This window comes from Rhinatrema bivittatum, chromosome 8, assembly GCF_901001135.1.
Source record: "Rhinatrema bivittatum chromosome 8, aRhiBiv1.1, whole genome shotgun sequence".
NCBI classification, from domain to species: Eukaryota; Metazoa; Chordata; class Amphibia; order Gymnophiona; family Rhinatrematidae; genus Rhinatrema; species Rhinatrema bivittatum.
Genome location: NC_042622.1, coordinates 20559552 through 20847909, shown reverse-complemented (window position 1 = coordinate 20847909; position 288358 = coordinate 20559552). Strand labels below are relative to the sequence as shown.

At 45.4% G+C, this 288358-nt stretch overlaps 2 long non-coding RNA genes across 4 annotated transcripts; one reads left to right on the top strand and one right to left on the bottom strand.

Annotated features, from left to right (window-relative positions):
• Window positions 1-104412: 104412 nt before the first annotated feature.
• On the bottom strand, window positions 104413-207191 carry LOC115097997. 3 transcript variants are annotated; one of them, XR_003858387.1, is made up of 6 exons: window positions 206892-207191; window positions 201539-201611; window positions 167169-167557; window positions 147826-147973; window positions 147436-147579; window positions 104413-104740 (listed from the first exon to the last, which is right to left on the bottom strand). It is a non-coding gene; the product is annotated as an uncharacterized LOC115097997 (long non-coding RNA). The 3 variants fall into 3 exon arrangements; XR_003858388.1 differs by lacking the exon at window positions 201539-201611 and having other exon boundaries at window positions 206892-207190; XR_003858386.1 differs by lacking the exon at window positions 167169-167557 and having other exon boundaries at window positions 206892-207188.
• LOC115097998 lies at window positions 206079-219138 on the top strand. Its single transcript, XR_003858389.1, has 3 exons — window positions 206079-206183; window positions 218082-218294; window positions 218688-219138. It is a non-coding gene; the product is annotated as an uncharacterized LOC115097998 (long non-coding RNA).
• The last annotated feature ends 69220 nt before the right edge of the window (window positions 219139-288358 follow it).

Below are 288358 nucleotides of genomic sequence, written 5' to 3'. Positions count from 1 at the left end.
TTATTAATATGACATAGATAAGACTAATAATGACAGAAAACAGCATTTTTGAAAGCCCTTTTAGAAATAAATCCTGAATATATTCTTAAAGAAAAAGCTTCTTAAGAAGCTCAAGATCATGCAGTATCTTTTTGGCGCAGGTCACTGCAGTTGACAACTGTTGGCAGAGCGGCCACGCGCAGGGTCTTCTGGAACCCTGCAAACAGAGGCCCCCTGAATCGGGCCACTGGGGGTTGCTCTTCCACCATGAATGGGACTGGCTCCCGGCCAGGAGCTGTGAGCGCTGCTTCTGCACTATCCCTAGCCCTGGCCAACCTAGGGAGCAAAAGACCGTAAGTGGATACTGAGCTCAGCTTCTTCACGTGGCCGTGTGCTAGCCTGGAGCCGCATTTGCATAAAGAGAGCACGTCTGCTGGAAGCAGGCAACATATGTGCCAGTCAATGACAGGAGAAAAACAATTCCATCAGAAGACGTGTCTTCTTAAAACCACTGACAGGATACGATAAAACTTGGATGCAGAGTGCACATTGTAGTGTCCATGTTGTACTGTGAATTCGATAACAATGAACCATATGTTCACTCATCTATGCTGAAAAATGATCACCGATTAGTGTTGTATGAATTACTGTCTGAGGGACAAGCTGACACGTGCTGAATCCATTCCACTAGAAATTGGGCTGCTGCCACGTTACAGTACAGCTAAGAGCACAATAATCCTAAGCGGCACTCGGTGTTAGGGAAGTATTAGATGTAACTTTAAACCTTGAACAACTAAGGCTACGTAGCTGAAATGCAGACCTTGCTTTTTTTTTTTGTAATGATTTAGTAATGATTTTACTAGCTTCTCAAGAACAGAATATCAAAGCTCTTGGATATGAAATTGGGTGCGTGGCTATTTGCGGTGGCCCAGACAGATCTTGCAGGGAGCCACGGAGCACTCTTCCTCTCAGGGTCCAGAAAAATGATTGTTCCTAATGGGAGAAGTTTATTGCAGGCGGTGCAGGAGAGAAAAAGGATGGCCCCAAACTCATGGCACAGCAACCTTTTCACCCACTCCCAGAAGGTCACAGAGAGCTTCACATCACTGGCCTCCGGGCTGTACCATGAGTGTTGCACCTGACCAGCGCTCAAGACAACTGGGAACAGGGAAGATGAAGATGAAGATGAAGCAATAACGGTTGGGGTGAGGGGGAAGGTTTAACACAGCTGAGCTCCAAGCTCCTTCCATTGCCCGCATTCTTCTAGCATTCCCTACCCCCAGTACCTGTAATGGGGGGGGGGAACACCGGTGTGCAGCAAAGCTTTGATAAATCCTCCCAATAATCTGGAAGCGCTGGATGCCATGTTCGTGTCACACTGAATCTAGTTATGTTTTTATGATACTCTGTTTGAAGAACAGACAAATGTAACTATGCAAGGCAGATGTTAATATTAACATATTCATCTTTTTACAAATTCTCCTAAGGGTGTGCTTCAAAGCGATGATAGATCGTCTCCTTCTAAGCAATGTCTATGAGATTTTTTGGCATCACGTTATGTCTAGATGTCATCCAAATGTGCCTCAATCAAACCTTAAACAAGAATCTGCTGAAAAGTTGTTCTCTTAAAGATAGTGCAGTGCTTGGTAGAGTTCCTGGTGTTGCATAATCTTAGCCTCCCCGATTACAACAGCAACTTGAAATCTGATAGAAACATGCAATATACCATTTTAATCAGCATTCAAAATGGAATTAAACAACATATAATTAATAGTGCGTCCACCGGTAACTTGCAAAACAGCTTTAAAATGAATGGGGTATGAGCTCTAGGAATGGGCATTCGGTAGAAACAAAATAGGAAATTAGACGAAATTTCCTATTTCGTTTCATTTTGTTATCAAAATGAAACGATTGAAAATCCGACAAAATTTTGTTGGTTTTCATGTTTCGTTTTGAAAGCAAAATTGATTCATTGGACCAATGCCCAGGCCTGAAGCTGAGGCATCTCGTAGGGAATAGGCTAAGGCCCAAAGCAAGGGCCTCAGCCTAGGCCCAAGCATGATGTCAGGGCCTGGGCCTAGGCCTAGTTCAGAGGTCAGGGTCTTGCATAGGCATAGTCTGTGGCCCGACCCAAGAGCACAACCTCAGCCTGAATACAACACCAGGGTCTCAGCCGAGACCAGAGCTAGGCCCAGGCCCAGTACTCTACCACGTGGACAGCAACATTTCACAGATAAAGAAAACATAGATCTGAAGACCTCTGAGGTCTGGGCATAGGGCCTGAGTCATGGCAGATTGGGTCACGGCATTGGGCCCAGGCATCAGGACCTGGCCTCTTGGGTCAGGTCCTGGTGTCGGGCCTAGGTCAGGGCTAAGGCCCCAGCATCGGACCCAGTCTCCAGACCAGGTCATGGTGTCTGGCCTGGGCCCAGTCCCTGGCCTAGGCCGATGCTCAGGCATTGTGTCCAGGCCTTGAAGCCTGGGCTTTGTGTAGGGCCTAGGCTGAGGGTCATGGCGACCTACTGTGGCCTAGGCCTACGCAATGCCTCAGCCTCAGCCTGGGCCTAGGTTAGGGACCATCCCAATGCTTTGGCCCAGGCTGAAGCCTCAGCCTTGCATAGGCCTAGGCCAAGGTAGTTCGCTGAAATCTCGGCCTATGCCCTACGTCAGATCCCCCTCCAGATGCGTAAGTGGAGGCCAGTGAGAATCCTGGCCTCTGCATTTTTTCGGGTGGGAGGGATGGGCGGGGGCTTGGGAGACTCCATTTCTTTTTGGTTTTCATTTTTGTTTTTCTTTTTAATGTTTATTTTGTTTTTTTAATGAAATAAACGAAATAAACATTGGACGAAACAAAATTCGTAAAAGCCAAACCTCTGAAAATGAAATGGAAAATGAAACAAGAATTTGTCTTCTTCCCACCCCTATAACAAATTTTGAAATAAATCGTTATTGTTTTCCAAATTTAATAAGACCAGTTCCAAATTTTGACGCAAAGTTTCAGTGGAATAACGTCCCTGACCACGTTCCTTCAATATTAAACTCTCCACCTCATCCTTAATAATGGCAACTATAATTTTGTCAGGTATCAAGTCTGGAGAGTTCCTTGGCAAACATCCATACCCCAAAAGTCCATGCCATTTTCATTAAGCAGCTGTTGCTTGGGGTTGGCTTGCATGCCCGGCACCTTATCATGGACAAAAGTCCATGATAAGGTGCCCTATGCCTACTACCAAAATCTTTTCCAGATCACTCAAAAATGGGATAACATTTTTGGCTAAAATCGTATTCCGAAAATAGGCGTCATCCCAAGATTCCCCATGTTCTTTGATTACCCACAACATTTAATTTGCTGTGAACATGACAAAAAGACCCCGATGCAAGCAGGGTTTCTGACAATTTGGTGATAATGAACCTTGTCGTTAATTTCATTCAAAGTTTTTGACCAAACTCGATCATTTTGAAAATTTGGTTTTTGAATTGACCAAATGAAAAATTCGTCCCAATTTTGTAACCGATTCACCAGGCAGAGCCTGTCTTGAATATGGGTTTGGGTTTTCAATGGTTTTGAAATAATAGGCAACACCTGGATCCCAACCCTTACTTGATAATAATAAACTGTTCCTCTATCAACTTTTTTCCGCCTCTCATCCAAAATCGTTCATGCCACCTGGTAACAGCTTTTTTTCTGCTTGTTGCTGGAATTTTCAATAAGTTTTTGTCTTTCTTGAAACAATTTTAGCGGTCAACCGTCACCAAATTCTGTAAAACACTTGTCGGCAGTCTTGCTCTATAACCTCTGAACCCAGCGTTTGCTTCAACCTAATTTTTCGGCAATCCATTTTTTCGTAATAAAGGTTGTTCCAGCGTCACGCGCCTCATGAAATGCAATACACTTAATACGGGCAATCTGTCGCTGTTGTTTGCTATTGTACGTTCCGGCCATAAAGAATAAATGTAAGTAATGTGTAAGGTACTGTTAAATTCAAAATTGAATGGCCTACAAAACGGTACAAAATTTATATTAGCGGGATAATCCAGTGGGGGTGCTGGGTTGGGGGAGGCAAGGGCTATGCGACACCCGGAACAGTGGGCTCTGTGAATGTCAAAGGACGTTATGATATGCACTGTTTCCCAATAATAATTTCTGCTAAAAAACAGAAAAAAAATAAATAAAGATACCGGAAGAGTCTGCAACCTTTCCAGGTTTTTAAAAGTCAGCACTGTTTACATTTTGTCAGAAATGGTCTTCAGCTCAAGAGTTCACCAGTCCTGTGCAGGCTCCGTTCCAGCACAGCAGAAAAGCCCTCCTCAGTGGATTTATACCACCTCCCCCCCCCCCCCACCCCCGCAGCAAGCTGCCCTACCTCTCCCCCTCCCCCACAAGATGGCATGAAGCTGCTGCTGATGTAAGACAAATGACTCACACAGCGGGGGGCTGCCCATAGGCTCGGGCCTACTCTGCCAATTGGTAATCCACCTTCCTCCACCCTCCTCGCGAGTCCTAAAATCAGATTTTTATCTGGATACACAAATAAAGTGGTGCGATTGCTGCGCTTTTGGCTCTGACCTGATGAAAGGAGCATTGGCTCCTGAAGACTTGAGCAATATATTGTCAAACCAACATAAAGGCATTGTTTAGTGACCTTAATTTTTGTGCATGGATACAAGATGAGCAAAATGTCACTGAAGATTCAGAGGAATGTACTTTTTAAAATTTTTTTTTTTAATATTTTTGGCATACGGATTCCATGAGGTTTGAAACGAAGGAATCAACAAGCGGTTTGCCAGAACCGGATCTGAAGCAGCGTGGGAAAGGTACGGAACTTCGACCGAGCCGGCAGCCGTTGAGCAAACGCGGAGGGAATTCTCGTGTGCTGTAAAGGCCGCAGCCAAAGGAGAGTTTTGCTGAGACCTAAAAAAAAAAAATAAAAAAATGTAGCAGTTTGGAATGGAAGGGACACAGCAGGAATCTGTTAATATCTGGAGCGAAGTACAGGGAGGTTTGAAGATATGGACCTCACTCACATGAAGCTAGTCTTCATCGCAATGCTACTGAAAGTGCACATCTTTAGAAATAAAGTTGTGTGGATAGTAGAGATGTGAATCATGTCCTCGATCGTCTTAACGATCGATTTCGGCTGGGAGGGGGAGGGAATCGTATTGTTGCCGTTTGGGTGTGTAAACTATCGTGAAAATCGTTAAAATCGTGAGCCGACACACTAAAACCCCCTAAAACCCACCCCCGACCCTTTAAATTAAATCCCCCACCCTCCCGAACCCCCCCCAAATGCTTTAAATAACCTGGGAATCCAGCGGTGGTCCAGAACGGTGGCGGTCCGGAACGGCCCCCTCAATTGAATCCTGTTGTCTTCAGCCGGCGCCATTTTGCAAAATGGCCGCCGCAAAATGGCGGTGGCCATAGACAAAAACGATTCGACGCAGGAGGTCGTTCCGGACCCCCGCTGGAATTTTGGCAAGTCTTGTGGGGGGTCAGGAGGCCCCCCCAAGCTGGCCAAAAGTTCCTGGGAGTCCAGCGGGGTTCAGGAAGCGATTTCTTGCTGCGAATCGTTTTCCGTACGGAAAATGGCGCCGGCAGGAGATCGACTGCAGGAGGTCGTTCAGCGGGGGTTCCGGGGGTTCCGGACCGCCGCTGAACGACCTCCTGCAGTCGATCTCCTGCCAGCGCCATTTTCCGTACGGAAAACGATTCGCGGCAAGAAATCGCTTCCTGAACCCCGCTGGACTCCCAGGAACTTTTGGCCAGCTTGGGGGGGCCTCCTGACCCCCACAAGACTTGCCAAAAGTCCAGCGGGGGTCCGGAACGACCTCCTGCGTCGAATCGTTTTTGTCTATGGCCGCCGCCATTTTGCGGTGGCCATTTTGCAAAATGGCGCCGGCTGAAGACAACAGGATTCAATTGAGGGGGCCGTTCCGGACCGCCGCCGTTCTGGACCACCGCTGGATCCCCAGGTTATTTAAAGCATTTGGGGGGGGTTCGGGAGGGTGGGGGATTTAATTTAAAGGGTCGGGGGTGGGTTTTAGGGGGTTTTAGTGTGCCGGTTTTCCTGCCCTCCCCCTTCCCCCGATTTACGATTTTTTAACGATAAATCGGGGGAATTGGTATTGTATCGTGGCCCTAACGATTTTTGACGATTTAAAATATATCGGACGATATTTTAAATCGTCAAAAAACGATTCACATCCCTAGTGGATAGTCCACTTAGATACGACAAAGATAGTAAAAACAAATCAAACAAACCCCAAGCCGTAGGTGAGACCCTCTCCTTGGGGCGATGGTGACCGAATATACAATTGTTGGTTTGAGCGAGTTGCTTCATTTGTTTCTCTGTAGGGTTTACGGAGGGACTTGCTGGACATGTTAAAGATGCCGGGCGAGCCTCCTCGGAAGATGTGGCCGGCAACGTAGCAGCAGCAGCTGCCGTGGGAGCGCCGGACCCCATCCCCTTAGAGGCGTAGGGGCTGTGCAGCACCCTGAGTGCCTCCCAATGTGCACTGGCCCAGAGCCCCTGGGTGGCAGAAAATGCTCAGGGCACTCTGAAAGAGATATGGACCAGGGCCCCCAGCCCATCAATGTGGTATCTCCCATCTTGAATGCAGTGGCGCAGATGCTGAGTGTTTTAATCCACTTAGATACGTAGCAATAAGTCAACAAACAAGCTGTGCCACCTTTGTATTAGACTAGCCTTAGAAATGACTTGGGTGGAAAGATGATAAAAAATGTGCTTTTTTTTTCTTGGCTCCTTCCAGCAAAGGGGGTGGCGGCCAAAAGAATGGAAGATCTCAGGCACCCAAGGGACAGACACAAAGGGACCTTAGCAGAGGAAGGAGAGGGTCAAGACCACAGGTCAAGCAAGACCCGCGACAGCACGTGTAGGCAGGCGCACATGAGCAGGCGGGGCGGAGAAAACAGCACTTACTGCCCACATCGTCTCCGCGCTCCTGTGCTTCCAACGCTTCACTTTTTGAGTTGGGAGTTACCTACGGCTTTTGCAGGCATCCACGCTTCCAGCCGTGAGACAAAAGGCTTCTCGGTGTCGTCGAAGCCCCTGTGGGTGAAGTGCAAGATGTGCTGGTCTGAAAGTTTTCCTTGTGCAAGTGGATCACGGAGGCAGGTAACTGATACCACGAGCGCAGTAACTGAAAAACCGGAGGCCGCTGCTGGCAATGAGCTTCTGTTTGTGCCTGAACAATGGGAGGAAGATTCGCGTTCAGGAACACAGAACAAAGACCCAAAGTTTAAAATGTAATATTTTTGTGTGCATGTAATACTTAGCTAACAATACTTCTTTCATAGCGTGTGCAACTGAAGTAGGCTGCTCAGCAGGGAGCGTTTTCTCCAGTTTCACAGGCTACAAACGGCAGCACAATGTCTTCCTTTCACTGGGGAGGGGAATTAAATCCAATATTTAAAGAGCTGTAATAAGTTATCAATAAATAATACAGGACAAGGCGAGCAAAGCATGGGCGCGGGTAGCAGGGTCCCTGGCTTTTAATCCTTTCTTATTTGGTTGATTCCTTGTACGATCTTGACCTAAGCACTTTGCTCCTGATTTACTAAAGCTTTTCTCTCATTCATTGTTGATTGGGGAAACAAAAGAAGCCCAGTGAATCAGGTCCTGAGTTAACCTGACTATAACCAAGTACCTTAGTACTACTCAGTAGAAGCCGCAGTGGGACCTGCATCTACTGAAAAGCAGCTGAGGGACTCTAATTGGAGCTTCCCAAAACCTGGCCTGGAGACCCCCACAGCCAATGAGATCCTGGCCTGGAGACCCCCACGGCCAATGAGATCCTGGCCTGGAGACCCCCACAGCCAATGAGATCCTGGCCTGGGGACCCCCACAGCCAATGAGATCCTGTCCCGGAGACCCTCACAGCCAATGAGATCCTGGCCCGGAGACCCTCACAGCCAATGAGATCCTGGCCTGGAGACCCCCACAGCCAATGAGATCCTGGCCTGCAGACCCCCACGGCCAATGAGATCCTGGCCCGGAGACCCCCACAGCCAATGAGATCCTGGCCCGGAGACCCTCACAGCCAATGAGATCCTGGCCTGGAGACCCCCACAGCCAATGAAAGTGCATGAGATCAGTTTGCTATACTCAGGCCCGGATGTAGGCCTAGGCAACATAGACCATTGCCCAGGGTGCTACATTTTGAAGATGCCAAGTGCCCAGGCCAAAGTGGAGTGCAACGGAGCCAGGAAGGAGCCTGCTCCAGCCGTCCACTTCAAAGGGTCGCTGCTCTGGCGCTCTGAGACTTTTAGGGGTAGCGGGAGGAAAGGGACTTCTCCCATTTTTACGATCTCCAAGGTCTCCCACACCCACCACTCTCCATGGGTGCAAAACTCTTAGATCCAGCCCTGCCTATCCTGGCTTTGGGGTCCCCAGGACAGATTTATCATTATTTAGTCAATGAGTTGGGATTTAACTTTGCTATGGGGCTCATAATTCAGCCCTTGTAGTTTACCTATGACCTTTTGAGGATTCGACATTTTGACATAGATTTTTAAGGAAGTTGATGAATTCCCTGAAGTAGAAAATTCCCAGGAAATTTCTGGGGTAATCCTGTAATACCAGTACTCTAAAGGGTGAATGTTCAAATGTTGCACATTGATTATTATTATTATTATTATTTTATTTTTTTTTTTTATATACCGACATTCGATCTCAATCGAGATATCACACCGGTTTACATTCAGGTACTTTAAAATTTAGCACTCGCACACTTAAATTGCACGTACGCAATTGCATGCTATTTTCAAAACTGCAACTTACACACGTAAATCGGGTTCCAAATTTACATGTGTAAGAAAGGGGTGTGGCAGGGGTGTTCTAAGGCGGGGCCAACATTTAAGCAAATAAGTTGTTGTTTTAAAACCTGCCAAAGAGACGCGCTTGGTCTTTCATTGGCGTATATTTTCTTCTACTAATATCAAGTGTAAACGATCATAAAATAACTGGGTAGAGGGCCTGGGTGCAATGGGCAGACTTCAGGCTGAAGAACTTGAAGGGTTTTCACAAGCTGCAGATGGACTGGGCGAACTGGTAGATGAATTGGGATAACTGGTTATTTCATTGCACGCGCCTGTTATAAAGTGCACGGACTCACGTTTGTAAAAGCCTCAAATTAATGAAGTACAGATATGCAGGTATGTGATTTGTGCACACTTATCCGGCACTTATCCAGCTACATTCCGATTTATCTGGCTAAGTAGCAGCAGGCCTACATAGCTAGATAAGTCTAAATAGCGCTACTTGTTCATCTAAGTAGCGTTTCATGGATTTATCCAGCTGTGTGCCGCTACTCAGCATCTGAATAAGTCCCAACTTGCCCGGCTTGTGGTTTCTCCATATGCAAGCATTTGCGCGCACTTGTGTAATCGTATTTTATAACTTGCGCATATCCTTTCCGTGCAGGTTATAACATACAGTAGCAAATTTGCATGCGCCCATAAACACGTGTAAATGGGCACGTGCGAGCAGCTTGCAAAGTTATCCTGTTAGTCTTATAGAGGTGAACAAACTACCAGAATTAATAACAATTTATCACCAATTCACTAAACCGTGACCTGGTAGATATAAAAGAATAAATACAAGTGGTTTGCTCACAGCGAAAAGTTGGGTTTTAGGTTTGCATGAGAAGGTGGCCCATAAAGGATTATCCTTAGCTCCCTTAAGAGAAAGCCCCCAAAATGAGACGCCTGCTATTCAGACATGCCATCAGGTAGCCCCAACCATCATGAACGAACCCACAGATCCTCCCAATAAACCACCCTCCCTGTGAACCTTAGTTGATTCCCCATGCACAGCAGTCACATTTATAGCTTTCTGCATCAAATATGAAACCTTGAAACCATACCTAAATATAAAAAGATCTGGAATGTAGAATCCCAGATATTTTGCAATATGAAGCCAAAGAATGCATTCTTTCCTTTAGTTTATCTTTTTTCATTGTGTTTCTTTCATTTCTTTTTGTTTATTTAAAATGAAAAAAAAAAACATGACACAAACAATAAACAAAATGTTTAAAACAAATGAAAAATGAAACCAAAACAAAAAAAAGTGTTGAGCTTGTTGGAGAAGATAAAAAAAAAACCTTTCTCAAATCTCCGGGCCCTCCTGCCCCGCCAGAGGTGGGCTTAGAAATGGGGTCAGCAGACGAGGCCAGCGCCGATCCGGGTCTGGGCCTGACCGCACCGTTTTGTTCAGAATAAATTGACATTGCAGTAGCGCCGACCTCAGTCTGCCGGAGCATCCAGGGGTCACTCCTGCCCCTTGAAGAAAGAAAAATATAGTAACGGGGGTTCAGGAGTCGGAGGGGGGAGCGGGTGGGATTATTGTCAGCAGCAGTGGTGATAATTTTTTTTCTTAAACAAAGTGAAGAAAAACAAATTAAATTTCCTTGATATTTTCTTTTGTTTTAAAACAAATGGAAGTGAAATGGGAAATTTAGTTAAAATGTCCAGGTTTTTTTTTGTTTCAAAGAAAGGCAAATCTCTGACAGGAAGTCATCAGCCCATGAAAACAAGTCCCCACTAATACTCTAAACTTTAGAGGGAATGAACTCTGGGGTGGGGGAGGAGCCAACGGGAGGCAAGGGAGCTGCAGAATGTGCACGTTTTTAGAGGTTTCAAAAGAACAAGGGCTACAACCCAGAGAGGGATCACAACATTGAATTATTTAACTAGAGATGTACTAAATATAGTCTTGAGTTATTTGCTTTTCTTGCTTCTTTTCTAAATATTGTGTTGATATGGTGGTGCACTTCTGATCTAATATGCCAGTAGCACACCACTCGGCTAATATTTTATTGACAGCATTTCAGGCAGTCCTTTGACCTGAACTGAGTGGTTTATATGTTTTTAAACGGAATTAAATTTCACATTTGTAGTCCTAAAAAAGCAATGCAAAGTTTGAGATCCCCTTCAGATCCTGGCAAAAAAAACAGTTCACCACATCTCCGGAGTTGTTCACAGAGACCACAGCAGGTAGGGAAGGGTCAAAGAGGTGGGTGTCCCAGCGGCGAGCTGTGTGCCTTCAGTTTACCGCGATTCCACTCGGCGCATGGTGTGTGATCTGGGAGCAAATAAGGACGGCAAAGAGAGAGTGCGTCCCATTGTTGGCAGGAGCGATCCATAAACACGGAGAACCAAAGGCCTCGAGGAGGAGTCCTCGAAGGAGGTGAGCAGAAGACGCTGTGTAGGACACGGATGCTCCTAGGGGTTCAAGGGAAGTACAATTTTTTTTTTTAATGATGATTTAAATAGTAATATTATTACTTAATACAAGATAAGTATCAGTAATTGCTGTGTGCTCTTTTTAAAATGATTGCACAGGATACTGAGGATATAACGGTCTTTAAAAGCATTCACGATTTTATTTTTAACAGTGTGCAACGAGTGTCATTTTTATGAAAAGTTAGCCACTCGCTGGTCGCCCAAGCCCATTGCTTGTCTGAAATCTGAATGGCACAATTGAGCCATAAGCACATAGAGGCCGGGATGTGTGCATGTGGCGGGAATTTGGTTTCTTCCAAAGCCAAGATTTGAAACGCGGTCCAATTTAGACTTTTTTATTTACAGTGCAACTCCTTTTTGCCAGGATGAGAAAGCAACCTAGACGTCCGTTATGTCTGGTGAACAGCTGGTGTAGGGCGTGTTGCCTAACGATATCACGCGAGCCTCACAATGTCTACCAATGAGAGAGGCACCCGTCACTTTTTCGATCCATTTTCCAGCATAATCCCATTAATCAAGAGATGTACAGAAACAGAAAGTGACCTCCGTTACACTAAGTACCGTGCTGTGATGGATGAGTTCAATATTCCACGTTCCAGGCATTCCAGGGAGAACAAAGAGGCTTTGGCCTGGCCTCTGATTTGATTCAGTGGGAACACCCGGCTGCGAATGACAAGAGAACATCTGAGCCCGTCCAGGGAACGTACTGCAAGATGGAGAAAGAGGGGAGGGAAGCATGCTGTGCTGTTCCAGGCAAACTTCTGTGCATCCCGTGCATGCAGCTAATACGTCGGGCAATGGAGAGTGACTTCATTTTCTCTCTCTGGCCAGCTAGGGAGCTGCTTTAATTATGCTCCAACTTTGATTGAAAAAATTCAGCAAAAATGGTGAACAGTTGTTGTTGTTTTTTTTTTTTTACAGTGAAAACAATGAGCTCTGCTCACCAGTATTACCTATCACTTACAGAAATAACGTATCGTACACCAATAGCCAGGGAGTCCCACTTCCCAAAGCCCAGCCTGTTTGGGTGAAAGCATGCAGGAGACTGCAACAAGGTAAGTCGTCCCCCCTGGAGTTTCATTTCATGACCACTAGTTCTGCAGTTTCCTTTCCAGGGGAAAAGGTTCGATGTTTGTGCATCAATAACTTTCAGGTATCTGAAGGTCTGTATCCTATCTCCCCTGCACCTCCTCTCCTCCAGGGTGTACATACTCACATCCTTCAGCCTCTCCTCATAAGTCTTCCGATACAGACCCCACACGATTTTGGTTGCCCTTCTCTGGACCGCTTCCATCCTGTCCTTATCCTTTTTGAGAATCGTTCACCAATTCTGAACACAATACTCCAGGTGAGGCCTCACCAAGGACCTGTACAAGGGGCATCACCACCTCTTTCTTTCCTGCTGCTTATTCCTCGTTCTGTGCAACCCAAACATTCCTCTGGCTTTTGCCACCGCCTTGTCGCATTGTTTTGTTGCCTTCAGATCTCCAGACCCTTTCATCCCAAGTTTCCTTTCCCATTCCATGCACATTAGTTTTCACCCCCCCATCACATACAGCCCTTTTGGATTACTGCACCCCAGATGCAGGACTCTGCACTTCTTGGCATTGAAACCCAGTTGCCAAACCTTCAATCACTCTTCAGACTTCCTTAAAACACTTTTCATTCTCTCTACTCCTTCAGGCATGTCACCTCTGATGCAGATCCTAGTGTCATCTGCAAAAAGACACCACTTTTCCTCTATCCCTTCTGCAATGTCAGTCACAAAGATATTGAACGGAATCGGTCCCAAAACTGATCCTTGAGGAACTCACTGTTCTCCTTCAGAGTAAGTTCCATTTACCATTACACACTGTCTCTGATCAGTCAACCAATTTGTAATCCATTCCACCAATTTTGCATCCACTCCCATACTTCTCATTTTATTTATAAGCCTCTTATGCAGGACTATATCAAAATCTTTGCTGAAATCCAAGTAAATTACATTGAGCGCTCTTCCTTGATCTAATTCTCTAGTCACCCAATCAGATTTGTCTGACAGGAACTTCCCCTGGTGAATCCATGCTGCCTCTGGTCCTGCAACCCACATGACTGTAGATAGTTCGTTATCCTTTCCTTCAGCAGAGTCTCCATTAATTTTCCTCACCACCGAGGTCAGGCTCACAAGCCTGTAGTTTCCAGCCTCCTCTCTGCTCCCACTCTTGTGAAGCGGGACCACCACCGCTCTTCTCCAATCACTCGGCACCACTCTGGGGTCCAGGGATCTATTGAACAGGTTCTTCAGTAATCCCGCCAGCACATCTCTGAGTTCCCGTAATATGCTGGGATGTCCCTCATCTGGCCCCGTGGCCTTTTCCACTTTCCGTTTTTCTAGTTCTTCAGGTCTAGTCTCTTCTGTAAATGGGGTTGCATCTACACCACTCCCATCCACGCTCTTGTCCTCCAGCACTGGTCCTGCTCCAGGGTCTTCTTTAGTGGACACCAAACTGAATGACTTGTTTACTATTTCTGCTTTTATCTCCTCTTGCTCCACACATTGCTTCATGTCTCCCTTTAATTTTACAATACCACCTCTGGCCTTCCTCCTTTCTCTGACAGATCTGAAAAATGTTTTATCGCTTTGCTTCTCCTCGTTGGCCATCCTGTCTTCTGCTTGACCTGTTGCTTTCCTGATTTCGTTCCTCATCTCCTTCAGCTTCACCAGATATTCTTCCCCGTGTTCCTCTTTTTGGAATCCATTGTACTTCCCGAATACTGTTCTGATTGCCTTTATTTTTTTTTTTACCTCCTTTTAGAACCAGATTGGTTTCTTTTCTCTCTTACTTTTGTTTACTTGTCTTACATAAAGGTTTGCTGCCTTTATTATAGCTCTTTTTAATTTGGCCCAGTGTTCCACTTCATCCATCTTCTCACAATCTTCTAGCTCCTCAAGTTATGCCTCCATTTACCAAAGTGCGATTTTTGAAATCCAAACTCTCCATCCTGGCTGTTCTATCAAACCGTACCATGCCTGCCCCACTGGTGCCGTACTTCGAAATGATACCAGCCTCAATGTATGAAGTCAGCCAACAAATGGCAGGCGGGCACCTTTTTTAAAAATCATTTACATTGCTAAACAGTGATTTACCTGGGTAAATATTAGGGATGTGCATCGTTTTTTTGACGAATGGAAATATCGTATGATATTTCCTAATTTGTTATGTATCGGGAAACCGATATAACGATTGTACTTTCCCCGAATTTTCGTAAAAAATCGTTTTTCAGCTTAGTGCGCACTAATGGGAGTTAGCGTGCACTAAGCCGAAAACTATTTTTCTCGAAAAAAAAAAATGCCGATCCGCGGGAATACGAGATTTTCCCGCGGCCACATGAAACCGAAAGCGGAAATGATCGGGCATACAATTCACATCTCTAGTAAATACTGCCTGCTTCCAATGCAGCTAGAATCATGATTGTAGGCCATGAGACGTTTACTTCTAGTTGCACTTAGGGGAGGTGTTTCCAGGGCTTAACATGCATAGGTTGTATTTTCAAGTCAACACGCATTGTTTTCTGTAGATAATCTACCCGCCCAAAAAGCGAATGAAAAAATCCGCAGGGGCTCTGCACCTTCAGGCAGTGTGAAAGGGAATGTATGCAGGTACTTTTCCTTTGAAACTTGCAACAAAATTTCTGTGCAAAAAAAATCCCAGATTGGACAGTCAGAAAATCGTTCCCTGAATGCATCTGTGACTACCTCTCAAGAACTAATGGCAAATGGATTCTTGGATCCAATGAGAAGGTGACACCAGTGACTTGTTTGCCTAGCTTTGTTTATAAGTAATTAAGTTAACAATCATGGCTGTCACATTACTTGATTCAGGAATATCCTGAAGGGGAGGAAACAAAGGTGCCATTTATCTCACGCCAGGTCTCTGAGATTCCCGTAGCAGAATCATATCAGGGTGAGCCACTTGAGTGAGAACATCAGTGTGACATCTGCTTTATGGGGTGAATCTTTAAACTTACGCGAGGGAGCAGATTTGTTCGCGCACGCATGTTATAAAATCCATGGTCAGCGCGCGCGGGGGGGGGGGGGGTGCACAATTGTGCAACCTGCGCGTGCCGAGCCGAGCAGCCTGCCTCCGTTCCCTCCGAGGCTGCTCCGCAATCGTAGCGGCCTTGGAGGGAACTTTTTTTTTCACCCCCAGCCCTAACTAAATCCCCCCTACCTTATTTCGTGGAGTTACGCTTGCCTCTGGCAGGCATAACTTGCGCACGCCGCTGGCTCCCTGCCCCAGCACAGGGCGGATTACAAAATCCGGTGCGCATGTGCGCGCAGCCTAACGATTTTATAACACGCGCACGTTGGCGCGCGCGTGTTATAAAATTGGCGCAGCCATGTGTGCGCTCCGGGAAGCACGCGCACATGGATGCATGTGCACTTCTTTAAAAATCTACCCCATGCATATCTCTATCCTGTAACATAAGTGCATGTGTAGGCTTATGCATGAAGATACAAAGGAAGGAGTATGATATAGAATTAAACTACTACTTGGTCACTGTGATAGGCAATTTTTACTACATGGAGAATGTGATAGGCAATTTTACTACTTGGACACTGTGATAGGCAATTTTTACTACATGGAGAATGTGATAGGCAATTTTACTACTTGGACACTGTGATAGGCAATTTTTACTACATGGAGAACGTGATAGGCAATTTTACTACTTGGATACTGTGATAGGCAATTTTTGCTTCTTCTGATGTATAATAAAATTCAATAATCTTGGAATTTTTAAACAAGTTTAATTCTCTTTATTATGCCTCCTTCCTTCATATCTGATGATTGTTGGTGTGGCTACCCACCCTCTGTTCTGTGTGCTTTGTATTACGTGCAAACACATGCAATTAATTAAAATCACTTATATCAATGTACTGAATGCGTGTTCTTCTCCTACCTATTTTTTTTAAATATATGCATGTATGACATGGCTATTATAGGCAGAATATAAATATTTTTAAATAAATAAAGTAGGTCTCACTCGCACAAGTCGGCCAATTTTAAGTCCACCAGTTCACCCAGTCCTTCTCCAGGTCATCACAACTTTCCTGGTTCCTCACCCAAACCTGCCCCCCCCCCCCCCAGTCAGTACTACACAATAAACAGGTTTAATATCATTTACGCCCGATGATTAGCAGACGTAAAAATATGCAAGTAAGTTGGAAAATGGACACGCATGAGTCCTTTAATAGGCGGGGTACACGTTTAATTGTTCACACACAAAGTTACACCTGCTCTGGGCAGGCCGTAAAAGCCGACAAAGTCCTATTGAAGACACGTGCCCTAGCTTGCTCAAATAACTTCTTAAAATTTGGAGCATACTTACGTGTGGTTGGTGAATTTTACAACATATGCATGTAAGTGCGCGCATGATAAAATGTGCACCCCCTTGTGCGCGCCGACCCCGGATTTTAAAAGATACGTAGCTGCACGTATCTATTAAAATCCGGCGTACTTTTATTTGCGCCTGGTGCGCGAACAAAAGTACGCGCGGGTGTACTTCTATAAAATCTACCCCTATGCGCGCAGCCCTTTTAAAATCCGCCCCTATATGAACCGAAACCCAAATAACGAAAATTCCCAAAATGGAAAAAGAAGCAAAGCATAAGCTGTGGGTGGTGCAGAGAATTCACTGGTATGTGAGGAGAATGGCAGCGATGCTGAAAAACCTTCATAAACAATCTATAAAGGTTTTCAAGGTTTGTCTTTCCTTTGCTTTGTGAATAATAAACTACTAGCTGCCTGCATTACTCTTTCTGCATTGTAAATTATTCCAACGTTTCTTAATTCTGTTTGTTTATTATCATAATGAAGTGCAAAGTGAATAGATAATAATCAATAGCCTTGATTTAACAAAGGCAAAAAAAAAGTCCCACACAGCATTTTCCCATGCGTGCTGAAGTTCATTTTAGTATGAAAAAAATCATTAAAAAGTATGAGCAATTTAAAATGTGACTCATGCAAAGTATATCCTGTATGATATGTGAAATAAAATGTGTTTAATGCTATTGCGAAAAACCCTCTGGAAGGCTGGAAATGATCATTTCTTTTCCAGTGTCCCTGCTGGAAGCTGCAATGGAATAACTGACGGAGGGGCCATGAATTGTAACCAGCTCCTCCCTACAGATGTTCCCGTGCAGCCCAGGAACCAGGCCTGGCTGCAATCCAATCCTCTTGGGGTGGACTTCTACAATACGTGGAAATATTTTTAAGATGTAAGGGCACAAACTGGGATTAAAATAAGAACATACAGTAAGAGCTGCCAATGGACAAAGGGCCTATCTAGCTCAGGTCCCCCCCATCTCCCGCAGGACTAAGGGGAGTGACCTGCCTGGAGTGGCAGTGAATTCCGTAAACAGCAAACGACTATTTCAGAGTCTTTTTTTTTTTTTTTTTTTTGCTTCTTTTGGTTTGGCTACATTTTTTCTCCTGGGTCCCCCCCTGGCTTCTGCCTCTCCTGGGCTCTGGCCCCCACCTCAGCAGCCACGGCTCTTCCCAGACTCTTCCTGATTCGCTGCCAGTTTTTAAGTACCAGAGCATCTTGGGAATTTCCCCACCCCTGAGTAAAGGCAGGTATTCTCCTAGTGGATCTCAGCGCAATGGGGAAATTTTAAGCATGCTCTTGCAGAATAATCCTCTTTTTATGTGAATTGAGCTCGACGTATGGGTCTGTGTAGATGATCCGGAAAACTGTTCCTGTCCCCCCCTGGGCAGAAGCGATATGTAGCACTGACCTATGCTGTCACGTTTCCGAAGCTGAGATTATGAAATGTCCTGGCAGGTCCTAGTTACATGACTGACCTAAGACGGCTCTCACATGCCCACTGAAATCAATGGGAAGGGAATTGATTTTTGCCTGCGAGAGCAAAAAGCAGACGGCTGGTTAGTTAGAAAAAAAACCCCTGAACCTCGCAGCTAGTCTCTGAAGGCTGCAAATCGCGTGGCTAGCGACACTGGGGTGAATTTTCGAAACCTTTCCATGTGCAACAGCATTTACACGCGTGGGCAGCTTGATCTCGAGCGCCTGCTATTTTATAAACATCAGACATACGCGCGTGTTTTTGGGGCTTGCCTGCACGTTTATGCATGTTCTGAGCTGGAGCCAAGAGCGGGGGTGGATTGGCCCATCGGGGGGATCGGGCATCCCCCCCGGTGGGCCGATCGCTCCAGTCACGTGGTCTGCCCTGCGGGGCCGTGACAGAGCCGCGTCCGGCAGACCACGTGACGTGTCCTGGGCCGGCCTGGGCGGCCGAATACCTGGGGCCGGTCCGACATCGTGAATCCGCCGCTGGCCAAGAGGAACGAACGCATTTTATTTTGTAAGAGGATTAAACGCGTACACATTTGGCAAGGTATTCGCATAATTTTGCACCTGCTAATTATCTAGCGCCGCTAGATATCAGGCTCGTCTGTTGTCTACTGGTGGCTGGTTGGGAGGTCTGGGTGAACTGGGAGGAGTTCAGGGTGAAGAACTAGGAGGGTCTGGATGACCTGGAGAAACGGTGGGTGAACTGGTGGAGGAATTGGAAAACTGGTGATGTCAAGTACGCATCAATGTTTTAAAACGTACGCATAAAGCAGGGTTTTACGTGAGTGAGCCATATTTCTTTCGCATGTAAAATGTGCGTGTGCTTGTTTATGAAATAGATAAGAAAAGCACATGCTGCCAATGCATTGCAGACGCTTGCTTTTAAGCACACATAGGCGCATCCGTTGGGGGGTGTACGCAGATGGGTGTTTTTATGTCTTGTAGGATGGCTGCCATAAATGCCCACTTTTTAGGTATCTAAATTTAGGTGCCTATGGGTGAATTTTAAATGGGCCATGCGCATAAAAGACGGGGGTTACGCGCGTGGCCGGGCCTCGCGCACGCCGCGCGCATTTTCAAAGGGGCCCGGCCACGCTCGTAACCCCCGTTACGTGTCGAAGTGAAAGGGGCGGTCCGGGGGGGGGGGGGGGGGCGAGGAGGGGCAGGGCTGGAGGCGGCCGGTACAGTGGCCATTTGCTGTTGTGCTGGGAAAGCGCGCAAGTTGCTATTGCTGCGGAAGAAGAACAAAAGGTAGAATAAGAAATTGGGGGTAATGTAGGATAGGGATAGGGGGCGGGGAGGAGAGGAGAGGGGAAGGGAAGTTAGGTAGGTGGGCTGGAAAGTTCTCTCCCAGTCCGCTCCTTAATTGGAGCACACGCGCGAGCGGATTATAAAATCGGCGCGTCCACGTGCGCGTGCCGGGAAGTGCGGGCACCTTTTAAAATCTACCCCTTAGTGAATTTAGGTGTCTTAGAGAGTTATCAAAGGGGCCAATTTAGGCCTCTAATTCCCAGATTTAGGGAGCTAAACCCTTTGAAAATTGATTTCCCTTTTATCTTACAAAGGAAGTGATGCGGTATCAACTAGGCGCACCTTTTTTCAATGCGCGCACGTCCCTCTCTCTTGGGCACCTGATGCAATAGGCGGTGAGCTGCCGCGCTGCTGGGGATAAATTGTGCATCCCCAGAAAGCCCATGGCATTGGGCGCACAGGAGATGTGGCTGTGTGACTGCTGTCAAGCTTTTTCCTTACCATCGGGACGATATTAAGTAGGAGGAACCACAGAGAAGCAATATTTTTGGCTTTTTTTTTTGTGGCGGCTCGGAGCGCGTGAAGACCTCATGCCAGCTCCGTGGCTGGCGTTAAGGTTCGCATGTTAAAAACATGCACATCGGGCGCTCGGTAACTTTTGCATTGGGGTAATAGCTAACGGCCTCATCCACACGGCATTTACATATGATGAGCGCTGTTAGCTAGGCGCGAGTTTGGACGCACGTTTTTGGACGTGCTGACGCCCTTATTGCATCCTGGGTTATGGACGCGCGCCCAAATCGCACTTCCAACCCCTGGTTAAGCTGTGCGCTAGGCTGGGCACATTTTATTTCATCAGTCATAAAAAATGAATGTGCCGAGAAAGAAATAGAAATATATTAACTGCAAACTTCAAGGGTGTAAATACAGATAAACCCCTACAGCAAAGGCGACCTCTTGATGTCCATGTTGTAGTCTGATCTCGTATGACCTGTTTTAGTAATCATTACCTTAACCCTTACGGGACAGTTTAGATTCATAAACTTACCTGACTTCCAGAGAGACATACAACAGGCTGATAAATATTGATTCACAGACGAGTAGCCATAAACTGCACCTAATCATATGAGAAGTTCTGTTTCTAGCATACATCTTTATTTTTCAACAGACCAATATAAAAGGCACAATTACAGGCACTCTAACGTGGTAGCAAGGCATTTTGCACTGCAGTTTTATTGACTTGTTCCCCTAACTGTGGTTGTGCGCTCTCTGACTCTTCCGCCGATGTATCAGTCGGAAAATTCTTACTCACCTCTTTAAAATCACGTCGCTTTTATCAATTTTCAGCCTGGTTTATGTGATCAGTTGATGCCCTGTACTACAACATCTCTAAGAACATTAATAATCCGGAAAGGCAGATTTGGTACAATAAGCCGTGAGCTTCCATTGGGTACCCACGGAAGGCCTACTGTAAATTTTTAAAGCAAAACCTTCTCTGCTTTCTCCTCCCTTCCACTTACTGTAAGTCTGGGATTTATGGCAGCTCAGCTCCGTGCACTTGCCTGTTTTCTGTGCTCGCTCAGGACCACTCCAGGGCAGCCCCTTAACTGTGCCAGAATCAGGAGTTGCTTTGACCACGTGCATGATCTCCAGGATTATCTGCGACTAGGCTGGAACAAAGAAAATCATTTACCTTAGGCCTGCAGGTTGGTCTGAGGTACCAATCTAGAGGTATGAATTAAAGCAGTGCTTCTCAGCCTTTATTCGATCAGGACACAACTGAGAGATGATGCTCACGTGCGGGACACACTGAACGTATGACCATCACGAGACTTAATGTAAGCACATGATCTGCATCCACAGGAGTCCCCGGCTTCCTAACAATGGGTGCAGAGCAGAACTAAGACATTTCCCTGTACATCTCACCATACAAAAAATATTCTGATTCTGGTGTCATCTCAGTAACAGAATCACAAACTCCCTCTGCTACCAGGTGCATTGTAACACAATACAAACAAAGCCCATTCTGTACGTCTATCAAACCTGCCATGAAACAGCAATAGCCCTACCCATGAAAAGGCAGCAGTTCACCACCAGTCAGGGCCGGCGGAAGCACTGGCAGGCTGATACAGTACAGTGCGCTCCGGAACCGGCATTTGGACGCACATTTTCGACCCGCTAGCTTTACCCCTTATTCAGTAAGGGGTAATAGCGTGTCGAAAACGCGCGTCCAACCCCCCCCCCCCCGAGACTAATAGCGCCCATAACATGCAAATGCACGTTGATGGCCCTATTAGTTATTCCTGCGCGATACAGAAAGTAAAATGTGCAGCCAAGCCGCATATTTTACTTTCAGAATTTAACGCCTGCCCAAAGGCTGGCATTAATTTCGGCCAGCACCAGGAAAATGTACAGAAAAGCAGTAAAAACTGCTTTTCTGTGCACCCTCCAACTTAATATCATGGCGATATTAAGTCGGAGGCCCCAAAAATTAATTAAAGTTAAAAAAAAAATTTAAATGGGCCAGCTGCTCGCGGGTTAAAAACCGGGCGCTCAATTTTGCCGGTGTCTGGTTTCTGAACCCGTGGCTGTCAGCGGGTTTGAGAACCGATGCCGGCAAAATTGAGCGCCAGCTGTCAAACCCGCTGACAGCTGCCGCTTCCGTCAAAAAAGAGGCGCTAGGGACGCGCTAGTGTCCCTAGCGCCTCTTTTTACCGCGGGCCCTAATTTAAATAAATTAAGTTACTGAATCGCTCGCACAGGAGAATGGCCTGTGCGTGTGCCGGGAGAGCAGGCGCTCTCCTGCGTGGTTTACTGTATCGGCCCGTAGGTGAGCTAGGCCTTGGCCTAGGGTGCTGACCATTAGGGGGCGCTGCTGCCGCTTGCGAGCCAATGAGGCAGCCGCTTCAGGTGGCAGAATTTTGAATGGGCAAAATTCTGCCCAGTCCCTGCCTCACCCTGCCTTCCCCCCGTCACACCACCCTCCTGACACCCCCCCCCCCAAGACTCATGAAAACCCCCAGTTGTCCAGTGGGGGGGCCCAGGAACGATTTGCTGCTCCCAGGCCATTGGCTGCCACTAACCATAATGAAGCCGGTGGATTTTAGCCCCTACCATGTGACAGGGGCTACCGGTGCCATTGGCCGGCCCCTGTCACATGGTAGGGGCAATGGACGGTCTGCGCCATTGAGAAATACAAGAAATAAGGCTGATACAAACCTCTGGTAAAGTCCCTCATTCAGTCACAGACACACAGAGCATAAATAGATCTGTCTTCACCAAATACAGAATAAAAGACCACAAATTACAAATGCGGAAACAAAAACTGGAATGGAAACCCCAAGACGACCTTCTGCATGCAGTGCAAATCTGGAGAACTAGAAACAGAAATATATTTCCTCCTACACTAAGCAAAGTTCAGAGAGAGAAGAAATGCACATTCCCCAAACTGACATAGTATGACCCTTGTACCCCATCACTCCCCTCCATGTCCCCATCACCCCTCACTTCTCCCAACTACTGAATCGTCCCTTCACATGCTCCTATCCCTGTCCAACATTCCCGACACCCCCCACCCCACATCCTCTTCCCCGTGCTCCCTCTCTCCCCTGTTCAGCTCTCCCTGCCCTTCCCTCTCCCCCTCTCTCCCCTGAGAATTCCTCTAACCACCTCTTTCCTACCCCTTCCTGCTCAGTATCCCCCACTCCCTGCTCCCCTCTCCCCCAACCCAGCCATCCCACATCTCCATCTTTCCAATACCATCTCGCTTCCCTGTCCAGCAGCCAAAACCTCTCCCTCCTCCAGCTCCCCTACCCAGCAACCCCAAGCTCCTCTCCCCCACCCCTGACTCCCTAGTTTCCCACACCTTCCTGCCCAGCACATTTCCCCCTCCTCCTGGCTCCCAGCCAGCAGAAAAGCCTTCAGTCCAATCCAGAGACTCCCTCCCTCTTTACCAGCAGCAGATGAGGGCAAGAAGCATTGAAGAGAGGAAGAAGATGTGAAGGCAGCGGAAGTCAGCAGTGGATCTACAGAGCACGCACCTCTCTCCCTCATGCTCCTGCTCTCACATCCAGGCCCCATGGGGTGAAGAGGGCATCAGCAGCCTCACTGCCAGGCCAGCAGAGGAAGATAAAATTGGTGTCCTGCCGGGCCCATATGAACAGGAGCTGGTGATACCTCGCTCTGATCTGGGTGTAGGAGGAGGGAACAATCTCCCACTGGCCAGGAAGAGAAGGAAGCAAGAGCAGCTTCCTGTCACACCCAATAAAGGAGAAGTCAGCCAACTCCTGTCCAGACTGATGAGGAAAGATCAGTCTTCTGCTGGCTCTGCGACCCAACTCCCGGGACCTCCTGACACACTGGCGTGTCCCGACGCACCTGTTGGGAACCACTGAATTAAAGCAACCAACTGCACATTAACCAAAAGCAGGGCAGACAGGCCGGCTTCCTAGGCAGCTACAGCTGGTAGAGGAAAATTACTGTACAGAGAGTGCATGGCCTTTTCTTCCCTCCTCTCCCCTTCTAACTTGAGGCCAGAATTATTTTTTTTTTTAAGAGAAGAGATGTTCTTGTTTTTATTAGGGTTTTTTTTTTTGTAGAAAAAATAACATGTTTATATGCATATATCTACCCTTTCGGTGCTTTCTTTGTCCCCCCTGAAACCCAGCCAAGTGCAGAAGAGAAACCAAGCGCCTTTAGCCGCCAGAGAAATAACCTTCACATCACAGTTTGACAAACAATCTGGAAAAGTTATCAGGGAAGCAGAGCTTTCTGGCTGACTGCAGTGCCTTTCATTCCCTTCTCAGCAGTGTGAGCTCATCCTGTCCCCTCCTCGCCCAGAATCCTATTACTGCTGCCTAAGCTGCAGAGCCCAGAGACAAAGGAAGGTTACAGACACATCGCCACCCCCTGGGCCTGGCCAATCAATAGGTTTTGTCTAATTTCTGTGCTTCAAGATGCAGGAAAACGAGGTGCTGCGTCTGAAACGGGAGACTGGGAATAACTGAGCTTTATGGAAATCGATCTAAAAACAGAAGCGCTGACAAGGCCGTCTTGCCTGCTGCACTATAAAGACAGATTTCCCCCTCCCTCTAATCAGTAAAGATGTTTGCACTGTTAAACGCTAGAACTTCAGTGTCTGCAGAGAACAGGGCCTCCAATTAGTAGCTGGAACCCCCTTAAGCTTGCTTCAAATAGCAGGCCTGTGTTTGGCAAAATTAAAGGATCAGATATTTGGACCACTAAGTGGTAATCCAGTCTGAATTTCTTCAGTGAAGGAAACATTTTGCAAACGTTTCTCCAGAGGAAGCCTTCTTTCTAATGCTTTTATACTCTGCACCTGCTCGGGCTCAATTCATACAAGAAGCCCCGCACGTCTGTGTCATAAGGAATGCACCGAGCCAGTCCTGGTTTTACCCTACGGCAAGCAACACAGACAATGAGCAGGACCCCCCAAATATTTCACTCTGTGGCAAGCATGGAAGCTTGGACCTAACTCCTTTTAAGGAGCAGGCAGTGAATGACGTGTTCTGTTTGGCCTCTGCCCTGCCAGATTGCCTTTTGGATTTGAATATTTCATTTTTCCCTGTGAACTGTCGTTTATGGTTTGAATTTTGGGGTTGATTATTTACCTTTCCAAACCCGTGCTCAATTTCTAATCACATTTCAGGGACAGCGATTTGCAGTCGTGTTTGTTTAGTCTGATTCAAAGTTTTCCTTGGGGAACCACCTTGATGTTCATGACCTGCCACTCTTAGGGAATTCCGAGCTACAAGTCCATGCTAGGGCTGGATGAGTCTGTCCCTGATGATATGAAGCTGCAATGTAGGACTTTCACCCAACCCTAAAATTTGGTTCTCAGGCAAATGCTATCTGTGTACTTTACGCACCATTTTATTGTGAGTTTGGTTACCTTAAAGTAGGGGGCCAACCTACCGGTAGTTACTTTGCAAACCATGGCTCTTGCCTCCTGAAACTCAACAATAGAGTGTGCACGCTTGGTGTGGAAAGGATCTGTCCATGCCAAAAAATAAACCCTGTTTTAAATGACAGCTATCCTGGAAGAACCAGGCTGTCTAATGCCAACACCTAAGGATAGGATGTACTTATTGGCTGGCATTGCACCACCTGAAACCAGGAGGAAGGAAAGATCATGGCAGACAGAAGACCTAAGGCAGTGCTGCTCCAACCAGACCTCAGGAACATCTGGGCTGTCTTGTTTTCAGGATATCCTTAATGAATATGCATAATGATATTGGTTTTTAAATTCGTTTTTTGTTTAGTTTTATTGCTTTACTGTATTTTATTTTATTTTGCTTTTTTATTCTTTTTCTATGATATGTTAGTAGATGGTTTCATGTATCTTTTATGGAATATTTTATATGAAGGTTTATTTAGCGATTACTGTAGGATGTCCATGTTTTTGTAATTAGGAATGTTTTATCTGTAAACTGCTGAGACCATTGTAATGTTGTTCATAAATCCTTCAAACACATAAATAAACAAATAACATAAATAATGTAAATTTGCATTATATTGAAAACTCAGTATAAAAACCAGACTGGATGGGGGAAGGGCCCTGAGGACTGGTTTGTGCACCACTATTCTAAACCATCCACTCTATGGATATACAGGAGAAACCAAACACTTTAAATCATGAATTTTATGATCAATGCTGCTCTGGATATGACAGCCGACAAGGCATGACGGAGGTTCTGAAATAAAAGACTATGCACAGTATGATGGACTAGAATTCAGTAGATCTAGAACTCCAGGAGAACCTTCTGGAGGGGATGATACAACCTGGTCAGCATGGTGATGCCTAAACTGCCGACACACCAAGCTAGCAGGTCAAAGACGATCAAATGGGACTAATGAGCACAACACGAGTGTAGACTATGAAGAGTTTGCTAATTTGCCGACTCCTTGTGGGAAAACATCTAGCTGTGAGAAGGACACAAGAGGAAGATGGCGACTCTAAGATTTTCTCCCTCCCCAAAGTAGCAGGAAATTAAATCCTTGGCCAAAAGATTTGCTGTTCCAAAACTGTACCAAGCAGGAGGGAATGACATCATCCAGGCTGACGGCAGCTTAATCAGTGATCTCCTTCCCCGTGCGCATTAATCGAGCTGAAAACTCAAGCATCTATACACTACAAAACCTCTAACCACCCTGATCTGCTTGAGCTAACGTTGCTGATGTCAATGAAGAGAAATTTGGTCGATTTTAAACAGTTTTCTTACCAGAAAACATAATCGAACCATGAGTCGGCCTTTGCAAAAATGGCAGCGATGGAGGATGCTGATGCCAACAATATGGTGGAAGAAACTTCCGAAAACTCAGTATCGGAGTTTCCTACTCGTGCAGAGACCTACGCCAAGATTTAAAATCTTATAAACAAGAAATGATGGCGACGTGGGGTGAAGTAAAGGAAGAATAATCCGACTTGGAGAGGAGGATAGATGAAGTGGATATTCGTATGGAGGGCCAGGCAGATGATATTTCCCATTTGCATCAGAAATATCAATCATTGCATTCTGAGTGCACAGCGCTGGCAGAGAAGCTGGAGGATGTGGAAAGCCGCACTGACCGTTGCAACCTCAGATTCCGTGAGGTGCCGGAGGCTCCAGAATTCCTGGATTGCTCAGACGCTGTGGCTCAAATTTGTAATAGTATATTCGACTCCTCTATGCCTGCGGACTCTCTTAAGGGTAGATTTTAAAAGGTGTGCGCACGCACATGGACGCACCGATTTTATGACATGCGTGCACTGGCACGCGCAAGTTATAAAATACGTCGGCCACGTGCACATACGCGCCGGATTTTATAATCTGTGCGCGTATGTGCGGGCGGTGCGCGCAAGGAGGGGTAAAATTTTGCAAATTTGTGCGGTGACGAGATCGGGGCTCCCCCAGTTCCCTCTCAGTCCGCTTCTAAATTTGAGTGGGCTGGGAGGGAACTTTCCTACCCCCTACTCTAACCTCCCTTCCCCTCTCCTCCCCACTCTCTAAATCCCTTTTTTTTTTAACCTTTTTTCTCGCTCACCAGCAGCCAGCTGGTGAGTGAGGCTCCGGGACCACGAGGAATGGTGCTGTCCCGGCCCGCCGTGCTCCGCTCCGCTTCTGGACTGCCCATCCCCGCCCCCCGGCCTGCCCATTTGTCAGGGCCCAGCACTTATGCACGTTTCGCCACTTACGCTTGTGGCCGTGCCCTTTTTAAAATGCAAGCAGCGCACAGGGCCCAGCCACACGCATAAGTGGCGATTTTCTCGCATGTGGCCAATTTAAAATCTGGCTGTAAGTCCCTCTGATATCAAGCTGGATCGGGCCCATTGTTCACTGGGTCAGAAAAAGGACAAGCCACTTGATATAATCATTTGTTTCCATGACTTTTCCACTAAAGAAAAAATGTACAACTTGGCCACAAAACAAGCTGCATGGTCATGGAGCAACCATGATAAAATCAATTTTTGCAGATTTATCCCCAACCACTTTTAGAAAGTGGCAGGAATTCCGCTTCATCACCAACCTGCTACGAAAGGAGAGCACCCAATATTGCTGGTTATTTCCATTTGGTATGTGATTTACCGAGTTAAAACCATTGCAGAGGCACAAACAGTCTTCCAAGAACTGGGCCTTCTGGCAATACAAGCGTCAGCCTGTGCTTCCCAACAGAGATGAACATAGAAGATGGCAGTGCACGGGAAAGGGTAGGAGGAGAGGAGACTGTCGCAACACCGAGGGATCAGCAGCACCCAGCGACAGAACATGAAGTGTTCCTGGGGTCTCCAGGATCTATTCCAAACTCTACCATTTGCAGTTCCGCCTTTGGTGTTGAAAAGATGGCAGAGAAGATTTCTTCACTTTATTGGGAAGAGGAAGCCACCGAGAGTGGCTTAATCATAGTTCCTGTTCCTTTCTAAGAAACAGAGAGGTCTGGGGGGTACCTAACATGCCGTGGTATCATGCTGCAGCCCATCTCAGAACTATCATAGATTGGCATAAAACAAAACCTACTAAACCTTGCGTTATCCTAGAACAGGAGATTATTTGGAAAATGCTACTTCAAGCTTTAATTTGGGAACAAGGGAAAATGTGGAGACCCATTTCTCAGATGCCCCCTAGTAGGAGTTTCACATGTCCTTGGAAGAGCTCACTCACAGGGCAGTGGGACTTTTATCTCAGTTCTTTATTTGACACTTAGTATTTGCCCCAGGTCTTACTTCTTCCTTGTTTAATTTAAGGAAACAGCGAGGGATTGCCCGTATGGAACATGTGTGCGGGGTAAATGACCCTCTGAGTTGTGCTGATCTTCAGGGGCATTATGAATTTTCAGCAAAGCAAATTTATGCCTACCTGCAGGGCAGGCATTTCTGGTCTAATGTTCCTGTTGCACAGGATCTGGCGAAGGGGGTCTCCATGTTCAAATCTTGGTGCCGGGATGTGGGGAAATTACTTTCCAAATGTTATACCTTGATCAATAGGGACCCTGCTTCTACTGTTAGCTATATCAAGGCCTGGGAACAGGATCTGGGGCGTCCCTTGCCAGATGAGGAACGGAGGGTCATCTTTTCGGAAATGGGAAGAGGGCTGATAGCTGCCAATCTAATTGAAAATGGGTATAAAGTTTTATATCGATGGCATTATACTCCTGTTAAATTACATCGTTTTTCAATGAATGCTTCTGACAGGTGTTGGAAGGAGTGTGGGGGTGTTGGAACATATCTATATATGTGGTGGGAGTGCTCGTTCATTCAAGGTTACTGGGGTGAGGTCTCCACTTGGCTACAAAGCATGTTGGGTCGTACCTTTACATTGTATCCCTTACAAGCACTATTGAATGTTCCTATCTCTGAAGGTAGTAAATTCCAACAGGTTGTCACGGGAGCACATTGTGAGATTGCCAAATATTAGCGATCCTCGCAGATCCCTTCCCTACAGGGTTTGTTTAGCCGTATACATAGTTTGTATTGTATGAATAAGATTACTTCCTATCAAAGAAATGCTATGGCAAAGTTTGACATAGTGTGGTCTGCTTATGTTCTCTGGCAAGATTCTAGCTCTTAAGAGGGTTGATGAGGTACGGGAGTCATCTTATTGAGGTTCAGCTTTGGGGAATCCTCTATGATGCCTTATTATGTTCTGCTCCCACTTGTCATAGGGGAACATAATACAGGTGAGATATTATAAGCTCTTTGGTGGGGCTTTCAGGTGCTTTCGCTTTGGTGATAATATTGTTAAGCATGGTTGATTTTGGGGATTGGAGGTGGGGGGAGTACAAGTATATTTTCATAAGAAAAATTCTAAAGACATAGTATGTGTTGAGGGCTAATGGGTTCTTCAATATTGTTTTATATCTGTCTAATGAATACATAAATAATGTAATTGTACATATATGGACCAAGTTAGTATTCCTCTTATTGATATTCTGTCTTCAATAAAAATTGTCAAATTAAAAAAAACAAAACAAAACTGTGCAAGCAATTTGCCCAAATGGAGAGAGGTAAGCAGTGGAGTGCCCCAGGGACAAGTGTTTAACTTATTCATTATTGATCTGGAAAAGGGAGCAATGAGTGAGGTGGAGAAATCTGCAGATGACCCAAAAATATTCAAAGCAGACTGTGAGGAACTGCAGAAGGACCTTGCTGGACTACTGAACTGGGAGTCTAAATGGCAGATGAAATTTAATGTGGACGAGTGCAAAGTGATGCATATAGGGAAAAATAATCTTATCTGTAGGTACATGGTGCTGGGCTCTGTACTAGAAGTCAGGAAAAGGATCTTGGTGTCATTGTGGAGAATATGTTGAAATCCTCAGCTCAGCGCGCAACAGTGGTTTAAAATGTGAATAGAATGTTAGGAATTATTTGAAAAGGAATGGAGAACAAAACTAAGAATATCATAAGGCCTCTGTATATATCTATGATGCAGCTGCATCTTGAGTACTGCCTTCAGTTCCGGTTTCTCCATCTCAAAAAATATAAAGTAGAGCTAGAAAAGGTGCAGAGAAAGACAACAAAATGATAAAGGGGATGGAATGGCTGCCTTATGAAGAAAGTGATCTTCAGCTTGCAGAAGAGATGGCTGAGAGGAGATATGTAGAGATTTATAAAATCATGTGTGGGGTGAAACATGATTAATAAGAACATGCCATACTGGGTCAGACCAAGGGTCCATCAAGCCCAGCATCCTCTTTCCAACAGTGGCCAATCCAGGCCATAAGAACCTGGCAATTACCCCAAAACTACGTCTATTCCATGTTACCGTTGCTAATAATAGCAGTGGTTATTATCTAAGTCAACTTAATTAATAGCAGGTAATGGACACTCCTCCAAGAACTTATCCAATCCTTTTTTAAACACAGCTACACTAACTGCACTAACTACATCCTCTGGCAACAAATTCCAGAGTTTAATTGTGCGTTGAGTGAAAAAGAACTTTCTCCAATTAGTTTTAAATGTGCCACATGCTAACTTCATGGAGTGCCCCCTAGTCCTTCTATTATTCGAAAGAGTAAATAATTGATTCACATTTACCCATTCTAGATCTCTCATGATTTTAAACACCTCTATCATATCCCCCCTCAGCCGTCTCTTCTCCAAGCTGAAAAGTCCTAACCTCTTTAGTCTTTCCTCATAAGGGAGCTGTTCCATTCCCCTTATCATTTTGGTAGCCCTTCTCTGTACCTTCTCCATCGCAACTATATCTTTTTTGAGATGCGGCAACCAGAATTGTACACAGTATTCAAGGTGCGGTCTCACCATGGAGTCTAAGAGACATTATGACATTTTCCGTTTTATTCACCATTTTCTTTCTAATAATTCCCAACATTCTGTTTGCTTTTTTTTGACTGCCGCAGCACACTGAACCGATGATTTCAATGTGTTATCCACTATGATGCCTAGATCTCTTTCTTAGGTTGTAGCACCTAATATGGAACCTAACATTGTGCAACTATAGCATGGGTTATTTTTCCCTATGTGCATCACCTTGCACTTATCCACATTAAATTTCATCTGCCATTTCGATGCCCAATTTTCCAGTCTCACAAGGTCTTCCTGCAATTTATCACAATCTGCTTGTGACTTAACTACTCTGAACAATTTTGTATCATCTGCAAATTTGATTACTTCACTCGTCGTATTTCTTTCCAGATCATTTATAAATATATTGAAAAGTAAGGGCCCCAATACAGATCCCTGAGGCACTCCACTGCCCACACCCTTCCACTGAGAAAATTGTCCATTTAATCCTACTCCTTGTTTACTGTCTTTTAGCCAGTTTGTGATCCACAAAAGGACATCGCCACCTATCCCATGACTTTTTACTTTTCCTAGAAGCCTTTCATGAGGAACTTTGTCAAATGCCTTCTGAAAATCCAAATACACTACATCTACAGGTTCACCTTTATCTACATATTTATTAACTCCTTCAAAAAAGTGAAGCAGATTTGTGAGGCAAGACTTGCCTTGGGTAAAGCCATGCTGACTTTGTTCCATTAAACCATGTCTTTCTATATGTTCTGTGATTTTGATATTTAGAACACTTTCCACTATTTTTCCTGGCACTAAAGTCAGACTAACTCGTCTGTAGTTTCCCAGATCGCCCCTGGAGTCCTTTTTAAATATTGGTGTTATATTAGCCACCCTCCAGTTTTCAGGTACAATGGATGATTTTAATGATAGGTTACAAATTTTTACTAATAGGTCTGAAATTTCATTTTTTAGTTCCTTCAGAACTCTGGGGTGTATACCATCCGGTCCAGGTGATTTACTACTCTTCAGTTTGTCAATCAGGCCTACCACATCTTCTAGGTTCACCATGATTTGGTTCAGTCCATCTGAATCATTACCCATGAAAACCTTCTCTGGTATGGGTACCTCCCCAACTTCCTCTTCAGTAAACACCGAAGGGGATGGTTATTGACTCTTTCATACAGTGCAAGAACTAGCGGACATGCCATGAATCTAACCAATAGTAGATTTAAAACAAAATGGAGGAAGTATTTCTTCACTCAACACGCAAGCCATAAAATTTGTTGCTGGAGGATGTAGTGTAGCTGGGTTTAAAAGAGGTTTATTCAAGTTCCTGGAAGAAAAGTACATAAACAGTTATTATTTAGGCAGACTTGGAGAAAGCGATTGCTTATTCCTGAAATGTAGCAGCACGAAATGAATCTGCTCTTTGGAATTTTGCCGGGTACTTCCTTGATATCTGGATAGGCCACTGTTGGAGACAGGATGCTGGGTTGATCTGATCTAGCATGGTACTTCTTATATTTAAGTCAGCCAGGTCTGGTTCACTGAAGTTTTAGACACCTAAAAGTATGCCCCATGCTTTTGACTGCTTAGTAAAGAAGCATTATGCAGGCAGGGCCGGTGCAAGAGTATTTGACACCATAGGTGAATTTTGCTCATACATTCCCCTCACCGATTTGCCTATCAGCAATAGCTACAGCACAGCACTCCCTCCTACCAGTGGCAGAGACCCCAGCACGGTGCTCCCATCTTTGACAGAACTGGCTCTGGCACAGCATGGCTTTTTAAGTGATTTTAATTACTGTTATTAGTTTGGTTACTGCTATAAACCTACTATGCAGTTTTCATGTAGGTTATTTATTTTTATTATGATTTGTTATTGATCATATACACAATTGTGCTCGTAAGTTTACATACTCCTGGCAGAATTTGTAACATGTGTAGCATTTTTTAAAAGCATCAGTCATCAGACAAAACACATATCTGTTATTTTTGATGTGTTCCAAATTTAACCATTATGCTTCACAGAATAGCACAATCATTAAACAAACCATAGCAATAAAGGAAATGATGAAATGATCCTGTTCAGAAGTTTGCATACCCTTAGTTCTTAATATCGTGTATTGCCCCCTTTGGCATCAATGACGGCTCGCAGTCTTTTGTGATGGTTGTGAACAAGGCTCTTTATTTTCTCATGAGGTAAAGCTGCCCATTCCTCTTGGCAAAAAGCCTCCAGATCCTGTAAATCTTTTGGCTGTCCAGCATGAACTGCGTGTTTGATTTCTCCCCAAAGTGGCTCAGGAGACTGTGATGACCCCTCCAGAGCCTTCACTTCCATCTGCTGCAGCCACTGAAGGGTCGACTTGTCCTTTTGTTTCGGATCATCGTCATGTTGGAAAGTTCAAATGTGCTCTATGCTCAGCTTCCTGGCTGACGAATGCAAATTCTCCTCCAATATTTTCTGATTAGATGCTGCTTTCATTCTGCCATCAATTTTCATTAAATTCCATGTGTAGCTGTAGCTTTACGCCCCCCCCCCCCCCCCCCAAGCAGCAGAGATCCACCTCAAAGCTTCATGATAGTGACGGTGTGATACTCTTCATAGGCCTTGATGACTCCTCTCCAAACATGGAGTTTTTGGTTGTGACCATAAAAGTTAAAATTTGGTCTCATCACTCCAAACTATTTTGTTCCAGATGTTTTGAGGCTTCTCCAGGTGCTTTTTGGCATATTGAAAACAGGCTGTTTTGTGGTGTTGGTGCAGCAATGGCTTCTTTTTTTTTGGCAACTCTACCATGCAGCCTAGTTTTGCTCAAGTACCTCCTTATTGCGCCTGCTGAAACACCCACACCAATTTGTTTCAGAGACGTCTGTATTTCAGAAGTTACTTGTGGGTTTTTCTTTGTATCCTGCCAAATTTTCCTGGCAGTTCTGTCTGAAATCTTGGTTTATCTGACAGTGGCTTGGTATTAACAAAACTCATAATTTTCCACTTCTTGATCAGAATTTGAACAGTACTGGTTGGCTTTTTCAAATCTTTGGATAACTTTTTATATCCTTTTCCTAATTTATAAAGTTGAACTACTTTTGCTCACAGATCCTTTGACAGTTCTTTTGCTTTCCCCATGCTTCAGTAATCACCAAAATCAGTGCAGCCCTGGATGAAATACACAAGGGTTTCTCAAGAGCTAAGAAACTCATTGACTGTTTATACACAGACACTAATTACAATCAAACAAGGCACAGGTGTGGATACCTACCCTTCATTACCATCTCAACCTGTGTGTGTCAACTTGAATGTATATTATCAGCCCAAACATTCAAGGGTATGAAAACTTTTGAACAGGACCATTTTATTATTTCTCTTATTGCTCTGGTTTGTTTAATGATTGTGCTATTCTGTGATGCATAATAGTTTAATTTGAAACACATTAAAAATAACAGATGTGTTTTGTCTGATCACTTATGTTTTCTTAAAATGCTACACTCCTTACAAATTCTGTCAGGGGTAAGTAAACATATGAGCATAACTGTATATTTATGATTGTATTGTAAACTGTTCTGATATTGAAAGGTAGTATATCAAGTTTAATAAACTAAACTAAACCCCTCTGTGCATCACGTTGGTGGAATTTTGGCTCTCTAGGTGACTGCCTAGTTTGCCTAACTGAAGCACTGGCTCTATCTGTGGGCTGGCTCGGTAGGTAAGTGTTATGCACTGCTATGGGTTGGGTCCCTGGTTCATTCCCCAGGTGGAGTCTTCCATTGCCTGGATCATCCTAGGCTGGGGATGCTTCAGAGGCAGAGTTCACAGCTCCTGAGGGGAAGGGAGTCATGGTTCATTGCCTAAGAGTAACATTGAGTACCTGAATATATGACCCCCATGACTGTAGGGTTCCAGAAGGAGCCCTGGTGCATGGTCTCCAGCCTGGGATTGTCATTGCAATGACCGGATTAGAACATGAGAGGATATAAAATAGGGGAGAAAAGTAGGTTGTGACTGAAGGCTCATGGCACCAGATCCCAGTCCTGGTTCCAACTCAGCTGGCAGTCGCAAGGAGCAGGCTGAAACTTCTGGGTCAAAAAAGAAGAGATGACCCAAGAGGGGCATTTGTCAGGTGTCCACGAGTTGTAGGCCTGCTGCTAACTTACCATTGCTTTGAAATGTGTAAGGGTGTGTGCATACCTGACATTCACACACCATGCATGCAGGCAGCTTGTGCTTGCTCAGTGACTCGTTTTACGCAGACTTAAGAACGTGTGCATAACCTTGGCAGTTGGTCAGCCTTTTGGAAACCTTAGCCCGGAGACGTCGTCACCGGGAGCGGAAGAGTCTGGTGGAAAATTACTGCAGATTGGGCAGAGTTCCACTCGAGATGGGGGTCAGAGCCCTGGCCGGCTGCGAAAACAAGCAAACAAGACATTCTTCTGGGAGCCAGTACCAGCACCCAGCAAATTCAAAAGCAGAATGAATTGTAACTGAAAGAAGAGTCCTTGCTAGCCCCGTTGGAGGAATGATCTAGTCCCAGCTCCAGTCCTTGCTGACCCCCCCCCCCCCCAACAGGTTTGGTTTTCGGGATAGCCCAAATAGGCAGATGTAAAAGTGCATGCAAATTCGTTTCATGAATATTTACAGTGGTGATGGTGGTGATGAAGGGAGAATGATTTGCTAGGGAGGCAGCCCAAACAAACTAGCTTGTGAATCACTGGTCTAACAGCTAGAGCTCTGAACGATGATGCGAAAGTGATGCAGGCTCCCTATGACCACTGACCTTTTGTGACCTCTGGGGCCCAAGTGGTTTTTCATCTGGCTTTCCAATTCAAAAAAAGCAAAGTACAGGTAGGAAAACTAGTCATTTGAAAGCTCAAAAATGAATATTATTTCTGTTTATTTGCACTGATACTGAATTATCATCATTATAAGTTTCCCCCCGACATCTGTAAAGTGCACCTTGACCTTCTAAGTCATTTCCCCATGGCATCGACTTGGGGTCACGTCTTGGCTGGAAACAAAGCTGGCGTTACTCCGCAAATAAAGTAAAATAAAATAAAGCAGCTTGGAGGCCTCATTTATTTCAAACTATTTAGCCGTCAGGATGTGGCACCCGTGCGTGGTTTGGGAAGTCATCTTGGCAGGAGATATTTCTGGTGCGACATTCGTCTTCATCACCTGTTTTATAAGGCTCTTCATAGCTCGGAACAAACCACAGCTCCTTTGCTGCCGCAGAGACCTGCCCACACCAGAGTTTCAGTTTAGGACTCTACTGCTGCATTTCTATAGGGTCTTTGGGCATTTTTTTAAATTGAAAATTAATGGCAGAAGCTGCGAGATTTTTCCCCGTGAGCCTGAAATTTGGGGAAAACATGTAAAATGCATAGTCGGGTGCTACCCGTTTCGTGTTCTTATCAAAGGCTGCTCTCCCCCGTTCTGTTCCATTCATTTACGCGCTCGCGTCTCTTTTTCATACCAGAATTTAATTACGGGCTCCTGAGGGAGCCTCCTCCAGCACATTGTACAAACTGCTCACAAGTCCATGGGGACTTTGCAAACCGCCTTTGTTGCCTGAGTCTTAAATGAAACCCAAAATGTTTTAAAAGAATTTTTTAGAAAATTCAGACTGAAAACAATTATCTGACCAGTACTTAAAGGTTTCGGTGCTGTGTTTACTTTACGGTCTGGTGCCTCCATGAAGACCAAAGATACCAGGAGAGAGAGAGGCATGGAGCAGCCAGGGCTAATAACAGTTAAAATATAATCTTTTGGCATTCATTTCTAGTGAATTTGTTCAAAATAACGAATCAGAAATACAATTTATATAGAGAGCAATCACACCAACTCCACGTAAAATCAAATAAAGCACGATTTGTTTTCCTTAAAAATAAGTAGTACATGTTTTGGATGGGGGCCCAGGGCTTGTCCTGGCCCCCCAGCTGCAGAGGAGACTGTGTTTCTTCTCTCCTGTCCTTCACCTGCCTCCCCTCACCCCTGTTATATTATGAGATGGCCCTCATGGCTTGAGTGCCTTGTGTGTGTGTGTGTGTGGGGGGGGGAAACAGAAGCACCAGATAGGATGATGAGAGTAGCCCTGCTGCGCCCTGTGATTTTTTTCAAATCTTCCCTGGCTCTGGTTGGCCTGGGAAGATCTAGTGGTGCCTATTAATTTTATTTATTTATTTTTTTAAAATGTGTTCTCCACTGATGCACACATCTTACTGGAGAACAAGCAACCTACATAATGTGTCTCCTGAACAAAACTGAACAACAAAAACAAATGTATAGTGCTACAAAACGAAAAAGCAAGATATTCACAAAGAATAGAGTAATAAAATAATTGTACAAGCTAACACGGAAATGAGAAAAATACAAATGCGATTACAACATAAATGTTGCGAGCATGGATGGGTGCTCGAGAGCGTGAGCCCCTGTGCCGCAATGCGACCTGCGCAGTCCATGCCGCTGGTGGGTGAATGCATGCGGGCACGGGCTGGCAGAAACAGGAATACACTTGGGCTTGGAAGCAGGGACACTCGGGCATGGAAGCAGGAACACGCACCAGAAACCAGGACCCAGCAATGCCATGCTGGTCTCTGGGGTAGCCCTCCGGCCATTCGAAAGCTTGAAAGCGGTTTGTGCATGAGGACAGACGAAGGCTCTGAGAGAGACAGGTGCCGCTGCGCCCCCTACACAACATAAGAACTTGCCATGCTGGGTCAGACCAAGGGTCCATCAAGCCCAGCATCCTGTTTCCAACAGAGGCCAAACCAGGCCACAAGAACCTGGCAAATATCCAAACACGAAGAAGATCCCATGCTACTGATGCAATTAATAGCAGTGGCTATTCCCCAAGTAAACTTGATAAATAGCCGTTAATGGACTTCTCCTCCAAGAACTTATCCAAACCTTTTTTGAACCCAGCTACACTAACTGCACTAACCACATCCTCTGGCAACAAATTCCAGAGCTTTATTGTACACTGAGTGAAAAAGAATTTTCTCAGATTAGTCTTAAATGTGCTACTTGCTAACTTCATGGAATGCGCCCTAGTCCTTCTATTATTCGAAAGTGTAAATAACCGATTCACATCTACTCGTTCAAGACCTCTCATGATCTTAAAGACCTCTGTCATATCCCCCCCTCAGCCGTCTCTTCTCCAAGCTGAACAGCCCTAACCTCTTCAGCCTTTCCTCATAGGGGAGCTGTTCCATCCCCTTTATCATTTTGGTTGCCCTTCTCTGAACCTTCTCCATCGCAACTCCGGGGCTTTTTGGTGGACCACGCCAATAACGGTGCAGGCACTGGACTCAAGGACTTGGAATGAGATGGAGGTTGGAACAAGAACTCCAAAGACCAGGGACATAACTCAGCAACTCGGAACTCAGACTTCAGACTCAGGAATTCAGAACTCAGACCCAGGAACTAGGAAGGACGTCCAAAGACTTGAACCAGCAACAAAGACTCTGAAAACTCAAGACAGGACGAAGGCTTGGAACCAGTAGCAAGGCAATGACTTGGATTCAGAAACGAGACGAAGACTTGGATTCAGGAACAACACGAAGCGACCACAGGAGCCAGGAGACCAGGAACATGGAACAAGAACCAGGGAGAACCTTGAAAGCACTAGCAGACCTTTGCTCCTGGACCTCGCAAAGACTGAAGAGCCCTTTTTATAGGGCTGGCAGGAAAGACATCATCAGGAGGGGCCATGGGGCATCTCCCGCCCTGGTCCCTTTAAAATTGTAAACAGAGGCCCGCGCACGCCTAGGAGAACGCCAGTGAGCAGGAGCGGGGATGGAGGTCGGCAGCCCGCAGGCCGCGAGGATCACGGCAGCATCGGCGCCGCTTCCCCGCCGCCTGCATGGCAGAGGCGGCGTCCAGCTGGCATCAGGAGGCGGTGGCATCTCGCCCGCTGCAGGGCGCGTTGTCGCCGGGCGAAGCAGCGCTCCAGGCCGCGCGGAAGCAAGGGCAGCGGCAGCGGCAGGAGGTGCTGCTCGCAGGGCCGTCCCGCGAGTGGAATCACAACAATAAAACTGAAAACAACGCGCTACAGGGAGGGGAAATGCTAAAGCCCAGACTATCTGCTGGGGCCGGGCCAAATCTGTGGAAACTATCAATTAGTAAAAGTCAAAGAAAATAAATACGGTTTTTTAAAACAATTTTCTAAAATGTAGCAGATCGCCTGCTGCTTTTTATGGACTCTGAGAGGCTGTTCCAAAGTGCTGGGCCTGCCACGCCAAAAATGCGATCACAAGATTCTTTGAAGCCAACCCGCTTGAACGGAGGGTACGTCCAGCGGGCGCTTACCAGAAAAACAGAGCGGACAAGTTGGACAATAATTCTTTAGCACTGCGGCAAGGCAAACAGGCGTGGTTCCCATTGAGAGATTTAAGGATTAAAGTTAAACCTCGCCCGCCAGCGAACTGGCAGCCAATGTAAGTCAGACAACCACAAGAGAAATATGATCGTGAACGCGTCCTCCCAGGCTGGGAATGGTGGACCCTGGGTATGGAATCAAGAGGCAGAGACGTGGTCAGGCAGGCAAGGTCAAGGCAGGCAGAGCCCGTTTGACAGCAGCGGGCAAACGAGAATCGGGGCAGGCAGCAGAGAGAAACAAGGTCGAGAACCAGGCCGGGCCTCAATCAGGAATCAAGAGGCAGACACAGAGGAGCGAAGAAACAGAAACTGTCGCACAGGCAGCTGCCCAGAGGAGTGGGCTTCCTTCCAGGCTAGAGCAGGAAATCCTGGAAGCTGGGCCTATAAGGCTGGTGACTTTCTAGAGGCCCTTAACTGGAGCAAGTGGATGCAGCGGGGGAAGAGGACACCAGAGCCCTGCTGGGAGGCCTCAGAAGATCGCAGGACGCGGCGCCGTCCTGTTCTGTGTTACCTTTTATGTTTCAACGATGCATGCCTGTGTGTGTATACATGAAGAGGCCAACTGTCAAAGCCATTCGCAGGGGTAAATAGGTTTGGCTGGAAATTGTACTTCCCTGCGTGCTTCCGCAGTGCGCTTAGGGCTAAAAAAAATTAAAAAAGGCATTCTGAGGGACTTGTTTAAGTCGAGGGGGGGGGGGGGGAGTAGAGCAACGAACGTCCGTGCACGGGATTTCCAAAAGCACGCTCCCGTTTCGCCAAGCACTCGGCTGCCCCACCCAGATTGCAGGTGCAGAGCACGCAGGCCCGCTCTCACGGGCAAATTTTAAAAGCCCCCCGAGCCCACGCCAAAAGCAGGAGATACACGCACAAGTTGTGCCGGCGTGGGCTGAGCGGATTTTAAAAGCCCCCCTCCCTTCCCCCGAGTACGCGTGTATCTCCTGCTACACGGACAAATAAAAAGTTTCAAAGAAGGTTTGGAGCGTGGAGATGATCCGGGCGGGGGAAAGGGCCTTCCTGGATTTCACAATGAAACCAGCGCACAAGCGCGCACCGGGGTCCCCTGCCTCGAAAATTTACTTCCGCTATGGATGGCGTGTAAGGCGTAAAACAAAAAAAAAAAATCTAAGCACGTCAGCAGGATTTTAAGGATTTGGGGCTGACAGGGGGAAAGGGCGGCTATTAAACTGGGAGGGTTTGGGAGTCCTATCCCTTACCTGGGCAGCGTGGGAACAGCTCATGAAACTGGCGCTGGCGTGGCTGCGTGCCCCGGGGTGGAAGTGGGAATATGCACGCACATATGCACGCGCTCAGTCTGCTTTATGCCATGCGCCCATATACACCCGTATCTTATAAAATAGCCGTGTCCGTGGGTGCCAGCGGGCCAGCACGCGCACATGTGCACCCGCGAGCCTTTCTAAAAGTTACCGTCCCCGTGCACATCTTTTGTGCTTGACGATTTTCCCTTTTGAAAAATATCTGCAGCGTGCACCAGGCTTACAAGTACCTGAATCCATTGCCAACATTTGTGGGCTGCACAAAATTGCCTCCGAAAGGCTTAAACCTAATGATCTGGTTACCACCCGGTTCCGCTCATTTCAGGAAAAGCTGATCCACCTTCCTGAGTTTACTCCGCTGGATGCCTGGACGTCTAGGCTGAGTTTCCTTCAGAAAAGCCGGCCCACCACGGTGAAAGCTTGCAACGGGGTAAAAGCAGCACCGACGCAGACCGTCCTGAAAAAAAACATGGCACCAGCGAAGCAAACTTGGAGAATACACCCATGAGCTTCCTGGGGCGTAAAAAAAAAGGGAGAATCTCTTCATTGCCAGAAAAGAGTTAAGAGAGGCAGATGTGTCAGCGGCAGTAGATTACTTCAAAAACTGGGAGGGAAAAAAAAAAAAGGTTAAAACATTTCAGAAAGGTTCATGTGAATGAATGCAAAGAGCTGAGAGATGTGGATGTGGAGCAGGATTCCCTTCCTAAAAAGACAATGGCGCTCCGCTGCCATGTGAGTCTCGGCGCATTCTGAACGTTACCGAGCACAGGCAGCCAGAACATGCCGGGCGTACTCCCACGCCGAAGTGTCAGATATTCAGTGTGTTACCCTTCACAGAAAGCATTTCTTTTCCTCAAGTATGGCATTTAGCCTACTGGAGCTCTGGTGTGTAGGGGTATTATCAGTAAATTATATGTTGAAATCTAAGTTTTTGAAATCTCTTTAAATATAAGCTAAAATGAATGTGCAATTAGTGTAGGAGTAATTATAATACAAAAGTTTTCCCTGTACATTTTCTGATTCTTTTATTTGTCCTTCCTACCTCTGTGCACTTTTTCTAACTGTTCTGAAATGAAAAGAAGAAATTATATTTAAAGGAGCACCTCTTGCTGAAATGCCCCTTCAGACAAATGAAATGGTTTTAAGGCCTCTATAAGTTATTACTGGGTAGTTGCAAGCTACCCAGTAAAAACCTGCAAAACCAGCTTACTTATGGGGCTTATAAGACAGCTAAAAGGCAGCACCTGCAATCACCACAGGCCTGGATGCCTGGAAATTAACTATCATGGTTGGCCCCCAATCCTAGCATCCTGAGTCACTTCTGGCACTGTCCTATCAGGGCTAGTAAGGAAAGGAAGTGGGCATGCAATGTTGGCAATCTTCAGCGCCTGAAGGACAGCTTAGGGCAAAACCACAAAGTGATAATAGATGAACAATTCACTTTTACTTCCTTTTTTTTTTTTCTTTAATTTTACCTTTTTCATGAAAAGCCTCCAGCCAGTTCATGCCCTTCTGGGAGATGCAGACATGGACTTGTGGATAGGATGTACTAAGGACAGGCTCTCTCTGTGCTGCTCTGCATCTTTAACCCTCGATGTCCCGTTGAAATGAGCTCTGTTTTTTCCCTTTGACCTTGGCCAATGCCGCAAGGCAAAGGGCTAAACTGCCAGCATTCCCCATGGCCGGGCGAAAGGTCAGGGGCCAATAAGAACAACAGCCTCCTGCATCACAGCAGGTTTGTGCCCTGAATTTTTTTTGTTTTTTTTGTCTCTGCCCAGGCTTGCCTTGCTTTAATGATTATGTTATCTGAAGAAGATAAGGGTGGTTGTGAACTTGATTAAGGCTTCACTTACTGTGCAGTCTGCAGGGCCTTGAGCACATTCCCAGAAGATCCCTTCTGTACCGCATGTGGTACGATCCTTAAGGATATGCAATAAAATGTCTTTCTCATAGAAACATGATGGTGGGTGGGGGGGGGAAACATACGGCCGATCTAATCTGTCTATCATTTCAGAAATAGCTTTTCTAGATTTCACACAATCTTTTGCTCAGAATTTAATACACATTCGTTTCTATAAAAAGTCAAAGTCTGACAAAAGCCTTCTAAAAACTCAACTACCCCCCCCCCCCTCCCCTCCATTAATATAAAGGTAAAGTGGGAATTTTAAAAAGTCCTGTGAAATAATGCGAAATCAGTTGACCATCTGCATTTAGTTTTCCGTGAGTTTAGACAAATATTACGGCAAAAAGTAGGGATGTGATGTTTTGTTTCGTTTCATGTCATTTTAAAACGAAATGAAAGAAAAACGAACACAATTTCTTTAGTTTTCCTTCATTTAAAAAAAAAAACAAAAAAAATTTTCTGGATCATTCTTCCCACCCCTGCCGTACCCTGGTGCGCCCAGCCTCCCTCAGATCTTCTTATCTCATGAGGTCTTTGCAATCTCTTTAAACCTTCAGGGAGCAGGAGGAATCCCTGGTCACTCCTGCCCCGGATGTCGCATTTCATAGGCTTTCTGCAGAGACAGTGAGGACTGGCAGGTTCCCAGCGAGAGAGGGGCTCCGACGAGCGCTCAGCCCATTGGAATAAATACCTTCCAGGATCCAGCAGCACTGCCTTTCAGTCGTCCAAGCTGTAGCACTAGCTCTCTCTTTCACACTTTCAGAAAATAACCCTCCTGCAGGTCCTGTTTCATTCGCACGGCTTCCTGTGGCGGCCGGATTGAAAGTCAGCCCCTTCCAGCTCTCAGCTCCTGCAAGCCCAAAGGCCCAGCCAATGCAATCGGTGCCTGAAGCTGAGAGCGCTGCGAGGATAAGCTGCTCCGGAGCCGGGGGGGGGGGGGGGGGTGTCCCGGTAATCTTCAGGGCTGAATTTTAGGGGCCCTTATACCATTTCTGCCACTGGAAGAATGCTACAATGACCATGGTTTTTATGAGATGAGGTCGACCAAAATGATAAGGGGAATGGAACAGCTCCCCTATGAGGAAAGACTAAAGAGGTTAGGACTTTTCAGCTTGGAGAAGAGACGGCTGAGGGGGGATATGATAGAGGTGTTTAAAATCATGAGAGGTCTAGAACGGGTAGATGTGAATCGGTTATTTACTCTTTCGGATAATAGAAAGACTAAGGGGCACTCCATGAAGTTAGCATGTGGCACATATAAACTAATCGGAGAAAGTTCTTTTTTACTCAACGCACAATTAAACTCTGGAATTTGTTGCCAGAGGATGTGGTTAGTGCAGTTAGTGTAGCTGGGTTTAAAAAAGGATTGGATAAGTTCTTGGGGGAGAAGTCCATTACCTGCTATTAATTAAGTTGACTTAGATAATAAGCACCGCTATTACTAGCAACGGTAACATGAAATAGACTTAGTTTTTGGATAATTGCCAGGTTCATATGGCCTGGATTGGCCACTGTTGGAAACAGGATGCTGGGCTTGATGGACCCTTGGTCTGACCCAATATGGCATGTTCTTATGTTCTTAACCTTGTCTCTTTCAGCAGCCAAGGATTGATTGCCCTGAATTTGCCCTTCATTTAAAGAAGGTCAGCTATGCTTTCCTGTTAAGTAAGGTTACTGGCAATGACCAGCATAAGTGCTGCTGGTAAGGGGACCTGTGATTTTTGGAATCGAGGCCATTGTCTCCAGCAACTCTAGCGTGGGGCCTCAGCGCAGGGAGCACGTGCATGCGGTCACACCAGACACCAAGTTCCTGCTAGCTCTGCTAGGGCTAAGTTGATCCAGTCCTGGTTTTACTCCCTTGCACGCTGGGACTTATTCTGACTTTCCTATTGCCTTCCCTCAGAAAACCAAGATTATAAGTCCCTGCGTGACTGGATCAACCTGTCCTGAAAATCTGGAGCCGGTTGGCAGCCCTAAGCACTGCACACTGCTACAAACATTGAAACAAAAGGGCTGATTTTAAAAAAACATGTTGTTTCCAAAAATTGCAGCCAACTTTGATAAGCGATTACAGGGCTTGGTTACGATAATAGTCTTTCTTGAAATCAGTGGTATTTCATCTTTAAAGCAGCTGTGCAAGATAAAAACAATGGCTGAGTCGTTCCAGGTAAACTGGAAACGGGTCAGTGCTTGATATTCACTGATCTCGGTGCTAGGCATGGATCTTGCACCGGAAAGCTCTGAAGGCTCTAAGGATTCCCAGGAGTGAGCATGCTATGCCCTCGAGCCAGGGTCACTGTGCGCCCGCAACAGCGAGGAAAGGGGGCGGAGAAATTCTTTGCTCCTCCCACTGCAGGTAGACAAATTTTTTACCTGGCATTGTGACAATGCAAAACAACAAATAAATAAAAAATAAAGCCACGTCAAGTATTTGTTAATGCTGTGTGCAGTCAAAGAAAAAGTTAAACTCTGAAATTTGCCTTGGAAATAAAAGATGCAATTTTCTTTTTTTTTTTTACATTGAAATGTCACTGTTGCTTTGATGAAATGCACAGTGATGCGACTTTTTATCCCCTGTGACTCTTCACTGCACTGTCTGGGGGAAGACTGCCCAGACGTCTTCAGTGCTACGCTCACAAGGTTACACCGAGCCCTGCGGATGTCAGGGCGGGCCCAGGTCGCATGCATTGGCCAGCAGAAGCTCTGCACTTCTGACTGGAGCCCTCATGACCATAGATCCCTTCCCCTGCTCATTTCTAATTAACCTGACAGTTTATGCCATGACCATGCATGTCCTATAAAAACTGGTTAAACTGCTAAATGTCGAGTCAAACAAGGAACAAACTGTCACCATAATTTACTACTCTTACTACTTCTACTAGGAAAGTGTTTATTCCTCCAATTCCCCCTGGTCTGAGCTGAGGCTACTGTTCCTCAGCCATGAAAAAGGTTGACAGGAGACCTGGAAGTGACTTGTCAGCTGTCCCATGCCCTATGAGAGCAAAGTGTTTCTATCAACTGGTACCACACCTCGATTTCTTCTCCAGGTGCTAACGTCTCCTGTCTATTTCAGGGCCTTGTTCTTCTCTGCTTTTCTCTGTGCCTCTCATTAACCATTCTGCATAATCTTTCTGTCAATTACCAGGAGAATTAATTCTGAGCTAGTGCATAGTACGGGGTGTCTTACGCCAGTTCTGCTATGGGAATGTTACTCTCATAAAGAGGAAAGCTGCCCCACACCCGCATGGTTGGTATGCAAATTGAGCTCCTCCCCACTCCACTCCCCAGCTCCACCTCTATTGTCCAAACCACTATCTACTACCACCTATGGAAATTGAGCCCCCCCCCCCCCCCCCTGTACTGTCCAGCCCCTTCCCACTCTCCAGCTCTGCTCCGCTCTCTTGGTAGAGAAATTGAGCTCCGCCCCTCTCTCCCCCCTGTACTCTCCAGCTCCGCCTCTCTCTCTCTGAATTGTCCAATCCCCTGTCTACTACCACACAGTACACCTGAGCTCAGCCTTCTCTCTCTACGCCTGTCACACATCTCCCGGTCCTTGGATGGGCCTTTGCTACTGGGTAGCTCTATATTAGCTGACATTGGGTGTTGTCATGGATGAAACAAAATGCATTGACGCCCAACAATTACAGGAGCCTCGGTGTCTGGATGGTGTCCTCCTTGCATTTTGCAGTACCCTCCCAGCTGAATAAATAATGGGGCTGGCCAGGCAGCTCATGTGGAAGGTCCCCAGTTTCTCAGGTCATCTGGGAATGCCGTGGATGCTGCGTTCACTGCCCCCAGGGGGAGGGAGGGAGTCAGTCATGGTCATCACTTAAGGGCGACACCTCGTGGCCAGATTCAGGTCCCACGATTGCAGGATCCTGGAAGGAGCCCTGGTGCATCACAGCAATGACCACACTTGGGGAGCAGGGTTTATTAATAATAGGGGGAAAAAAATTCCCACGTAGTTGGGAATGAAGGCTCAAGGTGGCAGACCCCAGCCCTGCTCCCAACTGAGGTGGGCGTGCAAAGGAGCAGGTGGTTAGATTAAAAAATAAAATAAATCCATCAGTGCAATTGCTGTCTCCATAAAGCAGTGATTTTCACAGTTTCTCAAACGGGGCCACTTCGGCAAACGGACGTCAATATGAGAGCCAGGACTGTCATTGGGCAAAGCGACCAGTGTCCTGGTCAAGGGGTGAGTCTCCCTGCAGTGGTGCAGCCGGCCTGGCTGATCAGGTGCACGCAGAGTGACTCATGCAACTATTCTTTCACCCACCCCCCTCCCTCAACACGCTCTCCTCCCCTCCCAGCTCCTCTCTTCCAATACATTTTCTTTCCCTCTCACCTCTCCCACCAGTCAACCCTCCACCATCCCGTTCCCATCCCCAAGCCTCCCCCCCCCCCCCCCTTCTCCGGGATCTTAGCGCCGGAGCCACTGCAGAAATGGCTCTTCTGCTTTCTTCTGGCATTTCGTGGCTCCCAAGAGAGTTTAAGCCACGCGGTGCCCAAACTCCTGCACTGGTCCCGCAATGGGGAGAAGTTAGGAGGAGAACCTGTGCTGGGGGAAGGGCCGCACTTGGGGGTCTATGAGAGCCGCTGCCACCGCTCCCAGGCCTTACAAGGAAGAAACACTGGCATACAACGTTTGTCCAGATCTTTGAAACCTCCTGCAGAGGCTGCTTACAACTTTAAACAATCATATCCCCACGACCCGCTCAGGGCGAACAACGCTCTTCTCAGATAGGCAATGCGGGATTTTTGCGTCTTCTTCTTGTGACTGGTGGCCGATGCAGGTAACCTAACCGGTAAATCAAGCTCCAGCATGGCCAGTTCCTGCGGATGTAGGACAAAACGCAAACAAACTTTCCTGGAAAAACAGACCTACAGCGTGGGAAAAGCTGCAGAGTCATACAGAGCCGTGAACAAATGTCTTCTACTTAATTCTACTAATCATCTTCACTGTACACTGCGGCAGAATTTATCTTCTATTTAGGAAACAAGTTTCAGAGGCAGGAGATTAGGTGCTGTGCTCAAGGTCAGAGCATGGAGCACTCAGCTGAGGTCCATCCTCTTTCACCCCGCCCAGCACGCACACACACACACACACACGCACATATATACACAGACACAGACACACGCAGATACACACATACACACACACATACATATACACAGACACACACATACACACACACGCACATATACACACACACACACAGAGTACACGGATGTGATTCTAGAGTTATACAGCCATGCATATATTTGCACACACCCACACACAAAATCACTACCCTTTACCCTGCAGTATTATGCTGGTGCATTAATCATTGTTAATTCAGTTTGTCAGCTGCAGACATCTATTTGCAATCAGGGAATAAACAGATACCAGAAACCAAAAATACAGTCCAGCTGTAAAAGCACTTTTTTCTTTTTTTTTTAAATCCATCAGCTGCGTTTTGCCACCACTAAATAGTGAGGAGCTCTTAGCTTATGCTAAGCCCAGGGATAACAAGACGAATCACGTCTTGCCAGCAGCACATTATATCAAAGGGCCATACGCAGTGATTCACTAGTGAGGAGTCTTCAGTCAAAGAGGGGATTAAATAGTTAAATGAATTGTTTGCAAGTAAACTTCAGCACAAACTACAGGGAAGGCAATGTCGAGTGGTGCTTGTGTGTAACTGGCGGGCAGCGAGCTGGCTCCTCGTGTTCAGCTCCGGGCTCTAACGTGCCACGATGCCCTCTCTCTCCCTCAGCAGCTTGTGGGCCCTTAATGAAAGCTTCGTTGGCTCAGGGACTTCTTTATTTTTCTGGCATGGGCTTCCAGAGGGCCTATTACCCCTTTAAGTGAAAATGAGGAGCAGAAGAGAAGGGGGGGGGGGGGAGGGGGGAAATAGGGTTCCTGCTTGACCAAAAGCCTAAAGGAGCCGAGGATTAAGTTTTGACCAAGGAGCGTTTAGCTGTTAGGTAAAAGGAGATTAGCAAACCAAGCTGTTAGTAGAGCCAAGTTCTTAAAAAAAAAATCCCGCCCCCCCCCCCCCACCCTAAAAAAAACCCAGTTCTGAATGCTTTTATAAGGAAAATTAGTGCTGTAAATTACTTTTATGGACTGTCGAAATGCTAACTGAATATTTAACTTGCAGTTTAAGAAAACCTCCCTACTCTGGAAAAAAAAAGAAATGCTGTAATTTTGTCTTTGTCAGCATTTCTGATAGGAAAAATGACAAACATCCAGGAGGGTCTGCCAAGGGAGACAGCTGTGTTTTATTATTGGAGCTTTTCTGCTGGTTAGTTTGGCATCCGCGCTCTCTCTTCATGCTGTTAGGAAAACTCCACCCAAACCTTTGCAAGGTCTTCTCTTCAAAACTCCACTGTGTGATCCGGCCTGCAACCGGTGGTAAATTACGTTTTGCAGAAAGTGATTTCATCAGGTTTGTTTGGAGAGGAATGAAATAGTTCTGGCCATGAAAATCCAAAAACAAGCAGAAAAAAAAACCTGATGTGCTGCAGAGTCGAAGAGGCGCTGCACAGGAAAGCTCTGAAGGCTTTGGCTTTGGTTTTCATAACCGGCCATCTGCCAGTAATGAAAATGGATGCCGAGTGCGCTCGTGTGAGTGCACTGTATTGCATCGGCTACTTAGATCAGTGGTTCTCAACCTTTCTAATGCCGTGACCCCGAAATACAGTTCCTCATGTTGCGGTGACCCCTCGCCCCGCGAGGGCGGGGTGAGGGTGGGGTGAGGGTGGGGCTTTGGTCATATGGGGGCGGGGTTATGGATGGGGTTGGATTTTAGTGCATACTTATTTATTATGACATTTATAAACAGAACCACCATTCCTCATAAAACAATAAAATGAAGAAACATAAAGCATCAGTTATAATAGTAAAACCATACTAATAAAAGAATATTTTAAAATTACTGATAAATAGAATTTCTATTAATTAAAATCATATACATTTTTATAATTTCCCAAACACCAATAATATTTCAAAACAGCACATATATCAAATAACACACAATAATTAAAACTAATAAGGATTTTAAAAAGCCCCTGCTGTCCATACGTGGGAGCTCTTGATTTCCAGTCACCCTGATATTGTCGAGGATTAGGAGGTTATCCTCTCTCTCTCACACATACTCACATGTCCATTCTCTCTCACACATACACTGTCACATACTTACACATTCATGCTCTTATACCCACCATAACTTCTCACTCTCACAGACACTGATACACTCTCAGGGTGTAAGACACTCTCTCCCCCCACCCCCCCCCCCCCCCCCACACACACTCTTACTCCCCTGGATTTTCTCATACACACTCATGCTCTCACTCTTACTGGCTCCCTCACAACCTCAGAGCCTCTCAGATAAAACTCTATGCAGCAGAAATAATGCTGAATGTTGAGAATTGTGTTATGCAGACTAATCTGGAAAATGCACTAATTTCTACATGAGTCATAATGAATCAGTCCTCAGCTGCAGGCTTCAATTGATTATCCTGGCTCCCTTAATGTTTGCCAAATATAGTTCATGTGTAACAGCAATCCTAATTCTCCACCAGATCAAGCTGATTTCACATCCCACTTCATACTTTGTCACCTCCAGCTGAGTCAAACAATTAATCTAATTACTGCCACTGCTGCCACGTGGCTATTGGGGAGACACTGATTGCTGCTATTGGCACTGAAGCCCATTCCGCTGCCTCCTCTGTGCAGGCCCCGTGGGTTTCCACTTCCTCCATGTTGATCTCATACATTGTGAGATCCGCCATAGAGAAAGTGCTACTCTTGCACATTACCAAAGATTACATGTGCCAATCAGTAAAAAGTCATTTTTTTTTTTTTTTACATCTGCTTCCCTTTCTAATTTTTTGCCATTTCCTTTTATATTGCCTTTTTTTCTATTTCTTTTCTCTCCACCTGTCTTCTTCCCTCAAACACACAGTCAGGTTCTCATTCTCACATGCATTTCTCTCTCACACACACATACACAGGCTCTCACTGGCACAGGCTATCTGAGTCTCACACACAGGCTCTCTCACACCCCCACATGCTGCCTTGCTCAAGCACAGGCTCTCACTCTTACATGCTGTCTCTTTCACACACACAGAGGCTCTCACATGCTGTCTCTGCAAACACACACAGTCTCTCAACTCATCTCATACTCGCACACACCTCTCTCTCACCTCTGGGCCTCTTCTTTACGGGTTGCCACAGGATGGGCTCTGCAGTGGCCCTAGTCTTCCCGGCCCCGCTGCTCCTCTTCTGCACGCAGCTGAAGCGCCTCTTCTACCCACGCGGCTGACGTGCCTCCTCCTTCCTCCCCGTGCGGCTCCGGCAACATTTGTCTTCCGGGGCAGGGCGGGCAGGAAGGAAGTAGGAGGAGCACCTGCAGTGGCTGATACACCTCCTTCCTGCCTGCGCGGCTCCAGCAACATACGTCACTGCGATGCGCTAGCTTTTTGGGCCATGTCTCTTCCCTTTTGGGGTTGGAGAAGGCAGGTCGCCAGCTTCGCCCCGCCAGGGCCAGTGCAAGGGTATTCTTTTATTAAAGATAGTGTAAGTATTCACAGGCAGATGGAAAGTCTTGAGAATGATAACAGAGTAAGAAATATTAGATTCTTGAATTTTCCTATTACGAGACTTCTATCTCCTGTTGAACTATTAAAAAAGTATATTGTGGAAAATCTAGCGATAAATTCATTGGATGACAAATCATTCTCTAAGATTTATTATTTAACAACTACTAAGTTAAAAAAACAGGAAGGGGAGGAAGAGATGGATCTTATCCAACAACAGTCTCCAAATTTAACAGCATTTTTGGAGTCTTCCTTGGATGATATTCCGCAGAGATCAACATTAATTGTCACTTTCTGTAGAGAAAGTGACAAAGTATTAGTTATGCAGAAATATTTTAGAAATAAAGAGATTCTGTTTTGTGGGCAAAGAGTCCAACTCTTCCCAGACGTGTCACGAACTACACAGGTTAGGAGGAAGCAATTTCTGAATTTGAAACCAAGAGTGTTAGCTCTAGGAGCAACATTCTTCCTAAGGTTTCCGTGTAAATGTATTGTAGTGTATCAAAGAAACAAGTTTATCTTTCAGGATCCCCCTCACTTGGAAACCTTCTTGTCAGATAAAGAAAGAGGTTAAGTAGAGATAGCTGCAAGAAATAGATAAAATAGCCAGATTATGTAAGATGTATTACATATTTCTTGATAATTATGTTATATGTTCCTCCCTTAATGTGGACTAAAAAAATTTTTGTCAAAATACTTATGTATAGATATGTATATGTATAGATATGTTGATTATTTACCTCTGACAAAATTTTGTTCTTTGATTTTTTGCATTGTAAAAATGTGTTAAATCTTAATAAAGTATAAATAAAAAAAAAAGCCATCTTTACTTACCCCCTCCAGCAGCTCTCTTACTCTTCTTCCATGCAGGCTGTAGTACACACCAGAAGCAGCAGTAGTGGCTAAGCTCTATACCAGGGGGTCAGGAACCTTTTTGGCTGAGAGAGCCATAAACGCCACATATTTTAAAATGTAATTCCATGAGAGCCATACAATATGTTTAAAACTAAATACAAGTAAATGTGTGCATTTTATGTAAGATCACACTTTTAAAGTACAATAAGTCTCTGAAAATATTACACCAGGCCTTAAGACACCAATACATCTCCTATTAGGAAAACGGACCAAGTCAGGCTGCTATAGTCCTACACAGAAACAACACGCCAGCAGAAAACCTCACCTGAATCACGTGCTGTCCCTCACCTAACATAGAATAAAGAGACCAAAACGCATAACAAGAAGCATGCAGAAAAAACTGAATTGGAAACTGCAACAAGCCAGAGTCTCTGTATGCAGTGTAACAAAGGAAAAAAGAAACATCACCCATCCTTATAAAACAAATCAAGAAATATAAAATCAGCAGCAGTAAAACTGTACTAACAAAAAGAACATATTTCGAAACAGCTGATGAGTGGAATATCCAATAATTAAAAACTCATATAAAACATTTCCAGATACCAACAAAATATTTAAAAATAGCAGACACAAAGACCCAGTAATGAAAAATAATAAGGATACAAAAATTTTTTTGCTCTGCATACCTGGGAACATTTGATATCCAGGTGTCCTGAGATTGTTCTGAATTAGCAGGAGGTGGGGTGGTTTGCTTGGAACTTTCTCCTCTCTCAGTCACTTACCAGCGCTCTCTCTCACACTGGCTCTCAATGACACACCTATACACACATGCTCTCAGTACTCACATATACACATGTTTTTTCTCTCACTTATATAGGCTCTTAATTACACATTTACACACATGCTGTCTATCTTTTCACGCTTACACACACACACAGGCTTTCAATCACATAAATACATGCTGTCTTTTTCTCTCACACACAGACTCTCATTCACATGCTTACAAACATGTCCTCTCTTTCTCTCATTTACACACAGGCTCTCAATCACATACTCACATGCTCCATCACCTAAACCAGCTGTCAATCAGACACAGACACACATGATCTCTCTCTTACTTATACACACAGGCTCTTAATCATACATACACATGATTTCTCTCACACACAAAGGATCTCAATCATACACACATACTCTTTCACACAAACTTACACATACAGGTTCCCAATGGTAAACTTACATTCATGCTCTCTCTCTCTCTCACAGGCAGGCTCTCAATCACAGACATACTCTCTTTCACATACACAGGCTCTCAATCATTCACATACATGCAATCTCTCACTCACACACACAGGATCTCAAACACACATGCTTGCTCGCTCATTCACTATCTCTCTCCCCCACCCCGGGAACTCGCGGCGGCAGCAGCCTCCTCCCAACGCTAACCTCTTCATTTTCAGCCCTCGCGGAGGCGGAGTCCCATCGGCCGCGGTTGAAACTCCATTTTCCTCCGAGCCCCGCTGCAGTCTTCTTCCCGTCGGACACTAGCGTGGCCTCTTCTTCCCGCGCAGGCACCCGATGCTCTCCACTTCCTCTTCCGGGCCGCGGGAAGAAGAGAGCATCGGGTGCCTGCGCGGGAAGACTCCCGCGCAGGCACCCGATGACTCCCGCGCAGGCACCCGGCTGACACCCGATGACTCCCGCGCAGGCACCCGATGACTCCAGCGCAGGCACCCGGCTGACTCCAGTCGTGCCCAGCGTGCTCTCTTCTCCCCCCCCCCCGCGGCCCGGAAGAGGAAGTGGTGAGCATCGGGTGCCTGCGCGGAAGAAGAGACCACACTAGCGTGGTCTCTTCTTCCCGCGCAGGCACCCGATGCTCTCCACTTCCTCTTCCGGACCGCGGGGGGGGGAGCGGGAAGAAGAGAGCACGCCCGGTGCCGCTGACTCCAGCTGTCCTGCCGCGTTCCGCCCGGGCTGACAGCAAAGGACTCACATGCTTGAAAGCGCGGCTCTCTTAATTTTACCGGGGCAGTGCCGCCCCCGGGAAGCTGGCGCTCTAGGCGACCGCCTAGTCTAGTGCTTCCGCCGGCCCTGCGCCCCGCCTCCCCGCAGCAGCCGCGGCGCCGCGGACCGGCAAAAAACCCCAACGGCCCGGTACTGGTCCGCGGACCAGTGGTTGGGGACCTGCTTTAGGCGACCCCTGCGTTTTGGTCGTTCGACCCCTGCCGGGGTCGCGACCCACAGGTTGAGAACCGCTGACTTAGATTGTTAGTTGGACTGTTAGATGCTCAAGGGATTAAAGGGGCACTTGGGGAAGATAAGGCCATTGTGGAAAGAATAAATGATTTCTTTGCTTCAGTGTTTACAAATTAGGATGTTGGGGAGATAATGGTTCTGGAGACAGTTTTCATGGGTGATGATTCAGGTGAACTGAACCAAATCACAGTGAACCTGGAAGATGTGGTAGGCCTGATTGACAAACTGAAGAGTAGTAAATCACCTGGACCAGATGGTATGCATCCTAGGATTCTGAAAGAAATAAAAAATGAAATTTCAGATCTATTACTAGTAATTTGTAACCTATCATTAAAATTGCCCATTAAATTTGGTCATACTGTCATTCTGTTAGCCTGCCGGACGATACTGGCCTCTTGGAGTGAACCCATGACACAACCCACTTTGCAAGCCTGGTATTCTAGACTTGCGACCTCCATGCAACTGGAACGCTTGGATGCTCTTTCAACGGGCCGCACTTTGGATGCTTCTTATAGTGCCTACTGGGCTGCCTGTTTTGCTCTATTACCTTTGGATATCCAAACCCAACTCTTAAACACTGGATATAGTACTAAGTGGAAATAATCGTGACTTTCCAACTGACTTCGTGCCATAGCATTCACCTGGACTGCGACATATCTCTCTCTAGAATAATTGTTCTTGTGCGAGCTTGGTTCATTTGTTGTCTGATCTCAAAGCACCATTCCCTGGGGGGGGAGGGGGGGAATTATAGGGGGGTTGTATGGTTGGATGTTTGTGTGTGACTGAGGTGGTTGGTATGTAGGTTGAGTGATGGGGGATGTATACAATTTGGAAAAAGGGGGCGTGTGTGCAGTTGCAGCACTTACATCGTTAATCGCACACCAGTTTTTGGACCATGTCCGTATTTTGTACTTGTTTTAGGTTTGCACTGTTCACCTCTTTTTAAGGCTGCTGTGGTTGTAATCACACGTTCTTTCATATAAATGATTTTGAAAAAAAAAAATTGTCCATTATACCTGAAGACTGGAGGGTGGCCAATGTAACCCCAATATTTAAAAAGGGCTCCTGGGGAGATATGGGAAACTATAGACCAGTGAGCCTGATGTCAATGTTGGGGAAAATAGTGGAAACTATTCTAAAGATCAAAATCACAGAGCATATAGATAGACATGGTTTAATGGGACACAACCAGTGCGGATTTACCCAAGGGAAATTTTGCCTCACAAATCTGCTACAGTTTTTTGAAGAGGTTAATAAACATGTAGCTAAAAGTAAGCCGGTAGATGTAGTGTATTTGAATTTTCAGAAGGCGTGTGACAAATTCCCCCATGAGAGGCTTCTAAGAAAATTAAAAAGTCTTGGGATAGGAGGCAATGTACTTTTGTGGATTACAAACTGGTTAAAAGACAGGAAACAGAGAGTAGGATTAAATGGAGTGCCTCAGGTATCTGTACTTGGACTGGTGCTTTTTAATATATTTATAAATGATCCGGAAAGGGGAACGAGGAGTGAGGTTATCAAATTTGTGGATGACACAAAATTATGCAGAGTAGTTACATCACAAGTGGATTGTGATAAATTACAGGAGGACCTTGCAAGACTGGAAGATTGGGTGTCCAAATGGCAGATAAAATTAATGTGGACAAGTGCAAGGTGTTGCATATAGGGAAAAATAACCCTTGTTATAGTTACACAATTGTACCCTGTTCCCTCCACACCCCTTCTCCGCTCCCCTCCCGCTCCCTCCCTCATTTCCTCCCCCCTTCACCAACATTTATCTGTACATACGGGCACTTGCCTCCTTTCATACTGTAAATAAGTTCTATATGCTAAGTTCTTAAGTGCACATGTCTCCTTAACATTGTTTATATTTCACTTGCATATATAACCCTAGCATGAATGCAAAAGTTGTAACTCTGCTCGTTGACTCTCTTCACCTGTACTTTTGTATATTATCCAGTTAGCCCCCTTCCTCGTTCATTGTAATTTCCTTTCTCAGTTACATGTAAACCGACATGATGTGTCCTACGAATGCCGGTATAGAAAAATGTTAAATAAATAAATAAATGTTAGGCTCCATATTAGGAACTACCACCCAGGAAAAAGATCTAGGCATCATAGTGGATAATACTTTAAAATCGTCGGTTCAGTGTGCTGCGATAGTCAAAAAAGCAAACAGAATGTTAGGAATTATAAGGAAGGGAATGGTGAATAAAACGGAAAATGTCATAATGCCTCTGTATCGCTCCATGGTGAGACCGCACCTTGAATACTGTGTACAATTCTGGTCACCGCATCTCAAAAAAGATATAGTTGCACTGGAGAAGGTACAGAGTAGGGATGTGAATCGTTTTAGGACGATTAAAATTATCGTCCGATAATTTTAATATCGTCTTAAACCGTTATGGAACACAATACAATAGAGATTCTAACGATTTATCGTTATAAATCGTTAGAATCGTGAGCCGGCACACTAAAACCCCCTAAAACCCACCCCCGACCCTTTAAATTAAATCTCCCACCCTCCCGAACCCCCCCCCAAATGACTTAAATAACCTGCGGGTCCAGCGGCGGTCCGGAACGGCAGCGGTCCGGAACGGGCTCCTGCTACTGAATCTTGTTGTCTTCAGCCGGCGCCATTTTCCAAAATGGCGCCGAAAAATGGCGGCGGCCATAGACGAACACAATTGGACGGCAGGAGGTCCTTCCGGACCCCCGCTGGACTTTTGGCAAGTCTTGTGGGGGTCAGGAGGCCCCCCCCAAGCTGGCCAAAAGTTCCTGGAGGTCCAGCGGGGGTCAGGGAGCGATTTCCCACCGCGAATCGTTTTCGTACGGAAAATGGCGCCGGCAGGAGATCGACTGCAGGAGGTCGTTCAGCGAGGCGCCGGAACCCTCGCTGAACGACCTCCTGCAGTCGATCTCCTGCCGGCGCCATTTTCCGTACGAAAACGATTCGCGGCGGGAAATCGCTCCCTGACCCCCGCTGGACCTCCAGGAACTTTTGGCCAGCTTGGGGGGGGCCTCCTGACCCCCACAAGACTTGCTAAAAGTCCAGCGGGGGTCCGGAAGGACCTCCTGCCATCCAATCGTGTTCGTCTATGGCCGCCGCCATTTTTCGGCGCCATTTTGGAAAATGGCGCCGGCTGAAGACAACAAGATTCAGTAGCAGGAGCCCGTTCTGGACCGCTGCCGTTCCGGACCGCCGCTGGACCCGCAGGTTATTTAAGTCATTTGGGGGGGGGGTTCGGGAGGGTGGGGGATTTAATTTAAAGGGTCGGGGGGGTGGGTTTTAGGGGGTTTTAATGTGCCGGTTTTGCGATTTTACGTTTTTTCGATTTTTCACGATTTTTCACGATATTTTACCGCCCCAAACGGCAACAATACGATTCCCTCCCCCTCACAGCCGAAATCGATCGTTAAGACGATCGAGGACACGATTCACATCTCTAGTACAGAGAAGGATGACCAAAATGATAAAGGGGATGGAATTGCTCCCCTATGAGGAAAAGCTAAAGAAGTTAGGTCTCTTCAGCTTGGAGAAGAGATAGCTATGTGGGGATATGATGGAAGTCTATAAAATCATGATAGAACTAGAATGGGTAAATGTGACTCTGTCAGATAATAGAAGGACTAGAGGGTATTCCATAAAGTTAGCAGTAGCACATTTAAAACAAATCGGAGAAATTCTTTTTCACTCAATGCACTATTAAGCTCTGGAATTCATTGCCAGAGGATGTGGTTATGGCAGTAACTTAGCTGGGTTTAAAAAAGATTTGGACAAGATCCTGAAGGAAAAGTCCATAAACTGATATTCGTCAAGTTGACTTAGGGAATAGCCACTGCTATTACTGGCATCAATAGATTGGGATCTACTTCATTTTTGGGTACTTGCTGGGTACTCGTATCCTGGATTGGGCACTGTTGGAAACAGGATGCTGGGCTTGAAGGACCCTCAGTCTGACCCAGTATGGCAACTTATGATGTTCTTATGTGCTTAAGCTGTTTGGGGCATGGACTTATCACTATTATACAGCACTGACTATGTCCAGAAGTGCTATAGAAATGATAAGTATTATTATTACTAAAGCACATGGAAAGGGATATTTTAAAATGCCAAGGAGTACAGTTGTAAATTTTATAATAATAATCATAATTATAATAATTTTGTTTGTTGACCCGAAAAGCAAGATTAAGGGGGGCAATTTTCAAGCTGTCCACATTGGGACAAAGATCACCTGGTACTTTTTTCCTAGAAGGCTCGGCACCGGTTCTGAATGCGGATGTACACACAGACTTTTTTGCTTTGAAATATGCTGCGGATACAAAGTGTGTCTAATTGATTTGCAGCTACTCAGTGGGCGGGTAGGGTTTTGCATGAAAAGTAAGCACGTAGATTTGATCTAAACACGCCTCCTCTCAATGTGGCAAAAAAAAACACGCATTGTGTAACACTGCGTCGACGTTTAGCGTGGTTAAGGGAAGCCGAGATCTACCTGGGTAAAATGCTTCTTGCCCATGCTACATCGCCCTGAAACACGCGTTTGTTTTTAAGTGGATGCTGGAGCCCTACAGAGCGGTCAGCAACAGAAGGGAGACTTGAACTCACATGCCAGGACTTTTCCAGAATCGGTGGAGCCTGGGGCTCTGACCACTAAGCCACACCTCCCTGGAACGACTGATGCATTCGTAGATATTTACGTGGAAATCACACTCTGTTTGCCAGCATGGGTTCTGCTTCCCACTGAATCCTGAGCCCATCGCTTCCATCTCATGTCCGAACATTGAACTTGGCTTTCCCACTGTAAGTGTGCAGAGCAAGAACCATGCCTCGGGTCTGCCCTCAGGAAATCCTGATCTGCCAGTACATTTGTAGGATATATGCAGGCCAAAGTATTTTGTTCCACTTTGGGGTTTTCCAGCTGGTTTCACCGGAGTGGGGGGGGGGGGGGGGGGGCTTTTTTTTTTTCATTTCAGGAAATAGTGCACAGCGTTTCCCAAAATGATAAAAATGAAAAAGCAATCTAAATTTCGGCAAGGTTGTTTTCATGTCTTTTTGTTTGTGAACGGGATGAAAGGAGGGTGTTTCATTGCATTTTTCATTCTGTTTGCACATAAATGCACATCCCTATTCATCTCGTACGGGGGTGGCATTTTTTGCAGTCCTCATGCCAAAGAGTTGAGATGAACAGAGGGATATTTACAGCAAACATGTTACATGTGGGCCACCCACTGAGCACTGACACGCCGAGGCATCCCTCAGCCTCCGAGAAGACTGAGTAGCAGAACACGTGGGCAAACACCCAGAATCCATCTGCTCTACATCTGAAGTTTCTCTTTGCTTTCTAACTTGAAAGAAAGGTCATCGTTAACCTTTACTGACTGAAGAAACAGCCACCGTGTGCTCCAACAGTCGATTGGACACAGGGGCCAGATTCAAGATGGCGGCACCCATAGGCAGAGGACTCAAGGCAAAGGGCTCCCTCCTTTCTCGCCCCCTGAAAAGCAGCAGCTGGGGAATCTCAGTTTTTTTGGATGCCTTTAGAAATTTGGCACCCAAGGCCTATGCTTCCTACGCCTAAATCCAGCCCTGATTGGACAGGGTTTGAAAGATAGGCTCCAAAGTCTACCACTTAAACAGTTAGCAGAGCTGTTGATGACGCACTAACGGTGCTTTTATTCTCTTCTTCGAATTCTATTGTCCCTTGACTTTGTCTTGCTTTCCATCAGGTGTGACAGGTAGAGTGTCACAGGATCTGGCGTGACAGAGGTGCCCTCTCCCCCTGCCCATGACCAGCCGTCCATGAAGCATTCCTTACCTCACTGGTTTGTTGCAACTCCATGTATAGAAGCCATGCATTTGGTAGTTTTTCTCTAAGCCTTTACCAATACTCTCCCTACAGCTGTTCCTTTATGTGATTTTCAAAAGTTTGAACAGTTTTTTAAGATGTTTATTTATTTAAGAGCACTTACAGCCTGCTGTTCCAGAAACTTTGCTCACAGTGCATTACAACATTGGTACATAAATACAATCCATATAACACAAATAATAATACATAACAAAGCAATAAAAATAATGCAAATCAAAAACTATTGAAGAAAGGGAACGCCCCACATGCTCTTCAGACAGGGCCAGTTTTTGCCTTACTCTGTCAATATGATTTTACTAAATCTGAGTGGTTCTGGATTCTTTTCCACCAGACTCAAGTCAACCTAAGAATGAGAAAGTTGCCTTTCATATTCCAGACTCCACTACAATCTTTCTTTTCGCACGATAGCTTCAAATGTTGTGTTTGCTGTTGCTTTGGTTTTTGATTCAAAGATTGCAAACAGCTTCACATTTTACCCAAGAAAGGAAAGAATAACCATTCATTCACTTGCTGTTCCTTTTGAAAAAGGAGAGTGGATGTAAAGGAGGTTTCATTTTTCGCAATTTATGCAGCTTATTTTTATCACTGCTTCTTACCCTGTACACGATTTACAACAAATTGATGTACCTGAACCGAATCAGTGGTGCGCAGCCATAAAATCCACCAGGCTCAGCATTTATAAGACAAACGCTGGATACGGTTTTGTCACTGGCACAGAAACCTAACGCTCTTCCATGGAAGCAGCCTGCAGGAACTGCACTGGGTCTGTAGGCTGCTCCTTCAGATTTGCTAACGCATGGGAGTTTGATTCAGAGGAGTCTAAATAGGGCCTGGTTCTGATTCGCAGGATACTTAGACTCTGAGACTAGAAAGACCCCCACCATCACAACTGGGCACCTGAACCTGTTCCATTCTTCCACGTTTCTGGGACTGTCCACCACCCCAAGCAGAAACACTGGTTTGGTCAATTGAATCCAGTCCTGACAGCCTATTGCTGTCATTCTAGGCAAAGTCATAAGTCTGAAGGAACATTTTCCCCCTTTTGTAGATCATCCTCAGTCCACCTGAATGGAGATCCTTCTGACCTTTTCTGAATGTGTTCCTAGAGAAACAAATACCTGCTGCTGCTGAACCCGTCCATCCCAGCCAGATGCTTCTCCCTCTAATCTGTCTGAATATTTGGAACAAAATGAAAAACAGCTTAGAATGACAAGAGACGTTCAGGGCCTGCCTTCAAGAGGGATAAAGGGTCATTCGTTTACAAAGCAATGCTGAAGTCAGAGCGCTGTAGCCTCCTTTTCCAATCTGAAGCGTTATGGAGAAGCCTTCCTTCTAGGGCTAACTATTTTGGTGCGTTATCATGCGTGAGCTAATTTTGGAACATAGGGCCAGCTTCCTAGGGATTACAGAGTCTTGCCTCCGTGAGAAAGATAATGTGACAATTATGCTGCAAGAGCAGGTCGGAAATAATTTCAGGAGCACCCCCTAATCCCTTCACCGAATAAGTGATGTAAAATATCTTTTGGTGAACGGTTGTGGTGGTAGGCGTACTATTGATTTACTGTGTTCCATCTAATGATAGTTTAATAACAGACTAGCTATTGGAGTTAATTGCAGAAGTGTCAATAATGTTCCCTAATTTGCTTGTTTTAGGGGATTTCAGTGTAGGTGTAAAATCTGAGGCATACGAGCAGAACAATCGTTTCGTTGATAGCGTGCGCGTGCTGGGGGTCTCTCACCGCATGGATGTTCCTACATGCTCAGTGCACCGCACTTTGGAGCTGGTGTTTAATCAGACTGATGCTTCAGCTTTATTACAAATTAGGAATAGAGATGCTGATTTTCAACAGGTTTAGGAGCCTAACTTTGGGAATTAGAATTCTGAATTGGCCCTTTGGAAAATTTCCTAGGGCTGAATCCCTAAATTTAGTTTCATTAGGAATGCAAATTTAGGACCCAAAAAAGTAGGAAGCTATAGAGGAAGAATTAAGAACATAAGAACATAGGAAGTTGCCATACTGGGTCAGACCGAGGGTCCATCAAGCCCAGCATCCTGTCTCCAACAGTGGCCAATCCAGGTTACAAGTACCTGGCAAGTACCCAAATGTTAAATGGATCCCATTTTGCTAATGTAGGTAATAAGCAGTTGCTATTCCCTAAGTCAGCTTGACTAATAACAGTTTATAGACTTCTCCAAGAAGGTATCCAAACTCTTTTTTAAACCCAGCTACACTAACTGCCATAACCACATACTCTGGCAATGAATTTCAGAGCTTAACTGTGTGTTGAGTGAAAATGAATTTTCTCTAATGTTTTAAATATGCTGCTTGATAACTTCTATTATCTTAAAGAGTAAATAACTGATTCACATTAACCCATTCTAGTCCTGTCATGATTTTATAGACCTCTATCAGCCGTCTCTTCTCCAAGCTGAACAGCCCTAACCTCGTCAGTCTTTCCTCATAGGGGAGCTGTTCCATCCCCTTTATCATTTTGGTTGCCCTTCTCTGTACCTTCTCCTTCACAACTATATCTTTTTTGAGATGCAGCGACCAGAATTGTACACAGTATTCAAGGTGCGGTCTCATCATGGAGCGATATAGAGGCATTATGACATCCTCTGTTTTATTCACTCTTCCTTTCCTAATAATTTCTAAAATTCTGTTTGCTTTTTTGACTGCTGCAGCACACTGTACCGACGATTACAATATATTATCCACTATAATGCCTAGATCTTTTTCCTGAATGGTAACTTCTGATATGGAACCTAACATCGTGTAACTACAGCAAGGGTTATTTTTCCCTATATGCATCACTTTACACTTGTCCACATTAAATTTCATCTGCCATTTCGATGCCCAATCTTCCAGTCTTGCAAGGTACAATCTGCTTGTGATTTAACTACTCTGAATAATTTTATGTCATCAGCAAATTTGATCACCTCACTCGTTGTATTCCTTTCCAGATCATTTATAAATATATTGAAAAGCACTGGTCCAAGTACAGATCTCTGAGGCACTCCACTGTTTACCCTTTTCCACTGTGAAAATTGACCATTTAATCCTATTCTCTGTTTCCTGTCTTTTAACCAGTTTGTAATCCAAGAAAGGACATCACCTCCTATCCCATAACTTTTTAGTTTTCCTAGAAGCCTCTCATGAGGGACTTTGTCAAAAGCCTTCTGAAAATCCAAATACACTACATCTACCGGTTCACCTTTATCCATGAAGCAGCCATTTATTCCATCCAGGAATTTTATCTTTCTAGCATGTCCTGATGTTACATTTACCCAGTCAATACTGCAGTAATTTAAATCTCCCATTATTAATGCACTGCGAAATTGATTAGCTTCCCTAATTAGAGATGAATTTTAAAAGCTTGAAACACGCTTTAATTAGGGAATGCACGAAGAAGTTGGGCTTATGCGCGCCGAGCGGATTTTAAAAGCCACCGAGATACACGCGCATCTCCCACGTCACGCATCTCTCGAAAGTTTTCAAAAAGGGGTGGGTTGGGGGCGTGGTCTGGGTGGGGCATGGGAATTTCAGGGCGTGGACCTAAAATGTGCACGTAAATAGTGATGAGATCTGGCGCGTGCCGATGCCTCCTGCCGTGAAATATTACTTCTGCTGTGGATGCCATGTAAGGGGTTTTAAGGGTCGAGGCTAACTGGACCAGGGAGGGTTGGAGGACCTATCTCTTAACTGGATGAACTAGGGATGAACTGGTAAAACTGGGAATGTTGTTGGCACGTTCCGCTTTTAAAATCTCCTGATTTACATGATAGAAATGGGATATGAGCACACATGCGCGCGTCAACTTAAAATCTGGCGCACATGTGTGCGTGGCCAGGCTATTTTATAACATGCGTACTTATGTGCGTATATGTTACAAAATGATTCCACACCTGGGTATGGGCCGACATATGCACGCAAATGTGTGCAGGTGCTCCGTGCTCATGCAAAAATGGCCCCATACACGTGGCAAAGGGAATAGGACCAAAGCTTATGTCCATAACCCAAGTTATGCAAAGGCTGATCATGGCACGCATTGGCAGGATACCTGCATATCTTTACTGCTCACAGGATAAGGAACCAGAGGGGTCCTGAACACCAGGGGAGGGAGAGAGAGAGTGGTGCAGGGGCGGTCTGGGGGCGGGGCCGAGTGCTCCTGCACAGCGGCCTGTGCCGGGGCATGGCGTGCTGGCAACCAACCGATGCGCGCAAGTTACGCCTGCCTCAGGCAGGCGTAACTAATGCAACAAAGGTGGGGGGGGGGGTTAGGTAGGGCTGGGGGGTGGGTTAGATAGGGGAAGGGAGGGGGAGGTGGGGGGGAGTGGAAGGCAAGTTCCCTCCGAGGTCGTTCCGATTTCGGAGCGGCCTCGGAGGGAATGGGGAAAGCCATCGGGGCTCCCCTAGGGCTCGGCGCACGCAAGGTGCACAAGTGTGCACTCCCTTGCGTGTGCCGACCCTGGATTTTATAACATGCACGCGGCTGCATGCGCATGTTATAAAATCGGGCGTAGATTTGTTCGCCCCGGGTTGCGCGAACAAATCTACGCCCGCGTGTATTTTTTAAGATCTGTCCCTCTGGTTTTCAGGACAACCCCAATGAGTATGCATGAGATAGATTTGCATACATGGACGCAGTGTGCATGCAAATCTATCTCATGCATATTCATTAGGGATATTCTGAAAACTCAACACATTTTTTGCCCTTGAAGTGAATACCTCTGCCATAAACGGTACAATGGTGCGACTTACCAAAGATTTAGTTCTCGTGAAGTTTAAAGAGGCCCTAAGTTCAGTGACATCAAATGATGTAACAACATACCACATTTCAAGGTTCAATAATATTAAAAATATTCAATCTGACATAACCCATCTCCCTCCAAGCCAAGGACCAACACCGCCACCATATAGAATAGAGATGTGAATCGGAACTGGAATCGGTTCGGATTCCGGTTCCGAGTCACATCGTGTGTTTTTTTTTCGTCTGGCCCGATCGCAGTTTTGTTTATCGGCTGCGCCCAAGCCAATAAACAAAAAACCCACCCAGACCCTTTAAAACTAATCCCTTAGCTTCCCCCATCCTCCCGATCCCCCCAAAAACATTTTACAGGTACCTGGTGGTCCAGTGGGGGTCCCGGGAGCGATCTCCCGCTCCCAGGCCGTCAGCTGCCACTAATCAAAATGGCGCCGATGGCCCTTTGCCCTTACCATGTGACAAGGTATCCGTGCCATTGGCCGGCCCCTGTCACATGGAGGAAGCACTGGATGGCCGGCGCCATCTTTAAAAATGGTGTGGGCCATCCAGTGCTCCTACAATGTGACAGGGGCCGGCCAATGGCATGGATACCCTGTCACATGGTAAGGGCAAAGGCCATCGGCGCCATTTTGATTAGTGGCAGCCGACAGCCCGGGAGCAGGAGATCACTCCCGGGACCCCCACTGGACCACCAGGTACCTGTAAAATGTTTTTGGTGGGGTTGGGAGGGTGGGGGAAGCTAAGGGATTAGTTTTAAAGAGTCAAGGTGGGTTTAGGGGTTATTTTTGTGTGCCGTTTTTCCCGTCTTCCCCCAAGACGATAAGAGAACCCTCACGAACAATATCGTGGGGTTTTCCTATTGTTTTGGGGGAGCCCCCGATTGCTGATGATTTTGAAAATATCGTATGATATTTTCAATCGTCCGAAGCCCGATTCACATCCCTAATATAGAATACTATCATTAAATACAGGGGAAAAGCCAGGCCTTCATTTTTTTTCCCGAAAGGTCAAATAATTCCTTTCTGATCTGGCATCTAATGGTAACGATCCACAATGTGGGGGGGGGGGGGGGCATCTTTGAAGATGCTCTAGGTCTTAACCAAATGCTACTCATAGCTGGAAATGGAGGTGCCATCAAAACTGCCTTTGACCAGATCTTCATTGGCATACAGGGGACTGCCCCGAAGTCGGCTGTTAGGATTATAGACGCTCTTTGAATGAGAAGTGATGAGAAAAACAGAGAGACACTGGTGCAAGGTTAGGCCCGCTAAGGCCAAATCAGAATGGAAAAGCCATGTTTCAAGCTAAGAGAAGCAAATTAAGGAAACTAAGAAACTGCATATTAAAAGCACAATTGAGACCTCTGGGAATCAGTCCAAGGTACTGTACTCAGTAGTAAAAAGGTGGACAACTCTAATGACTAGGGCTGCGGCTATAAATTCTTCAATAGATGAGTGTAATGCATTTGCAACCCATTTCAGTAATAAAATAATAATAGCAGTCTGTCAGCAATTTGAAGATGGGCCATATTTCCATGGGAACTGCTGCCAATTTTAATAGTATAATGTTTTCAGTTTCAGGGGGAAGGGCTGCTGGCAGTAATGATCTTGTGATTCCAGCAATGAAGCAGAAGAAGGGGGTTATTGCGGGGGAGAGGGGACAGGGGAGCAGAATAGTATCTCAGTGCCTGGGATCGATTCCATGCATTATGTAAGAGAATTGCTTGAAAAGGTTTGGTTAGAATCAAGGTGTCATCCTGTACCTTGGATCCTTTTTGTTAAAGGCAGCTAAGGAGGGATTGGCGGACAAATTGTGTGAAAATGTGATGACTAGAAGTGTGCACATCCATTTTTTTTGTTGTTATTTGTGGGTTTTTATTTTTTATTTTGTTTGAATTTTATTTTTATTTTATCTTTTACCTACCTTTCCATAGTTCAGAGCAGGGTACTCTAAAAACATTCACAAAACTCACAGACAAAATTCATTTATTTCAAACAAAACAAAAAAAAAAAAGCAAATGAAATTTAAATAAAAGAAACAAAACGTAACCAAAAATATTGGCCCTTCCCCCTCAAAAAAAGGCAAAGCTTTGGCCCTTTTCCAAATTTCAACACCCCACCCTCTGAACCCTGGTATAGAGTTGACATTCTTCATAGGATAAAAACAATCCTCAGTTGTTCCTCCTACCTTGCCAGTGCTGTCACAAAGGATATCGGAGCCATTTTAGATTTCTTCCATACAAAATGTCACCCCCCAGATCCAGGCCCAGGCTGGAACCAGTTTGTACAAAAACATTTAAAATGATGGTGGTCTTGGTCTGCTGGCATAATTTTTAACTGCAGTACCAATGGGGCAGAAATGACTGGAGATCACTCTGTTCTTTGAAGAACGTCAACCTGGTAGGAGAGGGAGAAATTGGGAAGAGGGCCTGGGAATGAGGGTAGGGGAAGAGAAGGGTTTGGGGGCATACTTTAAAAAAAATGAAATGAAGGAAAATGAACATCATTTTGAAACAAAACCGGAAATTTCATTAAAATTTCCTGCTTTCTTTCAAAAAAATGAACATCCCTAGTTAACATTTTCCTTAATGAAGAAGGCATTCATTAGGTCCCTACTGAAGAAAGCATCTTTAGATCCATAATCCAGGGACCATTATGGACCAGACTATTGACAGCCACCTTCAATGCAATGAATCATTGCTTGATGACTGACCAATTGAGAGAGGCAGGTATGGGTGGGAAAGTATTATGTTGGTTTATATAATTTCTTCAGGGGTGGTGGCAACAAGTGGAGATGGGAGAATGCCGATTTGCGCCCTGGTAGTTAGTGTGTGGAGAGCTGCAGGGCTCAGTCCTGTCACCCTATCTATTTAATATCATCATGGCACCTTTGTACCATATTATTAGGGTTACGGGGCTGCAATTCTATTGATTCATTGATAACATTCAAATTTTCCTCCCAGTATAAAACGGAAGGACGGAAAAGTTGGAGAGGATCTACAAGAGAGACTTAACGGTTGTAGTGCACTGGTTTAGGGATAATAAGCTTAAACTAAATGTCAGTAAGATAAAAGCATTATGGTTGAGGGTCCAGGAACCTCATTTGGCTTTTAGGATCAAACTAGATGACTTAGTGGTTCCATTACGGCTATCAGTAAGAAATTTAGATATTTGGCTTATTTCTGGATTAACATTTGAGTCACAAATTTCCGCTATAGTAAAATCCGTTTTTGACCAATTGCATTTGATCCATCAGTTAGAATTTTCTCTGTCACCCAAAAATCTAGCAATGGTTGTTCATGCATTATTAAACTCGAGATTGGATTCCTGTAATTAAGTATATGTAGCTTTGCCTAAAGCATCTTTGAAAAGATTGCAACTGTTACAAAATATGGTGGCCAGGATTTTGAGAGAGTTAGGTGCAAGTTAGAATGCTTCCTACTTTTAATTCATCTACACTGGCTTCCAATAGAGCTTTGCTGTAAATTTAAAATGTTGATGATAGTTTATAAGGCAAAGAACAGATTGGGACCAGAGTAATTAGCTAATGAACTGCACATACGTTCCGGCTTGTAGTTTGAGTTTCTCCCAAGAAAACTACCTTTTTGTTCCAACTATTTGAGAGGCCCATTTGCAAAACACTAGACTGTGAATCTTCTCTATTGTGTGCCTGAGTCTGTGGAATAACCTCCCAAGGGACGTGAAATTACAAGCTGATTATTTAGATTGTCATAAAGTGATAAAGACTTGGTTGGTTCATCAAGCCTTTAACCTATTAGAGTCTTCAGCTGGGCAGAGTAGTGGTTAATGTGGATTATAGACTTTCCCCAATAAGCAGATAATCATGCATATGGCACTTAGTGCATAAGACTGGGTAGTCTCCATGTTTCTGTTGGACTGCTGTCTGCATCCTTTTCTTTTATTATAAAATATTATTTCTTAAATTTATTCAACTTTTTATTTACCATGTAGCTAAAGACTTATAATTACCTATTATTACTTTTTAAATTTGAGTGATGGTTTATTTTGCACTTATTTTTCCAAAACACTAGTTCATTCTTATTTATCAAATGACACCTAATTGGGCAATAGTCTATATATGTAGATTTGAGCCAGGGAGAAATAGGTAAAAAAACAAACAAACAAACAGCTCTGTCATACTGTCAAACAGCCAAATAGTATGCTTCTAAATTTTATCACACTCTCAAACAGCAAATTATCCCCTAGATTCATGAAAATGCTATACATTTTGCATGAATAACGTCTGTGATGAAAAAAAAAGAGAGAGAAAGAAATTCTTTATAAGGCTCTCTTATTAGTCAACTATTTATATCACTGTAGGAGGAGGAGCTTGATACACTCTCTACCTGGGTTCTATCAAGTTAGAGTGACAGAACATTATTATTATTATTATTATTTTATCTTATTATTTTTATTATTTTATTATTATTATTATTTTTATTATTATTATTACTAATTTTATTATTATTTAAAATGTTGATATCTAATCGTAGGTTTTAAGCTACGTCGTTACTTGAAGTTGGCTATACACAACATAACTTGTTCAATAACTTAAACTGTGTTGTTCTATCAGTTTTCCCAAATTGTAATATGTTGTTTTACCTGTAAACCGGAGTGAAGGCCTCTAGCTAAACTTCGGTATATAAAAGCTTAAAAATAAAAATAAATAAATATTACATTGTAGAAATCTCATCTTCGTGTATCTTTCCTCATTCCAAATCCAACTGATGCTGTTCGTACGTCTTCCTGTGCATGTAAAACTGGCTCCAAAACCCAAGACCACCACCAAAACCTCACCTCAAGTTACTAGATGACCCTCCTGTAGTGGTATAAATAGATGATTAATACGTGTGCCACCCCAGAGGCTCTCTCTCTCTCTCTTTCTTTCTTGGAATTTGCAAAAAATCCTGTTTTGAGCATAACACACAACTATCGCAGGTCATAACACTAGGAAAAAAAGGTGTAGCATTATTGCCCACGATAGCATGTATAACGCATGTGTTGTGCTATCACGCACAGCATTATCACATCTCCTTTTCATTTACTCCTCCCAAAATCTGACCACCTGAATACATTTTGCAAATTTGCATGCAGCGCATGCTGCGATAAATAACGTATGTGTTATAATGTTATCACGGGCATAAGGGCCATAACATGATTTGATGAATGACCCTGTATATACTTCACAGCTCTATCACATTTGCAAAGAGAAAATAATATACTACAAAGCTTTATCACACTTCCAAATAGAAAATGTTGTACTTTAAAGCTCAATTACACTCTCCCCAGCAAACAAAATCATTTAGGAAGTTAGACAGATCTCAGTTTTTATCCAATGCAAAGTCTTGCTTTCATCAGCTCTTGCTTCAGGATAAATTCCCTCAAGACTGAGATTTATTTTGCCATTTCTTTTCTATTTATCTGTATTCTAGCAGTTTCTCCAAACAAGTCCTTTGATGAGTCAAAATAAACTATTTTTCAACTACAAACAAAAAAAGAAATAGTTTTATCACACTCTCAAACAGCTAAATAGCATGCTTTAAAAACTCTCACACCTTAAAACAGCAAATAATATACTTCAAAATTGTATCATATTCCCAAAGAGAAAATAATATACTTCAAAGCTCTATCACACTCTCAAACAGCAAATATATTTCAAAACTCTATCACACTCCCAAGCAGAAAATACTATACTTTAAACCTCTATTACACTCCCAAACAACAAATAATGGGCCAGATCTTTTTATGTTAGCAACCATATGTACCTTTTGGAAACTCTTTAATCATCGAAACTTTGTAAACCGTTGTGATGGCGAAACCGAACGACGGTATATAAAACGCAATAAATAAATAAATACATCTTAAAATCTACGCACGGGCGTAGATTTGTTCGCGCAACCTGGCGCGAACAAATCTATGCTCAATTTTATAACATGCGCGCGCTGCCGCACGCATGTTATAAAATCTGGGCTCGGCGCGCGCAAGGGGGTGCCCACATGGGCACCTTGCGCTTGCCGAGCCCAAGGGGAGCCCCGATGGCTTTCCCCGTTCCCTCCGAGGCCACTCCGAAATCGGAGCGGCCTTGGAGGGAACTTTTTTTTTTGATCCCCCTCACCTTTCCCTCCCTTCCCCTATCTAACCCACCCCCGGCCCTACCTAAATCCCCCCCCTACCTTATTTGATGGAATTACGTCTACCTCTGGCAGGTGTAACTTATGCGTGCCGGCCAGCTGCTGGCGCGTGAACCTCCAGCACAGCGGCCGTGCTGGAGGACTTGGAAATGCCCCCGGCCCTGCCTCCATGCCCGGCCCCGGCCACGCCCCTGCCCCGCCCATTTTCGAAAGCCCCGGGACATACGCACGTCCTGGGGCTTGCGCGCGTCGCTGAGCCTATGCAAAATAGGCTCGGCGCGCGCAGGGTTTTTTTTTTTTAAGGGTTACGCGCGCAACCCTTTGAAAATCTACCCCAATATATGTCAAAGCTCTATAATCCAAAAGAGAAATAATATGCCTCAAAGCTCTATCACACTCCTAAACAGAAAATGTTATACTTTATAGCTCAATCACATTCTCCTCAGCATGCAATATTGTTTTTAGCAAGTTAGACAGACCCCAGTTTTTATCCGGTGCGACGTCCTGCTTTCACCAGCTCTTGCTTCAGCAGCAGTTGTTTCCCTGAGAAACTGACAATTTGAAGGACGAGAAACTGAAGCTTCCCCGTCATGACTGGTACCTTCCTCCAGATTTATTATCAGACGGAAGATTAGTAAAATAAAAGTTGCGTAAAGTGAACATCAAACAAATCCTGTGCTAAAATTTTGAAGAAAAACTGGAACAACATATAAGGCATCACATTCATTTTGTTTTTATTAATTTATAACCCACTTTAATACATTATTTGTTTATTTTTTTGGATTTAGCTCGCACCAATTATTATGAAATGATGAAATCTACTGATGAAATCTAAAGCTACTGAATCTTGCTACAAGTATGCGATGAATGTGGTTGGTGGGACACTACCTCTAGGCTCTTTGTTCAAACTCATCTAATAACTACTGCAAAAAAAAAAGAAGGTGGTGGCTTTTTTTTAACCTTTTGGTTAATCATTTCAACAGAACGATGTGGCTTTGGCAGTCTCTACCCAGTTCCCTTTCCAGGAGACAGTCCTCCATGTCACAGGCCTACCTTTCATCTTCACCACATCCTGCCCTGATTTACAATGTCATTCATGAGGTACCAGGGAACCACTTCTGCCTGCCACTCCCTGAACCGTAATGGTCCTTGCAGGTCACTGGCAGTACAGCAGATGGGAATATTTGCCTCTGAGCGCCTCTATCGCAAAGCGCCTGTGAGTGGCGAGAACTACTGATCTCGCCTCTCCACTCGTGCACGCCCTGCAGTTAAGAAAGCAGCACTTAGACAGAAGACAAGACGGAAACGTCCTCTTCTAGTCCGTGGGTAAAGTAAATGATCACTAAAACTGGAATCGGTGCTTACGTTCCTTAACCTTGGCATTTGAATTTTAGATTTTAAATTGTAACTTGCCCAAGCGCGAGGCAGGTTAACAATTCAGGTGCATAGGTCATTCCCTAACCCCAGAGAGCTTACCATCTAATTCAGGCACGGCATGAGATGCGGCATAGACTGTCAGGGGGTAATTTTCAAAAGGTTTTTAATGTGCTTGCACCCTGGTTTGAAAATCAGTCAGGTGTACCTTCGAGAGAGGTGATTTGTGGGCCTGCTCCTCTAATTACCCCGGGATTTTGAAAGTGAATTTATGCACGTTAAGTGTTCCTTGAAAACCCTCGGTGAAGTCTGCGTGGAGGACGTGCAGGCAGTTTTACCCCTACAGGGGTTGCTTGAACAGTCCCCTTCATCCTCGGGCCGGCAGACGTGCTGCCCTGAATCTGAGCAACTGCAGCCGGTTTACGCTCTATGCCAGTAGATTTGTGAGCAGGCTGCAAACAAACTGCTACTTTTACGGGTATTTATCAGACTCTAATTAATAGGAATACGGGCAAAGATTGCATATATTCATAAGTAGGCTAAACTGCGATAAATTCTACATATTTACGTTTCGTACAGAACCTAGGCCGTAGCCTACATTATTGAATGGACCAAAACAAGGTGAATAAAACACAAGTGCAGGCTTGCTTGGTACTTTGAAACATGGCACAAAGGCAACTTTCTGCTCTGCAGGTTCCAGCGTGGCCCTCCCCCTCCTGTCTGTCAGGGGACCACTCCTGCGGGATGGACTGCAGTAAAATGTGGTAGGAGAGCTGGAACCTCAGTAAGATCCTCTCCAGCCAAATTTCAGGCAAATCCAGCCAAGGAGATGGCCTTCGATACCTGCACCTGGCCAAAGACAGCAGCGGGAATCTGTTTTCCACCGATGGAGCATGACTAAAGATGGCGACCGATCGCCTGTCGTCTACCCAATCCAAGGTTTCTCCCCAGGGATGGATATTTATCAATTCGTGGTCCCTAATCGTGAAAGCATGAGCCAGTAAAGTCAGGGGAAAATGGCAGGGATCCCAGTCACGTTACACACTTCAAATATAAAAAGCAAAAGCTGTCATCATTTTTGCGTAATTCTTAGGCTTGGCTATTAGTGCTAGATTTAAAGTTGCCTCCGACAATTATATTTATAACTGGAAACGCGTAAGCATTTCTCGTCATCTGGTATTATTTGAGGATCCACTTGCCCATATCTTCTCTCATGTTAGGTTTTAACAAATGCTTATTCTATGAGGAAAACATAAAAAAACCGAGAACATGATGGCAGAGAAGGCCCTCGAGGTCCATGTGGTCTGCCCAGTTCTGTTCCTGCTGCAGTGCCATAGACCCCGGTTCACCTCGGGTTTCTACCTCTCTTCTTCACAATCAGGGCCGCAGAGAGCAGGAATCAGGCCCGTGCCAGCTAAGAAAAGTAGGCCCCTGTGTAAGGTTCTGATGTGATACTTAATAAGAGGAATCGTTTTCTAAATTTCCCAAATAATTTGTATTTATTTGAGAAGGCTTTAGGAGCTCTTTTAGTTAGCAAATTCTTCAGTTACAATTGAAATTTTTATTTATACATGTTAGAAATAGATATACTGTATTTAGCTTTTAAAAAAAAATTTTGCCCATCAAAAGTAGGTCCCTTGAACCTTGTAGGCCCGAGCCAAATGGCCATGCTGGCACCCCCTCTCTCCTGGAGTGCTCCCAACTGGGAGTCTTCTGTGCCCGTCCCATGCTGTCTTGAAATCTGCCCCTTGCTGTCGGGGCCACCTCCACTGGGAGGCCGTCCCATGCCCTCCGCCACCCTTTCCGTGAAGAAAAGGATGTGGAGGCTGACAAATTCTGACCCACGGCAGCCATTCTGCTTTTCAGCACGATACGACGGGACAGTTAATACTGCAGGAGATTTAGACAAGGTTGCCTTTAGAAACAGAGGGGGGGAAAAACCTACCTCACCTTCCTTTGTGCACATCAGATAAAGGGAGCCTCCCAATGGTGGCTTGCCACGTGTTTCCATTTGACTAAGACAGCATTGGCTTTAAGTTAATGCCCCTTCATCCTAACCGGGGAGCGAGTACTAAACCTCTGACTCAGAAGGAGCATAGCGGCAGCCACGGCAACAGCAGTCTGCAACCCGAAGGTCCTGGATAAAATACGCTTTGCAGACAAAACAACTCCAGAGAAGATTGAAATGCACAAAGCAAGCTGGGTAGATGAATTCCAGATAATGAGGTCAAGTTGCTGGAGCTTGAGGAAAAGAAATACTTAACTGAGCGGTGCCTGGGAGAATAGGTAAACCACATCCAGAAGGTTTGCGTTAGCTGTCCTGGAAGGGAATTAAATCCACAGATTGCACTGGGCCAGCAAAAAAAACTTGTGTGAAAAGCCTTATAGGACGTTCATTTGAGCCTTAAACTGAGCCCTTAAGGGGGGGGGAGGGGAAAATCCCCCCCAGCTCTTTTTGCAGAAGATTTTGCCTGCTCAGTTTCTGCTGGGTAACTTTTCCTCTTCCTGAAGCTGCAGGAAGCCCCAGAACATGCAACTCGCCCTCCCATGTGCGGGTGCCATCATCAGGCATCTCCCCTCCTTCCACAGCGAGATGATCAGGCTGTTCCTGAGCCGAAGAAGACCTGAAGCTTAGCCAGAAAAATGGGCATTTCTCAAAAATATGACCCACGTGCCGTGAAATAGGAAATGAAGAAAACGGACTTCCCTGGGGGCTGTTGCGGCAGATTACCCCCCCCCCCCCATAGCTGACAGTGCCACTCTCATCGCAGTAGTGGCAAGCGAGAGAAGGCCCGACAAGAGTTAGGGGGTCCCCTCCTTGCAAGCCCCCAGGGAACGGAGCCTGGCTAGGCCCTCCTCGTGGCCCAGTTGGAAGAGAGAGAGAGAGAGACCCAATGGCTGCCCCATGATCCTTTCCTGGACAGCCGCTGAATTTTCCCAGGTCTACCCTTCTGAAATAGTCCAGGCAGTTGGATTTGCAGGGGGTTTTCCCAGTTTGAAATTCTTTTTTTGTCCACCACTTGGGAACTGGACCTTCTTTATGTTCTAACTTCCAAACATTAGATTTTGCCTTTCAGAAAATAAAGTGCATTTTAGAGGGAGGCACCACATATTTAACGCTCTTATTGAGTAAGCATTTCAAAGCAATCAAAGCAAAAATCCATATATAAGGTATGCAAAGGTCCACAGAAAAGAGTTGAAGATCCTAAGGATCTTGAAAAATGTACCTCTTATCGAGATACTTAATACGATGTTTACAAGAGTAACGAAGAAAACATTACAGAGCAATAGAGGAAGCCATTATGCACTGCACCCAAAACTGCTTTCATTTAACTTGAGTAGTCTTAGAGATATCTGAGGAAATCCAGATCCTCTTCTCAAATGCAGAGACCCTCTGGGTCTCCAGTAGATGGCCCTGGGTTGTAGAGGGGCTGCACCATTCTTCAGAGCGCCTCCTCCTCCTCCGAGGTTTGCTGGGATGGTGAGCTCCTCGTTGCATAAGAGGAGGGGAGGAGCTAAGCATACAGAGGGGCGTGGCATGTTTGGATTGGCATTGGAAGGAGAAGAGGCTGTTTTTTTTAATGTCTCCTGTGCTAGGCCTCACATCTGAGACGCTCGGAGCAAGAGAGAGGTTTTTGCTCCGTTCAAATGCACCTCCTGTCTGGAAGTGTTTCATCTCAGAGTTTGGATAAAGTAAAATTATTTTATGAAGTCATTTTTTGAAGGGTTTCCCCCCACCCCCCTTTTTATGAATCCCTGGTCTTGGCTTGAGGAGGAAAAGGGCCTTGCCTTGGCTGTAACACTCTCACAACCCGTGGAGGGACGGTGATGACTCGCCACAAGAGACTGAGAGAGTTTCTTGGAGTTTGGAGAAGATATCTTAGTCTTTTTTTTTTTTTTTTTCCAGTTGGGAGGAAATCTGCTGCTACCCTTCCTTCCCAGTGGCCGGGGAAACAAGAAGACCTGACTTCTCCTGGCCATAGGACCTCTCCTCTAAAGAGATCCCACCATTCAGTTCTCAAGGAGGCTAGGAATAAGAGGTTTGATACATCTGGAGACCCCCACCTGAATCTCCACCCTGGGACACTGGACAGAGATTTTTTTTTTTTTTTTTAAGATCTGGAAATCATCGGGACCTCAGGTACTGTTTGGGGAAGGAACCCACTGCATTTAGGAAGCCCCACCCACCTGGGTCACTCGTCTGTCCAAATCCTGGAGAGTAAGAACATCTCAGGGCCCGATGCTGAGGGACACGTCCGCAGAGAACGAGAGAAGTGTACAGAAATAGACCGGTCTGGACTTGGATGTAACTGGTGCAAAGTGATTGAACTAATAATCACAGGAAAGTCTTAATTTGGAATACCCAGTCAGAGTGTCCTGCCTGTTCCGTTCATCGCCCCCACACTTAAAAGCAGGGGAGAAGTTTCTATCCTTATACCTCGAGCCTTGGGCCTTGACGATTCAGCCCCCTGCCCATTCCAAAGGACTGGTGACTGTGAATTAGGGCTTAGCCCAGTCACTGAACCCATATCACTCAACACCCTGAAATTGGAGCTACACAACAAATAAAGTCGCTTACAATGACAGAATTATTTGTAAAGAGCACATTCCGGATCGGGAGGCATGTAAGGGTTGTTGCATGCATTTTAATAAAATTATTCTCTTTTTATGCAAAAAAAAAAAAAAAATCCTTTCTAGGAGCATATCGATGAGATACAATAACAAGAAAGCAGAGGGAAGATAGCTGGATTTCAATTTGTATAACATTGAGCATCGTGAGGTCCATATGCAAAAGCATTTAGCCAAATAACTCGGAATACGAATGAAGGTTGTTGAAACACTCAGCCGGCTGTGTCCCACAGCCGGCAAGATGCCGCCAGTCTGCTCCGATGTCATGCCTTCCTCTTCGCGGCATGGATGCCGCCACTCCTGTGCATGCCTATAGGCGTGGGTGCGCGCAGACCTCTCTCCATTAAAGGCAGGAACGAAGCTGCAGCACCATCTGATGACATCATTGGTGCTCCAGCATCAATAACCCCAGCTGTCCACGCTGCCGATGCCTCAGCAATAGATCCTCCTGCCCCTGCAGTACATGTTGCTCTCTTGCTGTCTCCTTGCCTTGCCGTGCTGTTGCTTGCCCTACCCTGCCTCTGAGTACTTTGCCCCAGTCCTTGTCTGCTAGGGATGTGCATTCATTACATCTGTTTCAGCAGGTAGGTGCGTAACCTTGCCGACTTTCTAGTACATGCGGGAAAATGGATAGTATGCTTGTTTCCCATTAAGACGCATATTCTCCATTTCCCGCTGTACTAGAAAGCTAGCGAGGTATGCGAGCACCCACCGAAACGAATGTGACAAATGCACATCCCTATTGTCTGTCCGACTCTGCCTGACTTCTGGTTCTGACCCTGGCTTTGGACCATGATTATGCCCCTGGACTGCTGCTTGCCCTGGCCCTCTACATTGCCTGACCTCGGCCTGGACCTCAACACCCCCTGCTCGCTACCTCGCTGACTCTGGCCTGCTACTCAGCCTTGTCAGACCGCTCCTTACAGGACTCTCCCCTAAGCCCTGCTAGCCTCTGAAACCCAAGGACTCAATCTGTGGGGAACGGGACTGATATAGGTGAAGTCCTAGATCCAGTCCTTGTAAGAGTGTGTCCCTCTACTGTCGGCGTGGGCCTAGTGGATTTGGCTGCATCAATCACGCCACAGCCAAAGGACTCACATCTGCAAAAATCTGAGTATTTATCTAGTTAAACTTTAGCTGGATAACACTTTATCCAGCTAAAATTTGGCTGCATAAGTTAGAGGCATTCCAGGAGCATAACAGGGAAGAACTGAGTTAGCTGGATAAGTTATCCAGTAACTGATATTCAGAGTTAGTCAAATAAGTTATCTGGCTAAGTCTGGTTGTCACACAGACCTGTCCTAAAGTTAGACGGATATACTTATCTGCTTAACTTTAGGATAGTTGGATATGTTCAGTAGTGCGGCAGTGCTGCTGAATATATAGGCAAAGTTAGCCAGATAAGTTTATCATAAGGAAGGCACCAGATGGTCACGTCTTCAATTTCCTTGTGTCCAGACCATCTGTAAGTGGCCCACGACGTGTGGACGCGGCATCTATTGCACGACATCGTAAGACCTGACTAATGGCAAGGAAGCTTTCCTGGTGCTATCACAGTGCAAGCAAGCTGTGCCGTCACCGCAAGAGCCTCTGACTTGTGCAGCTAAATAATAAATAAATACGTAGCAAAGACCGATTTTGGGTTTAAAAATAAAATTAACAGCAAACAGTTTATCCTCACAGAAAGATATGAGAACACAACGGTCGTTCCGCCCCATGGGCTCTCTGGTTGTGCCTGCACGCTCCTGACCGTTGCGATATCTTGGGCCCACAGTGCACGGCTTTCTCATCCTGTCCCGCCGGCTTCAGAACCGAGTCTGGAGAGACCCACGTAACTCTGCGAACCAAGTCCTCCGGCAGGGTTTCTGGAAAGGCTGGGTCAGGGAGGGGTGTCATGGGGACCAGCGATTAATAAGGTGACTCTGCTGTTAAAGAATGCAGACTCTGAAACAGGGGTGGGGAAACCCCGACAGCCCGGTAGCCTCAGTCCCGCCTTTGTCAAAGCGCCATCAACACTTTGGCCTTTTCCAGTGCCGTTGTTCAGCAGTTTTCCCCGATTAAGGTCATTTATGAATCCCCCGTGAGGCCCGAGAAGAAAAACAAGTTAAGAGTGGAATATAATTAATAAGTGTATGCATGTAAATAGATCTCCCGGCTCCTTCCCGGGTCCTTTGAAGTCCTTCTGGCAGCAGCCTGCTGTCCCTAATTGATAGAGGCTTCCTGGAATGGGGGTAGCAGGGGGCCTGGGATAATTAATGAAAGGATGTTGTTGGAGGGGGAGGCTGTTCTTTCAGCAAGGCTGGCACAGATAAAACCCCTGCAAGACGTTTACCTTTCTCTGGGCAAGGGACGAAGGGAGATATTTCGACTGCGCCGGACAAGAATCTCAGATGCAACCAGGAAAGCTTTAGGGGTCAGTTTTGTGTCTTGCTGTGGGCAAAATGAGGGCAATTACAGTTAGCGAAGAGCCTGGGGGGGTCAGTTTGATTGCCCACTTTTGAAATGGCACATCTGTTGTCAAAGGCTTTGCTTTCCCATAACTTCTAGAAGGAAAAAAAAGTAAGAAATGAAGCCAGAATCTTGTGAAGGAAACACCGTCAGGACTTTTGCTGGATCCTTGCATTTTATCCTTTTTGGACTTTTCCCCATTCTGTGATCGGGACCAGTGCTACAGGTGGACAAGATGGGGGCTTGCCTGGGGTGCGGGCCAGGTGGAGTGGCGTTGAAAGTCAGAGACAAGTAGGACAAGCTGCACACCACCCAGTCCCCTTCATCATATCTCTCCACCTCCCCCCCCCCCCCCAACTCTCAGATATATGCATGCACTAACTAAAAACATAACATTAGAACATAATAGGAATAGCCAAGTGGTTAGAGCAGTGAGCTATGAACCAGAAGACCAGGGTTCAAGTCCTGCTGTTGCTCCTTGTGACCTTGGGCAAGTCACTTTACCCTCCATTGCCTCAGGTACAAAACTTAGATTATAAGCCCTCTGGGGATAGAGAAATACCTACAGTACCTGAATGTAAGCCAGTGTGATATCTCAGATTGAATGTTGGTATATAAATAAAGACCAAGGGTCCATCAAGCCCAATATCCTGTTTCCAACAGAGGCCAAACCTGGCAATTACCCAAACACTAAGAAGATCCCATGCTACTGATGCAATTAATAGCAGTGGCTATTCCCTAAGTAAACTTGATTAATAGCAGTTAATGAACTTATCCAAACCTTTTTTGGACCCAGATACACTAACTGCACCAACCACATCTTCTGGCAACAAATTCCAGAGCTTTATTGTGCGTTGAGTGAAAAAGAACTTTCTCCGATTAGTTTTAAATGTGCCCCATGCTAACTTCATGGAATGCCCTCTAGTCCTTCTATTATCCGAAAAAATAAATAACCAATTCACATTTACCCATTCTAAACCTCTCATGATTTTGTAGACCTCTATCATATCCCCCCTCAGCCGTCTCTTCTCCAAGCTGAACAGCCCTAACCTCTTCAGTCTTTCCTCATAGGGGAGTTGTTCTATCCCCTTTATCATCTTGGTTGCCCTTCTCTGTACCTTCTCCATCGCAACTATATCTTTTTTGAGATACGATGACCAGAATTGTACACAGTACTCAAGGTGTGATCTCATCATGCAGCGATACAGAGGCATTATGACATTTTCCGTTTTGTTCACCATTCCCTTTCTAATAATTCCTAACATTCTATTTGCTTTTTTGACTGCTGCAGCACACTGAGCCGACGATTTCAATGTGTTATCCACTATGATGCCTAGATCTTTTTCCTGGGTGGTAGCTTCTATTATGGAACCTAACATCGTGTAACTATAGCATGGGTTATATTTCCCTATATGCAACACCTTGCAATTGTCCACATTAAATTTCATCTGCCATTTGGATGCCAAATCTTCCAGTCTTGCAAGGTCCTCTTGCAATTTATCACAATTTGCTTGTGATTTATCTACTCTGAATAATTTTGTATCATCCGCAGATTTGATTATGTCACTCATATTCCTTTCCAGATCATTTATATATATATTGAAAAGCACTGGTCCACGTACCGATCCCTGAGGCACTCCACTATTTATTCTTTTCCATTGAGAAAATTGACCATTTAATCCTACTCTCTGTTTCCTGTCTTTTAACCAGTTTGCAATCCTCAAAAGGACATCGCCTCCCATCCCATGACTTTTTAGTTTTCTTAAAAGCCTCTCATGAGGGACTTTGTAAAAGGCCTTCTGAAATTCTAAATACACTACATCTACCGGTTCACCTTTATCCACGTTTATTAACCCCTTCAAAAAAATGAAGCAGATTTGTGAGCCAAGACTTGCCTTGGGCAAATCAATGCTGATTGTTTTCCATTAAACCGTGTCTTTCTATATGCTCTGTGATTTTAGAATAGTTTCCACTATTTTTCCCGGCACTGAAGTCAGGCTCACTGGTCTATTGTTTCCTGGATCGCACCTGAAGCCCTTTTTAAATATTGGGGTTACATTGGCCACCCTCCAATCTTCAGGTATAATGGATGATTTTAATGATAGGTTACACATTTTAACTAATAAATCTGATATTTCATTTTTTAGTTCCTTCAGAACTCTGGGGTGCATACCATCTGGTCCAAGTGATTTGCTACTCTTTGTCAATCTGGCCATCACCCTTGAAAACCGCCTCTGGAACCGGTATCTCCCCAATATCCTCATTAGTAAACACAGAAGCAAAGAATTAATTTAGTCTTTCTGCAATGGGTTTATAAAAGGTTTGGATAAGTTCCTAGAAGATAAATGTATAAAGTGCTATGACAATAATTAATCAGCAATAGTAGCTTGTGATTTATCTAATGTTTGGGTACTTGCCCCAGGTACTTGTGACTCGGATTGGCCACTGTTGGAAACAGAATATGGGGTTTGAAGGACCCTTGGTCTGACCCAGTATGGCATTCTTTATGTTCTTATCTTCCCTAAGAGCCCCTTTAACCCCTCGGTCATCTAACGGTCAAACTGACTCCCTCACAGGTTTCTTGCTTCGGATATATTTTAAAAAGTTTTTATTATGAGTTTTTGCCTCTACGGCCAACTTCATTTCAAATTCTCTCTTAGTCTGTCTTATCAATGTTTTACACTTAGCTTGACAATGCTTATGCTTTCTCCTATTTTCTTCAGATGAGTCCTTCTTCCAATTCTTGAAGGATGTTTATTTGGCTAAAATAGCCTCTTTTACCTCAGCTTTTAACCATGCTGATACTCGGTAACCTATAGTGCACCAACCTGTCCCAATGTATGTGCAGTCTTGGGAACCATGCAGTCAGCCAGGCAGGGTGTGTTTGCAAGCGGGGAAAAGGGGCACTGATGGCAACCACTGACCAGGATGCCTTGCTTTCTGGTAATGACCTTATCCTTGGCTATGGGGAAAAAGTTCTCTTGACTAAGAGAGAGTTTTGTCCCTATGCCATGTGAGGGAGGAGTGGGGATAGAGTTATGGATTATATTTTGATGATATTCTGTATTTATTGTATTGATATTTTATTGCATTTGCTCAGAGTCCTTTTTTTGGAATTGGGTGAGACAGAATTGTGAAATGAAAACAAATGTATAAAAGGTGGTTAATGTAATAAGCAGATGAGAAATACATTGAATTTCTTTTGGCTTTGCAAAAGTAACTCGAGTATCTTTAGGTCACTGCAAATTTCAAGCTGAAACTCACCCACTGAGATTGAGGCCTACCATATGATCCCCTCAAGACAGGAGGGTTAAATCTAGCCACCTAAGTGCTGAAAATCAGTGCCAGGCGGCAAAGTCTCCCCACCCTGGGAACAGCTCCAGGACTGCCCATTTTTTTTTCAGCTTATCTAGGTGGCAACGTTTAAGCTGCTCATTGTTGGGGGTGAGATTTTCAAATGTTGGGGCAATCTGGCTGACTTCAGGACTGAGCAGGCTTGACCTGCTTTGAAAATCCATCCCAAACTGGATTGTTTTCCCATTTCAGATCTGAACTGAAACTACTTTAATTGCACAGTTTCTAAACACGAATTCACGAGCATGCATCTGCAGGTGAAATGTTCTGCCTTCCATGTGTTGGCACCAAACGGGATATTGCTGCGGCAACTGTATTAATGTTTTTAATCATTACAGAATAACTAAAAATGATTAATAAAGAATAGTTGTGAAGTCAAGGTAGAAAGCGCAATACATTGAACTGAATATTTCTATACTGATGTGCTGCTTTTTAATTGCAATATTGAAAATAGGATGCATATTTCAATAATTAAGGTAATAATGTTAGGAATTACAGTGTACACAAATTCAGAGAAGTAATTGGCTGGTAATGATTGATGAGCAGTACAAATTATTGTATTATTTACTAAATTAGATTACATTTTAACAAGATTACACATTAACTGCTTGCAAGTGAAAGGTTTAAATATCACCACCCAGGCAAGCATTGAAGATAAAGCAGTTTTGGGGGGGGGGGGGGGGGGGGGGGGGGGGGAATCTGCCGCACTCCAGTTGCCAGGATTTGACATCAACACAACCCCATCTGCAATGGCTTCAAGTACCAGGAGGCCAAAGAAGGTTCTAGATTAGTGTTTGTGTGGCAATAAAAATAAGTTATTTCTTAGCATTCACTACCAAAACGAAATACTCCCATTTATCTTTTAAATTATTGCACTGACTGTATTGCTGATTTTATATTTTAGGTAGATGTATGGTTGTGTTATTTAATTTGTTGTTTCAGCATCATTATGTTTTATTGTTTTTATTGTAACTCGTCTTGGGTAGACTGTAGAAAGGTATAAAATAAATATGATATAAATAAATAATATGCTTTAATAAATCTTTTAAGTAAAAACAAGACTGGAAGATTGGGCATCCAACTGGCAGATGAAATTTAATGTGGACAAGTGTAAGGTGATGCATATAGGGAAAAATAACCCTTGTTATAGTTACATGATGTTAGGTTCCATATTAGGAGCTACCACCCAGGAAAAAGATCTAGGCATCATAGTGGATAATACTTTAAAATCGTCGGCTCAGTGTGCTGCAGCAGTCAAAAAAGCAAATAGAATGTTAGGAATTATTAGAAAGGGAATGGTTAATAAAACAGAAAATGTCATAGTGCCTCTGTATCGCTCCATGGTGAGACCACACCTTGAATACTGTGTACAATTCTGGTCGCCGCATCTCAAAAAAGATACAGTTGCGATGGAGAAGGTACAGAGAAGGGCAACCAAAATGATAAAGGGGATGGAACAGCTCCCCTATGAGGAAAGGCTGAAGAGGTTAGGGCTGTTCAGCTTGGAGAAGAGACGGCTGAGGGGGGATATGATAGAGGTCTTTAAAATCATGACAGGTCTTGAACGAGTAGATGTGAATCGGTTATTTACACTTTCAGATAATAGAAGGACTAGGAGGCATTCCATGAAGTTAGCAAGTAGCACATTTAAGACAAATCGGAGAAAATTCTTTTTCACTTAACGCACAATTAAGCTCTGGAATTTGTTGCCAGAGGATGTGGTTAGTGCAGTTAGTGTAGCTGGGTTCAAAAAAGGTTTGGATAAGTTCTTGGAGGAGAAGTCCATTAACTGCTATTAATCAAGTTTACTTAGGGAATAGCCACTGCTATTACTTGCATCAGTAGCATGGGATCTTCTTGGTGTTTGGGTAATTGCCAGGTTCTTGCAGCCAGTGAGCTGTCTATGCACTGCAGTTTCTAGGGCTGGCGGGGCCTTCTTTGTTTGCGCTGCCGCTGTCTTGCCACCGCTGGCCGGTGAGGTGCTATCTCCATACAAACACACAGCCACTCCCACTCCCTCCATACTCCCCCAGTCATTCACACCCACCATACACACACACACACACACACACACACACACACACACAGAGCCACTCGCACTCCCTCCATACTCCCCCAGTCATTCACACCCACCATACACACACAGCCACTCCCACTCCCTCCATATTCCCCCAGTCATTCACACCCACCACACACACACACACACACACACATAGCCACTCGCACTCCCTCCATACTCCCCCAGTCATTCACACCCACCATACACACACACAGCCACTCTCCCCATACTCCCCCAGTCATTCACACCCACCATACACACACTCACACACACACACACACACAGCTACTCCCACTCCCTCCATACTCCCCCAGTTTTTCACACCCACCATACACACACACACAGAGCCACTCCCACTCCCTCCATATTCCCCCAGTCATTCACACCCGCCATACACACACACATACACAGCCACTCCCACTCCCTCCATACTCCCCCAGTCATTCACACCCACCACACACACACACACAGCCACTCCCTCCATACTCCCCCAGTCATTCACACTCACCATACACACACACATACACAGCCACTCCCACTCCCTCCATACTCCCCCAGTCATTCACACCCACCACACACACACACACACAGCCACTCCCTCCATACTCCCCCAGTCATTCACACCCACCACACACACACACCCCCCCCCACATCTATACCTCCAGTCATCCACACCCAATCCAGCTGTCCAGTATATACACACAGCCACTCACACTACCTCCATGCCCTCTGTCATCCATATCCGACCCATCAACCACGTGACACCAACTCAAAGCTCTCCAGCTGTTAACAAACATAAACACACTCTCTATAGCCCTCCAGTTACGCTGCCCCCCCCCCCCCCCATAACCTAGTGGCCATTGATGCATATCCACCCCGCACATCCCCAGCAAGCCACGCATGCTCTACCCTAGTCACACAACCTGAAGCACACACACATATACACACACACACACACATACACCACACCCTTCTTAGCCAAACGCCTTCACACCCACACCCCTGCCTTCCCCCCCTCCCTATAGCCCTATACCCATGGTCAGCCCCCATGCCAGATACAGCCACTGCTCTCACTACATCCTCAGATACCACCCAGCAAGTTGGGATGTAGTTGCAGTGAGAGGTCCAAGAGCAAGCCTTCTATGGGGCAATGTGCGTAGGAGATGCGGGGGAGAGAAGAGGGAACAGGAAACTTAAGTGTACACCGTGCTCTCTCAGTTTCCTGTCATTCAATCAATCAAGACCATATCAATCAATTTGATGGGCTCACGCTCACCAGATGCCTGGTGTCTGTCTGGCAGGAACTGGTGGTGTGCGCATGTGTGCACCAGCATGTATGTGAACCCCACACGCCACTGACAAGCATATGCATGTATCTCACAACTTACACTTGTATGTTCTGAGGCATGCACATGGTTCGGCACACATGGAGTGAAGTTTCAAAGGAGTTACCTGCGTAAATGTAGCATGTATTGTAACAATTTTTAAAAGCCCATCTACACCCGTAAAACCTTTTGAAAATTCGGCCCTATGGAGTGAGTTTTCAATGGATTTATGCATGTAACTGCAGCAGTTTTCAAAAGCCCATTTACAGGCGTGAAACCTTTTGAAAATCACTTCCATTGCATGCACAGAGGCTCCGTGGGCATGCAGGGTACGCATGAGCGAGCAAACACCCATGTGCACCCCTCTGAGGATTCAGCACACACTGGAAGCCTCTGGACTGGAAAGAGTCATGGGGCAACCAGACCGGAGAGGACCTGAGAGACTGGTAGGAGGGGGAAAAAGGGAGGGAGTGCTTGGGTCAGGCAGAGTGGGAAGGAGAGAAGTGAGAGTGGTGGAATCATGTTGGAGGGGGAATTATCAGTCAGAGGTGATGGGAGGGGTCAGTGTGTGCTAGGATCAGGCTGGGGAGAGGGGGAAAGGCAGTGCTGGGGGTCATCCCGCGGTGGGGCTTGCAGTGTGCTGGGGGTCGGGTTAGGGAAAGGGGAAAGGCGTGCTGTGTTTGGCCAGGAGAGGGGGATCAAAGCGTGATGGGGGTCAGGCTGGGGAGGTGGGAGTGCTGGGGGTCACACCGGGGTGGGGAGCGTTGGAGTGTGCAGGGCTGGGGTTAGATTGACGAGTCAGCCTGGGGAGGGGGAAGGGGATGCTGAGGGTGGCCTGAGGGAGGGGGTCACAGTGTGAGGAGCTGGACAGGACTCGGGGCCTCAGGGGAATTTCGATAGGTTTCAGCTAGTGGTATATAATGTAAAGCAAGATAACAAAGCAGGATGGGCTTATGTGGATTGAGAGTTTAATCTTTCACCAGGTGTATGAGACAGTGATTATATTACCAAGATCATCAATTATATTCTTAATAAAATGACACAGCTATAAATAGGAATGAATTCAGGGAATATGTGCTGTGTTTTTCTTCTCTCAATCAGTGCGGCAATAATCGAAATGTAAGTTTTTCTAACCCTCCTCAAAATCTGATGGCAAATGAGCCGACTGGGTGAAGAAGCTCTGAGCAGAGAGGGGGGTTTTTGCTTCTCTATTTTTGAGCACTGGAGCTATGTATAATTCATGGAGCCCAGCGTGCTGTATGATTGAATGCTGAAAGCCATCAGACATGCAGCAGTTATCCTCAGAATGCAACCAAACAATCAAAAAATGAAGTGGACTATACAAAGTTGAAAATGCTTCATAAACATGATTCTGTCTTGCCCTGGAAATCTGGCTTCGGAGCAGCTACACACACCCCCACCCACACACATACCCCCCCCCCCACCCACACACACACCTACACCCACACCCACATACCTACACTCACACACACACATACCCCCCACACACACACCTACACTCACACCCCCCATATACACCTCCACACACACCTCCACCCCCCCACACACTCATACCTACACCCCCCACACCCCACATACCTACACTCACACACACACATACCCCCCCACCCCCCACACACACCTCCACACACACCTACACCCCCCCACACACACACACACCTACACCCACACACACACACACCCCCCCACACACATACCTACACTCACACACACACCTACACCCACATACACACCCACACCCACATACCTACACTCACACACACACATACCCCCCCCCCCACACACACACACACCTACACCCCCCCACACACACACACCTACACCCACACACCTACACTCACACACACTCACACACCTACACCCACATACACACCCACACCCACATACCTACACTCACACACACACATACCCACCCACACCCCCCACACACACCTCCACACAGACCTACACCCCCCCCACACACACACACCCCTACACCCACACTCACACACCTACACTCACACACACACACACACACCTACACCCACATACCTACACTCACACACACACATACCCCCCACACCCACACCCCCACACACACCTCCACACACACCTACACCCCCCCCCCACACACACACAAAAGCATTTTATTTTTTCTTTTGCTTAATGATTCTGTTTACCTTTGGATCCCCTGCCCTGACATCTTAATAAAAATCTGTATTATCCTGTTTCTCCATGTCAGAGAAAGCAGGTCACGTTATTGCTGTCGCTGTCTCCCTGATAATCACCCTATAAGACCAGCAGGCAACAGCAATTATCAGAGATTGTGTTGCGTCTGTCGGTCTCAGACGGCTTCGACCTCTGTGCCTCACCTTTCTCCGCTCTCCCCGCTAGCCTTGGGAAGATGGCTGCCGCCGCGTCTGCATACCGCTCTCTCCGGCGTCCCCGGAACGGCTATGGCAAAGCCTCACGCCACGTTTCTCCTGAGGGCCTCCTAGGGTGCTTGTACGCACACCACCCACGTCTTTATCCACGTCATGGCGGGAACCTCGGGGGCGTCCCCCTCGAGTGATGTCACGCCATCCGGGTATTTAGCCTGCCCTTCGTTTGCTAACAAATCGAGTTAGCAAGGATTGGACTTGTCCGGTCTAAGCTGCTCTGCCGCTTCCGTGCTGCCGCTGGAAGCTCTCTCTGCCCTTCGGGGGTAATTCTCTAACCTGGGTACCCGCTCCTCGGGGGCCCTTCGATTTCTTTCAGGTGCCTATCAGGGATCAGGTACTCGCTCCTCGAGGGCCTGCCCTCCCTGCCTCGGTGCCTGTATTCAACTACTTCTGCCTGCTGGGATCTCCATCAATACTTACAGGTCAATACAGTAAAGTGCGGCCGCGGTTACCCTGCTTCTAACCCGCCTTCTACTCACAATTTGGCCTCGTTAGTCCAACCCGCGATTCACTATCCCCTTTAACCCATTCTTACCGCCTCTTTAAATCAACGAGTAACCCCTTCCACCCGCGGCATGTATATGAGATGTAAACGATCGGATTAGCTATTCCCCCCCATTCAGTAATGAGCGCCCTGACTATAATTTGAAATGACATTTGAAATGACAGGTACCAGCGCACCCAGGATACTGTTTAGGTGCTGTATAAAGCGCCTATACAGTAAAATGGGTTGCGCGGGCCTAACGCTTCACAGACGCTTCTTGGACGCGGCTTGCATTTGCAAGCTATTTAAATACAGTATCGAGCGGTAGGTGAGCTGCACTGTGCGTGCGGCAAACGTGGGTGCGCCCGGCACTAACGCAGCTCTTCCTACCGCTCCTTACTGTATCGGCCTGTTAGTGAGTAATCTAACCTTTGTCAGTCTGTCTCATCTACAGATCAGCACTGGGAACCTGCATCCTGCACTCCCTATACTATCATTGCGAGACGGGTCTCCTCTGACGAGGGCCCTGGACTGCTACCGCTGGATCACCTCACTATTGCCACCTCTGGTGCTATCATTCTGCTGTATAATAAACGACAAATCCCTGTGTTTGCGTGTCTCGAGTCTAGCCTAGTACTGTGGTTCCTCACAGGGCTCCTCCCCATGGGAGTGGTCATTTCCACAGTACCCAAAAATCCACTCCAACACCTCAAAACCATAACACTTGTCTGCGCTACAGCAGGGAACCCGGCTTCATCATGGGGCAGGCGTTCCCTTCGATCCAGTTCCTCACCTCCCCTCATGAAACGAATGCCCAATTAATGGATAGCTGTCTGCCTACAGCGCACATTTACAAAACAATGCGCGTTGCCTTACATCAAGAAACTGTCTAAGGATTTGAAAAACACTTTCTAGCATGGACCAGAATCCTCTTCTTCATCTCCCCAATTAGCATCACAAGTGCACAATATCTTAGAATTTATTTTTCTGGAAGATTTTTTTTTTTTTTTTTTAACAAAACTCGACTTCTTTTCATAGTTCTTTTTTATTTGGGTTATGACTATGTGGCTGCCATTTCTAACTAACAAAACGTATGTCAATTCAAATGAAAACATCCATACTCTGCTGTGCCCTTTGCATTATAATCTGACACATCTGTTATAAATACACAGATATTTTCTGTATTTCCAATGAATTTCTCCTCTTGCAGCTTGAGACGCTTTCGGTTCCACCTATAGATTTAGATCCATGCTATGCCGGTGTTTTCTTGATCAATATTCTGGTCACAGACTTCCCATGAGCTTTGGTCTGACACCTGGAAATCGAAGCCGATGTACTAAAGAGCACAAAATTGCACAAGGGCCGCGTCACGTGTTGAAATGTCCATATAGTGCGCCTTATTTACGATAGCATGCACCATTTCCTCTTTTATTGTGTGAAATTTAGTTACTTGCTTTGCCAATAGCTAAAGTTTTTGAAATTTATATTTATTAAATGTTCCATAAATTTCTACAAATATACACCCTTGTAGAATGAAACATATAGGGATTCAAAAAAGTAACAAAGAAAGAGAAACATTAAAAAAAAAACTCAGAATAGCAACATCACACCCTGTTCAACCTGAACATTAACGTTGGAGAGAGAGGCCAATATTTTACAGGAGGAAATATAAGGTAATTAGCAAAAGAAAAAAGCTTAACATGAAGAGCTTATTTCATAACGTCAGCATTAGGCTCAACTGGGTGTGACAGCAGTTGAGGACCTCCTAGAGTTGAGGGAAAACTTTCAGTTGATCTGGCACAAAAACAATATAACATTCATTGGCAATCTTAATGATACATTTACAAGAGTAACGAAGCTTAAAGGAAACACCAAGAGCAATCGCCTTCTGTCTCAAAGTAAGAAACCTGCTCCTTCTTTCCTGGAATGTTTTTGCAATATCAGGAAACACTCTTATTGCTTGACCATAAAATAGAGAACCCAAATTCCTGAAGTATGATTTCATAACCCGGCTAAGGTCTTACTCCAAAACGAACAATACAAGAAGGGTAGCGCGATCCATAACCTCCAGTCCAGAATTCTCTAGAAAATTTGTGAGATTAAACTCAGAGGGAATCTGATCGGATTGAGTTTACGGCAATATTGAGTGAGGGCCAGGTAAAAAGAGAACTTTATTAATAAATGGAACTTGGTCTGGTATAAATTGCAGAATTTGCAAAAAATACTTCCTTAAAGCCATATGAGGCGTTTCTTAGGAAAATGTGTGAACCGTAAATTAAATAGCCTATTCTGGCTCTCCAAGGACTCAGTTCGTCTGGAGAGGGAAATCCTGACCTTGACCACTGAGGCGTTAAAGCTTGGTATGTTTTTAACCTCCATCTCAATTTGATCTTCATGGTTTTTTCCCCATAGACTCCAGCTTAACAGCCAAAGAGTCAACTCTGGCAGATCAATTTTTAATAGCTGTCCCAAAACTGGCTGTCAGCTTTCACAGTGAGTCTAAAGTAACCAACGTCGGCAGAGATGACTTCAAGAGAGACTAACCAGCTAAACCCAGCAGTTCAAAGCCAGCAAAGGAGGACGAGAAAACTCTCAGAATTTCCATAGCTCTTCTGACAACTGTTCCTGGCAAAGAAGATCACAAGGCCACTCCAGGGCTTGACCCCTCCTCCAGAGGTGAAGAAATGGCTTGAAACACTGGAACCAAACTTTTGCGAGACTCCCCCACCAGAGTCATGCTGTTGGCATCATCAACCTGTGACTCGGCAAACCAACAGAAGGCATTGTCTCCCACAGCCGACGTTGGACGCTAATCCAGGGGACTGAGGATAACTCATCCCCTGCTGACTCCAACAGTCCTCCTTCCCGAGTCACAATGGGGATTCCCCCCTGAGTTAAAGCTATTCCCGGGGACATGAAGTTTGTTATCGGCTGCTGACCCAGGAAGGGTAAAGAATCTGGGGGAAATATTCGAACCTTGCCTTTCCTTTTATATGGCATGTCCAAAAAAAGGTAAAAGATAAAGAAGCACTCATGTCACCATCTTGCCTCTCCCATGCAAATAGCTAAGTTCCACGCATAATTTAATGTAAATTCATAGTTAATGAGTCACCACAATGCAACACTTTGAAAAGCAGCTCCTTGACTATGAGCACATAATAAAAAATTGTGCAAAAACAGATTTGCAAACACAATTTCGCGAAAACCTTCGCTAATCCTTGTAGAGGTGTAGTTAAAGATTTTGCAAAAGGTTTTGTAGAAAACCCTGTATGGTATTTCTCAGCCATGTTAATTTGCATAGAAATCCCAGGAGAAAAATAGCCCACACTGTTTACTAAGTGCATGTGAAGTTTAGCAAACTTTAGTGCATTGGCCTCAAAATCTCCTACCTAAACTCTATTATATTTATGTTAACTCAGCTGGTGACATTTTTGGTTTTGGTTCGACAAGAGGTCTTTAACCACAATTGAACCTGCTGGCGATTTTTGACCGAGGCTGTGCTTTATTCAAACGCAGTTCATGTTTGGTTTCAGGGTCTTTTCTATGTGATCCGTTTCTTTCTACGAGGTCCGGCGTGATTGCCATTATTGAAAACTTCATATAAAAAAAAGATTTGTGAATGCAATACTCCAGCTGGATTACTCTAGTACTTGCATTATTGAGGACTGAAAATGAGTAGAAATGCTATGATTATAAACGCTTGATAGAAAGAGCGTGAGTCAGACCTCGCAATATCTACCCTGCTGACATGCATCGCCCCTGAGGCAGCTCTTCAGAAAGAGCGAAACGCGGCCAGAATCGGGCTCGAATATGGTCAGACTAAGGTTGTTCTCTCACACAGCCATCTTGTTTCTTCTGTTCGCTACACTGTTAACTCAGTTGTGACATTTTTGGTTTTGGTTCTGTACATCTCATTTTTGGAGATTAAGATTATGTGTCTATGCATTTATTTAGATATATTATTCGCCACTCCCCAAAGGCCCAAGGCAAAGGTGGCATGATTGCATCCCTTGCCAATAGCTATTTTAAATATAATAATTGTAGTTTTAGGTTTACATATTCTACCACTGCCATTAATAACATTTCTATCTACATAGCTAGCATGGGATTTTTGCATTTTTGGGCTGTGCCCTTTGTTTTCAGCCTTCCCGTTTTTGGGCTGGGTCTGAGGGGTATGACTTGTCATATGTGCAGATGTCTGTTCTGCTCTGTTCTGTCTTTCTGCTCTCCGGTGGATTGATCCAGAGGTGTTTAAGAGTTGGGAGTTTTTGGAAAGAGTTTGTTGAAGAGTTTTGAGAGATATTTTTGTCCGGGCCTGCTAGGAAGGCTAATTACCCCCTCTGTAGAAGACCTGGAGTTGATCTGGGGTTTTTGCTTCTGCTCAACAACTGCAAGGCATAGTCTTTGGAAGTGAAAATAGTGATTTAGAGATTTTTGTGACCAGTTTTTGCAGTAAGTCCAGTACCAAACAGTTAAGATGAGATAATGAATTTGTGACAAAAGGCAAGGAAATAAATTTTCTTCCTCCTCTGCTGAGACACTCTTTCTGCAAAGTTTAGATTACTTAACTCAGTCTCTTAGGAGGGTGATCCAGCTATGTGCTCCTAGGCCTGGATATCTCTGGAAAGGAAGTTTCTCAGCTCCTGGCTCCTCTGTCCCTTGTTGGGATTTTACATGTAGCTCAGCTATGAAGCAAGAACAGCTGTCTGTCTCTCTATTTCCTCAGAGCGCAGGCTTCTGCCTCTCCCTCTTGAAAATTAGCTCTTCAGGAGAAGAACTGATTGCAGGGCTGCCAGATGCACTCCTCTCTTCCTGGTTCCAACTTCTGCCATCCCCACCCCTCAGACACAAACAGATCCAGACAATTTGTGTCTTTTCTTCCTCCTCTGCTGGCTTTGTAGTGCTATTCTCTGGGAAGGCTAAGCAGTACAGCCCTTTTCCCAATTTGTAAACACTGTGAGTGCTGGATGCTGATTCTTGCAAAACATTTATCATTCACAGGAGAGCACACAGGAGTTTTTGACATATTTTTATATTCCATCACCTTGGCTGAGGCAACTTGCTGTCTCTGCAAGTTAGAAAACCCCTTTTTGACAGGTGCAAAGCACATCACTCAGATCCAGATGCAGCTTGGTCCACATTGTAAGGCTCCAACACATGATAAGCTTGTGAGGGCAGGAATCTGCTTTATAGTAGCTTGCTACACTCCCCCCCCCCCCCCCCACACACACTTAATTAGGGAGATTGTTTTCACATCTCTGAAAAGGAAACTGGTTAAAACAACCTCAGTCTAATACAATTCAATCACTAACTAATGAAATAGCAACATTATCAACTTTCACTTTATCAAATCAATTCAAACCTAGGGTTCTTTCTTTATTGGCCACTACCCACCGGGAGGCTGTAGGCTGAGGAATCACTGAGGGTAGGGTACTCCCAACACATCCTGAGCTTCTGTACCAGCTTAATCACCTTTTTTTCCTAATGGTTCTTCCTCTCTCCCACCATTTTCCAACTGGGGATAATCCTCCATACCATTGCCACAGCAAGGGGCGCCAAGTGTTAGCTGGGGTGCCCCACTGGGTTCTGCATGCCCATGTGTTTTGTACTGCCCGTAACCCTGCCCTCCCCACTCATTAGCTCGGTCAGGGGTTCGGGGATTCTTGATGCTGAAGGTTCACCCGGCTCATCAGGGGTGCCCCTAACAAATTCAGGCATAGGCAGCAATGAGATTAAAGGAGGAGGTGCTTGAATTGATGCAAGAGCCGGGGTAGCAGGACCCTCACCTGTCTGAGGGCACGGCGCCTTCAGCAGCTTCACCGATGGTATTTGGATGAAAAGCCTCACCAGCTCGATGGGACCAGCACTCTTCCTTCGTGGGCTGCAGGGGAATATCCCATATCTGACTGAGATTCCTCACTGTCTGTGGGATCCTTTGTGCTCACAGGTGTGCTACCCTGTTGGCCCCTCAGTCGCCGGAGTCTCTGTTGTTGGGGTGCAGACGAGGAAGCTGAGTCATGTGAGGGCAATCGCACCATCTGCCCTAGGGGGAGAGGGTGATTCCGGTGTAATGTTTTTCAGGGCCTTGACAATGTTCTGGCCATCCTCAGTACACAGGTAGGTTTGGTGACTTGGAGAAAATGAGTTCTTGGTGTCACCGACTGGGCCAACTTATGCTTTCCTGGGATACCTAATGCTTTCACCAGTACCCGATCCCCATCTCTCAGTTCACGATTCTTAACATTGGCATTATATCAGAATTTGTTAGTGGCATTTCGGCTTCCTGCTGCTTCAAAGGCTGCCTAGTAAGCCAGGTTCAATTGCTCCTGGTTTATTGTAGCTTTCTACACTATGTACACGCCAGTTTAAGAAATCACTGCCCAAAATGCTTGAAAGATCATCAAGCAAGAGAAGGAACAGCTCAATAACTCTAGGGAGTTACATCCCCAGCAAAGCACAAAGAATCACGGTGTGTAGAGGGGAAATTTTGTAAATTTATGGTATACCAGGACTGTTTTGCTATTATTGTTATGCTTGTAAGCTGTTCTGAGTTTTTGTGCAAAAGCACAGGGTCCACATTTAAAACAGAAATAGAAAATATGGAAATATAGAAATCATTTGTATTTTTGTTGTGCTGGGAGCAATGCGCCAGTGATATGGACACATCTTGGTGGTGTGGGTGCACAGCAAGTCGCCCAGTGCCGTCTGCAGCCAAAGGAGCTGCACTTAAGGTAGATTGAGTTGCACAGGTTTTCTCCCTGCTGAGTGAGCTTCCCGTAAGTCTGGAATGGAAGACAAAATAACTATCAAGTTTACCTCTGTCCTTACTGCCTTTCAGCTGTTGATTGTAGAAAGCGCTGTTTTCTTCATAGTTTCATCTGCTCCTGGGTTTTACTCCTCATAATTTTTTTCATCAGTCATGTTAGATGAGGAAATGAAGCCAGAATGGAGCAAAGGAAGAGAAATGCTGGAGAGAAAATTATTGATGAAACACCCAGCTCCTGCAGCACATGTGCCCAGACAATTTAATTCCCCTCATCCTCACCTTTCACTAGCTTGGAAACCACTGCTAAATGTACCACGGCACAGAGAAATTCCACTTTTGCTTCCTGGACATAGGGAGGGTAGTTTATTTTCAACAGTGCACCTAGTCAGGGTGTCTAAAGTGAACAGTGGTCTTTTATAAACTGTGTGGTGGGCGCCACATAGGTAACAAAATACCATGTATCTCTGCCCTGAAAGTACATGCACATGCTTGCAATGCAGGAAAGCACGTGCTTTCTCTAGCCATTTTATAAAAGCAGGTGCATATATTTTACACGCGTGATAACTGTAACGTGCGTGTAATAAACACTGAGCTATATGTGGAGGCAGGTCATTTATAAAGAATGCATACACTCCACTTATGAACAGACTTCCTTGTGGGTGTTCAGGCAATCACCACTTTGCCGTTAACCCAGCCCTTCCAGCTCTTCACCCTGACCCTCCCGCTCCACCCCGCCACTGAACCCAGACCTCCCACTGAAAAACTGCAGACAAAGGCGACTTCACTTCTGAGACGTAATCAGAAGGCATAAAAGTGAAAGAAAAGTTTGGTAACGAATGCCATTCCCCTAAACTGCCCCTCTTCTGTCTTTTCACATTTGCACATGGCACTGCTAGTATGTGCCTACTTCAGGCTCTTGGAAATTATTACGTGCAAGCATACCTGCTGCTATTCATGTGCATAACTTTACAGTTTAATGTGTGTATACATTCTGAAATTTCACCCCTAAAGGGGTCATTTTGAAATCCATTTACACATACAGGGCCTGACTTTCAAAAGGATTTACGTGTGTGAAAGCATGCCCGGTACAAGCATGATCAGTACAAGCATGCACGTAGCTCACTTAAGCATGCACATAGCTCACTTATGCCTGCACGTAGCTCACTTAAGCATGCACATAGCTCACTTATGCCTGCACGTAGCTCACTTATGCATGTATTTTTACGCATACGTAAAGGGGCACTCTGGGGGAAATCATTGCCCGATTCTGCCTGCAGGGGATTGGGGGTGGAGTTGGGATTTGCAGGTGTATTTACGATTTTAGAAAGGATGCATGTAAGTTCAGCCGCACAAGTTACGGTTTGCACAGAGCACAACTTGCGTGCTTTGGCACTGCTTTCGTTACATGAAGACGCAGGCTGTAGGAGTCCGTTTACCTGCCTAACCTAAGGAGTTAGGCACCTAGGTTGGCTCTCTCAGAAAACTGACTGAGGGGGTCATTTTTAAAGCTAAAAGGGATGTTTCGCATGCGAAAAGTCCCTTTTCGCGTGCGATAGCTAAAAAGGGGCGGAGTCGGTGTGGACGCTGAGCCCATTTCGCGCCCAATAGCACCACTTTTTTATGATGGCGCTATTGGGAGCGAAAGCCGGCCCACCCCCAGCTTCGCCCCCCTGCACTGCGCGATTCACGCCGCCGCGGTGTTTTAGAAAATATAGGCCTAAGGTTGAGGTGTAGGTGCCTAGAAAGTGGGCAGGAGGGTAGAGTTAGGGCGGGGGGAAAAAGTTACGAGAAAGAATTGCCGGCCGGAGTTTAGGTCCCTATGTTTTTTAAGAGGCCTACATTTAGAAGAATTTTCAGCTGGGAAGTGAGTGTTTCTCCTGAATTATCGACTCCTAAGACTATTTTAAAGTGAGCTCTTTCTGCTAAGCCAATGATATTCTCCATGGCAGCCGTGTGTGAGCCATGATAAGAGCACCATGGACTAAATTTGTAGGGAATCTGGGACCATCAATTAAAGAAATAATTTAAGAGCGTAATGGATAACTAATTCATCAGTACATAAGGAGGCTTTCCTGTGATGTGACCCAAGGGCCTGTGGAACAAAGCCACAACAATGTAAATGAAAAATTACAGTGCATTTACCAGCTAATAAAATATTAACTAGATGAGGCTGAATGTTGTAAGCCTTATTTTATCATAGTTACCAGTAAAGCAAAATGTATGTTTTTTCTTCAGAGCCAAGCAGCTCATATTAATGTAGGTCCCTCTCATACAACCCCAGGACGTCGGAGGCTCATCCATAGAGACTCACACCACTTAGTTTTTTGACCCGGCAGTTTCCTCCTGCCTGTCTGTACTTCCAGTCAAAGGTAACACGGGCCGTGATCTGGCACCATGAGCCTGCATTTACAACCACCCAGGGGATTTTTCTCCCCTCCTGCCCCAGTGTATCTATCTAGTCGGTCACTGCGGTCACAATCCTGGGCTGGGGGGGGGCGGCAGAAGTCAAGGGCCCTGAATCCGGCCACTTGGCCTCACCCTCAGGTGATGACCATGACTGGCTGCTTCCTCTGCAGGGCCTGTGAATTTACATAACAACATAGTAACACTGTAAATGATGGCAGGTAAGGACCAAAATGGTCCATCTAGCCTGCCCAGCAGATGTTTAAGGTTGTAACTGCCACTCCGTATAGGTTACCCCAATACAGGTTCCGTTTAGGTTTGTAACTGCCGCTCTGTGCAGGTTACCCCAGTGCAGGTTCTACTTAGCATTGTAGCTGCTGCTCTGTGCAGGTTACCCCAGTGCAGGCCCTACTTAGGTTTGTAACTGCTGCTCTGTGCAGGTTACCCCAGTGCAGGTTCTACTTAGGGTTGTAACTGCCGCTCTGTGCAGGTTACCCCAGTGCAGGTTCTACTTAGGGTTGTAACTGCCGCTCTGTGCAGGTTACCCCATTGCAGGTTCTACTTAGGGTTGTAGCTGCTGCTCTGTGCAGGTTACCCCAGTGCAGGTTCTATTTAGGATTGTAACCGCCGCTCTGTGCAGGTTACCCCAGTGCAGATTCCACTTAGGATTGTAACCGCCGCTCTGTGCAGGTTACCCCAGTGCAGATTCCACTTAGGATTGTAACCGCCGCTCTGTGCAGGTTACCCCAGTGCAGGTTCTATTTAGGATTGTAACCGCCGCTCTGTGCAGGTTACCCCAGTGCAGATTCCACTTAGGATTGTAACCGCCGCTCTGTGCAGGTTACCCCAGTGCAGATTCCACTTAGGGTTGTAACTGCCGCTCTGTGCAGGTTCTATTTAGGGTTGTAACTGCCACTCTGTGCAGGTTACCCCAGTGCAGGTTCTATTTAGGGTTGTAACTGCCGCTCTGTGCAGGTTACCCCAGTGTAGGTTTATTTAGGGTTATAACTGCCACTCTGTGCAGGTTACCCCAGTGCAGATTCTATTTAGGGTTGTAACTGCTGCTCTGTGCAGGTTACCTCAGTGCAGGTTCTATTTAGGGTTGTAACTGCCACTCTGTGCAGGTTACCCCAGTGCAGGTTCTATTTAGGGTTGTAACTGCCACTCTGTGCAGGTTACCCCAGTGTAGGTTTATTTAGGGTTATAACTGCCACTCTGTGCAGGTTACCCCAGTGCAGATTCTATTTAGGGTTGTAACTGCCGCTCTGTGCAGGTTACCCCAGTGCAGGTTCTATTTAGGGTTGCAACTGCCACTCTGTGCAGGTTACCCCAGTGCAGATTCTATTTAGGGTTGTAACTGCCACTCTATGCAGGTTACCCTAGTGCAGGTTCTATTTAGGGTTGTAACTGCCGCTCTATGCAGGTTACCCCAGTGCAGGTTCTATTTAGGGTTGTAACTGCCACTCTGTGCAGGTTACCCCAGTGCAGGTTCTATTTAGGGTTGTAACTGCCACTCTGTGCAGGTTACCCCAGTGCAGATTCTATTTAGGGTTGTAACTGCTGCTCTATGCAGGTTACCCCAGTGCAGGTTTATTTAGGGTTATAACTGCCACTCTGTGCAGGTTACCACAGTGCAGGTTCTATTTAGGGTTGTAACTGCCGCTCTGTGCAGGTTACCCCAGTGCAAATTCTATTTAGGGTTGTAACTGCCACTCTGTGCAGGTTACCCCAGTGCAGGTTTCTTTAGGGTTGTAACCACTATGTGCAGGTTATCCCTGTGTGGGAGATTATCCATTTCCTAGCTCCAGCTGACAGTTGAGGACCCCATTTAGACATGCAGCAGAAAACTTTGGAAGGTCATATTAATTAAACATACAGGCCTCCAAGAGCTATCTTACTTTTTTTTAAAAGGATACACAATCTCTTTAAATGAATATTGCCCATTATGTTCTGTGAGTGCATTTCATGGATGCCACAGAGGTGAAAGGCCCACTGTATAATGGGGTCAATATATTTGTGCAAGGAGCATGCGGCAGATATCAGGAAGGGAAGGAGTGCCAAGCTGTAGCTAAACATAATTGAAAACTGCAAAAAATATACAGAACTGTTAACCCCCCACCCCCACACACACACAAGGTACAGAAACAGATGCAGAGATCCTCTCTTCCCCTCATCCACTGCTCCTTTCCTCCCACCTTTTTCTCTGTCCCTCTGCCTAGCTCCCTCTCTGCCCCTCTTCTCATGGTCTGTCCCCTCTCTCACTCCTAGCCTCCCCCATCCCGCTAAATTGTAAAGCATATTCACATTAATTTTTTAATAAACGTAAGTCCAGACAAGGACAGCTGCCCCTTCACTCGGTGACTCTCGTTCATCCATCCACGACTGCTCAGGTCGAGAGACAGTCGTGGACGGGTGGGCATGAGAAAGTCGCTATTATTGTGCTCTGCATAAGTAGTGTACCCATGAAGAAAAGAAAAATAAAAAACACAGCGCTAAACTGTCCCTAGATCTTTGATCTTTCATCTTCAAAAGGAAATTTATTCAGAGGAAATAAAAAAAAAACAACCTATATAACTCATCTACTGAAGAAAAAACTAGGCAACTGCAGCTGAGCTTTCATCACTGATAAGACTGCTGTTCATAGACATATTATTATAATAAGCTTTTAGTCTGATCAGCGGCCACTAAAAGGACAATTTTCAAAGGGATTTTGCTGTATAACTAAGTAGAAACTGTGCAGACTGGATGGGACAACAGGTGCTGTGTTATGTGTCAGATTTACTAAGCTTTTTTCCCCCCCCCATAGACAGGGAACAGGATAAATGACCCAGTAAATCAGGCTCTGTATTAGTTTCCTGGCTAGACTCCCCCTGGGTAAAAATTGTACACCTGTTATGGCTAAACAGTGCAGAACAGCTTTCCTGAGACAACGCGTCATTTTAACTTGAGCTAATTAGAGGCAGGCGTTCCCCGGGACGGTGCTGGGGCACCCAGGAAAAAGAGAGCAGAGACCGGACCTGAGCGGCGCACGCTGGAAGCTGGGTTGTGTCCTGAGCAGCGTGGACAGGAATAAGTGGCCAGGGCTGGATGGGCCGGGCGGTCTTTTTTCTGCTGTCGTTTGCTATGATACGACGAGTGTCTAGGATGGGGGCGGGGGGGGGGGGGGCAGGAAACAGCGCACGAACAAAATGCAGATTGCATGAGCGCTGCGTACCCGCGTAGCTTCCAGGCGATTTTCAGGAAGGAAGCCCACAGGCTTTTGAAAATGGCCCACAGGGTGCGCAGGCACCAACATACCCCGCAGCGAGGCGGGTTACTGAGCGTTGCCTCCTTTAGGAATAATTCTAGAGGCTGCGACATAGTCAACCTTCGATGCTAGGGATGCGTGAACGAGTACTCGAAGCAGCCGGATTTCAACCTGGACTGTCTGAGTTTGATAAAATGCACAGATTTACCATAGATACGTGGGGAAAACCTGTTGGATTTTTTTTTTCCCCTTCAAATCTCTTGTGAAAACCCAAGGAAGTCTGAAGCAGATAGGAGGAAACCTGCCAGTCTACAGAAATCCATGCGTATGTGCATGATTTCAAGTTAACATAGTAGATGATCGCAGACAAAGACCAACCGGTCCGCCCACTAATTCCTATCCACAATGCCAAGGCTACATCCTAGTTGCCAGGCCTGGAACATGACTTTCTGTAGGCTATCACCCCTTAACCAAGACAGCATTTATCATATTCCTCCTTTGTATTTCAGCCTCCCACGAGGATGAGCATGCAAGATCCCCTGTTTAGTTCCCCCTCAGTACCTCCTCCCCTCCCACTTCTAAGCATGAGTCCCCCACAATAATCCAAGAGCCACCAACAACAGAGTGACCATTGCCCAAACATGAAACCTCCTGGTCCTATGGCCTTTCCCTGCCACCACCTACCTGCTGACACAAGGAAGGAGTAACCTACCGCACAGACTCGGTTTCCACTGGGACTTCTGGATTTTTGCTGTGCTTGCAGTCTGCCATACAGACCCAGCTGTCAGCTCGTTCTGTCTTCACCACATGCATCCATTACCTTTTCCATGGAAAAATATTTCCTGACAGTGCTCCTGGGTCTATCCTCTCAGAGCCCCATGTCCTGACCCCTCATTCTAGGACTTCCTTTTCATTGGAAAAGATTTTCTTCTTGAGCAATATCTTTTTGGTGTTACACATGCCGTCCACGGCAGACCCGCGGCTCGGCCTCCTCACCTTCTTATACACTCTCCAGCTCCTGGTTCCTCCTCGCTAGCGATGGTGGGCCGCCGGCTCCAACCTCGGGCCGCCCCCGGTGCCTCTGGCTCTGCCATGGTCCCCAGTACTGCAGCTCAAGATGCCATTGCTGGTTGGACCTCTCCGCGTGGTCCGCGGAGAGACGCCACTGCCTGTGCTGCGCCCCTCTCTAGGCACGCGTGTGCGCATCTCTGATCCTTATGACGGGCCCGCAGCGGGAAACTGGCCTCAGCCCCAGATGACGACGTCAAACTCTTCAGTGTATTTAAGCTCAGGCCTCGCTCCATAGCGTTGCCTTTGAAACAGGTCTCCTCGCTACTCGAGTACTCGTTGCTGCTAGAGAATCCTCTCTACTCTTCGTTCCTGACCTCCATTGTTCCTGGTTCCTATCTTCTTCGTTCCTGCCCTGTCTATGTTTTGGACTGACTCTACGGATATCGACTTTGCTTTGCTTGAATATGCTTCATCCTATCTCCAGACCCAGACCTCTGCTACGCCTGACTACACTTCAGCCTATCTCCAGACCCAGACCTCTGCTACATCTGACCACGCTACTGCCTATCTCCAGACCCAGACCTCTGCTATGCTTGACTAACGCTATTGACTTCTCCGTGATCAGACCATTGCCTTGATTGACTAATGCTACTGACTTCTCCATGATCAGAACTCAGCATTGCTTGCCACAACCTCCGCTTTGCAGCCGGCCCTGATCCAAGCCTGTCATTGACGCCTCTTCTAGCCTACTCCCTGGCCATGAACTTATTAGGCTTCGGCCTACCTTTGCTTGAGCGCCCCCAGCTAATCTAAGTTCCATTGGCGCCCGAGTTCCAGTACCGTACTCAGTCCAAGATAAGACTCTGCCACCTATCGTCTGCTGTCTCTGGGTTGAACCAACTTCTCTTGTTAACCAACCTCGAGGCCCACCTAAGTCCTGCCGGCCCCGGCACCCAAAGGCTCAACCAGCGGGGAATGAGGGCTGGTATAGGTGAAGCTCCAGCGGCCTCTACCTTCAGCCCACTCCACCTACCGACGGTGAGTACCCGTAGGTCCTCACCTATGGGTTGCGTCAATCCCACCTCGGCCCAAGGGTCCACCTTTGACTCAATATTCAGTCTTTGAATGACTTTATCATATATCGCCTTCTCTCTTCTGCTTTTTGTGACTCACTGTGAACTAAGTGGGAAATATATTATTATTATTATTATTATTATTAATATTTAGATCTCATCTCATAGGGCTCCTGGTGCAGAACCTCTACCATTTTTGTAGCTCTTCTCTGGACTGCCTTTCTGCTGTCCTTCCTTTCAGAAGTACAGCCTCCAGGCCTGGACCCAATACTCCAGGTGAGGTCTCACCAATGACCCGTACAATGGCACAATCTTTTCCTACTAGTTATGCTTCTCCCAACTCACTCTATGCATCCCTCCAGCTCTAGCCACTGCCGTTTTGTACTGTTTTGCTCCCTGCTGTGGGGACATCTGTATTTCCCTCCCCCCCCCCAATCATGCGTCACTACCTCGGATTTCTGCACTAGGGATGTGCTGTCATTTAAATGAAATAGGAAAAATGTTCTTTTGTTTCGTTTTGTAAACAAAATGACAGAAAAGCGAATTAAGTTTTGTTGTCCTGACACTGCTGTCATTTAACGCTCGTTATGTGTAAATAGCATGCACTGAAACGTTTTATTGTGCAGTGTTACAAAGCAAGTGCTAATAGCTGATAGCCAGCCTCACCCCCTGCCACTTAAAACTGCCCCTCTAAACTGCACCCTCCACTGCCTCAGCTCCTCCCTCCCATCCCCTTTACCCATCTTATCCAAGTCCTGGAGCCCGTAGGAGGCAGGACTGGTTCCCAGTCGAATTCCCAAATGGAATGGAACATCATTAAAGTCAACCAGATTGGCTGAGTATTTATGGAAGCTTCTTGGGATTTTTAAAGGAAGAATGTCAGCGGGAGAACTGAATGCATTTCCAAGACATCGTTAATCAGCTTTCATGAATTTTGCAAACGTTGTCAGTTCGGCATGTGTATAATAAACTTGTAGCCTCTTGGATTACGTTAGCCATTGTCTGTAAACCAGAAAGTACAAGGAACACTTCATTAGTAAAACTGGTCATTTTCATAGATAATTGCAAGAAAATGGGAGCATAGGTTGTCTTATCCCCTATATAAATCTTTCCCAAACAATTTTCAGTGAAAATAAATCAACATGGAATGAGTTCATCTCTGCATGAAAGACATTGCTTCAGTCCTATAGGCTGTGTACATTCAGTTAACTTTAAGTTTATATTTATGGGAAGCTGTTGGAAGAGACGGGACTCTATGCCCTTGGAGAAGCCTTGCTATTTTTTTCAGACAGTTTTGGTTGGATGACCTTTTTAAAAGGATTCTTCAGTCTGATGAAGGAATATTCCATCCTTTTTTGAACTGTCAGGAATCTTTTCATCTGTCTGATGAAATACAGTGATTTGTTCACACCGTTTCATAACATCACTAACCTCTTGGGTCTGAATACACATTGTAAAAGATGAAATGTTATTAGGCTGTCATTAATATGTATATAATGCTAACCCATGCCCTGCTGTGGCTTTATTTAGGGAGCGTTATATGTGGCTGAGGATATAATTTAAATAAATGTACTAGCCTTTGGCTTGATACTAGTAAAGTGATGGATGCAGGCGAAGCAGGAAAGACCACAAAACAGACTGCAGTTCTGTGGGTCTTTCATAAGTGTAATCACTGACCCTGCTCTCTCAGTGCAAACGCATATTAAGATAGTAGTTGAAATTTCCTTTGCTAAACTTTGCATACTATGGCATTTAAGACCACTTCTCAGTCCAAATAACTTCTGAGCTGTTCCTCAATCACTTATTTTTTCCAGGGTTAGGTTATTGCAATTCATTATATATCGGCCTCCCAGCTTATGCGTTAAGAAGAACCATCCAAAGGATTCAGGAAGCAGGTTCTCGGGTACCCGCTGGCATCAGACTACGCAATCACATTGTCCCTATCCGCTGCTTCATACACTGGCTTCCTGTTTATTGGCACAGACAACACAAATTGGCTGTTATGAGTCATAACTTATTGCATAATGTGACCTCCGCCTTAAAAGTTTACACTCCGGAATGTGCACGTCGCTCATCAAGTCTGAGCCTCCTTCATATTTATTTTATTTATTTATTTTATTTATTTAACGTTTCTTTTATACCGATGACCGTTCGCACATCGCATCGGTTTACAGTGAACACAAAACCATTGGGCGGGGCCCTTACATAAAACAGATAATATACTGAACTAGGAAACATATAATTGAAATTAGGGGGGAGCCCTTACATCAAAACTATTTACATCAAAACTATATACAGAATTAGTGCACAGTACCAAATCGACAAGCATATTCCGTCTCCATGGGTTGTTCCTGTAAGAGAAACCTGTGAAAAGGCCTACGTTATGGAATTCTTTACCCCATGACGTACGCAGCATATAGGATTCTAAGTCAAGCACTCAAAACCTATCTTTTTTTTTTTTTTTAAAAAGCATATGATACCCCCCACTAAGGAGGAAATTTTAAAAAGGATTTACGCACCTAAAATTGTGTTTTACCCGTGTAAATGCACTTTACCCATGTAACTGCGCTTTTGAAAATTGCTACAGCCTATGCCATTGAATTGCCCATAGGATATTCACGTGTAAGTGCGCTTTACACGCGTAAATGGCTTTTAAAAATTGCTACGATAGTATGTTACATTTATATGTGTAACTCCTTTTAAAATTCCCTCCTTAAAGTTGAAATTTTAAAAGCCCGACGTGCACCAAAACCAGGAGATAGGCGAACAGGTCGGGCTGGCGCGCACGGAGCGGGTTTTAAGAGCCGCTCGAGTACATGCGTGTCTCCCATTCTGCACGCAGAAATGAAAAGTTCCAAAAAAAGGGACAAGGACTGGGGGGGCATGGACGTTCCTGCATTTAAACTTCAAATCAGCGCGCCGGGATCCCCTGCCGCGTAACTTTAAGTAATAAAATAGATCGGCGGGATTTTAAGGGTCGGGGTTAAAAGGGGTGAAGTGGAGGCTTTTAAACTGGGGGGGGGGGGGGAGGGTTTGGAAGTCCTTTCCCTTACCTGGGAGAACTGGGAACGAACTGGGAAAAGTGGCAATGGGGTTGGCGTGCGCGTCTTTTAAAATCCCACCACTTACGCGGTAGAAGCGGAATTTGCGCGCATAGGCGCGCGCCCACTTAAAATTACACGCACATGTGCACACAGTTAGGTTATTTTTATTTCATGTGCACGCATACATGCAAATGTCATAAACTGGCCGCATCCCTGGGCGCAGGCCGACGAACGCGCACACATGGGCGCCTGCACACGGGTGTAAAAGTTGCCGACCCTGTCTTTATTTCACCCACATCCACCCATACCCTCCCCTATCAGTAGCTTCAAGTTGCAGCAGTGAGCCTGAGTTGCGCTCCATGTCTGTTTCCGACAATATTTGTTTGGAGTTTGAATTCTGTCTTTCTTTTTAATTTTTATTGATTTTATGTTTGTAATGTTGTGCCCTGTCCCGAACGACTGGGGGGTGTGGGTAACAGATATTTTTAATAAAATAAACGAATACGTGAAAAGGCCCCTGAGGCAATTTCAGGGTCGAGACTCAGTTTTGCACGCCACTCGTATAAGCCACCCATGGCAGCGCATGCAGAGATATCTCATGCATATTCATCGGGTTTATCCTGAAAACCCAAGTGGCTGGAGGGTGGGGAGAGGCGGTCCTGGGGGTTTGAGAAGCCTCCTGCTTCGGAGTTCTGGGAAGTGAGTGGATTCAGAACTCTCTGGCCCCTGTGCTTAAGGTGCACAGAAGGGAATCTAAGAAGCAGCCCGCGGGCTGAGAGGGGAGAGATACAGGAAGCAGGCCGCACGCCTCCTTCCATGAGCCGGGAGAGAGATTTGTTTCTGCAGCCGACTCGGACTCCCCAACTTAGCTGCCACATGTATAATAGAAGACTCTTTCTAATGGAGGTTCTGTGACCATTTCCTGAACCTGCCGAATCCTCGCCAAGAATTGGTGATATGAGAACACAAGCAGGGAGCAGGCGCCGGCTTAGCTGACTATCCACGACTCCTCCGACACACCAAACCGCCGAGCAGCCCGGCCAGCATGCAGCACTTCCATAGAACAGTATAGTCTGAATATTTTCAAATTGCATGTCCTGGTTTTAATGGCAGTTCGAGACCTTGCAGAGCAGCAGCCATAACGAAGCATGTTGATTTATTGAGGAAATAATCGGGATTCGTGGGTTTATTCCAAGCTTCTGAAGTGTTTCGCTCTGTGATGGTTCAACCAGTATCTTCCTTTCCAACCGCTGCATTTCTCCAGCGGGTGCAACATCTGCAGCCACATGTGTCCATGCAGTATGGGATACTATTCTAAGCAAATCTACCACAGGCGCAAGCAAAGAAAACTATTTTTTTTATCACTGAGTAAACGAGGCAGCACATTATAACATTTCAATCTTTAAAAAAATAACTTAGCAGTGATTATGTTAGCTATTGCAGGATATGGATGCCTCAAGTTGAAGACTTCTTATCTACATTTAAAAAAATTAAAAGGAGTTTGGTTGGTTTAGAAAGAGAAAGAAAAAGCAGCATATTTCATGCCTTTTCTGAAAAACTGCTAAAATCTGAAAAGCCCGTCACAGTCTACTGAAGCTGCAACTGTCTCTAACGTGCCTCCTTTTCTTCCCTTGGATGTCGGACAGTTAGTTTTCAAATGGAGAATTTGCAAATTTGATTAAAAGAAAAAAAAAAAATCCTGACAATGGATGCCTGACCGTCACGCACATAGCAAAAGATAATGTACACACACACAGCGATCACAATGTCGTAGATCCTATCTTCATCGGGAAGAAGAGCGAAGCCCTAGGTCGACATGAACCATTTTGCTGTCATTCAGATCCATGTTATTAAAGGCACGGTTCAGATCTCCTTCTAGTGACAATAAGGCCCACATTGTTATACAAAGAATAGCCAGGCTGTTTCTCCATGAGAGATGTGGAGAGCCTAATGGAAGAGGAGCCACGCGAGGAGCGGCTTCCGATTAATATGCACATCCTGGGAGCTGTTTCACACGACCTGCTGAGGAAACGAACGTGAGCTCATTTGAGTACAATGATTGACAGAGAGCCATGGTTTAGGGTCCATCCACCACTTGGAACTGGTTGGGGGGGGGGGGGGGGAATTTTGAATAGCCCACGTTGTTCGCAATGTGCATTGTACACGGGCACTGCCCCCCCAAAAAATCTGCCTCTCTTTAACCCAGCAAAACGTACGCATGCTGTACTTTTAAAGGGAAATTTTAAAACCCGCATGCGGTAGTCCATGTGCGCGCAGTGGACGCGGCAATTTTAGAACATGCGCCCGTCAACGCACATAACATCCGCTACCTGTGCACACACGTGCGCCCAATTTTATATCAGTGCGTCGATGTGCGCACAGTGAGTGCCGAATCCTGCGCGTAATGGGAGGGGGGATTTTATAATAAGCGTGCGGCGACGCAATAGGCCCTATTCCCAATTCCCTCTCAGTCCGCTTCGATAAAGGACCCCTAAAACCCTGCTAACTAACCTACATTTTTATTATTTTCCAACTTACCTGCTCTCCCGTGCAGTAGCAGGTTGCGCGTTCCCGGCGCGCGCTTCAGCAGGACGGTGCCTAATAGTGCTCTCCCGGCCCACCCACGTCCCTGCCTCCTGCCCATGCTTTTCTGACTAACCTGTTGTTCATCACGTATTGGGAGATACGCGTGTGGCTGCGGGCCTTTGAAAATCCCCATGGCCCGCACACGGCCTGGCCATGCATGTATCTCCCAGTTGTAATGCGCGCCGGGTTTTTTAAATCGGGCCTTTAGTTAGGAAAAGGGGATCGATTTTCACCTCAGTTACTGTATTTCATTTATTTATTTATTTAAAACATTTAAATGCTGCCTTACAGGCCAAAAAAATCAATCAAAGCAGAAAAAATAATATACAAAACAAACAATAAAATAACTAGCGTGTATAAAATTGAAATAAAAATAATTAAAAATAAATACAATTTTACTATGTAACTCACTCTTTTCCCATATAAATGGCTTTGAAAACTGTTCACGGGGGTTGCAGGCCCGAGGTTACATTGTACCCCGCCGGGCCTGCAAGCTAATTTTAAAAAAGAAACCCATCCTCCCCTGCTGTGTGAGGTTTCCCTTTAAAAATGGGGCCGACAGCGTGTGGCAGGTCCTTAGCTGACTCAGTCCCGACCCTTTTTTGCTACAGATAAAAGCCCTCACAGCTTTTACTCTTACCCACAATGAAGGGAATGGGTACTTTTTTTTCAGGAGCCCCTTTATGTGGCTAAACAGCTGTTTGCCCACGTAAATAGGTTTGAAAATAGCTCTGCCCATTTATAATCCAATATCTGTCTTCTCTGAATATCCTTCTTAAACTTTGCCTTTGGAATCAAGCTAACTATTCAGATGCTAACTGTGCACTACGGGGGAGGAATGTTTCCAAGAGCCTGGGTGAGATCTACATGCGTAATACACAGAGTTACGTGGGTAGAAACGTGCCAGCAGAAAAAGACCATACAGCCTATCTCGGTCTCCTCAGCTCTGCAATCCCAACACCTCCTTCAGAGATCAGTAGGTCGGCTGAATCCACATTTTCAGTATGAGTGAGGGGTCGGGGGGGGGGGACTTTTCCAGGCTCTGGTTGGAAATGACACTTGACTTTCAAAAATGGATGCATGCAGTAGTTGTGCCAGTAACGCAATACTTTATGACATCATATGCAAGCACTTTTAGGGCCACACAACAAACCAGCATTTGAACATGTAGCAGAAGGCTGGGTTTGTGCGGACCGTAATGTGCACGGCTTAGTTTTGCATCTATTTATTTATTTTTATATGCCGGCATTCAATCTGACATATCACATCGGATTATAGTAAAACTGGAGCTAAGAGGCCCTTGCTCTCTTATTATTTCTTACAGTATAACTTAGAATCAACATTAACTGGATTAATGTAACGTTAACATTACTTGCTACTATGAACATAACGAGAATCAAAGGTGCTAGGGAGGAACTAGTCTTCAGGTTCTTTCTTGCAGAGTAATTTAGAGTAAACAATAATTGAAATTAACGTAACAAGATGCTACTATGGTCATGATCAGCGAGTATCAATGGAATGTCTTCCAAGGCATTCTTTGGGTGGGCAGTTATTTTTTCTTAGTGTCGGAAGTTGGTTGGCATTAGGAAGCTGATGGAAAGGCTTTTTGAGAGAGCTATGTCTTCAAGTTTTTTTTGAAGGTTTGTGACATGGGTTCCATTCTTAGCTGTACAGGTAGGATGTTCCAAAGAGCCGGGCCTGCCGCTGATAGTGCGCACTCTCTTGCCACAGTTAGGCCCCACTATTGAATATTTACCCTTAAAAGGTTTGCTTTTTTCACAGTCGATTGCTAAAAGTCTCCCTGTCAGTGGCACAAAAAAAGAGACTGCCTTTTACCTCCTGATAAAAGAACCAGGCCCTAATTATCTCGTTCAGAAATCCTGAAAAATAGTTCTGAGGTGTTTTCTCCCTGACTCCTTAACCAGGATGTCTTTGTTAAAGCAGACGAACCTTCAGACCATTTCTGAATCAGTGTTCTCTTCCCGTCTTAGCAGACAGAGGAAACCCTCTATTCAAAGACTAATCTGCTCCAAAAAGTGTGCAAGAGGCGTGGTCATTGTTAAAAAATACCATTCTAGAAGCATAGTCCAGATGTATTTCACACATTGAGAAAGGTGGAAAGAAGGCAAAACAATCACCGGCATGGTTAAAAGGGGAGGTGAAAGAAGCTATTTTATCCAAAAGATCTTCATTCAAAAATTGGAAGAAGGATCCAACAGAAGAAAATAGGATTTTGCATAAACGTTGGCAAGTTAAATGTAAGACATTGATAAGACAGGCTAAGAGAGAATTTGAAAAGAAGTTGGCCTGTGAGGGAGTCAGTTGGACCATTAGACCATTAGATGATCGAGATAAGATAAGGCCATCGCGGAAAGTTTAAATTAATTTTTTGCTTCAGTGTTTACTGAAGAGGATGTTGGGGAGGTACCCGTATTGGAGAAGGAATTCCTGGGTAATGATTCAGATAGACTGAACCAAATCACGGTGAACCTAGAAGATGTCGTAGGCCTGATTGACAAACTGAAGAGCAGTAAATCACCTGGACCGGATGGTATACACTCGAGGGTTCTGAAGGAATTCAAAAATGAAATTTCACGCCTATTAGTAAATATTTGTAACCTATCATTAAAATCATCCACTGTACCTGAAGACTGGAGGGTGGCTAATGTAACCCCAATATTTAAAAAGGGCTCCAGGGGCGATGCAGGAAACTACAGACCAGTTAGCCTGACTTCAATGCCAGGAAAAATAGTGGAAAGTGTTCAAAATATCAAAATCACAGAACATATAGAAAGACATGGTTTAATGGAACAAAGTCAGCATGGCTTTACCCAAGGCAAGTCTTGCCTCACAAATCTGCTTCACTTTTTTGAAGGAGTTAATAAACATGTGGATAAAGGTGAACCAGTAGATGTAGTATATTTGGATTTTCAGAAAGCGTTTGACAAAGTTCCTCATGAGAGGCTTCTAGGAAAAGTAAAAAGTCATGGGATAGGTGGCGATGTCCTTTTGTGGATCACAAACTGGCTAAAAGACAGTAAACAAGGAGTAAGATTAAATGGACAATTTTCTCAGTGGAAGGGTGTGGGCAGTGCAGTGCCTCAGGGATCTGTATTGGGACCCTTACTTTTCAATATATTTATAAATGATCTGGAAAGAAATACAACAAGTGAGGTAATCAAATTTGCAGATGATACAAAATTGTTCAGAGTAGTTAAATCACAAGCAGATTGTGATAAATTGCAGGAAGACCTTGTGAGACTGGAAAATTGGGCATCCAAATGGCAGATGAAATTTAATATGGATAAGTGCAAGGTGATGCATATAGGGAAAAATAACCCATGTTATAATTACACAATGTTAGGTTCCATATTAGGAACTACCACCCAAGAAAGAAATATAGGTGTCATAGTGGATAACACATTGAAATCATTGGTTCAGTGTGCTGTGGCAGTCAAAAAAGCAAACAGAATGTTGGGAATTATTAGAAAGGGAATGGTGAATAAAATGGAAAATGTCATAATGCCTCTGTATCACTCCATGGTGAGACCACACCTTGAATACTGTGTACAATTCTGGTTGCCGCATCTAAAAAAAAATATAGTTGCGATGGAGAAGGTACAGAGAAGGGCGACCAAAATGATAAGGGGAATGGAACAGCTCCCATATGAGGAAAGACTAAAGAGGTTAGGACTTTTCATCTTGGAGAAGAGTCGGCTGAGGGGGGATATGATAGAGGTGTTTAAAATCATGAGAGGTTTAGAACAGGTAGATGTGAATCGGTTATTTACTCTTTCAGATAATAGAAAGACTAGGGGGCACTCCATGAAGTTAGCATGTGGCACATTTAAAACTAATTAGAGAAAGTTCTTTTTCACTCAATGCACAATTAAACTCTGGAATTTGTTGCCAGAGGATGTGGTTAGTGCAGTTAGTGTAGCTGTGTTTAAAAAAGGATTGGATAAGTTCTTGGAGAAGTCCATTACCTGCTATTAATTGAGTTGACTTAGAAAATAGCCACTGCTATTACTAGCAATGGTAACATGGAATAGACTTAGTTTTTGGGTACTTGCCAGGTTCTTGTGGCCTGGATTAACCACTGTTGGAAACAGGATGCTGGGCTTGATGGACCCTTGGTTTGACCCACTATGGCATGTTCTTATGTTTTTATGCTCTGAAAGGTGTTTGCTTCTGAGACAAGATCGCAGAAGGTGGAAATATGGATTAGGCCTCCTCTGTTCATATTCTTGGGTTTTGGGAATGAAAACAAAGGCACTTCCATTGTCTGCAGCAACTAACATTAATCTTTGGTTTTACTAAAATCCATGGGCTTAAATTAGGAATGTAGCTATGGGTAATTTACAAGTCCATGTCAGTATCAGCTCTAGCCACTGCCGCTATGAACCCAATAAATATCACAGCTCCCCAGCCCTTGACAATTAAATATACATAAACATTACGTGGGAGTCGGGGGCCAGTAAGTTTGTAACATCGCACATAAATTTCACCAATTTTCAAGGCGGACTTATGATCATAGGTTATCTTTGAAAACTGCCCCTCCAAATCTACCCACAGACACTTCTACCTGCTAAAATGTGGGCAGAAGTTTTGGGGGGATAAATGTACCTGCATACTTTTCAAAATCCAAAAGTATGTACATAAGATCAGTCCGGATAAATTTACTCACCAACATGACATACACGTATAATTTTAGCTGCAGTTAAATAATATCCTAGGGGCAGGCTTGGAAACTGAAGCGGAAGGAAGTCAAGTTTGGTAATGCAGCTGACTTGTAGATTTTACCATCTTTTTAAAATTGTTTTTGTGATCTGGATGCTTTTTTTTTTTTTTTTTACAAAAAGCTGGTTTTACTGTTGAGCATCACAAAGAACGGCGATCTCATTTGGGTGGTAGAGCTTTTGTTTAAACTGGGTAGTATTATCTATATTAGATTACCTAATATTACCAAACATTGACAATCCTGATATACTCCCACCGCCGATTGTACAAATACCATTAACTAATTGCACATGTATCCTAATCTATTTATGACTCATGCACCTCATATGTAAATTATCATATACTGCTCGAACCATGTAAACCGTTGTGATGGCGATACCGAACGACGGTATATAAAACCTGACACTGTTCTACCTTCAGAAGTTCCCTTTAAAGTCATCCTCTGGAAGACCAGATAAGCCCATTTCCATAGACAAACTATTGAGGAAACTGAAAAGAAAATGGAGGGGTCAATTTGCAAAAGGTTTAAGTTCTTAACTTTTGGAATTAGGCACCTAAACTGGCCCTTTTGAAAATTTACCAGGGCTAAATGCCTAAATTTAGGCTGCTGGTTTCATTAAGCTCCCAAATTTAGAATCCTAAAAAGTGCATGACTCCAAAGGCAGAGTTAGGGCAGGGAAACAAAATTAGGGGCTTAGAACTGATTTTCTGAACTAAGCACCTAACTTAGGAGCATAAATCTAGGAAACTGAATAGCAGGTTAGCAAAGGGTTAATTAACTCGAAGGATGACCTATTGGTTGAGAAAGCAGGTCTGGCTCTCTGTTGAGTCAGGTGTGATGTTGCCACGTATGGATTGTCCAGGATGCCATTGGGTGCAGGAGCCCAGTCACATGGTTCTTCAGAACGTGCATTGCCAGGAGGTTCTGCATGAGCCAGAAGTTTGATCAGGGCTGCTGCCTCCATCAGAATTTGGACAGTGGCTAAATTATGTTCAGTATTGCCTGAGGTTCTTGGTGTGGTGTCAGAAGTGGCAGCGGGAGCAGGATCTGGCAAGGAGTTAGAGCCAGGAACAGAACCTGGCAGCAGAGGGAACCAAGGCACCTGAAGCAGTGAGGTGATTACTGAGGAAGGGGTGACCCAACCCCTGAAAATCTCACTGCTGGATGGGAATGTGGAGCAGAAGGGGCCAGTGCCACTATGGTGGTGAAGATGGAGTATCTGGAGGGTGATGGCCTGCGCCCACCTAGAGAACCATCAGCAGAGAGGGACCAGTATTCCAAAGAAGGCTGTGGCCCTGCAGACTGTTGCAGTCCTTGTTGGGAGTGAACTCACTCAAAGGGGTGGTCTCTATTTGAGGACAGAGTAGAGGACAGGCCCTAATGAGGGTATATGCAAAACTGCTGGATGCGACATTGCAACCCAGAACCAAGGAGCCCGTGCAGAGAAGATAAAAGCTTGGGAGGCTCAAAGTACTCAGGCTGTAGAGATTGCATCAGTGGCTAACTGTTGAATCAGGGTCTTACAGGACTGCCGCAGTTGGAGACCTTGCAGGATTATATAGATTTTGCATTGGGAATGCATCTACTTCTAGCATTTCACCAGGCTGGTCTGTTGCCAGTCCAGAGCCTGACCAGACTTCCAGTATTAGCAGTTCCACTAGAGGGAGACAATTTAGGTAGCTGGGCAGATGTGCAGGAGCTGGGTTTAACCTCAATGCCTATTACCCCAGTTTTTTTAAAGGAGTCATGGATCATGCCTGGCCACCCAGGGTGAAAGAAATTAACCAACTGATCTCATAAGGAACATTATATAAGAAGGGTGGTGGGTGGATATTTGGGATACTCCTACAACGTATGCTATCTTAGCAATCACGAGTATCGTGGAAATCAAGAGAGAGACAAATGGATCCAGGATGAGTTATGTTATGTGAATGTGCTTTTATGGTGAATATTTATTTACTCTATGTATCCAACGATGACTAGTAATGAAATGTTTTTTGAAGGTTTTTGATAAAATGTTTTGTATACAACAATAAACATTTTTCTAATGAATTTATATGTCACTATATATGATATGTTGTACTAGAGTGCCATTTTTTGTAATTTTGGAGATATAGTAAAGACAGTTAGCGATGCGTAGCTGGATTTCAAAACATTTTGGACAAGTTCCTTTAGGGAAAGTCCATAAACTGTTATCAGCCAGGTAGGCTTAAGGAAAGCAGATAGCCATTTATCTTGGTGATGGGAAATGGGTGGATCGGGGCTGGAATACCTATCTGGTAAACTTAATCAGAAAAGTGCCGATATTCAGACTTATCTGATAGAGTTAACCGAATAAGTTAGAGCAAATGGACTTGTGTGTCTTTTAAAATAACAACTTATGTGCATAACTGCTGGTCGCTTCCCAAACACCCTTGTTCTATGTGCGTATATCTGCGTGTGAAACGTAAAGTATGCATGCACTTATGACTTTTATAAAATAGCGAGTACAGGCTTCTTATGGAAATATATGCTTTTTATTATTTATTTCACTTATATTCTGCTTTCGTCACTTTCAAAGTGGATTACATTCAGGTACTGCAGGCATTTCCTGATCCCCCCAGAGGGCTTGCAATCTTAAAAAAAGCATTTCCACGCTTAAAATTGGGTTTTGCACTGGTAAACGCATCTTTTTGGTTGCTTTACCTTTATTTGAATTGCTTTATGTAGGTGATTTCTGTAAGCCGCCCAGAGCTTTGGATGGCGAGGTCCGCACATGCGCGTGCGTGTTAGAAAATAGTCCCGGTGCGCGCGTGCGCGAGTGCCCCTTATTTTACAAGTGTGCACGTGCAGCCATGGCCAGTTTCGCCAGTTCGTCCAACACTTTGCCCAGTCTAGAGCTGGGTCCTTTGGCTTGCATGCCCTCCACTTACCCCCCAGACCCCTCAAACACTTCAGAGATGCCTGGAAATAGTTTTATTGAAGCTTACACCTCCTCCATAGAAGAAGTAACTTTACTCTCAAGTATCCCGTGGTGTCGTGTAACAAAACAAATATGAGGCTGGCTAACTTGCCTCCCTTTTACCCTATTAGTCCCCGTGCCTTAAAACCCCGCTGACTAGCCTCATATTATTTTTTGTTACACGACTTAACGCCGTCCATAGCAGAAGTAAAGTTAACGCGGTAGGGGACCCCGGTGCGTGTTTGTGCACGTAACTACTTATGCGCAGACTTAATGGTGCTGTCTAGGCCTGCCCATGTCCCTGCCACGTCTCTTTTGGTGAGAGAAATGTTTATGTACGCACCGGGAGTTACTGCTGGTGCTGGCTTGGAAGGGAATGGGGAGACAGAGAGAGGGATACTGGTACTGCTTGGGGAGGAGGCAGAAACAGAGAGGGGACATTGGTGGGTTGGGGGGAGGCTGGTGTAAGAGCCTGAGTGTGTACACATGCGTGACAGAAAGCATGTGTGTGGGAAAGATAACATGTGTGTATATGGGGAGGGGGAGAGAGAGAGAGAGAGCTTGCGTGCGGGTGTGAGAGAGAGCGAGCATTGTATGTGTGTTAGAGAGGAGAAAGTTTGTGCATGCCACAACACACACACACACTGGAAACCACAAGTTCCCAGGTATGGAGAACGAGACATTTTTAAAAAATCCTTATTGGTTTTACTTATTGTGTATTTGAGGTATCTGCTGTATTGAAATATTTTATTGGTGTAGGCAAAAATTTTTAAAAATATGTAAATGAGTTTTTAATTATTGGATATTAATATATTGGTCAGCTGTTTTGAAATATGCACTTTTTATTAGAATGTTTTTTTGTTTTGTTTTCTAAGGAATGGCGATGATTTTGTATTTCCATTATTGAAGTGCATATAGAGAGTCCGGCTTCTTGCAGTTTCCAGTTCAGTTTTTGTCTGCACGTTTCTATCTTTACGTTAGGTCCTCTTTACTCTCTGTTTGGTGAGTGAAGGGCTACCTGCGTTATGCATTTATAACTGAGTTGAGGTATTCTGCTAGCATGTAGCTTCTGTGCACGGATCTATAACTTGTGTCTGTTTTCCTAACAGGAGGTATATTGGTGTTTACCGTTTTAGAGCCTGGTGTAATATTTGCAGTGTTGCCTTCTCATAGGTAGGGTTGTTACTGTTTAAGTGCTGGCAGTTAGTGCTCTTTTGGTATGGGAGCCGAGGTTTACTACATTGTGATTGTAATTCCATTTACGCATGGCTTTCTGAGGGCTAAGCCCACACTCAACATGTTATCGTAGGCGTAATACCATATGGGTTCCACGTGTCTTGTCTTTTTGTTTTTGCACAATGTCTGGTTATCTTCACAATAGTTTATGTAAATGTAATATGCATTTGCAAGTAATATTTTTACCTCACTGTCCTTTTTTTAATGTAAAATCTATTATGAATGCACAATTTTTCATTGCTCATTAATTCCCCTACCTCACAGCTCATTCTGTAGCTAGGAAGATGAGGCCTGCATTATTACGTATGATCTCAAGACATGAGTTGCTATATGTGAAGAAGCCGTTGCTGGTGAGGGCAGAGCCCAGCTGCTGATCTAAACCTGTGCATCAGGCAGTGGTAACTTTCCGTGGCACGCTGATGCTCTAGCAGGCTTCTCAAACTGGGTCTGCCCTCGTTGGTACGCAACTAAATCGCATGCATAATGCATGTTTGGAAGCTAACTTTGTGTTTACTTGTAGAGTATAATAGTAATAGTGTTGGGTTTAAACAAAAAGAAAAATAAAGAGTCTTCCCAGCTCGTTGTGTTGTACATGGGGCGAAGGCGCACTTTTTCACTTGGGCCCTAGGCGCCAAATAGCCTGGCCCCTGGCTATTTATTTATTTATTTATTTAGCAATTTTATATACCGATATTCCTGTAACAAGTTACAAATCACCTCGGTTTACATAATAACGATAACCATTGCAAAAGAACTGCATTACATTGAACAAGGAAGTAAAACTTGGATGCAAACGAAAGGGGTTGATCAGCAATTGAGAAGGAAGAGCAATTTTTATGACAGGGGAGGAAGAAGACGGACGAGAACAAGGGGATAGGGAGAGACAAAATGGTGTAATTGAAAGATCGACTGAGATCCGTGCGGATAGCTAGTAACAAAAATCTACTAGTTAAGCTGTGAGAAAATTAACAGTTTTGTTAATTGTTAATTGGCTATGATGACAATTAACAATTGTTAAAAGTAATTGTTAATTGGCTATGATGTCCATATACATTTTGAAAATAATTTATAAGAGGCAACAAGCCCCGTTACAGAAAGAAAAATCTCTAAAAGGTGGCAGTCCTCAAACGGACTCCATTTTGGGATTTCCTGTCCCAAAAAGATCAGCCAAGCGTCCCTCACTTATAAATCCATCTGTGCCCCTAAAGCTTGCCTGTGCATGACACAATTTTGGATGGGACTTCCTAATCCCAGCCCCACGCTTTTACTAACCGTTCTTATCATTTCATGCAATTGCAGGAGGCTTTTAGCTTCCTCTAATAGCCTAACGGGGTCAATACGTGCATGGGCAGCAGCGCATCAAAACACAGCGGAGACCTGCAAAGGAGAGTTGCAGACATGTTCTCCTTACAGCACGAGAGGCACCTGCGAACACATCTCGACAACTACCGTAAAATATCTAGCTTGCATTGTAAACCCGACAGGAGGAGCTTCCTGCTGATCATTCGGCAAAACGATCCATCTCTCTAAGCCTGTACAGCAATGCTCACAGAACGAGCAGCACAAACATATTCACTTCAGGAGGGCCAGCCGTGCTAATCTGTACTTCCAAAAATGACGCAGGGGCTCTCGGCACCTTAGACACGAAGAGGCCCACGTTCAAAGCCGTTTAGCCGGATAAGTCACAAGTCATCCATTTAACTGGCAGGTTTGGAATATTTCCCTTGCTTATCCGGGTAAAAGTTAGCTGGATAAGAAAGGGGCGTGCTGGGGGCTGTCCAGGACAGGACTGAGTTAGACGAATAATTGAGCCAGCTATTCGGAGTTAGCCGAATAAGTTATTTGGCTCTCTCTACATGTGCCTGGGAACAGGTCTGATAATTTTACTATTACCTGGCTGTGTTCAAAAGAATATAGCGGGTTAAGAGGAGCTGCAGGATTTAAGAACAAAATAAAATATTGGGGTCCCAGTGGCCTTATTACCCAGACCTCCACCCGATGTCGAAATGCAGGCCCGAGCCTGCAGCAATGCCCCTTCCCCAAACCTCTGAAACTTATTTAGCAATTTATTTATTTATATTATCCAGTGGCAGCCTACACTCTCCCCCCGTCCACTCCCCAGCCCTGTGTAAGCACAACTATAATTTGCCTTCCTGGGCTCCTCCCCTCCCCCCACTCCCTCCCTCTCAGTACCCGAAATGCGTGAGTTCTTCAGCCCAGGTTGTGGTAGCAGCCTCCCGTGACCCTGAGCCAGGCCCTTCTACGGCCAATAGGGCAGTTATGCTGGAAGCGCCATGGCCTTCCCGTATCCCCAAACCCTCCCCAGGGACCTCGTGCTACATCAGTGGCATCCCCCAAGGCAAGACAGGGCAGAAGCAGTCTTCAGTCGCTCCTGTTTCGCCATATCCCATCTTCAATAGCGGGCAGACAGTTCTGAGGTCGGTGCCATTTTGTGGTGCAGTTGTATGCCCAATGGACTCAGGGCCAGCTGGCGCCATTTTAAAGATGGAGCAGGAGCAGCTGTGGATCGTTCTTGCCCCATTTCACCTTGAGAGAATCCATGGATCGGGTAAGAGAACTCCAGGGAGGGTGGGGGAATGAGATAGAGAATTCCCAAGGGGGGGGGGGGGGGGGGCGGGAGAGGGTTATTTAATTTATTTTTAAGTTCACATTGCTCAGGGGGGTTTATTTTGTTTTTCATTTCTGAAACAAAAGGGAATGAAAAATAAATCTCATTTTGACAGGGTATTTGTTTTCTTTTTGTTTTCTAATGAAATGAGGGGTTTTTTTGTTGCATTTTTCATTCCATTATAAAGCGAATGCACATCCCTAACATCGATATGAGTTTAAGGAGTAGGTTGGAAGGGTACAAGGCGCTGTCCATTCTCTGTACCGTTGCAGCCTCAATTAACTTAACGGTGCTAATGATGTACTCTCCCAGCACTACCCCTGCATCTCGTACCTGCCTCTACTCCTTCAACAACTACGTATACCCAACTCCTACACTACAATTCATGCATCCAGGGCCGAGGCCTCACCTCCTCCAATGCTCCTGCCTTAATAAATCCGTTGGTCTATAAGGCGTCAACAGCCCCTATGTCAGTCCAGACATCCTGCATCCCATGCATCACACTATATAGGTGATTATCCAACCGGGAGGGGGGTGAAAATCTTCTTTGTATTTCTTGGCTGATGATGGAGATCATGTGAGAAAGAAATTACCAGATTTAAAAAAAAAAAAAGGCAGAACCTGTTAAACCAATATCTGTACTTGCAAATAGCAATCTGTTTGCCCAGTAAAATGAGCAAACATGATTTGAAGCTACTGAGGCAGGATAAGGCAGGATAATTCCAAGATGCCCATTTTGCCAAATGACTTTTGCTATGCTCCAGCAGTTAGAGCTGCAAACCGAGGAAGCTCTGGGGACCTGAAGGTTGGGAGCCTCATCCTCACTGTTTGAGCTTGTTGCTAGCGGCGCCAAAAAAAAAAAAAAAGTGGAAAAAAAGAAAAATAACAAATGTGCTGCGCTGGTCGGTATGTAAAGGAGTTTGAAATTATTGAAAAGGAAAAATGATTTTATGAACAAGTCAGCAAGCCATTTCGCTGACAAATGTGTTACCTCAGCATCGTGCTAACTGAAAGGGGAATTTAAAAAGTTCGGCACGCACCAAAATCGGGAGATGCTCGCACAAGTCGGGCTCGCGCGCGCCCGCTGAATTTTAAAAGCCACCCAGTTGAGGGCGTATCTGCCACTGCGCACACATCTCACGTGATTTCAAAAAAGGGGTGTGGTCTGGGCAGGGCATGGGTGTTTCAGGGCGTGGCCAAGACCCGTTCTCAGGAAAAAAAAACAAAACCGCCATTTTGGAAAAGTTGAAAGGGTCTGGAGTAACTAGGGGAGTGCAGGCTATATCAAACCAGGGAGATTTGGAGGACCTAGCTCAACCCTGGGCTCGTGGTGGACAAGCTGGTGAAACTGGCAATGGCATGAAGGTGTGCCCGTTACAAAATTCCCTGACTTGCGCGGTAGAATCAGGATTTGCGTGCCTAGGCGCACGCCCACTTAAAATTAGGAACACATAGGCGCGCGCTCAGGCTACTTTATAACATGCACGCCTAAAACCACCACGCCCCTGGGTGCACGCTGACGCGCATGCGTCAATGTGCGCCCGCACGCTGATTTGAAAGTTACCAGTCAGATCGCGCAAGTCACCCAGAAGCCACAAGAAAGTGCGCGCCATTTACTTCTGCAAGTGACTGTAGCCTGGCTGGAACCTTAGGAGGATCTCATTGCAAACGCTGATGCCACCTGTCCCAGGTTTTCTGACACAATCCTGATTCGTGATGTCTGCTTCATTGCTCTCTGTTCGGTTTTCTTGTACTGCTTCCACTGTATTTTTATTTTATTTAGTACTTTTTTATACCGACATTCATGATACAGATCATATCATATCGGTTTATAAGGAACAAAGGGGCAATAACGTTAACATAAACAAAGATAGCGAAAAGTTACAATAAAACAGGCATGAGTAACTCAGAACTAAATAATATCAGGTCATATACAATACCAGAACTGGGGTATGTCAGAACTGTGTATGTTCAGTGGTTACCCACTGAGCTTTGTAAATGAGCGGGCTAGAAATGTTTAAAATAAACCCGAAGACACTGGTTGGGGAGCTTCTACAGAGGTCTCTTAAGCGGCTGCCACGAGAGTTCCGGTTTTATGGGTAGTTTTGCACATACAAATCTATTTATTTATTTATCGAGTTTTATATACCGTCGTTCGGTTTCGCCATCACAACGGTTTACAAAAGGCAGACAAAATCTCTCCATGTGCAGGCTTAAGACGTTTATATAATTCTCTCTCTCTAACCCTGGGGCTGGCCTGTACCTGCTTATTTTTACCATCTTTTCCTGTTTAAAACGTTGGATTGCATAGGACCCTATCTCAATTACCCCTCTACAAAGTCCGGTCAAGGCTCTCTCGGCATTTGGCATCCTTAGGTTGCCACACCCACCCAGGCACAGGCCCGATACAGAAAAGACGTGCGGAAAACAGCGCTCAGTGTTCAGCGCCCGCTTTCCTAACGCGCGCCCAGCCGCCTCTCTTGGGCGTGCGATACAATATTTAAATGAGGGGTGGCGTTAAAAAGGAGGAGCTAGGCACAATTGGGCATCACTAGCGCCTCCTTGACAGCAGAAGCCCAGGAGAGGCGGCTGTCAGAGGATTAGGAAAACGGACGCTCATTAATTGAGCATCTCTTTTCCCTAAGCTGACCGCCAGCACCCCTTTTTTTTTTTTTTTAACCTTTTGGTTCCTCTGACTTAATATCACCTCAATATTAAGTTGGAGGATGTACAGAAAAACAGTATTTTCTGCTTTTCTGTACCCACTTTGGGCTGCTCAGAAATTAACGCCTGCTCTGGGCTGGCGTTAATTTCTGGGCGTTAAAATATGCACATCAGGCGCACATTTTTTTTTTTTGTATCTGGGGCGAATAGCTAATAGCCTCATCAATATGCATTTGCATTTGATGAGCGCTATTAGTTTCGGGAGGGGGGGGGGGGTTTGGACGCAAGTTTTGGTCGCGCTATTCCCCTTATGGTATAAGGGGTTGTGGACGTGCACTTCCAAAACGCGCGTCCAACCGCAGGTTAAACAGTGCGCTCAGCTGAGCGCACGGTATTGTACTGGCCTGACAGTAAGTTCTGAACTGATGCTAATTCTTTCAGCAATTTGCATTTATTTAGCAATTTTCATTCAAACAGGATCCTAATATACTTTACAGTTCATTTTTATTTATTCAAAACTATTTATAACCTGCACCTTGCAAAGTTCAGGACGGGGTACATCGCAACACACATAAAAGCTTAAAACAAGGACATGGTCGACCAAGCATTGATGTTAGAATATATACGCATAAAACACAACCTAAAAGAACTGATGGGCATCATTAAATACAACAGAGACACCGTACATATCCCAAGAGAAGTAGAGAGGCATTGTGAAGAGGATTACACAATTCGAGATCTGTTTGCTGATTCTACATAAAAACTCAAAGGCCCAGGTATTCCTACACGTGCGCTATTCATTCTGTTGAAAAGCCATCTTAAATAAAACTGTTTTTAGTTCCTTCTTAAATGCCTGGGTGTCTGTAGTCATCCACAAAGCAGCAGATAGCAAATTCCAAAATATTGGTCCCGCAATTGAAAATACCCTCAGACAAATAAGCCAGGTGAGGAGAGGCAACTTTAAGATCTTGGTTAGAGGATGTCAAGGTCCAGAATGGAAAATATATCCATAATATAGAGCCAATCCAAGGAGATTTTGTATTATAAGGTAATTTATAATACAATTTAAATCTGACCCGCTACTGAATGGGAAGCCAGCGTAATGAAAAGATAATTGGTGCGATATGAGTTCTTGAACTTGAGCCAGTCAAAATTTGTGCAGCTGAGCTCTGTATGTTTTGTAGAGCCCTCAAGGCGTTAGCAGGAAGACCTATAAACAAAGAATTACAGTAGACCAATCTAGAGAAAATTAATGATTGGAATACTGTCCAAAAATCTCCATCAATGAGAAGAGGCTTCAATCAACACAAAAGGCAATGGCCAACTCTGGTCCTCAAGAGCCTCAAGCAGGTCTAGTTTTCAGGATATCTACAATGAATATGCATGAGATATATTTGCATACAGAGGAAGCAGTGCATGCACATTCTTTATGGATGTCCTGAAAACCAGACCTGTCTGTGGCTGTTGAGGACCAGAGTTGCCCTCCCCTCGATTTAATACTCGGGGAAACCCGCAGTCATGCTGCACAGTTCTGGTTCCCGGAGCACGTGAAACCTCCAAAGATGTGAGATGGAACGACATTAATTATTATTGCCAGTGCTTCATTGCCGTTGGGAAAATGAGGCCCAGAGAGGCAAAGAGACTTGCTTAAGATAAAAAAAAAAGAGACAGTGGCAGAAGGCAGGCAACCTTGAACTCGTGTCTGAAGCCTCTAGACCCCGCCTCCCCGCCTGGCCAATCCGAAGCAAACGCAGGCGAGTCTCCACGCGCAACCAGCTGCTTTTGTCAGGACTGAGCCCACCGGGAAGAGAGCGTGCAAATCGTCAGTGCTTTCACTTAAACAAATGAGGGAAAAATACTTGAAAAGTATGCAAAACCTCTGAATATCGTGCATGACGTTTCCTTCCTGGAGGAAGTGCATGGGTTAACGTATTCCAATCACATCTGCTTTGGAGGAGAAGAACTCGATCCATTGTCAGGAAGAAAGGATTTCATTTTGTTTTTGAAATGTTGTTATTACATCCAGGATATTTGCAAAGGAACCTTGACAGAACATGATAAAATACCTGAACTTGCAGTGCAGAAACATTTACTTAGTAAATGACATTTTAATGTAGAAAGTCAAATTTGCATACTAATTAAATTTTTCCCTTAAAACGTTTAGACTTCTGACCTTCCCACCTACTAGTGGTGACATAGATTAAAACATTTTTATTATGTCCTGTCAAACAAAACATTTTGCAAAGTGGTATCCAAGTAGTGCTTTCGACATATTTCCTTTTCATGCATAATGCAGGGGAAATATATTGCAGCGTCGTTTCTGGCCTGGACTTTTCCCTTGGGTAAAAGTAATTGAGGATTACTTCATTTATTATTTATTAAAAATGTATTTCCAAATTTGCACACAGCAGAAATTATGATTTGTTTTTCTGTTCAACTCACAATCACATTTGGACGGGGTATTAAGTGGCAGTTGTTACAATTCGTTTTTATTTATGAATATTTTGCTTTTCTCATTGGACGGGTTGTTCATTCTTACGATAGAGCAATGCATGTGTGTACACAGGACACAGAGTAGCAGACATTAATTAAGGGGTTAAGTTAACACTGGCTGAGTCTAAGGTGAGTTCAGGGAATTCACACAAGACTTGCTGCTTGATTTGGCCTTGTTTAAGTGATAATACCCAGCCCATCTTGCTGATCACTTACTGGGACATGATGTCCCAGTAGATGGAACTGCAGTACCCTGATGTAATTAATCTTGCTAGAGCCTAAGGAGATCTCAGAAGCAGAGACATGCAAATAAAAAAAAAAAATACAACATTGTGAAATAATATGATGAAGCTTCAAAAATGTTGCATGCTTGTCAAATTAGTTTGACAATACCTTATTGTGAAAATTCGGTGCAGTTTTGTACGAATCCACATCAGATAGCAAAAAGATTCTCTCTAGATTTGCTGGAAGGAAGTGGAATCAAATACTTTTCCGTCAGCAAATTTAGAGCATATTTTAAAAAATTCCATCAAACTTGAACCAAGCTAAAACTCGCCTTATCCGAGTCCAGTCTTAAATATTTTACAGGTCTCTAATCAGGAAGGTAAAAATTACAACTATGAATCATCAAAGCTGCTAATGGGCCCTCAGCCAACTTTAATTTGAGAATATAATTTATATTTGAAAACCTCTAATAGAATGAGCATATTTCCAAAAATTGTTCTTTTTATTAAAAAATTAGATACTTTGGAAGTTGTGATATTGGTTTCTTTTTATTATTTTTTTTACTAAGAAATAAATTATAACCTCTAAATTATCAGTTTTCCATGGGACCCCTTTTAAAATTGTAGAGGCTGATATTCAATGCGCCATTTCAACATTTACCCTTGCTCAACATCTGTCACATAGCTGAATAACTATTTATCCAGCTAAATGGGGGATAAGACAGGGACAGAGCTACATATCCAGTTATCTTAGCCAGATAAGTGCCGATATCCAGTCAAATATGGACTGGATATCGTCTAAAGTCATCTGAATACACTTTAGACTGGATATCGTCTAAAGTCATCCGAATACACTTACCTTGCCAGGTATATTCAGTGTTGTGGCCAATCCACTAAATATCCTGGGCAAACTGGCTGTTTATCTAACGTGCTCAGCTGGACAGCAGCTGAATATGGACCTCTAAAATATTAAATATTTCCACTCCCAGAAAACAGAATGCTTCTAAGCCTGGATTTTTTTTTATGGCTTTCATAAAGGACAATTTGCAGAATGCTTTGAGCAAAGAATTGTGGTTGCCGTGTTAGTTGACTTGAATAGGAATTAGGGATGTACTGTCGTTTGAAATGACATAGACAACTTCCAAGACATTTCTCTGGAGACCCCCAGGGTCTGACACTCAGGGTTTTTTTCTTGCTTTTCATTTCAGAAATCAATGAGTGCTAATTTGCAAATAGCACAAACTAGTTTCCGAAATAAACAACAAAATGAAAAGAAAAAAAAAAACCCTGTGAAAAATTAAAAAACAAAACAAAACAAAATTGCATTCTCACAAAACAGTATGAGAAAATAAACGATAATTTTTGCTGAGCTTTCCCCAGAAATAAGAATTAAGACAGAAGCTGTAAGCAACAACATTTTAATGGAGTGTCAATACATCTGTGATAAGCTTTCCAGTGCTGCCAGACGATGGCTGGTGGAAACCTTTTCAATAGGAAAGGCTCGAAGACAAGAGACGGCTTGGGGCCAGTGGGCGATGCAACCAGGAAGGGTGCATTTGGTGGGATGGAACCCGCAAGAGGGAGATAATAAGAATAGGAAGGCACGGAGGAGCTAGGCTGCTTGTGTTTCAAAATCTCATGCACGACCGCAGAAGCCTCCTCTGTGGTCTCAAAAGCTCACAGACTTTGGCATGATTGAATAATCCCTGGGCTGGTCCTACAAAAAAAAGCATCAGAACCTGCAAAAAAAAAAAAAAAAGTGCAATTCTCTTCCACTTCAGTATTCAGACTTGGCCCCGCTGGACGGAAGACGACACAACCCGCCACATCGATTTCTTTACCTTTCTGCATCTCAAAACTGAAATGTACTGCGTGCCACAAATGACAAAGAGACAGCTGAGAGAGGTCGATTGTTAAGGATTTATCCATGTTATGATAAGCTCGTGCTCGAAAAGCATTGCATTGACAAATCTGGCCTATTTGTGTTTTGGCATCCTCTCGGAGTACTGTCATGTGATTCTGTTAATTTGGCTGTTTCCTTTGGGGATGGGGGTGGGGGTGCACAGTAAGCACCCGGGGGGGGGTGTCTGATGATGTCTGAAGCAGCCAGAAATACACCGCCCTTGGGTAATCTTAATCGTATCTCTCGCTGTTTACAGCTCATAATTATTGATGTTAATTTACTGAGTAGTGGTGCGTGCTATTTTTTTTTTTTCAAGCACGTTAATCACTTTTGCTTCTCTAATCCATTTCTCTACACAGCCTGAAAATAAGGGGCACTTACATGAGCTCATCACCATGGAATGTTTCACTCGGTTAGCCCGCACGAAACTGTGACAAGCGCAATGATCATAGCCCCAAATGTTGATGGGCAGAAGCCGCAGTGTGATTCACTAATAAGGCTTGTGTTGTAGTAGTCATTAGGCGAGCGCTGGTATGATATCAGGAACCTTTAAAATCAAATCACACTTTCAAAAATCAATACAAATAATGACACCGTGCTATTTATTTAAAAATGGAGCTGGCAAATCAATGTGCCTGGCAGGTCATGAAGAAGTCACGGGAACATCAGAAGGGTCACGCCGGGTCAGACCAACGTTTCGTCTTTCGTGTAACCTTTCTTGGTGGATGGCATGTTTCCGAAGGGTACATAAAAGAATTTATTTGCGTGGGCTAGCTCCTCGGTCCTGTCCTCAACTTGTCTTTCTCCGGGGAGAGGGAGCTGCTTCTCTGTGGGAGGGAGGACAACCTTCTGGGCGAAGGCACTGGAAACCTTCCGTGTATGCGTATTACCCTTGCTCTTGGTGCAGGTACCTGAGCAGACCAGGCTGGACTCACACATTAGGTGTTCAAATAATATTTTACTGTTCATTGTAATAATGCAGTCAAGATGCATAGCTGACTTAAAGTCTGTTTGTATCCAGGTTCGGTAGAAGCTTTAAAGTACGGGATGCTTAATGTCTTTCTCCTGTGTAAATGTCCCTCAAGTGTGGGAAGTTGAAATATTTGTATCCTCCATTTGGGAAGCGTGGGTACCCAACGTGGCCAGGGTGTCCTAGCTTTGTGTAGGGTCCCTGGTGCACACGGTACACGAGGTCCACGTCGCATGTCCTGAACTCCAGCGGGTCTTGCATCCCGGGGCAGAGACTCCAGTTGGAGGTCTCCAGTTGTTCTCACCAAACTGTGAGTCAAACAGGACCTTTCGGGGGGGACAAGGGGGGGAGATCTAATCTGGATTTAGATCTAAACTTCCAGTCCTGGGGGCAAGGAAAGTCCTGGCCAGTCTTTAGTACCAGGCTGGGTCTCTCCATCATTATGCTAGACTGAGCATCTAACACTTCCTCTGTCATCGAAATCAAATCTACACTGTCTCAGCTGTCCCTAGGCGCACCATCCCTTACCAGAAAAGGAATCTACCATCTAGGCAAGCCTCAAAGGGAGGTCCCTTAGGGAATGGTATTTTCCTTCTAGCTGCTAACTAAAAGTAGGGATCTAGGGCCTTCTAGTGGAGACCAAGGTGACTCTGCATAAGAACATCAGAAGTGTCATGCTGGGTCAGACCAACAGTTCATCAACCGGGCCGTCCCTGGGGAGGGGAGTGGGGGGTGCAAAAAACTGTGATTTAGGGTGATTGCCTTCAGCTGAGCGCTTTCAGAAGCACACCCCATCCATGGTCTCCCTCTCCTGCTCAAGGCTTGCTCTCTGACCCTTGCAGCTGTCACCACCACCACCATGCCCGGGCCTGTGGGGCCAACTTTTCTTGTTTCTCCTCCCCAGTCCTGGTCCTCATCGCTTCCTTCCCCACAGTCCTACCAGCAGACCACAGAATGCACTGCGGTGTGGTGCAGTCCGGTGTTTTTCCCACACATGGTGAACCCTCCAGCAGCCTGTGGTTTAAACCTCTGAGCTCCCATACATTGGAGATCTATGGGAATCAAGTGATTCAGCCCGCAGACTGCTGGAATTACCCAGTAACTGGAGGAGGTTCAGTAAACAGGGAAAAGCACTGCACCGCTCCACTCTGCACGCTGAGGTCTGCTGGCAAGGCTGTGCAAAAGGAAGAAAAACCCAGCGTCGGAGGTAGGGGCTGGAGTAGGTGAGAGCAAAATTCTGGTGTGTGTATGTGGGCACAGGATGACGAAGGGGCCAACCAATAGCGATGTGCAACTGTTGGAAATGAATGTAGAAAATGCAACAACATTTTTTTGTTGTTGTTGTTTCATTTTCCATCCCAACAAACCCACAAAACAAAATTAACTTTCATTTTATCTGTTGTTTTGTTTTCTTTCTAACGGGTGACGCCCTCCCGGCAGCCTGACTGCCTGCCCCCTCACCTGATCACCCCCCTGACAGCTTTGATCCACCTTCCCATCTCCCTGCAGCCTCCAGTTCCTTGCTTCCCCCTTCCTCATGTGAGCAGGAGGACGCATCTCTTCCATTCTCCTTCCTGCCAGGCTAACTGCTAATAAGGCAGATATAGCTCCGCCCACCGACATCGTCACCAATCAGCGCAGGGGTGAGGAGGAAGTACTGTACGGGACATCTCCTTCCTGCTCAGGGAGTTAGGCAGCTCACATGGGTGGGGGGTTTGGGATCGGGCTGCCGAGGGTGGAATGAGTCTCTTGGGAGGGTGATCAGGTTACCAGGAGGCTTGCTGCAGCTTCGTGGGCAATAGTAAAGCAAATGAAGGATAACAAAATCAGATTGGAGAGGGGGCAATTCTGAGCTAATATTATTGCACTTGGAACGGTGCTGGATTTACACTCTTAATACTCTCACCCCACATGGTCTAAATTCTGATTTTTACAGTTTTTCATTATCTTTCACCTTTTTCTGGTTTCTTACAGGTTATTTTATTACAATCAGATCTGAAGGCCGATTTTTCATAGATCTTTTGTGAGGCTTTTTCATATCATTTTTGTTTTTCAAAGATTCATTTCTGACTAACTAATGCTATTTCGATGTCTACATATCAGCCGATTTAGCATGGACATTAAAACCCAGCACTGGTTTTGAAACATTCATATCTGATTGCTCAATACTTTTTTTTTTATGTCTACGAATCAGAGGACGCAGACATGGACGTGCGATTCTATAACAAGGAGCAGGAGCAAGTTGCGCGCGCCGGCACCTGGCCGGTGCACAATCCCCCGGCAGCGCAGCAAATGTCCGCTGTGCCGGGCGCTTCTAGCCCTGCCCCGCCCCTGGACCGCCCCACCCCCTGGACCACCCCATTTTCAAGCCCCAGGACCATGGGCGTAAACCCCGGGATTTACGCGCGCCGTGGTTTGAAAATCCACCCTTTACTGCAGGAAATTATAACTTGCAACTTCACAGCGAATCCAGTAGGACTTTTCTCTCTCAGCCGCCTTCCAGAAAGCCTCAGACAAATTATGTCACAGTCTATATCCACCACTTCTCAACCTGTTCTAGGCCACATTGTCCATATTCTCTGGTCAAAATCAGTAGATTTCAATGTTCTCGCTGTACAGGAACTCTCGGATGGCTTCAAGCTACTCTCTTCCCCTTCTTGCAGGAGGAAACGGGGGGCTCTCAACCCTGTTTCCAAGATCCAACCGGGCACAGGTTTCTCTTTTCTGGTCCCTTCACAGTTCTTTTTTTTTCTCATGTATTTTTTTAACTCTTGGATCCAAATTCCAATCACTTCACACAGGCTTCCAGAGACACTGTTGGACTATCTCTGCCAGCTCTCTCCTCTGTTTCCTGGTACCCAGGAGACGGGTCCCAGCTGCTACCTTCTCTTGGCTTGGTGACTCTAGGGGAGTCCCCCACCCTTACTCTAAGCAGGGTTATATATATACCCTTTCCAAAACCCAGTCAAGAAATTCAGGGCCACCCCTTGACCAACAGATAAGTTTGTGTTAGCTTGACCCTTCCCCTTTCATTACCCCTTCAGCTTTTCCCTTAGGAGGACACAACAAATTCTCACCATCATACACTCTGCAATCTTCTCTGTGGCACACAGAAGCCACACGTGGATATGTGCGGAATACAAGCTTTTTAAATAAATAAAATAAAAATAAATAAATGTTTATCAATATGGCCAGTAATTCCGTTCTTAACAACAGTTTTCGCCATTTTGCCTAGCACTGATGTCATGCCCCCTGGTTTGTAGTTTCCTGGATCTCTCTGCAGCCCTTTTTAAAGCTGGTGTTACATAGACTACCCTCCATTCCTCAGATGGTTGTTAAATGTGATTAATCACATTTAACAACTAACATTGATAACAAACTATGTTACCGAACCTTATGGCACCTATGTAAATGGACAAATTGTAGTATCATTACTTTTATGTGCCTTAATGTAAACCGTTGTGACGGTCCCCACCAAACGACGGTATAGAAAAGACTTAAAATAAAAATAATAAATAAAATAAATATAGTAGCAGATTTTAATAATAGCATGCAGCTTTCCAGTATCAAGTCTGAAGTTTCATATTTGACTTCCTTTCAGAACTCTGGACTGATTACCATCAAGTCCTGGTGATTTACTACTATTTAGTTTGTCAGTTTGCTCCAGCATCTGTACAAAATTCAAAGTGATTACCTTCAATTCCTCTGACTCATCACTTACACAGAATGGGCTGGATTTTCAAAAGGTTACGCGTGTAAATCCAGAGGATTTACACGCGTAACCGGCCTTACGCACGCCGGGCCTATTTTCAAAAGGCCCGGCGGCACGCATAAAGCCCTGGGATGCACGTCCCAGGGCTTGAAAAAAGGGGCTGGGTGGGGGTGGAGTCAGCGATCTCTGCCGCTGTGTCAGAGATTGCGTGCCAGCATCAGCCGGCAGGCGCAAAAGGTACAACAAAAATTTTTGGGGGGTTAGAGTAGGGCTGGGGAGGAAAGGTTAGGGGAAGGGGTGGGAAGGTCAAGTTAGGGGGAAGGGAACGGGGGAAGGCTGTGCGGCTCGGCGCGCACAAGATGCACAATTGTGCACCCCCTTGCGCATGCTGACCCCAGATTTTATAACTTGCGAGCACAAGTTATAAAATCGGGTGTTCATGTGCGCATGCCGGGTAGCTCACGCACATGTACGCCTGCACGCAACCTTTTAATATCTACCCCAATGGTTCTGTGCATAAAATCTACCTCAATGGATCCTCTGCAGTAAAGACCATAGCAAAGAATTCCATTTGTTTTTCTGCTATGGTCTTATCCTCCCTGAATGCCCATATCAAAATCTAAAATTCATACATTTGTATATCATAGCATATATATATATATATATCCCATAGCATTTCATATAATCCATATAAGTGGTTCTCGAGCCAAATTTCAGGACTTGCCCAGACATTTGACTTTCAGGATATCCACAATGAATATACATGAGTTATATTTCTGTAAAGTGGTGGTAGTACATGGAAATGTGTATCTCCTGGATATTCATTGTAGATGAGAACCTCTCTACTCCCACATGCCTGCTCTTTTGGGTATAGTTGATGCACAATATAAAATCAAATAAATGCAGAAAAAAATTACAAAATGAATGGGCCAAGGGTATAAAAAAAAATGTATTATCATATGTATATAAAAACATGCATTTGGTGACAGTAAACATTAACATTTCAAGCCTGCTGAAGTGCTATCTGGTGCAGGGTGTGCTATTTTGTCCCCGATTAGATTATCTAAAGACTGCTGAGGCTTCAGTACTTAAGGCCTATAGACAATAACTCCCAGCTGTCATTGTTAAGGATCAAGGCATCCTGCTGTAAATTCAGTAGTACACGAAGAGATGCGAGGGATAATTTTCCAGTACAGCGCTTTGTGAAAAAAAAAAGTTATATTTAATTTTGCTGTTTGATTTATAAGCCTTGACAGCACAATTAATAATTTCATACAGAGGGATGTTTGTGAATGTGTGATTTACTAATATTGAAAAGATACATCAGAAAACCTTTAAGCAGATGTGATCCTTTGGCATAATTCAGTTACATATTACATTGTCTTTGCTTTGAGGCTCTTCTTTCTCTTTTGATATCTCATATATATCAAAGGTGTATAATTTGCCTACAGACACCGAGGACATAGAAACCCTTCCGCGATGAGCACGCCTGGAGAAGGGAACCTAGGTGGACTGGGGAGCTCATGAATACACATTTGAATAATTCTTTACCATAAAAATAATCCCAACCTGCAAAGCATTCAGGACCAGAATCCCATGCTCTTGGTCAACCAAAATTCATTTTTTTTAATTTGAGCTCGTGGCCCCATTTGGATCCTGGAAAAAAAACCAAACTGGAATCACAGGAGGCCACGAGACCCTTCAGAGGATCAACAAAAAATAATGCAGCACATGGGCTGCCAAGACTACAAAAGTCCCTTTCTTCTAATATGAATTTTAATTTGAACTTAATGACATGCAATATTTCTAACTGTATTAGCACAGAGGACCCTGCTAATGTTTAAGAAGGCAATGAGTGGTTGAATGCTAGCATTTTTAATGAAGCGCTTTGTTATGACTTAATTCAATTAACATTTACATCAATGCCATCAGATGGTCCTATGTGCATTTTCCCCAACCGTATAGCCGACTTTATTGTCTTCCTTTCTTTTTATAATGTTTTGTGGCAACTCAAAGTAGAGTCTCCGGGGGTCCAAGATGGCCGCTTGGTAGGTGGCTGCTTTTCCTGTGTGTTCCCGCTCCTCACCAGTTTTATCCTGTTATCAATCTGCCATCCACGGCCTTAAGATGGTCAGGGATACTCCTAAAAGACTGCTGCCGTTGATGTGGGGCGATCAGAGTGCATGCCCCAAAAGAACCCTCAAAATCAGCCCAGGGAAAGCTTCCTTATGAGTGATAAGCCTCCTGGGTGCCATGCTCAACATGATACGGGAGGTGTTGGGTGTTACGCGTGCCATCCGCAGCAGACCCGCGGCACGGCCCCCTCACCTCTCTTCAGTAACCCCAGCGCCTGGTCCCTCGTCTCCGGCAGCAGTAGGCCGCCGGCTCCTTCCTCGGGCCACCCCTGGTGCCTCCGGCTCAGCTACAGACCTTGGTGTCTCCATTCCAGCTACCACTGCTACTGCTCCACGCCGGACCTCTCCACGTGGCCTGCGGAGAGACGCTGCTACTCAGCGCCATGCATCACTGAAACTTAAGTAGGGCCCGCGGAGGGAACCGAGCCGCGGCCCCGAATGATGACATCAGCAGAGCACTGGTACTTAAGCCCAGGCTCCACTCCCTAGCTTTGCCTTTGCAACAGGTCTCCTCGCTGGTCAAGTACTTGTTGCCTCCTGAGAGAGTCGTCTCGTTCCTGTGTTCCTGTTCCTCATTGATCCTGGTTCCTGATTCCTTTGCTCCTACGTTCCTGCACTTCACCCTTCCTTGGATTGCCTACACGGATTTTGACTCTGCTTTGCCTGACTACGTCGTTGACTCTCTCCAAGCCCGGACCTCTGCTTTGCCTGACCATGCCGTTGACTCTCTCCAGACCCAGACCTCTGCATCGCCTGACTACTCCATTGCCTCTCTCCAGCCCAGACCTCTGCCTTGCCTGACTACATTTGACTTTCTCCGTGATCAGACTTCAGCCTTGCTTGCCACTGCTTCCAGATTGCCGCCAGCCCTGACTCCAGCTTGCTCTACGATGCCTCTTCAGCCTATGTCCTGAACTTGGCCTATTCAGGCTTCGGCCTGCTCTTGCTTGGGCGCCCCCTGTCTGACTTTGTTCCTTTGGCGCCCGAGTCTCCGGGACACTACCTCATCCAGTACCAGACTGTACCATCGCTCTACTGCTGTCTCTGGGCTGACCTCGATCCCCCCATCGACGATGACATACGGAGGCCCACCTAAGTCCAACCGGCCCCGGCTCCCAAAGGCTCAACCCGCGGGGAACGAGGGCTGGTATTGGTGAAGCGCCAGCTGGCCTCCGTACATCATCCCACTCCACCTGCCGACGGTGGGGACCTGTAGGTCCCTACCTACAGGTTGTGTGAACCTCACCTCGGCTCAAGGGTCCACCTCCAGCGCAAAATTGGGGGAGATCGATGCCCAGATAGAGTCCAGTCTGGATGACAGACTTGAGTCGGTGGTGACCCAAATCACTAGCTTGGTGGCAATGGTCACAGAGACCACAGCTCGACTAGATGCTTTACGAGAACGTGTAGAGGTGGTCAAGATGGTCACATTTAAGGCATCTGGACAAGTTAACACAGCAGCTTTCTGAGAAGCAGGATGAGGTGGAAAGCAGGAGCCGCCACAACAATATATGTATTGTCAGTCTTCCCAAAGGCATGAAAGGCTCTGATGTGGCAGGGTTCTTTGCAGAATGGCTCCCACAAGTATTGTAGATCCTCAAGGTGGACTGAGCGCACCGCACCCTGGGAAGCGCGAAACCAAGAGCGCTGATTGTGCGTCTCCATAATTATGCAGACAAGTCCTGGATCTTGGATGTGGCCAGAAGCATTCCTGATCTGAACCATAATGGCCAGTGGATTTATATGCTCCAAGACTTCTCAGTGGGCCTGCAGAAAAAGCGCCAAAGTTTCATCAAGGCCAAACGGCTATTTTGCCTAAGAGGGACCCAATATGCATTATTATACTCAGCCATGCTATGGGTTAGGCAGGATGCCTTACACAGTTTTAGACTTCGGCTGCTGAAACTGAGCTATATGCAAGAGGCCTACCAGCCTCCGGAGGCGAGGGAACCTAGGGCTGACCGTGGCATTGCCAGGCCGCTGGATGGATCGATGCAACGGAGGAGCAGGGGCCCGCCTCATTGAAATCACTCAGTACAAATAATGAGGGGGTGGGGGAGGTTAGGGGTTTGGGGGGGTTTTGGTTATGTTTAATATTGGGGAGATTAGGGATATGGGGTGGGTGGGGAACGGAACTGCCTCCAGAGAAAAAAGTCGATTTGGCTGTATGTTTGGTGGGTAGCGGAGAAACGTGTATAATTCCTTCTAGAGGGATATTTCTGCTGCCTTCGGTCCCCGTGCCCCAGGGTTTTCATTAAAAAATTGGAGACCTTCTCTTTGGTCTGCATGGGCCAGTTGATCATCCCCCGAGCCTATTGTGATTAGAGTTCAGAGATGAATTCCAGTCCCTCCTCACCACCACCACCACCACCACCACCACAATTTCAGCATCTGAGAAAGCAACTAGTTGGGCTGCCAGGTTTCGATGGAAGCTATTCTGGCCAGATTAGGGTCCATGCTCAGGGGCTCCAATATCCTCTTCGGCTAGGTTGCCTTTAAAGGCTGGTGTGGTGGGAGGGACATGGAAGCTTCATCCGTTCCATGTAATTCTCATATGTTCTTGTTAAAACTGTTCCATGTAAACCGATGTGATGTGCAAATGAATGTCGGTATAAAAAAAACTTTAAAATAAATAAACAAATAATAATAAATGTGTCCCTTCCGAGTAGGGGGGAATTCTCGCAATTGATACTTAAAACCCTCCAGGAGTTCTCCCCGGTACATTCTTTTCAGGATTGTAGTCCAGTATTATTATGGAAAATGCTCAGGGCTGTGTTACAGGGGGGCAATTGTGGGGTGTGCCAGCCACTTAGACAGAGGCTGAAGCTGCTCTCACTAAGCTTGGACAGGCAACACGGGGAGCTGCTCCAGGCACATAGAGAGAGAGCTGCAGAAACACAGAGCTGAGATGGACAGTAGCCAGAACAGCACAGGTCGAGAAGTCCTTTTCTTTCTTAAAACAAACAAACAAAAATCTAAAAACATGGTAAGAACCAGCTCCTTCATGGCCAGGTGGCTGAGGAAGAATTGGGTGGGGTAAGGCAGTAACTGGCATCTGTACTGCCTCGGGTGTCTCCATATACCAGGCAAAGGGCATCACTCACACCTTCTCTATAGAGGTGTTGGCACATGTGATCCGACAGGGATTCGCTAACAGCAGGTTTTAAGCTTGCAGGTAAAACTCACAAAATATCCCGTACGTGGACAATGTTTGGTTATTTTTGGCAGACCTCAAGAAATCGGTCTCTAGGATTGCTTGCTGACCTGTCAGAATATGGCAGGGCCTCTGGATATAAAGTTAACTACCAAAACTCGGACATTTTCTTGTTTGATCCTGAGATGACGGAGGGTGGAGTCAAATCCTTAATACCCTTCCAGCAGGCACGAAACGGGTTTTGATACTTGGGCATTTTTATTCCGCCTTCTCGGGGGGGACTTACGTGAATATAATTATGCAGCAGTGGTTAGCAAAATACAAGCCGATCTTCTTTCCTGGGCAGATAGAATAGGGGTCTTAAAAATGAATGAGCTGCCGCGACTGGTATATATTTTTCACCATGTTCCATGTTCTCTGCCTAGGGTTTTTATTTATTTTTTTTTTATTCCAGTACTACACAGCAGCATAAACAAAATGTATTTGGAAAGGGAAACCTTCTCAGATCAAATTGGCAAGATTATGCCGTCCTAAGGTGGAGGGGGGGGGGGGGGGGGGAATGGTGCTCCCTAATCTCCGGGGGTACGACTGGGCAGCGGGACTAAGCTGTCTCAAAGGATGGCAGGGTAGAGATCCATCCATAGCACGGCTGTCCCTGGAGAACGGAATGATCGAGGGTAAGGACCTGCTTTTTTATCCCCACCCGTCCCCACTCCACCCATAGCCAGGGTGCGGAAGGGGGCACCCTGCTATAGCGCACCCACTGCGAGTGTGGAAAGAGGTCTGTAGGAGTTTGCATCTCCCAGAGCGGGTGCGGTTGCCAGAGCCTTTACTCAGTTGTGACACAAGTCTTTCCAGCCACAGGTTTATGTGCCGGCGTGACCAACTGGTGGGAACTGGGACTCAAACCCATAGGACAGTTGTGGGATGAGGACGGCTGGATGTCTTTCGAGCACGTCCGGCTGGATTACTGTGTCAGCCTCAGATCTAAGAACATAAGAACATAAGAATCTGCCATACTGGGTCAGACCAAGGGTCCATCAAGCCCAGCATCCTGTTTCCAACAGTGGCCAATCCAGGCCATAAGAACCTGGCAAGTACCCAAAAACTAAGTCTATTCCATGTAACCATTGCTAATGGCAGTGGCTCTTCTCTAAGTGAACTTAATAGCAGGTAATGGACTTCTCCTCCAAGAACTTATCCAATCCTTTTTTAAACACAGCTATACTAACTGCACTAACCACATCCTCTGGCAACAAATTCCAGAGTTTAATTGTGCGTTGAGTAAAAAAGAACTTTCTCTGATTAGTTTTAAATGTGCCCCATGCTAACTTCATGGAGTGCCCCCTAGTCTTTCTATTATCCGAAAGAGTAAATAACCAATTCACTTTATTACAGGATTGTGAGAGAGTACAGGTTGGAACAGAAGACTCCCCTCTGCTTTAGAAAAAGCTCTGATGGATGAGGGCTCCAACAGAAAGGGTAGTCAAGATCTTTCACAAGGCCATGCAGGGCCATAGGGATGATCCTCTTCCCTTGGTAGAAAAGTGGAAGGCCGATCCGGGCATCTAAAATATCCCTGTGCAGTCGTAGGGTCGAGCTAATGTATAAACTCTTTCACAGGATGCATAGATATCTACCGTTTTCCGTCCGTTTTTTGCCTTCCTTGCCAAGAACCTGCTGGCAGGGTTGCGACTGGGAAGGTACATACCTGCTTATGCGGTGGGCATGCATCTAGACTCAAACATTTTGAAGGGAAAACCTCCAGGTACTTGACAGTACCAATTCAGCTCACCAAATTCAGGGTGTTTTCTGGGAGACGCAGAGGTCTATAGTCTCAACAAGTCACAAAGAAAATGGTGCGAGCAGGCGGTGCATGAAGCTGATGTGACTACAGCAGCAACCTTCTGGAAGACGATCCGCTGCTCTCGCATTGGCACAAGCAGCTTAAAAAAAAATTGCCATACTCGAAAGGCTGACTTATTCACTCTGCCATAAATCCTCACTGCATGACAGAATTTGGGGTCCATATTGGGTCTTGCACCGTTCCTAAAAAGAGGGGCGATGTAACGTGATAGCGTGGAGATGCTTAGTCTGTACTTACTGATCGTGTAATGCGATGAGAGAGGCTTTGCATATTTCTACACTGATATGTATAGGTTCATATTTACCATGCTGCTTGGTTCCTGTTACAAATAAAAAGTTAAAAAAAAAAAAAAAAAGTAGGAGTCGCTATTTTTTTTTTTTAAACCACGAATGCCGTGGAACTAGAGGTGCTAAAAGTAACCTGAACGTTAAGCAATAAGAATGGACCACGTGTACCTTGGAATTCTCCCTTTGTTCTCTGCCATGCACATTTGAATTCTCATTTGCATATAAAGGAGCAGAAAACCTGACTGAAGTAGTGAGGATCCATTCCCCTACGCAATTATTTCAACATTTGAACACTGCTCCACTGAAACAGAGAGGCAACAAGAGCAGCGTTGCATTTTTACTGCTAGCAGATTATCTTCTGATTGTTTTGGGTCGGGTGGGCTGTATTTTGTTTTTAAGGATTCTTTTTAGATATACTCCGCCTAGGATTTGGAATAGTGCAGCACATAAAATTTTTTAAATAAATAAAAGTGGACACTTTTTAGTCCAGAGGGAAAAAAATGTCCTTTCAGCAGCCCTGTTCTAGTGAAGCAGATCTATAACCAAGCTAATAATGATTTCCCATCTAATTCCTCTAGGAGTAGATATTCTTTGTTTCCCAGTTAAAGAATGGGGGCGAGATGAACAATACAAATTGGTGTTGAAAGCCCCTGCTTTAGAGACGCTGGACGTCTGATTGTGCCCTGGCTGAAAAATAATAGTCCAAGAAGTTTTATTTGCACTGGCGTCTGAAACATGCGACAGCCCAGCTCTGTACCATGTAAGCGAGCAATGAAAAGCTTGAGCCACATGTTGTCAAGCACATAATCCTATCTGTTGGTTCATCTCCAAAATAAATATTTCCTTGCCTAGCATAAGAAAACATTTTTATGTAGGCACGCCCTACATGATTCTGACGTATGTGTCGGAGACAGAAAACTTTGTGCTTGTCTATAAAGAAATTGGTAGGGAAAAAGGTCATGAACTGTTTAGTTTTGTGCAGGAGCTTCAGGATTTCAGCTTAAACACTTTTTCTGATGGCGTGCCTGAGTGGAAAGGTCCAGTACTGCTATATGTGTGAAAGGGTAATCAAAAAAAGAAGCTTCCATTCCTTGGACAACTTGATACGTCCATTTTACTGCCACTTCCTGTTGAAAGCTCGGCCGCTTGATCTGACCCAAGTCAACCTTGAAAAGCTGATCCAGTCCTCGTTTTCTTAAGCTCTGTCCTGTCATGGGGCCTGTAGGTCTGTTTTTATGTGTAGGGGGGGGGGCGTGAGGAGGGGTGTTAAGGAGGGAACTATGAGTAGAATAGGGCCGGATTTTCAAAAGGTTACGCGCACCGGGCATATTTTCAGAAGGCCCAGCGACGCTCGTAAAGCCCCACGACGCTTGTAAATCCCGGGGCTTTACAAAAGGGGTGGTCTGGGGGTGGGGCGGGGGCATGGCCAGAGGCCTCTGCACGGTTGCTGGGTCAGGGATCACGCGCTGGCAGTTGGCCGGCGCGCGCAACTTACTTCAGCCCCAGGGCTGTTAGTCAGCCAGAGTGACTCACTGCTCTCTTGATTATCAAATGTTGGTACCTAATCAAACCAAATCACAGTACCTTAACACCTTTCCAAGGTAAGTAACTAAACTGAACTTTTCAACCTTTTTACTTAGGTATACACTGCTCCTAGCTTATTTCTAGCTTCTGGCTACTTTTTTTTTTTTTTATATATACAAACACTCTAACTTTTGCTGCCTTACAGACTATTAAAAATAAACACACTAACTACTGCTTATTAGTTGCCTTACTGACTATTGAAAAATACAGTCTAACTTCAGTTTATTCCCTGCCTTACTATTAAAAGCACAAATACACACAATAATATTCACAAAGAAAATTTCCCAAACAAAAACTTACTGATTCCTTTCAGGCACCAGCAAGATGATCCTCTCCTCTCAGTGCTCCCACTCGGGCCAATATAGAAAAAAGTGCGGGAGAGCCGCATGCAAATGAGGGCACACGGTAAAAAGAGGTGCTAGGGACACTAGTGCATCCCGGGTTTGGAAAATGGACGCCGGCATAATTAAGCTTCCGTCTTCCGACCCGCGGGCCATGGGCCGATTTTTAATTTTTAATTTTTTTTTTTAATTTTTTTTTACTTTTTTCTGCTTTTCTGTACACTTTTCCGGTGCTGGCAGAAATTAACGCCAGCCTTTGACACGAGTTATTTTCTGAAAGTAAAATGTGTGGCTTGGCTGCACATTTTACTTTCTGAATCGCACGGGAATAACTAATAGGGCCATCAACATGCATTTGCATGTTGCGGGCACTATTAGTTTCAGGGGGGTTGGCCGTGTGTTTTTGATGCGCTATTACCCCTTTCTGTATAAGAGGTAAAAATAGCGCATCAAAAATGCGCGGCCAAACGCGGACTGTATCGGCGCACTGTACTGTATCGGCCCGACTGAATGTTAGAACATACCCTTTAATGGTAAAGACTCTGGGCAATTTAAAAAAAAAATCTGTGACAATAGAGGATATAATAGATCAGATTGACAAACTAAAAAGTAACAAATCACCGAGATCAGATGGCATTTACCCCAGAGTTTTAAAAGAACTAAAGTATGAAATTTCTAACCAGTTACGAGTAATCTGTAACCTATCATTTAAAACAGCCATGATACCTGAAGACAGGAAGGTGGCCAATGTGACACCAAGTTTTAAAACGTGCTCTAGGGTTATCTGGCAAACGTCATACTGGTGAGCCTAATGTCAGTGCTGGGCAAAATGGTAGAAGCAATTCTTAAAACCAAAATCACTGGCCTTATAGATAGACATTGCTTTATGAAGAAGAGTCAACATGGTTTTAGCAAAGGGAAGTCCTGCCTTACCAACCCTTTAGATTTTTTTGAAGATGTAAATAAACATGAGATAAAGGTAAGCTGGTTGATATATTGTATTTGGATTTTCAGAAGGCATTTGAAAGACTTCCCCATGACAGACTCCTCAGGAAATTACAGAGTTATGGGATAGGACGCAGAGTTCTGTTATAGATTCGTAACTGGTTAAAAGGCCGGAAACAGAGGGGAGGACATAGGGAAAACACACGCACAACCCCTCGCTAAAAACCCATGGCAGGTTTTGCGTGAGTGCATGCAAATGGTTTATAAAAGAAGCAGTTATCCATTCACGGGCTTTGCAGGAGCCTTGCTAGCAGCAGGGCTGGTGCTAGCATTTTTACTGCCCTGTGCAAACAATTACTGTGCCGCCCTCCACCTGGGTTTTTGTTTTTTTTAACACAGCATACCCCAACTCAATGAAACATGCAGAACACAAGCTCACCCTCACCAAATTCAGAATAAAGAGACTATAAACTATAAACAGAAACTGACCGCAAACCGCAACAAGCCAGACTCTGTATGCAGTGCAGCAATGGAGAAACAGAAAATCCCCAGTCCTCATAAATCATTCATCAAACAATAAAATCAAGGAATATAAATCATTCATATTAGTAAAACCATACTTATAAAAATAATATTTCCAATGATCTAATGAAGACAATAACTTCCAATGATTAAGAGCTCATACAAAATTTTAAAAATTTCCCAAACAACAATAAATTATTGCAAAATGGCAGACACAGACATCCAATAAGTAAAACTAATAAGGATGGAAAATTCACCGCTCTCCATACCTGGAAACTTTTTATTTCCAGTCATCCTGAGTAAGGCATGGATTAGTGAGGCAGCACACATTTTCTTCGCACATACATGCACACACACACACACACACACATACACCCAGGCGGGCTCCCATTCACACACATAAACAACACCAGACAAGTTCACATTCACACTCACGCACACAAACACACAGCAGACAGGTTCGCATTCACACATAACCCCCCCCCCCCCAGACAGGCTCCCATTCACATGCCCAGCCTCATTCAGGCTCCCATTCTCATAAACTCCCCCAGTTAAGCTCACATTCACACACACCACCCTCCCAGGTCAGGCTCTCATTCACACACACACACACACACACACACCCCAGTAAGGCTCTCATTCATACACACACACACACGTACATACCAGCGGGAACCATTCTGCTCATGTACGGCCCCTACACTAATCAAACCATGCAAGTCTAGCACTTCCTCTATGCTGATCTCGTGCATCGTGAGATCAGCATAGAAAATGTGCTACCTGCACGTGTTTTGAACAACATACAGGACCGTTGGCGGCCTCATGGGCTGCTTCTTCCAGCGCCCCTCCGGGCGTGCTGCCCTGTGCAATCTCATGGCATGCCCACCCGCTAGCGCCGGGGCTAGCAGGGAGAAGGGTTAATGCAGATTTTTTTTAGTGCCTGGGTCGGGGCAGGAGTTAAGTTAAAACGCCTGTCTGACAGATCATTTTTCTCATTGCTGGCACTGGTGGCAGGGTGTGTGTGTCCGTGCAGCTCCGGTACAATCATGGATTACGTTCGTGTTTTTCTGAAGCTATGGTACATTTTGCGGGTCAGCCGAACAGCGCCTGAAGCCTCACAGAAGTGCAGTGAGGCAGACGTTCAGAGAGAGAACCAGCGGAGAGATGACAGTTTCAAGGAGGTCCTGAGAGGATTCCCGCTCCCAGACCACTGACTGGCTTGAAAGGGAAAAGGCTTTTGCCCCGATAATCATCAGTCACGGGTCTCCACACACCGACGGGTTTTCCGCGCGGGTTTCTGTGAGGATGTCTGCGCAGGTTGCTACAGGGGGCCTTAAGCATGAGGTTTTACATGCATAATGGCACGTATAATTGTTTCTGCGCAGAATTTCTACGCGTATCTCATTAGCATACTCCTCTGTTATTACATCCCCGCCCAGCCACCTATTTTAATGTGCGCACTGAAAGAAAATATGCACAGATAAACAGCACCAATTTCAGTATGGGCCTTATTACATCAGCTCCTATACGATCGGTTTTCTAAATGTAGAAAAATTATTAGTGGTAGTGGAGTATCACAGGGATCGGTACTGGCAACTGTGCTGTTCAACATATTCATTAACGATCTAAAAAAAAAAGGGAACAATGAGTGAGGTCATCACATCTGTAGGTGGCAAAAAAATATTCAAAGCTGATAAAACAGCAGCAGATTGTGAGATAATGCAAAGGGACCTTGTGAGGCTAGGAGACCGGGCAACTGAATGGCAGACGAAATTTAATGTGGAAAAGTGCAAAGTGATGCACAAATAACCCCCACTACAGGTGCACGATGCTGGGTTCTGTGTTGGGAGTCACCACCCAGGAAAAGGACCCTGGAGTCCCTGTGAACAATATTAGAATCCTCATCTCAGTGAGCGATGGAAATCAAAAATACGAATAGACTGTTAGGAATGATCTGAAAAGGAACGGAGAATAAAACAGAAAATATCGTATTGCCCTTGTATCCAGCCACGGTGCAATCATACTCTAAGTACTGTGTGCAGTTCTGGTTACCCCCATCTCAAAAAAGTCATAGCAGAAGTAGAAAAGGTACAGAAGAGGGCGAAAAAAAATCATGAATGGAATGGCTCTCATATGATGAGAAAACTATGCAGGTTAGAGCTCTTCAGCTTGGAAAAGAGATAAAAGAGAGGGGATTATAACAGAGGTTCATAAAATCATGAGTGGGGTGGATCAGGTAAAGAAAGGAGGGTTATTTATCCTTTCGAATAAAACTAAAACAAGGGGACGCTCCGTGAAACCGACACCCAGCAGACGTAAAACAGATCATGGAAAGTAGTTTTTCACTCAGCGCACGATCAAGCTGTGGGATCTGTTGCCAGAGGACGTGGTCGAGGCGACGAGCACAGCGGGGTTTAAAAGAGGTTTGGACAAGTTCCTGGAGGAAAAGTCCAGAACGCATTCTTAGCCAGGCAGACTAAAAGAAGTGATTTCTATCACTGCGAGTAACAGGAATCTGGGATCCGCCAGATACTTGCAACCTGGACTGGCCACTGTCGAGACAAGATGCTAGGCTGGATGGACTTTGCTCTGGCCCAACATGGCACCTCCTATGTTCTTATGCTCAACAGAAAAAAATGGAAGAGATTGAAAGTTTTACTCTAGGGAAAAAATGTTCCAGTTTTGCACCAGTGTTTTTTGTTTTGTTTTATTTTTAATCATTGAAGAGACAGATTTTCAGTGCCAAATCTGGAGCAATTTTTCAAATGGAGCAAAGGTTTCAGAAATCTCTCCAGGATCTTTAGCAAGCAACCATCCTACCTTTTCAGAACTGGTAACGGGGTGTGGACGGACCTCTTCCTTCATAATAGCGCTACCCACATAGAACGCGCATGCAGCCAAGCCAGGTTTCTCCAACACTGGGATCAAAGCCTAACAAGTCAACATAAATGTTTTTTCTATATCAGGGACTATAACACTTGGGAGTGCAGTATCGAGGGCATCTTCAACCAAGGTAGATAATTAACTGAATTTCCACACAATGCCTGGCTGTTTCTTAGGTGCTTGTTTTACTCCGAGGTAGATAAAGTCAACAGAATAAAACCCCCGGATTTCGAGAGCGTTTCGTTTCATTTTTAAATGAAACAAATAAAAACAAAATAGGCGTTTCATCACGCTCTTTATTTTGTTTAGAAACGAATGCACGTCCCTTTTTAGCCTTGTAGTTCGGGCCCTCTTGCCAGTCAATTGGTTCTTTCTAGTTTCACTCTGGATCCGCTGCCAGTTCTCGGTTCCCCCAGCAGATCTTTAACGAAAAGGCTGACTGTAACTTCCCGCTGTCGTAGCACAGCGGGACTCTCTCAGGTGCAACCTCCAAACTGTCAGGGCAGCTCTGTCTGACCTCATGATCTTGGACTTATTATTCCCTCAAAAAAAAAAAAATCGGAAGACCAAACCTTTGGCTTCCTCTGACTTCCCCCACCAGAGATATGCACCTAACATCCTCAAATATCTGGGGTCCTAGGTTATAATATTTTTCTATCTTTCAGTTTAGGCGCCCTGTCACACATATTCCCAGTCTCAGCCCGACCACTGAGTTGCCTTGAACGGTTAATCATAACAAACTGCTATCAAGTGACACCCTAAGTACTTAATATACAGTATCCTGTATACACATGCATAGAAGTAAACATCTGTAAATCTATACTCTAGTTTATTACCATCATGATGTTGTGGTACAAATATTTATAAAATACTTTTTGTCCCGCCATCCCCAAATGCTTAATGTAAAGCAGATGTGTCTTAAATTCATCTGTTTGGCTTGGCATTCAGAATTAGGAAATATTTCTCATCCGCCAGACCTCCTGCAGCAAAAGAAGAGCGACACAGGACTTATTATGGGATTCATCTGTTTACAGCTGAACAATTCGCAAGATGATCTTCCAAAAGCTTCACATCAGGATATTTTCCAAGAGCTTCAGAAACATGTGGAGTGCTGTCGATAATCCGAGAGCGTTTTCGTTCTGAGCCCTGCATTTCTAACCACCCCCAGCCACCCCTCCCAACTTCGTCTGCATGCAAACAGGAATTTCATATGAGCAGCCACCAACCTGGAAGGGTGTTTTTCTCGGGTCCAAGAAGGGACAGTGACTTTTCTACTCCTTCAAGGCAGGAAATCAAACTGGGTCTTGCAGCTTTGCATTAGGGATGCACGTTCGTTTCAAATTATATAAGATGCTTCAAGGATATTTTTCATTTCTAAAATGAAAATGACACAAAATCAAGCACATTTTTTTTTTTTTGTTTAGTGCAACTAAAATGAAACAAAGGAATTTGCAATTTTATGACAGCCTGCGTAGAATTCAAGTTCACCTGTACAACGATAGACGGTAATTAAAACAAATGGGAGCTCATGTGCCCATACACACACACGTTTTGGCAGGCGATGTTACGCTCGGGCTGTATTCTGGTGTTGTGAACACCACCTTCTGGAGTGACTCCAGGTAGAGAGAGATAGGGATGGCTGGAAAGTCTCTGATGATGGTGACAGTGGAGCAGAGTAAGGCTGGAAGCAGTGTCAAATTCCAGGCTGGGTCAGGGCAGACGGTAGGCAACAGTGTCAGAGTCCAGGCTGGGTCAGGGCAGGCGGCAGGCAACAGAGTCAGAGTCCAGGCTGGGTCAGGGCAGGCGGCAGGCAACAGAGTCAGAGTCCAGGCTGGGTCAGGGCAGGCGGCAGGTAACAGAGTCAGAGTCCAGGCTGGGTCAGGGCAGGCGGCAGGCAACAGAGTCAGAGTCCAGGCTGGGTCAAGGTACCTAGTAGTAAGGCAGAGAGCCCGAAGGCCACACACATACGGCAGGGCAGAGGGCCCGAAGGCCACACACACACACACGGCAAGGCAGAGAGCCCGAAGGCCACACACACGGCAGGGCAGAGGGCCCGAAGGCCACACACGCACACAGTAGGACAGTGGACCCGAAGGCCTCACTCACACGGCAGAGCAGAGGGCCCGAAAGCCACACTCACACGGCAGGGCAGAGGGCCCGAAGGCCACGCACATACGACAGGGCTGGGAGCCCGAAGGCCACACACTCACAGCAGGGCAGAGGCCCGAAGGCCGCACACAGCGCAAGGCAAGGCAAAGCAGGGTAGAAGGCCCGAAGGCCACACAAAGCGCAAGGCAAGGCAAAGCAGGGTAGAAGGCCCGAAGGCCACACACTGCGCAAGGCAAGGCAAAGCAGGGTAGAAGGCCCGAAGGCCACACACAGCGCAAGGCAAGGCAAAGCAGGGTAGAAGGCCCGAAGGCCACACACAGCGCAAGGCAAGGCAAAGCAGGGTAGAAGGCCCGAAGGCCACACAAAGCGCAAGGCAAGGCAAAGCAGGGTAGAAGGCCCGAAGGCCACACACAGCGCAAGGCAAGGCAAAGCAGGGTAGAAGGCCCGAAGGCCACACACAGCGCAAGGCAAGGCAAAGCAGGGCCCAAAGACCACACGCACAGCAAAGCAAGGAAGGCTAGAGCAGGGAGCCCAGGCGAGCTCGATGCCGAAGCACCGAGGGAATTGCCAGGCAGGGATATAAAGGGAAGTCCAGAACATAGAGTGAACAAGGGAGATGGACTGGGCCCGTCAGGAGAGCCAGCTCTAGAAGGACCCTTGGTGGTGAGGCGGTTGCACAGCAGCCATAGCCGTAATAGGCGATGAAGATACCCTGGAATTTGGAATCATGCGCGCACTTAACGCGCGTATATCATAAAATGCACCAACCGCACATAAGTATGCTTCTAATTTTAAGAGGCTACTCGTGCGCAGCTAGCTCGCGTGTGTCTTCCATCGGACTTTGTCGGCTTTTACGCACATATGTCAGTGGATTTTAAAATATGCTTGTGCGAGGCACAGTCCCAGTTTTTCCAATTAGTCCACCAGTTTGTCCAGTTAATAGCGGGGGTCTTTCTGGTTCTTCATCCTACATGCAGCCCAATTGACCCGGACCCATCACCCTGTCCTATAAGCCTTACGGACTTGCTCCTTATCAGAAGCAGCAATAAAGTTACAGGGATATCTAGTGTACGCGTGCTGCGGCTTTCGGTTTTATACTGCCGAGGTACGCGTGTAAGTCTTGGTCCTGCACCGGAATGCCCATGCCCTTCCCTTATTCCTCCCGTGAATAAGGAATGCAGGCCCACATACACGCGTATGTGGTCATTTTTGCGCGAGCATTGCTTTTAAAATCAACCTGTAAGTTAGCTTCCTGTAAATTAGCAGGACCATGCACACCACAGTGTGGCACAGGCACACACATTTACACGTGCTAGAGAGTGAGCAGTTAGGCGTGCACTTTCCAAGGGAAGACTTCCACACGTACTTTCGGGCATGCAACCTCCTCCCCCTGGGGTAACTTTCCAAAAGCGTGTTTTACGTGTACAAGCGCTTCTAAAAATTATCCCCAATGTTTAGAAGTTGAAAAAAATACCATGTATCCTCATATGGAAGTATTTTCATGCTTTCGGAAGTCAAATAATTAACAGTCCAATTCTTGTTTGTCCGTTAGATACTTTCACCCTTCTTTTTTGGATGCCTTGAGGAGGGAGAAAACCCTACAAATTGAGTTTACATGGAACACCAATGCATATTGTGCCTCTCCTTTTTCTAAACTGTGCTCAGCATTGAGTATGTCTTGTTCTTGGCTGAAGCCCACATAATCAGCATTTTGCTGCATAAGATGTGACACTGCTAAGGAAGAAGCGAATTTGCATGAGTTATATTCGCCTTAGCTTTTGTTAAGTGCAATAAAAGTCTCACACCTTCGCAGGCCCACAATCCTGAATCTGGTTTGCATTTTCAGCACTGTCTAAATATGAAGGGTAGAAAGACAAGGTGCAGTTTGTACAGGGAAGACTGGTGATCAGATCAAACAAGAAAGCTCTGGCATTATCTCTAGGGCTGTAAACCTAAACACAAAAAAAGAAAGTCCTTATCACATCTGGCAGTTTCCTGAACAGATATCACTTAATTCTATTGTAGGGAACAGAAGCAAAATTGGGAAGCTGTTAGCTATTTCACTGTAGGCAGATCTACTCTTTGTTCTGATGGTTTATGCCTAAATGATCGTGACAAATGACAAACAAAAGGGACAACTCATCCTCTTAATCGCATACACATTTTACTAGGGTAATGATCTGAAGGATCCTTAGGCCTCCAAAAACTGGTGAATTTCTGACAGGGATGTGCTTTTGTTGGCAAACGTTATTTTCACTGTTTATGTAACCCCCCTGTATAGACTGATGTTGCGTTCGCCAGGACGCAGGCTGCTCCCGCCAACCACTGCCCTTAACTCTTTGGCTGGGCTGGCCATTCTGCCTCCTGACGCGGCTGGACGCCGCCAGCCCCAAACAGCTGCGCTCCTCCGTAGGCGCGCGCGCCCTTCATCCTATTTAGAGGGCCCACAGCGTGAAAAGCCCCGCAGCGCCTCCTGATGACCTCACACGCTCAGCCCTATAAAGAGCCCCTCTCTGTCTCTTGCTCTCTGCCTCAGGAACAGGTCCAACTGCTGAGTATAGTGCGTGTTGCTTCCATAGCCTGTTTTCAGTTTTCATCTTCAGCCTGCTCCAGTCCTCATCCGCCCGACCTGTCTGCCTCATCCCCATCCGCTCCTCCTCTTCTCCCTCAGATGGATACCTGGGTTTGACCATTGCCTGGACCCCGGCTATGCCTGTTCATCGCCTGCCTATAACCTTTGCCTGGCCTCAGACCGCTTTCCAGTCACCACCAGAGACCCTCGCCTTAACCCTGCCGGCCCCGGCACCCAAAGGCTCAACCCAAGGGGAACATGGGCTGGTAAAGGTGAAGCTCCAGACCGGGCTCTGCTTCACCTGGACCCGCCTGCTGACAGCGAGAACGCCTCCTGCAGGTAGAGCCAATCTTACCTCAGCCCAAGGGTCCACAGACACACGAACTGAACTAGGGGGGCCACACAGTTCCCAGGAGCTGCTGAGGGAGATACCAGGGTTCGCCGGCATGGAGGAGGCGTGGACCACCGGGGCCCCTGGCGCACTAGTGGGGATCTGTAGCACAGTCATTCGCTTTTACCAGTTTGTATTCACTGGTAAAGGAGTCCTCTGCGTGAATGAAGTCCCCCCCCCCCCCCCCAAAACACGGAAAGTAGTCAGCTGTGGTGTTCAGCTCAAAAAAATGTACTTAGGTTGGAAAAACAAAAATCCAAGCTAATATGGCAAAGCTCATGCATAGCAACACAAACGTCATCCCTCCATCTCTTTATCCAGGGTGCATGGTCTGACAGCTCCTCTGCTTTCCTGTGAATCGGTGCCCTCGCAAAAAAAAACCTTCCCTGAGAAGGGTGGGAAAAATCTTCTCGTCCACTAGCGGGAGCTAGAAGGGAACAGAAATCCCCAAATCCCTCCCTCTCTCTCCAGACGATGCAAAACTTCTTCCAAAAGAAAACAAAACGGTTTCCAGCAGTTTCAGCCCACTGTTGACCGGTCACGGGACTGTGACCACCGTTAACCTCGAGCCCTGCCAGAAATGAAAAAAAAACCTGGCCCTTACGTCAGGTCACAAATGTAAAAACTTCCAGTCTTTCAAAATCTCCCAAAGGCCCAGCATAAACCTCCTCTCTTGCCCCCAACCTGGAAGGGTCCCACATTGAGCAAGCTCAAGAGAGAATACGTATGCTCACCGAGCCCGTCCCAAAAAGGGGATAGCTAAAAGGAGGGGGGGTTTCAAAGCTGCAACACCCCCCTCCCGGTGCAAGAAAAGGGAAAACTCTTAGGGGGGGATTTTAAAGGCGTTGCTCGCATTAAAAGGCTGACAGAGGCGGGTAAAAGGGCTGACCATGAGCACCTCAGATTTCAAAATGGCCCAATTATGTGCGTATGTTCGGGTGCGGAAAAAAGGGGCGGAGCTAGTGCGTGTCAGGGGTGTTCTGAGAAGGGGCCGACCCTTAGGTGCCTAAATTTGGATGTTAAATCCCACGCCCGCAGCGCGCATCAAGCCGTTACCTGCCCTTATTTATCTCTGCCCTTGATGAGGTGTTGGTCTGAAGAAAACTCGTTTTAGGCCTAAAAAGCCTGGGTGAGGGGGTCTGGGTAAACTGGGGGGGAGGGGGGGTGCAGGCTGAAAGAACCAGAGGAGTCTGGATGACCTAGAGACAGACTGGGCAAACTGGTAGACAAAGTGGTCATACTGGCTATTTCCTTCATGCGCGCGCATGTTTTAAATATCTGCTTAACTCTTTGCGTTAAAGCTGGCAAGTCCCTATGGTAGAATCGGGAATAACGTTTGCTCATGTGACCACGTAAAAGTAGGAGCAACATACGCATGCTAGGTGTATTTTAAACAGCACACGTGCATTTGCATGGATGATTTACAACTCCTGCGTATGTGCACGCGTGCGCACTCGTTTTAAAGTTACCGTCCCCGTGCAGAGCCCCCTCCCATCTGCATTGATTTGCATCCAAAATAACACCAGCCCATCACCAAACGTCTGCCCTAAAAAAACCCTCAATTTTGAGCCCCACCCATCTCACTCTCTCCCGCCCAATCTGAGTAGAAAAAGGGGATCCGAGCCAATGGCCTCCAACCAGCCCAATCCCCACCCCCCAGCTCTTCCCCTCCATCCCTAACTCTGCATACTGTCTAGCATTCCTCTGACATCAAGACAGCGCCTTACCAGGTACCAGCCTGGCTTTGTTAGATCATGCAGGGAAGGGGGGAGTCCTGCTTCTGGCTTGGGGTGGGGACTTTTAAGCATTAGAGGGGGAGGGGAGTTGGAAGCCTGGAATCAATTTTTCCTCTATGCAGATTAAGTGGGGAAGGAGGGGGCAGCCAAGATCAACCACATTTTTTTTAAAGTTTTGGCACGAGGGAGATCGGTAAGGAGACACCCCCTGCACCCCCCCCCCCCCCACCCCTCAGACCCAACAGAATTATTTTTAAATGGTGGTGGAGAGGGAGGCCCCTGGATCTACACCATAAAATCTGACATAACATGAAACAAACTGCAGACAGTTCAAGGCAACATAAGCAGATCGACGCAGAGCACGCGCCAGAACTCTCCGGGTGTCACCCAGAGACTCCAAAATGCTAAATGAATTGTTGGGTCTCCGGGCAAACAGCAGAAAACTCCAGGCTACAGCTGAAGAGCCCCCCGCGAGCCCCCGGAAGAGATCGTCATGTCAGTCTGGGCCTGCGCGGGCAGGCAGGAGGAGAAGCAGGTGGCTGTGTTCGTTTAGGGCCACGGCAGTGGAAGTGGCAGTAAGGAGGAGTCATCCTAGGTCTGGCCAAAGGCGCTACAGTAGCATCTTGTTGTGCCCACCAGATGGAAGGAGCTGCTGACGCTGGGGGAATGGGGAAGGGGAGGAAATGTGTGTGTGTGTGAGAAATTATGATACAGTGAGTGTGAATGAGAATGTGTGTGTGAGAGTAAGCATGTGAAAGGGTTAGAGAGAGTGAGTATGTGGGACAGAGGGGTGAGTGAGTATGTGTAAGCGTGAGAGACAGTGAACGTGTGTGTAAGAGTGAATGAACATGATTGTATTAGAATGTGTGTGGGAGAGAGCGAAGTGAGTGAATGAGCATGTGATTGTATTAGAATGTGTGTGGGAGAGAGAGAGAAGTGAGTGAATGAGCATGTGATTGTATTAGTGAGTGAATGAGCATGTGATTGTATTAGAATGTGTGTGGGAGAGAGAGAGAAGTGAGTGAATGAGCATGTGATTGTATTAGTGAGTGAATGAGCATGTGATTGTATTAGAATGTGTGTGGGAGAGAGAGAAGAGAGTGAATGAGCATGTGATTGTATTAGAATGTGTGTGGGAGAGAGAGAAGAGAGTAAATGAGCATGTGATTGTATTAGAATGTGTGTGGGAGAGAGAGAAGTGAGTGAATGAGCATGTGATTGTATTAGTGAGTGAATGAGCATGTGATTGTATTAGAATGTGAGTGGGAGAGAGAGAAGAGAGTAAATGAGCATGTGATTGTATTAGAATGTGTGTGGGAGAGAGAGAAGTGAGTGAATGAGCATGTGATTGTATTAGAATGTGAGTGGGAGAGAGAGAAGAGAGTGAATGAGCATGTGATTGTATTAGAATGTGAGTGGGAGAGAGAGAAGTGAGTGAATGAGCATGTGATTGTATTAGAATGTGAGTGGGAGAGAGAGAAGTGAGTGAATGAGCATGTGATTGTATTAGAATGTGAGTGGGAGAGAGAGAAGTGAGTGAATGAGCATGTGATTGTATTAGAATGTGAGTGGGAGAGAGAGAAGTGAGTGAATGAGCATGTGATTGTATTAGAATGTGTGTGGGAGAGAGAGAAGTGAGTGAATGAGCATGTGATTGTATTAGAATGTGAGTGGGAGAGAGAGAAGTGAGTGAATGAGCATGTGATTGTATTAGAATGTGAGTGGGAGAGAGAGAAGTGAGTGAATGAGCATGTGATTGTATTAGAATGTGAGTGGGAGAGAGAGAAGTGAGTGAATGAGCATGTGATTGTATTAGAATGTGTGTGGGAGAGAGAGAAGTGAGTGAATGAGCATGTGATTGTATTAGTGAGTGAATGAGCATGTGATTGTATTAGAATGTGTGTGGGAGAGAGAGAAGTGAGTGAATGAGCATGTGATTGTATTAGAATGTGTGTGGGAGAGAGAGAAGTGAGTGAATGTGTTGTGCTCCGGGTGTGGATCCTTGGGCCGACCGGCAAGATGGGACGGTCGGAAGGCAGACACACTCAGTGAGGGATGGATCTTCACCTGGAAACCCGTGACCCCACCAGAGGAGCTGTTAGGGCCCGGGTCGCTAGGACTTAGGTGGCTTTGCCCTGGAAGTCCGAGGTCCCCCCAGGAGGAGCCCGTAGGGACCCGGACCGCTGGGACTTAGGAGAGTCACAGGCGTGAAGGGAAACCGAGGGCGGACTGAAGTCTGGGCTGGCAGCTGAAGACAGGAACGAGGAGGCGTACCGGAGTCTGGGTATGCAGCAAGCAGTGGATCCGAGAAGCGAACCAGAGTCGGGGCAGGCAGCGAGCAGGCAGAGTCGTGAAGCAAAACCAGGATCAAGACAGGCAGCAGGCAGGCAGAAACGTGAGACAAACCAGGATCAAGACAGGCAGCAGGCAGGCAGAATCGTGAGACAAACCAGGATCAAGACAGGCAGCAGGCAGGCAGAATCGTGAGACAAACCAGGATCAAGAAACGCAGGATCGCAGCAACTAACTCTCTCCAAGGAGTGACCACGTTGCAAGGCAAAGCAAAGAAGAAAGCTGCGGGTTTAAATCCCCTTCCGGGGCTGACGTCAGAAGGAGGGCGGATCGGCACATCCGGGTGCTGGGAGCTCAAAAGGACAGCCCTCGCGCGCGCGCGCGCGTTCCCCTGCAGGGGGCGGAGCTATCCTCGGGCTTTGCCGGCGTCCCCACGAGGAGGACGCCGCTGCCATGCGGCCAGGCCGGCCCGGAATCGCGCGGCTCGCGGCGCAGGAAGGAGACCCGCGGGGAAGGTAAGGGCCCTGGTCGCTGCGTAAGCGACTGGGGTCGCAACAGTACCCCCCTTCTTACGCCCCCTCCTCAGGGGACCCGGCTTACCGGGATTGTCCTGATGGAAGCGGGCTAACAGCGATTTGTCCAGAATATTCCGGGCTGGCTCCCAGGAATCCTCTTCAGGACCGCAACCCTCCCATGCCAACAGGTATTCCCAGCGACGAGCCCGGAAACGGACCTCTAGTACTTCGCGTACCTGATAGGTAGGTTCTTCATTAGAGGAGGAAGATACAGCATCAGTCGAGGGTTGATGGAAACGGGAGAGTACCACTGGCTTCAGTAGAGAGACATGGAACACGTTGTGGACACGTAAAGATGAGGGTAGACGGAGTCTATAAGAGACCAACCCTATTCGTTCAGCGATAGTGAAAGGGCCACAGTATCTTGATGCCAATTTCTTGGAGCGGCCCGGCAAATGGAGGTTTCTGGTGCTTAGCCATACCTTAGTACTGGGTAAGAATATGGGTGCTGGTCGACGGTGGCGATTGGCATATCTTTGCGTCTTTTCGGCAGAGGAAGTGAGTCGGCGTTGGACCGACCTCCATAGATGATGAATGTGCTGGGCCACCGTTAGCGCTGCCGGTGAAGGCACGGTAACAGGAATGGGCACCGGAGGTTTCAGGTGGCGACCGAAAACGGTCTGGAAAGGTGATTGTCCTGTTACCGAGTGGGTGTGGTTGTTGTAGGCAAACTCGGCCCAGGGAAGGAGGGACACCCAATTGTCTCCTCTTTCGGAGATAAAACTTCGAAGGAACGTCTTCAAGGAGCTATTCATGCGTTCGGTCTGCCCATTGCTTTGTGGGTGGAAGGCTGTAGATAGATTCAACTGTATCCCAAATTTCCGGCAGATGGCCCGCCAAAATCGAGCCGTGAACTGTGGGCCCCGGTCAGAAACGATACTTTGCGGAAGTCCATGAGCTCTGAAGATATGCTGTGTGAACAGATGGGCTAACTCTGGTGCTGAAGGCAACTTGGGTAATGGTACGAGATGAACCATCTTGGAGAAGCGGTCTACTGTTACCCATATCACCGTATTGCCCTCGGAAGGGGGTAAATCCACCACAAAATCAGTGGCGATATGGGTCCAGGGTTCCGTGGGAATAGGAAGAGGCTGCAGAAGCCCCCATGGGCGACCGCTTAGAGGTTTCTGCCGGGCGCAAACTGGGCAAGAATCCACGTACAGGCGTACATCCTGGCGCACCTTAGGCCACCAGTAATAGCGGTTGAGAAGATTGAGGGTCCTCTCCCTACCGGCGTGACCACCAGAGAGGGAATCATGAGCCCAGGCAAGAACTCTTTTGCGGTCCCTGCGAGGGACTACAACACGTTCTACAGCGGATACGATAGTATTGGCTAACTGGAGCTTGGCTGGATCAATAATATACTGAGGGATCTCCTCCTTCTCCTCCGGAATATCATTCCTCGAGAGGGCGTCCGCCCGGAAGTTCTTCGCGGCAGGTCGATACTTGAGGAGAAAGTCAAACCGACTGAAAAACAGCGACCACCGTGCTTGTCTGGGGTTCAGCCGCTGGGCTTGGTTCAGGAATTCCAAATTCTTGTGATCGGTGTAGACCGTCACAGGATGAGTCACCTCCTCCAACCATTGCCTCCACTCTTCTAGTGCCAACTTGATTGCCAATAGCTCCTTATCGCCAATCCCATAGTTGTTTTCGGCGGAAGTGAATTTCTTGGAAAAATAGGAGCAAGGGAACAAATGGCCAGAAGAGGACTTTTGTGAGAGGACCGCCCCTACCGCAACACTAGAGGCATCTACCTCCACGAAGAACGGCTGAGTAGGATCCGGATGTCGCAAACAAGTGTCATGGAGGAAAGCCTCCTTTAAGTCCTCAAAAGCTTTGCAAGCCTCGGAAGGCCAGATTCGAGTGTCCGCACCCTTCTTGGTTAGGGTGGTGAGAGGTGCCACCAGCTGGGAATACCGTGGAATAAAGTGGCGGTAGAAATTTGCAAAGCCCAAAAAACGTTGCAAAGCCTTCAGGCCCACCGGCCGGGGCCAATTTCGGATGGCAGATACTTTGCTAGGATCCATGCGAAAACCAGTTGCAGAAACGATATACCCTAAAAAGGGCAAGGAATTCTGCTCAAAGAGACATTTTTCTAATTTCGCATATAACCGATGATCCCGCAGATTCTGGAGTACCTGTCGAACATGTCTTCGGTGAGAGGCTAGATCCGAGGAGTAGATAAGAACGTCATCTAAATATAATATAACGCATGATTGTAGAAAGTCCCGGAGAATCTCATTCATTAAGTGCTGGAACACCGCAGGAGCATTGCATAGGCCAAATGGCATCACTAGGTATTCGTAATGTCCATCCCGGGTGTTGAAAGCGGTCTTCCATTCATCCCCGGGACGGATACGAACCAAATTGTAGGCCCCTCGCAAGTCCAGCTTCGTGAATACTTGTGCCCCCTGGAGTTTGTCCAACAGCTCCGGGATTAACGGCAGTGGGTAGCGATTCTTCTTGGTTATGGCATTAAGTCCACGGTAGTCTATACAGGGCCGCAAAGACCCATCTTTCTTTGCCACAAAAAAGAAACCCGCTCCTGCGGGCGACTTAGAGGGGCGAATAAACCCCTTGGCGAGATTCTCGGAAATGTACTCTGACATGGCTCGGGTTTCAGGCTGAGAAAGTGGATATACTCTCCCACGGGGGGGAGTGGAGCCAGGAAGCAAGTCAATCGCGCAATCAAATGGACGATGCTGTGGAAGCAACTCCGCTTTTTCCTTAGAGAATACGTCAGCAAAATCCTGGTAGGGGGACGGAAGCTGAAACCCGACATCAGTCTGCGCCAGAGGCGTTTGCGGGCCCCTCCAGGGCTGGATGCAAGAATGGGAGCAGTGTGCACCCCAGCGGACAATCTGGAAATCGTCCCATCGAATCTCCGGGGAATGCAGTTGGAGCCAGGGTAACCCCAGGACCACGGGATATACCGATCTCTCCAAAACCAGGAACGAAATCCTCTCTGTGTGAAGCAGACCAGTCTGAAGGATGATGGGCTTGGTACTAGTAGTTATACTGCCGGAGAGCGGTGTACCCTGAATGGAGGTGACCTGTAAGGGAGGTTCCTGACGCTGCGTGGAGAGCTGAAGGTGTCGTACCAGATCCTGAGTGATAAAGTTCCCTCCTGCGCCGGAATCTATGAGGGCCTTTGTGTTGAAAGAACCCCCCGGATACTTGAGGGTTACGGGTACGGTACAATGAGGAGTTGCATTCAGACAACCTAGGGGGACCTCCTCACTTACCCCTAGGTGCGGGAGTTTCCCGGACGCTCCTTGCATTGGGCCAGGAAATGGCCCTTACCACCGCAGTATAAACATAAATGCAAGTCTCGGCGGCGTTGCCTCTCTTCGGGGGTCAGAGCGGATCTTCCTAGGTGCATAGGCTCTTCCAGAGAAGACTCTGCTGAGGTGCCGGTGGTCCGAGATCCGGAGTTCGAAGATCTAGCGGTAGCTGACGGTACGGGTACCAGACGGCGAGGAAAGCGCCCTTCCTTCGCTCTTTGCTGCAGGCGTCGGTCGATGCGCCCAGCCACGTTAATAAGTGAATTCAGGTCCTCTGGAAGGTCCCGAGCAGCAAGCTCGTCCTTTATTCTAGCCGCCAGGCCCTCAAGAAAAACCCCGCGAAGGGCGTTATCGGCCCAACCCACTTCTTGGGCAAGGGTGCGGAATTCCAGAGCGTAGTCGGCTAGGGTTCGTGTCCCCTGCCGAAGTTGGAGTAGTTCAGAAGTTGCGGAGGCCTGACGTGCTGGTTCGTCGAATGCTGCTCGAAATTCCTCCACGAACAAACTCAGATCACTCAGGGCGGGATCGTTTTTATCCCACATGGGAGACGCCCAATTTAAGGCTCGACCATCAAGTAATGAAAAGATGTAAGCCACCTTGATTCCATCTGAGGGAAACTGATTGGGTAGCAGGGCGAACCGTACAAAACACTGATTCAGGAAGCCCGCACAAGCCTTAGAGTCCCCAGCAAAACGTGTGGGAGCTGGAAGCTGTGTGGGAGTATGAAGCGTCACCACTGGGGCAGGTATGGCTACCGGAACTGGTGCCGCGGGTTCAACGTCCATGCGGGTAGCCAACCGTTCCACGGTGGCCGCCAGGGTGTCCAGTACCTGTTGCTGTTGAACCAAACGTTGAGCCAGTCCGGGAATGGCCTGTAGACCAGCTAGGTCTGCCGGATCCATGGCCTTGCAAACTGTTGTGCTCCGGGTGTGGATCCTTGGGCCAACCGGCAAGATGGGACGGTCGGAAGGCAGACACACTCAGTGAGGGATGGATCTTCACCTGGAAACCCGTGACCCCACCAGACGAGCTGTTAGGGCCCGGGTCGCTAGGACTTAGGTGGCTTCGCCCTGGAAGTCCGAGGTCCCCCCAGGAGGAGCCCGTAGGGACCCGGACCGCTGGGACTTAGGAGAGTCACAGGCGTGAAGGGAAACCGAGGGCGGACTGAAGTCTGGGCTGGCAGCTGAAGACAGGAACGAGGAGGCGTACCGGAGTCTGGGTATGCAGCAAGCAGTGGATCCGAGAAGCGAACCAGAGTCGGGGCAGGCAGCGAGCAGGCAGAGACGTGAAGCAAAACCAGGATCAAGACAGGCAGCAGGCAGGCAGAAACGTGAGACAAACCAGGATCAAGACAGGCAGCAGGCAGGCAGAATCGTGAGACAAACCAGGATCAAGAAACGCAGGATCGCAGCAACTAACTCTCTCCAAGGAGTGACCACGTTGCAAGGCAAAGCAAAGAAGAAAGCTGCGGGTTTAAATCCCCCTCCGGGGCTGACGTCAGAAGGAGGGCGGATTGGCACATCCGGGTGCTGGGAGCTCAAAAGGACAGCCCTCGCGCGCGCGCGCGTTCCCCTGCAGGGGGCGGAGCTATCCTCGGGCTTTGCCGGCGTCCCCACGAGGAGGACGCCGCTGCCATGCGGCCAGGCCGGCCCGGAATCGCGCGGCTCGCGGTGCAGGAAAGAGACCCGCGGGGAAGGTAAGGGCCCTGGGCGCTGCGTAAGCGACTGGGGTCGCAACAGAATGAGCATGTGATTGTATTAGAATGTGAGTGGGAGAGAGAGAAGTGAGTGAATGAGCATGTGATTGTATTAGAATGTGTGTGGGAGAGAGAGAAGTGAGTGAATGAGCATGTGATTGTATTAGTGAGTGAATGAGCATGTGATTGTATTAGAATGTGTGTGGGAGAGAGAGAAGTGAGTGAATGAGCATGTGATTGTATTAGTGAGTGAATGAGCATGTGATTGTATTAGAATGTGTGTGGGAGAGAGAGAAGTGAGTGAATGAGCATGTGATTGTATTAGTGAGTGAATGAGCATGTGATTGTATTAGAATGTGAGTGGGAGAGAGAGAAGAGAGTAAATGAGCATGTGATTGTATTAGAATGTGTGTGGGAGAGAGAGAGAAGTGAGTGAATGAGCATGTGATTGTATTAGAATGTGTGTGGGAGAGAGAGAAGAGAGTAAATGAGCATGTGATTGTATTAGAATGTGTGTGGGAGAGAGAGAGAAGTGAGTGAATGAGCATGTGATTGTATTAGAATGTGTGGGGGAGAGAGAGAGAAGTGAGTGAATGAGCATGTGATTGTATTAGAATGTGTGTGGGAGAGAGAGAGAAGTGAGTGAATGAGCATGTGATTGTATTAGAATGTGTGTGGGAGAGAGAGAAGAGAGTAAATGAGCATGTGATTGTATTAGAATGTGTGTGGGAGAGAGAGAGAAGTGAGTGAATGAGCATGTGATTGTATTAGTGAGTGAATGAGCATGTGATTGTATTAGAATGTGTGTGGGAGAGAGAGAGAAGTGAGTGAATGAGCATGTGATTGTATTAGAATGTGTGTGGGAGAGAGAGAAGAGAGTAAATGAGCATGTGATTGTATTAGAATGTGTGTGGGAGAGAGAGAAGAGAGTAAATGAGCATGTGATTGTATTAGAATGTGAGTGGGAGAGAGAGAAGAGAGTAAATGAGCATGTGATTGTATTAGAATGTGTGTGGGAAGAGAGAGAGAAGTGGGTGAATGAGCATGTGATTGTATTAGAATGTGAGTGGGAGAGAGAGAAGAGAGTAAATGAGCATGTGATTGTATTAGAATGTGTGTGGGAGAGAGAGAGAAGTGAGTGAATGAGCATGTGATTGTATTAGAATGTGAGTGGGAGAGAGAGAAGAGAGTAAATGAGCATGTGATTGTATTAGAATGTGTGTGGGAGAGAGAGAGAAGAGAGTAAATGAGCATGTGATTGTATTAGAATGTGTGTGGGAGAGAGAGAAGAGAGTAAATGAGCATGTGATTGTATTAGAATGTGAGTGGGAGAGAGAGAAGAGAGTAAATGAGCATGTGATTGTATTAGAATGTGTGTGGGAGAGAGAGAGAAGTGGGTGAATGAGCATGTGATTGTATTAGAATGTGAGTGGGAGAGAGAGAAGAGAGTAAATGAGCATGTGATTGTATTAGAATGTGTGTGGGAGAGAGAGAGAAGTGAGTGAATGAGCATGTGATTGTATTAGAATGTGAGTGGGAGAGAGAGAAGTGAGTGAATGAGCATGTGATTGTATTAGAATGTGAGTGGGAGAGAGAGAAGAGAGTAAATGAGCATGTGATTGTATTAGAATGTGTGTGGGAGAGAGAGAGAAGTGAGTGAATGAGCATGTGATTGTATTAGAATGTGAGTGGGAGAGAGAGAAGTGAGTGAATGAGCATGTGATTGTATTAGAATGTGAGTGGGAGAGAGAGAGAAGTGAGTGAATGAGCATGTGATTGTATTAGTGAGTGAATGAGCATGTGATTGTATTAGTGAGTGAATGAGCATGTATGTAAGAGAGTGAGCGAGCATGTTTTAAGAGAAAGAGAACATAAGACTTGCCATACTGAATCAGACCAAAGGTCCATCAAGCCCAGTATCCTGTTTCCAACCGTGTTCAATCCAGGTCACAAGTACCTGGCAGGATCCCAAGGGGTAGATCACTTCCAAGCTGCTTATCCCAGGGATAAAAAGTGGATTTCCCAAACTCTACCTTAATAATGGTTTATGAACTTTTCCTCCAGGAACTTGTCCAGACCTTTTTTAAACACAGCTACATTGAAATCTTTCACCACATCCTCTGGGGCTGAAGTAAGTTGCGCGATCTCCGGCACAGCGGCCATTTGCCGCACCCTGCCCCCTCCCTGCCCCTTTTTGCAAGCCCCGGGGCTTTACGCGCGTCGCTGGGCCTTTTGAAAATAGGCCCGGCGCGCGGAACCTTTTGAAAATCCGGCCCAATGTTTTTCTGTGCACCCTCCTAGTTTCAGCCGGTGTAAGCATGGAAGACCGGGGACGTTGGACAGGAAAGTAGAAGCCTGCGCTTGGGTGGTGGAGTAACTTGAGTAAACCGGCTGAAAAGAGCTAAAGAAAATAATTAGTTAAAGCAGTGCCTAGAGAGCGTATCACGTTTAGAAAGCGAAATTAAATCTGAAAAGCTCGATTTACACTTTTTATCTGTAACTTTTTGTCTGCTGCTTCACTTGCAGCTCCACTGCAGGCCTCTGTTCACTGGATCCTACGGTCAATTGGCTTTTTTTTTTTTTTTTAACATTTTAAATTTAATTACTTGAAAATTATTTTTCCTCTACTACAGGGCTTCTCAAAGCCACGTCGCAATGAGTGTGCAGGAGGTAAACGTGCCCACTGTATATTGGGTTTCCAACATATGCAAATGTATCTCCTGCATCTTCAGTGTGGCTATCCCCACTGGCTGTGGGGTTCACCAGTGGTCTGGGAACCCCTGACCCCCACATGCATCCCATGCCGGTACAGCGGGCCTCCGGGCTCGATGGCACAGTCACAGAACCCTACGCCGACTGACAAGATGAAGGAAAAGCCTTCCTCATCGCATGAGCCACAATATTACTGCGGCGAGTCAGTGGCGTGAGTGAAACCGCTAATTCCCAAGGCTCGGCCTGTGATTGCATTAATCCTGAGGAAAGCACAGAACTCACCTTGCGCGGGGAGCAGGAACGCGTCACGCGTCTACGAGCCCCGACAGCCCGTGTTCTGCTTCCGCGCCCCCACAGCCTTGCCAAAGGGGACGGCGGAATTTGCTTTCCCATATTTATTGCCCCCCTGTTTCTTGGGGAGAGTAGGAACTGGTAAAGCAAACCAAATATCTGTGGTGGAGTTTCACTGACTTTTGGTTTTCCCTTGGCTGTCGGGATCCCTTCTCCTCCATTGCTAACTCATTTGGCCGGCGCTGTTTTGAAGCAATGACGCCAGCGGGGCAGGAGGCACCTGAAATGAACCCTGGGGATCGATCAGGTAAGATGGAGGGGGAGGGGACGGAGGAGCAGCTGGAAATGAAAGAAAACAAAATGGGGAACATTTTAAACATGAAAACATAACCCTTTTGGTTTTATAAATAAAATCTTTTTTACCCTCAGAGTTTCTGCTTAGGGAAAATGTCCACTCAAGACACAAGGAAGAGACAACATGGGTGGACCTGAACTAATTTAGTCCTGAAGACTTTTCTTTCAGGATATCCGCAGACACTATAGGGGAGAGTTTTGCATGCTTATAAGCTAAGAACTAAGTTAATTTGCATATGTCAGTCATGCCCATTCCTAGGAACCTTTGATTTCCTGTCGCCCTGAGATTGTCACGGGGAGGGGGGGGGCAGTAGTGTGCACTCACACACAAACATGCTCATTCTCACATACTCCCTCACTTCTCTCCCTTGTCCACACACATATGCACACTCACTTCTCTCCTTCTTCCACACACACTCACTCTCTTCCATACACGTACATGCACTCACTCGTTTTACACACATATGCACACTCACTTCTCTCCTTCTTCCACACACACTCACTCTCTTCCATACACATACATGCACTCACTCGTTTTACACACATATGCACACTCATTTCTCTCCTTCCACACACACTCGCTCTCTTCCATACACGTACATGCACTCACTCGTTTTACACACATATGCACACTCACTTCTCTCCTTCCACACACACTCACTCTCTTCCATACACGTACATGCACTCACTCGTTTTACACACATATGCACACTCATTTCTCTCCTTCCAAACACACTCACTCTCTTCCATACACGTACATGCACTCACTACTGTTTTACACACATATGCACTCACTTCTCTCCTTCTTTTACACACACTCACTCTCTTCCAAACACGTACATGCACTCACTCATTTTACACACATATGCACCCATTTCTCTTCCACACACTCACTCTCTTCCATACACGTACATGCACTCACACATTTTACACACATATGCACTCACTTCTCTCCTTCTTTCACACACACTCACTCTCTTCCATACACGTACATGCACTCGTTTTACACACATATGCACTCACTTCTCTCCTTCTTTCACACACTCACTCTCTTCCATACACGTACATGCACTCACTCGTTTTACACACATATGCACTCACTTCTCTCCTTCTTTCACACACTCACTCTCTTCCATACACGTACATGCACTCACTCGTTTTACACACATATGCACTCACTTCTCTCCTTCTTTCACACACACTCACTCTCTTCCAAACATGTACATGCACTCTCGTTTTACACACATATGCACTCACTTCTCTCCTTCCACACACACTTACTCTCTTCCAAACATGTACCTGCACTCACTCCTGTTTTACATATTCTCTCTAGGGATGTGAATCGTTTTAGGACGATTAAAATTATCGTCCGATAATTTTAATATCGTCTTAAACCGTTATGGAACACAATACAATAGAGATTCTAACGATTTATCGTTATAAATCGTTAGAATCGTGAGCCGGCACACTAAAACCCCCTAAAACCCACCCCCGACCCTTTAAATTAAATCCCCCACCCCAATGACTTAAATAACCTGCGGGTCCAGCGGCGGTCCGGAACGGCAGCGGTCCGGAACGGGCTCCTGCTACTGAATTTTGTTGTCTTCAGCCGGCGCCATTTTCCAAAATGGCGCCGAAAAATGGCGGCGGCCATAGACGAACACGATTGGACGGCAGGAGGTCCTTCCGGACCCCCGCTGGACTTTTGGCAAGTCTTGTGGGGGTCAGGAGGCCCCCCCCAAGCTGGCCAAAAGTTCCTGGAGGTCCAGCGGGGGTCAGGGAGCGATTTCCCGCCGCGAATCGTTTTCGTACGGAAAATGGCGCCGGCAGGAGATCGACTGCAGGTCGTTCAGCGAGGGTTCCGGCGCCTCGCTGAACGACCTCCTGCAGTCGATCTCCTGCCGGCGCCATTTTCCGTACGAAAACGATTCGCGGCGGGAAATCGCTCCCTGACCCCCGCTGGACCTCCAGGAACTTTTGGCCAGCTTGGGGGGGGGCCTCCTGACCCCCACAAGACTTGCCAAAAGTCCAGCGGGGGTCCGGAAGGACCTCCTGCCGTCCAATCGTGTTCGTCTATGGCCGCCGCCATTTTTCGGCGCCATTTTGGAAAATGGCGCCGGCTGAAGACAACAAGATTCAGTAGCAGGAGCCCGTTCCGGACCGCTGCCGTTCCGGACCGCCGCTGGACCCGCAGGTTATTTAAGTCATTTGGGTGGGGGATTTAATTTAAAGGGTCGGGGGTGGGTTTTAGGGGGTTTTAATGTGCCGGTTTTGCGATTTTACGTTTTTTTGATTTTTCACGATTTTTCACGATATTTTACCCCCCCAAACGGCAACAATACGATTCCCTCCCCCTCCCAGCCGAAATCGATCGTTAAGACGATCGAGGACACGATTCACATCCCTAATTCTCTCTTCTCTTCATCTTCCATACATATAAATGCATACTCACTCCTCTCCCTTTTCCACACACTCCCATAAATGCATACACTCATACACATTCTTTCATTTCTCTCCCTCTTCCAAACACACATGCACTCTCATTCTCTCTTCTCACCTCAATTCTCATTAGCCCCAGGAGCCTCCTCTTTCCCCAGGCCGGCGGGACATGCACTCCACTTCCTCCTGCAGCGTTGGCCACTCTGCCCTTGTTTTATTTTCGGCGCGCAGCCTGACGCTGTTGCTCCTCTTCTTGCGTCTGCAGTTTCTTATTTCCGGTGGGGGAGGGCAACGCTCTTGCTCGTCTTGCTGTTCATGTCGTTTTCCGGAGGCACGGATGTTGACGCTCCTCCTTCCTCCAGCCCTTGCTGCTCCAGACCCTTGTTCTTCCAGCCTTCTGCAGCAGGGCACCCAGAGTTTTCAGGTGTTGGCCCGGACACCCGGCAAATCATTCAGAATTCCAGAGTCTCCGAGCCAAATCCGGAGAGTTCCCAGGTATGGTCATGCCTGAAAGGAAAGAGGACCACAAGGACTGGAGCCATGAACCACTGCTTTCTGTTCAAATCACCAATTTCAGTTGAAGCTCGATAACATGAATGCCCTTTTGATATTGTTGCACCCGCAGTAAGATCTCAACCCTAAAGAAAAGGTGGATTATAGCAAACTCTGAGCAGCTTCACCTACATGAGCTTGGCAAATAATTTTCCTGTGTTTATGAAATGTGTTGATGCATGCGTGTACCTGACTCATCATGATCTGCAATAGGGGACTCCTGGACGCACGCATACATTACATAACCTATTTCCAAAAGATACTCTAGGTCTTGGCCTGTAGATTGAATTATGAGATTGGGGTGCGGGAGAAAAATAGAAAGCACTGGAGACTACATGTGAATATTCCCTGCTTACGAGCCAAACTGGAGAAAGAGTAAGGGCTTCAAACATGCTAGTGGAGCATGGATGGATTGGAGAGAGGGTGAAAGACTGGCAGTGTCAGAGGGAGAACGTTTGGGCCACAGTGGTGCTGGTGGTGGGGGCAGATGGATCCAACACATAGAGGAGCTATACCTGATCAAGCTGCCTAAAAAGGGTAACAAGGTACAGTTCGGAGCCCAGCAGACAACTGGTTGGTATCGTGTAAGTGAGAAGCAAGGGCTGGTGAGGCTGCCGCTGTAAAAAAAAAATCAATCAGAAGCTACTTTAGTGCCAGTTCACCTCTCATCTATATCATAATCTAAGGGAAGAAAAGGTGAATAAAACCATAACAGGAAGAAATTCACATGGGGAAAGAAGGCATTACTCAGGCAGAGACCTCACTAACCTCCCTGTCATTTTCACCGCTGCTTAGAAGCTGATGCCACACACAGAGGGAGAGGAGGTCGCCTTGCATTTTAAAATTTATCCTGGCCTTGCTACCCACCTTTAACAATCTCATTTGGAAACATGGAAAGAGCCAGTAGAAGTGGTCTGCAAAATGTCTAAAACTTAGTAAGCGTCCAGGCCTTTAGGCCTTGAAGACTGCGATTCTCGCCTGTGAAATCACTGCTGATAACGTGTGTTTGGCTGGCGCCAATCTGCTCATTCAATTTGTAATTTTTAAGACCCCCCCCCACCCCAACTGAATTATTTCAGCTTCCAAATACGTCTCTGTTCATTTTCTGCTCTGAAAGATCAGCAGCATTAAGGAAACGATTCTTTAAGTCTGAAAAAAAAAAGGCAACGTAATCATAGAACGCTTTACGTTTTGGGCACTGGTAACTCCAAATAAAAGATGACAAAAAAATAAAGCTTGCCCATCGATTTGCTTACATGATTTTTTTCACTCTGTGTAATTTGTTTTCTCTTCTAGAAGTTGCAGGTAATTCAATCTATGAGCACAACATGCATAAAAATTGTGCAAGCAAATTGACTTAGACAGAAAGAAAATAATGACATTTTAAACAACACTGGGGATCTAACGCCACTGAAAGGCAGATGTTACTGGAAAAATGCATGCATCCACATAGTTTCGACACGTGTTCGGATCTATCAGGTACACAGCACATTCAGATTCAGAAGGAAAATAACCTTTTATTTGCTCTTATTTGCCTACTTTCCAGTCATTGCTGGCCCTCACTAATATTCTTGACTGTGCATGTGAAAGCTCCCTATAGTGCACTATAGAACATTACTATTATAACAACATCCTAACTTTATTACTTTTTACATAAAACTTCAACAGATCTGTGAAAGAACTTCTACCGAGTCTGGTTTGTGACAAATCGCTCGTCCAGCCAGGGAAAGGCGTTTGAATGAGTTGCATTTGGCCCAGCTGCACTTGGACTGTTCTCAGCGTAACTGCATGTTTATGGTCAGCTTCTAGGGATCAGCTCCCAAAACTTTTAGAATTAAAGACCTCCATTTCCTTTAGTATATCTAAAATAAGTTTGACACTGGCGTCTTCCACTGATACAATTGGCCTTTTGCAATAAAGACTTTTTTCCGTAGGCACAAAATGGGGAAAGGTCCTTTTTGAGAAGGGCCCAGTGACTGTTGCATTTGACCTGCATTTGCACTTTTAGACCACTGGTTTCCTGCCTGAGAAAAGGGATAAATTAAGTATGTAAAAGTGATGTGTTGGACTAGTTACTGAACCCTATGAGGTCAATATTCAAAGGGGTTTTTTGGGGTAACGTTTGGAGTTGGGCAAACATAACCCAGGATACGGATATTTCTCCTTGCTCGCCAAATTTCCTCTGGGCAGAATTTGCTGGGGCAAAAAGAGGAAGCGCTGAGGTCTTCCCAGGGCATGGTTTCACTTTGCCCGGTCAGCACAAAAATGTGCTGCTGACCAGACAAAGTCACCGGCTGAGCCTGGCCCAACAGTCGCTGGACTGAAAGTTATCCGGATAACTTTATATGAGTAGGGTCTGCTGCATATCCAGTTAAAGTTATCTGCGGGTAAGCTGCATAAAGTTGACCCCAGATAACTCGCTGTCCTACTCAACGCGGATCTCTGTATGCTCTGTCACATGGAACATGAGAGGCTCCAGAAAAAGAGAGAAGATAAAATCCACCCACGTATGAAGAGGCGATGCAGCAATATCAAGTTTCCAAAAGGAGGTAAACCACTGCAAAAGTGCAGCGAGTCTGTAACATCTTCTTAGACAGCAGAAACTAAAGAGACTGAGTAGGCCCATGTGCCTGATTACTCTGCAGAGGACAGACAGATGCATAATGTTTTTACTTGCATTTCTGATGCTCTGTTTTATGTGCCTCCTTAATATAGTCAGATAAAAATTGGCCAAGACAGTCACTCAGTTCTACTCTGGCCTTTACAACCTTGACCCACTGTTCACATGCCTCTTTCTTTAAGGATTATGAAGCCAAGACTTCTAATCCCTAAAACCTTAGTGATACTGGCAGGTACCATCTTGCTGGGACAGAGCACTTCACCCATCCAGCATTTATCGTTACCTGCTCTATCTTTTCAAATTTATTTTTTATTTTACCTGCTCTAGTTTATTTTTCTTTCTCAAGTCTTCTATTGGCTATGGATCTCATGTGTTATCTGCAGTTGTGCTGAATAAGAACATAAGAATTCAACGTCTGCGTAATTAGATACAGACTTTTTAGGGAGTATTAGGCCAGAGCTGGAGCTGGAGCTTTTGAGAAGTTTGGTACTGCATTTTAGAGGAAATACCGCATCAGAAATCCCAGACTTGCAGGAAGCGAAAAACCGGAATGAACTTCTGTAGTTTACCTGCCGAGGCAAGCCCAGAGTCTATCAAACAAGGCCTGTTTAGTAGGTCAAAAGAGGAAATTCCTGCCCTCTTGTACACAGGAGGCTACTGGGGTGCCTGACTTTTAGCAGAGATGAGAGGAGGAAAGATCAGAGGTCCCCAGGTGAACATTTCATAGCAAAATTAAATTGATAAACCATCAAATCAGATGACATTTTTAAGTAGTCTGTAGTATGTTAATATACCTTCAAGAAGGTACCTCAGAGAGAAAAGAGATGTCTATCCACAAGCAACAGGATAAACTCGGAAGAGGCTCAAGGCAGAGCTAGTAAACAGGAATATCTTTATTTTAAGGTTTCAATTTCATACAGACATCAAAACTAGGACTGGAATGACAGACAGCCTCAATGCACTTCTTCCACCATTGTGCCTGCCAGTCTTGCTGTGTTGCTGTCTGTATGAACTAAGGATCCTAAATAAAGGGAATCCTAGGTTTGTTTTGTTTTTCTCTGCCTTGAGCTATTCCCACTGCCATTTTCCCCTCATTTTTCAACCTCCCCACCCCAGACTTCATGCTCAGGTGGTACATGGGAACCCTCACCAGGCCTCAGGAACTGGAGCAACATCTCCCCCACTATCCCCCATGCCTATGAATGGCAGCAGCCAACTTGCATCCCTTAGTGGTTCTCAACCCTGTCCTGGGGACCCCCCCAAGCCAGTCGGGTTTTCAGGATATCCACAATGAATATGCATGAGAGAAAATTTGCATGTTATAGGGCTTAAGCAGGGGTACTTCTGCAGTGCCTTTGATCTAACCAGTGGCAAACAGCTGCTGCTTTGCCAGCTGTGGTTTCCGAGTTCCTTCTCAGCATCAGGCAGGCAGAGCTTCATCCAAGGCAGGAGTCTAACAATTTACAAAGGAAGAATCGCCATATAATCCATGGAGGACCCCCCCCCCAGGAGTCCTAAAACCATAGCCTGGTTGAAGATAAGACAAATAACATGGAAATCTCTATATCAGGAATGGAACAAGAAATAAAGAAGATTAAGGAAATTCAAGGTAATCAAATTAAGTCAGAAACCATGCAGTTAAACAAAATGGAAGTGATTGAAAATACAATGAGGAGATCCAACTTGAGGTTTTTGAACTTTCCCAAGTCTCGTATTATTCCACCTAAAGAAATGCTTAAAAATTATTTCTTGAAGGTCTTAAAGTTACAAGAAAAGGATATTCCAACTATATCAAAAGCTTTTTATATACCCTTATCTAAGGATCAAAAAGAGAAGGAAATACAAACAAATGAGGAAATATCGTCATTAAATCTAACAGAATTACTGGAAAAATCTACTGAGACTCTTATAACATCCAGAGCAACTTTACTTGTGACGTTTACTTATATCTGAGAAAGAGATTCTATATTGAGACTTTTCTTTCGAAACTTAGATCAACAATTTCATGGACAGCAAGTGCGAGTCTTTCCTGACATTATAAAATCTACCCAAGAGAAAAGGAAAAAATTTCTTCTCATGAGAAATGAGGTGGTAACTAGAGGAGCAAAGTTTAGTTTACGGTTTCCGTGTAAATGTATACTTCTGTTTCAAAATGTTAAATATGTTTTTACAGATCCTGTACATCTTCGGGATTATCTGGATACACACTCCTAAATTTGTCTCCAGGGGAGTATAGGTTATATGAAAGATAGTAATGGGTTATCTTATGCAATGCAATTTTTTTGTTAAATGGTTTACTACTTGTATATCTGCTTCTTAACATCTTGGATCTCCCTCTTTTTACCTATGATAACCAGAGGAGAAAAGTAATTGTTTTTCTTGAATGTATTAGTACCAGAAGTAAATGGTTTATTTTTCTTTCTTTTCTAATCTCTGTATTTTTCCGGAGACATTATAATAAATGTAATCATTGTTTAAAATTCAATAAAAATAAAATTAAAAAAAAAAAACCAAAAAAAAAACCATAGCCTGGGAACCACTGATTTTATTATTGCAAGCTGGTTTGGGAGTCCGTCTGCAAGGCATGAGCAAAGGCGATAAGGTGAGAATATTGCCTACATTTTCTCTGTTAATAAAAAAAAAAAAAAAGTACTGGCACAGTCTTATTTCACACTCAAGTTTTATGCTTATCTTTTCTGGTATCTTCCATGTCAGCTAGAAAATAAAGATTTAGTAGTCAATGCTACATCAAATACCATTTGCAATTAAAAGCATAATTTACTAAGAGTGCTTGAGCAGGTTTCTAATTTATCACAGGATGTCAAAGAGAGAGAAAGAGTGTGTACAATTTACTGCTAGTAGCTGGAAGGAAAAAAAAAAACCCCCGAACAGTTTCAGGCGTGATTTATCAAGCCTCTTTTTTTTTGCACAGAGAATAGGAGTAAACCTTTGCTAAACCAGGCCAGAGTTTTCCAGAACGCAGTGCCGGGTGCCAGGGGCCCGCAGCCGCTCCAAGCCAAACTGCTGAAACCTTGAGCTGGGCAAGAAAGCGGACAGAAGGGAAGCTGAGCGCTATTTAAGCTGTCACATGAAAGAGGAAGGCAATCTACGGCGCCTTAAAAACCGCGTTGCTTTTGTAGGAAAGGCAGGCTGGAATCGGTTACTGCCGGCTACTTGCCGAGAGCTGCATGGGTGCACGTTTCCCAGGGATTCCGGGGTGGACAGGCCGGCGGCCTCTGAGGCCCGGGGCTCGCGACGATTTGCCCCCCCCCTGGGGAGCCCAGGGGGCTTGCAGCGGTTTCTGGTAAACGACACTGACGGGTCAATCCCCTGCCAGAGAGCCAGCCACTCGCCTCCGTCAGCTCCTCCACGTCGCAGCCACTAACAATCAGTCCTCATAATGGAGCCATTTCTCACCCTGCCAGGAGTCACACGGAGGGGAAAAAAAAAATTGATTGACAGAGTTATCTGGATTGTAGTAATTAAATCAGGGCTGACAAATCTCTGCGCTCATTATATTTTAGGCACGTCTAAGCCGTAAGAAAGAAAAAAAAAAAAACAACCCAGAGGTAAAACGTGGTAGCCTGCTTGTTCCAAAAATGCTTCAGTCTGTGGAACCAGCACATAAATTCCCATCCAGGGCTAGGCCAGGCCCCCTTGTTGTTCATGGCGCTGGCACTCTCTTGACAGCACGTCCCATCGGTTCAGACAGAAGGGAGGACTGGAGCAAAACTGAAAATGAATCCACAGTATCTTAAGCCACTGCCTCCCAGCCTGGGATCCGTGAGAGCCACCACAGACCGACCACCAAGGTGCAAGGGCTGAGAGACGGAGCAGGCTGACCTCGGCTCTCAGGCTTCTGCTGCCCAGTCCCCTCATCCCATGCCAAGAGGAGGAGAGGGAAGATCGCAGAGACTCCAGAAGGAGAGATGGCAGGGAAAGGGGGCTGTAAGGAAGGGCGAGAGGGAGGGAGGCGCACAAGAAGGGAAGGAGCCTGGAGGAGGAGAGCCGGAGAAGGGGGCCATATGAGGGAGAGGACAGGAGGAAGGCATTATTATGGAAGGGGCCATGGGGAGGGGGAAGCAGGAGGGTAGGCTCTTGGGAAGGGGAGAGGGCAGGAACGGAGGGAGGGCAGAAGGGAGAGAACCAGAAAAGGGGTCACGGGGTGGGGGAGGGTATGAGGAAGGGGCATTGAGTGGAGGGAAGCAGAGCAGGAGGGAAGGGAAGGCACCATGTTGGGCACTCGTGCAGGAGCTGCAGGGGGAGGGCAGAAGGGAAAGCGCAATTTGTATCAGAAAGCATCCATTATTTAATACTAAGATTTATACATAACAGATTAATCTGGAGTGCATATTATTATTTGTTATTACATTAATCAGTTTTCCCTATGGTTTTTAACTGCATGTAAAAATTAACGAGAAGCATGTGGGGGGTCCGCTAAATTTTTGGAGGTTCAGAAAGGGTCTACGCCCCCCAAAAGGATGGGAATCCATGCTCTTAGCAAATACAGACTGAGAGTCTGGCACAAGGATGGAAAATGTATTGGTCCTGAAGGAGGGAATATGGACCTAGAGAAATTCCTCAGCCTACAGCTTCAGGAAATAAATTCTCATGTTGGTCACTATTCACTCCCATGGGGACAGGCCCAAGTTTTCTGCTATGGACCTTGGTGCTGATTTCTTTGTCTCTCTCTCTCTCTCTGCAGTATATGAATGGGTGTTAATTGTTGCTCATAGATTTTAGGATCATCCTAAAACTAATCGAAGAAAATTCTTTCACTCAAGGCACAATAAAGCTCTGGAATTTGTTGCCAGAGGATGTGGTTGGTGCAGTTAGTGTAGCAGGGTTTAAAAAAGGTTTAGATAAGTTGATGAAGAAGTCCATTACCTGCTATTAATTAAGTTGACTTACAGAATAGCCACTGCTATTACTGGCATCAGTAACATGGAATAGACTTATTTTTGGGTACGTGCCAGGTTCTTATGGCCTGGATTGGCCACTGTTGGAAACAGGATGCTGGGCTTGATGGACCCTTGGTCTGACCCAGTATAGGCATGTTCTTATGTTCTTATGTTAAGGAGGTTGTTAAAGCCATACATTTACCATCCTGCAAATAATTTATTTATATCCTGCCTTTTGTGAAACTTCAGGGTGGATTACATTCAGATCCTGGAGGCATTTCCCTAACCCAGAAAGTCTGCAATCTAAGGGAAATATTTACTAAGCCGCAATATACGCTTACGACGCATAAAATACTTATTGGTGGCAATATCGTGCAATATTTTTAAATACGTGATAGGGATACCCCTAGTATGAGGGCTGGCCAAAGCCATTTTGACTTAAGAGACTGGCCGGCATGGAGTCCAGGGGGTGCGTTGGTCTCCACTAGACCACCAGGCCTCACTACACCACCAGGTGTGCCTAAGCAGTGGGCTAGGATGGCCGGGGGGGTCGGATGGGGGGGCAGGGCATCACCACATGACTTTTAATTTCTATTTTTAAACTTTTTCAACTGCTGGCCTCCTCTAGAGCAGGCGGGAGTTGGAAGGAGGTGTCGCCAGGCCCCCCCGGGGGGGGGAATCACATTTGGGGAGGGGTCTATTTTGGGCCAAGGGCGCTGCTATTGCCCAATTTTCTCTTATTTTCCCCGCAGGGGAACGTGGCATGCGGCGTCCACAGCTTGTGATGCCCCCGCGGTGTTTTTCCCCACACAGGGTAATTTTCAAAGGAAAACGGAAATGTAAATATAACATACTGGTGTAGCAATTTTAAAAGTCCATTTATTTATTTATTTATTTAGCAGTTTTTTATACCGACCTTCATAGTAGATAACCATATCGGATCGGTTTACATTTTAACAAAGGGTAAAACTGAGGTAACAATTCTGGTAAATAATAGATAACAAAGGAAAAGGAATAAGTCAAAGTTACAATCAACAAGGTATGGAAAACTTGGAGGCTTAAAGACAAGCTGGAAGGAAGATAGAGGCAGGTAGAATAAATATAACCCACGTTAGGTACGCTCAATGCAGGTAAAACCTATTGACAATTCAGTGGCATGGATTGTAGCAATTCTCAAAGGCTTTCAGTGTTTCAATACGCACAAACATCAGCAGCGCATTGAAAGCGCATAGGTTTTTTCTTTTACCTATTTCATAAAGCTACACGCATATTTTACGCATGAAAAAAATATAGCATGTACGTGTAAAACCCTGATCTATATTCGGAAGTTGTATATTTCTAAAAGGTGCTCGCATACTTGAAATCACCAGTTTACCGATACTGCCTCCAGTTCACCCAGTCCATCTCCAGTTCACCAAGACCCTCCTAGTCCTTCACGTTGAACTTCCCCACCCAACAACAGCAGACGACAGCTGAGTCTGATGCCCATTGCGCTAGTTAATTAGCAAGCGTGAAACTGCGTAAATAAGTCGCCTGATATATTTGTTTAAATCTCTCATAAAATAGCAGCTTGCATGCGTACCTCTTGTTCCCGCCCAAGAACACCCCGGTTTTATGCAGGGAAACGTGCGTGCAAAAACCGAAATGTTTATAAAATAGCATGTACCCAAACGGGAGATCTATTTGAAAATGTCCTCATATATGTTTAATTGTGTTTCTAAAACCGATGTGACATGTGCTTCTATGTATGATAAACTTTGTATGGGTGACAGATTTCATGTGTGCATATGTGTGTATATTCATAGGATAGGTTTTGTATGTGCTCAATAAATATTATTGACTCTCCATGTAGGCTGTAGTCAAAGGCAATGACTAGCAGAGAGCTCTGAATATAGGGTATTGGGGCCTGTGCTATTTAGGTGTTATGCACCTAGGCAGGGCTGTTGGAAAGCCGCTCGTGCATGTACAAACTGGCATTATACACGTAACAGGCGGGAACTCAGCTTGCCTAGGAGTGCATACATAACTCTGTATGCGAGATCAGCAGGGGCGTGCTGGGGGTGTGGAGCTGGGGCACATAAGTGTTCACACACAAGCGACACCCGCCGAAGAGGAAGTGCAACGAATCTGCGTGTGCACCTTGGTCACGTGCCCACAAACCTTTCAAGGCATTCTTATGCACAGAACCCAATGATATCCATATATTCTGCCTTCCTCCGGAATCCCATAATGACCCACGCAACGCTCATGGCGTTTAATTTCACTTTCGTTTTGAAACCGTGCCATTTCTTCCGTAAAAGGACATTATGGTCACCTATGTCTCCAGGTTTCAGACAAGTTTATTTACGTGTACAAAGTTTCAGCAGGTTCCCGTGTTTTAATCTGATTTTCCTAAAGGGCTGTCTCTTCCTTTTCACGACCCTACTGGTAGTCTCCTGGGCTGGAAACTGCTGCTGTGCACAACAGAAGAGAGCAAAGACGGAAGGGCTAAAATCCCTGGGAGTACCTGCCTGGTGCGCCGCGTCCCATCTGTGGCGCACAGGAAGCAGTGGAGGCCACAAGCGGCAGCTTCCAGCCCTCTCTGCGCGCTCACCTGTTCTGGACAGTGGATGGCGGACGATGACAGCCAGCAGGAAAGTCACCGCTTAGCCGGAAACTGACTTTAGCCAGAAACAGAATGCACAGCTCCATCCCTTGGTGCCTTTTTCAGATTTTCCCAGCTGTTCTCCTCTTTCATGGTTTCATAGCGCTGTCAATCACAGAAAGTCACTGACAGCTCTACTAAAACGCTCTTGTGGGTAAAGCACATTGTGTCAAAAACAAAACAAAACCATGCTTAGGATGAAATGCTTTTGTCAAACTCTTTAATCTAGCCAGAGTATAAAATTAATCTTCAAGTATTCGGTAGGCAAACTTTGTCCTTTCAGGTATGCAGAATCCATTCCACTGGTTGTCTGTTGACAAAGTTCACCTTTCTGAATGCAATAAAACCGTAACCTTCAAACCGGCGCGCAGGTGCCCACATTCGTTGGCCCGCATCCAGGGGTGCGGCTACTTTATAACCTGCGCACGTACATGCCCGCATGTTATAAAATAGCCTGGCCGTGCACACACGTGCGCCAGATTTTATGTGGACATGCACAAGTGCACACAAACGCCACTTCTGCCGCGTAAATTGGGGGAATTTAAAAGGGGCGCGCCGACGCCATTTCCAGTTTTACCAGTTTGTCCAGTTAAGAGATAGGTCTTGCAAACCCCCCCCCCCCCCTGGTTTAATAGCCTTCACTCCCCTCCCCCCCGTTATCCCCGACCCTTAAAACCCCGCCGATCTGCCTATTTACCTTTATTTAATAACAGCTTTCCTCACCTTCGTGGATCTGTGTCTCTGGGGGTGCAGCTGTGAGCAGAAACTATTAGGGGTATGCGCAGATGGTTTCCTTTCCTTTCATTCTGGGTTTTGTATCATCTTTTTTCTCATTTTATTTATTGGGTTTTGTTTTCATTTATTTAAAACGGGGAAAAAAAAACCCTGGAGAGCTTTCAAGATGGCGACCCGAACGGTCGCGCTGGTGAGAGGCTGCCGGCATTTCCTATTTTTCTATTGCTGACTATGCCCCCACACAAAAAGGCAGGCCAGGGTACGGTGCGGAGAAAGCTCCTCCACTCCGCTGGAATCCACTCAACCCCGGAGAGGAAGCTTTTTCGCAGCGGTACCTTCACTGACGCCGGGAGACCGGGTCGCTGAAGGGCTGGCCGAGGGGCGTGAGCCGTCCCCTCTGACCGAGATATCTCTGAGCCCCGGCGCCGCCGGGACGAGGACAGCAGGAAGCCGTTGGGCCCACCGGAGGAACTCCGAGGTGAGGCGGGAGCGGCTGGACGGAGGATACCATCTTTTGGACTTACTGATCTGGAGCAACAACCGAAGGTAACGCCCCGCGGGGGCGATGGGAGGAGAGGGGCTGGACGTCGCAGGAATGCTTGGATCTCTGGGCGTTGGCAATGGCGTCGGCGCAGCTGAGGGTGGAGGAGGAGGAGACGGGGATCAAGAATCTCCAAAGCAAGTTCAATTACTACAACCCTCAGCTGAAACAACTCTCTCTCAACAATACGGGTCGCCCTTCAATCTCTTGAAAAGGCTATTCTGGGCCTTACGAAAAAGGTGCTTGAAGTTAAAAACCAGGTAAAGCTAAATGCAACTGAAATAGTTCCACAGACTACAAAAATGGAAAGTCGGATAACTGAAGTGGACAGGATGCAGACTGTTATCATGCAGAATGATGGCGAAATGAGCCAGAGGTTGGAAAAAACGGAAAACAGTCTGAGAGCGCAGAATTTAAGGTTCCTAAATGTTCCTGTTTCTAGAAATGTTTCTCCTTTAGACCTGTTTAAGCTGCCCGTATCTCAAGTATTAAGAATACCAGAAGAAATAAAGCCGGTGATTACTAAGGCGTACTACCTGTATCCTAGTGAAGTAAATCAAGAAAATGTTCAGGATCCATTAATACCCGATATGACCACTTTACTTGAATCCTCTCAAGAAATGGTGGTATCCCAACGAAGACCGTTCTTAGTTTCTTTCGCCTTTGTAATGGACACAAATAACATCTTTAAGCATTACTTCGGGAACAATCAGGCTCTCTTTTTTGGTCAGAAAATATGATGTTACTCGTACTTGGTGAACAAACACAATTGAGAAGAAAATTATTTCTGAATATGAGGGGGGAAAGTGCTACAATTAGGAGCAACATTTAAACTACAATTTCCTTGTAAGTGTTGTGTGTTTTATCAGGAGCAAAGATGTGTGTTCTTTGAGCCATTACAGCTTAGGTCATTCTTGGATACTCACTCCACTCCTAGCTAGACCCGCTGTTTGGTGCGTTTGAAGTTATTAGTGCTGGATCTGTTCAGGTTTTCCAGATACATTTAGCGAACAATTTCCATAGCTCTCCCGTATTTCCTCTGGTTTTTTTTTATTAAGTGAAGTCAATGTTATATTCGATAATAATATATTTTCTTGGTGATATTTTTCTGTTTCTGTACTTAAGAGATTACAGCAACAAGTGGATGCTTGTAATTATTATCTTAAAATGCAATAAATAAAAATAAAATATGGAAAAAACACAAAACAAACAAGAAATTATATTTTCAAAAAAAGAAAAAAAATAAATAAAAATGCCGGGCCCAGTCGGAGAATTAAAAACCACAAAGCCCTGATAGCCCTGGAACCCTCTCACCATGCTCAGGTTTCCTCACAGGGCAGATCCATTCCTGCTCGCTCTTGCTCTTGCTCTTGCTCGCTGGCAGAACGAGGCTGGTGCCATTGTTAATTTCTTATGTACAATATGGCGCTGGCCTGGGTCTGGGCATGGCTCCTGCCATTTTATATGGTAAAAAAAAAAAAAAAGATTAGGGATTACAACTGTAAAAAAACTGGCAGTGTCCTAAAAAGTCATTTAATGACCTCTGGCTAGGGCAGCAATAATTAGTTAATCCATTGTCTGGTTTCATAAATTGCACTTAATCCATGAATATAGCTTTAAGCACTGGCATGGTGCAGAGGTTCTCAGGCTACGCTCTATAGTAACTTTACATAGAGTAAAGGAGCTTTCGGGTGCTTTACACTGTCTCACTTGCTTTCATGTAGTTTTTAGAGTCTCCCATCCTTTTTTCTTTTTTGAAGGTCTGAGACTTCCCTGGAAGACAAGGCCCCTGATGCTCTCCACTGAATATGTTTGTTATGGAAAGCAGCATTATTATGTAGAATTTAATTCAGGAGCAACTTTTTTCAGACGCCCCCTATTGCCTACTAACTGTCATCCCAATCATCCCCCCATAACAATGTCGACAATCAACTCATCATAAAACCTTTCAGAGTAACTGTTTGCTGATGTTTTAGAAAGCTCTGTATTGTCATATTTGGTGAAAAATGTTTGTATAACTGGCCTTGGGCAGGGTTACTATGTAAGTATACTGTCAAGATGAAACAGAATATCCCGTGAAAATCCATTTCATAACTATGTAGACATTAATCAAACTGTTCCTAGAAGGTGCCAATGTTTCCCTCTCCAAGGAGCTCCAATAATGAGAGTTGCAGGGAATGCATATCCAAGCACGGTAGTCCATCATGATAATAAACTTCTTGAGAACACTTGTTTGGTTAGACCGAACAGGTCTGTCACTTCAGTAAATTTTGTACAGTATTGGGCCTCCTATAACAAGCCCTTGTTTTAAGAAACACATTCGTAGGCTTCTACTCTATTTGGGCAGCAACAGTTTACAACGGAGGCAGCCTAGGCCTGCCGTTGCCATTTGCGATAGTCGGCAAGACGTTAAGAGCACCTGGCCACACTTCAGTCACCCCAGTGCCCCATTGCCACTTACATGGCCCGACTCTCTCCAAAGGGCTTGGGGGGAAAAAAATGATAAAGCAATGGAATATAAAAATCAGACATGTATTATGGTAAAAAATAGTTCCATAATTACAGGCTACTTACAGAGAATGCTGTGTATATAAGGTAAGGAAGGCTCATCTGATATCCACAGAAAACGTTTTGAAAAGATCTGCCTGAACTTTCACTGACTTGATCATCTATAGTTCTCATGAAATGAATTCTCAAATAAAACATCAAGCTTTCCACCACTCCGTAGATTCAGTCTGCACTCCACCTGTCGTAATGTATCAGAGGAGTATCACAAACAGCAAATACAGGACCTAGCATGATCGAGCTACCAAGCATGACAAGATTTTAAATGGTCAGACTCACTCCCCCAGGCAGTAACGGGAGTTGCGTCCCTGCAGCAGCTCTCAGGACAGGACTTACATGAGTCTGGAGCAGGCGTCTTAAAGACAGGGTTCCCTTGATGTTAACATCCACTAATGGTGGGCACAAAATGTATCTGCACAAGGAAGGCATTCCGGGAGCTGCACATAAGCTTAAGCATTGTCAAGTTAAGTGTAAGACATTGATAAGACAGGCGAAGAGAAAATTTGAAATGAAGTTGGCCGTAGAGGCAAAAACTCATAATAAAAACTTTTTAAAATATATCCGAAGCAAGCAACCTGCAAAGACGTCTGCTGGACCGTTAGATGACCGATGGGTTAAAGGGGCTCTTAGGGAAGATAAGGCCATCGAGGGAAGACTATATGAATTATTTGCTTCTGTGTTTACTAATGAGGATGTTGTTGAGATATTGGTCCTGGAGATGGTTTTTAAGGATGATGAGTCAGATGAAGTGAACCAAATTATGAACCTGAAGATATAGTAGGTCAGACAAACTAAAAGTAGTAGAAATGTATTTATTTATTTAAAAACTTTTCTATACCGACATTCATATAAATATCACATTGGTTTACATGTAACTCGGGTAGCATAACACGGAAAGGAGGCAAAGTTACAATGAACAGGGGAAAATAACTTGGAAGTATGAGGAGTCGGAGTAAAAGGAGATTAAGTAGTAAAGAGGTCAGGGGTGACAAGCTAGGACATGATTAGACTAACTGGAAAGGCAAAAGGGAGTCAACTGTTAGTTCAATAGTTATATATATGGTTTATATACAATGGATTATATACGATGGTTTATATACAATTGAGGGGTAAGAGGTACTTAAGTAAGCAAAGGGATAGGGGGACTAACTAGGGAGGGGAGGGACCATGGGAGAATAATGGAAGTGAAGGGGAATCGTGAAGGAATTTAAGATCTATTAGTAAAAATTTGTAACCTATCATTAAAATCATCCATTGTACCTGAAGACTGGAGGGTGGCCAATGTAACCCCAATATCTAAAAAGGGCTCTGGGATGATCCGGGTAACTATAGACTGGTGAGCCTGACTTCAGTGCCAGGAAAAATAGTGGAAACTATTCTCAAGATCAAAATCACAGAACATATAGAAAGACATGGTTTAATGGAACAAAGTCAGCATGGCTTTACCCAGGGCAAGTCTTGCCTCACAAATCTGCTTCACTTTTTTGAAGGAGTTAATAAACATGTGGATAAAGATGAACCGGTAGATGTAGTGTACTTGGATTTTCAGAAGGCGTTTGACAATGTTCCTCATGAGAGGCTTCTAGGAAAAGTAAAAAGTCATGGGATTGGTAGCGATACATTTTCGTGGATTACAAACTGGCTAAAAGACAGGAAACAGAGAGTAGGACTAAATGGACAATTTTCTCAGTGGAAGGGAGTGGACAGTGGAGTGCCTCAGGTATCTGTATTGGGACCCTTACTTTTCAATATATTTATAAATGATCTGGAAAGGAATATGATGAGTGAGATAATCAAATTTGCAGATGATACAAAATTGTTCAGAGTAGTTAAATCACAAGCAGATTGTGATAAATTGCAGGAGTGTTGCGGAAGTGGACCCTTGGACCGAGGTAAGGTTGGCGTTACCCACAGGGAGGAGCCCTGCAGGTCCTCACAGCTGGACTTAGGCACAGGCCTCTGTGGAGAGAAGAATCTGTTGCTGAAGAGGTCGAAGGCCTGCAGGAAGAAGACAAAGTCAGTCCATGCTGAGGTCAGGGCAGGCAGCAGACAACATGGTCAAGAAGCAGTTCGAGGTCAAGCCAGGAATCCAGATGAACACGAGCCGAGGTCAAGCCGAAAAGTCAATCCAGGAACAGGAGGCAAGGCGGAACAGCAGGAAGACACAGAAGACGAACGAAGACCACAGGACAAGAACACAGGAATGCCGAAGATGCAGGGAGGAAGCAGGAACATGAAGACAAGGCACTGGAACGAAGACAGAACCAGGAACATCATGGCAAGCAGGTACTCCAAAGAGTTAGATGTATTGCTGTAGCATCCGAGGAAGGCAGGCTTTATATACCAGAGGCACCTTGATGTCATAAGGAGGCGCCTCTGCAGGATTCCCGCCACTGGCCCTTTAAGACAGCTCAGTCAGCCCACATGCATGTCTAGGGAAAGCCCAGGGAGCAGAGTGAAGGAAGGCTGTCTGTTTCAGCAGGAACAGCTGACGCCAGTGGCACCCAGCACACCAGGCGCCCTGGAGCAGGAGACCTCCCCCAGTGCCGGAAAGCGCCATGTCAGGCCCAGAGCCGACTGAGCTTCCGCCGCCAAGGGCAGTTCTAGAATGAGGCAGGGTGAGGCGGCAGCTTCAGGCGGCAGAATTTCGAGGAGGCAAAAAATGCCCCTCTCAGAATACCACTGTGGCGTCCACCTCACACTGTCCTAATGGCATACCAAGGGGGCGGGGGCAGCGCACAGCAGGAAGATTAGCGGGACCGTGGTGCCATCATGGCCCGAAGAAAAAGTCACTTTCAGATGCTCCTCCTCCCTCCTGCCTGTGCGGCCCCGGAAGAAAAACGTTGCCAGAGCCGCATAGGCAGGAAGGAGGAGGAGCATCCGCTGCGTGCAGAAGAGGAGCTGCATCCTGCGTTTGTGGCACAGCCGCTGTGGATCCCATCTCGCGGCAGCCCAAGAAGAGGAGGCCTAGAGGTGAGAGAGAGGCTGAGGCCCTGTAGAGTGTGTGTGTGTGTATGAGAGTGAGTTGAAAGATTGAGTTGAGCGACAGCATGTGAGAATGAGAGCCTGACTGTGTGTGTGTGAGAGAGACAGCGTGTGACAATGAGAGCCTGAGTGTGTGTGTGTATTACAGACAGCATGTGCGAATGAGAGCCTGAGTGTGTGTATATGTTACAGACAGTATGTGCGAATGAGAGCCTGACTGTGTGTGTGTGAGAGAGACAGCGTGTGACAATGAGAGCCTGAGTGTGTGTGTGTATTACAGACAGCATGTGCGAATGAGAGCCTGAGTGTGTGTGTGTGTGTGTGAGAGACAGCGTGTGAGATTGAGAACCTGAGTGTGTGTTTAAGGGAAGAAGACAGGTGGAGAGAAAAGAAACAGAAAAAAAGAGACCCTGTGAAAGGAATTGGCAAAAGATCAAGAAAGGGAAGGTGGAAAAAAAAAAGCCTGAACCAACCGATTAGAAAACTAAGATCAAACAGCAAATGTAAAAAAACATAAATTACTTTTTACTGATTGGCACATGTAATTTTTGGGAATGTGCAAGAGTAGCACTTTCTCTAAGCTGATCTCGCCATGTATGAGATCAGCATGGAGGACCTGGAAGCCCCACAAATCTTTTGTTCCACGGGGCCTGCACAGAGGAGGCAGCAGAACGGGCTTCAGCGCCTCCCCAATAGCCACGTGGCAGCAGTGACAGCAGCAGCAGAGAAATGAGAGAGGCTCCGAGGTTGCTGGGAAAATAGAGAGAGGGGGGCCTGCCTTCAGTGAGTGCAGGTGTATGAATGGGAGTCTGCCTGGGGGGGGGGGGGGTTATGTGTGAATGAATGGGTGCCTTCCTGGGGTCTGTCTGTGTGAGAATGGGTGCCTGCCTTTGTGTGTGTGTGTGTGTGTGAGAGAGAATGAATGTGTGCATGCCTGGGTGTGTGTGTGTATGAGGGAATCCAGGAGAGTACGAGCTTGTGTTTGAGTCAATGTCTGTGAGAGACAGATGTTGTGGGGGTGTGTGTACGTGACAGTGTATATGTGAGAGAGAATGGACATGCGGTATATGTGTGAGAGAGAGGATAACGTTTGTGTGCCCTCCCCCCCCCCCCCCCCCCATCCACAACAATTTTAGGGTAAATGGAAATCAAAAGATATCAGGTATGGAGAGTGGGGAATTTTTTGTATTCTTATTAGATTTAACTGATGAATGTTATTTATGTGTCTTGTTTTGAAATATTTTATTGTTTTTTTGAGAACATTAAAAAAAATGTTGATGTCCTGTTCATCAGCCATTTTGAAATATTTATTCTTTCTGTTAGTATAGCTTTACTTTTTTGATTGTTATATTACTTGATTTATTATTGTTTTATGAGGAATGATGGTGTTTCTATTTTTCCATCGTTGCACTGCATGCAGATCTGGCTTCATGCAGTTTCCAGTACAGTTTTTGTCTGCACATTTCTGTTTATATTTTATTCTATATTTGGTGTCGATCCGTCTGTGTTCTACACATATTCTGCTGGCATGTAGTTTCTGTGTAGGGATACAGCAGCCTGACTTATTTTGTTTTCCTCATAGGAGGTGTATTGGTGTTTTAGACCCTGGTGTCATATTTGTAGTGTTGTCTTTTCAAAGGTAGGGTTGTTAATGCTTGAGTGCAAGCATTTGGTGCTGTTTTGGTATGGGAGTTTTATTTATTTAAAATATTTCTAGGGCACTTATAGCAAACATATTGAACTAAGGAGATTACAATGTAAACATAAAGTACATCATAATAGGTTATTCAGTTTACTTTAAAATCATCGGTTCAGTGTGCTGCGGCAGTCAAAAAAGCAAATAGAATGTTAGGAATTATTAGGAAGGGAATGGTTAATAGAACGGAAAATGTCATAATGCCTCTGTATGGCTCCATGAAAGGACATCACCCCCTATCCTATGACTTTTTACTTTTCCTAGAAGCCTCTCATAAGGAATTTTATCAAATGCCTGACTAAATATAATCTCCAATGTCAAGCCAAATAATTTGGGCTTACTGGCTGGACCATATTTTCCCTAAAATGTGATAACCCAGATTTTTTTTTCTTACCAATTTAATAATGAAAGTACATTTTAGCAAACTTGCAGGAAACATGGTTAAAAATGACAGCTCCACTTCTTTGGTCCACATTTGCACAACTAGTTAACCTGGCGTTGAATTCTGGCTCCGCCTTCCCAAAGCTAAACATATAAAATGTATTGCAACAAAAAAATATCTCACCTGCTTAAAAATCACTGCTCTCAGCACCACTTCCCTTCAGCAATCATAATGCTCAGCAGTTTTCTTCCCCTCCACAGCTGAAACAAGATGGTTGGGCCATTCTGGCCCTTTCCTGCCTTCTTTTGCTAAGCAAAAGAGGGAACGAGAATAAAAGAAGAAAGAAGCCTGTCCTCAGAAGGGCTTTGCCAAGATCACAGAGTGGGAGAAGACTTTCTGAGTACAGGGAGATCTGGGGTGACCCTCGCAGCTCTCCCTTTGATGACAGGACGCTGTATTAGACACTCACCCACCTTTCGCTGTGCTATAAACTTAAGAACATAAGAACATGCCATACTGGGTCGGACCAAGGGTCCATCAAGCCCAGCATCCTGCTTCCAACAGTGGCCAATCCAAGTCACAAGTACCTGGTAATTACCCAAACATTAGATAGATCCCAAGCTGCTAATGCCGACAACACACAGTGGCTATTCCTTATTGATTAATGGCAGTTTATGGAACTTATCCAAACCTTTTTCAAACCCAGCTACACTAGCTGCCTTTACCGCATCCTCTGGCAATGAATTCCAGAGCTTAATTGTGCATTGAGTGAAAAGGAATTTTCTCCGATTTGTTTTAAATGTGCTACTGCCTCCATGGTGAAATGGACTATCCCTGGATCTCTACCCCAAGTACATCTTCTGGCTTCAATCAATCATAGGCAGGAGGCATTCCTTACTCCAGAAAATAGCATTTCCTTCTTTCAAATGTATTTGACCTTAGGGAGTCTAAACTAGAACTGCAGTCTCCCATTTTCTAAATTACTGGGAAAGGGAGGGTTTAAGTCGAGTTTTTTAAACTTGTTTATTAATTTTACACTTGATAGAAAGCCAGTTCTACGCATTTTGGATAATAATAATAACAACTTTGCCTTTTCTATGGCACTTGCTTACAAAAACTGTAACATTTAAACTAAATGACCACCAGAAATGTCTATGGAGAATCAGTCAGAAGTAACAGGCTTACATATATTCAAGAGGAAACAATCGACTGTGAAAACTTTATATTAACTCTGTAAGGGAGAATGCAGCGGTTGCTTTCTTGTATCAAAATTGTGACACCCCCCCCCCCCCCCCAAGAGCAGGAGGGAACGTCTGGTGCCTCTCATGCAGACCCGTCCGGTCTCCCCAGCACTAATTCAGTTATTCACATTTAGATCGCACCATGTTTAATTAGTATGCTTCTCGTCTCCTTCAAATCATAATCAATGAGTTCCCGGCTACTTCTACCTGCTTAGCAGTGTGGACAGAATAACTGCACAGACTGATCGCACCAGATGGCCTTTTTATGCCCTCATAGAAACATGGAACATGATTTATTTCTCTATTTATGTGTAAGTTCTTAGCTAACGCAAACTTCCATAAACCCAGTGTTCAGGACAGAGTACAAGCTAGAGCAGGCTCGTGGTTAGCACAGTGGCCGGAGTACTAGGGAAGCCAGAGTTAAAATCCCACTGACGTGCCTTGTGACCCTGGGCAAGTCACGTCATTGTCTCGTTTACAAACTGAGGACATGAGTTGCTAAGCGTTTCTCCCATATATACAGAACAGGGGAAAAACTTTAGCCAACGGATCCTTTAAATTGTAAGCCCTCTGGGGATAGGGAAATACCTACAGTAGCTGAATGTAACTCGCCTTGGGCTACAAATGAAAAGGTGTGAGCTAAATAAAATAAAAAATAAAAACAACATTAAAACAACATTCAAGTCATAATAACATGTTAAAATGATAAAACTTACAATTAATCAAAAACCTGCTTAAAAAGATATCTTCAGCTTCTTTTCTAAAACACAGATGATGGCTGAAAAAGACCATACCAGCCCGTCCAGTCTGCCTGTTTGTATTTCCTGCTCAGCTTTATATCCCCTTCCTCAGCCTCAGAGATCCTGTGTGCTTGCCCCGTGCTTTCCTGGAACTCCAGAACAGCCCCCGTCTGCACTGCAAAGCCACCCCATATGCCCTCTCCATAAGGAAATAGTTCCTTAAATTAGTCCTGATTTTACTCATTTTCACCTTCATCCAATGACCCATTGTTAAAAAGTCCCATCTCCTATTCATGGAGACCTTAGTGGTATTTAAATGTGTCCATCATATTTCCCCTTTCCTCCAGGGTATACATGTTTAAGTCTTTAAGTCTTTCCCCATACGCTTTATGATGAAAATCATTGACTATTTTGGTGACTGCCTTCTGGATCAATTCCATCCGGTTTATATCTTTTAATGCTACTGTTGTTACTGTTATGGTAGTGGACCCTTGAGCCGGCTAGGAGATGAAGAGAGACCGCTGAAGGAAGGCCCACAGGCGGAGGTGGAGCGGAGCCAGAAGTCCAGAGGTCGTGGCAGGCAGCAGCGATGCAAGTCGAAGATACGGACCGGATGTCGGGGCAGGCAGCAGACTAGCGGAGACGGGAGACAAACCAAGGATCAGGACGGGCAGCAGAAAGAAATTACCAGGAGCCAAGCCGAAGTCAAGAACCAAGAAGACAAGCCGAGGTGGAAGCAGGAGCTGGAGCAGGAGAGCTGGAACGGAGCAGGAACTGGATCAGGAACACGAAGGCAGGAACTCAGGAGCAGATGAACAGCAACTAGCAACTCCAGAGAGTGAACCCTGTTGCAAAGGCAAAGCATGGAAGTAGACACTGGATTTAAATACCCACCGGCGTCTGTCGTCATTCTAGGGGCCAGGCCGAGGTTTCCTGCCGCAGCCCCTTTAAATACCGAGCCCTTGCGTGCGGGCATGCCTAATGGGCGGGGTTTGCCGGAAGAGTTTGGAGGCATCTCCCTTGTGGAGAAGCCACAGTGGAGAAGCCCAGCCAAGGCCCAGGGAAGGGCGGAGGATACCACGAATTGGCGGGAGCTGGCAGCAGAGGAGGTGAGAGCCCGGCCATGGAGTCCCACGGCCAGGATTCGTAACAGTACCCCCCTCTTATGCCCCCTCCTTGGGGGTCTGGTTGGTCCGGATGGTCTTGATGAAATTGGGAAAGGAGGGATTTGTCCAGGATGTTGACAGCAGGTTCCCAAGTGTTGTCTTCAGGGCCACATTCTTCCCAAGACAATAAGTATTCCCATCTACGATGGTGGAAGCGTACATCTAAGACCTCTTGTACTTGATAGATAGTTTCATCTTCAGCAGCTGTTTCGGAGGGGAAAGGAGATCTTAGATGGAAGATTGAGAGAACCAAAGTTTTGAGCAGTGATACGTGAAACACATTGTAAATCCTCAATGTGCTAGGAAGACGTAGATGGTAGGAAACAGTACCGATCCTCTCTGAGACCACGAATGGGCCAATGTATTTAGGAGCTAGGCGCATCGTGGGAATGCACAGATGAATATGCTTTGTACTTAACCATACTCTGCCTGCAGGGTGAAACAAGGGAGCTGGACGGTGATTTATTTATTTATTTATTTATTGTTTTTGTTATACCGAGTTTCATGATAGGCATCACATCAACCCGGTTTACAAATAACAAGGAGTGTAAAGCATAACGTAACGTAAAAAACAATATTTTCAATAAGAACCTTGAACTTTAAATACAGTGAATCAGAAAAAGGGAGAGGGAAAGTTACAAAAAACAAGGAAAATAAACTTGGGATGGATGATGTTTATCAGCGTTCTTTTTAGCGATGGCAGCTGTTTGCTGCAGTTTGAGTTGTATGGATTCCCAGAGAGAATGAAGCTGCTGAGCAGATACTTGAGCTGCAGGAGATGGCACAGATAGCAGGAGAGTTAAAGGTGGTTTGGGTTGCCTCCCATAGACAAGCTGAAAGGGAGACATCCCTGTGGCTGAGTGGACATGATGATTGTAAGAAAATTCAGCCCATGGTAATATAGACACCCAATCATCCTGCTTGTCTCCTACGAAAGCTCGGAGAAAAGTCTTTAGTGAGCGATTGGTTCGCTCCACTTGTCCATTACTCTGGGGATGGAATGCAGAAGTGAAATCTAGACGAACTCCAAACTTTTTACAGAGAGCCCTCCAAAACCTTGCCGTGAATTGAGGGCCTCTATCGGAAGCAATGTGGAGGGGCAGTCCATGAGGGCGAAAGATATGTTGCGTAAACAGCTGGGCCAACTCAGGTGCTGAAGGAAGTTTGGGTAATGGGACAAAGTGGACCATTTTAGAAAACCTGTCCACTGTAACCCAGATGACAGTTTTTCCTTCGGATGGCGGCAGATCCACTATAAAGTCTGTGGACAGATGGGTCCACGGTTCAGCAAGAATGGGGAGTGGCTGAAGAAGGCCCCAAGGACGACCTGGCAAAGGCTTCTGTTTGGCACAGTTAGGACAGGAGCTGACATAGAGCTGAACGTCCCTTCCAATGTGAGGCCACCAGTAATACCGAGTGAGCAGCTCCAAAGTCCGTGCTCTACCCAGATGCCCTGCAGTCAGAGAATCATGGGCCCACGAAAGAACTTTCTTTCTTAGACGAGTTGGCACTACTGTCTTACCGGGAGGAGCTACTTCCGTGGCTGCCACCATGACCTTTGCAGGATCCAAAATATATTGAGGTGGATTAGGAGTATCCTCGGTGTCAGTAGTGCGGGATAGAGCATCAGCACATATATTCTTTTATGCTGGTCTGTTACGTAGTGAGAAGTGAAAACGGCTGAAGAACAGGGACCAGCGAGCTTGTCTTGGATTCAGACGCTGTGCACGGCACAGAAATTCCAAATTCTTGTGGTCCGTGTATACCAGTATCGAATGTTGGGCCCCCTCCAACCATTGTCGCCACTCCTCGAAGGCTAGTTTGATAGCCAGAAGCTCCTTATCGCTGATACCATATTTTTTTTCTGCGGCAGAGAACTTCAGAGAGAAGTATGAACAGGGGAATCGCTTGCCCTTGTTGGAGATCTGACTGAGTACTGCTCCAACTGCTAGGTCTGATGCGTCCACCTCCACTATGAAGGGTCGTTGGGGGTCCGGATGATGAAGGCAAGTGTCCAGTAAAAAGGCTTTCTTTAGGTCTTCGAAAGCTTGAAGTGCTGTTAAGGGCCAATCTTTGGCATTGGCTCCCTTCTTTGTAAGGGCCGTGAGGGGAGCCACCCTCTGAGAATAGTGAGGTATAAATTGCCTGTAGAAATTAGTGAAGACGAGGAATCACTGGAGGGCCTTAACTCCCACAGGTCGGGGTCAATCTCTAATAGCAGATACTTTATCCGGGTCCAGATGAAATCCAGTTGAAGATATATACTCCAAGAAGGGTAATGACTCCTGCTCAAACAAGCATTTCTCCAACTTGGCAAACAGACGATTGTCCCTGAGTCGCTGTAGGACCTGCTTCACTTGTTGGCGGTGCGTAGTAATATCTTTTGAGTAGATTAAGACATCATCCAAATAAACAATGACGGATGAAGGAGCATGTCCCATAGTACCTCATTCATCAGGTTTTGGAAAACTGCAGGAGCATTGCATAGCCCGAACGGCATGACGAGGTACTCGTAGTGTCCGTCACGAGTATTGAAAGCAGTCTTCCATTCGTCTCTTGGGAGGATTCGTACAAGGTTGTAGGCCCCATGGAGTTCGAGTTTGGTGAAGACCTTGGCTCCTTGTAGTCGGTCCAGCAGTTCTGGGATGAGTGATAATGGATACCTGTCTTGATGTGTGATGGCATTGAGCCCTCTAGTTGATGCAAGACCTGAAGGAGCCGTCTTTCTTAGCAACGAAAAAGAAGCCAGCCCCAGCTGGAGAATTAGAAGGGCGAATGAATCCTCGATATAAGTTTTCTTTGATGTAGCTGGCAATGGCCTGTGTCTCCGGAAGAGACAAGGGGTATACTTGCCCCCGAAGTGGAGTTGTGCCAGGCAGTAAATCTATAGCGCAATCAAATGGTCGATGCTCTGGTAGAATTTCAGCCATCTCTTTAGAAAATAAGTCCATATAGTCAACATACTGTGGTTGTAGTGCGAGTGGGGTGGCCATTAGATTTATGCAGGGCCATGGTACTGTTGGTAAACAGGACAAAAAGCAGTGTGGACTCCAAGCCGCTATCTGCATTGTATCCCAGTGGATGATAGGAGAATGCTTTTGAAGCCACGGTAAGCCCAAAACAATTGGATGGATGGCTTTCTCTAAGATCAGAAACGAGATCTCTTCCATGTGGAGCACTCCAGTGCGAAGAATCAAGGGTGTTGTGGTAGCAGAGACACACCCTGGGAGTATTGTACCACAGATTGATGAAATTCGTAGTGGAGGTTTGCGGGGAAGTACAGAAAGTTGCAACTGTTGTACCAAATCTGCAAGGATAAAGTTCCCTCCTGCTCCGGAGTCTACGAAAGCAAGAGTGGAGAACATCCCTCCTGGGTACTCGAGAGTCACAGGTACTGTACATTAAGGAGCAGGATTGACACAGCCTAGGGACAGCTCCCCGATGACGCCTAGGCCCTGGAGTTTTCCGGCCACTCACCACACTGAGCAGTAAATGGCCCTTACCTCCGCAACACAAACAGAGGCCTAGTGATCGGCGGCATTTCCTCTCTTCAGGAGTAAGAGGGCTGCGCCCCAGTTGCATGGGTTCGTCACCCTGACTGTTCGGGTGAGCCGGATGTGAGAAGGCCGGAGCCAGTGTGACCGGTCTACGAGCTGGTTTAACTTCTCGAGCCCGTTGTTGGAGCCTGTGATCAATCCTTCCAGACAGATCAATCAGGCTTTCGAGGTCATCAGGAAGATCTTTTGCCGCAAGTTCATCTTTATGCGAGAGGACAGTCCTTCCAAGAAAATACTGCATAGGCTGTCCTTGCGCCAACCTAGCTCAGTCGACAGAGTGCAAAACTCGACGGCGTAGTCAGCCAGTGGTCGAGAACCTTGGTGCAGGTGCAGAAGCTCCACGGCTGCAGTGGACTGGTGATCAAAAACTTGTTTAAAGCTTTGTACAAACTGTTGAAGACTTCCCAGCAGTGGATCATTTCGTTCCCATAATGGAGAGGCCCAAGCCAGGGCCCTCCCATCCAACAAGGATAATATGTAGGTGGTTTTCACCTGGATGGATGGAAACTGAGATGGCTGGAGAGCAAATCGCATGAAGCAATGATTGAGGAAGCCCCGACACTGCTTAGCTTCCCCTGAATAACGGGGTGGAGCCAGTAGATGCATCGATGTAGTCGGACCTGGAGTGGGAACAGGTACCGGAGGCGGAGTTACCACTGGCGGTGTTGAGTCCAGACGGGTTGCCAGTCTTTCAACAGTAGCTGCCAATACATCCAAGCAGTGTTATTGCTGCTGTAGCCTTTGAGCTATACCGGGGAGGCCAAAAGGCCTGGAGGCCCAAAAGGTCCGCCGGGTCCATGGCCTTTGCAAACTGTAACTGTTATGGTAGTGAACCCTTGAGCTGGCTAGGAGATGAAGACAGACCGCTGAAGGAAGGCCCACAGCGGAACCCATAGCCAGGAGGCGGATCAGGGCTCGGAGATCAGCAGGACTAAGTGGGGTCTCCTGGCGAAGAGAGTCTGAAGAACTGTCTGAGGCAGGCGGAGGTGGAGCGGAGCCAGAAGAAATCCAGAGGTCATGGCAGGCAGCAGCGATGCAAGTCGAAGATACGGACCGGATGTCGGGGCAGGCAGCAGACTAGCGGAGACCAGAGTGTTAGGAACCTCTAGGGAGTTAGCATTCTGTTAGGAATCTGCTCCTGTGATAGGAGGAGTTAGCGATCTTGTTATGAGCAAGCTCCTCTGGTTAAACTCCTATAAAGGGGAGGAGTGAGCAAGCTGGTTGTGAATGACACCTCTAGAGGGGGAGTTAACAATCTGTTATGAATCTCCGTACGGAGTTAGCAATCTGTTATAATCTACTCCTGAGGAAGGAGAAGTTAGTATACTGATATGCTCAGCTCCTGTAGAGGGAGTAGTAACAAACTGTAATGAATCTGTTGCTGAAGACTCCTGGTGGGGAAGGAGTAGCCATCTATTACCAGCGGAGTGCTTGGAGAGGACATTCAGCTGTAGAGGAATGTAGATAGGTGAATCCTTGGGCCGATGGCAGATGACTGCACCCCCAGGAGGATATCCTGAGAGGGACCACCGGCTAGGTTTGAGTACGGAGACAGACACAGATAATCCTTTTATTAGACAGGTTAGTAGAACCACCAGAGGTGGCAGTAGTGAGCTGATATGCCTGGCAGGGCTGAAGTCCCTCAGGTACTGGAATAGCGAACCCAGGGTTGCTGAGCTGTAGAGAAACTATAGATAGTGAGTAGACAGGGTGTGCTGTGTTCATAGCCAGAACTGGATGACAGATCTCACATAAGGTCTTTAGAAAGCTCAGTAGCTGGAAAGGGTTAGGCCCTCGAGGAGCGAATACCTGGTTCCAGGGAAAGCTCTGAGAGAGCGATGGTAACTCACAAATGTCTGTATCTGCGATGGCTTCCAGGCAGTAGAGAATCTTCAGAGTGTTCAGGAACATGGGCCCTCGAGGAGCGAGTACCGGTTCCTATCGGCAATCTGAAATAGAGAAAAGAGAGCGAGGCCCCCGAGGAGCGGGTACCCCTGGTAAGTCCGAGGAGGCAGAGTAGCTTGGACGAATCCTTGCTAACTCAATTCGTTAGCAAATACTGAGACCTTTTATATTGGAAGCGGATGGTGTCAGTTCAGGGGGATGCCCCCGAGGTTCGCGCCCTTGCTGGTACATTATTTGGAGCGCGCGCGCGCTCTATGTCATCAAGAACATGGCGGATCCACAGTGTCATGCCGCTCCGGGGATGCCGGAGGAAGACGGCAAGAAGATGCCGCGGCAGCAAACTGTCCATCAGGCCTGGAGGGAGTCGCCACTGTGGTAAGGAGGGCGGAGTGAGGGCGTCGAGCAGCGATGGACGCAACACGGAGACAAACCAAGGATCAGGACAGGCAGCAGAAAGGAATTACCAGGAGCCAAGCTGAAGTCAAGAACCAAGAAGACAAGCCGAGGTGGAAGCAGGAGCTGGAGCAGGAGAGCTGGGACAGAGCAGGAACTTGATCAGGAACACGAAGGCAGGAACTCATGAACAGATGAACAGCAACTAGCAACTCCAGAGAGTGAACCCTGTTGCAAAGGCAAAGCATGGAAGTAGATGCTGGATTTAAATACCCACCGGCGTCTGTCGTCATTCTAGGAGCCGCGCCGAGGTTTCCCGCCGCCGCCCCTTTAAATACTGAGCCCTTGTGCGCGGGCATGCCTAATGGGCGGGGTTTGCCGGAAGAGCTCGGCGGCGTCTCCCTCGTGGAGAAGCCGCCGCGGAGAGGCCCAGCCGCGGCCCAGGGAAGGGTGGAGGACGCCATGAATCTGCGGGAGCCGGCAGCAGAGGAGGTGAGAGCCCGGCCATGGAGTCCCGCGGCCGGGATTCGAAACAACTGTGGCTGTAAATCATTGAATTGGGATTGCAAGTGACTGTGGGGGCTAATGTTAATGTAACTATCTGACTTATATGTGACTGTAAGCTGTTGATTAATTTACATTTAATTGTAATCTGCCTTGAGGCCCTTCCTCGAAAAAGGTGGAAAAGCCAAAGTTTATATATAAATAAATAAATCCTTTGGAAATTGGGGTCTTCAGAACTGTACCCAGTACTTCAAATGAGGTCTCACCAGAGATCTATACACAGGCAATATCCCCTCCTTTTTCCTGCTGGCACCCATGCATCCTTCTGGCTTTTGCTGTTGCCTAATCTACCAGTTTGGCCACCTTTAAGATCAGCAGATATATTCAGCCCCAGAACTTCAAACCCCATCCTGAATCACCCCCTTGGATTTTTACAACCCAAATGCATGACTCTGCCCCAGCAAATTTTGGGGGGGCAGGAAGGGGATCAGAATTGCCTAGGGATGCCTGGCTGAGCTTGGCTCAGTCTAACTGTGTAGGCTTCAGTCCTGCAACTTCTTTTGGGTGATAAGAGGGGGGATCTGAGAAGCCTGGGGAGGCTTTGGCTGGGCTTGGCTCAGCTGCTTTCTTGGGAGGCAGAAGGGGGGTTGGAGAGCCTTATTTTGAGGGTTTTTTTTTTAATTTTTCAGGGGGGGGGGGGTTAATGTTTACTTTGGTTCAGGAAATGAACCAAACCTAAATAAACATTAAACAAACTGAACACCCCCCGTAAAAAAAACAAACTTCAATCTTCAGACAAAAAAATGAACTGAAACAAATTTCATTGGCTTGCATATCCCTAATCAGTTGGTTTTTTTTTTAGGAAGGGATTTTTTTTCTTTGTTACCTCACAAACAGCTGAGTAAGGTGATTTCTGCTTTACAGTAAGAACGGTGACAAAAAAAAAATCCCGCCTGAAGGTCTTCTCCTCTGTGGGGGGAAAGGGAGGAATTGCTGGGTTATTTTTGTTGTGATGGCTTTCACTGTAGGGTGTTCATTGCATCGCCATCATTTGTGGAGTTGTTAGGCCCCGATACAACCCAAATGTTGGTCCTTTCCTAACCCCCTTCCCTAAGCCGAGGACAAAGTATGGATCTAATCTGAACTCTCTCTCTCTCTCTCCCCCCCCTCCAGTAAGAAACGTTGACCCTCCCTAGTTGGAATGAGTTCTCAGTAAAGGTCACAGTTTCACTGTTCACACTGTACAATGTTTCACTGTGTGTTCACTGTGCCTTCATCTTTCTGAAAGGGACATTCAACCCAATCAGACAAAACTGAAAGAAGTCAGTTTCTTATTCGATTGTATATTATTCTGTTAGAGAAGGCAACAAAAAAAAAACCCCCCATAAAGAGGGTTATTGCCAAACGGTTCACTATGGGGCACTGTCCACGGGTACTTTTTACCCACTGATTTTGCACCGCGTATCTACGGGGACGTGCAAGCACACCTTCCTTTCAAACGTCCCATGGGTTGCACCTGCTTTTCTGTGCAGGTAGAATTTGTAAGGCATTTTCATCTCTTTTCTTTTGTATATCCTGCTTCACCAGCTACAAGAACTGCCCGAGGTGGTGAACTGTTTGATAAAAAAATACAATTATTACAAAATAAAAATTGTGCGTAGATTTAAAACTGCAATCTAAGCACATTATTTCAAATCCCACCCAAAACATCCCTCCCTCCAGAACATCTCCCCTAAACGCAATTAAAAGTGCATGTGGCATACTCTTAGCCGATGGTAATTTTCAGGTGGACGATATCTACTAGTACATGACTTTGAAAATTGTCCTCAGATCGTCATCAGACTAGAAGTTCGACATAGACCTGTGAGAGTCAACTTTCCACAATCTTTGCACGTGTTGACATAGATCCAGGGAAAAATAGCCATGTCCGACTCCTCTTAGCTCTCCTGAAAAACTGGTGTGCCTTGGATGCAAAACCAAAAAGTTATTAGGCAGTGTAGCATGTTTTCGTGAAATCATGGATTCTCCCCCCCACACACATATACACAAAAAAAAAATACCCCTCCTTGACATCTCTCGATAATCTGATGTGGGTCAGATGCAAAACCAAAAAGGTTATTAGGTCATATAATTGCATGTGTGTATTCATGCAATACATGGATTCCTCCATAAAATACCCCTATCATGATCCTCAGTGACTTGCGCTGATAATGTGATATCAGTTGGATGGAAAACCAAAAAGCTATTAGGTGACATAATTACATGCATGTATTCAAAGAATATGTAGATGCCAAAAAATGCCCTGTCAGTCCTTCCCCCTTCCCTGACGGACTGAAATTGGTGTGACTTGGATGGAAAATTATTATTAAGAGGCATAACTGTGTGTGTATATTCATGGAATACATGGATTCACCCCCCCTTCCCCCAAAATATCCTTTTCCTGATCCTCGTGGACTCCCTAACATGTCATACAAATTGAGTGTGGATTAGATGTAGAACAGATGCAAAACCAAGATGTTATTAGGAGAAAATACACGTGCGCTCTTCTTCGTGGAATATTTGGATTAGAGAGAAAAAAGATACATATATAACTCCTCTTGGCCCCCTAACATGCTCTAAAAATCTGGTGCCAATAGGAAAATGAACAACACAATTATTAATAGGGGACGGACAAACACGTATACAGCCATTAACAGGGTCATCGCATAGAACGTCCTCATTTCAGAATGAGCCAAAATTGATTTGTTTCAATTATGTCTGATTGCTTGAGTCCTGAGTGTCCATGTGGCGTCTGCTGAGCCAGTAGCAGACAGTAATCCAGGACAATAGTGATGGTAGCTGTAGCTAAGTTATGCAAGCAAGAGAGAGAGAGAAAGAAGAGAATAAAACAGAGTAGAGTGAGTGCTGAACACCTAACAAAGGCCTAGGTTATGCAGGCGTAGAGGAGCCCAGCTATGCATGGTTGTGTACAACCCCTATGAGATTTATTTTTTTATTTATTTATTTATTTAAGTTTTTTATATACCAACATTCAAGACGGTGGTCCCATCATGCTGGTTCACAAGAAACAGGGGTGAAACTTTACCATTTAACAAAAGTGCAGAAAAGCAGTTACATAAAACAAGGGAAAACAATAACTTGGAATGAGAAGGGAAATGAAGATTAGATAGTAAAATATAAGTATAAATAACATTTTGAAAGGTGGCTGTTAACGCTAATACTAGCGGAGCTTGTTGTGTGAAGGGAGATTAGATGGGGTTGGAGTTAGGAAAGGCCTGCGTGAACAGCCACGTTTTGAGTCTTATCTTGAATGTTGAAATGTTGGGTTCCATTCTAAGATCTGGGGGAATGGAGTTCCATAATGTTGGACCGGCTGTGGAGAATGCCCGATCTCTAAGCGTGATGTGTCTGGTAGTCTTGGCTGGAGGTACTTGAAGTGATCCTTTATAAGCATCTCTTGTCGGTCTTGTGGAATGGTGTAATCGGAGGGGAATATGGAGATCGATTGGGGCTAATTGATGGATGTTTTTGAAAATGGTGAGAATGGCCTTGTAGATTATTCTGAAGTGGATGGGCAGCCAATGGAGGTCCATCAAGATAGGTGTTATGTGTTCTCTTCTCCTGGTGTTGGTGAGTATACGGGCGGAGGCATTTTGTACCATTTGTAATGGTTTGGTGTGTGATGAAGGGAGACCAAGCATGATGGTGTTGCAATAGTCCAGCTTTGCGAAAATGATTGATTGTAGGATCGTTCTGAAGTCATGTGTGTGGAAGAGAGGTCGTATTCTTTTCAGCACTTGGAGCTTGTAAAAGCAGTCTCTGGTGGTTTTGTTGATGTTAGCTTTCAGATTTAGGTGATTGTCAATTTGAACTCCTAGATCTCTCACTTGTGTAGTGCTTGGTACGGTAGGATGAGTGTATGTGATGGAGCTGTTTTCTGGAGTGATGAGTAGAAGTTCCGTTTTTGATGAATTTAGTATCAGGTTGAGACTTGTAAGAAGTTGTTTGATGTTTTGGAGGCAGGATTCCCAGTGCAACATTGTTTTTGCGAGCGATTCTTCGATGGGGATCAGGATCTGAATATCGTCAGCGTAGAGATAAGCTAGTTTGCAATGGCCTGGGAGAAGTTTGGGATTAGAGCACACAGAAAAGGGCGGAGTAAACAGCACACACACATATAGAGGAAATCCAACAAAAATAAATGTGTGGCAAATAGTATATACTGGTCAGTACACGTTAGCAAAAACAATCTTTAATTGTAAATACACACACATAAGTGGTACATGTTCAAAAGCAAAATCATCACATATATTCTGATGGGGTCCCTGTTTTCAGAATATATGTGATGATTTTGCTTTTGAACATGTACCACTTATGTGTGTGTATTTACAATTAAAGATTGTTTTTGCTAACGTGTACTGACCAGTATATACTATTTGCCACACATTTATTTTTGCTAGAAGTTTGGGATTGCCATGATATTGGACATGTGCTTCCAAATAAGTGAAGGACTGCTATGTAAGCACTCAGATGTCAGCACTGCCTCAGAAAATGAGAGCCTGTGATTGATGATTGTAGCTGTCAACTTGTAGCTTCAGGCTGTGCCTTTAAGAAGCTGAGCTACTTATGAATTATTTCACTTATAGAGCATTTGGGTTCCATGTCATAGGCTCTGCTGGAGTTCCATCATAGCTCTGCAACTATCTTGACAACATGTGAGGGCTAGGACAGGGTCCATGGTGTAGCCGAGGCTATCAAAAAGGCATTAGCTATGCCAAGCTAGGTATACTGTGTTGGCAGTCCTACATGAATGCTATGGCAAGACTTGACTCTTTTTGACTGACAATCAAAAATACATTAGGAAAGCAACAATCTCTTTGCAGTTATGTTTATTTTGTTTGTATTTTATGTTTACTTTGTGTAGTACTGTAAGTTGTACCTATTGATCTATTATCACTATGTTGCCTAACTAGGCCTAAGTGGTTTCTGTTACACATTGACCCAGACAGAGGACCAGTGAGTAAAAGAAAGATACAGATGTCTGAAGCCGGAACCACTCTGTTGGGCTGTCTTCCATGCAATGGGAAGGACTAGATGATGGCTAACAAGTAAAGTAGCATTGTATGACTACTTTGCCCAGTCTGTGTGGTCTCCCCAGCATGTGCAGGGGGACATGGGGGATCTTCAGATAGATCTGGAACAAGGTCAACTGGGATGCCATAACATAGAGCAAGAAGATGAGAGACACAGCATGCAAGCTCTTTCTCTGCTACTCTGCGTGGGGCATACATGAAAGCACCTCCTTTCTGTCCAAACAGCAAAATCTGCTTTGGAGAACTCTGACACAGCGGGTTGTTGTACCTCATCTCTGCTGGTATGTTGGGAATAGCGACAGGTGTGAGAAGCCAGGTCCTGGAACCATATCCCAAATCTCCTGCAGCAAAGACAGAATGAATCACACCACCGTGACTTTGTTGTATCACTACCAACCCACAGCATGCTATTACACACTAGAAGCTAAACTAAAGCTTGATATGAGCCTTAAAGGAAAAAGTTGTTTGTGACATTCCCCCGATGGTTGTTTGGAATGAGCCAGATGCCATAAAATGCAGGACACACAATAGCTTGGTGAGCCCTAGCATAGCATGGGACCTTTCTGCGACTGGATCCAGATCCCCTCTGAGTTCTTGATATAATTCCATGATAGCATGAGATCTCAGGCGATACCTCTTAACCATGTGTTCCATAAGGCATCCCCAGAAATATTGTGAGGGGATGAAAGATGCGCTCCCGATACCGCCTGCATGGCAAGCCATGACGGGAGCCATCCCGCTCCACCAGCAGGGCTTGGAGCTCAGATAGGAGGCATTTGAAACTCCCTTCCCTGTTATGGTTGTGATTGTGGTGGTGGTCGTTTGTATTTTTAGGAAGACAGGGCAGGTAAGAAAAGGTGTTTTTATTGGCTCACCAAGGCTGTGTAGGTGTGTCTGAGAGAAGGCCTCATTTTATTGCGCTTAATAATTACCGCTATCCCGAGATGATGGCCATTATGGCACGATAAAAACGTTTTTTACCACCTATCGAAAATCAAAGAAGTGTTGTTATTTCTGACATTAAATCCAGCGTTAGTACGCAATATTATATCGTGAAATGTGGTAGGAGTCTTTCATTTGCATAATTTTCTAGATTTTGCAAACTCATTATCATATTTAAACACTAACGTGCTTTGCGATAAACATCGCGCGCCTATCGTGCGTTAGACCCTGTTTATCACGATGATGAGGCCGTAACGCGTCTTGAGGAGTGACCCAGAAAGCTAGCAGAAACAAGTCAACTACTCTGACTAGGGAGTAAAAGTTACAAGGAGAAAAAATCCAGAAGGAATTGAAAAAAGCAGCAAAGGGACTGTGAGTGACAAACTTCAAGAGAATTACAACCGGGCTCTCATCTCCACACTACCACAAAAAAAAACCAAAAAAAAAGACCCCTGCTGCTTTCAAATAAAAAAGCTTGCACACCAAACAAATTCACGTTTCCCAGCGTGCTTTCCTTTTACATGATAAAACATTGGAAAACAGCTGGAATAACTTTACTTTTAGGGGGGAGCAGTGGAAGAATTTATGGGCAGGGTTCTGTGTTTGATTAGGGCCTCCAGTTGTCTAAACTTCCATCCCTGTGGGGAAGAAATCTCCCTTTATCTTATTTGCTGTTTTATTGGAGTCATAGCTGCTCTGTAAGCATTTAGATGTCTAGATGACATGTATTGCAAACATTTAAACATTCCAGACCCTGCACAATGGAAAACGTTGGAAAACCGGACTGTTTATAGCAATTTATACTCTACAACTGATGCAACAAATGCTGCTTTGTTGGAGAACTAATTTGGAAAGAACGTAAACCTTTTCCAAATAAAAAGACTGCAAAAAAAATAAAAATTAAACATTTCATAGCCTGAATTCATTATAGTGACTCAAGGACTGTAGAAAAAATATAACTTGTTTTATGAATCACCAGGTTGATATTCGCAGGATAAGTAAACGTCTTTGAAAAGGGTTTACAAATTCATTTGGTGGACCAGCAGAAAGCCTGTGTATTTTCACTGAATCGGTTTGCAATCCTTTTTTTTCCCAAAGAGACGAGGCACTGGCCAAAATCCACCGGCAGGTTAAAGGCAAATCCACCATGGATTTTCATGGATTTCTGCAGATTGCCCCAAGGTCCACAGCAAAACGTCTGATGGATTTTTTTTTTTTTCACTTAAAACGCCGAAATCCATCTGGTTTGTTGTATGACTCAAACTGTTTCGCACATACATACGGTAGCTGATATATAATCATGACTTTTTTATTAGACTAATTAGCACAAATGTTGAGCAGCTTCTAATAAGGTAATAAGAAACTGGAAGCCAGAGTTTCTGTCATGCTCCCCTCAGCATTAGTGGGCTGTAGGGCTGAGGAAGTGTATTACATTTTTATATCATTACAATGATATGAAACCATAGCAGCCTATAAATGTGCCCTCAGCTTGTGCAGAATGACACACGGTAGAGCATTGAGCAAGCAATGAGCAATGATACAGTGAGACAGTGGTTTGCCTACACCCACTCCTCATACGTTTTCTGATGCTGCGTGATTTCCAATTGTCGTTTTTCCTCCCACAAACTTTGGCCACAGTCACCAAGCGAAAGGACCCTCTAGCCTGATAAATCAGCTACCAGAACTCTTCTGGAAAGTTAAATAGGCAACTAGAATCTGATTCTTCCTCTTCGTTTGATGGAGGGAACGAATGATAGCTTCAGTCCATTGGTGTGAATCGATATCAGCTTTCACTCCACTCACTTGCTTTAGTGTTATACAAAGGTAGCGCCCTCATCTTGATGTTTATTTTCCTTATTTCCATGGGTCTGATTCCCTCAAGGCCCTTTTCCAGGAACACAGACAGAACAATTTTCAGTAGCCCATTCTGGTGCGAAATATGCAGGTACTTCAGTACTCGAGGACCCGAGAGCTAATTTTCAAAGCAGACTTGAAAATTGCCTGCAAGAAAGGCACAGAGCAATGGTCCACATGCTTTGCACAGGCTGTTACTGCAAGCTGTGAAATGGGAAGATGGGTTTCTACATTCCCTTAAAAAATGTGCCGCCGGGTGTACAACGTTTGCACCTATTTTTTTCTGCAGGGGAATTTTCTTTGGAAAACAGCAGGTGCAAATTTGAAAATACGCATGTCGTTTTCTCATCCCATTCAAAACACGCCCTCGAAAATGCTTCCTCTTGAACTCATTAAAGCTGCACGCATTGCGGGCCTCCCAACAATAAACCTGATGTTTCGACAAGACGTCTGCCTCAGGGGTCGCCTCGCTGCTCAGCGATGTTACGCAACGAAGTACTTTTTAATGTCTTTGATATGGATCGGAAGAAAATAACAATTAATAGCACATTTGAAAGTACATAAAGAGAAGAATCAGTCTAAGCCTGATGATTATAATGGTGCCTAGTGGTTAGGGCGGCGGGCTACGAACCAGAGAAACCAGAGTTCAAATCAAATCCCACTGCCACTAATTATGACCCCAGGCAAGTCACGTTGCCCCAGGTACAAACATAGGGGTGAATTTTAAAAGAGTTGCTCGCGTTAAAGGGCCCATACACGCCCATACATACATACATACATACATACATACGCGTTAAAGGTTCCATACTCGCAAATATCTGGGCCGAGTGTGAGCAACTCATTTTAACACGGCCCAATTATGTGCATATATATGTGCATGCATCAGCAACCTAACGTGGGAAAAAGGGGAGGAGTTAGGGCGTGTAAAGGGCGTTCTGGGGCAGGGCCAGCATCTACGCATGTAAATTTGGATGTTAAATCCCACGCCCGCAGCGCGCATCAAGCCATCACCTGCCCTTATTTATCTCTGCTCTTGATGAGGTGTAGGCCTGAAGAAAACTCGTTTTAGGCCTAAAACGCGTGGGTGAGGGGGTCCGGATGACCTAGAAACAGACTGGGCAAACTGGTGGACTAATGAGTCAAACTGGCTATTTCCTTCACGCGCGCATGTTTTAAAATCTGCCTGGCTGCACGCATCAAAGCCAACGAATTCCTAAGGAAGATAACGTGAATAATGTTTCCTCACGTAACCACTTAAAATTAGGCGCATGCTTATGTGTGTTAGGTGTATTTTAAATCACAGATGATTTAAAATTCCAGCGCATGTGGGTGCACGCGCGCCTGTTTTAAAGTTACTGTCCCTGATTATAAGCTCTCTGGGGACGGGAAATCCTACAGTACCTGAATGTAACCCTCTTTGATGTGCCAAGAAAGCAGAATATTAATAAATGCATAAAAAAAAATGTTGCAGTTTCCATCTTTGACAATATTTGGCATATTATATGATACCAAAACTTAGAGGTCGCTCCTTTCTTTGTTGCTGGATTAAATCTATGGTGTGGACTTATGGTTTTGATGACTAAATAAACATCAGTTTGGTAAGATGGAGGAGAGTGCCCAATCACGCCACACAGGGGCCAGGTAAAAGATGTTTGAATCAAACTAGGGTAATATGACTTGGTTTCAAAGAAAGCCATAACCTATTAAGCTGTGTCCAGTTTCACAGCCTTCAGTGGAAAGAGCTGAAAGAGTCTCAGCCACACTACTGGTACAACGCAGGTGGCACAAGGTCCCCGTGGCCATCTCAGTCCAGGAGTAAACTGGATTCTTTGCATTGTACCAGTGTACAAATTATCCAAGCCTATTGTTGCAGGTGACCTTCGGAGCCCACAGAGGCCCCTTCCTCAGACCGCCAGCCGGTGAAACCCAGCAGGAAGATTTATAGACCGCCTGATTGTAAAAGGGTCTGTAGATGCCGTGTGTGACTGCATAATGGTATTTAGGGAAACCAGAGCAGACTGGGAAATGGCTTTTCTGTATCATAAATATGAGTGGACTCCCTAGCACTGGGCATTTCACACCGCACTAAGAGCATTTGGGGAATGAAACCTACAAAGGTCAGATGTCATTTACATTTTTTTTTAATGACTTATTTTTCTAAATGCAATGTGTTTTTTTGTTTGAAAGGATCCTGGTGTTCCTTATTCCCAGAGCAGAGAGGTTTGGTTATGATGAGAAGTGTGTGCGTGTTCACATACCTATGAAAATACTCTAAACCACAGAAGTCTCCCAGGATCACTGATATGAATTACAGGCACAACACGTTATTGAATAGCTATTAAAATCACTCCAGGGGCTACTTTCAGAAGTATTTTACAGTAGACACAGCACAGGAGAAAAGCCTTTGAAAGCTGGACCCTCCAAAATATTGTAAGTAATCCCAGCAGAGTTCAATTAAATCCGACACAGCACAAGAACACGTTCAGATATTTAAACCTGCCATCGGAATTTATCGCATACCTTTATTGTCAGCAGTAACTGGGACTCCAATTCTACTAGATTCAAAGTCTCACAACAGCTAGTGCTATTAAGAAATTTTTAAAAATTACTTTTTATAGGGAGAGACAAGATGGCTGCCCACTGAAAGCCACGCGAACGCTCTGCTCCTGTTACCTGTGCCGTTTCTCTTGATTCCAGATTTCCTATAATAACAAATATGCCTCACACTAAGAGAAAGGCTAAACTGAAGGTTTACATACAACATACGCATTTATTATCAGTTCCTTCAGTTCCTTCTAATACGGAAACATTGCAAAGGAGCATACCTGAGTGGTTCGGAGTGTCCCCAGTTACTCCTGTTGAGAGGACCTGGAGCGGGGTCCTACGTCCCAGGTCGAGGAGATCTCATTGAGTCCGGGAGCGCTGGAAACACCTTCTCTCCTCCGGTACTGGTGGGATGAGGCCAGAGGAACTGGGGGAAACCCGAGGAAATGCAAATCTTTCAGAGAACTTGCGGAATATACCGGGAGAGTTGGTTTTGTTATCGAGAAATGCCCCTGGTTTTCAGGCACTAGCAGAGATGCTCATTTGCGGGGCCTCTGGAGTTTTCTCTCCGACCCCCGTGGAGGTGAATACGCCGTTGCCAGAGAACTTTGAACAGGACATCGTGCATGACTTGGGGGACAAACCTTGGAGCTAAGGTCGATAAAAAAGTAATTTTAAAACCGCCTGTAATTACCTTGGACACACTATGGAGTCTTATTCTAAGACTAGAATCTTCAGTTTCCTCTTTGACTGAAGTGGTGACAGAAACAAGTAATGCCCTCAAATTAAATACTAATACTTTGAAGACTCAGGAAGAAAAAATCGAGATTTTGGATATTCGTGTTAAGCAAATAGAAAAGATACAGCAACACCAAATTCTGAACGAGGGGGAAGTCTAAAAAAAAATTGAAAACATCGAAAATGCGACTCGTGTATTGAACCTGAGAATATTGAATTTTCCAATTATCAAACAACTGAACCCTGTTGAGCTCTTTAAAAATTATATTTCTCAGGTTTTGAAAATTCCAACAGAGTGTATGCCAGTAATTGTTAAAGCAAACTATATTTTGCAAAAGAAAGAATATATTCAGCACGGGGAAAATCATGAAGAAGAAAGAGCCCCATTGGAAACGCCTACTAACGTCAATATTTTTTATTTACTTCAAAACTCTCAAGATCTTGAAGTTAAATTGAGAGGGACATTGTTAGTTAACTTTGCCTTTACTTCGGACAGAGACAATGTTTTGAGATTCTTTTTCCGTTCACGATTACTAACATTTTATGGGCAAAAAGAATGGGTTTACCCAGATTTGGCCAGAAACACTCAGATACGTAGAAAAAGATGTCTTGCCCTAAGACAAGAGGTGGTGTCTAAGGGGGGATATTTTTTGCTGAAATATCCATTTAGATGTCAGATTAATTATAATAATGAAAATTACTCGTTTACAGATCCGGAACAACTTAAAAGGCTCTTAGGCATTACAAATTGAGCATCCGGCAAAAATTAATAATTGGGGATTTCAGTGTTTTCTTTGTTTAGTAATTACTTAGTTGTCGCTCTGTATATTCATATATCTCCCACAATTTCTTATATATTTGGGGGTGGAAATTGTTTCCTTGGTTATGCATTTATTATATGTTTTCCTGTATATTGATGCTGTATACCCCATTTTTGCTTAAGCAAGAAATTTCTTGTTAAAGTGTTAAAATGCAATAAAAATAAAATTAAAATTTTTTTTACTTTTTATAGCTACTTTTCTCTATATTAGAGGTGCGCACTTCAAATGTTTTTGTTTTGTTTCTTTTTGTGAAGTTGGGTTTTTTTTGGCTCAGTGGAGGAGTAGCCTACTGGTTAGAGCAGGAGACCGCCACCCAGGGTTCAAATTCTGCTGACGCTCCTTGTGAAGAAGCTGATTTAGATGTACCGGGTGTCCTGGAGGCTTGGTACATGTATATATAGTTATATACCAGACTACAATCTATTCAGGAAGGACCGGGTAGGAAGGAAAGGAGGAGGCGGGGCATTATATATGAAAAATAATATTAAAGCAACAGAATTGCAGGGCTTGCTTTATCTTTATAAACAACTCCTTAATCACCTATACGCTAGGCACTAGGCAATGACCAAAATGAAAGCTTTCGTAATTTAGTTAAAACAAAAATCAAACAAGGATGTTGACATGTAAAATAATAAAAGATACACCTGAAATAACTGTTCATCGTTATCCTCATACTGTTGTATCCCTGCATAAAATAACGTAAAATAGCTGACTGGATAAAACATGCTAGTGGCAACTAGCAGAAATAAGCTTGCTTAAAAAGAAAGGAGTAGGAGGCACTGTGGATTAATTTGGAAAGTGGGAATGGATCATCTATTTATCTTGGTGCAATATGACAGAAGAAATAGACAAAGATTTAATGGGGGATATTCACAAAATTGCTATGAAAGGGAAGGTGCTACTGCTAAGGGATTTCAATCTGCCAGATGTTGATTGGCACATCCCATCTGCAGTATCTTCTAGAAGCAGGGAGATCCTGGATGCTCTGCAAGGAATCTTGTTCTGTCAGCTGGTAACGGGAACCGCACGTGGGAAGGGGCAAATACTTGACCTGGTGCTTAACAACGGGGACAGTATCTCAGATGTTGTAGTGGACGATCATCTGGGATCCAGTGATCACTGGATGGTGTGGTGAAGTATCACAGCACAAGAGATGAAGGTTCATTCAAAGGCAAGCATCCTAGACTTCCGGAAAACTAATTTTGTTAAAATGAGGGAGTATCTCAAGGAGTCGTTAGCTGGCTGGGAAAATCTAGGGGAAATAGATTAGCAGTGGGCAAAACTAAAAGGAGATATAAGGGTAACTAAACTTTCTGTTAGGAAACTAAATCAAGGAAAAGGAAAAAAGAGGCCACTATGGCTTTCCAACGCAGCTGAAAAGGAAAAGGCGACAATATCTGGAAAAGCTAGGAAAGTAGTCAGGAATGCCAAAATGCAAATGAAATTAAAAATAGCAAATACGGTAAAACAGGGGAGACAACTTTTTTTTTTAGATATATTAATAATAGTAGGAAGTGCACAAGTGGCATATCGTGAGACTCAGAGGTAAAGGGAAGGGATATGTAGAGGCTGATGAGGAAAAGAAAATTGCTTAACAAATATTTCTGTTTGATGTTCACTGTGGAAGGGATTAGAGCAGGACTACATAAAACGAACACAAATAAGTTTGGAAGGGAGGTAAAACTCAATCGATTTTTAGAATAGTACATTCGTGAGAAGCTAACTAAACTTAAAGGGCCGGATTTTAAAAAGGTTACGCGCGTAACCGGTCCTGCACACGCCGGGCCTATTTTAAAAAGGCCCAGCGACGCGCGTAAAGCCCCGGGCCTTTACAAAAGGGGCGGCGGGGTGGTCCAGAGACAGGTGCAAAAGGTAAGTCGAGTCAGGGTGGGGGGGTTAGAGTAGGGCCAGGGGGGGAAAAGTTAGGGGAAGGGGTGGGAAGGTTAAGTTAGGGGGAACGGAGGAAGGCAGCGCAGCTCGGCGTGTGCAAGGTGCACAATTGCGCGCATGTTAAAAAATGGGGCTTACATGTGCGCACGCTAAGCCGTGCAAACTTCTTATAAAATCTACCCCAAAGTGTCCAGTTTTCAGCAGGACTTATGCAGCTAAGTAGTGGACACTGAATATGCGACCACATTCAGCAACCAACACTTAGCCATATAAATCACTTATACGGCTTAAAGTCACGCGCACAAAAAATAGGCGTGTACTGAGCAGATCGGAGGCGAAGCAAGTTAGCCATCTAAGTTTAGACACCCGATAGAGCAGGTCTAACCTTAGCTGGGTAGGCTTATCCGGCAAACTATGCACATATACGCATATATGATTAATGATCCGGCAAACTATGCACATATACTCATATATTCAGTAGTTTTGCTGTGCCACAGAACATACATCATAACTTATCCGGATTAGTTCTAACCGGCTCAGTTACTCACAGGGCTAGCTTTGAATTTCTACCCCAAAGTAGATAAGGTGATGGGGCTGGAAGGGATACATCTGAGGGTACAAAGTGAACTTAGAGATGTCCTCCGCTGGCTGATCTTTCCAATGCTTCTTTAGAGTCTGGAGTAGTTCCAGAGGATTGGAAAAGAGCGGATTTGGTTCCTATTTATAAAAGTGGAAGAAAGGAGGAGACTGGGAACTACAGGCCGGTTAGTCTGAACTCTGTGGTGAGCAAATTAATGGAATTGCTGCTAAACCAGAGGAGAGTGCAGTTGCTGAAATCCAATGGATTGCAAGATCCGAGGCAGCATGGTTTTACCAGAGGTAAATCGTGTCAGATGAATCTGATCATTTTCTTTGATTTGGTGACCAGAGAGTTTAATCAAGGGAGAGCGCTAGGAGATAGTGCATTTGGATTTCAGTAAAGCCTTTGACACGGTTCCACACAGAAGATTTATAAATAAATTGAGCCTCCTTCTTATGGATCCTAGAGTGACTGACTGGGTTGCAAACTGGCTAAGTGGGAGGCAACAAAGGGGAGTGGTAAATGGAGTTTACTCTGAGGAGGCGGTGGTACTAGTGGCATGCCTCACTGATCAATCCTTGGACCGGTTCTTTTCAACATTTTGTGAGTGACCAGAGGCGTACTAAGAGGGGGGGGGTCCGCCCCGGGTGACAACAGGGGGAGGGGTTCCATTGCCGCCAGCAGGCAGGTCCTACGGCGGCGTGCAGCAGTGACATGCTGGCGGGGTTTCCACTACCTGCCAGCAAAAGCAAGGACCTGTGGAAGAGGCCAGCGGAAGAAGAAGAGGCCCAGCGGTGCCGCCGGTGACTCCTAGAGCCGACGGCAGAAGAAGAGGGCCTGCAGCCAGTGGCTGAAGAAGCGAGAGACTGGCCCTGTGAGCGTAAGTGTCAGTGTATGAGAGGGGTGTGTGTATGAGAGGGGTGCATGGCTGTGTGTATGTATGAGAGGGTGTGGGTGTGTGTATGTGTGTGTGCATGAGGGTGTGTGTGTGTATGTATGATGAGATGTGAGTGTATAGATGAGTGAGTGTGTGTTGTATGTGCCTGTGTATATATATGAGAGGGTGCCTGTGTGTGTGTAAGAGAGGGTGCCTGTGTGCGGGAGTGAGGCGAGAGAGAGGAAGCATTTGTGTGTGGGTGGTTATGTGGTGAGACAGGAAACGTGCGTGAGGGATACAGAGGAAGTGTGTGTGTGTGTATGTTTGAGAGAGAGAGACGGAGGAATCATGTGTGTCTGTCTCTTTCACTCACACACACACACACACACACTCAAGCACCCTCTGTCTCTCACCAAGCGTGTATGTGTGTGAGAGACAAAGGGAGCATATTTTGCTTGTGTCTGTGTGTGAGTGTATGTGTGTGTACCCCCAGTTCACGACAATCTCAGGGTGACAGGTTTGGAGAGTGGGGGATTTTTTAAATCCTAATTAGTTTTAATTATTGGGTGTTATTTGATGTCTGCAGTTTTGAAATATTTTCTTGATGTTTAGGAAATTTTTTAAAAATTTGTACAGGAGCTTCTAATTATTTAATATTAGTCTATTCATCAGCTGTTTTGAAATGTATATTTTTTAGTATGGTTTTACTATTCTGATTGATTTATATTTCTTGATTGTATTGTTTTGAGGAATAGGGATTTTCTGCTTTTCCATTGTTGCACTGCATACAGAATCTGGCTTGTGGTTTCCAGTTCAGCTTTTATCTGCATGTATGCGTGTGAGACAGAGAGAGAGAGAGGAAGCGTGTGCGTGTGTGTTAGCGTGTGAGAGAGAGATGGAGGAACCTTGTCTGTGTGTGAGAGAGAGACAGAGGAAGTGTGTGTGTGAGAGAGGTACAGAGAAAGTGTGTGTGTGGGTCTTCAAAACGGCTGGAAATACTAGAAAATGGACTTAGACAACTGAATATGAGAATATTAAATTTCCCTAAAATTACGGGAGAAATTCCCTACACTACCTTAAAAAGATTTCTGATTGAATGCCTGGGTTTTTCAGATCAAAACATGCCCTCAATAAATTCTTGTAGATTCCTTTCAAACCGGGCAACAGTTAGAAATGTTGAAATTCCAACTAACTTAACGAGTTTTCTAGAGGCTTCCAATTTTGAGGTTATAGAACAGAAAGTTCTCTTAGTTTCTTTCATCTCAACTCAGGATGTTACAACTGTTATGCGGAGTTATTTCAGGAAATTTCCTGTAAATTTTTGTGACCAAGAGATTAAGATATATCCCGATATGGCTCCAATAACACAATATCGAAGAAAAGAATTTCTATTACTAAGGCAAAATGTTACCTCCCTAGGTTTCTCATTCTCTGTAAGATATCCTTGTCGTTGCATTATAAAGAAAGGTGAGGAAACTTTTGTATTTTTTCAAATTGATCAGCTCCAGCAGTTTATTGAAACCCATAGGCCTGGAATGTCATCTCCCAATTACTGAAAGGTAGAAGGTCTATTTGAAAGATATCACTGCAGATATATGTAAAGCCCATACCACGCTGGTTTTCTTATTATACTCCTGATAAATATTCTTCTAGGTTTTGTCTGAAAGTTAAAATTTAAATATCCTTACCATTGTATGATATTATAAGAAGTTAAAATGTTTTTTTTTCTTTGGATTATGTAAACAATTATTTAGAAATTATTAATGACAAAAACAAAATTGGTTTATTATGTATGTAAAAATATTTATGGAAGGAGAACTAAATGTTAAATTGTAAAATGATAAATTAAAAATTAAAAAAAAAAATGTAGAACAATGCATTTTGGCTGCAAAAACCCAAGGGAGAGGTCCAGTTTTGGAGGCAAAATTCTTCTATGCACAAAAGAGGAGTGGGCAGGATCTGGGTGTGATTGCATCTGTTGATGTTAAGGTGGCCAAAACAGGTTGCTAAAGTGATGGCAGAAGCCAGAAAGCTGCTTGGCTGCATAGGGAGAGGAATGATCAGCAGAAAAAGGGAGGTGATATTGCCCCTGTATAGGTCCTTGGTGAGACCTCACTTGCAATACCGAGTCCAGTTCTGGAGACCACACCTTCAAAAGGATATAAACAGGATGGAGTCGCTCCAGAGGGAGGCTACTAAAATGGTCAGTGGTCTTCATTCTTTTTTTTTTTTTGTCAAAATAGTTTTTATTAGCCAGGGTGGCAGAGACAACCAGCAAAAACACCATACAACTTGTAAAACACAATACGTAAGTGCATGAGTAGAACAATACAAACATGGTAGAACCAGCAAAACTCAAGGCACTGCCCAGCCCAATTTTTCGTTTTCCCCCTCCCCCTAGGACCCCCTCCCAGAACCCGAACCCCCCTGCCCCACACCCCACTCATTCATCCAACATTCACACCTTACTGCCCCCCCTCCCCTGCCCCTGCACCTTAGAGGACCAATTTAGAGTATACCCATTGCGACATAGTTCCTCCTGCAACGATTTGGGGAAAGTAGTAAAACAATTATCCCAACAAGCACAATACATGGAGTCAGGTCGCCTCTTGCCCGCCAAGTAGTCCAGGCGTTCCAATTGCGCCAAAGAGGCCATTCTTCCAAACCAGGCGGCCAGGGTAGGCGCAAGCAACGGCTCTGTCCAGCCAGCCAGGATCGTGCGACAGGCCATCAAAACAGCAACCCTCTCAAAACGGGCCTTAGCACAGCTGCCAGGTAAGTGTCGAGGAGACATACTGGAAATTAGCATCCGGGCATGAAGTCGCAGGGACCCACCTATGCATTTAGTGGTCTTCCTTCTAAAGCATATGGGGAGAGACTTAAAGATCTAAACATGTGCACCCTAGAGGAAAGGCGAGATAGGGGAGATATCGATAGAAACATTCAAATATCTCAAATGTTTTCATGCAGATTTGGCTAGAACAAAGAGTCATGGGATGAGGGTGAAAGGGGGTAGACAGGAATAATCTTAGGAAATATTTCTTACACAGATGCATAGAAGGGGCTTCCCAGTAGAGGTGGTGGAGACAAAAATGGTATCTGAATTCAAGAACGCATGGGATAAATGCTGGGGATCTCTGAGGGCATGATGGGAATTGTAAGGGTAGATACATTGGATGGAAGGGCAGACTAGATGGGCCATAAGGTCTTTTTCTGCTGTCATGTTTCTATGATCTTGGTCAGGTCACTTCACCTTCCTTTGCCTCAGACACTTAAATTGAGAGGATACCATTATTCCACCAGCCCTAGCTCTTTTGTATGTAGCCTGAATTCACTGTCTAAAAGTCAACCCATTTTACAGACTGCTGTCACCTTGTGACCCTTGTAATCAAAAGTAGCCCTGCCACGAGCTTCACTCAGCACCCACTCTTTAGCTTTTACATTTATGGTATTTTACCAAAAAGGCACGAGGTCTATCTGAGGCGCTGCACATTTGCCCAGGAACACGATGCGCTCAGTCAGTCTCTAATTTTGGATCATCATTACCAGGATCTGGGAGTTACTGAAACACCATCTCTACAAAGGCCAGTGGACCCGCTGCCCTCCGTTTTCTCAGGCACCCCAATTATGCGAACGTTTGTTCACCGCAACCTGTCCCTTCGGATCAGTAATCTTATGTTGCAGGCCAGTGAGACAGTTAAGCTGCCAAGGCCTCAGTTTTTGAGAGCCTCCGCTCCAACTCATCGACCCGAGGGCTTAAAATAGCAAATTTCTTAACAAGCTCAGCAATCATACTTTGCATCACTGACAGCTCCTTACTAAATTCAGCGCTCATATCTTTAATCTCCGACAGCACAAGCAGCCTTGAATCTCCTCGGCCCTGCTCCCACACACCTCTCTGTGCCCCGCGATCAGGAGTCCTCCCGGGCACAGGAAATCCTCTGTGATCCGCTGCTCACTTGTATTGCCTGTTCTTCTGGAACGCATTGGTAGTTCATCTGATAACACTCATATTACTCAGTTCTTATCATAAGCTTCTCAGTTTAAGAGGGGGAACAGAGGTCACAGACAGGTGGACAGGGCGTCAGCAAATCGCGTCTGCCAACACGAGCACGCAACAAAGCATATTCCCCCCCATGGAAGCCTTTTAAAATGTGTATACATTTTGGATTAAGAAATAATCTTCTCAGGATTTACGCGCGTCAAGTTGGTACATTTTAAAACATGAATACGTAACTGAAATGACCGGTTTTACCAATTACTCAGCTCAGTCCTTCTCCAGGTCCTTGAGGCCCCTCGGGTCACCCAGCCGATAGTACACATTAAACGCATTTAATAGCACTTACTCCAGATAATTAGCAGGTATAAAATTACGTGAGTAAGTTAGCAAATCTGTGTGCATAAATGTCTTTTAATAGAAATGTTGGCTCTACCCTGGAACGCTCCCAGACCTCCCCCTTTTTATGCGTATATATGTGCACGCGGAAGCAAAAGTGAGTGTCTGTGTTTGAGGATTTATAAGGCAGCATGTAGACGAGTAGATGCTACTTCCATGCACGTATGCTAACTTTTACACATGTAAGTCTTTGAAAACTCACCTCTACATCTGCAGGGAGGGTGAGCACAAAGCTCTAGAAAATAAAAAGCACCTTGTCCAAGCAGGTGGTCATAAAATATACTTTTTACAAGCTGATGCCCAAGCCTCAATATTATGCATTCACAAGCACAGGGGAACACAAACCTTATTCAGCTGAACTCTAAAGAGACACATTTCCAGCACTTTTCATGGAGGAGAGAGAAAAGAAGTCCAGGACCCTTTACCGTCATGGGACTGCAGAAAAAAAACCCAAATTGGCCCACTTGCGATCTTCCTCTTTGGGTAGGTAAGCACATAAATCCCCCCCCCATGCAACACAACACCGGTGTGGCCCATCCACGCACCTGACCTCCCAGCGCCTCTCTCCACTTCTGTCCCAAGCGTGCCCCAAATCTGTTACCTCTGGCCTTCACCGCTTCCACTGGGAGGCCGTTTCAGCCCTTGTCATCTCCAAGTGGGATTCTTGAAGGACCACTACGTCATCCAACACCCCCAGGACCCCTTCAAAGTCTTACTGCCAAATTTCCCCACCAAAATCAGGGCGGCTGTTTTACAAAAGCATCTCGCCTCCCCATATTCCTTGACGTTTCTCATTTAACCGGTGCCACCTTTTTCTGTACTCGTTTGCAGGATGCGTGGTTTTGTTTAGGGAACCACAGGTGCAAATCAAGCAAACGGAGGAACTCGGTCGGTACCCAGCAAGTTCCCTCTGAAAAAAAACAACAACCTGCTTTTAACCGGGGTCCCTCTGTGCACGTCACCCCCCCGGCCTGCCGATGCAGCAGCACCGCTGCTATTAAGATGGCAACCACAATATATCTGAATGGCGAGCTAGCAGAAGCTGCCTGGTGACCTCGTTGTAAAGTAGATTTTAAAAGCCCCCGTGTGAGCCAACAGCGGGAGATGCACGCGCAGGTTGGGTAGGAGTGCGCCGGGCGGATTTTTCTAAGCTGCCCATCGATGCGCGTATCTCCCGCTGCGCGCACGCAAGTGAAAGGTTTCTGAACAGGAGCAGAGCACGGGCGTGGTCTGGGCCAAAAAACCGTGCACGGAAATACGTGCAGGTGCGCACCGCGGTACCCCCGCCAGGTAAATGGATTTCTGCTTTGGAGGGGGCGTAAGGAGTGAAATACAAAAGTTTAGGCCAGGCAGCGGGGTTTTCAGGGTTAGAGGGTGGCTATGAAATTATGGGGGATTTGCAAGTCCTATCCCTAAACTGTGGCTAAACTACCTGTGGCTCGTAAAATTTCCATGTCTTACAGGCCAATGCACTCATGACTGAGGGCCCGCTCTCCTAACTCGCGCTGATCGGCTTCTCCGGGGCACGCGATTTAATATTTATATCAGCTGCCACGGTAAGAAATGGTGCGCTCTCCTAGCGGGCGCCCAGGAGAGGTCGGCTGTCGGCGGGTTAGGAAAACAGTTGCTTAATTTTACTCGCGTCCCTTTTCCTAATATGACCGCCGGTGCCTTTCTTTTTTTTTTTTTTTAACCATTCTCCTCCTTTTTGTTCCTCCGGCTTAATTTTTGAGCATCCCAAAAGGGATGGCAATATTAACGCCTGCTCCAGGGGAGAACAGCTGATAGACTTGTCGACATGAATTTACAAGTGATGAGGCTATTAGCTTTGCGGGGGGGGGGAGGGGGGGGCTTGGATGCGCGCTTTGGAAGTGCTAATCCTCTTATAGCATAAGGGGTTGTGGACGCGTGTCCCAAAACGCGCTTCCAACCACGGCTTAACCAGTACACTGAGCGCAGCGTATTGCAAACAGCCTGTTAATTGGTAGACGCTGGATTTGAGCGCACGTGCGCGCTTCCATTGAAAATTATGTGCACGTGTATGCGCGTTCGGCCTGTTCTATGACATGCGCGCATATACGCGTGCATGTTATAAAATAGTCTGGGCGATTGTTTCAAAGTTACCGTCTATCTATTTATTTATTTATTTATTTATTTATTTATTTACAGCGCTGCTTGCAAGAATACCTACAATGATATCATCAACAGCAGGCAATAAATAGTGTCACCTTGCCACATCCATGGCATGACTGTGGTGCAAAACAAAACCACAACATGGTCTGCGAGCAGTGAGAGAGGAGAACAGAAAGAAAGCAGGCAGAAGGAGGAAGAGATGAAGCGCACTGACGTTTTGAGACTGATATTGTATCCAGGGTGTGTGTGGTAAGTACCGTTGCTCTAAGATTATCCCACATTTTTCACCGCAGTTGTGCCAAACAAAAGTACATTCCAAATGCATTTTATCCCCAGAATAAAAGAAAAGCAGAGAACCAAGCTTAAGAGCGCTTCGGCAAGGCTTGCAAATATATGCAGTTTTAAGGGCTATGCCATAAATAAAAAAGGGTGAAGGCTTCCGTTGGGACATAAAATACCCACCGAATAATGGAGCAGTTCTTATTAATAATACATAATTTATAAGTGAGGAAATGGATAAATAATACACAGCGTATTTCACGTTTCTGCTACCACAATTTAAAGCTCCTTCTTTACTTGAATCACTTGCTTTTGTTCATTAAACTGTATTTAATCAATATTTGGTTACAATTGTTCTCGCAGAAAACATCTGGAGGGAACGCAGGCAGACTCCATTCCCGTCTCCATCATGGTGGCTGCACACAGATAATGGCTGTAAGAAGGGTCGGTAGATAGAGCTGTGAAATTCGGGATTAAGGAGCTCTGTGCTGACCTAATATTCCCCCCTAATAAGAGACAGTAGCAAATTGACTATGAAGTCCACGATGAACAAAACAGGGACATTGCTGCTGCTGTCTCCCAGACTTGGGGAAACTGCATTATCCACACTGTACCCCCTGGGATGCCTCCTCCCCTGCCTAGCTGTGCACTAGAGGCAGACTCTGTAGGAAGACCGCTCTGCGCGACGCTGCAGGATGGCGAGAGCGCTGCCACGATAAGTGCTTGTCCCAGAGAGAGTTCCTAACCGTAGGCAGCGTCGCATGCAATGTTCAGCATAATGGCGCAAAACGTGCTAAAAGTCAGCATGTTTTCACTTTACACTTGTCTAATGTGTCTTTTCAGTTGTTTTATGTGCATAAATCGTATTTTATACAACTGTTGCACATATTTTTTTGTGTTACTGTACTTTTTTTTTTTTTTAATGCTGAGGTAATTTGCAGGCCTGCAGTTGACTGCATCCAGTGTACTTTTTTTTTTTTTTTTCCTTTACTGCGGCCGTAAATTTAAATAATTAGGTCAGGGCCGAGCAGCACTGAATTTCGGCGCACATTTTTTTTTTTTACGCACATCTTATTCCCTCGACCTGTCAGATGGCCGTGCATTCAGTAGCTCGTATTCTCAGGAAGAGAATTAATGACCTTTTCTCCCCTTTTCCCATTCTGAAGCAGAAACCGGCTCCCATGCTTAGGCAGTGTCACAAGTTGCTTCAAAGACTTAATAGTAAAATTCATTAGGACCGACCCAGTCTTGAATGAAAGAATATGTAGAAATAGTGGGCCAGCAGAAATGCAGAAGGCGAGACCTTTTTATTAAACCTAACAATGCATTTGTGACTGCTGAGACCTGCGCTCCCTTTGTCAGGTTAGTGAACAAACAGCACAGTTACGATGGGTTTAAAGAAAATAAGTACACAAATCCATATTACTATCATTGTCATGTGTGTATGATGTGTTCTTCATTAAACCTGATAATGTAGCTAACCAAGAGCCTGCCAAGCATGGTCTGTAAAGAGATCACACATGGAGCCACTAGCCACAATACTAAACACATTTTTTAATCTCCAATATTCCAAAGCAATAAATCACCAAAAAAAACCACAGCAAAGAGACCACAAAAAAATGTATTTTTAGCTTGTCGCATCGGATAACGTAGCAAAAAAAAAAAAATGGCAGGAAAACTTTGAAGGATGCTGAAACATATGGATGAGTTACAAGTGAAGCAAAGCTGCGTGCCTCCAAAAAATTAGAGTTAATGATAGTTTGAGAAATACAATGACAAGATGAAAAGGGCAACGAGCAATTAGGCCTGATGAAGAACACATGAGCAGGATGTATCCATGAAAGGAAGTGAAAGAAGCACAAATTCAAAAGCAGATCAACGCGTGGGAAACCAGGAGAGACGGCTGCCAGTCCCAGGATCTTGCCTTTGCGTCTGTGGCCCCAGGTTCATACTGTGAAGCCATTACAGATGTTCTGGGTGCAGCTGGATACACACACCTTTGTGTACGATTGCTCAGGGTACCTGTTTAATGGCTCCCAAGCTACCTCCACATGGGCAGCTAACTTTTTGTTAAGAATCCACAACAGTGCAGCAGAGACGCAAGATGGTGGCAGCCTGATAGTAGTTGAGTTCTTGAGGAGTTTGTCTTTTGGGTTTTTGGGGGTTTTGTTTTTTTTTAAATTGTTGCCTCCGGTTTGATTTTTCAGAGTCCTGCCATGGGTAAGAGGAAGGAAAACATCAAGGCCATTTGCTCTGTACCTTTGATTCCTGTAGTGGGTCCAACAGACATTTTTATAAAGCCCGCAGCAGAAGAATGGTGCAGTAGTGCTCTGGGGGAGGGGAGAGGGGGCAACCAGAAGCAAGATCGAGAGCATTTTCAGTGGTGGCTGGAAAAGCAGACAAAGGGATCATTTTGGGTTTCGTGACCTGATTTAAATAAGCTGGTTAAAACCTGAGTATTTGGTTTGGCATTCCAGATGTTTAAATTAATCTAACCTGAACAGTATTATAGGCAGCAGTAATGAAGGTAGGAAGGAGGCATGGGCTTTATCATTTTATTGTCATTTTATTATAATTATTCATGCTATGATGATTGTATTGTATTTATTATGTTATGTTTAAGTTTCTGTTATTTTATTTGATATTTTTCGTTGCAAATCGCTTGCAGTAATCTTACAGAGGTGATTAATAAATAATAGAGAGAATAAGTGGCCTCTTCTCCCCCGGGAGCGGCGGGGTTTCCTTTGGCTCTGAGGTGAGGATTCCCCCACCGTTGTCAAAAGGGGTCCATGCCATGCCTTCCAAAGGTGCTTTGTCTTCTCTGCACCCCCAAGCAGCAATGGAGAGAGGGCTGAGTGAAGCCTGCCGGGCACAGTGTCAAAGCAAGACTTGGGAAGCAGGCAGACCTCGCCGCTCCAGAACAGCTCTACCCTACCGCCCGTGGCAAACCCGGAGAGTGGGACGGAGCAGCTCAGATGCTGGATGGCAGAAGATCCCCCTCCAGTCACGCCACCGACCTTATTTACCTGTTAGGGATGCACTTTCATTGAAAATGAAACAGAAAATTAAAAAAAAAACCAAACATTCCTGTTTCATTTCATTTTCTTTTGGAAATGAAATGGAAAGAACAGTGTATGAAGTTTCATTCATTTTTTGTTTCATTTCATTAAAGATAGATAGATAGAAAGGTAGTAGCAGCCGGCTCCAGGGCCACCTTCCTCCACCACATAAATCACCATCCTAAAATATAAAACAAATTCCTACCAAGGCTATGTAGTAGATTTTACTTAGGCCAATACTGAACTCGCCCTCCACAGCAAGGCCTCGCTACAAACGTGGAAATTAACCCAGATTAGCCAAGGCCTATTCCTAGCGGTAAAAATCAGGGCTGTGCTTTTGTCGGAAATGAAACAGGAAATTTCTCTTTTCGGTTTTGTTTACAAAAAAATATATATGGCTGGTCCCTCGCTGCCTCTCTTCCACCCCCCCACCCCAGTATCTTAATCCATCTATTGATACCAAAGGCAGGAGCAATTCCCGGTTGCTATTTAAAAAAAATGGGGCCGTGACCTGAGACCAGCAGCACTCGCTGTGTGATCGGGATAAGATGCAAGAGAGAGGGGACCATGAGGGGGCGGAGGGGAGCTGGGATTTGTTTTATGCCATTTTGTTGACAGGGGAAAGGGGCGGAACCCCGGGATCCAACAGCATTTTTTTTTCCATTTCTTTATTTTCATTCGTTTTAAATAAACAAAACAGGTGAAAAAAATGAAACAAAAAAAATGAGATTAAAAAAAAAATAATAAATGTGCAGTGCACACCCCTCGTAAAAAGAGAGAGAAGGAATATTGGAACTGAACATGGCAATGTAGAAATCCAACAGCTGTGTCTTTTTTTTTTCTTTTCAAATGACATTGGGCAGGAAATGCAACTTTGCGGTGTAACCCAGAGAATGCCCCCGACCCCCCCCCCCCGATCATAGCAGGAGGGGCCTCCCAGCGCGCGGGAGCAAGACGCCCTCCAGCCTGCGCTAGCCCCGGTCACAGCGCTCCCCCGTTTCAGGAAGAATCTGCGGATCCGTCAAAGGAGCTACATTTTCCAGGAAAGAAAACCCTAGCGTGGGGGGAGGGGGCAGGGGGCTGCAAAGTTCCCGTTTAATTAGCAGACAGGCTGCCTGGTGAGAAATGAAGGGGGAGGGAGGGGGGAGAGCTGTCTGCATCTCAGGTCTGTCTAGACAGATGCACTGAATTGTCTAAAAAAAAAAAAAAAAAAAATACGCAGCCTGCAGCAGCCTTTCCGCAGTGTCTCCACGAGCCGGAGCTTTGCCGCGGTTGCTCCGACCCAGAAAAACTGAACACAAAAGCTGAGTTTGTGTTATCGAGAACCACGGTCCAGGAGTCGCCCTTGAACTTTTCAACAGAGCCATCCTCGTTTCTTCCCCCCCCCCCCCCCAGCGCTGCAGTCATTAACTAGATGGAACTATCCAGAATAAGATATCTACACAAACAGCAGACAAAGGACGGGCTCATTTATTTCCCTCGATTAAAATTATTGTCTGACACAGTTTATTATCTCCCGAGACTGCTCGGAAATGTCAAATGGTTGTTTATACGCTTGTCTGAAAGAATCAGACATCCTCTATTACTTGTGTCTAAGCAATGCCGACAGCCATATGACGCTGGTAATAGAAGAGCCAGTCTGCAGCTCCTGCTGCTCGGCCCTGACCTAATTATTTAAATAGCTCTCTCCTTTCGGTTCCGCCGGGGTATCACCTAAACGAACGGCAATCAGTACCGAGTCGGAAAATGAGAAATCCACTGCTTTTGTTTTAATAGCAAGGAAACGCCGAAGTGTTTAAGCACCTTTCAGATTCCACCTAGGCACTTCTGAAAACACTGGCATCATCCCTGCCCTCAGCAGGGATCTTAAAGTGCAACTGGCACAGACAGGCAGAAAAGTCCATGCAATAAGCAAATTAATGACCTCTAATTAGACCCCTCTGAATGTAGACTGAGCCACCTAACTGATGATTTGGTAATTTACTGCAATGCGTGGCCGATTTCTGGTTTTCATGATTAAAACATTTTCTTTTTCTTCTATCAGCATCGTTTCTCCAACAGCAAACAAAAAAAAATCCCTTTGCCAGAATGGTCACAAGGAGGGCAACTTTCAAAGCCATTTATCTGGGAAATTGGCCTGTCTGAAAACCACCTTCCTTAGAGCCACTAAAGAGCACCTGTGGGGTTCACAAAGCACATGCTTTTGGTTGAATTTTAAAAAGGATCTTTCCTCCCAGGAGTGTGTTTAAGGTGAGGGAGAAAAGTACATATGCAAAATTACATTTTCAAATATGGAAACGTATTTATACCCTTTTCCTTCCCCCCTTCCCTTCCCCTCCCCCGCCAAAAAGGAGGTACAACATTTGCAGGGAATTTTGTGCACGGCTACCCAGGTAAGCAATTCAAGCTCTGGAGCTAAGGAAATCAGAGATTTTGAAAGAAGGCATGAATGTGTGTGCCTCTGCAGTTAAGACAGCAAGAGGGGCTGTATTGTTATCTAGGTAAATCATTTTTGGATGTGTAGCCCTCTCATCCCAATGTCTCCTACTATGCAGAGGCTCACAGGAAATGTTCCTGGGTTCCTCCCACACAGTGAGCGAATGAATCAGTCTTTCAAGGCCCTTGAAGAGTTTTTTTCTTCTGGCAGTCCCTCTGTAACCAGTCCAGCAAAAGACCAAAGCACGCTCCACGCTGTGGCTGTTGTTCAAAAAATGAAATCCTTTACATGTAAACTTGATTGCAGGAAACATATACCACAAGAAGTGCACCGTAATTTACAGTGCGCAATCTGTACTGAAAATAAAATCCTGCAATGCTGCACGTCCCTGGGAACATCCTCCCTGGGCACTTCCCCCGGTACCTGCTTCACTGAATGCAGCACTCTTAAATCCAGTAAGACAGAAACAGATGAGTCTCTGGCTGATGCTTTCCTCAGGCAGCAACTCTTTGTTATGGTTAAGTGTGTTTTGGTGGATCATTGGGTGCTGTGGGAGATGACCACGCCCATGGGGAGGAGCCCCGTGAGGAGCCACAGCACTGGGCTAGACTCGTAATGCACAAAGCACAGTTCTTTATTAGACAGCTTGAAGAAAGCCACCAGAGGTGGCAGTAGTGAGGCAGTCTGATAGTTGCAGTCTCGGGGACCTCGGCAGAGGGAGTCCTTCTCTCCTTGATGGTGAAAGGAGGTTCTGCAGCAGGTTTCCCAGGTAGGAGATACTGAAGATGAGATAGACTGAGAGTTAGAGTACTCACTAGGTGTTTGCTTTTGGTATTGGATTCTACCAGGTATGTTGAAGAAGGTACAGGCACCGAGGCAGGGAGAGCAGACCCTCGAGGAGCGAGTACCTGTTCCCTGTAAGGAGCGGGTACCCAAGTTAGCAGTTACCCCGAAGGGCAGAGGGAGAGCTTCCAGCGGCAGAATAGTGTAGACAAGAACGGATTTGAGTCCTTGCTAACTCAACGAACTAGCAAATTAGTGAAGGTAATATACCCGGATGGCGTGATGTCATCATGAGGGAATGCCCTCGAGGTTCGCACCAACGTGGGTTGTGCGCGCGCACCCTAGCAGATACCTGGGAGGAGCAATGGCGGGAGGCTGCACCATAGCCGTTCCGGGGAGCCATCTTTCCTAGGTAAGCGGGAGGAGCCGTAATTAAGGTGAGGCAAATGGGATGAAGCCGTCTAGCACCGACGGACACAACACTCTTGGGAACTTCTCCTGTTAAGCAGTCTTCCTTCTGACTTTCATCAAGGCAATATCCTCTCTCGCCATCCTCTGAAGAAATCTCTGGTGGACAAGATAAGGAGTAAGGAGCTTTACGCCTCTCTTCTTAGAGAAATCTTCCTCTTTTCTTCAAAATATCATGGAATCTCCTCTCGAATCCCTTCAAGACCAGACCTCCCTAATCCTGGAGGCCATAGGAGCCAACGATTGGAAAATAATTGGGGAGTGGTGAACTTAACACAAATTATAGCACCCCAGCAAAAAAACAAAACAAAACAAAACAAAACAAAACAGAAGACAGTGGGTTGTAAATATCACTGAGCAGCCTGTATTTAAATGACCAGAGAGAAGCAGATAAGGCCACCATGGGAAAGGCTCAGGGAAGCACTCAAAATCCTACAATCCATTCTTCTCCCCAATTCCAGCTCATCCTCACCAGTCTCCTTCCTCCTGCTCCATCCCCCCATCCACATCACCGTCTTTCTCACAGGACAAGCAGGATGGTAGTCCTCACATATGGGTGACATCACAGGATGGAGCCCAATCACGGAACACTTTTGTCAAAGTTTCTAGAACTTTGACTGGCACCTACTGGGCATGCCCAGCAGAGGTCCCCCTTCAGTCTTATTTTTTCCGCGCAGCAGAAGCCACGCGGGTTAAGGAGCTCCACAGAGATTCCTGACAGGAAATTTCCTCACGGAATTACTATTCAACTTTCTACCTCACAGGGGTCCCCCTCTTTCATTTTTATGCCCGCGGTGGTCTGGTAAGTTTTTTACCCAATTCCAGTCGATTCCCGTCGAATTTGGCCACCACGGCCTTCTGGCCGTCTACCGCACCGTGGCTAAATTTTTTCACAGGCCATGGTGTCGGGGTTTTGTCGATGCCCGGACTGCACCTGCACAATGTCCATTACTGACCCTCACCAGGTATGTGTAATGTGTCTGGGTAGCGAGCATGATGTCCTTACTTGCACGAAATGTGCCATTATGACACCTAAAGGTCACAAGGCTAGAATGGAGAAAATGGAACTTCTCTTTAGATCAAAAACCCTGACGCCGTCTATAGCATCGACATTGTCTGAACCGACACCGTCTACGTCGCATCATCATCGGGCACCGGCTGGTGTCCAACCAGCATCGACGACTCCACGGCCATCGACACCCTCTGTACCCCCTCATGAAAAGGACAGAGGAGAGCATCGAGAAAAGCATCAGCATCAACATCGCAGGTCTCAGACCATTGATGCAGGCAAGGCCTCGAAGTTGTCATCGTCTGAACCGCCATTGAAGAAAGCCCGTCCAGAAAAGGCACTGTCCCTATCTGGTTCAGGGTCACCGAGGCAACCTTCACCGGGACCAGTGATAGGAGCCGTGATTCCACCTCCAACGGTGGTCCCTCCGGCTACGCCTCCACCTCCTCCTCCTCCAGCATCGGGGCTCCATGCTCCAGGTTTCCAGGAGGAACTGGATCAGATGATTCAGGAGGCCATCGGCAGAGTGATGCAAGGTTTCAAGATTCCATCGACGCTGATACCGGTACCGATGCCTAAACCGGTAACTGATCCCATTCCTGCAGCACTAGCACCGTTACTCACGAGAATGGAAGCGCTGATCACTGCTTTTCCTCCGTTGGATCCTACAACACCGATGGACACAGTGCCTTCCTCTCCGATTCCTCTTTCATCGACAGAAGAAGGTGAACCATTGTTCCTTCCGTCATCGGGAGTCCTTCTGATGCCTAGATCATCAGTTTCACCGATTGCATCTTTGTTTCCATCGGTACCACCGACCCGTCCATCGATTCCATCGGTGCCACCGGTGCCACCTTCGATGCCTTCGGGGCCTCGCCTGGGACCTTCAGGTATACCAGCTTTTCATCCCTCCAAGGATACTGGGGGTGCTGGAGATGATCCCTACGATACCTGGACTGATGATTCATCCCAGGATACCAATGACTTGCCATTGCCACCCTCTCCTGCTGAAAGCAGGAAGCATTCTCTGCCAGAGGACTTGTCCTTCATTAATTTTGTAAAGGAAATGTCTGAAGTGGTTCCTTTTCACTTCAGACAGAACAAGATGATAGACATCAGATGATGGAGCTTCTTCAATTCTTAGATGCTCCAAAAGAACTAACATCTATTCCCATCCATGATGTCCTCCTGGATCTTCTGAAAAGAAATTGGGAACATCCTGGTTCTGTGGCACCAGTCAATCGGAAAGCTGACACCACATACCTAGTCCAGTCAACTCTTGGTTTCCAGAAGTCCCAATTGGACCACCATTCAGTGGTTGTTGAGTCAGCCCAAAAGAAAGCCCAAAGATCCAAGCCTCATCCTATCCTCCAGGAAAGGAACAAAAATTCCTGGATGCTATAGGTCGCCGTATCTTTCAAGGGGCAATGCTTATATCCCACATCGCCTCTTATCAGCTTTATATGACCCAGTACAACAGGGTCCTCCTTAAACAAATACAGGACTTTGCTGAGTCCCTACCTCAACAGTCTCAAGACCAATTACACGCCCTGGCTCAAAAGGGTTTAGAAGCGGGCAAGCATGAAATATGATCTGCCTATGATGTTTTTGACACCGCTTCCAGGGTTTCGGCAACAGCCATTTCTGCAAGGCGGTGGGCCTGGCTAAAGTCGTCGGACCTACGGCCTGAAGTCCAGGATAGATTATCTGATTTGCCTTGCACTGGAGATAATCTTTTTGGTGAGCAAATACAAAAGGCAGTGGCACAACTCAAGGATCACCATGAGACTCTTCGCCAACTCTCCTTGATACCTTCTGAATATCCTGCTAAGCACTTGAATTATAAATGATTAATAAATAATTTGAAGAGAGACGAGGTAAGTTTCATATGTATAGATGCATGCCTCCACGGCCTTGCATCTTATTTTTCAATATAATCATTAACTTATCTCCCTCCCACTCTCTTTATTTTGTACATATTTTTTGAAACAAATTTTTTATTCAATATTTTATATGGTTTGTTTTCTTTAAAACTTATACAATCTCCGCCATGTTTGTTAGGGCTACCCGATTTTTTTTGTAAAAAGACTTTACTTCAAAGGCTTATATTGAAGTAAAGTCTTTTTACAAAAAAAAAAAACATGGCGGAGATTGTATAAGTTTTAAAGAAAACAAACCATATAAAATATTGAATAAAAAATTTGTTTCAAAAAATATGTACAAATAAAGAGAGTGGGAGGGAGGTAAGTTAATGATTATATTGGAAAATAAGACGCAAGGCCGTGGAGGCATGCATCTATACATATGAAACTTACCTCGTCTCTCTTCAGATTATTTATTAATCATTTATAATTCAAGTGGATAGTTCACAAGAACATTAAAAAGGTGAGATTACAATCATTTTGGGATACACATATAATACGAATTTCTGGTCTCATCTTAAGCGGAGATAGACATTAGCAAATTATCCTGCTAAGCAAACATTCAGAAAGGAGCCCAAGAAATCCTTTTACCGCCAAAGGAAATCTTATCCTCCTCCGTCCAAAGGTCGCTCTACTAAGCCTTACCAGAAAGGCCAGTCCAGGCAACCTTGCAGGCAAAAGCCGCAAACAACTCCTCAACCAGGTCCAGCATCTGGTTTTTGACTTTTTTCTAGAGAGCAGCATTCAGACTCCACTAAGACATGTACTAGTGGGAGGCCGTTTGTGCCACTTCAGTCACATCTGGCACTCAGTCACCACAGATCAGTGGGTTCTCGCCATAATAACTCAAGGTTATCATCTCAACTTTCTTACCATTCCACCGCACTCCCCAACTCGGCTGACGTGGGAACATCAGACCATTCACCACTCCTGGAACAGGAGATTTCCCTCCTCTTCCAGTCCAGAGCAATAGAACCAGTGCCCTACTCCCAACAGGGTCTCGGATTCTACTCTCTGTATTTTCTAATCCCAAAAAAGTCAGGTGGCGTTCGCCCGATACTAGATCTTCGGGCCTTAAACAAGTTCCTATAAAGAGAAAAGTTCAAGATGGTGACCTTGGGTTCCCTCCTCCCCTTCTACAAAGGGGAGACTGGCTTTGCTCTCTAGACCTCCAGGACGCTTACACTCACATCGCAATAACTCCATCTCATCGCAAATTTCTGCGATTCCTTGTAGGCCCAAAGCACTACCAATATCGAGTGCTACCATTCGGCCTAGCCTCTGCTCCACGAGTCTTCACCAAGTGCCTCGTAGTAGTAGCAGCGTTCCTCAGAACTCAAGGTGTCCACGTCTACCCCTACCTCAACGATTGGTTGATCAGGGCTCCCACACAGCAAGCTGTTCTGACGTCATTACGTCTCACCTTGCACACCCTGTTCTCTCAGGGGTTTCTCATCAATTATTCAAAGTCCAGCTTGGTGCCATTGCAAACCCTGTCGTTCATAGGAGCAGCCTTGGACACCTTCAAAGCGTAGGCATTTCTTCCTCGAGAATGAGCTCTCATCATCTCCTCTCTCGCCTATCAGCTGCAGTTTCGACAATGCTCCATTGCACGTCACTTTCTAGTCCTGCTAGGACACATGGCATCCTCAGTACATGTCACTCCCATGGCTCGTTCCCCATGAGGATCCTACAGTGGACTGTAAGGTCACAGTGGATTCAATCATCTCAACCACTATCAGCTGTTGTCCACATAACCGACCCACTTCGTCTATCTCTAGCTTGGTGGAAGAATCAGGCCAATCTTCTTCAAGGCCTTCCTTTTCAAGCTCCAGATCCTCAAATAACCCTTACAACAGATTTATTTATTTATTATTTATTTATTAACTTTTATTTACCGACATTCGTGAAACACATCATGCCGGTTTACAAAAAACTCAAAGGAGGAAAGTTACAATATAACAATAAAACAGTAAAAATGATAAATAGATAAAACAATAGAACAATAGAGAAATAGTACAGGGGAGGGGAGTGGGAAGGGAGGAAAACGGAAGAGTGGGAGAGGGGGGGGCTAAGGGGAAGGGCAAAGGTTGGACTGATAGGAGTGAGAGAACATGAATAGATGCAACTATATACAGTTGATGATAGGTACAGTCACTATCAAATTGTAGAGCTAAGGAGGTATTGGGGGACATTTACTTAAAAGTATTCACTTAAATATGAAATAAGATGGGGGTTGGGAGGAATTGATGGGCGGCATAGAAGGGAAACGGGGTCAAAAGGGTTAGCAAAGGGGGGTAGTGGTTTAAACTATACAAGGATCTCTTTAACTACGTAGAGATACGTAGGGGTAGAGAGTCGGTAATCACTGGGAATCACAAGGAAATACGTTTTTAGATGATATAAAGGGAGTAGCGGAGGGCGGGACTGCTAAGGGTGGAGAGTCGGCTAGGTGACAAGGAATAGGGGAGAGGCTGAGGGGGAGGAGAAAAGAGAAAAGTCGGGCGGAGGGGTAGGGTGAAAGGAGGGAGGCCGAGTAGGGAGGAGTTGAGAAGGGGGGCAGGGGGGGAAAAGGTCGAGCAGGGGGAGCTGAGGGGGGGGAAGTTAGGTTTGGTTTGTGTCGGGGTAGGCCTGTCGGAAGAGCCATGTCTTGACTCCTTTCTTGAAATTGTGAAAAGATGTCTCTTGGCGTAAGAGGGGGGGGAGGGAGTTCCAGAGGGTAGGACCAGCAACGGAGAAAGCTCTCCCTCTGGTGTGAGTAGAGTGCGCTGCTTTGAGGGGTGGGATGTGGAGGGTGCCTGTCTGGGTTGTTCTTGTGGGGCGATCGGAGGAGCGGTAACGAGGCATTTCATCGAGCCAGATGTGATTGTGTTTGTGTAGGGAGTTGTGAAGGATGGTGAGTGTTTTGTATTGAGAGCGGTAGGATATTGGCAACCAATGTAGGTCCTTTAGTATGGGGGTGATGTGATCCCTTTTGCATGTACCGGTTATGATTCTAGCCATGGAGTTTTGTAGAATCTGAAGGGGTTTGATGGTGGATGCAGGAAGTCCTAGTAGCAGGGAGTTACAGTAGTCTAGTTTCGTGAGCATGGTGGTCTGTACGACTGTACGGAAATCGCTGGTGTGGAGGAGGGGTTTGAGTTTTTTTAAGATGTTGAGTTTATAGAAACCCCCCTTTAGGAGAGATTTGATGTGGGGTTTAAAACTCAAGTGTTGGTCTATGAAGACGCCCAGGTCTCTTACAAACTGGGTCTGCGAGAGGGCTGTAGTAGAAGTATGGGGGGTGTCCTGTTGCAAGGGGATAGTGAAACGTTCAGGCTGATTAGAGATGACGAGTACTTCTGTTTTGGAAGTATTTAGAGCTAGATGGAGCTTGGATAGCAGGGCGCTTATAGTGGTGAGGCAGGATTCCCAGCGTTGCAAAGGTTCGTTTATGGACCCTTGAAACGGGATGAGGATCTGCACGTCATCCGCATAAAGGAAGAATTTTAGGCCTAGGTCGGAGAGGAGGTGGCATAGGGGTAGGAGGTAAATATTAAAGAGGGTGGAGGATAGAGATGAGCCTTGGGGTACACCTTGCGAGATGGGTATGCGTGAGGATTCGTGCTTGTCGAGTTTTACTATGTATTCTCTGTGTGTGAGGTAGGAAGAGAGCCATGAGAGGGCTGTACCGGCGATACCTATTTCTGCTAGGCGGGTCATTAGTATTTGATGGTTGACTGTATCATAGGCAGCTGAAATGTCTAGTAGGGCGAGAAGGTATGAGTTTCCATGGTCCATACCTTTGAGAATGGTATCTGTCATGGCTAGTAGTAGGGTTTCGGTACTACGGGCTTTACGGAAACCGAACTGTAGAGTGTGGAGGATATTGTGGTCTTCTAAAAAGTCCGTCAATTGTTTGTTAATAACCCTTTCTAGGACTTTGGATAAGAAAGGGAGATTGGAAATCGGGCGGTAATTGGCAGGATCGGTGGGATCAAGGGTGGGTTTCTTTAGGAGGGGCTTAACTATGGCCAGCTTGAGTGGGTCTGGGACACTGCCTGCGGTAATAGAGCAGTTGATAAGGTCCTTAATAGGTTTGGTGATGGCGGGTGTAATGGAGAGGAGTGTTTTTGAGGGAATGGTGTCAGAGGAGTGTGTGGCGGGTTTCATCTTCTTTAGGATAGCTTCTACTTCTATGTTGGTGGTGATGTCGAAGGCTCTAAGAATGATCTTTTTGTCATTGGGAATGGGGGCGAGGGGGGTGGTGTTGGCAGGGAAGCGAAGTAGAATATTGTCGATTTTGTTTTTGAAATAGATAGCTAGTTCTTCGCATCTATTGTTGGAGATGGTTTCGTTGAGAGTAGTTGTATTAGGGTTGGTAAGTTCTGCGACATAAGTGAATAAGGTATTTGCATTAAATTGGTAGTCATGGATATGCCTACCAATCAACAGATGCCTCCAACATCGGCTGGGGAGCACATGTTGCCAATTTACAAACTCAAGGGTCCTGGTCTCCAGAGGAAGCCAAACACCAGATCAATTTTCTGGAGCTACGAGCAATCAGATATGCTGTCAGAGTATTTCAGGATCGCCTCTCCAACCAGGTCATCCTGATTCAAACGGACAACCAGGTGGCCATGTGGTACATCAACAAACAAGGAGGAACGGGCTCCCACTTCCTGTGTCAGGAAGCTGCACAGATATGGGCGGAGGCCCTCTCCCACTCAATGTACCTCAGGGCCACCTACTTGCCGGGAGTGGACAATGTGTTGGCAGACAAGCTGAGTCGCACTTTTCGACCTCACAAGTGGTCTCTCAACCCCACAGTAGCGGACTCAATATTCCAACGTTGGGGCTACCCTCACATAGACCTCTTTGCATCACCTCAAAACCGTAAAGTAGAGAACTATTGCTCTCTCACTCGCAGCCAACACTCACAGACAAGAGATGCGTTCTCCCTCTCATGGGCAACCGGTCTCCTATATGCATTCCCTCCACTTCCACTTCTCTTGAAGACTCTTTTGAAGCTACGTGAGGACAGGGGAAGCATGATCCTGATAGCACCTTACTGGCCACTTCAAGTGTGGTTTCCAATTCTTCAAGACCTCTCCATTCGCAGGCACATTCCCCTGGGGAAGGACCCGCTTCTGATTATGCAGAACAACGGGAGCCTACACCACCCCAATCTTCAGGTCTTGTCCCTGACTGCCTGGATGTTGAAAGGTTAATCCTGCAACCTCTCAACCTTTCGGAGCCAGTTTCCTGTGTCCTGATTGCTTCACGGAAGCCTTCTACGAGAAAATCTTATCTTTACAAATGGAACAGGTTTAAATCATGGTGTTCCTCACTGTCACTTGATCCTTTTACCTGTTCTACCATAAAATTTTTAGACTATCTCTGGTACTTGTCAGAGTCAGGTCTCAAAACGTCTTCCATCAGAATGCATGTCAGTGCGGTAGCCGCCTTCCATAAAGGTGTCGGGGATGTTCCTATTTCAGTACAACCCCTCATAACACGTTTTCTGAAAGGCTTGCTTCACCTCAAGCCTCCACTACGCCCTCCGGCCCCTTCTTGGGACCTCAATCTGGTTTTGGGTCAGCTCATGAAACCACCATTCGAGCCTCTCCAATCCTGTGATCTTCGCTATCTCACATGGAAAGTGATTTTTCTTTTGGCGATCACATCAGCTCGCAGAGTTAGTGAGTTACAGGCCCTAGTTACCTACCTGCCTTACACAAAACTTCTGCATGACCGGGCAGTGCTCCGCACTCACCCGAAGTTCTTGCCTAAGGTAGTATTGGAATTTCACATTAATCAATCCATTATACTACCTACCTTCTTTCCCAGGCCCCACTCCAATCCAGGAGAGCAGACTTTGCATACCCTCGACTGCAAACGGGCTCTCGCATTCTACCTAGACCGTACAGCTGCCCACAGGCAAAGTACTCAATTGTTTGTTTCCTTTGCTACCATCAGTTTCGGTCAACCGGTGGGTAAGCAGACTCTCTCCTCCTGGTTAGCGGACTGCATATCCTTTTGCTATCAGCATGCAGGCACTGCAAGACTGTGTTAAAGCACACTCGGTCAGGGCCATGGCAACTTCTGTAGCGCACCTACGGTCGGTGCCGTTTCCTGATATTTGTAGGGCTGCTATCTGGAGTTCTGTCCATACCTTTACAGCCCATTATTGTCTAGATAAGGCTGGAAGACAAGATTCCATCTTCGGCCAATCTGTCTTGTGCAACCTTTTTGTAACTTGATGTATCAACACCCTTCCACCTGCCCGTTAGGGTTCACGATGCCCTCTACCAAATTCCACCCCAGTTGTGCCTGTTGCACGTCTTTGGGTACATTTGGTGCAAGTTCGGACATCCTCAGCTCGGTACTCATTCGTATGTGAGGACTACCATCCTGCTTGTCCTGTGAGAAAGCAAATGTTGCTTACCTGTAACAGGTGTTATCACAGGACAGCAGGATGGTAGTCCTCATGAAACCCGCCCGCCACCCCTCGGTGTTGGGTTCGTTACGTTTTCTTATTTTATTTTTGGCACTTACTTTCGCTTTTGAACAAGACTGAAGGGGGACCCCTGCTGGCTGCAGGGTTAGTGCCATCCTGGGCATGCCCAGTAGGTACCAGTCAAAGTTCTAGAAACTTTGACAAAAGTGTTCCGTGATTGGGCTCCATCCTGTGATGTCACCCATATGTGAGGACTAACATCCTGCTGTCCTGTGAGAACACCTGTTACAGGTAAGCAACATTTGATTTCCCCCTACCCTCTCCAGCCACCACCACACTTTCTCAACCTTCCTTTTCTCTCATTCCCCTAATCTCTTCCCCCTCCCCTCCTTACTCATGCTACTCACTTGATTCTCGCCCTCCTGCTTGGGCCTGCTCTGAATTTTATATCTAGCTCCACTCCCTCTATCCCCTTAGAATGCTCTGCTCCTCATTTTCCACTCACCTCCCAGTTCTTCTTCCCATCCCTGCACTCCCCCAGCAGGTTCCTCTCACCCCTCCTTAGCCGCTGCAGGCTTGGTTCACCCATCCCGTCACTGATTCCCATCCCTTATCAGCAGGTTAGGCTTCCCTTCATTGGCAGGCTTGCCTTTCGGTTTTTGATTCCCCTTCTCTTCAAGCTTGCATCACGTCCCTCACCCTGCTCTGCACTCCCTGTGCCCAGGCGCTATTTTTTTCTGGAACTATCCCTGCCTCCTCCAGTTCAGAGCGAGTCCGATACCTGCAGAGTCCACAGTAGGCAATGCCACTACTTGCATGTCCTGAAGCCTAGCAGCCTCAGCAGTTAATATCTCCCCAGCTCCAGGGCCAAAACTACAGGTGGTGCGTCCTAGAGACAACGGCTGTCTCCTGTAGGATATAACAGGGGAATGTTTTATTTCCTTTTGTAGCACGGGGAGCAAAGCTCACTTCAGTTCAGGACCCGACTGCAGCCCCTCTCAATACTGAGGCCAGAGGCCACCATCCCCTCCACCCCCTTTCCCTTCCTTCCGGTAAAATACCCCATTTACCCTGAGGACTGCGGGGCTGGAAGGAAAGGGCTGATATCAATTGCCTCCCCCCCCCCCCCCCCCCCCATTCTGCCCAGCTACTTTCCTGGGCGCGCGATTCAGTAAAAAAAAAATATGTAAATGAGGGCCCGCGGTAAAAGGAGGCGATAGAGACACTAGCGCGTCCCTAGCGCCTCCTTTTTGACAGAAGTGGCGGCGGTCAGCGGGTTTGACAGCCGACGCTCAATTTTTCTGGCGTCGGTTCTCGAACCCGCTGACAGCCATGGCAAAATTGAGCGTCCATCTTCCAACCCGCGGGCCACGGGCAGATTTAAAATTTTTGTTTACTTTTGGGGCCTCCGACTTACTATCGCTATGACATTAAGTCAGAGGGTGAACAGAAATGCAGGTTCGCTTTTCTGCCCACATTCGCATGTTGTGGGCGCTATTAGTTTGGGTGGGTGTTTGGCCGCGCATTTTCCACGCGCTGTTACCACTAACTGTATAAGGGGTAAAAAATAGCGCGTTGAAAACGCACGGCCAAACGCGAGCTAACAGCCCTTATCTTTGGTTTACTTCCCCTATCAGTCCCCCATTCACACCCACAGAGCTCCTTTCCCAGTCCTCTTCACCTCTCTCTTCCTTTTAAAGTCACCTTCACCTAACCCCTCACTCTACTCCTCTTCTTATCACAGCCCATGTCCTCTCCCCAGCTTGTAACCCCTGCCCCCTTCTCACAGCCCATATCCCCACTCTCTCAGTCTTCTCTGCTATTCTTCCAGCCCCTCTCACCCTCACAGCCTGAGTCTACTCCCCTCCCTCTCCCAATGCTCTTCTCCCAGTCCCTCTTCCCCTCTCAGCTCCTCCCCTCACCTCCCTCTGCCAGACTTCTTTCTTTCAGTTCCTCTCCCAACCAGTATCCCCTTTACTGTTACGATCCTGCTCGCGGGCCTCTCACTCACCTCCACTGCCTGCCCAATGCCACCGACTTCGGGGCCTTGCTCTGCGCTGCTGCCGGGATTCCCTTCGCGGTGGGAGGGGCCGTAGCTCTTCGTCTTTGCGGCCTGGCTGCCGCTGGGCCTACTCCCTCCTTGCGGCCTGGAGTGCCACTGTCGCTGCTATCCACCTCTGCGGCTGGAGCTGCCGTCGTTTCTCATCTTCATGGCCCACAGCCGCCTCCAGAGATTCTCTTCATGGCCTGTGCTGCTCGGAGGTCCACTGCTGATGCCATCCTGCGGCCTGGAGGCCACTCCTGATGCCTGCCTGCTTCTGTGTTCTTTGCGGCAGGGATGCCGCTGTCCATGGTCCTGCTCCTCCCTGGGCCCTCCTCTAGGCGCCAGCACGCACCTATTCACTGTATTTAAAGGGCCAACAGTGGGAAAAGCCCGCGGCCCAACCGGAAGTCCTCTTCAGTTCACTTCCTGCTTCAGCCCTATAAAAGGGCTCAGTTCCTGTTCTTCAGGGCCTTTGGATCCGGGTTCCATGGTCGTCCATGTTTTTCCTCACCGGATCAAGGTCCTCCATGGTCTTCACTTGTCTAGATGGCTCTTTGTTCTGTGTTCCTGGTCTCCTTGTCCTGATGTTCCTGGTCTTGTTCTCCGTCAGAGCTCCTTCGTCGCCTGTTCCAAGTCCTGATGTTCCAGATGTCCTGATGTTCCGTGGTTCCATTCCTGAAAGTCCTGATGTTCCAGATGTTCCGTGATCCTGATGCCCTGGTCCTGATGTCTTCGCCTTCGCCTCTGCAACCAGTTCCCAGATTCCCTGCGTCCACTTTTCCTGGCGTGCCACCGTCGTAGTCTGCGACCAGCCCATGGGGGGGCTGTGTAGGACGCTTCGTGGTACAAGGCCACCTTCTCATCTGCAGCGCAAGCATCCAAGAGACTTTTATTTTTAATGCCTTGCTTCTGAGGAATCCTGTCCCGGTCTTTGGAGTCCCTTGCGCCTGCTTCCATCCATGCCTAAGACTCTTCCAGAACCTGCTCTGCTTCAGCGTGGTCCTCGACCAGCCACAGGCAGCTGTGTAGGGCGCGCCCCGGTGCAGGCCTCTACTGAATCTTCATCATGTTCTAGTCTCAAGTTCCACTTCCTTGCCTGGAGTCTGCTTCGCGTTCAACGTGGTCTGCAACCAGCCATGGGCGGCTGTGTAGGGCGCGCTGCGATGCAGTTCTCACCCAGTACTTTCGTCTGAATCCTGAATCCTTGCCTGAAACCTTCTGAGTAACCTGAATCCTTGTCCGAGTCTTCTGAGTAACCTGAATCCTTGTCCAAGTCTCCTAGGTATCCGAGTCTTTGTCCGAGTCACCTGAGTATCCAAGTCTTCGCCTGAGTCTTCCGAGTAACCTGAGTCTTTGTCCGAGTCTTCCTAGTTCCTGAGTTCCTGTCTTGTCTTGTTCCTGCCCTCAGCCTCCAACTGGCCTCATGCACTCGTCGTTCCCAAGCAGCGAGTCCGAAGGGGCCGGAGGGCTACTCTTGTGACCAGCATTGTGTTGCTGGGTCACACTGGTGCATGTAGGTCCAGCGGAGGGCTGATTCTGCTTTGTTCCTGCTCTGAAGTTCCTTGCCTTGGTTCCAGTCCTGCTTTGTTCTTGCTCCGCCCATGCTTGCATGCTCTCACCTCCTACGGTGTGCCTTGGGGCTCCTCCCTGAGTCATGCCGTGGTCCAGGGGCTCACGCTCTCCTATGAGCTAGTGACCACGCCTCCATGCTCTCAACATCAGCCGAAGGCTGCAGTTCGCAACATTTACAACCAACTCCCAGCAGTTCTCTCACCCTACTTATAACTCTTCTGTCCCTCTTTCCCTTTCTAGCCCTTCTAGAAGCAGCTCTCCCCTTCTCCACCGCACCATAAGAAGCTTGTCTGTCTAGCCTGCTGCTTCTCTCTGGTCCTCCATTGATCAGACATTCCACAGTCAGCCAATAGGCTGCAGGGGGAGGCAAGAGCAGAAGCTAGGAAACAGAATAACTTCCTTACTACCTTCCCAGGTATCCCTGCAGCACGGAGCTCTCAGCTCCTGATCCACGGAAGTACAGGAGACGGTACGGGGGGTGTTCAAGCACCACAGAGCTGGCACCTATGCTGGGGGCCTGTGAACCCCACACTTCAGCCTCAGCCACCTTCCCAGGAAGAGACCACCTGACCAGTACCCACCTTCCCAGGAAGAGACCACCTGACCAGTGCCTCTAACACAACTTCACATCCATTTTGGAAAAGTCAAGATACAGGTGGCGGACCTCATGCATCGCCTAGATAGGACTTTAGACAGTGCTGGGGAGGAGCCGGCTGTCGTGGTACATGTGGGCTCCAACGACATAGGAAAATGTGGGAGGGAGGCTCTGGAAGCCAAATTTAGGCTGTTAATCTCCAGGGTAGCATTCTCTGAAATGCTCCCTGTTCCACGCGCAGGTCACCAGAGGCAGGCAGAGCTCCGGAGTCTCAATGCGTGGATGAGACGATGGTGCAAGGAAGAGGGATTCAGTTTTGTTAGGAACTGGGGAACCTTTTGGGGAAGGGGAAGTCTCTTCCGAAGGGAGGGGGCTCCACCTTAACCAGGGTGGAACCAGACTGCTGGTGCTAACCTTTAAAAAGGAGATAGAGCAGCTTTTAAACTAGAACAAAGGGGAAAGCCGACAGTCGCTCAGCAGCGCATGGTTCGGAGAGATGTATCTTTAAAGGATACTAATGATGCATTAGAATTAGGGCATCCCGACTGTGAGGTTCCAATAATAAGAAAAGTAGTCCAAGTGCCTATAATTAAAAACTCACCTGAGCTAAAAGATTCCAGTTTATCCCTGTCAAATGAAAAGCAGAAATAAATACAAACAAAAAACACACTTTGAAATGTTTGTATGCTAATGCCAGAAGTCTAAGAAGTAAGATGGGAGAATTAGAATGTATAGCAGTGGATGATGACATAGACTTAATTGGCATCTCAGAGACACAGTGGAAAGAGGATAACCAATGGGATACTTCTATAACGGGGCTCAAATTATATTGCAATGACAGAGAGGAGCACCCGGGAGGTGGTGTGGCGCTTTATGTCCGGGATGACATAGAGTTCAACAGGATAACCATCCTGCATGAGACTAAATGTGCAATTGAATCTTTATGGGTAGAAATCCCATGTGTGTTGGGGAAGTGTACAGGAAGTGATCGGAGTATACTACCGTCCACCTGGTCAAGATGGTGAGACTGACAGAAATGATAAGAGAAATTAGGGAAGTTAACTAAACTGGTAGTGCAGTAATAATGGGAGATTTCAATTACCCAATACACACGTATCTATTTGTCCATTGTACAATGAAGAGGTAACTTGTAATGAATACATTGCATCCAAATCTTACAATTTATATAGCATTACCACTGTATAATACTATTTTAACATATCATTTTTATGTAGAATTAGGACCTTCACACTACCCGCAGTTTGCAAGTATACAACTTGTAATTTTTACCGCTACGGGTCTTTTTAATCATCGGTCCACTAAGCCTAGATCACTTTGGTTTTCAATTTTGCATATTTTTTCTTTGGTTTTTAAATAATATATTATTAAAATTGTGGAGAATAGGTACTTCCCTTAACTTGCGCTGCCGCGCCTCAAAGTTCAAAAACCGGAGTCCAAACATCCAAGTCCGACGTGTCCACGTGTCACGAGCTTGCTGCTTAGGGGACTTCTCAATATGGATCACTGCAGAAAGAATTCTCCGGGTATCGATTAACAGGAATCTCCCAAATTTCCATCCACAAGAAACTCTTAAACTTTATTGGAGGTCCATTTCATCTTTTCTATAAATTAAAACTGTTTTAATTACTATTATAATACATGTGTTCAGCATTAGAATAGAATGCACATCCTGAGAAAGAACTAACAAAGAGTCGGGGCGCTTTTTGCTTGCCGGACCCTGCCACCATTTTGTTTTTCCAGCATTTTGGTGAGCTGGAGAACGAGAACGAGCCTGGGTTATATGCACTTTGCATGTCTCACCTGACAGCTAATGTGTAGTAATGAGCTGTCACTCACATAAAGCGGGTCCACTCAATTTCTTTGTTAAGCCTATACCGAGCTACTGTCTGAAGTTGAAAAAATCCATTTCTGTTCACACTCACTGAGCTGTTTTACTCTAACTCCCCCTCTCCAATGTGCGTGTGTAATTTCTAACATCGTCCATTTAATGTCATTAAATTCATGATTAAGCTCCTTGAAGTGAGCGACAAGCGGCTCCTCTACTCTGCCCGTCTTAAGGCAGCCTCTATTTTCAGTGAGTCTGATGCGTATTTGGCGCTTTGTTGTATCCACATACACTAATGTGCATGGGCAAAATGTTGCATACACTACATGTGTCGTGTTGCAAGAAGATTCAGGCAATGGAACTACAGGTCCAGACGTAAGTTTGATTGAGGTCTGTGTGGATTTCAATGGACAGCACAAGCATTTGGAACAAGGCTTTGTAGTCTCTGACATCATGGGGGGGGGGGGAGGGGTTATGAATACTTGAATGGATCACCTAGACTTTAATATTACGACCCCCCCTGGAGAATGCAATTCTAATAGGTTCTTGAAATTCTATTGCTGAACGCATTTATTATAATAGTAATTAAAACAGTTTCAATTTATAGAAAAGATGAAATGGACCTCCAATAAAGTTTAAGAGTTTCTTGTGGATGGAAATTTGGGTGATTCCTGTTAATCGATACCCGGAGAATTCTTTCTGCAGTGATCCATATTGAGAAGTCCCCGAAGCAGCAAGCTCGCGACACGTGGACACGTCGGACTTGGACGTTTGGACTCCGGTTTTTGAACTTTGAGGCGCGGCAGCGCAAGTTAAGGGAAGTACCTATTCTCCACAATTTTAATAATATATTATTTAAAAACCAAAGAAAAAATATGCAAAATTGAAAACCAAAGTGATCTAGGCTTAGTGGACCGATGATTAAAAAGACCCGTAGCGGTAAAAATTACAAGTTGTATACTTGCAAACTGCGGGTAGTGTGAAGGTCCTAATTCTACATAAAAATGATATGTTAAAATAGTATTATACAGTGGTAATGCTATATAAATTGTAAGATTTGGATGCAACGTATTTGTTACAAGATTTCAATTACCCAAATATTAGGGGTGTGCATTCGTATTGAACATAAATGTAAAACGCTACTTTTTTTTTTTTTTTAACTTAAAAAAGTGATAAGACATAAACGATCGGATTTCCAACTTATTCAACATAGCTATGTTGAATAAGTTGGAAATCGCGATTGTTGATCCAAAATAAAAATTTAAACCCCTCACCTTCCTTAATCCCCCCCAAAGACTTACCACAACTCCCTGGTGATCCAGCGAGGAGTGAGGACGCCATTTCTGAAAGCCTTTCTGAGGAGCACGTGACGTCAGCGCCACGTCGGAGTGACGCGGCGTCACGTGATTCCCCGCGGGTTCGCGCCGGAACACTCGTTCGGCCCAAAAGGAACTTTTGGCCAGCTTGGGGGGGTCAGGAGGCCCCCCCAAGCTGGCCAAAAGTTCCTTTTGGGCCGACGTCACGTGCTCCTTGCAAAGTGGTCAGAAATGGCGTCCTGACCTCACTGGACCACCAGGGAGTTGTGGTAAGTCTTGGGGGGGGGGATTAAGGAGGGTGAGGGGTTTAAATTTTTATTTGCACATATGGACATATACTCAACTCAATGAATTCTGTTTATGTCCATATTGACCGCAAATGGGACCCCCTTTGGACATATGGACATATGAACTTAAACTTTTGCTCTGCACATCCCTACCAAATATTGACTACGTAAATGTATCATCGGGACATGTTAGAAAGATAAAGTTCCTGGGTGGAATAAATGACAGTTTTATGGAGGAATTAGTTCAGGAACCGACGAGAGAGGGAGCAATTTTAGATCTAATTCTCAGTGGAGCACAGGATTTGGTGAGAGAGGTAACAGTGGTGGGGCCACTTGGCAATAGTGATCATAATATGATCAAATTTGAATTAATGACTGGAAGGGGGACAGTAAGCAAATCCACGGCTCTCGTGCTAAACTTTCAAAAGGGAAACTTTGATAAAATGAGAAAAATAGTTTTAAAAAAATTGAAAGGAGCAGCTACAAAGATAAAAAGTGTGCAAGAGGCGTGGTCATTGTTAAAAAATACTATCCTAGAAGCACAGTCCAGATGTATTCCACGCAGGTGGAAGGAAGGACAAACAATTATCAGCATCACTAAAAAGTGAGGTGAAAGAGGATATTTTAGCTAAAAGATCTTCATTCAAAAATTGGAAGAAGGATCCATCAGAAGAAAATAGGATAAAGCATAAACATTGGCAAGTTAAATGTAAGACATTGATAAGACAGGCTAAGAGAGAATTTGAGAAGAAGTTGGCTGTAGAGGCAAAAGCTCACAATAAAATCTTTTAAAAATATATTTGAAGCAGAAAGCCTGTGAGGGAGTCGGTTAGACTGTTAGATGATCAAGGGGTTAAAGAGGGAAGATAAGGCCATCGCGGAAAGATTAAACAATTTCTTTGCTTCAATGTTTACTGAAGAGGATGTTGGGGAGATATGAGTACTGGAGATAGTTTTCATGGGTGACAATTCATATGAACTGAAACAAATCATGGTGAACCTGGAAGATGGGGTAGGGCAGACTGACAAACTGAAGAGAAGTTGTGCAGGGGAGGGCGAGGCCCCTGTCTTCCCCCTCCCCCCCCCCCCCCCCACGTCCGCAGCTGGCCCCCACAGTCTGGCTGGTGCACTTTGCTTGGAGGGTAAAGACATTTGGTGCTTGCCCGCCCTGAAATTCACAGTGACTCCTCTATGGCCCCCCCCCCCCCCCCGCCACCTCCCCACGGAAAACGTCTGGAGCCACTGCTGAAGCTGCGGCTTCCCCTGTATGGAACAAACCCTAGGAGAGCTGGTATCAGTGACCGTGACAGCAAGAAGTCCCTCCGCCTCTGGTAGGAGGGCTGTGGTTTCCCCACGTGAGATTCTGCACTCGCCGAAACATTCAGGAACGCACAGAATAATCCTGAGACTTGGCGAGACCTGATAGGCCGACAGCAAAATAATGATCCTTTCCAGGGATGCTAATAAAACTTTACCGCGTTAAAGTGTAAATTATATGACAAGACTAATGACTGATGCTAACCCAGTTTTCTAAAAAAAATCTTTCATATATTTTAGATTACAATTGATTAGCCTTCTGAATCGGAAGATTAATTGCTTAAAGGATAATTGCACCGTGAGTTTTCCCATAAAACAATATGAATGTATTGATCAGAGTCCTGCATGGTATAAACAGCAACATTTTAATGTTTTTTTTTTCAGTAGTGGTTTCCGTTAAATCTCCTACAGCAGAAATTAAGTCCGAGACATGACGTTCTTGCAGTAACAAAATTATTTTCCACAGGCCTTCATGGGCCTGACCTTTCGGAAATAGATACAAGCTAAAGACTTCCCTACTCATAATTACAGGAACTATCGAGTCAGACTCAGCTGATAGCAGAATCTGCTGAGGAGTGGGCCATTAATGATAATAAGCGCCTTCCGCAGCTCCACTCTACCAGTCCAGATGTGACCCACCCAGCACTGGCCGTATGGAGAATAAATCCATTGCACTGCACACCGTGCGATAACTGTGTTCCGCTTCCGTCTACTGGTAAGAGAACCGCAGGAGCAGTTAGCACTGTCCACCCCCCACCCCACTGCTGCCACGGTTGACAACACCAGTCCTTACAGTCCAGTCCCCCAAGCACGTTTGCTTTTCAGCATAAACCAGAACATGCAAACTGAGGAGGTTCTTAGGGCCAAGTCAACGCCACTACATCTTATGCATGTCCATGGTGGATATTCTGAAGATCAGCTATGGGTGGGGGCCGCAATAACTTAGAATTGAAAACCATTTATCCTACAGGCTATGCTTCTTTTTTTTTCTCATTTGTTAGAGCCAAGGTGGACCTTGGACCATATTTCCATTGGGTCCTAGCTCTACTGTCAGCTGTAGCAACGGCTTTAGTAAACCACAGGCTGGGTGTGGAGGTTCCACTAGTGTGCTGAGGGATTTCCATACAGATGGCTTCATAAGTGTCAAGAGTACTCTTTAAATTCTTTCATCATGTCAAGATGTGATCAATGTAGGTCGTGCTTGCAGGTTCCAAATTCACCGGTGCCTCACACCCTTTTGTGCCTCAAGTCAAGATTTCCAGATATATAAAATACAATTGAACTCATGGCAGGATTGCAGAAACTAAAGGACAAACTTGCTGGCATGCACAGGAGGACGTGAGCTCTCACAAAGCTGAAATGGAAGATGTTTTAAACATTATGTTTCCAATCATCGCTATGTTTAGAATTCTGTCATTTTTTGCATTCTGCTAAAATCACTTTTAGCATAGCTTAGCAAGTGCATTTTCTACAGGAAAACAATAACAAAATCATCTGTCCATGAGAACCAGGAACAGATGGCACAAAGGTGAATTCACCGTGTTATTGTGATGGCTGCAGACCAGATAAGCCTAGGAAATTCAGGAGGTCCCATTGTTCAAGATATGGGTTATTTCTATGTCTGGCCCTGAGTTTCTAGAAGCTGTGAAAACTTTGATCCCATGCCTCCATTGCTAAGATCTGCATAGTTGTTAATAATAACCACAGTGTGTTCCCCTGATAAAATAAAAGTTAATTAAGTCCGATACTCTTGTTTACAAGATGTCCTTGAGAATGGGAGTTAACAAGAAAACACTAACACAGGAGTTTGAGAGAAGAGCAGAGAGGATGTCAGATAATCATTTCCCGAAAGAGTGAATGCCTGGCCACTACCCAGCCCCTGGCAAGTCTATGCCAGCTAAAACATAGTGGGGTGAATTTCCAAAACATTTACATGCATAAAATTGGCATATGATCACGAACATGCTGTTTTAAAAACACCAAAAGTGCGTGCGTATTTTCAGTCTCGTTCATTTATGTGTGAAAAAAAGGCGCAGTTTAAGGTTGTTCTAGGGTGGGATCAAAGGTTACGTGTGCAAGTTGCTATTTTAGAAGAGGATTACGCATGTGCATTTGTCAACTTATTCCCGTAATTTTATACCTGTTAGTTGCCTTGCGCAATTGCTATCAGACTCGTCTGTTGTTTACTATTGGTCAGGTAGGAGGTCAGGATGAACCGGGGAGAGTCCAGAGGGAAGAATCTGGAGAGTCTTGAAGACTGGGTGAAGTGGTGGAGATTTCAGCAAACTGGTGATTTCAAATACGCACTCATTTTAAAAATATAAACAGGGTTTTACGCGAGCATGCTGCGATTGTTTTGTATTTAAAATATAAAAGTATATATATATATTTTTTAAATAGGTAGGAAAAATGCTTGCTGTCCATGCATTGAAATGTGCGCATTCAGTGCATTGCAGGTATTCATACATAACCACATATGTGTATTTTATAATCTGCACGTACCTCATACGCGCAGGTTATAAAATACTGCCCTACATATCCGCGTGGCCATAGACGCGCGTATATGGAGCCACACGGAGTCGTTTGAAAGTTACCTTCACCATGTATGGTATATGCATTATTTTGTTTTAGCATTATTATTGTGTAGGAGAGTCTGTGCAATCTCCTTCCCAGGACACATCTAGCTATGAGACTCTTCACACTTTTAGTTCAATCCACACTTACTGAATTCCTGGCCTTCCTAGGAGACAGCCCCTGCAGAGAGAAGCACAGAATATGGTGGGAGATGTGCATCACAAAGCTCATTTTCACTTCTAGTTTTATTATGCAAACTCTGCTTTCCCACAACTAATGATGCTGCGGGCCTATCCCAGGCTTTCTTAAATTCTGATGACTTTGCCTTCACTCCTTCCACTGGGAGGCTGTTTCACCATCTTTGCTATAAAGAGCTATTTCCTTATGTGTCTTATGTTTTAGTCTGCCCCCTCATATCACAACCTTGTCTGCGAACTTCCTTTCCACTGAGAAATGCTTGTTTCTTCTGCATTATTTATATTTGTGCGGTATATGAATATTTCTATCATATCCTCCACCCCCCAAAACAACAGAAATTCTAGGTTCTTACTGGCCAGCATTTGAAACCCTAAAATAAGTAGAATTTAGGAAAGTAAGAGGGTGACGCTTCGATTGGGTTTGGGTTATAGGGGCCAAGAGATCAAAATTGTTGCGCACCCCTTCCGCGTCCGGCCCGCGCCCGGGCCTGCTCACCTCTCTGGTTCCATGGCAGGTCCCGGGTCGGCCTCCCTAGCGGCAGCTGCAAGCTCTTCCAGGCCTCGGCGTCCCGTGGCGGCGGTCGCCGGGCCTTCCACCACGCACCAAGACTCACGTCGGAGTTCGGCGCCTTTCATGGCATTGGCCAAGCCCCCACGCACGCGCGCGGACCGCCCGGTCTCTTGTAGGGCCAGGGGCGGGACCTAGCTCCGCGGCGTGCCCTGATTGACTGCCTGATATAAGGAAGTCCCTGCCTGCACTTCCTTGCCTTGGCAATTGGATTAGTATTGTGCTAGATTGTCACTGCGTTCTGAGCCTTGTTCTAGTCTCGTTCCAGGATCCTTCTGTTCCAGCCTTGTTCCAGCCTTGTTCCTGCATCCTTCCGTTCCAGTGTCCTCTTGTTCCTGTGTTCGTCTGTCGTCTCCCCAGGTAGTACCTCCGGACTGTCTCACTGGTACTGACCTCGGCTTGTTCCTTGACCTTCCTGCCTGCTGCCTGCCTTCTGACCTCAGCATGCTCTTTGACCACTCTGCCTGCTGCCTGCCTTCTGACCTCGGCCTGCCTGTGACCTCATCTGACCTCCAGAACCTGACCCCTGCTTTGTTGACCACTCCTCGGACTGACCCTCGGATTCTGACCTCTGCCTGATTGACTTCGTCTCCTGATTCTGGTTCTGTCCCTTGCCTTGTCATTGCCTACGCTGTTCTGGGGGCAGGTGCTTCCTGGTCCCTACCAGGGAGCCGTTCTCCACTGCTCCAGGACAAGGGTCCACCCCCGAGCGCAACAAAATAGAATTTTATGTATTTTATGCAGCATCTTGAGTAGATTGTCAGTACAGCTGGGAAGAAGAGCATAAGAAAGGCAGCAGAATATACTGGGAGCAACTGGAAAAGGCTCAACCTATCCTGGCACACTCTCAAATGGCACCAACAAAACGTATCCAGCGTGGCTACTGCTCATCTACAGCACATCTGTTGATGTGAAAGGCCTTGGGACCTGGCTCGTGTATGGGGTGAAAGAGGATGCAGTCAGGAGTAATCTAAGGAAATATTTCTTCATGGAGAGGGTGGTGGACGCTTGGAAAGGCTTCCAAGTGGAGGCGATGGAGATGGGGGATAGTGTCAGAGTCCAAGAAAGCCTGGGACAGGCACACGGGATCTCCGAGGGAGAGGCAGGGTACTGTAAAGCTAAGCAGGTGGTGTGGATGGGCAAACCTGGAATGGGCCATATCGTCTTTATCTGCCAAGTTCTTTATTTCATTTGTTTCTGTAACATTATTTATTTTGATTTACAGGAGATTCCACTTTTCAGACCCATCGGAGCAGATTACAATCCATTTTTTATTATGCAATTTTCCCTGAACTATATTTGTAGAAGAAGAGAAAATATCAAATTGAACAAAATAAATACATATCCAAGGATACTTCCAAGGTGCTGAGGACACCGCTCATCAGAGATTGAAGCCTCCTTTAACATCTTCTCCCAGGGACAACTCCAACTACTATTCAGACGGACCATTGCGCCTATTAATATTGCTGCTTCCTCGGACATTGTTCCTAGTGCTGCTGCTGCTATGATTATTACTAGTGGAGGTCTCCCTGTATCCTCACACAGTGGTCAACCCGAACAAAAAACTGCAGCACCATTCTGCAGCAAAGAACCTTTGGTTGCCGCAGTGGCTGACTACATCACCCTGCCAGTCCTTTTTACTTTTGGCTCTGAGCGATTTTATGTTAACGTGCTTGACTGTATACTTAGCACCAGAGGATCAGCAGACAATGGTTCAGCGACTTCACTGAATGATGTTGTGTAAAACATCCTTTACCCGGCTCAAAATGATAGTCAAACGAACTAATGCTGTGCTCCAGCAGTAACATAATTCCATTCCCTTCACAACTCCCTTTAAACCTCTGTGATAAAAAAAAAAAAAAGGCAAAATGTAATAAGCTTCTGACTTATCAGAAATCAATTAAAAGTGTGATCCTCTTAGGTAATTAATATGCAGTTGCCATAGTTTTACTTAGAAGATTAAGTTTGATTTAAAAAATGTGTTACTTCCTACCGTCTAAAGGGTAGTAGGGTGCAGGAGTCAGAGAAACAATTGGTTTTCTGCCAAGACATCACTCTGCAAGGTATTTTCTTTTCCAGGGAGAACATAAGGGACCAGGTGGTTCAGCAGTGGCATCATTCAGAGTCCCGTTTTACGATCCTTCTTGAAGGTTTGCAGTGAAATGGGTTTGGAGGTCTTGAACTGGGTTGTAATGGACCTTGTCGTGGAAGCCTCCATTCCAAGCTTCGGGAAAAGGCCTAAGAGATTCAGTGCACACGGGCAGCAGAACGAGTGCCGGGAGAGTGCTGTAACCCCAGGGCCACGTCGCACGGTGCAGAGAAGGAGCCCTCTGTCAGAGGTGATATGAAAGGGGGCAATAAGTCAGTCACTTCCAACAGGGTTTCCATCATCTTGCATGACAATCTTCTTTTGAAACTAGGGCCCAACTTGGCCATTGCCAGGGTTTGGCAAAAAAAAAGGGGCAACCGCCAAGGGCCCCAAGCCAAGGGAGCACCATGTCACCCTTTAGACTCAGTCTATGAGCCTGCAAGCAAAGAAGCCCGAAAGAGAAGGGGGCTGATGAAAGCAACCCTCGCACCATGGGCAGCAGTTTTCTTCAGCGACTGCCCTGCGACACACACTGGGAGAAACCCTTTTAATATGTTTGGCCTACAGAAGTTGCAGACCTTTAACTGCATCTACTGTCCACCATCACAACTAATTTCTAAGCTCCCATGCATGAACCAGATCACAAGACTGGATCCCCCCAGTACGCAAGCCCCATGATAAAATATCTGTAATCAAATAAGAAGAAAAGTCATCATCAACATTATTATACACTATAATCCCCAAAGAACAATATAGGGCAGTTATAGATTAACAGAAAATATGGGAACCAAAAATAATACCCTATTAGAATTTGAACTATTTTCCCTCCAAAATATTTCATCCATAATGTGAAAAGCGTTCTTGATGGCCTCCTAAAGCCATGATGAGATCCTGAGCTGTTGTGAAGGTTACAATTGCATAACCTATGATTCTCTTTTTTTTTCATGTTTTTCGGATGAAGGGAACACATTCAGAAATTGTGGCTCACCTTAGAACAAACTAATTAATGCAGGACATATATTTAAATATTGTGCTGTTAAAATTGACAGCGCTTTCACAGAGCTAGGGAGCGCTAATTTTGTTTAATTAAATTATGCCACTTCAGCTATTTGGCCAACAAATACTGATGCAGGTTTTTTTGTGAATGAACATTGACAACCTCTGAATCTGATTCATAAAAAGTAAAATCCATTTAAAAACTTTGATCTTGCAATTGACTGCCTTTTATCTGAAGCGAAGCAGATATCGGGAGAGAGCTCTGGAGTGGAAATGAATTGAGTAACTAACCCTTAAAGCAAGCACACATCAATACATAAATTGACAAGGAAAGGGGGGCTGAAGGGAATTGACACCGGTTTCGGGAGCCCATGAGTTCCAATCTGGCCTACATGAACTAAGCTGATGGCGAGTCCCATTCCCAGAGGACCAGCGCCCAATTACCATCACTGCAGACAAAGTCAACAAGGAGGCAATCAAATTGTAGAGGCATTGCTGCCAAATTGCTCTCTCACTCCTGGAGGGCTCCTCCCGAGCAGAGCTGAGGCACATTGAGAAGGCAGGCGGGGAGAGGGGGAAAGCACTTCAGTTTTCAGTGGCACTCTGAAGAAAAGGGAAACGTAGGGAGTGGGAAATCCATAAGTAGCTCTTGCTGACTTTGCACTGGAGTGGCAGAAAATAAACACAGAAGTTTATATATGTAAACCCTGGGTGGGACAGATCCTCTACTTGGCACCCAGGGGCACAAAGAAAGAAAATGTAGAGATGGACTCTTTCTAAACAACCCCTCTTAGTCTCTATTCAACTCCTTCTTCTTCTCCCTCTGGTTGTCATCTTTGGCCAAAAGTTCCAATGTGTGGGAATGAACAATAGCTCTTATACCCTGCTCCTTTGCAATTTATTTATTTATTTGTTTGTTTTATATACCGTCAATCTGAAACAATCTCGACTGTGTACACTCAATTATATAGAAAATCTATATAATAATACAATAAAACAAGTTTATAAAAAATAATCACATTAAAACACAAAATTATTTGCTACATAATAAGATAATTCAATAAAGTACAACAATTTAAATAATATAAGGAAATATGTAAACAACTTAAAAGATAAAATAAAAGATAAAAACAAAAAAAATTAAATAAAATTAAAATAAATTAAATTAAATAAAATAAAAATCAAACCCTGTTTCCGTTCTTTACTTCCAAGCATCCATAATTATACATTCTCAACATCCAATAAACATGCAGGAGATGATTGGTGGTTTCCAACTTCTTTACTGATAGTTTGGTTAGATGACTGAATAATATTTACACTTTTCGTATTTAATTGATTAGCAGCAAGAAATTATAAGAAAGCAGATAGACAGAATAAACTTGTGACTCCACTTCTTGGTAAAGTCTCTACTTCTAATGGAAACTTTGGGGCGGATTTTTAAAGGGTTACGTACGTAACCCCGAAAACCCGCTCCTGCGTGCGCCGAGCCTATTTTGCATAGGCCCGGCAATGTGCGCAAGCCCCGAGATGAGTGTAAGTCCCGGGGCTTGAACAAATGGGTGGGGCATGGGCGAAGAGGGGCAGTCCAGGGGTGGGGCGAGGGCGTGGCTAGAGGCCTCTCCACTCCCACTGGGCCCGGGGATCGCGCGCCGGCACTTGGCCAGCGGGCGCAACCTACGCCTAGCCAGAGGCAGGCATAAATAACATAACAAAGGTTGGGCTGGGGGCGGGTTAGATAGGGGAAGGGAGGGGAAGGTGGGGGGTGGAAGGAAAGTTCCCTCCGAGGCTGCTCTGATTTTGGAGTGGCCTCAGAGGGAACGGGGAAAGCCATTGGGGCTCCCCTAGGGCTCGATGCGCACAAGTGTGCACCCCCTTGCACGCGCCGACCCCGGATTTTATAACATGCACGCGACTGCGCGCGCATGTTATAAAATCTGGCGTAGATTTGTGCGCGCCGGGTTGCACGCACAAATCTATGCCCGCGCGTAGATATTAAAATCCGGCCCTTTATATTTTCTCAGAATTCCTTCTTGTATCCCCTTGCTTAAATACCTCAGATTATAGACATTAAAGTTGGTTTCATCTTCCTTCACTTCCCTAGTTTATTTTCTCGTCCCTTCCCATAAGAGGTAGTTAGAATATACACACAGTCCCAATATTTAATACTCTTCCAGAAATCCTCTTTGAATACTTTTAACTCCTTATCCAGCACCTGAAGGGTACTTTACTCTACCTTGTATTTTACTGAATACTTTCCACTCCTTAGACAGCGCCTGGTGCGCATTTCTCACCCCTACATGTAAAGCTCTTGTAACCTTTATGATGTATTTTCTCTGTGATCTCTTGGTAGTGCATTTCACCAGGATCCCTTGCTTGAGATGAAAATTGTGACTTCTTTGTATCTTTCTGGATGAAGACTTCCCTCTTGGGTAAACAAGCATCGGGGTAATTTGCTTGATGCGGCGGTTACTACCCTTAATAAGAACATAAGAACATAAGAACATGCCATACTGGGTCAGACCAAGGGTCCATCAAGCCCAGCATCCTGTTTCCAACAGTGGCCAATCCAGGCCATAAGAACCTGGCAAGTACCCAAAAACTAAGTCTATTCCATGTAACCATTGCTAATGGCAGTGGCTATTTTCTAAGTCAACTTAATAGCAGGTAATGGACTTCTCCTCCAAGAACTTATCCAATCCTTTTTTAAACACAGCTTTACTAACTGCACTAACCACATCCTCTGGCAACAAATTCCAGAGTTTAATTGTGCGTTGAGTAAAAAATAACTTTCTCCAATTAGTTTTAAATGTGCCCCATGCTAACTTCATGGAGTGCCCCCTAGTCTTTCTACTATCCGAAAGAGAAAATAACCGAGTCACATCTACCCGTTCTAGACCTCTCATGATTTTAAACACCTCTATCATATCCCCCCTCAGCCGTCTCTTCTCCAAGCTGAAAAGTCCTAACCTCTTTAGTCTTTCCTCATGGGGAGCTGTTCCATTCCCCTTATCATTTTGGTAGCCCTTCATTAAGCCTTATGCTCACCTTTGATGCAACTCCAACATTACTCTCTGCATCAATGGCAGGGGGTGGCAGGAAATTTGAATCAAACAGTTACTAACAAGGGCCCTGAACTTGGTGGCTGGTGAAACAGATAAGTATGGGAAAATAAGTGAGGGAGCTTGCTGGGCAGACTGGATGGGCCGATTGGTCTTTTTCTCCCATCATTTCTGTTTCTATGATTCTTCCAAAGGTTTGGTATGCTGACTCCCAGGTACCACGGGTTATCAAGTGGAAAAAAATATTAGTTGAAACAGGCAAGGTGGAATAAAACATCTGTGCCCCAACATGAGATAGCTCAAAACACAGCTCAAAACTCTTCTTCCTCTGCAGCAGATCACTGTCACTGTGTTTGCTCATTAGGAGACGTAGCACGAGCAGGTCTTTCTTACCCCACATCCAGCCTTGAATACAGGGATGCCCCGATCCACTGCAAGATGGAGGATGGGCTCTCACAGGGAAATCTCAAAAATTGGCTTAAAAGAGTCCAAACAATCTATAAAGGCAAGTAGATGAGTCAACGGGAAGCTGACCCTAAACGGAAACTTCTTTTCTCCTTTCCCATAAATTAGAAGGAAATATTACCCAGCAGGAAGCAGCAAGCTCCTGACTGCTTGAAAGTCTAACTAAAGGTTCACGACGATGACAGGTGCTTTGGGATGATAAGCAACTAGCTCACACCATTTGCATGTTCCCACGTGGGGGAGCAAGACCCAAACCCCTCCCACTCATTTAGGCACACAACCTCCCCAATAAGTTAGTACGCTCCTGTGAGGCAGCACTCCTAGTGTCCCCTTGTGAGCATGTGCAAAACCAGGCTAGGAGCCCGGTTCCCTTTAAATCCCCTAGATGGTGAACATCTGTGGACAGGCAGACTTATGGGAAGGGCCTAAGAGATACTGTGAAGGACAGGCAGACTTCTGGGAAGGGCCTAAGAGATAATGTGAAGGTGGGCAGACTTCTGGGAAGGGCCTAAGAGATAGTGTGAAGGTGGGAAGACTACTGGGAAGTGCCTAAGAGATACTGTGAAGGTGGGAAGAATTCTGGGAAGTACCTAAGAGATACTGTGAAGGTGGGAAGACTTCTGGGAAGTACCTAAGAGATACTGTGAAGATGGGAAGACTTCTGGGAAGTGCCTAAGAGATACTGTGAAGGTGGGAAGACTTCTGGGAAGTACCTAAGAGATACTGTGAAGATGGGAAGACTTCTGGGAAGTACCTAAGAGATACTGTGAAGGGAGGCAGACTTCTGGGAAGTGCCCAAGAGATACTGTGAAGGTGGGAAGACTTCTGGGAAGTACCTAAGAGATACTGTGAAGGACAGGCAGACTTCTGGGAAGTGCCCAAGAGATACTGTGAAGGACAGGCCGACTTCTGGGAAATGCTTAAGAGATACTGTGAAGGGAGGCAGACTTCTGGGAAGTGCCCAAGAGATACTGTGAAGGACAGGCCGACTTCTGGGAAATGCTTAAGAGATACTGTGAAGGACAGGCAGACTTCTGGGAAGTGCCTGTGAAGGACAGGCAGACTTCTGGGAATTACCTAAGAGATACTGTGAAGGGAAGCAGACTTCTGGGAAGGGCCAAAGAGATACTGTGAAGGTGGGAAGTCTTTCTGGGAAGGGCCTAAGAGATACTGTGAAGGTGGGCAGACTTCTGGGAAGTAACTAAGAGATACTGTGAAGGGAGGCAGACTTCTGGGAAGTACCTAAGAGATACTGTGAAGGACAGGCAGACTTCTGGGAAGGGCCTAAGAGATACTGTGAAGGACAGGAAGACTTCTGGGAAGGGCCTAAGAGATACTGTGAAGGACAGGCAGACTTCTGGGAAGGGCCTAAGAGATACTGTGAAGGTGGGCAGACTTCTGGGAAGTACCTAAGAGATACTGTGAAGGGAGGCAGACTTCTGGGAAGTGCCCAAGAGATACTGTGAAGGTGGGCAGACTTCTGGGAAGGGCCTAAGAGATACTGTGAAGGTGGGCAGACTTCTGGGAAGTACCTAAGAGATACTGTGAAGGGAGGCAGACTTCTGGGAAGTGCCCAAGAGATACTGTGAAGGTGGGCAGACTTCTGGGAAGTACCTAAGAGATACTGTGAAGGACAGGCAGACTTCTGGGAAGGGCCTAAGAGATACTGTGAAGGACAGGCAGACTTCTGGGAAGTACCTAAGAGATACTGTGAAGGTGGGCAGACTTCTGGGAAGTGCCTAAGAGATACTGTGAAGGACAGGCAGACTTCTGGGAAGTGCCCAAGAGATACTGTGAAGGGAGGCAGAGTTCTGAGAAGGGCCTAAGAGATACTGTGAAGGACAGGCAGACTTCTGGGAAGGGCCTAAGAGATACTGTGAAGGGAGGCAGAGTTCTGAGAAGGGCCTAAGAGATACTGTGAAGGGAGGCAGACTTCTGGGAAGTACCTAAGAGATACTGTGAAGGGAGGCAGACTTCTGGGAAGGGCCTAAGAGATACTGTGAAGGACAGGCAGACTTCTGGGAAGGGCCTAAGAGATACTGTGAAGGACAGGCAGACTTCTGGGAAGGGCCTAAGAGATACTGTGAAGGGAGGCAGAGTTCTGAGAAGGGCCTAAGAGATACTGTGAAGGGAGGCAGACTTCTGGGAAGGGCCTAAGATGGCCTAGTTACTTTGAGTTGCTGAGACTAGAAAAGTGTTACATGTTTGTATTTGTGTTTGCCGTTCTGACCTTGTGCTTCTGTGGCACTGTAAATAAAGGCACTGAAGTTACAGCAGAGTCCGAGTGCAATTCCTCTGGCTGTGTCCAGGTCCTTGACCGCTCGAGTGCCACAGCTCCTCTTAGATAGGGAAACCAAGGGTTCCCTATGGAATAAGCCACTACCAAGCAGACAGGGGGCAGGAGAGGGGCGAGATGCCAAGGGCAACGGACAAAATAAATGGAAACATTTTGAAGAAAGAAGGATATTGGAACCTTCACGTTCAGATTTGGACTTGACTTTCCGGGAATCTGACAGCGGACACTCAAACCATGCCAGCAAACAGCTTGCGTATAATCTTAATTCTTCTGAGATCGCCTGTTAAACAACACAGCTTTGGTTTGCAATAAACAGTTCCACATTATTCATTTTCCCATGAGGTGATTAAAAGTGTTTAAGTGCCCCAATTTACAAGCAATAATGGCAAACTCTATCCAGTGCCTCTGCTAAGTTTTCTTGCAAGGAAAGAGGGCTCCCGGGTCTTGCCTGTCTGGTACATCTGCTACACTATTTCTTCTTGTAGAAAGAGTATTTCTGTGCATCTTAGTGAGAGTCTGATGGAAATGTGCTTCCTAGTAATGCTGAAAATCCACTATGGGAAAATCTAAGCAATGGAGCGGATTTTCAAAGGAGCTGCAGGCATAAAAGGAGCAGATTGCCCAGCAATTTTCAAAAAAGTCCATTTGCAAACATAAAACCCTTTGAAAATTCAGCCCTATGGAGTGAAGTTTCAAAGGCGTTTCGGGTGGAAACGTACCAACTTCCAAAAGCCCATTGACGTGCATAAATCCTTTTGAACACATGCATTGAACACAAGAGCAGGATTCCAGATACATCTATCCTACCGCCCATATCTCTCAGGAAACTCTGATGTTACATTGCTGGCTTTGCACTACTAGTCCTTACTGCTGTTCCGCATGGCACGTTTCCTGCCGAAGGGATAGCACTGCTGTGCAATGTATTACAGTATTAAATCTGTCAAGAAATGTCATGCCGTGTCAGACCAAAGGTCCACTGAGCCCGGCATCCTGGCTCCAACGGTGGCCAATCTCAAAATGTAGGTTTCAGTTTCTTGTTGCTCATGCCCAGTGGCAAGCAGTGGGCTTCCTGCGGTCACCTGCTGATGGACTTTTCCTCCAGGAATTTGTCCAAACTCCCTGCAAACCCAGCTGTGCTGGTTGGCCTTACCGCATGCTGTGTCAATAGATTTCACAGTTGGTGCATTAAAAGGTGAATTCTAAAAGCCCAACGCGCACATCAGTCAGGGGATGCGCGCACAAGTCAGGCTGGCGCGCGCCCATCGACTTTTCAAAGTCGTCGAGACGCACGCATTATCTCCGGCAGCGCGCGCATCTCACTCAAATTGATAAAGGGGCAGGGCCTAGGTGGGGCCGCGGGCATTTCGAGGCATGGCCAGGAGATGGGCACGGACCCAGGTCAAGTGTCGCGGACGTTTATTTCTGCTATGGAGAAGGTGTAGGTTAAAACAAAAAAAACAACAAAACATCCGTGAGGGGTTTAAAGGATCTGGGGTAACTGTGGGGGGGGGGGGGGGGGGGGGGGAGTGTAGGCTTTTAAACTGGGGGAGGTGGGGTTTGGAGGTCCTAGCTCTTAACTGGGTGAACTGCTGGACGAACTGGTGAAACTGGCAATGGCGCGGGCACATGCCCCTTTTAAAATCCCCGGACGTACGCCGTGGAAGCAGGATTTGTGCGCCCCCTGTGCGGGCCTATTTAAAATTGGGTGCACACGTGCGTGCACCCAGGCTGTTTTATAACGTTGCGCGCATGTTATGCAATGGCCTTGTCCCTGGGCGCATGCCAGTACACAAGCGCCAATATGCACCTGCACGCCGCTTTTAAAGTTACCATCCCCGGGTCTGATTTTCAAAAGCATTTGCACACTTAAAGCTATGTAAGCAGGCTTTTGAAAATGACTACGCTTCAGTATATGGCACTGAATTGTAAATAGGCGTTACCTGAGTTACGTGCACGTAGCCAGAGTAAGTGGCTTTTGAAAATTGCTACGACGGTATGTCACATTTACATGTGTAACGCCTTTGAAGTTTCACCTGTAAGTGAAAAAAACGCTTCCTCTAATTTGGTTAAAATCTGCCACCTGTTAGTGTTATTTGAAAGAGTACGTAACCGTTTCCCGATTTCCCTGGTCTCTGTCGTATGCCCCTTCCGTCGTCCCTTCTTGGCATTCTCACCTTGAAACACCACACTGTGCTCCCTCTACTGTCAAGCGCCCTAATCAGGCTCCCATGGAAAAGCTGAAATTATAATGATCAAGATCGACTCCGTTTTTCATCTCTCTGAGAATAAAATGCCCTAGCCAAATCGTTTTTGATTTATTACTATTTTTAATTGAGGTTATAATTGCAGGGTATATTTATATTAAATAAGAAACATTGCTATTAAAGCTTGGGGAAAGGAGGGGAATCGGTAGAAACCGCAGACCATGTCTCAGTCATTCAGAAACTCCTATTCATGTTATCTATGTACTGGGACAGAATTGTATACAATTCAATTATTTCCACTTTAAGACTCTGATTCACTAAAGGCTTTTTCACCCAGTCTATGTCTATGGAGACAAAAATAGCATAGTGCAGCAAGCTCTCATAAGAACATAAGAAATTGTCATGCTGGGTCAGACCAAGGGTCCATCAAGCCCAGCATCCTGTTTTCAACAGAGGCCAAACCAGACCACAAAAATATGGCAAGTACCCAAAAACTAAGTCTGTTCCATGCTACTGATGCAATTAATAGCAGTGGCTATTCCCTAAGTCAACTTGATTAATAGAGGTTAATGGACTTCTCCTCCAAGAACTTATCCAGTCCTTTTTTAAACCTAGCTACACTAACTGCACTAACCACATCCTCTGGCAACAAATTCCAGAGCTTCATTGTGCATTGAGTGAAAAATAATTTTCTCTGATTAGTTTTAAATGTGCCATATGCTAACTTCATGGTGTGCCCCCTAGTCTTTCTATTATCCGAAAGTGTAAATAACCGATTTGCATCTACTCATTCAAGGTCTCTCATGATTTTAAAGACCGCTATCATAAGTCCCCTCAGCCGTCTCTTCTCCAAACTGAACTCTAGCCTCTTCATCCTTTCATCATAGGGGAGCTGTTCCATCCCCTTTATCATTTTGGTTGCCCTTCTTTGTACCTTCTCCATCACAACTATATCTCTTTTGAGATGCGGCGACCAGAATTGTACACAGAATTCAAGGTGCGGTTTCACCATGGAGCGATACAGAGGCATTAACATAGAAACATAGAAATGACGGCAGAAGAAGACCAACCGGTCCATCCAGTCTGCCCAGCAAGCCTTACACTTATTTTTTCTCATACTTAACTGTTTCTCTTGGCTCTTAGTAACCTTATGTTCTAATTCCCTTTTCACCCCCACTATTAATGTAGAGAGCAGTGATGGAGCTGCTTCCAAGTGAAATATTAAGTTTGATTAGTTGGGTAAGCGGCAGCATAGCTCTCTGCCATGAAGCAGAGGACAATGCTGGAAATGTGTTAAGTATCAGTTTTTCTTTTCCCCTGTCATTGAAGCAGGGAGTCATGCCGGACATGCACCGAAAGTGAAGCATGCCTTGAAAGTCACATTAACTATCATCAAATATTGAAAAGCCTAATAATTGGTAATACCTATAGCCCATGAACCCATCCCTGTTTTTTTCTTTTTTTTTTTTTAATTGGGAGATGGATGCCCTTCATCCTTCTACTCTGTGAAGGTGGACACCTACCACTGGCCACTGGCATCCCGCTCCGTTAATGCCTCTGTGGCTACTGCCGCTCCATGCAATGTTTTACTACCTGCTCTTTATATGCGTCCTCTAGAACTGATGGATCCCATCCCTGGTTTTTTTTTTATTATTTATTTAATTGGGAGATGACAGCCCTCCATCCTTCCGCTCCGTGAAGGTGGACACCTACCACTGGCCACTGGCATCCCGCTCCGTGAATGCCTCTGTGGCTACTGCCGCTCCGTGCAGTATTTTACTACCTGCTCTTTATATGGACACCTACCACTGGCCACTGGCATCCCGCTCCGTGAATGCCTCTGTGGCTACTGCTGCTCCGTGCAGTATTTTACTACGTGCTCTTTATATGTGTCCTCTAGACCTGATGGATCCCATCCCTGTTTTGTTTTTTGTTTTTTTTTATTTAATTGGGAGATGACAGCCCTACATCCTTCCGCTCCATGAAGGTGGACACCTACCACTGGCCACTGGCATCCCGCTCCGTGAATGCCTCTGTGGCTACTGCCGCTCCGTGCAGTGTTTTGCTACCTGCTCTTTTATACGTGTCCTCTGGACCTGATGGATCCACAATGTTTATCCCATGTCCCTTTGAAGTGCTTCACAGTTTTGGACTTCACCACTTCCTCCGGAAGGGCATTCCAGGCATCCACCACTCTCTCCGTGAAGAAATTCTTCCTGACATTGGTTCTTAGTCTTCCTCCTTGGAGCCTCAGCTCGTGACCTCTGGTTCTGCTGATTTTTTTCTGTTGGAAAAGGTTTGTCGTTGTCTTTGGATCGTTAAAGTTTTTCAAGTATCTGAAAGTTTGAATCATATCACCCCTGCTCCTCCTTTCCTCCAGGGTGTACATATTTAGATTCTTCAATCTCTCCTCGTATGTCAACCGATGAAGACCCTCCACCTTCCTGGTCGCCCTTCTCTGTACCGCTTCCAACTTGTCCTTGTCTCTTTGTAGATACGGTCTCCAGAATTGAACACAGTACTCCAGGTGAGGCCTCACCAAGGACCTGTACAAGGGGATTATCACTTCCCTTTTCTTACTCGATATTCCTCTCTCTATGCATCCCAGCATTCTTCTGGCTTTTGCAATCGCCTTGTCGCATTGTTTCACCGACTGAAGTCGGCGAAACAATGCGACAAGGCGATTGCAAAAGCCAGATCGCATTGCAAAAGCCAGATCGATTGCAAAAGCCAGATCGCATTGTTTCGCCGACTTCAGTCGGCGAAACAATGCGACAAGGCGATTGCAAAAGCCAGAAGAATGCTGGGATGCATAGAGAGAGGAATATCGAGTAAGAAAAGGGAAGTGATAATCCCCTTGTACAGGTCCTTGGTGAGGCCTCACCTGGAGTACTGTGTTCAATTCTGGAGACCGTATCTACAAAGAGACAAGGACAAGTTGGAAGCGGTACAGAGAAGGGCGACCAGGAAGGTGGAGGGTCTTCATCGGTTGACATACGAGGAGAGATTGAAGAATCTAAATATGTACACCCTGGAGGAAAGGAGGAGCAGGGGTGATATGATTCAAACTTTCAGATACTTGAAAAACTTTAACGATCCAAAGACAACGACAAACCTTTTCCAACAGAAAAAAAATCAGCAGAACCAGAGGTCACGAGCTGAGGCTCCAAGGAGGAAGACTAAGAACCAATGTCAGGAAGAATTTCTTCACGGAGAGAGTGGTGGATGCCTGGAATGCCCTTCCGGAGGAAGTGGTGAAGTCCAAAACTGTGAAGCACTTCAAAGGGGCATGGGATAAACATTGTGGATCCATCAGGTCCAGAGGACACGTATAAAAGAGCAGGTAGCAAAACACTGCACGGAGCGGCAGTAGCCACAGAGGCATTCACGGAGCGGGATGCCAGTGGCCAGTGGTAGGTGTCCACCTTCATGGAGCGGAAGGATGACATTTTCTGTTTTATTAACCATTCCCTTCCTAATAATTCCTAACATTATGTTTGCTTTTTTGACTGCTGCAGCACACTGAGCCGACAATTTCAAAGTATTATCCACTATGATGCCTTGATCTTTTTCCTGGGTGGTAGCTCCTAATATGGAACCTAACATTGTGTAACTACAGCAAGGGTTATTTTTCCCTATATGCAACACCTTGCACTTGTCCACATTAAATTTCATCTGCCATTTGGATGCCCAATCTTCCAGTCTTGCAAGGTCCTCCTGTAATGTATCACAGTCTGCTTGTGATTTAACTACTCTGAATAATTTTGTATGACCAGTAAATTTGTCTGTCCTTTATTTCCTGGCTACTCTAGCCCCCAAGTTCTTTCTCCCTGTTATTTGTATCTGCGCTTCGGCCTTCCTGTTATATGGTTTTGTTCAGTTAACCCCTAAGTTCGATGTAAACCGGCCTGATATGAAGCTTGTCATGAAGTTTGGTATAGAAAAATGTTAAAATAAATAAATAAAATACATAAATATCCTCACTCGTCATATTCCTTTCCAGATCATTTATATATATATTGAAAAGCACCGGTCCAAGTACAGATCCCTGAGAGACTCCATTATTTACTCTTTTCCACTGAGAAAATTGACCATTTAATCCTACTCTCTGTTTCCTGTCTTGTAATCCACGAAAGGACATCGCCTCCTATCCCATGACTTTTTACTTTTCTTAGAAGCCTCTCATGAGAAACTTTGTCAAATGCCTTCTGAAAACCCAAATACACTGTTGTGTTCCGCGCCCGCGGCCATCCGCGGGCATGCCCCCCTACCTGAGCCGTGGCGGCCGCGGCTGCGGCGTCAGGGCAGACTACCCTGCTGCATGTGCCCGGTGCCCCCGCAATTCGGTGCGGGCCTCCTGGCTGGCCGCCGGGTCAGGAGCCATCCCTGCTCCTCCCTTGCGGCAGCTAGCGGCTTTCCTCCGCAGTCCAAGATCCAAGATGGCCGTCGCCATCTTAGGCACGAGGCCGCGCCTCCTCAATAGAATTAAACGTACCTAAGCCCTTTAATTACCTTCAGCTGCTTCCAATGATCCAGAGCAGAGGAAGTATAAAGGGAGGCTTCCTCTGCTCATTCTTTGACTTGGCAACTTCCGTGGTTAGTCAGGTCTGCTTGCTTCGGTGAGATCTTGTACTTTGGATCCTTGTTTCTGTCTTGGCGTTCCTGGTTCCTGACTTTGGATCGGCTAGCAGTGATTCCTGGTATTGACTTTGGATCGGCTAGCGGTGATTCTCTGGTGTGTGACTTCGGACTGGCGAGTGGTGATCCCTTGGTGTGTGACCTCGGACTGGTAAGCGACAACCCTCTGGCACTTGACTTCAGACTCCTTCTTGACCATCGTCTCCAAGGGCCCGCCTAAGTCCCAGCAGCCCGGGTCCCTACGGGCTCCTCCCAGGGGGACCATGGGCTTCCAGGGGTAAAGCTCCAGTCAGCCCTTGCACCGAACTTCTTGACCTTTCAAAGGTCCACCTAAGTCCCAGCGGTCCGGGTCCCTACGGTCTCTTCCTGGGGGGACCGTGGACTTCCAGTGGCGAAGACACACTTCCTTTCTTCGACGTCACGACTCCTCGTCTGCCTCCACAGTCGCCTCTGTCTCCAGTGCCGAGGGTCAGCTGGTCACGTCTTCTGTTCCTGCCTCACCACCCGACAGGAGAACCTACGGATCCTCTTCCTAAGGTATTCCATCCTCCCATCGGCCCAAGGGTTCACAAGCCTGAGCATAACATACACTACATCTACTGGTACACCTTTTCTACATATTTATTAACCTCTTTAAAAAAATGAAGTAGATTTGTGATGCAAGACTTCCTTTGGGTAAATCCATGTTGATTGTGTTCCACTATTTTTCCTGACACTGAAGTCAGGCTCACTGGTCTATAGTTTCCTGGATCACCCCTGGAGCCCAGGGTTACATTGGCCATCCTCCAGTCTTCAGGTACAATGGATGATTTTAATGATAGGTTACAAATTTTAAGTAATAGATAAGAAATTTCATTTTTTAGTTCCTTCAGTACCCTAGGATGCATACCATCCAGTCCAGGTGATTTGCTACTCTTTAGCTTGTCAATCTGGACTACTACATCTTCTAGGTTCACAGTGATTTGGTTCAGTTCGTCTGACTTATCACCCTTCAAAACCATCTCCGGAACTGGTATCTCCCCAACATCCTCATTAGAAAACACGAAGCCAAGAATTAATTTAGTCTTTCTGCAATGGTATCTTCCCTAAGAGCCCCTTTAACCCCTCGGTCATCTAACAGTCTAATTGACTCCCTCATAGGTTTCTTGCTTTGGATATATTTTTTAAAGTTTTTATTATGAGTTTTTGCCTCTACGGCCAATTTCATTTTAATTTCTCTCTTCGCCTGTCTTATCAATGTTTTACACTTAACTTTTATTTATTTATTTATTTGATGGCATTTATATACCGACGTACGTTGGGAATATCTCGTCGGTTTACAAAGAACAAAACTAGCAACGGGCTTTACAAGGAACAAGTAACAATAAGAACAAATAATTAACTTGACAATGCTTACGCTTTATCCTATTTTCTTCAGATGGATCCTTCTTCCAATTTTTGAAGGATGTTTTTTTGGCTAAAATAGCCTCTTTCACATCAACTTTTAACCATGACGGTAATCGTTTTGCCTTCCTTCTACCTTTCTTAATGTGTGGAATACATCTGGACTGCGCCTCTAGGATTGTATTTTTAAACAATGTCCAAGCCTTTTGAACACTTAACCTTTGCAGCTGCAACTTTCAGTTTGTTTCTAACTATTTTCCTCATTTTATCAAAGTTTCCCTTTTGAAAGTTTAGTGTTAGAGCTGTAGATTTACTTATTTCCCCCTTCCAGTTATTAGTTTAAATTTGATCTTGTTATGATCACTATTGCCAAGTGGCCCCACCACCATTACCTCCCTCACCAAATCCTGCGTTCCACTGAGAATTAATTCTAAAATAGCTCCCTCTTTTGTTGGTTCCTGAACCAATTGCTCCATGAAGCAGTCATTTATTACATTTATCTCAATATCAAAATCTGAACTTTATGCATTCTGGATGCAAGAAAATACCCATAACTCCTAAAAAAAGAAAGAATTTAGAGCATCAGTCAGTAAAGTAAGAAAATCTGCCCATTGTCATAGCAGGACTGAGTTCTTACTTTGGGGGATGAACTGAAAAGGACCTAGCGATATATGTAAGCTAAATATATATATTACTACTGCTGCTACTAGTTAGCAGTGTTATAATTTCAATCATTTCTTCTTTCCTTAAAAGTTTCTTATCGAGATTTGAATTATTTATAGATCATTTAGATGCACATTCACAAGATGCAGTCATTGCCTCTGAACTGAGAATTTCTGGGTTTCCCCAGCTGCAGCGGTCAGCGTAATGGGACAAAGCTCCCCCCGTGGGTGCAGATCTCTTCCATGGACCTGGATGCATGCTATTAAACATGGGCAAGTTTACACTCCTGTTGCCTAGCCCAGATTTTCTAGAGCGCTGTCCTTGATTTGCCGGAAGGGACGTTGAGGGGGCGCGCTTCTGGCACCTTAACAAGAGTCGCGTAAGTGCAGCCTGTTTATCCGTAGAAAGAGATACAAAGTCAATGAAGGCTGCTGTAGGCAATTATTAAATAGAAACCCCAAACCATTTCAAATCCTTCACCCGTTCACAGATATAATGACCCCCTTTGGAAATACTGTTCAGCATCATTTAAATTGTGTCATGCCATGGAGTACTCCACACGCCAAGAACCTCTAGCTAGACTTTTCAAGTTGACTAAAGCTTGAATTTGTAGGGAACATACACTATGTGCATTTCAAATCAGAGTCTAAAAGGTGAATTAAACATGATTGTGTAACTTCTTTTTTCAAGTTTGCCATGCATTTGCTTCCAATCAATATGACACATGCACACACACACAAAGCATGGTCTAGGTTAAAATATTCTTAATAATACAGGCAGCCTGGGCATTTCAAATCGTTCAATCTCTTGCCATTTTTTCCTCATGCATTTTCCATGGGAATAAAAGCCACAGTGTGCTGTAAACCCTAACACGACTACACGTAGGAGGATGCACAGTAATCTCTAGAATTTCACAACACAACAATGTGTTTCTCTCCCCCAAACCCCCAAGGATCCTGTCTAATATCATTTTTTCTTTTTATTATACCACAGGCTGCCTCCACTGGGGCCAGATGTCAGTGAGTTAATTAAATGAGAGCAAAATGCCTTTTAAGCAGATTCCTGTTCTTACAGACTTTCTGTATCTGACTTTTAAAATGCAAAATGATTATAATGTATGTATGGGTTTTTTGTTTTGTTTTTTTTTGGAACTTCTACATTTTGTGGCATGGGTTTAAAAAAATAATTTAACTTTCTCCAAATGGATTTTCAAAACAGCAAATGCTTGATTGTGCATTAATCAGTCATAAGTAACAAATATATACTGCATGTATCTGATGTCCTGACAAACACCTGCTAACCACTGAGAATAATGTAGGTGGAGAAGCGCGTTTGGCTACATCTTTAATTAGTTACCGTTGAGATATTTAACCTGACTCTCTGCCATTATGATACCCAGACACGGTGATAATGTCTCTGTACAGGTCCTTGGTGAGGCCTCACCTGGAGTACTGCGTTCAGTTCTGGAGCCCTTACCTCAAAAGGGACAGAGACAGGATGGAGGCGATCCAGAGAAGGGCGACCAAAAATGGCGTGGGAGTCTTGCATCAAAAGATGAGGCTGAAGGATCTGAATGTGTGTACCCTGGAGGAGAGGAGAGGAAGGGGGAGAAATGATTCAGACTTTTAAATACCTGAAAGGTATCAAACCTTTTCCAATGGAAAGAAAGCTGTAGATCTAGGCCCGGTCATGACATGAAGCATCAAGGGGGCAGACTCAGCATTGTGACATTTTTATTTTTTTTTTCACGGAAAGGGTGCTGGACGCCTGGAACGCCCTTCCGGAAGAGGTGGTGAAGACAAGAATAGCAATGGAATTCAAAGGGGCATGGGATAAGCGCAGAGGATCTCCGGCGGCTACAGGAGGCAAAATGTGGAAAAGGGGGCAACCTGTGTTAACTTGGGTATCCTGCACGGAATGGCAATTACTACCCTAAAAAAATATTAAAAAAAAAAAATGTGCTGGCCAGACAGGATGGACCACTTGGGCCTTTTTCTGCTGACATTCACCATGTGACTATGTAAGCGGTTACTGTGCTCTGTATTAAGTTCACTCAGGGATCAGTTCATTTTTACAGTCCCAGCCCCAGGCAGCAAGGGCTTAAGTTTTCTAAAGTTCAGCTCTCAATTAGAAATTGCATTCTCCCTTCTTTCTCCTTCTTTCATAATACTTATTACCACAAAAGGAACAGAATGTAATGCTTTTGCTAAAGCAGGTCAGAGCAATATAAGTACAAATGCTCATTGTGCTTGCTATGATTTCACAACGGAGAGCTTTCATTCCCTTGACAAAAGTAGAAAAGAAAAACTGAATGGCTTTTCCAAATGGGCCAGGCCGGACGTTGTGCAGGGGAGGGGGGGGGGGGGGGGTCCTTGCCACAAATTAACATTTCGACTAACGTGTAACGTGCCGTAGAAGGTTAACGAACAAAACGTGTCTTCCTTTTTGAAACTGGAAGAACTTGGCTGCAGATAAAAGAAAACAGGCTTATCTCTAAATTGTTCGGAAAATGAGCTGTGACTTTATTTTGGCAGCGATTGCCAAGCTCTGGCATTTACGTTGATGCTGATAGTCAAAGAAAACTGATCGCCTGGTATAGGCCCCTAAAGCCAGGCGAATTTTCATCCAGACTTAGAAGACTAAGATTGGGGCCGAGAATGCACCAGACTTCAGGTACGGAAAACTGAGGCTCCCGAATTTAGGCCCTGCTACTTGTTTGCCTACGTTTAGGCTGAAAACCAGCGCTAGGCACCCAACTTACTTCCCCCCACCACCACTTAGACCCTGCCCACCTTTTCGGCACTTTTTCAGCACCAGGTTTAGATGCTCAGCCCTAGTTAGTTTTCAAAAGTGCCAAGTTAGGAGCCAAACCTCCAAAGTTAAGCAACTAAACTCTGAAAAACTAAGCACATTATATTTAACCACGCTGAATCCTGATGTACAGACACTGTTGGCCAAAATGAAAAATTATTCACTTACAGCTACAAGGAAGTCAGTAGAACAAAGGAAGGACAAGACAAATGATAACATATTGAACATTTATTTTATTTATTTAAAAATATGTATTCCAAGGGGACAAGATGGCCGCCCAATAGGCAGCGGAGGAAAGGGGCTCTCGGCGATTTCCTTTAATTTCATTTTTCTTACGAAAAAAAAATGCCTCATACTAAGAGGAAGGGGCAAGTAAGGGGAGCATTATCTGGCTTACCTGAAATGGACCCCTTCCAGACACGCATTGAGGGTTTTCTTCTCCGAGGGAGCTGCTCGAACGCGGGAGGAGCTGGTCGCTGGGGGGACGGTAGAGGAGCGAACACCGTCCCCTCTGACCCTGGATGTCACCCTAAGCCCTGGCGAGCCGATTAGACCGGCGCACCCTGCACAGACTGAGGAGCCCTCAGGAACAGCACAGCCCCAGAGAGAGTTCTATCAAGGACCTGGGCAGCTAGATCGGTCAGTGACCGTGACCAGGGAAGAAGGAGGAGAAGGAACCCCAGGAAGAGGAGTTAGCCACTCTGTGCAGAAGTTTGGCTCCCCGGGGGTGGAGAGCCAAAAGAGACCTGTGGAAACATCGATGGTCATGGAACGACCGGAAACCTCTGGGAGGTGAGAGAGGGCCAGCCAGAAATCGGGACAGTGAGTATCCATCTTGCTCAGCCTGGGAAAATTACTTTAGGAAATGTTTGGTCTGCCCTGAAGGCAATTGAATCCACATTAAAATCCTTGGCGAGTACAACAATGGAAACTAAGAATCAGACCATGATAAATAAGTTAATAACTCTCTGATTACTACATTTAACTCTAAGCTTGAGAATCATGAAGAAAGGATAATAAAAATTGAGAATATACAACAAAATATTATAAAGACGGATATGGCTTTTGAGAGGAAAATAGAGAAGATGGCGAATACTCTTAGAATATTAAATTTAAGAGTAATTAATTTTCCAGTTATAAGAACTATATCTCCACTTGATTTATTCAAAACTTACATGACACAGGTATTGAAAATACCAGATACTAATCTACCTGTTTGTACCAAGATCTATTATTTACCTCAAAGAAGAGATGAACGAGAAGGAGAGAGGAGGAATACTCTGGACATTTCAGAATTGCTGGAACTATCTATAGATTCAGAAATTAGAGAAAGGAAATCTATGTTGGTTTCTTTTGCATTTATTACAGACCGTAACCATGTATTAAAACTATTTCTTAGAAATAGGTTAGCCAAGTTTTATGGTGCTCAAATATGGGTATACCCAGACGTAGTTAAGTCTACACAAATTCATAGAAAGGAATTCCTAGTTATGAGAGAGAGGGTTCTAAGCAGGGGGGGCCTGATACGTATTGAAATATCCAAGCAAATGCTGCATTAGATATTTGAATAATAACTACGTATTCTTCGAACCTGAACAGCTCAGGGATTTCTGACTGGTCATTCACAAAGTACCCCCAGAGAGGGATTGACATAGAATGAAGAAAGGCAGTTTCTCCTATCTGTTACTAATGTAGATATTGCTTTATTTCGCTCTATATGTAAATGCCCCCCCACATTATATTTAGATATATATATTCTTGGAAATGTTAAATATGGGTATTAGAAATATACTTGGATTATATGTATGTTTTGAATATATGTATCATGTTCTATATGAGAATATATCATGTAATTAAGTGAAATTTGAAAATTAAAAATTAAAAAAAAAAAAAATATATATATATATATATATATATATATATTCCCTCAGGCAGCTCGTAGTCATTCTGGGTGCATAAACATAAAAACATTAGCATGAAAATTACATGAGAAACAAAAACACACCGAGCGCTTCTAACAAAATCCCTCCCCTTGCGTGTGCGCCGATATAAAATCGGGCACGCATGTGTGCACAGATAGCCAATTTTAGAACATGTACGTGTCGATGCACACATGTTATAAAATCGGTGCATCCACGTGTGTACACCAGGAACCGCACACACATGGACACCTGTGCCTGTATTTAAAAATCTACCTCTAAGGCTTTTCTACCATTCTGTGTCTATGTGAAAAACCCTTAGGGCTAGATTTTAAAAGCCCTGCGCGCGTAAATCCTGCCGGATTTAGGTGCGCAGGGCACTCGTGCGCTGGTGCACCTATTTTGCATAGGCCACCGGCGCGCACAAAGCCCCAGGACGCGCATAAGTCCCGGGGCTTCGTAAAAGGGACGGGAGGGGGCATGTCTGGGGCGGGTCCAGGGTCAGGTGGTGCTCTGGGACGGGTCCGGGGGCGGGCCGGGAGGGCGGTCCCGAGTCCCCTGGCACTGCGGCCTGTGCCAGGGGATGCTGAGGCGGTGCACATAAGTTTTATGCTTCAAGCAGGCGTAACTTGCACAACAAAGGTAGGAGGGGGATTTAGGTAGGGCTGGGGGGTGGGGTAGATAGGGGAAGGGAGGGGAAGGAGGGGGACACGGAAGGAAAGTTCACTCTGAGGCCGCTCTGATTTCACAGCGGCCTTGGAGGGAACGGAGGCAGGCTGCGCGGCTCGGCGTGCACAGGCTGCCAATTTTGCACAGCCTTGCGCGCTCTGACCCTGGATTTTATAAGATACGCGTGGCTATGCGTGTATCTTATAAAATCCGCATACTTTTGTTCGTGCCGGTAGCGAGTACTTATTTAAGATCTACCTCTTAGTGAATCAGGTATTCTGTTTGGTAAGTTGCCATTGCTTGCTAAGTATTGATGTGTTTGTGACAGTCACACTGTTGCAGTACTAGAGGAAAAACCCACAGTAAGCACTTCAAATTTCATCTTGCCATTGTGAGGAAAGAGGCAGAGGAGAGAATAGCAAGGGCAGAGGATTTGCTGCAGAGCCATCATGCCTGTGAAAAGTATAAACATCACTAGTAATAGCATCAAAAAAAAAATAAAAAATCAAAAGCAGCCCTGCCCCTAAACTAAAAAGAGACTTTTTTAGTCACAGAAAGCCAGGAGTGGAAGCCAGCTCAAGCCAGAAAAAATTGAAATTAGGAGAGAATGTGCCACTGCCGCCTGTTATTCTCCCTCTTGGTTCAAAGTGGGGCAAAAGGTGGGAAAGTCATCAGAGGCTTGTGTTAGCAGGGCAGAGGCAGAGGCAAGGACAGGAGCAGCAGAAATTCAATACCCAATGTCAGCAGCGCAGTCCTCCATGAGTCCTCCATTACTGAAGAAATGGAGGCAGTATTTGCAATAACTGAATATTATCTTGGATTCTCTGAATCAGAATCTATTGAAGAAAATTTGGGAGGTCTATTCAGTAGTGTCTTAGACTCCAGTGAGGTGATGGGGGAGAAAAAAATACTGACGGAGTAGAGAGCAGGCAGTGCAGGTAGAGAGTGCTCATTGCAAATTTAAGATATTAACATGCACATACAGAATTCTGAAGGGGGGTAGTCCTGCTTATTTATGGTAAAAATGTATGAATTATTAGCCTGCACACAATTTACATTCTTCCCAGGACAAGTTTTTAGCTCTACCCCCTATACGTTTAGCTGGCTTGCAGAAGACAAGGGGATGAAGTTTTAGGTTTTAGCACCTAGGTTGTAGAATAGCCTCTCAAGAGGGATTAGACAGCTACCTGATCGTTTAGAAACAAGTACAAACTCAGGAAGTTGGGTTTTTTAATGGAATCTAGGAACCAAGGCAAATAAACCTGAGTGGGGAGGGGGGTCCCCTCCCAGAGGTTGAGGAGTTAGCAGAGGAAGCAGAGCCGCTGCTACTTTTTTTTTGCTGCCCTGTGAGGCAGGGTTGTTTTGGTCTGGGAGGTTTACAATATTATAATGGTAATTCTGCTTGTTCATGGCTTTCTGAGGGCCAAGCTCACACCCAATACGCATTACAAAACGTCTAATTCCATAGGAGCTCCAAGTATCTTTTTTGCAGGGCTTTCTGGTAGGCACCACAGCAGTGCATGTAAATATAATATGCAGGTTGTAAGTGATATTTTTGCCTCAGCAGACTGTACTCTTGAATGCTCTTTTCATGTAAAATTTATTATAAATGCATAATTTGTGTGTGTCTGTAAAAGATGTGTGTGGGAGTGGGGTGGCGTGTGTGCAAGGATGTAAGGTTTGCCTAGGGTACCTCATACACTTCCCTATCTATGGGTTCTGGGGTGGGGGTGGGGGGGGTCAGTTTTTTAAAATACCAGTGGACCCTTGACTTACGAACTCAATTCGTTCCAGAGGGCTGGTTGAAACTCAAGTTGGTTGTAAGTCAAGACTATTTTTTTCCATAAGAATTAATGGAAATACTCATAATGCATTCCGAACCTCCCAAAGCACCCCTTACCCAACGTTTTCATAATAAAAAAGGGTTGTATAATGTGCATAATTACCAGAAACACCTATAATTTTCCTAGTGTACTCACCAAAAAGTTATAAAATGTGCCTAGCCTACCAGAAACAATTTCATACTGTACTCACCATTCAAGTTGACATCTTTGGCTTGCAGGAAGGGAGGAGGGGGAGGATTCCCCCCTCCCCATCCCCTCAGAGCACATCTCTGGCCCCCAAACACTCATTTCCCCCTCCCAGCATACTCATTCCTCCCCTCCTGATACCTTGCTGTAGCCAGCTGAGTGCTACCCTCCCCTTCTGCTGCTGCACAGAAGCTTCCTTGGTCACCAGTGATGCTGTTGCTTGCTGCAGTGCCGTGCCGGGTCTGCCTATGTGCTCCTGTGAACATTTGCAGCTCTGGGTGCACCTGAGAAGGACAGGCCTCATCGGCAGCAGTAGCAGCAGCCTATCACTGCAACAGCAGATCAGAAGTCCCAGCCACCAAGCCCAAAAAAACACGATTGAGAGGAAAAACGCCCAATTAGAAGCAACCGCATGCACGAGCGGATACAAATGGCCTTGGCCGGCATTCAGGTTGTAACTCAAGACTTTGGTTTTAACTCAAAAGTAAAATTTTGGTTGTAACCCAAGTTGTTTGTAAGTCAAGCTGGTTGTAACTCGAGGGTCCACTATATACACTGCAGGAGGGAGCTGAGCTTTATTTGGTGGGCCTGGGACAGGCACTGAATGAATCGGGGGGTGGGGGCAGCACAATAAGTTTTCACACTGGGTAGCAAAAAAACCAGCACCGGCCCTGCCCTATTGCACAGGACCTCTAATGCACAGGGTCCTGGAGCTATGATTTGAAATAAGGACATTTTAGCAAAATGTTCATTTAAATTCTTTTTTAAAACGAAACAAAACAAAAATGAACAAAATGTCATTCGTTTTTGTTCATTTCATTTTTTTTTTAAAATAAGGAATTCATTGCCGGAGGATGTAGTTAGGGCAGTTAGTATAACTGGGTTTAAAAAAGGTTTGGATAAGTTCCTAAAGGAAAAATCCATAAATTGCTATGACAGTAATCAATAAGCAATAGTAGCTCGTGATCTATCTAATGTTTGGGTACTTGCCAGGTTCTTATGGCCTGGATTGGCCACTGTTGGAAACAGGATACTGGGCTTGATGGACCCTTGTCTGACCCAGTATGGCATGTTCTTATGTTCTTATGGCACTAGTCTCAATCTGCCGGCAGCTGTTTCTAAGCGAACCACCATTAGGACAGGAGTGACTGGAGATCATTCCTGCCCTGTGAAGAAAACAAAAAATATGTCAAGAGGATTCAGTGGGGGCAGGAGGTTTATTTTTTCTTTTGAACAAGTCCTGACATTTTACTTTGTTTTATTTTGATTTTTCTTCATTTTTTTATTCCTTTGTTGATTTTTTTATTTATAAAAATGAAAAGAAATGAAACAAACAAAATTAAAAAAACAAACAAAATGAAAAACAAAATGTAAGACGGTAACATGGTAAATGATGGCAGAGAAAGATCCAAGTGTGCCTTGCAAGGTTTTGGAATAAAAAGATCTTTTCCTCCTCCCTAATATAGGGAATATTATGCAATGTCCAAACTAGATGGAGATCCTGGAGGTGGAGAAGGTATTAAACCTACTCTGTATTAGGGGCTTAGGTTTTTATTTGTTGAACTTGGGAGGTGTTTTATGGGTATTTGCTTTGGGAGGGTTGGTGATTTAGATTTAAACTCTGTTAGTCTGTTGGGAATTGTATGTTTTTATTTATAATGTGCTTTTTTTTGTAAATTACTGCAAGCTTCCTATTAGCAGCATTTGTTGAACATAAATAAATAAATGAATGCACGAATTTAAGCTCAAACTGAGGATATCTCCCATCTGTGAGTTGTACAAATTTGACTACCAGCAGGATATTGCTCCTTATTCACATCCGTTTAATTGCCTTCGCTGGATAGATGAGAATACAACCATACTTGAAACCCAACATTCAGGCTTCCCCTCTCCCATCTAGAGAGAGGAGGCCTAGACGTCAGCCCATACCAGCGTGGATGGATCACAGCCGTGACATGGAGGTGTGGACATGCAGGTTTGAAAAGATGTAGGCTCAGTTCCAGCTTCTTATTTCCATCACTCCAGTCCTGCATTTTTCCTCTGGAGAAAATATAAGAAGATTCTTCAGTTTTATCCATGTTTACCCATTTCAGTAGAAGATCAAATTATATACTGGATTTTATTCAGCCCTCTTATTTTGTTTTATTATTTTTGTAATCCTCTCCGGCTTATCAACAGAACAGACAATCAAACTGAAATAAATAAATGAAAAGGCTTTGTGATGGCAAAATTTTACCACCATAATAAAAATATATAAACCTAATATGTGTGACCATGGAGGAAGAAATAGCTATGGACGCACACAGCAGAACAACACCTCTGCCATCTGGCAAATCTGGATCGTGTTATGTTTTTAACTGTGAACTGGCATGTATTTTGGGTATGTTTTAACGCGCTCGGAGCACCTGGAGTGGTAAAGCGTGAAAAAAATAAAACTTATTACTATTTATCCTACAGATAAAGTACTTACCCTGTTTTTCATTTTCAGCTGAAGCCTGGTTTATAATAGCACTAACACCCTACACTTCGGTTCTATATCAGGCACATACAGGTAATGGAGCATACTGGTCCTTACTAGACACAAAAAGTATCCTGATGTCCTAACCCTAATTCTTTCAATATGCAAGAACTGCTTTGGGCGTGAGAATTCCATTTGTCAAAAAGGAGAAGCTTATTAAAAGGAAACGCTGCAAAAAAATGTTAATCCACTCTGAACAAAGCACTTAACTGGAAAATGGCTAATCAGAATTCCCGAAATATGAAGACGTCCTCAGCATCAAGTAGAAATTTAGAGCAAGCTGAAGGAAAAAAAAGTACAAAAAATGGAGGTTCATGAGAAATCCTCAGGAAATATGTAAGGGACTAGGTAGTGCCTCCTTCTAGAACAAAACAAAATGAATCCCTGGCATAATGAAAAGATAAAAGAAGTCAAAAGAAATCTTAGGAAAAAAGAAAAAGAATGGAGAAAAGATAAAACATCCGAAAACCTAGCACATTACAAACAAGTAATTCTTGATGCGAAGAAACATTACTTCAGCTCTAAAATAGAAAAATTCGCAAATTTTATTTATTTATTTATTTGTTTGTTTGTTTATTTAACAGCTTTTAATATACCGGTGTTCGTTCGAGCACATCACGCCGGTTTACAATAAACTTGAGAAAGGAGGAAATTACAAAAAAAATTACCCAAGAACCTTATTTACCATAGTTAAAAATCTCACCAATGACAAAACAGAATCTCCCCAAAACCTACCAGAAAAAGCAGAATGGCTGAACATAGCACTACATGTACATGCCCCACATAGAAACCTGAGATCAGCTAACAAAGCACTCCTAACCATCCCTTCTGTCAGAACAGCAAGACTAACCCAAGTTAGAGAACGGGCATTATCATTAGCAGGACCTATACTAAGGAACACCATGCCACTAGAGATCAGATTACAAAGAGACATCAAAACTTTTTTAAAAAGTTTAAAAACTTGGCTTTTTAAACAAGCTTATCACAAAGAGAATGGAGAATAGAAAGTAGAAGGGGACAGGCAGTAGAACATCTGCACACAGCACTTAATATGTGCGCATTTTATTATTTTTTCTCACTGCTAACATAAGAAGAAATATACAGCTTATAAAATTATACTTGTAACTAAAATGATACATGTATAAAAGGACAAGATTTATCACATTCACCAAAAAGTATTTATCATAAAACTATGTAACCGAATCTTAATGGTACCTGTCTATTTTTTATTTATTTATTTAATTCTTTTATATACCGACCTTCATGACGGGAGTCATATCAAATCGGTTTACATGGAACGAAGGGGTAACATTCTTATCAACCGTTTAACAGTAAAATAATCAGAGGAGGTAAAAAAGTTACATATAACAAGGAGATCAAACTTGGGAATAGAAGAAAGAAGGACAGAGAGATAACCATTGTGATTAAAGGGTTTCGCTATGTAAGTTGTCAGGAAGGCTTGAGATGTAGAGAGTTTCTAAAGTGAAAAGATTAAGGGAAAGCTTGGCTAAATAGCCAGGTTTTAAGTTTTTTTCGAAATGTTTGTAGACAGGGTTCCTGCCTGAGGTCCGGCGGTAAATTGTTCCAGATAGTGGGTCCTGCTATCGAGAATGCTCGTTCTTTGGTTGCGGTGTGGCGTGAAGTTTTGTTAGGAGGCACATGGAGAGATCCTTTGTATGATTCTCTGATGGGTCTGGATGAGGAGTGGAGTTTGAGGGGGAACTGGAGATCCAACGGGTATTGTTTGTGGATCGTTTTGTGGATTATGGTGAGGGATTTGTGTAAGATTCTATAGTTTATTGGCAGCCAATGTAGGTTCTTTAAGATGGGGGAGATGTGATTTCTGCGGTTTGTATTAGACAAGACTCTAGCTGCTGCATTCTGGAGCATCTGTAAAGGTTTTGTGGAGGAGAGTGGAAGCCCCAGAAGGAGTGAGTTGCAGTATGAGTTGCAGTATGAGTTGCATTATGAGTCTATGTAAAGGTTTTGTGGAGGAGAGTGGAAGCCCCAGAAGGAGTGAGTTACAGTATGAGTTGCAGTATGAGTCTAGAATGTATGTTCCTATACATTTATCAACATTAATTTATGTGCCTTCCTGTAAACCGTTGTGATGGTATTTAACTTAACGACAGTATAGAAAAGATTGTAAATAAATAAACATTTGGGTCATGCTCTCCCAATCAACAACACAGCCCCACAGATATCGACGGAGCCAGAGATCTACCAATCAGGACCCAAGAACAGCAACATTCCATATCTAAAATTCTGCTAAATATAGCACTGGGCGCTTTGAATCCAAGAAGTCAACTGCTCGGCAGTCATGTGTGCTTAGGGCGTGGGTGATAGCAGATGTAAACAAAAGCCAACAGCCGAGCCTAAGGTCTTAAGATTGATAGAAGTCTGAGCTACGAAAAAAAAAAAAAGAAAAAAGCTTTACTGGCAAAGAATTGCAATCAAAAGAGAGCAGCAAACCCCCAAAGAATGTGAAACTGGTTTTCCGTTCCAGAGCTAGAAATCTGTGCTTTGTTAACTATATCCTTAACACAATGACTGGGGATTTAAAGGCTGTGGATAAGTAAGTCGAAAGTCATTTAAGAGAAGCCAAGACTTTGCACCTGTTGGAGTTCAACTCAGTCCATCTGTTTTTAATGATCTATTGACGCTTTGGGACAAATACTGAATTAGAAAACTATTCAGACATGCCTCTGACTGTATTTGATGTATTGCTTTGCATTTCTTCCCCCATTGCTTATTAAAAAGAAAATAAAAAACAAGCAGGGTCCTGATGGCTTGGAATTCCTTTGCTCCTGATTTAATAATATTTCTCAGCCAAGAAGCCTCAGAAGGGGAGGTGGCTTATTGATCGCTTTTAAACGTTGGTCGCATGACCTACAGATGTTGCCTCCCCTTAAGAAGCACTCTTGCTTTCCTCAACATCTTTCAATATTTGTTTGGTTTACTGTCTGCCTGGTCTCTTGGTGTTTAACTCTTCTACTTTAATTAAAGCCTTAACAAATACCGATATCTATTTATTTATTTATTTTATATACCGTCATTTCAAGTAAAGATCACATGGTTTACAAAAGTAACATTTGTCCTTTAGGTCATTACATTATGGTGTAACACAGATTGGTCTAACACACTTTAGTACGAACATTTTGGTATTACATATTCTTTGGTAGGATACATATGTTGGTATGGCAGGTACATTGGAGGAACTCAATAGGTCATATGTCTCAACTGAGGAAGGGGGCAATAGGTTAGTAGGATAGGAAATCTGTTTAGTAATTTACATGGTTGTAGGGGCATTGTCATGAGCTGCATTGTTCTCTTGTTACTTGGTATTGTTTCTTGTTTATGTTATTGTTATCTCTGCATTCAGATAGGGGAAGATCTTAAAACATACACGCGGGCGTAGATTTGTTCGATCAACCTGGCGCGAACAAATCTATGCCCGATTTTATAACATGCGCGCACTGCCGCAAGCATGTTATAAAATCCGGGGTTCGGTGCGTGCAAGGGGGTGCACACATGTGCACCTTGCGTGCGCCGAGCCCGAGGGGAGCCCAGATGGCTTTCCTCGTTCCCTTTAAGGCCACTCTGAAATCGGAGCGGCCTTGAAGGGAACTTTTTTTCCATCCCCCCCCAAATCTCAGCTTCCCCTCCCTTCCCCTATCTAACCCACCCCCCATCCCTAACTAAATCCCTCCCCCTACCTTTGTCGAAAAAGTTATAGCCAATGCACGGCTATAAGTGAGGGTGTGATGTGATCAAATTTCCTGATTCCAATTAAAAGTCTTGCCGCAGTATTTTGTAGTAGTTGTAGTTTTTTTAATAGGCTGGTTGGGAATCCTAGAAGTAGGGAGTTGCAGTAGTCAATATTTGAGAAAATTAGCAATTGTAGAACTGTACTGAAGTCCTCTGTGGTTAATAATGGTTTCAGTCTGTGTAGGATGCGCAGTTTTGCATATCCTGTAGTGATTAATTTGTTTATGCGTCTTTTCATAGTAACATTTTCGTCAATCTGGATTCCTAAGTCCAGGACTTGATCTGAGGGTGTGATAACAAAATTACTTGGGTTTCATGATGGAGGTTTAACAATGGAAGAGTTTCTCCTTAACCAGGTGAGTTTGGGGTTTTTTTGTATTTAGTGTTAGTTTTAGATTGGAGGTTCCTAGCTGTATTGCCTTCACATATTTTGAGAATGTTGATGCTGTCTTTTCAAAGGAGGAGTCGAATGGAATGTAGAACTGAATGTCATTCGCATATAGGAAGAAGGTGCTGAGCCCTGGGAGTCATCTTATTGATGGGGAAGGTGTCAGATATATTGTTTTCCAGTTTTACTTGGAATATCCTGTTGGATAGGAATGAAGTGAATCATTTGTGGACTCTGCTGTTTATTCCAATTTTTCTCAGCTGGTGGCATAGCAGGGTATGATCCCCAGTGTCTAAGGCTGCTGTTAGATCTATTAGCACCAGAATGTAGGATAAATTATCGTAAAACCCACGTAGTATAGGGTCCATTAACGATATGAGTAATGTCTCGGTTGAGCGATTTTTTCTGAAACTGAATTGGTTAGGATGTAGGATGTCATGGTCTTCTAGGTGGTTTTCCAGCTGTTGTAGCACTGCTTTTTCAAGTATTTTTTAGAGGAGATGTAGGTTGGATATTAGACGATAGTTGTCCCATTCATCATTTCTACCGGTTTTGTTTTTAAGGATTGGTTTTATCACTGCTTTTTTTGCATCATTTGGGATCAGTCCTTCTGAGAGCGAGGGATAGAAATTGTTGCTATTGCTGGGGTGATTACTTCATTTATCAGTTTCAAAGAACTTGCTGGGATTGGGTCACGTGGATGTGTGGCAAGCTTAATTTTAGAAATTATTTGACTGAATTTCAAGTTTACTTACTCTGTCAAATGTGGTACAGTTAGGGGTAGATTTTAAAAGAAGCGCGATCAGCCTACTTTTGCTTGCGCATCAGACTCAAGCAAAAGTACGCTGGATTTTAGTAGATACGCGCGGAGCCGCGCGTATCCACTAAAATCCTGGATCGGCGCGCGCAAGGCTATCGATTTTGTATAGCCTGCGCGCGCCGAGCCGCGCTGCCTCCCCCCGTTCCCTCCAAGGCCGCTCCGAAATCGGAGCGGCCTCGGAGGGAACTTTCCTTTGCCCTCCCCTCACCTTACCCTCCCTTCCCCTACCTAACCCACCCACCCGGCCCTGTCTACACCCCCCCCTTACCTTTGTCGGGGGATTTACGCCTCCCGGAGGGAGACGTAAATCCCCGCGCGCCAGCGGGCCTGCTGCGCGCCGGGCCGCGACCTGGGGGCGGGTACGGAGGGCGCGGCCACGCCCCCGGGCCGTAGCCATGCCCCCGTACCCGCCCCCAAAACGCTGCCGACACGCCCCCGGAACGCCGCAACGACCGGGCCCGCCCCCCGACACGCCCCCCTCGGAGAACCCCGGGACTTACGCGAGTCCCGGGGCTCTGCGCGCGCCGGGAGGCCTATGTAAAATAGGCTTCCCGGCGCGCAGGGCCCTGCTCGCGTAAATCCGCCCGGTTTTGGGCGGATTTACGCGAGCAGGGCTCTGAAAATCCGCCCCTTAGCTTGTTCATGCATATTATCTGGTTCTTTTGTTTGTGAGCTGTTGGTGATTTGTATTTTTAATCTATTGATTTTATCTAATAAAGGGGTTGCATAATCATTGCAGGCGTTCTTTGAGAAGTTGAGGTTGTTCGAGATGGAGGAAGACGGGTCTTTGATAACGTTTTTAACAATTTTGAATAGTTTGGACTTGAATAAGAAGACTCAGTGTATCTGTTTCAGATAGTATTCTTTTTTCACTTTATTTATTAATGTACGGTATTTTGTTAGGAGGGATCTGTATTTTCCTAGTGAGTCTGTGGATGGGCATTTCCGCCATTGTTTTTCATGTTTTCTCAGTGATCATTTACAGGCTGATACAGTACAGTGCGCTCCGGCAGAGCGCACTGTTAACCCACAATTGGACGCGTGTTTTTGACGCGCTAGCTTTACCCCTTATTCAGTAAGGGGTAATAGCGCGTCAAAACACGCGTCCAACCCCCCCCCCCCCCCCGAACCTAATAGCGCCCGCAACATGCAAATGCATGTTGATGGCCCTATTAGGTATTTCCGCGCGATACAGTAAGTAAAATGTGCAGCCAAGCCGCATATTTTACTTTAAGAAATTAGTGCCTACCCAAAGGTAGGCGTTAATTTCTGCCGGCACCAGGAAAGTGCACAGAAAAGCAGTAAAAACTGCTTTTCTGTACACCCTCCGACTTAATATCATGGCGATATTAAGTCGGAGGCCCCAAAAGTTAAAAAAAGTAAAAAATTTAAAAAAAAATTAAAAATGGGCCCGTGGCTCGCGGTTTGAAAACCGGACGCTCAATTTTGCCGGCGTCCGATTTCCGCACCCGTGGCTGTCAGCGGGCTCGAGAACCGACGCCGGCAAAATTGAGCGTCAGCTGTCAAACCCGCTGACAGCCGCCGCTCCTGTCCAAAAAGCAGCGCTAGGGATGCACTAGTGTCCCTAGCGCCTCTTTTTGCCGCAGACCCTAATTTAAATACATTAATTTACTGTATCGCGCGCACAGGAGAGAGATTTTTACTGTATCGGCCCGTAAATGCGTCTTAATTCTTCATTGTACCATGGCTTCATCTGTTTAGTGGCGTTTTGTTCTTTTTGCAGTATTTTTTGTCTGGACTGGGCTTAGATTGTCAGCTATTTAATTGACAATTTTATCCCAGGAGTCAATTGCTGAAGTGGTATTTGCCTGATTAAATTTGGTTAGTTTGTTTTTAATTGCTTCTCCTGGTACATCTGATTATATCTTTATTCTGAAGCTGAAAGGTTGATTCCTATTTATATTTTTCTGTGTTTGGTTGAGGAAGGTTATTTTTGCTTTGATTAGTTTGTGATCAGAAGAGGGCAGTATAGTGTGGGAGATGTTGATGGGGCAATTGTTGTTATTAGCAAATATTAGATCAAGAATGTGGCCTGCTTTATGCGTGGAGTTAGTAACAAATTGTGACTATCCCATTGCTTGCATTGCTTCTTGGAATATTTCACAAGCTGAGGTTTTGGGTGTTTTATCTACATGTAGGTTAAAGTCTCCTGCTATTAGAATAGATTCAGGAGATGGGAGCGCTTTTGTAAATATTTTGATTAGTGGCGAGCAGTCATTTTGGAGTATTGCAGGGGGGAGTAGACCAACCCTATGTTTAGTTGTGTTGATTTTAATATTGCTTCCTCGTAGGAGGGGTTAATCTCTATTTTGTAGGGTTTTAGTTTGAGTTCTTTTTTTTACTGATTATTAGTAGACCTCCTCCTTTACATTTAAGTGAAAGATGTCGTAGGTGGGATGTGTAATTTGATTTGGTAGTACATTGTCTTTATTATTCAACCAGGTTTCAGTAATGCGGAAGATGGATGGATTTAATTCCTCTAGTAGATCGTTTATCAGTGGGATTTTTTTTGACAGAGCTTGAACATTTAATAAAAGCAGTGTAAACGTTAGGCAGGAGGATAGAGTGGGGGTGATGATATATGTTGTTGGTAAGACCATCTTAGCTTTCTTTCTATGGTTGTTACTTGGGTTTCCATTTATATCTTGTCCTAGTGTGGACTTGATATGGTGTTATTGTTCCATTGCTGTAGATGTAGTTGTGCAGATCGAGGCTCTGTTAATTATTACCACTTACCGCTCTTTTTGTTTCTAAGATATTATGAAAAAATGATTGAAAAAAAATGAGAAGTCCCACACCAATAGATCTATCTCTCCTGAAAGAGTAATGCCAGAGTTTCAACTCAGTTGTAAACTGTCAAACAAGGCCATCGCATTTTAAAGATTCCAAAAATAATCTTAGCTTATAAATCCCATCCCGACGTGGCCGCATTTCAAAGCGAGGCCTTTCTCAGAGGATCCAGCTTCTCTTATTTGCTGGAAAAAAAAAAACTGGCTCCATATGGATTTCCTGAGGAAGGACTCGCTTCAAAGCTCGCCCACGTCGGGATGGGATTTATAAGCTACGTTTATTTTTTGAATCTTTTCAAGTTTAAAATGGTGGTTAATGATAACGTAATACAAAATGGCGTAGGTAACCCGGATGGTACCAGCATTTGCTAAAATATGAAACCATCATCCCCCACTTCAATACATTTATTAATTAGAAGGAAAACAGTGTTAATGAGTATTGTGAAAAGTTGTTTTTGAGGGGTCTTTGTTTTTTTCATGGCATTTGAGTGAGCCCCCATCTTCCAACCATGGGAAATGGGCAAAGGGTAAATGTGCTTCAGGTAGGAATGGTTTACAAATACCACTCATTGTGCTGCAGTATTAACCGAACTTTATTTTAAAAATAGCCATTACTTCCCCCCCAGGAAAACGTATGGAGATATTTCTTTGTGGGGGAGGGGAGGGGCAGTTTCTGGTTGCCTGTAAGTGTGGGCTCACGTTTTGTACTCATCTTCCTATGCTTCTGAGGAACTGATGCCATATTTTATATAGGTTCATATTTTCCATTATTGATCAGCCAACTTAGAGCAAATGGATGGAGATATCCCTTGTTTTGTTCCAGGGCAGGGTAGTTGGAGGATATTTGTTTAGAGATAATTCAGAGAGCTAATGGTGCTTGATGTTGGGATTTTGCCACATTACTTAACTTAGATCTCTTGCGAAACACAAATTCCAGGCTGGCAGAATTGGTAGTAGAGATCCAATATGATATTCAGATGGCTGTATTGCTTATGTAATAGTATTATACTATTCATACACATGGGGGCTACGGGTGTGCATTACAAAACATTTTGTTTTGTGTCGTTATATCATTTCATTCATTCATTTTGTTTTACCACATACTATAATTTTTATAACATGCTCACTTTCTTAACAGAGTGCACTAAAACAACATAATGAAATGGCGTCAAATGATCTAACTAATATCGTTGTTAGGGAGTTTTGTGCTAAGGGGAGCAATTTGCACACTGTCTGCATTAGGTCATAAAGTGCATAGATTTGATAATGAAATTCCTGTGTCAGATTTTCTTTTCCTGCCCTAAAAACACAATCCCCCACTAGCACACCCCATTCTGGGAACACTGCCCCTAAATGCGGCTGAAAATGCAGGCGATGCAGATCCCCATTCAGACATGCATTGAGGGAGGGTGGTTTTTCTGACAGCAGATTTATCTGTGTATATGGCTTTAAAAATTGTCAAACACTAGAGATAGATACTCAACATATTTTTGTTCTCTTGTGGTGATCTATCCAAAACATTACGCAAAATACCTTTCTGTTTACAAAACTTCCAATACTGCTATTTAAAAATTGCTGTCCTTAATCAAACATCATTATTCCTGCTGCCCAATGGTTAAGTTTCCACCCATTCTACCTGTACCTCCCGGGCTTGCTCGTGTGACCAAAAGGCACAACCGCCAATGACTCCCGTGCCTGCTGAAATTGATAGCTGGTGTTCCTCTGAGATGCAATAATGGCAAGTAATAGGAGCACCGCAACACTTATTTGATTAGGTTTTGGCCACAACCTCATACCTCAACCCCCCCCCACCCCCAAAAAAAAACCAAAAACCCAACAAATCAGCCACAGTAAATTAAAGTGAAATTAGTAACTCCAAGTCCACTGCTTAAGACAACTTGCATCACATTAGAGAAGAACTGCCAGGCCCATCTGGTGGTCTTGGGCCAGTTGTAAGAAAGGATTTCCCCCTTTTCGTGTCTATGGGAAACATGCCAAATGCATCTGGCCCAATATTTGTGTTCAGCTATTTTTACTTTGTCTGCCCAGCAGCCAGGAGGAGCCCGTGACAGCGGCACTGCTTGGGACAGCAGCTCACCTCTTAGTGAGAGGAATAAATTGCCAGTACTGACCACAATGACAAAAGGGGGTGGGAGGAAGAAACTTAAGAAACAGAGAAACATGACGGCAGAAAAAGACCGCCTGGCCCATCCAGTCTGCCCAGCCGTCCAACTCATTTACCATTATTTATTTATTTATTTATATTTTTTATATCCCGACATTCCTGTAAAAATACAAATCACATCGGTTTACAATGAAACTTCAACATTCGCTCAGGGCGCGGTACAAGGAACATTGGAGCCAGTTAACAGTGGAAACATGTCAAAAACTCGTCTAAGCGTATCCTAAAAATCATATAACTCATCTTAACATGACATAAAATAAAATCCTATCAAATCATCTCGGAAACAGAAGAGATGGTGGCTAGAACAAACAGAAGAACTGAGAAGTGGACTGAGGTGTCCAGCTGGAGTGTTCGCTTGGGAGAGAGAGGTTAAAGGCGAGGGGAGGTTAGGGGTCCTGAAAGGCTTGGCTAGAAAGCCATGTTTTCAGTCTCTTTTTGAAGACCGAAGGGCAAGATTCTCGTCTGAGGTCAGGGGGGTAACGCATTCCATTGATGTGGTCCAGCTGTCGATATGGCGCGTTTTCTAAGTGATGTTTTAGCTTGGGGAGCATACAAGGTGTCTTTGTAGGCACTCCTGATTGGTCTAGACGAGGTATGTGGTTTAAGTTGAGTGGAAGTGTGGAGGGTGGTGAGGTTATGGATAGCTTTATGGATAATCGTGAGTACCTTGAAGAGGATCCTGAATTTGATGGGGAGCCAATGTAGGTTCTGAAGAGTAGGGGTGATGTGTTCCCACCGCTTGCCTAGAGATCCTCCGTATTTATCCCAGGCTTTCTTGTATTCAGATGCTGTTTTTGTCTCCACCATCTCCACTGGGAGGCTGTTCCACACATCCATCACCCTCTCTGTAAAGAAATATCTCCTAAGATTACTTCTGAATCTACCCCCTTTTAACCTCATCTTGTGACCCCTTGTTCTAATCTAGAGCCTCCTTTGCAATGAAAAAGGCTCACTTCCTGTGCATGGAAACTTTTGAGACATTTCAATGTCTCTATCATATCTCCCTATGTCATCTTTTCCTCTAGGGTGCACATGTTTATATCTTTAAGTCTCTCCCCATATGCTTTAGAAGGAAGACCACTGACCATTTTAGTAGCCTCCCTCTGGAGCGACTCCATCCTGTTTCTATCCTTTTGAAGGTGGGGTCTCCAGAATTGTACTCAGTATTCCAAGTGAGGTCTCAGCAGGGACAATGTCACTAATGGGTGGTCAGATGGAAGGGGCATAGCTGCCGCTGATGCCATAGCTGCAATCTCCTGGACGTTTTCAGGGGGGACTTTGCTTGCAGATAGGACTAATTCATTTCCTCCTTACCTCGCCACTCTCACCATCTCTCGATTTGATGGTATTTCCTTCGCCTCTGATATAGAGCACACATGATTGCGCTGACAGAAAACAGGGCTTGCACAGCTCTTCAAATCCCCAGCTAATTCTGCATAACATTACAAAGCATGGCCAGATATCCTAGCAAGAAAGGGAATAAAGTGATTATACTAGAATGTGAGCCATGCCCTCTGTTCTGCAGCAGCAGGATGATCCGTGCATAACAGGTTCTGTCAGACTCACACCCATGAGAGCTTTTCACGGGTCAGAGTACAGAAACCTTAAACACATCTGGCTATCACAACACCCCCATCTCTCCCTCACCCTCCTCAGTTGTTTTGTTTTGTTTTTTGTTTCGCTACTTCACATAATAGGGCACTCCCTGTCAGGGGTCAGCTCCTCACTTGAGAGATCCCTGTAGAGCAAGGACCACGAGAGAGGTACAATGGCCTCTTAATTATAACAAACAGGTGGAGAGGAATCGGTTATGGACCACTGAGCGCAGAGACTACTCCCTCAGCGAAACGGTTTCTGTGTCCGTGTAGAAAAAGCGCGTCTTGCCCAGACAGCCCATTGGAGTCCAGGTTGCATCTGAAACCTTCTCCCCAGAGTCAGTCAGGTCAACCATGACAGGTAATTCATGTCAGCACTCCCAGAACATGTACGAGAAGGAGGAATGAAGGAATGCTGAGCTCGGCGGTGAAGGGGGAGCCTGGGAGCACAAGGAAAGAGGACGACTTTCCCGTCGCCACGGATGTTTTTTCCTGTTTGTTCACTGTTGTCCTGCTTCCACAGCAGCCATTCCTGTTCCTTTAGCTAATGCCGTTGTTCCTGCTTGTGTGCTGCACAAGGTTCTTTGCTTTCTGAGGCACTGCCAACCGCAGGTAAAGAGCCTGCGCGCTCACTGATTCTGCCGTAGCTGGCTCTAAGGGGTTAAATTCTGACTTGGAAGCAGCGTTTCATCCCCCCCCCCCCCGTGGGTCCATTCAGCAATGCCCTGTCCGACCCATGGGATTCGGCACCTAATCTGTCCAGCCCTGCAGGCTAATCCTCACTTTTATCTGCCCTTATTATGGTGGCCCAGACTGCCCTGGTCACTGGGATTAAACCCCGGAGTTAGTAAGGAAGCAGCTCACCAGCGGCTCCCACAGCAGATTCGCTCTTGTGGCTGTGGCCCTACAGCCAGGCCTCTCCTCACGGCCGTGCCTCGGACATGCAGTCAGATCCAGGGGCAGAGCGTAGGCTTCAGACACGCAGTTCCATCCCGAAGTCTGTCAGCTCTCAAGCCTGCTGCAAGGTAATTGCCTTTAAGCTGTTACCGGTCCTACAGACTCATCACGGCAAAGTCTAAGCCCACAGACGTCAGGAACTGCAGGGGCTGAAATCCCCACCTCTGCAAACTCAGCAAAAGCGAGAAGGCCTAAGCGGACTCCGGCTCTCGTTCAGAAGGGCAAAGACAGCTATGAAAGTGTCAGAGACCACTATCACGAGAAACTGGGCAAAGCCTGGGAAAAGATTCAGAGGGATACGCGTGGCACATTACAAGGCACAAAAGGTAAGCAAGCTGCGAGCCAGCTTAAAGTCCGCTTATAGAAGCTACCCCGGTAGTTTCCCCTTACAAGAATATCTCACTTTCCTGATGCAAATCAATTTGAAGGAAAGCTTGCAGGAGCGGGATCTTCAGAAACATATTGATCAGGGAAAGGGCAGTTCGATCGGAGAGATTACAGTGGAAGCGGAATCTCAGATGGGACGTTCGCTGAAAACTGCATCTCAGTCCTCCGGCTCCTCCAGACACACCACAGAATCCTCAAAATCATTGCGCTCAGACTTCCCTGCGATGAGCGCACCCGCTGCCAGAGTATGCGCCGAAGCAGAAGCTGCACAGGTACAGACATCTGGTGGAAGGGAAGAAGCAGGCCTTGAAACTAGAATGGGCTAGAGCAGAGGAGGAGGAGCCGAATGACGCCGCCACTGCCGCTGCACATAAAAAAAAAACCTAGACGTATTATAAGAAGAAAAGGAAGCAGCTGCTGCTAAGGCTCAGGCTGAGATCCTTTAAATGGCTGCAGGATAGGATGGCGGAGAGAAGCAAGTTAGTCAGATTGCCTCAGGGAATCCAGCCCGCCGTACCAGAGACTGCTGTACGCACTAAGTCATTCCACTAGGTATTCCAGCTTGCCCTCCCAATATGAAGAGAAGGTGTCAGATGTTGAGGCAATACAGTCTTCTTATGAAGCAAATATCACTTTTGACATAGACCAACTCAACACATGCCCTATCATAGTACATTTGCTCTGAGATACGCACTACCTTATGCCCACCCTCAACTACCTCGTATGAACTGGGGTCATGGTACGGCTGCAACCACCATGGATACCTGAAACGCACCCTTCACACAGCCAGAGTGCACCTGACCACACTCACCCTACCTTACCATTCAGAAATGACATGCCAGATGAGGAACAAAGACCTGAACATTACCCCGAATAAAGAGATTAACTTGTTGGTGAAATAGCTGGTAACTGAATCTTCAGACCGTATAAAGAGGCTAAGGTTAGTGCATA